The 268,335-nt window shown below is 38.3% G+C and overlaps 2 protein-coding genes, 1 long non-coding RNA gene and 1 pseudogene across 5 annotated transcripts in view; 2 read left to right on the top strand and 2 right to left on the bottom strand.

The window, feature by feature from the left end:
- Positions 1-6,061: 6,061 nt before the first annotated feature.
- Positions 6,062-7,094, top strand: LOC118522947 (calmodulin pseudogene; annotated as a pseudogene).
- Positions 7,095-9,292: 2,198 nt separating this feature from the next.
- SLC12A2 (solute carrier family 12 member 2) lies at positions 9,293-113,919 on the bottom strand. Of its 3 annotated transcripts, XM_036072324.2 has the most exons (27): positions 112,658-113,917; positions 85,971-86,090; positions 84,404-84,479; positions 84,010-84,105; positions 65,808-65,947; positions 63,884-63,994; positions 61,740-61,848; positions 58,976-59,103; positions 58,794-58,878; positions 56,170-56,321; positions 49,618-49,725; positions 48,443-48,566; positions 47,231-47,332; positions 45,712-45,867; positions 44,326-44,425; positions 39,825-39,936; positions 37,911-38,051; positions 30,277-30,383; positions 26,808-26,887; positions 23,754-23,879; positions 20,902-20,949; positions 19,341-19,463; positions 17,750-17,861; positions 15,453-15,539; positions 14,035-14,170; positions 13,661-13,728; positions 9,293-12,222 (listed from the first exon to the last, which is right to left on the bottom strand). In XM_036072324.2, exons 1-27 carry the CDS (start codon positions 113,390-113,392, stop codon positions 12,087-12,089), a joined length of 3,618 nt encoding a protein of 1,205 aa, XP_035928217.1. In that variant the 5' UTR covers positions 113,393-113,917; the 3' UTR covers positions 9,293-12,086. The 3 variants fall into 3 exon arrangements, with proteins under 3 accessions (XP_035928217.1, XP_035928218.1, XP_077923681.1); XM_036072325.2 differs by lacking the exon at positions 20,902-20,949; XM_078067555.1 differs by lacking the exons at positions 9,293-12,222; positions 13,661-13,728; positions 14,035-14,170; positions 15,453-15,539; positions 17,750-17,861 and adding an exon at positions 20,402-20,467 and having other exon boundaries at positions 19,340-19,463; positions 112,658-113,919.
- Positions 113,920-114,303: 384 nt separating this feature from the next.
- Positions 114,304-184,011, top strand: LOC118546518 (uncharacterized). The gene is made up of 3 exons (XR_013445850.1): positions 114,304-114,663; positions 138,201-138,289; positions 183,871-184,011. It is a non-coding gene; the product is annotated as an uncharacterized LOC118546518 (long non-coding RNA).
- A 70,154-nt stretch (positions 184,012-254,165) lies between these two features.
- The window catches only part of CCDC192 (coiled-coil domain containing 192), a 198,379-nt gene continuing 184,209 nt past the window's right edge, over positions 254,166-268,335 (bottom strand). Inside the window, exon 6 of the mRNA XM_078067558.1 lies at positions 254,166-255,035. Coding sequence (XP_077923684.1) covers positions 254,749-255,035 — 287 coding nt within the window. The 3' untranslated portion in view covers positions 254,166-254,748. The remainder of the gene's footprint in view (positions 255,036-268,335) is intronic.

A 268,335-nucleotide genomic window follows, 5' to 3' on the forward strand; every position in this document is an offset into this window, starting at 1 on the left:
TGGACTTCCGGGCGCAAAGTTTTCTCAAAAGAGCAGACAACCTGTGAGACCGCAATGGGACTGTGCAATCATCCTCAAATAACAAAAACCACCGAGGAGGAGCGTTTAAAGGGCATTTACGGTAACAGCCGGGCCCGGACTTGGCCGAGCAGGTGACTAATCCCTTAAGCAAACACCTAGACACTTAGCTAAACGCGGGCTCGCTCTCCTCCCGGACTTGGCCGCCGCACACCAGCGCCCCCCCTTCTTCTTCGCGCCGGCTTCCTGGCTCACGTGGGAAGGGCCTTTGAAAGATGACGTCAGGGAGGGCGCCCCCTGCCCAGCTCCCGAGCCCCAGCTCCCCTCCCCAGTTCTCCCCCAGGGATTCTTCCTCTGCCCACCAGCCGCCCCCCCCCCCCCCCGCTGATCCCTCCCCCAGTTCTTCTCCCCAGTGCTCCGGTTGATCCCGCCCCCTCCTCCTCCCCATCCCTTACCCCCCAACCCCACTGCTCTCTCCTCAGATCCTCTTCTCCACCCCACTCCTCCTCCGGGTCCCCTCCCCCACTTTCCACCTCCTTGCTGCCTTCCCCTCAGCACCCTTGCCGGTTCTCCTTCTCTTTCCCCCTACTGCCTCCTTCACCTGCTCTAGACCAACTCTCCCCCAAGGCTGCTCAGCAAGGGTCTCAAGGTTATGCTCCCCTCCCCGAGGCTCAGCCTCTCGGAACTACTTGACCTGGCCCATTTGGGCTTCAGTGTTGTGAACGTGAAGGCCCCTCTTGAAGGCTGGGTTCTTGGGCTTGGGCGTGTGCCTTCTTCAGGTGATGTCTTCCGGCTTCCTCGTCTTATGTCACCTGCAGCACACCGCACCTGATTTTTCTCTAAGGTCGAAATAAGGGTCCTTAGCAAGGACATGGCCTAAGTTCTGGAAGCCTGTTTGTCTTATGTCAAACGGGGATAATAATAGAAACTAGCTTATTGGAGATTTAGGGATTAAGTGAGATGACACATGGAAAAGCTGTTACTGTGAAGTCCTTCATGAGAGGGATCCATACCCCTGTGTTTCTTTGCAGTCAGCTAGATGGAAAAGGTATCGATGTGTAACTTTTAAGTCCCATAATAGCCAATAGTTGTGGCCTTTTTCTCCAGCAAGTGTCTTTCTAGAGCATTTTTAGAAAAATGTGCTTCGCTCTTCTTGGATTTTGGCATTTTTTGCAATGACTTATTTACAACAGGCATCTGAATTCCTCTAAGACAGGGACAGGGTCCTATTCCCTTTTATGTCCCTGGAACGTTACTTGGGATGGAGTAATTCAATAAATATTTGTATAATTAATTATTTGTCTTTAGAGGTCACTTATAATTGGAAATGACCCAATAGTTTAGGAGCAGAATGGGGAGATGCAAAGGGAGTAGGAGAGGACCCCATTATACCGCCGTGACCAGGCATTGCTCCAACAGTCTGTGTGCATCTTACCCCGTCCAGTGAGGGGGCTGATCCATTATTACATTTTATACAAGTGATTGGCATAGCTGGTGAAAATCAGGCCCTATTTTTAAACAAGTTGATTCCATTCGTTTGCTCCATAAATATTTACTGACAACCTACTACGTGCCAGGCACTTGCTAAGTATTAGGGAGAAAACCACCAATAAGTATTCACTGAGTCAATAACCACTTATTAAATGATGCTTTCTTCAAATAATGATATCCTAATGATTAGCATGAAGGAAACTAAATTAACAAACGGAAATAGTTATTTTAAGTTGGGCCTCAAGAATTCAAGCACACATGGAACATTTTCCAGCAGGCAAATCATATTAGTGTGTGGTTGTTAGGACTGCAGAGCCCTGATCCAAGTCACCAATTCAGAAAGCTCCATTCCTAATAAGGCTCCATGCCTTAATTCCATATACCCACTTCCCTGTCATCATCAGCCTTCTCCTTCAAATAATTGATTTTTTCATTTCTTCATTCATTTAAAAATCCTGTATTGAAACCTACTGCCCCCAACTAAGATAAGCCACTGGAGATGCCAAAGTATTAAGGAAGTTACTCAATCTAATTGGGAAATCAAATAACAATGGGATAGCCTCAGAGAACAAGTAGGAGGGCTGCAGAAGGAATTTGGCAATGAATAAAGCAGGAAGCCAAGCAGGTTTGAGAAAAGGTGTGCATGTAGGATGAGGTGTTTAAATATGAATTAAACGTAAGATACTGGGGTCTGGAAGTTGTGACAATTAGCTGTTGAACCAATAAAATAATTTACCAGTAAAATCATTGGGACCAGAACCTTCTGTGGAGACAGTACTTAAATTATGTTCAGTTCATTCCATGGTTACTGTTTACTTAAGTTTTCTACTTCTTGCTGTGTCGATTTTAATAATCCTTCATTAAATGTCAATCCCTATGCATTGAAATTTTTTTTAGCAAATAAGTAGAGCATGCTTGTATAATTTCAAAATTTATATACTTCATATATTTTCCTTTTTACATGTTTTCTCATTTCTTGATGGATTTGTTTCTGTTTCCTAGAAGAGACACATTTTTTGAATGTATTTATCACTTCCATTAACTTCCTCAGGTGTCATGGCTGAAGAAACAAATCCAGAGAAGCAATGCTCTTTGTTTTAATTCTCCCCCTCATTAGAAATGACCTAAATCACATGGAATTTTTTTCTCATAATCCTATAACAGTACACTATAAGGTATCGACCTCTAGAGATATTCATTAATATCTGAAAGATACCACTATCTTGCAAATAGCAGTCTATAAAGGGAAAGTCATGTTCATACCTCTAACAGACTTAAGTAATTCAAAATGTCAAAGTAACTCTTCTATTTGTAAAACCATGGCACAAAATTAGCTTCTTGGCAGAAATGCACATCGAGCTCAGGTTGCACAGAGAGCTGACATGTTCTGTTGGATGAACTTGTACTAGAATAACTGATAAACAAGAGCAATCTCTTGAACTTTGAGGCTCAAACTCAATGACCCCAAGATCAAGAGTTGCATGCTCTACCAACTGAGCCAGCCAGGTGCCCCAATCTCTTAAACTTTTAAAAAAGTGACCTGGAAGAAAGTCATCAGTATAGTTCAGTGAAAGGAATATGATTTTCTGTTTACTACAGGAGACCATGTTTTTTCAGAGAAGTTAAGGATGATAAAAGTACTGGAAGGCCCCTCTGTGAGAGGAAATGGAAGGGTGGAGGAGACTTTCTAGAAGCTGACCCAGGTTCCTGCCCTGATGCAGCTGCTGACTGTGATCACAGTTCCTCTAAGCCTTGCTCCTCAACTCTACCATGAGAAGAATACTCCCCACTCCAGAGGGGTCTGGTGAGAGTTAAATAAGTTAAAATAAGTAAACAGGTAGCATATGGGGAGTGTTCAGATGATGGGAATCCTCTTTTCTCTCCCATCTTTCCTGAATTAGAAGGAAGAAGACAATACTCAACCCATCAAGGCACTGTGACTCCATCTTCGTGCTCAACACAGGACAACCCATCACTCAATCCTATTGATTCTTTTCTCCGAAGCATCTCAGATTTCTGCCTCTCTCCCACCTCGGTCTGGGGACTAATGAGTATCTTCTCACAAAGAAGTTAATCCTGCACCATGCTTCTTAGATTTGTTGGACTCGGTATTCAAGGGTAATAAGGTGAGCTGTTGAGATTTAATGCAACATAATAGAGAAAATTAACCAGATTGTTCTCAGTTGTTTTAGAAAAAGTATGCTCTGTTTTAGTGAGGGAAGACTCTGCTATTACATTTCTGAATGGTGACTGCATTTCTAGATGCTGTGGGAAAAGCAAACATTTCTGTGATCGAGAGCCTACTAGCTGAGCTTTTCTGCATTTTCCTGTCCATGAAGACTCATCAAGGAAGAGCTGGTTCTTATTCTAGGGCTGGGGAGATCCTGCCCCGTGGTGTGGCTGGGAGTTCCACAGAGATACCACCCTAAGGAGAAAAGACGAAACAGGTGCCACAGATGGAGTTGCCACGGATGAGGGGGCCAGGAATGCTCTGCCGAGTGCCCTCTGAGCGCACACTTTGAGCTGGGCACGGCTGTGCGGCTGCTGGCCTGGGCTGGAGAGTGGGGAAGGAACAGATATTAAGTGTTGAGCTGCAGAGCTTTGGGAACCTAGTAAAGGTGGTGGCAGCCTAGGTTTGGCCTGTAGAGCTGTCCCCCTCGGAATCAACTGCTGGAGCCTGGGCAGCCAAGGCCCTGGAGCATCAGCCAGCGGGGCAGAGCGAACGTCCGAGGCCCTTCCCTCAGGTCCCGGGCCACGTAAACCCCAGGCTCTAAGGGCAAACCCAAGGCAGAGGGGATGGCCCCTGACGTACACGGGCTTACTCCTGCTGCCAACATACCATCTTTCACTACAGTTGCGGCCGAACTACTTGAGTGGTTCACCACTGAGCACTCTCCGTGGTGGCAGTCCACCTGAAGAGTCAAGTCAAGCCTAGAGGGGCAAACCGCAGAGAAGGAAAGGTTGAGGGACGGAGCCCTGAGGACGCTGCCCTGAGTCTCTGCTTTCAGAGTCCCTGCCCTCAGCTGTCTCCCTGGCCTTCCATTTTCTGTTGGCCGGCTCTGGGTTCTGTTCCTGCCACTGACAACCATCTGATTAATGTACAAGGAAAAGCATGAGGAATTTGGAGGGGAGCTCATTATTTGAGCTCACAGCCGGCCTGAGGGGAGATGGGTTTACGTGTGGCTGTGGAAGAAAGGCGGTGGGGCGTGCGCGAAGGATCCAGGCAGCCGTAGAGAAGGGAGGGTTATCCTGAGAAGCAGCGGATGTGAAGGGGACGAATTTCACTCAGAACAGAGATTCGGCAGGAGGACGGTAGGGTTTAACAAGCTCTCCAGGCGATTCTGAAGCACACCACTGTTCTAGTTAGTGTTTCAGTTCATAATACACCCGTGCTTCGTTACTATCAACTTTCTGAAAAAAGCCTGTGTGTGAAATTTATGTCAATAACACTGAACTCACAGGTGCACAGGCAGTAAACAAAGGATTATCTTTACTGATGGGAAAGTCACAAAAGTCTGCCTCAAGAATGTAGGGTATACCTTTGAGATTGGTACCATGTAGCTCATAGATGCGGATTATGATCAAAGGATTTTAAAATTTGGAGAAAAAAATTAATTCCATTCTTCACCATCCACTGGTTCCCAGAAGGAAGTATGAGTGCAAGACTTTTAGCCATGAAGAGGCCAATCTTTCACAATCCTTGAGTCTTTCTTGGAGCCTAACTTTCCACCCATCCCCCCCCTTTCCCAATTATCCCTGTCATCTTTTAAATTTAGTGAAGTTTCGGGGCACCTGGGTGGCTCAGTTAGTTAAGTGACTGCCTTCGGCTCAGGTCATGATCCTGGAGTCCCGGGATCGAGTCCCGCATCGGGCTCCCTGCTCAGCGGGGAGTCTGCTTCTCCCTCTGACCCTCCTCCCTCTCATGCTCTCTGTCTCTCATTCTCTCTCAAATAAATAAATAAAATCTTAAAAAAAAAAAAAAAATTTAGTGAAGTTTCTTAGGAACCCGAAGGAGAGCTGTCTAGACTTAAGCAAAAATGCTGAGGGCTTAAAATAAAAATAACCTGTGGCTTATTGGTCATTCAGATAAACTCCTATAGCTTCTTTTTCAAACTCGGACTACCTCCTTCAAAAATGGCTTAATTGGGGGCTAAATGTATGTATAAAAGAGCAAGTAAAATCGTCTTTCACGGAAGTAGTTAATATGCCTTGATGTGTAACTGTACGTAAATCAAAAACACTGTCGGCTTAATTTTAAAACTTTTCTGGTTTATCTGTTATTAGAGATATAAGACATAAAATGGGGCAGTGGTGCTGGGAGCCCCGCGGGCGCGGCGCCCTTACTCGCGGGCACGCGGGGGCAGAGGAGGCGCCCCGCCCGCACAGCCCCCGCACTGGTGCAGCCGCCCTCGCTCCCTCTGCTCCTCTTCCCTTCGCTCGCACCAGGGCTGATCAGCTGACCAAAGAACAGATTGCAGAGTTCAAGGAGGCTTACTCCCCATTTGACAAAGATGGCGATGGCACCATCACAACAAAGGAACTTGGAACAGTCATGAGGTCACTGAGTCAGAACCCAACAGAACCTGAATGGCAGGATCTGATCGAGGTGGATGCCCACGGTAATGGCACCATTGACTTCCCAGAATTTTTGACTATGATGGCTAGAAAAATGAAAGACAGAGACAGTGAAGAAGAAATTCGCAAGGCATTCCAAGTCTTCGACAAGGATGGCAATGGTCACATCAGCGCGGCGGAGCTACGTCGTGTCATGACCAACTCAGGAGAAAAACTAACAGATGAAGAAGTAGATGAAATGATCAGAGAAGCAGATATTGATGGAGATGGGCAAGTCAACTATGAAGAATTTGTACAGATGATGACTGCCAAATGAAGGCCTACTTTCAACTCCTTTCCCCCCTCCTAGAAGAATCAGATTGAATCTTTTACTTAGCCTCTTGCAAAAAAAAAAAAAAACGTTCATTTACTCATTCTGTTTCTATATAGCAAAACTGAATGTCAAAAGTACCTTCTGTCCACACAAAATCTGCATGTATTGGTTGGTGGTGCTGTCCCCTAAAGATCAAGCCACACATCAGTTCTACGATATAAATACTTGTACTACCTTAATGATAAGGAAGAACCTAGTGGACTCCTTGCAGTTCCATTTGCTCATGATTAATACACTGTTTGGGCTGGCCAGTTTTTCATGCAAGCAGCTTGATAATCGAGCACAGTCAGACATTTGTATTAAAAGCGAAAAATGTAAAAAACAAATTTAAAACTTCTTCAAATGTGTTCTAATTCAACTTGTTAGTATGAATTGTCATAGCTGGTTTACTGAAAACAAAACATTTAAAATTGGCTTACCTCAGGATGCTGTGCAGAAAAATGGGTGAAGGATAAACTGTCTAGACGTAGTCCCACTTAGCAGGACGGCCCTCTCGTATTTCCGGGCGCCCCCACCCATGGTGACCATGACACTCATCCCGGTGGCATGCCGTGTGTGTTGGTTTAGCGTTGTCCACGTTGTCCTAGAGCGAAATGGGTGTCAGGCTGTCACCATTCACACAATTTTTTTTTTTTTTTTAAGATTTTATTTATTTATTTGAGAGAGAGAATGAGAGAGAGAGAGAGAGCACATGAGAGGGGGGAGGGTCAGAGGGAGAAGCAGACTCCCTGCTGAGCAGGGAGCCCGATGTGGGACTCGATCCCGGGACTCCAGGATCATGACCTGAGCTGAAGGCAGTCGCTCAACCAACTGAGCCACCCAGGCGCCCTTTTTTTTTTTTTTAAAAGAAACCTTTACCAAGGGAGCATCTTGGGACTCTCGTTTTTAAAACCTCCTGAACCATGACTTGGAGCCAGCAGAGTAGGCTGTGGATGTGGACTTCAGCACACCCATCAACACTGCTGATCAAGAAATTACAATTTACGTCCATTCCAAGTTGTAAATGCTAGTCTTTTTTTTTATTCCAATAAAAAAAGACCATTAACTTAAAAAAAAAAAAAAAGACATAAAATGGCCCTGTAAACTGCTTCCCATCAGATTGGCTAAGCGAACGCTTCCAGGACAGAATCTCCATGTTTCTCCCCCCAGCCCCAAAGCTTCAGCAGTCATCTAGTGAGATTCTGACCAGTACTGAGTCACGGGCCTCTATGTTTGCGTTCAGTGTCCACGGATCACTGATCCTATGCTGTGGATAAAAAAAGTACAGTTTATTTTCCTTTGTAGCTATGGTCGGAACATCTTGGTAATTTGCATTCGTATCTGAGAAGAGTGGAACAAAGGATATGTGTGGACACGACGCTAGTTTTGGGGGATGAGTTCCTGATCTAGGCTTAGAGCCTGCCTGAGTAAGGCTGCACAGCAGGGCGGGACCGATTCAGAGGCCTTCACATTTTCCCTAAAACAGTACTTGCTCACTCTTGTCTAACACAAAATTCAAGGCTAGAGTCAAGAGGAGAAAATGGGCTTAAATTCTTAATGCTCCCATTCAATAGCCTACCTGAAATGCCTATCACGTGTGAAAGAGGTCTCTGAGCACTGCCTCCAGATTCCATAAAGAGCAACAGGACTTAGATCTTTAGGTGTTTTAGTCGTCTACAAAAACAAGTATGTCAAGTTGGTTAACACTGGATAACAGCTGGATAACATTCTGTGTATCTACTACCTAAATTAGCTAAACTAAACAGTACTTTCTGATGAGTGTTTCCCAGGATTTGTGCCATCTTTACTCAAACAGTCAAGCATTAAATTACCACCTATTTGCTCTGAACCTACAAACATCCTGTTGATACGTAAAGACAGAATTGTATCAGAGGCATTTATCTGTTCTTCCTGGTGAAGGAACCAAAAATACCTGCTGGCTGGAAGGTGAACTCCATCCCTGTTTTGAAAACCACTGGATGCTCTGATATTAGGAAATGCCACATTCATAGCTGCCTTTGAATTCTCTTTTAACTCCCCAAAGAAGTCACTAGCCTGAAGAGTAGGATTATTGGAAAAGAAGCAAGAAGCAAAAAGCATGCAATGGACACTTACATTTCGTTTCAGATCTATTAAGCCAGCCTGTAGCCAATCTATTTCTAATTGGAATTCGCATTACCTGAGCACACACTCACTAGCAATACTGGATGACTAGTTTGGAAATGGCCAGTCTATCCCAGCCCTCTCAGTTATGGATCAGGCAGCAGTGAGTGCGTAATAGAGATATCCCTGGAGATGAAAGATCTGGGCTCTGGGCCAACATTCTTCACTGATTTACCACATGACCTCAGAAAATTCCCTACATTGCTCCAAGTTGCTTTCCCAAGAGTAAGAGAGAGAAAAGTAACTGTCCTGGATATATAACTGTCCTCACTTACTATAATGTTCAAATGAGAAAGTGAAAATGTTTTATAAAACTGTAAATCAGCTTAGCCAAAAATCTTCTGAAGAAAAGACAGGGACTATGGATCCATTTTAGTCTAGTATCCTCATTCCTAAATGCATGATTTGGCCCAAAAATAATTTAAAAAGAATTAGAAAAGTAAAATCACTTTAAAAAAAAAAAAAATCAAACGAGCTGCATCTTCTATGGTTCAATCCACTGTCAAATATCAATAGTGACTATTTCAAAGGTTTAGGGATAGTGCACAATTTCAAACAACTTTCTAAGGTAGGAATATTAGAGGTAAAAGCCACTAAAAAACTCCCGACATCGTGAAATAACAGTTATATAACCGAGGGTACATCACAGAGTTGCCACAGATTTATAAAACAGATAAAATAGTAGACATTAAATAGTTTTAATGAATCCACTTCCTTTATTGCAGTAACCTCTGTACAAAGCAGCAACTGCAATACTCAACGTTAAAACATTAGAAAAGCATTTGTGTGACAGTTACAGTACAGTATTATCAAAATATTACATTTTCAAACTTAGTAGATAAACATCCACCAGAGCTCAAATCTTTAAATTATTTCCATAGTCTTTAAAAATATGTAATGTCAGAAAGCATATAAAAAGAATGTAAAAGGAAACCTAAAATACAAACGAAATAATGTAACAAATAAATATCTGATTTAATTAACCAATAATCATCAGCTTAACACCACCATTCTCTCTAAACCCAATGAGTATTTACCTATAGGAATAATGAACTGTCAAATGCCATTACATATTATCACCAATGATTAGAACTCAAAAAAAAAAAAAAAATTTGGCATTAAAATAATCAAATTCAGCATAAACAAAATAAACTAGAATAGCTTCAACACTAGCTAGCATCTCTAAGAATTGTTGAAATTTATTAGAGTACTACAACAACCTTGAAAATTTTGACCGTGTCTAGTGTTAAGTGAAAGTAATGCATTTTTTTTAAGTGAAAAGCTTCTTACATTATTTCACAGACAATATTACCCTCCCCCCATTATGCATATTTAGATATATTTTATGTACTTTATACACATATGTATGATGCATGACATTTGGTTCCTGCAGTACAGATCACAATGATGGTTTCCTGAATGGGAAAAATTAAAAAAAATAATAATAAGTGTACCTGTGCACATTTCAAGATAGCAGCACTCAGTTCATGCCCTATTATCCATTTAAAAAGTTCAAACACGGTATTGTTTACTGAATAATATGACATTTCTACTGTCTTTCCCCCAAAACACTACAAAACCTGCAATAAATGGAACAATGCTGTGAGTTACACTGTAGGAAAAAAAAAAAAAACCTGGAAAAACAATTACTTCATTTTAACGTTCTGAATTCAAAATTATCATCAGATCTCCACTTTTCTATTCATTTTGTTTATGCTCACGCAGCAAAAATACTGCACTATTGGCAACAGTAGTGATGTTAATGATATCTATCAAGATTCATGAAATCTGCATATATTCTTCACCACCAAAATGTATACCAATGAACTCACTGAACAGTACTGTAGAGGATGCGTTCTCCATTTCTCAGAACAGTAACTGTGTGAAGTTACATGCCCTTCAAATGATCACCTTTGTTCTCCGTGAAACCTGTATCTCTCAATCTAATTTTGAACTTAGGTTTACTGAAATCAAAAAATGTTAATCGAATGAATCTTGATCACTTTAAAATGCAAAAAACCAGCAACATAAATGTCATTATATATACACATATGCATCTGTGTATGCATACACACATACATACACACATACAGATATGTAGACATATATCCCTTGAAATGTTTTTAGGAAATCCTTCCTTGAATAAAAAATGAAAAACTTCACATTAATAATTGTATATAAAGCTTTTAGTAACAGTACGTACGCACTGTCAAAATTTTACTAGTAGACTATGATGTCAAAACAGACATTCCAAAAGCACAAACTGGCAGTTTTTCTTAACACAAAAGTTTTAGAGTATTAAGAATGGATTAAATTTAAATGTTCAGAATAATCTGTTCAAACCTGAGTATATTAATTAAGACTAAGTGTACTTGACAATTGAATGAATTAAGCCTAAAAACATTTCACTAAGAAACCAGTGGTCCATTTAACCATTTGATGAAACGCTAAATATTTTAATGATTTATAAAGGACGTGTACAGTGGAATTCCACATATTGTTTATTGAAATATTCCACTTAATGACATTGCTTTGTCTAATTTTCCTTGAGAAAAATCTTTTAGCATTTCTTAAAAGTCCCTCAAGATTTGAGGAAAACTATAAATTAGGACAGATCGCTCTTCTAATAGATACAAATGATTTTGAGGACTTAGGTCTAAAGAATGACAACAGGGGATTTTTCAGCCTGGTATACAGAAGTACTGAATAAATCTTCAACCTTCCCTAAGATTTCAAATAAAAGTACGAATAACAGCCAATTAGAGATTTTAAAAAAAGAAAGGTTTATTGGGTCTTTTGTCCCTACATCTACATTTTATATGTATCCATACAAACCTAACCTTGGGGTCACTTTTTGGCTACCATTTTTTGTTTGTTTGTTTTGTTGGCTTTTTTTTTTTTTTTTTTTTTGCATTTTTCATTAACTTGCCCTAATTCTCACCTTTAGTATCTAACAGATACCTTTATAAAAGTAATAGAAAACATACAGTACTCAACACTAACTGGTCAATGGAAGAAGAAAAGCAGTGTCCATTTCATTTTAAGGTGGGAGAGACCAGAAACGAAAATGACAGCTGAAGGCAAAATTTGACATTCTATAAATTTATAAAAGAGGATATATGGATGAAATTTGGTTAATTTCAGAAGGCACCTCAAGGCTAAAGGCTTTTTGTACTCCTTTCATCAATCACAAAATAACACACTTTTATTGCTATTCAAGTAGCAAAGGAAAACTTTACTCTCGTGAGCTTCAGTCCAACAACAAGGAATCATCATCATTCATTAAGATTGAAATACAGAACTGACTAAAACTGAAGTCTCCATACACATATCAGTGGAGCAACTTCCCTGTGTGCTTTCAAATTAATGAAAAGGTGAAAGAAAAGTCACAGTTCGCCATTGTGATGTTAATGTGTCTTTGAAGATTTCAGTGACTTCACTAGGCACTCAAGTACCACCTGGAGGGCTGTCCACTGTACTGAGGCATTTAGGAATAGAAGGTAAGGACACTCTGATGATTTCCACGGACTAGGAGAATTGGTGGTAGGTCCTTCGAGAGAGCTTCTAACCAGGCCATATAGAGAGCACTAGACACAGCACCTTTCCGGGCAACTGGAAGGCTCCTGGTATCAAAAAGAGAAAGGAAATTAGGCAATGCATTTAGGTTGAGAAAAATAAAACACAATAAAAATTATATATTGAGTCACTAATAATAGTAACTAAAAAGTACCGTGGTTATACATTATTTTGGAGTGCAGGCAAACTGGGAACATGGTGTAGCAATGACTATACTCATATCACTATTCCCCCTTTTCCATGTTTGAACAAAAGATTTTTAAAAGTTCATCTAATAAGAACAGAAATGAATATTTCTATTATCTGCAACACATTTGGTCTCTAACATTAAACCTCCCATCCCCCCTTCTTCAATAAGGACAGACTTCTTCTAGGAGAAAGGGATGTTTCTACCTAAATTAAGAAAGCAGAAGCCACACATGGATAAATGAGATTCAAACATAATTAATTCTATGTATTAATTTTAAACTTCCATCTCCTATCTTCTCCTTTCATTTTTATCTGTACGTAGTGGTAGTATAACCAGCTGCTCTACAGAGTGTTTCTCTCTAGATTTCTATGTTTTAACGTCTTCCATTACAGATATCTGACCATCAGCAGCAAAACTTGAAATTTCCTGCTGTATTGTTTTTTGTTAATCAAAATAACAATCCTTTGGTATTGCTTTATTTCATCATTTTTCATATTTTTGGAGGCCTGAGCTTTTTTTTTTTTTTTTTTTTAACCTATTTAAGGACTGCGGCTCCATGACGGAGAAAATTTGGGTTCAAGTAATATGTAGCTAATCTGACTTCAGTGAAAGAAAAGCCAGATAGCGTCTATATCCAGTGGAGGACAGAATGTCTGTCTGTCAAGTTTGTGTGCGGAAACACGGGGGTGCAGATTCTGACGGGAACCTTTTTTTAAATTTAATCCCCAAGATAACTTGATGGTATTATTTCTATGAGGATGTTGCCCAGGGTCCAAATTTTCTTTTTTTAAGGTTTTATTTTTTATTATTTGAAGTACAATCTACCCCCCAATGTGGAGTTCGAACTCATGACCCCAACATCAAGAGTCAAACGCTTTGACTGACTGAGCCAGCCAGGTGTCCCACACCTCACACCCCAGAGTCCAAATTTTAACTTGAGGCCCTCATACCCCACATAGGCTTAAGAGCTATGCTGTAGTGTCCTTTAAGCCAAGGAATTTTTTAAAAGGTGGGAAAAAAGATAAAGGAAAAATTCCAAAATAAACTATTATGATAAAGAATTACTTAGATTCATATAAGCTTAAGATTTTTGTTTTTCTCTCCTCCTACCTTAAATGATTTCTCCACATGCTTAAAGCAAAGTGTATTAGCAGAAGTTTGTTTTTTCTTCCTTATAACTAACTGTTAAGTCATTACTGGGGTTTATATAGGTTTGTACTTGATATAGAAATCGATCCTAATTGCATCATCATAAAATGAATGCTCAAGAAAATCTTAGTATAGACAGTACTTACATGACAATGATATTAGCTGTACTTGAATGTTCCTTTAATAATTCATTTAACCTGATCTGCCGGTAAGTCTGAAATAAAACAGGACAAAGTCATTCCTGGACCATTTGAAAAGCAGAATTTAGTGTAGTTCATAGAACTATAAGTAAACAAGAAGAAACCAGAAGAATTTTGCTGTAATAAAAATATCTGTCCCTTAATTTAGAAAAGAATTAATGATTTATACACACTGTTCACATACAGACCCAACTTAGAGGAGACTGAATTTACACAACTGGTTCCTCCCGTAACAAATGACAGTTCTTGATACTTATGTCTTCCTTATTTTTTTAAAAAAATCAATGGAATATTAAGGAAAAGCAGAAGAGACAGAATACCTTGGTCTTATAGAGTTCAAGCTCATTGTCTGTTATTCGCCATGGTTCGTCTTCTTTCATTTTATCTGCAATATCTTGCTCTTTGTCATCTTCATGAAGTCTGTATGGCTCAATCATTTCATCAAAAGCTACAATACTTTAAAAAAACAAAAACAAAAACCCAGAAAGAATACTGACAGTTAACCTCAATTTCAATTCCTTAACATTAAGATCTCAAATGCTAAATTAGAACTTGAGAAGTTAGTGTTTTCCATCTATTATGCTCATCTCCATACCCTAATTTATAACCATCACTTCGGCAACTTATCCAGAAAACAGCAATCGCTAGTTTCTCAAACTGATAAGAAATTTAGAACTGTATTCACAATAATAAAATTGCAATTTCAAGTGCTCACACTCACCTCTCTGCATTTACCCCCTGCTCCTATGCCCACCCCCCTCAACCTACATAAATTTTCATCACAGTAGCTAACATGATCCTTCTGAGCAATATGTCAAATTGTATTGCTCCTTTACTCAAAATACTCAAGAGTGTTCCTAGTTCAAGTACCCATGAAGAAAAAGAGGAGTAGTAGTAGAAAAGGTACTAGAATATTCTGAAGAGAGGAGTGGGCAGATATTGAACATTTAAGAAGATGCAGAATTAATCTCTAGATCCAAAGATACTTAATAAGATATAAGACAGTAAAAGAACATCAAAAACATTCTAATCCTCTATGAACGTGAAAAACATTTTTCAGTATCAAGTCTCATACAAAGTTCCTGGTATATATTATTTTATAAAAGGAAACAAATCCTTCCCTGGCCATAACCTTACAAAGCATACATTATTATTTTCTATTTAAATCCTTATACCAGCTTCATTATTTATTCACCATTTATTTGAGAATAATTAAAATTATGCCTGGTAGTATAAATATGCACATAATTATAATATCCTCTATATACCATTTTCAGGGGGACTATTCCATGAGTATACTTTTCTTTGACTCTTGAGAATTCTGAATGCAACTATTATAGGCAAATTCTTAGATTCTCCTATTTTAGTAATAAAGCAAAATAGTAAGAAGTAATACATAACATGGGGTAGGGATTGAGTAGTGGTAATGAAGACAGGCATGAAAAATCGAAATTTAAAGAACCATGTGGAATTTCTGTGTCATTAGGATTTTCAGAAATTACTTATACAACAGTAGTTGAATTCTCTGAAAACTTGAAAGCCCTTTAGACTTACTTTGGTATCTGCTATAAGCATGCCAACCGTCAGTGCCAGATTAAAAAGAGTTGACTTCACATACAACTAATAGCAGGCAAAACCCCAGGTAATTAGTTTAGAATGATCTGTTACTAGAATATCTGAGTAGGTCACCCATAAAAAGATCAGAAAACTGTGAAGAGTAATTTATCCAACAACTTACTTTTCTTTCTTTGGTTTAGTATTAATATCTCCTAAGACCATGATATCGGAGAAGTCTATCCGGAACTTGCTAAGCAAAGTAGCCATCCTAAAACAAAAGGAATAGCACTGAGATACATGAAAGCTGTATGTAAGTATTTTTATTCTGTTTCGGGCTGAATCAGTATATCTGAAAAAGCATGATTTATAGGAAAACTGTCTCAGGTGCTAAACGAAGTCCATCTGAATTAATTCACATTGTATGTTCAACTAAGTAGACATCTAAATTCCCTGAGTAGAGACTACTGTTACATTCTTTTACTTTCTCTGAATCTCATCTTAGTATCCAATAATGAACGGGTAGAGCAAGACATTAATAATGAAATCTGAATGGCAACTAGTTTTTAAATTTAATTTTTGTCACGGGGAGTGAGAGAAACAGACCTCCAGTTCCAGAACGAACAAGCCGCGAGGCTGGAAGGTACAGCACGGGGCAGAGAGTCAATGGTATTTACTCGTGCTGCATGGTGACAGATGGCAGCTCCATGTGCAGCGAGCAGCATGACACACGGAGATACCGAATCTCCATGCTGTACGTCCGCAACTAACAGAACTGTGTGTCAGCTCTACTTCAGTAAAGACTATTTTAGACAAATTATATTGGTAAGTATATGGATTTCAGCAAAAACTAGTAAACACTTGGAAGTTTAATTATTTTTGGATTATTCTTCCACCCATGAAGAATGCGTATCTCAAGGTCTAAATAGGACTTTTTGGGGCCAAACTAAAGCTATAACTGATGGCAAATGAAGTTCACAGAATTTTTGAGGTTGGGGGGGCTGAGCTCCAGTAAGCCTCTGAGTTTTCAGGAAAGAAACACCTTTTTGGAGGCAGAGCTGGCTGTGAAGCCTTGGTGGCAACAACAGAAAAGTGGAAACATACATACAGGAAAAGCAGCAAAATAGGATTCTATCTTTAATAAAAAGAGTTTTCTAAATTAAGAAATTAGAAAACACACCGGCTACGGGTTTAACTTTTAAATTATTTCTAGTATTTCTTGCATACTTCTTGTTTGAGATGAATGGACACTCCGCTGAATTCCACTATAGATCTACTACGTGTCTGTGTGTCAGGGCCCACAAAACTCAAATCTAAGAGATGAAAATAAATATAAAATGAGCTCCAGGATGCAATGAGTGGACCAAGTACCCTGTTATTCAGGAAGGACGGATAACAACTATGGGGAGACAAGGGTAAAAAAAAAAAAATGAGGGCGCCTGGGTGGCTCAGTTGGTTAAGCGACTGCCTTCGGCTCAGGTCATGATCCTGGAGTCCCAGGATCGAGTCCCACATCAGGCTCCCTGCTCAGCGAGGAGTCTGCTTCTCCCTCTGACTCTCCTCCCTCTCATGCTGTCTCTCATTCTCTCTCTCTCAAATAAATAAATAAAATCTTTAAAAAAAATAAAAAAAAATAAAAAAAAATGAGGGAAGGTGTTATGAAGAAAGTGATAGCAATGCTGGATGTGAAAGGATGCGGTATTGCCACAGAGAAGGGAGGCAAGTGAAGAGCTATTTCTAGTAGAGAAATGTATCAAATATACACTGTACTATACTGTAAGTAGGAAGGAGTATGAGTCTGAAATCACATGCTTATTTGGGGCAGGTGCAGAATTGTAAAATGAAGTATAAGGCAGAGTTGGGGGAACACGACAGAGTTTCTATGGTATGTAACAGAGAGGAAATTAAAAGTATTTTGGGCAGAGGAATCATATGATCAGAGCTTTGGTTTCCAAATGCGAACTCAGGAGCAGTGTGTACAATATATGCTGAAAAGGTCAGAGACAAGATACAGGGTACTTAGCAAAGTGCTGGAACCAGAACTAGAATGGTGACAGCACAGCGGAAATAAGACAGTGGGTGACAAATGGCATCCTGTGTTTCTGTTGTCTTCAAGCCTACAAAATGTATCTCACATATGAATGTGTAATTTGGGGGCACATCCCCTGATTTTGTTTTAAAAAGGTGCTTAACATTCCAATGCTCCAAGTTTTTAATACTTTCTAAAATGTCAACATAGGAAAAAATAGGTATCAGTAACACTAAGTACCCACAACTTAAACATGAAGACTAAATTAAAGAGAATGCGGTTTTATCCGTTTAACTAGAATTTTTAGCTTCAGTATAGAACAGGGCAACATGACTGACATTTTCTGGATTGTCTGTTTTATCCTATCAAATATATACTGTACTATACTGTAATAATGAAATAGAAATAGATACCGTAATAAGATAAATGCTCTTCAATTTAAATAGACTTACGCTCTCCGGTCATGGTCTATTCGATTTATTTTCCCACCAATGAATACTCTGATCTTACAGTCTTTCCACTTTTTCTTGGTAGTCAGAAGATAAGGTATCAATAAAGTCAAACCTAAATCATAAAAATATAAAAAATCATTTACTAGATGCTAATTTCTCAAGTAAGAACTTTTCATTCAATTTAATCTCTAAAAACATGTTTACTACAACTCAGTATCCAACACAATTTTTCTTTCCGTCCTTCCTTAATAATTCAGTCAAAAAGCCATGAGGTAGGCCTGAACAAAGAGGACAGCCCAACGGAGTCGGGCTATGTGAGGAAGGCGGTGAGGTGGGGAGAGTGGCCCGGCAGAGTTAGGAAAGCAGTCACATACAGGAGCAATGAGGAAATGAGAGAATTCATTGAACCTAACGGGAGCCAGGTTTCTCACTGAAATGAGAAATACAAGAAGGGAGAAGCTGGACTGAAGCCTGCAGTGTTGAACTGGAACTGGTTTTCAATTTATACCTACACGTACAAACTTATACATGTATGTTTCTGAGACCCGTCCACTGAGAGGACCTGGGGGCGCAGGGACACCCTAGCAGCAACAAGCCTATTTAATGCCATGATCATTGTTCCTAAATACTCTTCTCCACTAAAAGCAATCCGGGCTCCTTGGGTAGCCGGTGATTCAATGGCTGGTGCAGGCAAAGCGCAAAAGTGAGCCTAGAACATCTCATTATATCAGAAAATAAAAAACGACTGGGAAATGACAAATGACATACAAGTTAGCCTCCACAGGATCTCACTGGGCAAATATGGGAACAATGTGAACATCAAAACAAATCATGAGAATGACAAATCATCTCCTACTGAATATAATGGGAATCGATGAATCAGCAAGGATAAAAATAAGGAGAAGGCTCTTCCTTACAATAAAATGCCAACTAATAAATGAGGAAGAATTAACAGGATTGGAAAATCATCGTTTGAAAACCACAAACATACCACACCAACAGTAACAAGAGGCATAACTATCAATGGATGCTAAAGATGGTGGGTGCTAAAGGTTGCAGTAACAATGGTCTATTTAACATAACCCCAAAGTACCTCCCCATCCCCTAATATGTGTAACTACACAAGGGGAAACGGTCACTTTTCATTCTCAAGATCTAGTGAAAACCACCTTACTGAGTGGACAGTTAACTTCACCAGTGATGAGGCAAATCAACATCACGTGCCCCCTGATGAGATATAGACAGAAGAGCAAGGCATCACTTCTGTGAGATTTCTACCAAAATGACATAACTTGAACCAGTTATAATGAAAGATCAAATGGTACTTCAAATCTAGTGACATTCTAAAAATGGTCAGTCATATTAAAAAAAAAAAGTTAACGTCATGAGCACAAGGAATAACCAGTCAACCTCCAAAGTGAAGGACACTGAAGAGATAACAATTAAGCCTGACCTGACACCTGATTCTGAAATCAATCCTGTTGCTTTGGGGAATGTTGTCCAGGAGTAAAGCATACCTGCCATTTCTCAATACTATTCCCACAACTTCAGTATTATGTAAAATTGCTCAAAAGCGTATTAACAACCTTACCTCCATCATCAAAAAGCCACCAGACATCAATAGTATTCTTTCCTTGTTTTTTCTGAAACTGTGTACTAGCTTCAAGAAGCTTTTGGTCAGCTACATTTAAGGGCACAGCAGGGCCTTTGGATTCTAAAGGATTAAGCAGAAAAATAAGATGTAAGGGAGATAAATATTCAAGTCCCTTTTGCTGAATTCCTATAGTTTCCTAACTTTTGTGTACTTAAATGTTTATAATGCAGGTAGTTGTATATGGAGTCCATCATAAGCTTTCAGTTGTTTAAAATTTAAATGTACTTTAAAAAAATGGTTACAGATAAATATATCTTTACAAGAGCTACACTCATCCAAATTATCTTGCATAATTTCTAATACTTTGAAGCATTGTGAATGAAAGAGAATCATAAATACCAATCAAGAAAATTGTAACTGACTGCTAGATTTTAATTATTGAGAAGCCATTTTAGGCTAACTGGACAAATTAAGTTTATGCCTATTCCATGAACATATTTCTTTTGTAATGTGGTTCCTCAATAATATAAAGATCAAAGAAATTTCTTACACATAATGTTGTTATTAATAATATAAAAGACAGAAGGAAGTGGAAGACAAATGAATACAATCTAATGATTATCACAGTGAAACCTCCCAGGCTGAAGAAGGACACCCTCATCTTGACCTAACTTGTCCCCTCAGTATGCGATGCCCAAAGAAAAAGCCATATAATGACACATCTTTCTTTGAAGCACAGAAAGATGGTAGGAACTCCTTGGAAGGCCACCATCTGCTGCAGGTCTCAAGAACAAAATACCAAGGGAGTTCCCGTTTATGTTCCCAGGAATTAAAAAATTAAAAAAAAAAATCAGCACTGACTCTATGAGCAAGCAAATGACTATTATGAGACTCCTACACTAAATTTTTAAAAGCAGGAATCCACAGGAGGAAACCTGATCACTTCTGCAGGATGTGTCATTCACTTCTCATGCTGCCATGATGCACGCAAACATAATGAATGATTTTGCATGATGACATAATATGGCTGCCAAACCACACTGCTCCGTAACTCTCACCTCTATCTCCTTCTCATAAAAGTCATGCACGGGGACATGACTGTGTATCTCCCAAACGCAGCAGGGCTGTGAGAAATATTGTAATTTTTGAAATGAAAAATATATTAGTATCAAAATTAAGGGCTTGGCTGGGAACAACTGATGGTAAAGAATGCGAGTGACACTGGCAAAGACCCATTTCAGTGTCTCTGCTTATCATCTGAACCATGCAGTTTAAATTAAAAAAAAGTAATATTGACATTCAGGGTTGGAGTATTTCAGAAATGCTATAATGATTTAAAATAATTTGTCTTTGATATAATACCTTTCCCTGGGATGATTTAATTTTTTTAGGTAAACTAAAGATGATTTTTTTTCTAATCTGCATTCAATAAATAACTGTAACATCACCTCGCCATGGAAATAAAAACTCAGGTAAAAAAAATAAAATAGCAGAGTTGGAGTTAAAGAGTTAACAGTATGAAAAAGGGGATTAAAATAAAATGATGAAAAATGCCTGCCTTTTTTCAACAGTGGTTGAGTTGGAGTCTTGCCATCCTCTTCCTCATCTAGATTATGTTTAAAAAACACAAAATATAAGTTAATTGCTTTTATATTAATTAAATAATGAAAATGTAAATAGAGCACATTTATAAACAAAACACAGTATGAAGAGACAGTCTGTGAAAAATAATCAAGACTGGAGATAGATATTTTCTACACTGAGTGTTGAGGATTTTTAAAAGCAAACGTATTTTTAGACCCTCTCCAAGAGGGCCACTGATTAACACTCACCCCTAAATTTTATTCCTATAAAACTGATAAAAACTGCAGCAGGATTTTTAAACTTTTAAACTTTCATACTTGAAATCAGTTGAAGAGATTCTGACCTATGGCTTATAGAATAGAAATAGGACATTAAAAACTGACATTGCAGATAATACATAAATTTTAATCAGTGCCACTGCATCGCGGTGCAAATGACTGAAAAGTAATTTTAGAAACATATAATGGATATCTGGTATTTTTAAAAATTATTCACTTGAAATAATAAGGAATTTGATCAGAGACAGTCTTTTGGTTCATATAAAATACCAGGTTATATAGGCCTAAATAGATTTATATATATATGTGTGTGTGTGTGTGTGTGTATAAAATACAAGCATATATGTGTTTATGCATGTACATATATGTGTATGCATGTACATATATGTGTATGCATGTACTGGACCATCTGTATTTCAGTATCTGCAAGTATTTTCTTGGAGTTAACAGTCTTCCTAATCTCCGTTTTTTTCTTCATATAAGTTTCTTCTAGTTGTGTGAGGCATATAGAACTCCCGACCTGGACAGGAAAGAGTTCACTGCTCTTGAGTCAGTGGCTCTCAGGATTCCAGTATTATTGCCTTTAACTCTTTTTCTGACTGTGTGAGCTTGAGCTAGTTAACTCCTCACCTTCCTTGTTAGGAAGAAGGATGAAGGATACCTACCTCTTCAGATCATTATGCTGCAAGCATGAAAGCACCCATCTCGGTGCCCAGCACAAAGTAAGCATTCTGTGTGCCCCAATAACCGAGACAGACATACCGAACAGCTAGGCTTATATAATAATTACACAGGAATGTTTATAATATTCTGAAGACTTTTCAAATTATATAAACTTTTCTATGGTTTCTATGCTAATTTTGAAAGTAACTGGCTAGAGAGAAAATAAACACAAAATAAAATGAATGCTATTTTTGAACACTAATTTCTTATGCCTGTGATGGAACAAGAAACATTTCAATGATCACATTTGATTTTTATAGGATTAAATATTATTGTTCTTATAAAGTAGGTATTTGATACTATCTGTCTTTGATGATAATAAAAACATATGGGCACACTGTGTATTCATTTCAAAGAGCTCAAAAAATGTCAAGGAAATCCTGACACTTAAAAATGACTTACACCAAGGTATTTAAAAGTATTAAAGGTATTTACATTTTTATAATAAAAAGGCAAGTAGTTTCCCACTCTGTAAAAACAACGACTCCACAAGACTGTGACATGCAGTCATGGGCTAACGTATGGATAATGCCCACTGCAATGTGGGAGGCACAGAGTAGATGCCTGATGATTACTAACTACTTCTTCCTTTCCCATCCTACTTTTACCTATCAATTCCTAACAGATTCTGTAAAGAAAGGATCTGTTTTAGGAAAAAGAAAATGGCAGTGAAAATAAAAAGTAGGAGGAAATGAAAGCATGTATACCATAAACTAAAAATAAATGCAGGAATGTAAGAACAGTTATCAAATCTTTTATAGAGTTTTGAGATGAAACAGGAAAAAAAAATGATAATCGATACAGCAAAGAACTTAAAGGGGAAATGGGTATCAACTAAAGCCTCAACTACCACTACTCTAAGCATACAAGGTAAGAAAGGAAAGCAATAAAAAGCAACAGCAACGCTTCTGCATAATCTGGAAAAGATCAATTTCAAAGAGACAGGATTTGTCCAAGGTAATCAATTTCAGAAAAAGGATGGTAATTCTTTGACAGGAATCAAACAAGTATGATACGGTTTGATGATTTACAGTGCAGATTTTTCCTGTTGCGTGCCGGCTGGGGCTAGGACAGATGGAGATACTGGGCTGATCAGAGGTAGGAGAGTGAGGGTGGGAGAGTAAGATTTGGAAGTCATCCCTCTTTCCGTCTCATAAACATGACATAGGTAGATGGATGAAATTATCTGAAAACCTCATGAAATTTAGAAACCCGTGTGTGGCTTAAAACCAGGGGCAATATGTCTGCAATTACAGCCTAACAGTTCAGTAACCAAATGCCAATAGCTCATTCCTTCAAGAGACTAGAATGTGGAATAAAATTGCATTTGATTTTTTATTACATGGTTTTACCTCAACAACTCCAGGTGCAGTAGATGTAAAAAATATTCTGAATTTCTTAGCACATAAATAAAATCCCCGGTATTTAAATATCTTGATTTATAGAAAAATTAGGTAGATTATTTTTATCAATTTAATTCCTTTCAGGGTTATCTTATGCTCTACTACATTACTCTCAAATTACCACATTTCCTTCCAAGTTCAGATTTAACCTATGCTTCAAGCAAAATTGTTCAAAGAATAAATAAAACATACAAGAACATATGAGAGTGTAATTAATTGGCATGTTTTCTGTTCTACAATCTACTTTAATACCTGAAAAATAGCTAGTCATTTTACAGCCATCCATTTTACCTTATCAACTAGAAATGAGCAGTACTAATTAGAGAAGGGGCTACTTACTAAGACATGTTATATAATAAAACTCATTTCTCCCAAAATTAAACATTACCATGAATAACATCTCTTGTCTGAATAAAAATTACCTTTGTGTGTAACAGCTTTCTCATCAGATGGTTTTGAAGTATCTAAATCCGATTTTTTACTATACTCCATACTTAGTACCACATCCTTGACACCAGGAGATTTCTCTTGTGATGACAATAATTCTTCTATGGACATGAAAAGTAATCAAGATGTTATCTAAATCTTGTTTTAACCATTAATGAAAACAACATGGTATAATATTAATTAAATGACAATTCACAACAAAGTTTATTATGAAATAGTAAGTTTACAAAAAATGATTTCTTATGTGAATATATGTGATCATCTGTTTTGAAAGGACTATTCACTCAAATATCTTGAGGCATAGCTAAGCATCAGACATTTGAATCAGGTGCTGGGGAATTTGTAATGAGTGAGATTCAAGGAACTTATGAAGGTGGTAGACAAAAGAATGATGTATGAAATGTGAATGAACTCTACTCTCAAAGTCATTTACACATGTAAGAGCTGTAAAATGTGAGAAATGTTCACATACATGTAAGGTGACAAACAACACTGAAAAATTACACTCCAGACTAGAGAGCTGAAGCCAGAGGATTAAGCTCATGGTAAAAGCACCATTTCTTCATTTTTATTTTATTTTTATTTTTTTAAAATATTTTATTTATTTTTCTGACTGAGAGAGAGAGAGCACACAAGTAGGGGGAGTTGCAGAGGGAGTGGGAGAAGCAGGCTCCCTGCTGAGCGGGGAGCCCGATGCGGGGCTCAATCCCAGAACCCTGTGATCACAACCCGAGCCAAAGGCAGATACTTAACCGACTGAGCCACCCAGGCGCCCCCATTTCTTCATTTTTAAAGTACTTTTCCCATTTTCTATCTTTTGGGAAGGAGTTAGTAAACAGTTAACTGCCACCATGAAAACATGCATCGCAAAGACAAACACATATGAAAACGGACCATCCACACATAATCCTCATTGCTGATTTGTGTGTATCATGAGAAAGATCAAAAGAAACAACATTACAAGAAGTACCAACACTATGCTAAGAACTTCACAAGCTGTGTCTTTACAACAACCCTTATGAAGTCAGTATAATTTGTTTGTTTTTTTTTTAAGTTTTATTTAAGTAATCTCTACACCCAATGTAGGGCTCGAACTCATGACCACAAGATCAAGAGTTGCACGCTCTTCTGAGTGAGCCAGCCAGGTGACCATGATCATGTCTGAAGAGATGAGGAAACAGAGGCTTGGAAGTCGACAGATACGCCCAGGCTGAACGACTACTGTACTAAGAGAAAAAGGTGGGATTTTCAAAGGAGATCTTATACTCCAAAGCCTCTGCTCTTAATCCTGTGCTGAACCAAATTCCTGTCTCCAAATCCTGATGATGAATAATAAGACCTCCAAAACAACTGTCATAATGATTTTAAACACATGAAAATACTTTCTTAAAGTTCCGGTCACATTCAAATCTCAGTAAATTACAGAACTATATATATAATTTATTAGTCAAACTGTGATACTTTTGAGAGTGAAAGGGAACACTACTAATTATGCAGTCTTAAGAGGTACCCTAAACCTCAGTCACTGGTAGTGCAAGAGAGAACTGAAACAGTGTTTTGCAAGGCCTACTCCAGAGGAAGAAAATGCATTTTCAGCAAGCCATACTTTTGTGTTACATGGATAAAGACTTCAAAGCGTTCCTTTCAAAACTGCACAATACCCTTAAAATGGTGGGAGGAGGGGGAGGATTACAACTGTTTAAATACATAAACAGATGACAAAAGTTCATGATGTGCCTCTCAGCTATTTAGGCTTAGCTATTTTTGATGATTTAGTTAATTAATTGATAAGGGTAAAATATTAGGTATGCAATTTTCTTCAGCTTATAATATTTGTTAAACTACTAGAAAATCATTAGAGGGTATGGAATTTTCCACAGTTTTTATTAAGGTGGGCAAAAGTAAACAGTACACCTTAATTAGATTTTAAGCTTCATCTAAAAACATTTTTTTTAAAATGCTTTAAAAATTACATAGTGGGAGAAGAGATTAGTGTCAGGGATTAATGATGGGGGAAAGACAAAGCCTCTGGGGGCTTAAAGGGGTAGCACAAGGGCGATCTTTGTGGTGATCGAACAGTTCTGTATCTTAAATGTGGTGGTTACATGAATCAACCACATGTGTTACATGGCAGAGAACTATACACATGTTCATGCACACATGCACACACAAGTGTAAGTAAAACTACTGAAATCTGAATAAGGTAGGTAAATTGTCCCAATGTCAATTTCCTGACATATAACGATAGATATGCAAGATGCTACCATTGGGAGAAATGGATGAAGGGTACATAGGACCTGTCTACTATTTCTAACATCTTATGAATCTATAATTATTTCAAAATGAAAAAGTAAAAAAAATGATTCATAATTCATAAGGTCTTCTCTCTAGACAGAGTAAATGCTATCACCTAGTTTTTGGTTTTTTTTTTTAAAGATTTATTTATTTATTTGAGAGAGCGAGAATGAGAGAGAGAGAGTACATGAGGGGGGAGGGTCAGAGGGAGAAGCAGGCTCCCCGCCGAGCAGGGAGCCCAATGCGGGACTCGATCCCGGGACTTGACCCCGGGACTCCGGGATCATGACTTGAGCCGAAGGCAGTCGCTTAACCAACTGAGCCACCCAGGTGCCCCAAGTTTAGTTTTTCATTATTAGTACAACTCTGTGTAAAAAAGCATGACCTTCGTGAACATGAAAATGTCTGATGATTTAGCAGTCATTAACATTTTATTTATCATGTGTTTTTACAAATTTGGCCAATCTAAAACCAAAACTAATGCTTGTTTCTCTTAAGCTTTAGATGACTTAGACTGAATTTTATTCTCTCCATTAGTAATCACCAGCCATCATCCAGGTTGGTACAAACTGGTGGAGCCAAATAGATCTGATCTTCATGTGCCACACAGTAAGGACATGACTGAACTGACGGTGAATGTTAAAGTTACTGAAGAATATGTGAGAATGACATATAATTTTCTAATAAAGTCACTTCTATTTTTAAAGTAAAAAACTTATGCAAGCAAGATTTACCTTGTCCTTGAAGATGAGATATATCCAGACCCTCTTTTAGGCGGATAACCACTACTCCATATTGTATGTCAAAGGCGTCACTATAAGAGGGGGAAAAAAGTAAAAAAAAAAAAAAAAAAAAAAAAAAAATCACAAAAATTTTTGTGTCTTCCTCTATAAAATGAAGGCATAAGAGATGATTTCTCTTTCAGCTTTACATGTCTGATTCTTAAAATATGCTTTTAAAAATACAGTGAGGCCTATATGATGTCAGTTTCAAATCCTGTATCATTCCCTTACCTTTTTTCTGTAATACTCTTAAAAACCTCCTAAATGTAGATCTTTATAGTATTGATACTCTACCTACACCAGCCATTTAAAAACAGTGCCTGTACTAATATCACATCCTATCAGAAACAAACTAAAATTATAGAAAAATAATGTCAGTTTCCCACCATACTTAGTTAGGCTTGTACCCTTAAAGTCAAGATAAATACATGAAGACAAAGAAAAGACATTCTACTGAGAATGCGAACAGGTTGAACAGTATAAAGGGATCACTTCTGAAAGGAGTCAGTGTATTTTTTTTTTATTCTTGAGCCAGTGTATTTTAAAGCAATTCTTACATTTTTACAGAAACGGTTTAATAAGTAGTCCAAAGATTTTATACGCATTTGCAGGCATTATTCATATATCCTTTCAAGTTTTTTAAACATACATGGGACATCCTATAACACACACAAAATACATTAAAACCTCAAAGACAACTCTAAAACCACACTTCAATGCTGGAAACTTTGTTGAGACCATGAATCATGTAGATCCAAGATCTTCTCAAATCTACTGCAAGAATTACAAATTCCTAAACTTCAGGTTGTTCCCCAGAGTGTAACAGGCTTAACTTTTATCTTTCATTATTATTTTTACTTGTTCTAGCCACGAATATTCATTATATACAAAAAAGTGATACATAATCTATAGTTATATATAACAAAAAGAAAAGGCTAAAAGCTGAAAAAAAATCAAATTTTGGTTCCTATTGACACACAGAAAAACGTATCATTGTAACAGGTCTTTTATTGGTGTTTTGTCTTTTTTAAATCATGGGGAGACAATTTTGGCCTCATTCCTATAATGGATTAACTAAGGTCTAAAGAGGTTCATTGGAAAAAGAAATTAATGGACATATTAACCTACCTCAGCTGTATATTGAAAGACCTAACACTAGTGAGGAATAACTACAAGTATTTAAAAAACAGTTAATAAATCACAAGTGAATTAAAATCGATTTGATTCAAGAAAAGCCAGGGAATATAGACTCCTGAGTTTACTTTGGATTAAAATTGGTAAATGTTTTTGCTATCAACTATAGGGATTTCTATAAGCTATTTAATTTCTCTAAGCTATAAAAACTGATTTGGAGTTTCAGACCTTCCATGCTATCAGTAGGCACAGTAAATAAAGTAAACCTCAATTGTTCAAAATATTTATAATCACAACCAAAACTAAAGTGTTACAAGATAAAAGAAAAAGCAGTATCATTGTTTTAAAACTGCCATCAATCTCCACGGCCCTGGAAACCCGAGAGCATTATTTTACCTATCGTTTAATTGCTGCCTGCTGTGTAATACTGAGAGTAACGCTTGACTCTCAAACATGCACCTCAGTTCCTACAAGGTCAGAGTCAGAAAGACTTCCAGTGTTTCCCTATGAGCAACTACAACTAATAGTGTAAAAATTATTTGCAAAAATGTCACTTTTTCTATTTTCTATGGTAATTATTCCATCTCACTGGTCTTTCATCTTGAGAAAGAAAAAGCACAGCCCATGGAGGATGGCCCACATGATTTAATCTTTTTTACACTGTCCTTCCTTTCCAAATCCCCATATATACAAAGTACACAGGTCAGATTAGAAAAGCAGGATGAAATCATGCTTACAAAAAAGTAATAACCCCAAAGCCAAAGAGCAGTTGCGGCACCTGAAGAACCAGCAGAGCCTTAATTTTACTAAAAGCATTTAAGAATTACTTGGGAAAACTTATTCATTGTATACTTCACTAATCAATATAAAGAGATGTTTTAAAAAGGAAAGTATGACATCTGGTTACTCCTTCAAAGTTATGTCAAGGTAGCTATGAAAACAAAACTATCCTATGTGATACAGGTAAGTAATTATGGTTCCAACAAGAGTTCCAGTAAGGGAAATAACTCTTGTGAGTTAAGGGTAATCAGGTCAAACTTCAGAGAAATAAGATTTGAATCTGGTCATAAGAGCTACTTTGCCAAACACAAATTTTTTTTTTTTTTTTTTAAAGGACAACTGTTTGTACATAAAGGAATACTTTGTAAGAACGAATGAACAGTTCTGTTTTACCAGCAGTTGTAATAAGAAAAAACTATTCTTCAATCAAGAATGGTGATGTGGGGCACCTGGCTAGCTCAGTGGGTACAGCATGTGACTCTTGATCTCCGGGCTGTAGGTTCGAGCCCCACGTTGGGTGGAGAGAGAACTTAAAAAAAGAATGGTGGTATGATGGACTCTTAGCTATTGAGAATAGAGGGTTACCAGAGGGGAGTCACGAGGGGGATGGGAGAAAGAGGTGATGGGGATGAAGGAGTACCTTATCACGATGAGCATGAGTGATGTAGAGAATTGTTGAATTACTATATGGTACACCTGAAACTAATATAACACTGTATGTTAACTATATTGGAATTAAAATAAAAAACTTAAGCATTTGTGGATTAAACAGATACATTCATAAAAAATCAACTGTAACATAAACAGACTAAAATCAGAAAGAGAAATAAAAAGACAAAGTAACAAAAAAATAAAAAGAATGCATTAGACAATCCATACAAAGGCAGCTGAAGTCATGTAAAACAAAACTATGCTCTCTGATAAATAGCATTCATTTGAAATACCGCTAAGAAGTGAATAGCAGACTCAGAACTTACACTCAAGAGGGTAGAAAAGCAAAGCATGTAAGCACACTAAAAAAAAGAAATGCAGATGAGCTAATGCATACATCAAACAATTAACTGCAAAATCAGTTTCCAAGTTTCCAAACCGAAACTTCTGAGGGTAGTATCAGTGATGATATGCTTTTCTCAGCTCCAGATATTATAATGATGTAACAGAAGGCAACAGGTCTGACAACACTGGGGAAATCCACTCAGCAATAGCTATAAGGATACGAGAAAGCTTCCTAACTTAAATGGGACCAGAGTATGTACGTGTGTGTTCATTTGTATATGTGTGTGGAATGTTTGAATGTATGAAGAGACACAGAAAGATCAATCAAAAATTTTTGTTAATAGCTCATCAATTGAAAACCAGATAACCCCATCTGATTCTTTTTCATTCTTATGCTTCTACTAGAAGAGACTAATATGAGAAACAGCCTTTACAAACAAGTGAAGGCTTCAAAAAACCAGTTCAAGTTTTTATTTTCTGAGCCAAGTTACTGTGTTAAAAGGATACTTACTGAAATATGTTTATGTACATATCCACATCCCTCATATCTGCTTGCAACCAATCTTTCTTAAATCCGAGGACGAGTGTGTTTGGCTTCATACGCCCAAGACCAGCAGCCTAAAATACAGGAAAAACACAACTTTAAAGATATATTATCCAGCAAAATATTTTTTAAAGGATCAAATCCTCCAAATGGACAGGCTATAAACATTTTTAAACTGTACACCCTTAATAAACTATATAGATTACATTGATCACATATTACTTATGATTAACCATATACAAAAACTAAAGATAAATGCTTTAAAAATTCTAAATGGACATTTTCATACTCGTATGATTTGCCAAAATTTCTATATTTTTAGTAAGAAAAAGATAATAGAATATATCTAATCTTTCATAAAAATCATAATGATACAGTGGTATTCTTAGGTAGCTATTTCGATAGCCATTAACACCCAGAAGCAAAAGTCCCAATAGAAGACAAGCATTACTGGCTGCAGTTCTGAATCACATCAACACTAAATTTTGACTTCTACCAATCATGCCCAACTTTCTCCTGAGAAGTAGCTAATTTTCTTCCTCAACTCTTCCATCAAAATATTTTTTGTGCAACTTCATCAAGAGTTGCAATTCAATATGCTTAACATATCCCCTAACCCCATGAATCTCTTCTTTTGTAAGATGGTAAAACACACTGATTTTTGAACTCCAGTATCTATTTGCAAAGCCCTCTCAGAGCCCCAAACAAAAATTCTCTAACCATAAAAGAAGTAATTACCTATTTCTTGCCTCCCTCCAGGTCCTGGTAACATCTTATATACTTCTGTCACTTGAATTTGCTTATCCTCAATGTTTCATGTAAGTGCAATCATACAGTGTTTGTCCCTTGTGACTGGTTTATTTAGCACCATGTCTTCCAGGTTCATCCACGTTACAGTATCTATCAGAACTACATTCTTTTCTGTGGCTGAATGATATGCCACTGTTTGTGAGTAGCACATTTTGTTTATCCATTCATCTGTTGATGGACGCTCACATTGTTTCCACCTTTTGGCTACTGTGAGAAATGCCATCAACACTGGCATACAAAAATAACAATCTCTTTGGTACCCTGCTCCAATTTCTTTGAGTGTATGTCAAGGAGTAGAATTGCTGGTCATATGCAGATTCCACACGGTGCTGAGGAACCACTGAACTGTTTCCCGCAGCAGCTACAGCATGCTATGAGCCCACCAGCAAGGCACACATTTCAATTTCTCCACATCCTTGGCAACACCTGTGATTTCTTGTTGGGGGAGGGGGGGGCAAGGAGGGGTGTTTTAAATTATAGATATCCTGGGAGTGTAATGTTATCTCATTATGATTTTGATATGCATTTCCCTAATGACTAAGGATACTGAGCATCTCTTCATGAGCTTATTAGCTATCTTTAGATCTTCCTTGGAGAAACGTTTATTCAAATCCTTAGCGGATTTTTAACTGGGTTGTCGGTCTTTTTCTTCCTGTTTTAGGAGTTCACATATTCTGGATATTAAACTTCATCAGATGTATGATTTACAAGTATTTTCTTCCATTCTGTGTCTTTCACTTTCTTGATAATGTCCTTTGATGCATGAAAATTTTTAATTTTGATGATGTCCAATTTATCTACTTTTTTCTTTTGTTGCTCATGCTTCTGGTGTCATATCTAAAAATACACTGCCAAATCCAAGGTCATGAAAAATTACCTCTACATTTTCTTCTAAGAGTTTTATGGTTTTAGCTCCTATATCGCTGATCTATTTTGAGTCAATTTTTGTGCATGAGGTGAGGTCACATTTACTTTTTTTTTAAGGAAACTCTACTTCCAATGTGGGGCTCAAACTCATGAACCAGAGATCAAAAGCCACATGTTCTACCAGCTGACTCAGCCAGGCACCCCACACTCAAGTTTTTAAACATGACATACTTAAATCATGTTTTGCAAAGATTAAATTAATTCCAGTATATATTAAGTGCTGACCATGGGTCAGACACTGTCCTAAGGACCTGGGATAATTAGAAATATTCTTAACCACATAAAACTTAAATTCATTCTCAAAACATTCGCTCCCTGCACAAGTTTCTTCCAAAAAATAAGACTCTTTTCCCACTCAATATTAAAAACCACCCACAGAGGGCGCCTGGGTGGCTCAGTCGTTAAGCGTCTGCCTTCGGCTCAGGTCATGATCCCAGGGTCCTGGGATCGAGTCCCACATCGGGCTCCCTGCTTGGCGGGAAGCCTGCTTCTCCCTCTCCCACTCCCCCTGCTTGTGTTCCTGCTCTCGCTATCTCTCTCTCTGTCAAATAAATAAATAAAATCTTTAAAAAAAATAAAAAAATAAAAATAAAAATAAAAAAAATAAAAACCACCCACAGATAAAAAAAAATAATCATGACTGTTTTTTACAACTATCTGTTAGGTACCAAGATAGCAACTAACCACACAGTTTTGTTTTTGTTTGTTTGTCTGGTAAAAGAAAAGCAAGAAACATCTTTAAGTTTTAGAGCTTTTTTTTTAAAGAACTAAGCCACAAGATAACCAGTAACTTTTTGATGGCACAAAATAATGTCATTACTATTCTTTTTATTTTCTTTTTCATCACAAACTTTTGTCACAATCTTATTATAATTAAAATGTTTTATTTTTATAAAATTAACAATAACATCCTGCGGCACTCTGTGCTTGTTTCAACTTCATTATTTCAATCACTTTCCCTTGAATGACTGAGCAAAAAATTTCAAATGTATCACTCATCCCTAAATCCTTTGTAAATTCTAATCAAAGTAGCTATTCAGTCAGAAGTAATGTTTTCAGTTTCCATAAAACATCATGTGTTTTAAAGAATAATTTATTCCTGAAAATATGTCTTCTCTGGAACAGATTTCTTTATTGGTTCATAAAAAATCAGTTTTTCATGGAATTCCATAAATGAAACCAATTAGGCAGAATGCAGTCCTTTGAAGCTCATCTCTAGTTTCAAACATTACTGTGTTATTTGTTTCTTTGACTCTTCGGCAATGTTTTCTGTGTACCTTCCACCAGAACTTGCTGAGGAGAAATGTCTTTAGTTTGTTATCATACTTTTCTGGACATTATCATAACCATTTTTTTTTTTTTTGAGGGAGGGATAGAGCACAGAGGGAGAAGCTGACTCCCAGCTGAGTAAGGAGCCCGATATAGGGCTCGATCCCAGGACCCTGAGATCATGACCTGAGCCGAAGGCAGACGCTTAACCGACTGAGCCACCCAGGCGCCCCTATTATTAACCATTCTTACTGCAGCAGAAAGAACCACTTACGTCCACAATGGTACATGGCTTTTATTTTTACATTTCACTATTAAGTAACAACATTTCCAAACATTATGGTTATCTATTTAAATGTAGTTAAGTACTGCTGTGAGATTTGTATTACTTTAAAAATCAGTGAAAAAGAAAACTTGTAAAGTTTGGCTCCATGTCCTGGATGGTTAAAATGTTCAGCTAAGGGGTGCCTGGGTGGCTCAGTCGTTAAGCGTCTGCCTTCGGCTCAGGTCATGATCCCAGGGTCCTGGGATCGAGCCCCACATCGGGCTCTCTGCTCAGCGGGGAGCCTGCTTCTCCCTCTCCTGCTCTGCCTGCTTGTGTTCCCTCTCTCACTGTCTCTCTCTGTCAAATAAATAAATAAAATCTTTAAAAAAAAAAAAAAAAAATGTTCAGCTAATAGTGATGGCTTTAAATTATCATTAGTAATTATTTCGTGGCTCAATACAGATTTAGGATGTGGCTGTAGAATCTGGACATAATTTATATTTCAAATATTCTTTTTTTTTTTTTTAAAGACTTATTTATTTGACACAGAGAGACTGTGAGAGAGGGAACACAAGCAGGGGGAGTGGGAGAGGGAGAAGCAGGCTCCCCACTGAGCAGGGAGCCCGATGCGGGGCTCGATCCCAGGACCCTGGGATCATGACCTGAGCCGAAGGCAGACGCTTAACGACTGAGCCACCCAGGCGCCCCTATTTCAAATATTCTTATTGGCAATGTGAAATTATTTTGGTCTACTTATTTTAGAATAATTTAAAAGAAATTACTGTTTACCTCAAAATGTGGCTGATGAAGGGGAAGGTGCCAGAAACACTCAGCATATATTACAGGGTACACCTCTAGGCTATTTTTGTCCCAGAAAAAGGTAGAGTTATGTCTTTAATAAGACTCTGAATGAGATCCACTTGATTCAAAGGGCATTCATGTTCTGTAATCTGATTTTTAAGTAAGAACAATAGGTTTTTGCTCTTTGAAATGAAGGTTTAAAATTGGATTGACAGTTTAGTGGCTCCTGCCATTAAAAACAGAAAAAAAAAAAAGAAAGAAAAAGAAAAAGAAATGAAAAATCCAAGTACATAACAGAGTCAGCAGCAGTGCTAATGTGTCACTGCCGAAGGGCTCCTTAATACGCAAGCTACTGGTAAGACTGCCTCTTGTTAAAAAAGTGAATCTCAAGTTTTAATGTGGAAGTTGGATACTTAAATGCTAATTTAAAGATAAATAAATGCTTATCATTAGTAACTAGATAAATGAGGGACACAGAAATGAAAAGTTAGAGAGGAAGGTATAGTAAAGCCTATGAAAACCATCTAAAAACAGCATCTCCAGGATTATAACATAAGTCACTGAAGAAACAAATCAACGTACAAAAAACTATTTTGACAAAGATTATAAACCTCTAACAAACATAGAGGCATTCGCCGTTTTATGTAACAGATTTCCAGAAGATACGAAGGAAAGAGAAATACTGCCAGTGACAATTTGCACCAAGATGTCAGTGATTAATTCTATTTGTAAGTTTATTTTACACAGATAGCTCTGCCACTAGAGTAAAGTCGACCTCTTGGGCATCTCTGTCAAGTGCTTGTACATGCCAGGCTTATAGGACAGTCTCAGAATACCACTGTTCGATGCATCCCACCTTTGCCCCCTACTGCTGAAAGACCCACTGGGTTGAGCATGTTAGCTGGAGGAGAGTGATGGGGATAAAGGACCCTAGCTCTCATCAGCAGTGTCATTTTAACTACAGAAACCCTTAAAGACAGAGGTCCTCGAAATGTAGGACCTGGACTGTATGAGGAGCACCTGTCAAGTTACAGAACGGCAAACTCTCAGGACTCATTGCAGACCTACTAAATCATTCCAAAGGTGGGGCCCAGCGGTCTGTTCTAACAAGTCCATCAGGTGCTTCTGATGCACGCTCAAGTTTAGGAATCACTGCTCTAAGGAAGTAATTTCCTTCATTTCCAACATAACATTTATTAAATACATAGTAAAGAAATGCTAATAGAAATGTTCCTATAAATTGTACAAAAGCAAGTAAGATTTACCCACTAGAAACAACCTTATGACCAGAGGTAGGATTTTACTTGAAAAAATAAAAATTTTGCATAGAAAAGTGAATAATCAATCACATACCCACTACCTAAAGAAAATAAACATGACAAACACACTTCAAACACCCTATGTTTCCTTCTCATGCCCCCTTTGTATTTTTACTATGTATTCCATTATTTAGGCATACATACGTATACATTTTTAATTTATATAGATTTAAATTTTACAGCATCTCCATATCGTTCCTATCTTTTAGCTTGCTATTCTCCTTAAGGCTTTTTGTTTTTGAGGTTTATCCCTGTTGCTATGTGGAATTCCACTGCATGATTATACCATGATCTTTAAAACTGTGACTGATGGTTGTTGAAGTTCCTTCCAGTTCTTTGTCACTACTACAAACAGTGCCGCTCCGCAGTTTCAGACAACCTTCTTTACGCGTGTAAAACTTTCTCTAAGGTACACATGTTAAGAACGGCATATCCTAGGATGCCCACAGTTTCAAATTTGCAGCACACTGCCAGGCTGCTGACCAAAATGGTTGATCCATCTATGTTATTACAGCAGTGCAGAGATTTCCCAGTGCTCTCACTGCTCCCAGCACTTGGAAGTGGCAGACCAAACTCTGGTCAGTCTAGTGAGCATGGAGTACACGTGTATTGTGGTTTTGATTTTTACTTCTGCCATTTATGTCTCCTCTTCTTTTCCTCTATTTTTGCTCCTTTTTTTACCCCTCTTACTGATTGACACTATTTCTTTACATATTCTGGGCCATATTCATTTGCTAGTAACATGTTGTCTCTCTGGCCCTGGCTTCCTTTTGGGTTTTCATGGTTTTTTGTTTTGTTTTGTTTTGTTTTAAGAAGCACAAAGTTCTAAATTTTAACTAAAGAATAACTTATCTCTTCTTCATAGTTCAACTTTCTCTGTCTCATTTTAAAATATCCTTCCCTAGTCCAAGTCATAAAAGTATTCTGTATCTTCTTCTAGTAGCTTAAAAATTTGCCTTTCATATTCCTTAATCCATCTGGAAATAGTTTTTGTGTAGTCTTTGTAAGGATCTGTTACATTATTTTTTTACACAGATAATTGTCCCAGACCATCCTGGATTTAATGCTACCTCAGTCATGTATTAAATTTCCTATATGAGTGGCTCTTTTTCTCCTGTTTTGTTTCATTAATCTAATTATCACTACTTCAATACCACTATGTCTTAATTATGGTAACTTATGATAAGGCTTTATATCTGCCAAAGAAAGCCCACTTCCAGCCCTTATTATTCTTGAGGATCACCTAAGATATTCTTACCCTTGTGCTTGTCAAGTGTGAGAAACATGAAACATTCAAACGGAAGGGGCACAGATGACAGCACCCTGAGCCTCCCACCTCTGCTTTAACAAAGCAACTCCACAATTAGCACAGTGAATGGCCTTCTAGTGAAGCTTTCCTTTGAAGAAAGGGGTTCCTACAAAAATAGGATGGCAAGGGGCACCCGGGTGGCTCAGTCATTAAGTGTCTGTCTTCGGCTCAGGTCATGATCTCAGGGTCCTGGGATCGAACCCCACATCGGGCTCCCTGCTCGGCAGGAAGCCTGCTTCTCCTTCTCCCACTCCCCCTGCTTTGTTCCCTCTCTCGCTGTCTCTCTCTGTCAAATAAATAAATAAAATCTTAAAAAAAAAAAAATAGGATGGCAAATACTGTCTCAGTCCATTTATTTCTTCCCACAACCTTTAGGGCTGATTGAGGAAATTAAGTTTCAGAGAAGTTGAGTAACTTGCTCAGCAAAAATTCATAATAAGGAAGTGGCAGGGCTAGCATTTAAATCCAGGACTAATTCCAAATCCCATGTAACTACTGTGTCATACACAAAACCGAAAGTGAAGTCTATGTTTAGTAAATAAATAGTGAAAAATACAGTAAGGAACTAGAAGTTTAAAAAAATTACATAAGGACTGCCATTACTTAACACTTAAAAAACAAGAAACAAAAAAAACCCAGTGAGGTATAGCAGCAGAAAATGAGGGGGAAATACCTTAGGGAAACAGGCTGAGGTAATTTCCAGACAGGTTTTCCCGTCAGCCAACAGCACATTACCTCTATAGTTCCTTAACGCTCAGATTACACAAATCTTAGTAGTAATAAAGATATTTGAAAAGATATATCATTTTTATTAATATGAAGAATGACACCTAGAAGGCGAAAGGTTTTAAAGCTTACACAAAACTCAAATGTTGTTATTTGAAAGGCGTAACGTATTTACCTGCATCAAATACTGTGCACCTTCCCTCAAATCATCTGCATGTACTGGAGCATAAAAAGCCTTCATCTTGTTTTTGATAAGCCACCGCTGATATCTGGCTTGATCAATGGAGATCTCTTTCATGGCTTGTCTTCGAGGCCCCTTTGGAGAAGAATATTAATAATGCCTTTAACTGAAAGATCATGCAGTCCACGCTTAAGAAAATCACCATTACACTAGCTTAAACAAGGTGCCTACACCTTGGGGATGGGAAAGAAGTAGGACAACAACACTTCATTTTCATGTCAACGAATTCTTTATGTAGATTATGACAAGATAGGGCTGATGGAACAGTTAAGGCACAGGAGGCAGCACAGAAAGGGAGAAAAGAAGATGAAGAAATACATACTGAAATATAAATAGGAAGTTTTCAATACACTAAGTAAATGAGCGAAATTAGAATTTATTGAAAATGGAGAAGAGATCACATGGAGAAAAATAAGAGCCTTCTGTTTTTCTACAAAAAGTTTCCCAGCTTATTTTTCATTTGTCCCCAATGTCTGAGTTATTAATTCTCAGGAACCTGAAAATATCACTGAAAATGCAAGTTTGCTGTAAAATATAAATGCATTTTTTTTCTTCATACTTCTGTTAAATGATGAAGAACAGAATTAAGGAAATGAGATTTTCAACTTGCAATTCTATTTTGATCCTTGCAAGCAACACATAAAATGTGTTATATGCAAATGTATATAAAGCAAAAATCTAAAAGTAGGTTTAAAAGTACGCCTTAATTGTTTGTGAAAAAGTAAAGGACAAATACAGTTTGTTTTTCCTGGTAGGAAAATTGCCCCATTTGTAATTTCCTGTGGTCAAAACCCCAACCTGAACTGATCAACTTGCAAACAAACTGAAAAACTCTACCAGTCCTATGGGGGACCCAGGGCCAGTCTGTCCATGTTCTTGGCCAGATGCAACTTTGACTTTGTGACTATACAAGCGGAAGATCAACTCTAGCAGGAGCTGAGACATGGAGCATCCAACACACATTTCTAATGAGATGAACAAAACAGTTTGGGACAAAAGCTAATCTGACAAATACTCCAATTTCTCATGCAGACCAGGTGACCCATCATCTAGCAATTCTTTTCAATAGCCAAGATGCCAAAAATAGAAAACTACTTTTGGGTGAAATGTTTACCACTACTTTTCTTTAAAGATTTTATTTATTTATTTGACAGAGAGAGACACAGCGAGAGAGGGAACACAAGCAGGGGGAGTGGGAGAGGGAGAAGCAGGCTTCCTAAGGAGCAGGGAGCCTGATGCGGGGCTCGATCCCAGGACCCCGAGATCATGACCTGAGCCGAAGGCAGACGCTTACCACTATTTTTAGTAATGTTAGTACTCATGGTTAAAACACAAATGAACAGGCAATTAACAGTGTTCAAACTTGGAAATTCAGCATTTACTCTGCTCTTCTTATGTACTAGGTGCTAGATATTTATCACCATTCATCTACCTCCTCGAACCTCTTTTTTCTTTGGGTAGTAAATGTTCCCAGTGTTCTCAGAACAGTATGAGAAATATTAGTAAGAAAATACACACACTGTATATCATCTAGATTCCTTAGTTATCAAGAAGCTACTTTTCTTAGCCAAACCATTCTATAAGAGGAATATAGTTTGGTAAAATCTCATAATAAATAAGAAAAAGAACGAAGATTTAAAATTCTAAAATCTTTTCTAAAATGAAGTTTTGAGACAGTATAGAGGCGATAATATTTTGAAGAAAATAACTAACTTAAAAAAAACCCCGAACAAACTCAACAGATAGATCTTGTCAAATCGTTTCATACCTAGAAAGCCCCACAAATTACAAATTATACACACAGAGCAAAAAATGTTTTAATATAAAAAAAACAATACAAACACTTACCATATGTACATGACTACAGATCATCAAACCAACATTTTTTGTGAAATCATGAACAAGATGAAGTAAAGCTGGGCGTGAGTTTGGAGCACCTGTCATAACAAGACACTGTGGCCTAATTTAAGATTAAAAAATAAAACAAAGAGAAGTTTAGATTTTTGGTAACATGGACGTTTTTAAGTTGCTTCTCTTAAGAATGTATTATTACACTAGAATCTCCTTTATGCAACTGTCCTCAGGACGTAGGCCACAGGATTCTCAAAAGAAGAGGACTTTTAACCAGGGTTTCTTAGTATATGAGAAACGCAGAAACAAAAACTTCTTGGACCTAACATCATGCAAAATGTCCTTCTAAAATAATACGTAATATTATACATCAAGATTCTGGTAGGTATTACAGGAAGACACATAATAGTTAAAATATATTAAATATATGTAAACATCTTTTCATCTTCTAAAGGTAATAAATATTCCAGTTCTTTCACAGAGTTCACAAAACTTCCTAAGAGCATGGCCTTCTCTTCATGTACACACAGGTCACCTTCCTTCTTGGCTTGATCACATCATAGTGATTTCTACTTCATAATATCAGCTCTCTCTAATCTAGCTTAATTTTAATGGCAACTGTCATATCAGTAAAATCATTACAGTTGATGTGAAGGTTTCTATTTGAAGTAAAAGTTTTAATTCTAATTAATTATGGTGAAAATCAAAACTAAATTCAATTGCCTTTATAGACACAAGATAGTGGCATGACTTTCACATATTCTTAACTCTTGATTTAGCTGACTAGAAATGGAGATCAATGTTATTTTCTGAAAAAATATTTGAGTATCCACTTTATAAGTTCAAACATTACCAAAAATTCTTTAAAACAAGACTTTATATAATTAAAATAAACTTTAACAAAAAGTAAACTAAAATTTGACTTAACCACTAAATTGTTAGGGTAGTTCCTAACATCATAAAATAAGCATGAAAACTTGAATAAAGACCATAAAAAACAGAACAAAACAAAAACTAACCTATTCAGAATTTTAGCAAGCTACCTGAAAAACCAGTCCTGTCTGGGAGAATGGCTTTGGGGGAATCCAACATGACATCATCCTCTATGGCCCAGACTGCTTAGCCTCCCCATGTACGCTTTAGCAGGTTAAACAGCTCCCCACGTAGAAATTACATAATTCCTAGCCTGCCTGGTAGCTTACAACTGACCCTCTGAGCGACTTACAGCCCATTTCCTCTAAAAAGGAAGCTGGCTACCCTCCACACTTTGTTTCCCTTTCCTGTAAGCTATGCCATGGATGTGGGGATGACTTTGACCACATGGACAAAAACACCTGCTAGGAAATGGCAGACTGACAAGATACAGGGAATGTGAGCAAATGCAGCAAATCCGCCCGCCATAAACCATCCACACGTAACGGTGATGTCCATCTCGTAGAACCAGTGCATAATTCAGCTTTTGTTTTAACGGTAGTTTAACGTACACTTTAACATAACCTATACTACAGTTAAATAACTTGTAGTCCCTATCTTTACTAAATGGTAAATATACCACAAAGGCTTAATTTGGTATAGTTGTATCATGCCAAAAAAGTATGGTATGAAATATATTAGAGATGACAATGAGTAACGATGACAGAGTGTAAACATCTGTTTCATTTTAACTCCTTCCTCAAAAAATGCCATCATATGATGGGATTTTTAAGGCATAAAACCCACAAAAATATGAACAGGAGAAAACACAGTAGTATGGAAATACTGAAAGCCAGAAAGCAGATGGAAGAACAAGAAAGGATATGACAAATCAGGAAGAGGCTAAATCATAAAGCCAATGAGAAAGCTGTGAAGCTACCTGATTTCATGCCTAAAAAAAAAAATCACCAAAATGCCTGTAAGTTAGATGTAATAGGTGCTTCTGGAAGAGGAAAGGGCCATGTATTAAAGAGACCAAAGTAAGAAACAGTGGTTTAAACTCTGCACAAGAAAACACTAGATAGAACCAAATCATTTCCATCACTATGATGAACAAGTATCTCTGTCCTTCCCCAATTCTGTTAGGCTAGGGCTTATTTGCCAGAAAGGGCCTCAAAACCACAATAAGGTATCACCTCGTAATACTCAGAATGGCTAGTACCAAAAAGACAAAAAGTAAGTGAGGATGTGGAGCAAAGGGAGCCCTCATGCACTGGTGTTTGGGGAATGTAAACTGATGCAGCCACTATGGAAAACAGTATGGAGGTTCCTCAAAACATTCTTAAAGAGAGAAGTACCATAGGATCCAGTAATTTCACTATTGGGTATTTACATGAGGAAAATGAAAACACTGATTGAGAAAGATAAATGCACCCTTATGTTTATTGCAATGTGGTTTACAATAGTCAAGATATGGAAGAAACCTAAGTATTCAGTGATAGACAAATGAATGAAAAATATGTGGTGTGTATATATATATATATACACACACACACACACACAACAGAATATTACTTGTTCATAAAAAATAATGAAATCTTGCCATTTGCGACAACATGAATGAACCTAGAGGGTATTATACTAAGGAAGATAAGCCAGACAAAGACAAATACCATATGATTTCACTTACATGTGGAGTCTAAAAAATAAAACAAACAGCAACAAAGGGAGAAACAGACTCAGAGAACAAACTAGTACAACAACAACAAAAAGAGAAACAGATGCATAAATATAAACAAACTGATGGTCACCAAAGGGAAGGGGATTGGGGAGATGAGCAAAATGCGTGAAAGGGACTAAGAGGTACAAACTTCCAGTTATAATGTTAAGTCCTGGGGATGAAAGTATAGCACCGGGAATAGTTGATAATACTATAATACACTTCTCATGGTGAGCATTTCATCATGTATATAATGGTTAAATCACTATGTAGTATACCTTAAGCTAATTTAGATTTTTAAAATTTTTAAAAAAATTTTTTATTATTTTTTTTAAGTAAACTCTATGCCCAACATGGGGCTTGAACTCATGATCCTGAGATCATGCTCTACCCACTGAGCCAGCCCGGTGACTCTAAAACTAATTCAGTATTATATGTCAACTATACTTCAATTAAAAGCATTTTTTTTAATTAAAAAAAAAAAAAAAGAAGGCGGCTTCTGGTCTGTGAGACACCAGCAACACCTAAGGGCAAAAACAGCTACTTTCATCAGGGGAGAGTGAGAAAACATTTACACACTGAATCCAGAGATTCCCGACCTCCTTTCCCACCTAAGAACTCTGGTAGCCAGGACTTTTATCAACAAGCAGAATATTAAAATACTCCTTTCTGGGCAATCTAATCATATCAAAAAAAGAAAGTCTTCAAGATGACTTAAATTTCTCAAAAATTTCTCAAAGAACCAGTCAAGCCATATTAATCTACATGAAGGGCTTCACTGACAAGCCCCACCTACCAGTGCAGAGTCTCCCGGGCCAAGGACCACAATTACTTCAGACAAGGCTAAATCTAAGAACCCAAGTTAAAGAAACAGGAAAGAGTGAGAAAGACACTTCAAAGAAACAGAAACTACGAAGCTCAGAAAACAACATCTTTTGCTAAGTTTGGTGAAGGATGAGATGGTGATACATATTAAGTTAAGAAAGAAAGAAAGAAAGAAAGAAAAAATGGCTCCAGAGGAAACAAGAAGGCTGTACAGGAAAGAAAAAGCAATCGTAATTTACTACATGGCTCAGCTGGGAATCATTTTAAAACGTTATAAAAACATAAATATGAAGTACGGCCTAATCAAAATAATGACATAAAAGATACTGTGAGGATGGGATAAAGGGAAGAGTGCATGCGTGAGCCACCATATGTGGATGAAGGAAGGACATTAAGAGATAAGGCCTAAAACATCCAAAGTAGAGCAAAACCACCATGATGTCTGGGAATATCAAGTAATTACTAAATGAATCAGCGAAGAGTTCGAAGCGGCGGCCTGTGGTATGTCACAAAGAGGGACACAAGAAGTTGGGCAACTGTGGATTTTCATGACGAACCCAAGTTTTTCCTCTCTCAACTATGTTTGTGTGTAATTCTGATAAAGATTTAAAAAGCTAAAATATATCTTTTCAATGTTCCCATTCCTATGACAAAGCAAAGCAAAAGGTTTTTACTGATGGCAAATTAACTTTGCCTCTACTTAGTAGGTATACAATACTTACAGAACTTCAATGGCCACAGGGGGAAGAAACTGTTCACTTCATGAGGGCTGACACTTAAAAGCCTTCAAATGGGAGACTTTGAACACTTTCACTCTCATAACATTTTGGTAAGTTAGATAATTCACCTCTTTGTCAACTTTTGATAAGAAATCTCATCCTTGTTTTTGAATAAACTGTCCAACCAAAGTCCAACCAAAACAAAAAACAATAATCTATGCTTTCAGGAAACTTCTCATGAAATAGCAGCATACTACTGAATGGTAAGTAAAGACCTGACTGCCACCTACGACCAACGATTCTATGTTACCTTCCTGCTCACCTAAAGTTTTTCACATGGTCTTCCACTCCTGAAAGACGAATCGAATGCTGTAGTGCGCTCAGGTAAGTCAAAGCTTGTGTAGAGGATCCCCAGTTCACATCTGTGGGAAGACAGTGTTCATGCAGCAACACACCAATATTAACCAACAATCAATAACCAATTTGAGACACAGAGAAGTAAACAGTGCTTTCATATTTAAAAAATCAATTGCTAAAATAAACCAATGTACTCAGAACTTTCAATAGTTCCAAGTCCATAGCATGACACTATGAAAATGCTAATCTGAACTGTAATTGCTCTTAAAGCAAAATGTACAAAAAACGAAGGTGACAGGGCTGCAGACATGCTGTGCATGCAACTCACAAAGTTCCACAAATAATTTTAAAATTATTGTTTATATAGGCAGAGGTCTAACGGGAAAGAGGCAGCTCTCTGACTGAAAGATTTCAAAACTCTGAAAGTACCATTTATAGTGCTTAACAGTTAAGTTATTTGAACAGGCAAATTTCACTCTGTATTGAATAAACAGCCTGGGCACCAAATATTATTTTAGACATTTGTTATTTTAGAGAAATAATTGTTTCTAAGATGGTTAAAACATTACCTTCTTTGTCCATTTTATTTCTAAGGCCCGCACTCTTATCCAAAACCTCAGTGTGTCATATCTGGATTACAAAATGTTTCCTCACAGTTTCACATGACTACACTGCAACCACTCTTGTAATTTCTTCCTAAACTATTCCTTCTGGGGCCCAAACTTGTTAAACCTTTTTCACTGGTTCTTCCCTCAGAGTTAGAGGTCACCATACTATACTGGATCAATCCCAACATACCCGAGTATCATTGTCTTCTGTGGAGATACACCCAATAGTTACCAGTGTGACACCTTCTGGGTAATCTTTAACTGTTTTCCAGCTAAAAATACCTTTGTCAAATTAGGGAAGATACTACGTCCTTCTAGTATACCGTAAGTTCTGTGGTACTTACTACACAGTGGGTGCTAAGACGGCAGCAGTAATACACATGTTCCTCAGGCTAACAGCTACTACAACAGCTATTTCACTAAGTCTAACCCTTTCAAAGAAAATTTTAAAGTATATTGAGGCCAGTGACATGTGAATAATACAAATTTGTCATTTTTCTGCAAGTAGGATTAGTTAAATCTAATTTATGGGTAAGTAGGAATTCCAGAGAATAAAGCCCTGTGGTAATTATTTTCACTAAAACTACATGTATTTGGAAATGAGGTATTTTAGGTTTTACAAAGCACCTTTCAAGCACACAAAAGATGATGTTTAGATATGAAAAGCCACAAAGAACTTCTAGATATTTTCTAGCTTGAATATACATAAAAAATCTACATAATAAATGTAAAAAACTACTGACCTGGTTTTTTGTAGGTAACATAAATATACAGCCCAAGGACTATTACATATGTTAGCAACGCAGCCCACCAGTTAATAACGAACATCACTATGCAACAAAGAATCGCTCCAAGAAGTGATATCCACATGTTGTAGTATTTGAATGCAGGACGCCACCCTAACAGTCACAAATAAAATAGAGACATCAAAGTCACTCAAAGACCTTATCTGCTTTAGGCAATGATACATATGTATGCACAAAATGACTTTCTCTGTGGTTGCTTTAAACAAGAAGTATAAGGCTAATGTACGACAGTAAAGTCATAGAGCATTACTGAGCACAATTTCTGAAGGCCATGAAGAGAGCCCATCTATTTACTTCTGTTTTATTCTATGTTACTAGTTTCTGTATTCAATAAACTCTTCATAAAAAAAAAAAAAAGTTTAAATCAGCGTATCTTAATGAATGGTTAAAAACTACAGAAGATTGAAAGAAGTTTTCAAATACAGCCCTTAGTAGTGTGGTTTTATGTTCTGGATTTTTAGTGTAAGACATACCCATATTCTAATGAATATACAGAAGAGTTCAAACAGAGTGTTCTTGAAAATTGTTAGAAGTTGATCAACCTGCTAGAAAAATTAACAGTTGAGTATAGAAACTTACCTTCAGTGAAGTATTTAAGAATTAAGCTCACTCTAAAAAAATGCTGAAGACCATGTTTTAAAGTTTTCATTCCATAGCCAAAAAATATTTTTAAATCATAATTTAATATATTTTATATTCTTTTTTTAAATTAAATTTCACACAAAGTTATGAGAAAGAATTCAGAGAAATTCTGGGGAACCTTTTACCTAATTTCCCTCAATGATAACATCTTGCAAAATGATACTATAATATCACAACCAGGATATTGTTATTAATACAGCCAAGATAAGAGGCCAGTACAAGCATCCCTTGTGCTGCCCTTCATAGCCACAAAGACACCTCTGAAATTTATATTCTTAAAGTTCTGAGACGCTTTGGGTCCTTAGAAGGAAAAGTGCTTTTTGCTCCTTCAATTCTTTCCCTGATGTCCAACTGTTATGATTAATAACAAAAACCCCTCAATAAAAGTATATGAGGCACTTCTCCAGTTGCAGGAGACCCTTTATAATAGAAGTCTGCAAACTTATTGTGTTGAAAATATTCATCTGGGCAGGTTAGCTATACCAAAATAATGTTCTCAGAACTTGAAACAGAAAGCAGCTAAATAAATAAAAACAGGGAAAGAAAAGCACAATAATTCTTTCAAAGTGTTAGTCAAAATTTGAGATTAACACTCTTACACGCTTCTAAGACAAGAAACAGTACATTACGGGGAAACATCATGATAAAGAGATCTTTGAAAACTCAGTTAATTTGACTCAACTGTAAGAGCTGACTGAGCATTAATGGGCTAAACACTCACAATACCCATCTTTTAAAACATGTTAAAGTCTTGTTTTCCCTAAAATCAAAGACATTAGTGCATTTACAAAATTTTTTAAAAATGGAAAATCACCTGGAGATTTTGCAAGTGATGCATGGAACACCGAAAAATTGATCAATGCATACGATGCAAGGAAGAAGTTAGAGATAATTGGAGCAATAACATTCAGCTCAGCTGCAAAAGAAACATGAGGTATATTTACTGACACATTACTTTTTGACTTTTTAAAAAATGAAATTATTTTAAACCTTTAGATGACAGCCTTAGGAATACCCCCTTTTCCACCATTCAGACTTAATGAATACTTATACTTTGTCAGATAGTTTGTATACTTTACTTTTCAGGAATCAAACCTTAGGTCCATAGTTGAAACCCTTTATACCTCATTCTTCCAAAGTTGGTGTACTTTTTCCAATGATATTATATGGTTTTACTAAAAACATATATAGTCCACAAACATAATTATTAGGTAGTCCCGTTTTGGGTATTTTAAAAGTTAGACAAATAATATCACACTATATTTATATTTATTATTCTGCAATTTGATCTGATACATTTATTATATTGGAGATTCATTCATATTGATATATGAAAATCAATTTTAATAATTTTTTTTACTCCTGAGTATTATTCTGCAGTTTCATTCTTCTGTTAGTAGGTATTCAGGTTGCTTCCATTTTTCACTATTGTAATTAATGACACTAAAAACATGCTTGCATATGGCTCTTTGGTTATATATTCAAGTTTCTTTAGGGTAAATACTCCTAAAGAGAATTGCTGGATTGTGAGAAACCTTATTCAACATTGCTAATTTGTTCTCCCAAGGTAGCCTTACCAAATAGATACCTAGCAGCATTACATGAGAGTTTCCACACATGTGGTATCATCAGACATTTAATAAAAGCCCACTGTCATCTTTAGCAGTGGAAGACTCATTAGCTCACTTGCGATCAGAGGCTAAAGTGCCAAAAAGAGGCTCAGTGAAGGCCGTACCTTCAGGAGGGGGCACTGAAATCCTTTGCCTTATGCTATTATCTCATTTGCTTCAGGGACAAGAACCTAGGAGTTCCCTCTCATGAGGATTTAATGACGATAGTAATTTCAGCAAATATGTACTGAGCACTTTTATTTGCAGTACTTTCTATATATTCTTTAAATTGACCACAAAGAAACTAACTTTGTTTACTAGGCAAAGTAAGGTTTTGTTTATAATTAATTCAATGTTTAGAGCTAATACTGTAAATACTCCAAAATCTGTATTAGCACATCATTTATATGACTAACCAATTAAGATGAATCCAAGGGCAATTAAGAATGTTAAGACGTAGCCACGAAGAGGTTCATTATTTTTCCCATAACCTTTAGCAAACATTTGGAAAGCTGGGTAGATGTTGTCCTTACAAAGAGCCTAGGGAAGAAACGTAAATATTAGAAGGAAATGTAACACAGTTAGACATACAGATTTCCTTACAGTTTTAATAGGTTACTCAGGAATAGAACACAAGTTTCTAACTCTTGTTCCTCTTTCTTCCCCCATATCATACTGCTTTACCTACAATCTATAAAGGAGACCAAATATTTCAAGCATCAAAAGGTAGTTGGTTCAGAATACCACTGAAGTTTTTATCTGCTTAACCCCACTTCATATTGAAATTCTTTCGGGAAAATAAAAAAATCAGAGAAGCATGTACATGAATAAAAGAAATGTGAACACTTGGTAAGTATGACATAAGTATGACCTACATTAAGAAAAAAGTCTGAATCCTAGATTTAAAGCAGATAAAAATCCTAATTATAAACTTAACCACTTTTGTTAAAACTTTACTAAAAATTGTTTTAAGAAATATATTCTACATTTACTGTACTCACTGCCTACAACTATAATATTAAGAACAAGGCTGCAGAATCAACATTTCATTTTTGGACTCAGTAATAAAAAGTACTTCCTATTCAGTATCAGCTGTTTATCTAATGCTCATTAAAGGGAGATAATGTCTACCTTATTCATCTTTCTACCCTGAGTAGTTAACACAACGTGTGGCATATGGTAGGCATTGAAATATTTGTAAAGTAAAACATAAAGACTGACATCATGCTAAGAGGGACAAGATCCTTTAATTTTTCTGATTTATGCTTGGAATGCATTCCTTATTCTTGGTAAGACATTAGAAAACTTTGAGCAACGAGAATGTGTCGAAAAAAGCAAAAATCCATCACCACTTCCAGAAAGACAACTCAAGGACTACACCCTGACAGTAGGTAAATGCACTAGAGTTTATATAAACAGAAACATTCACATTCAAACACACAAAGTTAAACATATCTGGCTTGAGATACATGTGTATAAATCATAAACACCTATGAGGTAAACAAATAATCTGAAAAAATTAACAATCCCAAAATGAAATGTATTACCATAAATTCCCCTTCAGGAAAGCCTGTAATGTGAAAATACCTACCTGAAATATTTTGGGAGCACTCACAAGGGATGCTAATGCAGAAGAAAGAGTGGCTGAAAAGATACCAGCAGAAATTAATGGTGCAAATCCTGACACCATGCTCATTACCTTAAAAAGGGACAAAAATGGAAAATTAAGTCTTACAAACCACTCAAAAAACTCACAATACATCTTTTATTATGCTAATGAAGGAGACCAATATCAGGGAAATATGATAATAATGAACAGGAATAATAGCTCTATGCATTACAAATTTCTGCAACAGATTTACCACGAACCCTCACCTTCAATCTTTTTATTTGGTAAAATTTCAAAGACATACAATGGCAGAGAGAATAGCATAATGAACCAATCCCCACGTCATTGTGAGTCAAACCCCAGATATCACTTAATGCATAAAAGTTTCAGTATGTACCTCTAAAGCGTAAGCACTTTAAAAAATCCTAACTGCAAAGCCACTATTAACAGTTTGAAAAGTAATTCCTTAACATCACCAAATATCCTATCAGCATTCAAATTCCCCCAAGCTGTCCATCTTTTCTTACCTTTTTAAATAGTTTGTTTAAATCAGGATCCACAAAGGGACTCCACATTAAATTTGGTTGATATGTCTCTTAAGTCTTTTTCAATCCACAGGTTCACTGTTTCCTTTACATTTTATTACTTTTAGGTCATTGTCCTATAGAAGCCTCACGCTCTGGATTTTGCTGACTGCACCTCCAACTTCTGTTATTTAACCCGCTGCTCTCACTTCCGTATTTCTAGTCAACTGATAGTCCGAGACAGGTCATCAGACTGAAATACAAGTTTTCTGGCAGGAATATTTCAAGATGGTACAATACACTTCTGTCAGGTAGGTTCTTTCTTCCTGTTTTTTTGTTTTTGTTTTTTGACATTAAGGTAGTAGATTTGTACTGTGGTTATGTTTTTTCTTTTTAAAAAGAGACCTTAAATATTAGAGCCAAATGTGGAAATATTTCTACCTGAAATGATCTATGATTGGTCTTTAAATAATCTGGGAAGTAGGAAGTTATAAATAAAATAAAGTCAGCCAAGCATTGGTGATTGTGCTTGATATGCTAGGTACATTACACTGCTTTTCGATCTTTGCACATGTTCAAATATTTCCCTAATGAAGTTTTAAAAAAATGAATTGATCACTTAGATCATGAGACGACAACCAGCTAACCAGCTCCAAACTGAGGAGCAAAATGCAAAGTAACTTGCCTGGACTCTTTAAAATATCAATGTCCTAGAAGATTAAAACAGGCAGGCTAGAAAGTCCTAGATTAAAGGATTTTAAAATAATAACTAAATGCCATGCATGACCTAGATTGTATCTTGGATCTAAGAAAAATAGCTGAAAGGGACATTACTGAAACAACTGGGGAAAGATGAAGATGGAATATACATTTTGATAACAGTATTCTGTCAACATTAAATTGCTTAAGTGAGATAAAAGAATATATATATATACAAAGATAAAGCAAAGGGGTAAAATATAAACAAATAGTAAATTTAAGTGAAGGGGTAGGTATACAGGTATTCACTGCACTGTCCCTTCACATTTTTGAAAACTGTGAAAAAATAAAATTGAGGTGGAAAATATGTCTGGTGGATTCAGGTACTGTCAACTTGACCCACCCATTATAAATTTCACCAGTAGTGAACAGTGACCATCACCTAAATTCCTTCCTTCCTCAGGAGATTTACTTCCTATATACGTATATATATAAAATTCCTAAATATATATGTATAGTATTCATAAATATATATTATACATATATTTTAAGATTACTTATTTGAGAGAGAGAGAGAGCACGTGCGTGCCCAAGTGGGGAGAGTGGGAGAGGGAGAAAGAGAATCTTAAGCAGCCTCCATCTTAAGCCGGCTCCATCTCACGACTCTGAGATCATGACCTGAGCCAAAATCAAGAGTTGGAAACTTAACCGACCAAGCTACCCAGGCATCCCTACTTTTCATTTATATGGACCAAGACAATGTGCCAACTGACACCAAGGAGATAAAGGAAATATGGTTTTAAGGTGTTAGTGACTATTATACACTTGACTGTAACTTTATACTTTAAACCAGATGTAAAGTTAACTATAAGCATAATCCCTGGCCATAGTGCATCAATCTGGCTACAAGTGTACATAATTCCACCTTGTTTCATTTAAGTATCTCCCCCTGTATCTTTCAAAAGATCCAGTGTTAAAAATGAAGACTACACTAAAGTGTTTTAATGAACCTTAGTATTATCCTCTCTGAGCATTTCAAGGAGAAAAAAAATCTTGAAAAGATCATTTTCTATTCAGCCCTTTAGTAACAATTTGGTTTGGTATATGCCATGTGTTTTTCACAATCACTGTATTACAGAGCTATTAATACTAGATCAGAATTGCCAATCCTGTCTTAGGGAAGGAGATTATAAAAGACATATAAGATGGACCAAGATAAAAAATGAGCAGACTTCGGCATCAGGGAAATCCAAATCAAAACCTCAATGAGATACCACCTCACACCAGTCAGAATGGCTAAAATTAACAAGTCAGGAAATGACAGATGTTGGCGGGGATGCAGAGAAAGGGGAACCCTCCTACACTGCTGGTGGGAATGCAAGCTGGTGCAGCCACTCTGGAAAACAGTGTGGAGGTTCCTCAAAAAGTTGAAAATACAGCTACCATATGATCCAGCAATTGCACTACTGGGTACCCCAAAGATACAAAAGTAGGGATCCGAAAGGGTACGTGCACCCCGATGTTTATAGCAGCAATGTCCACAATAGCCAAACTGTGGAAAGAGCCAAGATGTCCATCAACAGATGAACGGATAAAGAAGATGTGGTATATATATACAATGGAATATTATGCAGCCATCAAAAGGAATGAGATCTTGCCATTTGCAACGACGTGGATGGAACTGGAGGGTATTATGCTGAGCGAAATAAGTCAAACAGAGAAAGACATGTATCATATGACCTCATTGATATGAGGAATTCTTAATCTCAGGAAACAAACTGAGGGTTGCTGGAGTGGGGGGTGGGGTGGGAGGGATGGGGTGACTGGGTGATGGACACTGGGGAGGGTATGTGCTCTGGTAAGCGCTGTGAATTGTGCAAGACTGTTGAATCTCAGATCTGTCCCTCTGAAACAAATAATGCAATATATGTTAAGAAAGAAAAAAAAAAGAAGAAGAAGAATGTAGCAGGAGGGGAAGAATGAAGGGGGGGAAATCGGAGGGGGAGAAGAACCATGAGAGACGATGGACTCTGAAAAACAAACTGAGGGTTTTAGAGGGGAGGGGGGTGGGAGGATGGGTTAGCCTGGTGATGGGTATTGAGGAGGGCACGTTCTGCATGGAGCACTGGGTGTTATGCACAAACAATGAATCATGGAACACTATATCGAAAACTAATGATGTAATGTATGGGGATTAACATAATAATAAAAAAATTAAAAAAAATGAGCAGACTTGATTTCTGCTATATATACTTATCAAACACAAAATTCTGTGCCTGTCTATAATGACTTCAAAGATAAGTGCAAAGACAGGAGATAAATGAAGAGAGAAAGCAAGGAACAGAAAATATGATACACTGCTGGATTAAGGCAAAACACACACCACAAGCATTATACATAACTGTGACTTTTCATCTGTCATGTTTTGGGGAAAAATTCCATTTTCTCTTCTTCCATTACATCATCTCTTCTTCCACGAATTGAGGTAAATAATGTTCCATGCTTAGCATCTCGAAATACTATGCTTCTAGAAATTGCCAAGTTTCCTGTTTTCTAGTTATATATTTACCCTACTTGGTAACCTCTGCATTTTCCACCATTTAATGATAAAATATGAGTAGTAAGGACAATGATAATGAATGTAAATAATGGTAACACCAGTGTTGTCCAGAATACAAAGTGGAAACAAAGATAACAAAAACACAGGTCTTCTCTCTAGTAAAGGGGAGAAAAGACAAAAGTCCGATAAAAGGTAGAAAAGTGGCAAGTAAAATGAATGGTAAGATTCCGTACGGAAGGGGTGTGTGTGTGTGTGTGTGTGTGTGTTGACCTGTCAAAAGTCCGATAAAAGGTAGAAAAGTGGCAAGTAAAATGAATGGTAAGATTCCGTACGGAAGGGGTGGGTGGGTGGGTGGGTGGGTGGGTGTGTGTGTGTGTGTGTGTGTGTGTGTGTGTGTGTGTGTGTGTGTGTGTGTGTGTTGATGACCTGTAGTTTAGAAAATCTTCATGGAACTGGTCTCCTTGAAAGCAGGCAGATTCGGACAAATGTAAAGAAAAAAGCAGGTGCATTCCCAGAAGAGTGAAGCAACAAAACAAAACAAAACAACCCCAAGAAAGTAGGGTAAGCATGTATGCATGTGTATGTATACAAACATCCAACCACTGGAGTTCAGTATGGATAGAAGGCTGTGGGATATAAGTCTGGGTATGAAGGGTTTTGACTGGTAGAGCAAAGAAGCTCACACTTTGCTTATTAAGCAATGGTGAGTCAAAGGTTTCAGGGGACATTAAAATATAGAACTTGAAACATTAAGACTATATATGTAAAATTAAAAATTTAAGACAAGTAAGGCAACCCAAATCACTTTTCCTCCTGAAGTATGAAAAGTCAATTACATGCAAAACAGTGTGATCAAGTGTGGCTTTGTATAGACTTCATGATCATATTCCAACTTACAGTCCCCTCAGATACATTCTACGCACCATTCTTCATTCTCCAAATGACAAGCAATTTGCATTTTTCAGGATTTTTTTTCTATTTAATTTCACTTTACAAAGCATTTAAAAATTGTTTTAAAAATTTTCTTAGTTATATTAGAAAAGCAGCTTTACGTAAACCAAACTCCTCTTTGCTTTAATGAGTCCATACTAGACTTGATAAAGACAACACACTTTTGTATTTTAAGGTAACAACACAGAAATCTGATTGGCATTTTTAGTCACTGGGAAGAGATCAACATTTGTGCTTTTCATACACAATATCAATGTCAGAACTGGCCTGAATCATTAGCTGGATATGAATACTTTCTTTCATTCCTACGACTATGCCTAGGTCTTGTGACTAGAACAAACAAACTTCTATTACATAATTGGGTTCAATATTTATAACCAATGAAAATGCAGTCAATTGCTTAAAACACAAAATGAAAAAAAAACCATTAAAAATTAAGTCACAAATTTATTACAAAATTTAAGTATTCTACATAAAATGTATATTGGTCTAAAATACAGTGAACTCTCAATTATTCTGTTTATGTTTACACTAAACTGTAAAAACACTAGCATCAAAATCTTTAATTTTCACTTTGAGTTACTATAATCTTCTCTGTAAAAGCCCATAAATGTTACAAAAATTTCATTTCGCTTTCGGAACCTTATAGAGGTAATAGTAAAAAGGAGAAGGAATGATATTCTCTAAATTCTAGACAAGTAGTATCATCATAGTTCCTACGTTCCGAAAGGTCACAAACCTTCAAGCATCCATTAAGAATTTAATTCTATTATTCAACGGGAGTGTAGCACAGCATGACTATGTGGGCCTTATCTAAATAATAACACTACTGATACCAACACTTTTTTAAAAGGGAAGTTACAATATAAAGCAATTATGAAGACACCTCAAATTAGAAAACTGAACTCATTTCACTGAGTAAAGAACTCATTTAAAATACTTAAGGGGTGGCCTGGCTGGCTCAGTCGGTGAAACATGCAACTCTTGATCTCAGGGTTTTGAGTTCAAGCCCCACACTGGGTGTGGAGATTACTTAAAAGAAAATCTTTAAAAAAAATAATAAAATACTCAAAATAAGAATGAAATACTTAGGTATAACAAAACACGTCGAGTACTTGTATTCTGAAAACTACACAATGCTGATGAAAGAAACCAAAGAAGATCTAAATAAATGGAGAGACATACTGTGTTCATGGACTGGAACACTCAATATAGTGAACATGCCAATCCTCCCCAAATTGATACACAAGTTCAATACGTTCCTATCAAAATCCTAGCAAGACTTTTTGTAGATAAACATTCTTCTAAAATTTATATGAAAAAGCAAAAGGAACTAAGCTGAAACAATTCTGAAAAACAATAAAGTGGGAGGAATCAATCTCCTTGACTTTAAGACTTACCACGTAACTACTCTAAACAAGAATGTATGGTACTGGTGGATTGATAGATGGAAACACCAAAGAACAGATCAGAGAATCCAGAAATAGACCCAACAAAAATGAGCATGTGTGAGATGCTTCCCTGCTTTCTGAAGCCATACACTACTATATACTATATATTATACATGATCATAAAAGCGTTACCCTCAGGAGCCCTTTTGCTCTTGAACAGCTTCAGATTTTACCCTTTCAATATTTATCTGTTTGCCCAGTTATTTATCTACAGACTTTTCAAACAGCTATCTGGGTAAAAAGTAACAATGGTCCTACAATGGTCCCCCCTTCTGAGTGAGTGCTCAGGTTTGATAGCAGTCTGACCTCTATATATACAATGTCAGCATAACATAAATATGAGGCTCACCTGGAAATTGTTCATTAGGCCATAGTAACAAGGATTGCTTTCACAAGATGAAAAGTCAAAGTTTAATTTGCAGGCCGCAGAAGTACAGTTTGTTAGCTCTGTTACAATAGTGTCATTAACATTCCCAGTGGCATCTCGAACAACACAAGAACCTGAAGGGCAAGGGACAATAAGAACAAGTAATATAACTGAAATTTATATTCATTTCAAAATTACATATATCCATAAAGGAATTTATGGTACTGACTGAATATATACTAGTTAACAGTACTTACATTTTCAGCATTTACATATAGCATTTATAGTTTAAACAGATTTACCTCAAACAGAATTGGAAAAGCATCGTGGTCCCCAATATTTAAATAGTGAAACAAAATCTTACAAAGACGAATATGTCACACATGCACACTTAAAAACCCCATACATATAGTTGTGGAAAATGGTAATGAGCAAAACTATTTGGTTAAGCAATTATGAAAACACCCTGTTGGAAGAGTTCCAAATGGTAGAAATGTTTTCCTGTACTCCCAAGTGTTTTATATGTGAAACATGCTAAAGATCAGACTTCAGGTAATATCAATCTTCTGTGAAGGGAAACAATTTGAACATTAATGAATTATAATTCTATTTAAACCTTTGGCTCAAGTAAGTCTATCCAGATAATAAGACAGTGTGTGATACCTGAGATTTGCTTAAAAATAACCCCTGGGGCAGAAGGAATGGGCACAGGTGAAACAAGATTAACCATATACTGTTACTTCTTGGTAACTTTGTTGAAAGTAGGTGATGGTTCATTAGAAAACGCATTCTACTTTTGTGCAAAACCGAAAACTTCCATACTATGACATTTAAAAACCTCTCTTGGAAAAAAGCACTTCATTATTTGGAACAACATATGATGTGTAACTATTAGTAATTACCATTCCTTAGACTTTTGAAGCACTTTAACACTCCTGTCTCATCATACAGGAGGTAAAAATTATAAACACTGCAGCCAAAAGTGAACAACACACAGAAAATTAAGTTTGAAAGGGAGAATATTTTAATCAAGTTCTTCCTAAATTTCTTCATCTAACTCTCGGAGCAGTGTTTGCAAAACCATGTTTCCTTAAAGGTACTTGTGAAACCATGTGGGGTGAGGAGAGAAAAGAGCCCTGTCTACCTTACAGCAGCTATGCTTTTATGTTTCATACTCTGATGTTCTACATCGCAGGTGACTGGGGGGAAAAAGGTTCCCTTACTCTGAACCAGTTACACATCCACTCTTGTAGACACTGGCCCCACTCCTGAGTGTCAGGGAGGAAGGGCTACTCCTACTGCTCCAAGGGCTAGTATGGACAGAATGAAATAAGTATGACGGCTCGCATCAGAGGCAGATACAAACAGAAAACATTTATTTGGTGTAACTAATTATTTTCCAATTCGAAACATAATCAGTTATATCATTCTTTAAATTAAAACTAAATTTTCTTGAGCCAGGAACTTTTAGGGGATCACAAAAATATTTTTGCTAAGCTTTTATTTATATATATACATATATATATATATAAAATTGTTGTTTCTAAATGAATTTCAGAAATCTACATATGGACTGTAAGAATAAACAGGGGCGCCTGGGTGGCTCAGTCAGCTAGGTGTCTGCCTTCGGCTCCAGTCGTGATCTCAGGGTCCTGGGATCCAGTCCTGCGTTGGGCTCCCTGCTCAGTGGGGAGTCAGCTTCTCCCTCTGCCTGCCCCTCCCCCCGCTTGTGCTCTCTCACCTTCTCTAAAATAAATGTTTTAAAAAAATTTTAACTATCGTCAGTGCAGTCAATTATATATAAATCAATACTTACTTTTTTCTTGGGAACATTTCAGCTAAAGAAACTAACTAAGAGTCTTTAAAGAATTCACTAAAAAACAAAATAAAATCTCTCTTTGCCAGGAAACAATTCTTTAAATCAAGTGTCATTTATCTTTGGTAGGAAATCTCTAAGCTTTCATTCCTTCATGTGTACAACAGTGACTTACAGACTGGTTGACCACTTAAGTCCTTTCCAGTTCATTTAAAATGCTATGATTTCATGAATGTAATAAAAGGTTGAAAACCAGGTTCATTCAATTTAATAAGACTTCAGTAACACTTTTCATTCAATAAAGAATGTCCTATCTACCAAAATCAGTTTTGGTAAAAAATGCCAAGCATTGCTTAAATGTCTTCAAACAATCTTCATATGTAGTAAGATTAACATGCAAATATAAAATAACCACCATAAAAAAATATTAAAAATTTTATAACGATCACAGAGTAAAATGCATTTACTTCTACTATGTGAATTATATTTTCTATAAAATATAGCTAAGTCAAATTTAAGAGTTTGCAAAGAAGACTTTACACAATTTTTAATTTACTTTAATTCATAAATATCCTAGAGAAAAAAACAATAGGGCATCTGGGCATTTAGGTAGTATCTGTAAAATCACTACTAGTTTACCTAAAACTCTTTCTGAATTAAAATACGCAACTCTTAATCTTTTTATTGAAGTATTTCTGAAATTAAAAGTTAGAAATATAATACCATGGAAATAAATATTTAAAGTATGTACATCATGAAATTTCTGAAAGAGAAATATAAGGCTATTTACCTACAGATACTGCAATTCCTATGTAAACCACCGTAGTAATTAAAATGGCTAAGAGTGTTCCTTTGGGTATGGCTGACTGAGGATCCTAGAAGACAAGAAAAAAATTTTAAGTCTACCTTTAAAAATAAATATATGTATACCATTTTTTACACAAAATCAATACAGTACTTTGTAATACTTACTGCAAGATCACCTGAGATATTTGCTCCAGCAAGAATACCAGTTGCAGCAGGAAAAAAGATGGCAAATACAGAAAAGAAAGTCTCTTCCTCTCGAAAATCCGGTCCAAAGTTCTCATTAAATATTTCAGCTGTGGAGAACAAAATATCTTTGGCAATTAATGGACAGCAGATTAGACCATTATAATTTAGGTCAAGTGTAAGTGTTATGTATGTATGTATGTAGCTTTTCTTCGGTTCAATTAACTGGTAAATTCTTGACTATTTCCTAGTAGAAGCATGGCATTGCCTGTTTTCTTGTATGAGGAAACAGTTTATATCATAATGATGATTTGACCTGGGTCATGCCTACTATTTTGTATACCTTACTAATTATGTTTCAAGCACCTCTAACTTGATTGTTATCACTAGTACAAATGTCAATCAAAGCGTGGATAAACTTCTCAATGTCTGGGGTCAGTCAAGGAAATAAGAAAGGAGGTAGGAAAATAAAAGAACATCATACTAATCTGGACCCATTTTTTTTCTTACATCCAACTTAAATACTATCTGTACAGTTCTCTATTTCCTTGTGGTGACCTGTGTAATTTTTGATGCTGAATTATTCATCAGGCTTCCATATAATTTTAGCTAAGGCAAACTAGGTAAAGTCCCTTTCCATTTTAACAATAATGAAAGCTTCAACTAGTCCTACTGTTTCCATCTATTCTGATGGGCCCTGACACTGAAACAACTAGTTAACTATCATCCATCCATCCATCCATCCATCATCTGAATAACTACCATGCACCAGGTTTTCCTACTGGAGCCATTAAGTATCTCACTACCTTAGTAAAATGAATGAGAAGGCAGCAAAGCAATATCAACCACCAAAAAAGAAAAGTCACATTCTGAAGTATATTTAGATTTATTTACTTCAGACTGAGATAAACCCAGATACATTACTTATACAATATTTATTACTATACTAGATAACAATGCAATACTTTTATAAGGTGCCAAAGATCTTGGGAAAAAAAAAAAATGGAAATGAAAAATGTGGTTTAGCAGATATTTGTAGCTATTTTTAAATCAACTAAAGTCACAAACAGAAAATATATAATAACTAGGTAAATTTTTAGAAATAATCATCTCCTATAATTTTTAACACTTCTTTTAGAAATAAGGTTGCAAAAAGAAATGTTCAGAAAAATTTATAACATAAAAAAAATTTAAGTAAAAACTCACTCCTAAGGACAAGAAATGTCACAAATATCATTTATGAAAGCTTAAAATGTAAAAAAATATCTACCTAAGTGATGCTTTTAATTTTCACTTCTGGCATGCCTAGTAAACACCTTTTCCTCCAATCTAGAAAATCAGGAATTTAAAGCCCAGTTTATTTATTTATTTTTTTTTTTTATTTTTTTTTTAAAGATTTTATTTATTTATTTGACAGAGAGAGAGATAGCTAGAGCAGGAACACAAGCAGGGGGAGTGGGAGAGGGAGAGGCAGGCTTCCCGCGGAGCAGGGAGCCCGATGTGGGACTCGATCCCAGGACCCCGGGATCATGACCTGAGCCGAAGGCAGACGCTTAACGACTGAGCCACCCAGGCGCCCTAAAGCCCAGTTTAGACGTAGGCACAAGCACTAGTAATAAGAACAGATATCACACTATCAACCCAGGACTAGCAGGCACAAATAATGGGTGAGTGTCACTGGTTAAGGTATAAACCTTGAAACAATTCCTATCAGAAAACTACCCAGGCAACTAAGTCAGTGTCTAAGAGAAGCCAAACCAGTGCTACTCACAAATGATCAAGGACTGTATGTTGTTACTGTGATCAAAAAGATCAGTAAGCTTACACCGGAATGTAAACCAACTAGGTGTCTAGGATCCACAGTTTGGGTCAGCTCATTTTTTTTTTTCCCAGTAAGACTCTGTGAAGGAAGAAGGGCACTGATGTACATTCTATATCTTTTCACAGATCTGTATGAATAGCTCTGGGCTGAACGACTGGGGAGGACTGCAGCTAGGCCTCTCCTTCTAGGGTTTCAAAACAGGGAGTTTCTTGAGGAGTTTTTATCAACTGAAGACACATCTATTACCCTAAGTGGTAAGCCTCTCTGACGCTAATCCAAGTGTTCTTTCCTGCTCCATTTCACCCTGTGCAGATGCAGGTGCAGAGTGGCTTCATTTGATGGGGAGCGGGGGATGGTGATGGGGTGGGAAATACAGAGAGACTTAAGGAAATAACAAATGGTAAGTAAATTTCACCAGCAGGGACAATTAGAAGCAGAATGAAAAGGGTCACAGAGATGAAAACTGTGGAAAATCCTCACAAGGTATAATGTAAAAGGGTAGAAAAACTGAAGCTGCCATTATACAACGAGTATTTTCTTCATAGGTGTAGGTATGTTTCGACTGTTGTGTTGAAGTACAACTTAAAGAATGAAAAAGCCATGTGAGCATAAAAGTCACCATTTCAGTTACAAATTCCCAAAATGACAGAGAACAAAGGCAACTTTCCTCAGGAGCACTGATTTTTCTACATTCTATCATCTTTTGATGCTAAGAATGAAAAACAGAAGATGTAAATAAAAGTGGTATTTTACTCTGATCGTAACATACATAATGGAGACAACACTAAATTGGATTGTCAATTAGTGTGAGTCACTCCACCAAAATCAATTATATTACAAATTATCTACAGTGTACTAACTTTGTTTACTAATAGAATGCTGTAACATGCACCTTTAAAAAGAGAGTCTATCTTTTTTACTTACACTTATAACCAAAGAAACCTTTGGGCTTCTTGCTGTCCAATGGGATAAATGTTCCTATGACGAAATCAGCAATAGCAAGTAGTAGAATCACCAAAAGAACAATCTGAGCCTGGAATTTTAAACATGAAAAATCAAAATCAAATCTCTCATGTCTCTACACTGATTTAGTTTCACAATCGTATAACTTCTGTGACTGAAGAGATTTGTCTTGTTTTCCCAGTGCCTCAAAAAGCTTTTTGAGGTGCTCAATAAACTTATACTACATAAGCAATCTTTAAAGAACTATCCTAAAATGTTCAATATACTAGGGAAAAAATGGATCGCATAAGTAGGATCATGCTAAATATTTCTGAAATGAATTAAAGATGTGCATGTCATCCCACAAATCCTAAAGCCCTATACATTCCACAACACTGCAGGCTTTTCATCCTTTATCATTATTTACTGCCCCCTCCAATGGAAGTACAATCTTGACACAGGGAACGTATTTGCTACAAACACAAGTTTTACACCAAGTCCAAACACAATGTTGAATGTCTGACAACCACAGGAAAAGAAGAAGAAGAAGTGTACTAGTACAGAAAGAAGAAGACAATATGCAGGAGGAGGACTGAATTAGTAATGGGACTGGAAGGAACAATCTATGAGAATTGCCATTTCTCCTCCTGCACGCTTGTTTTGTTTTAGTGAGATATAATGGACATGTAACGATCTATCAGTTTCTGGTGTACCACATAACAATTCAATATTCATACACATGTAATTGTAAAGTGATCACCACAGTAAGTCTAGTTAATATCCGTGACCATACATAGTTTAAAATTTTTTTCTTGTGATGAGAACTTTTAAGATCTACTCTTTTAAAAAAGCAACTTTCAAATATGCAATACAGTATTAACTATAGTCACCATGCTGTGCATTACATCCCTGTGACATTTATTTGATGACTACAATTTTATACATTTGACTCCCTTCACTATTTTGCCCCCTTCCCCCGCCTCTCCTTCTCCACTCTTCACCTCCCAGTAAAGTTAGGCAGATATTCATGAAAACCTGTGTCCTCCCTGGGAATAAAAACTGCTTAAATGCTAATCCGGTCCCAGGTAGGATGAAATTCTATTCTTTTCAGTTAAGTCAAATGGTTAAAAGTATAAGTAAATGATTTAATTATATACTAATGACTTAAAAAACAACTTTGGGAAAATTCTTCTTTCCAACCTGCCTAATTTTTGATCTGATAAATATTATCATGGCTCACATACAGCAGAAATATAGGATTTTACACGATTTATAAAAGGAAACATGACGACACCTAGAGGGGACTTGGAGATACTCAGCAGGATCTTTGTGGATATGATTTAGTCAGGAAAGCAGAGCTGTCCTGAGGAATATTCTCTCAAAGGTGGAGAAATAATGCCAGGTGCTCTGCCTGCAAGTTAACATGTGATTTCAGCAACCTTTCCCAGAAACAGTGGTCCTGGCTTTGGTAGCCATGGTTTCTGAGACTTCAACAGCAAGGAGCAAGATGAGCTTCTCTAATCTCTTATGGGCACTAACTTGAAGTTTATTGCCCCTGTATTTATTTTTGAAATTGAACTGTTAAATAAATTACAAAGCCAGAAGTTTAATCTGGGCTACCTACCATACTGACCTGAGTGATTCTAAATAACTTGAATCAAGATTAAGGGACGGGAGGGGAAAGGAAGGGGGAGGAGGGGGCAGGAATCCAAAGTTAAAAAGTACTTTGTTTTTTTTACAGAGAGAGAGAGAGAGAGCACAAGCAGGGGGAGCAGCAGGGGGAGCAGCAGAGGGAGAGAGAGAAGCAGGCTCTCCTCTGAGCAGGGAGCCCGATGTGGGGCTCTGGGATCATGACCTGAGCTGAAGGCAGATGCTTAACTGACTGAGCCACCCAGGAGCCCCGAAAGTACTGTGTTTAAGTGGATGCTAGACTGACTGCTATTTATCAACATTCCTTGCCTTGTCAGATAGAAAATAACCTGATACACAAACTTCTCTGAAAATGGCCACTGAAGGAATCTTCGAAATCTAAAAATATTACCACACTTTAGAGTGGTCCCTAAACACACACTCTAGAAGTTCGTATGTTAAATATGTACAAATACTCCAGTGAGTCCATTACTTACTTTTGCTTCCCACTCCATTCCAGCCACTGAGATACCTAAAAGGATCACCACGGTAATGGCTCCAATAATTCGAATATCATTGATTTCATCGATCATAAGTATGGAATGTTCCTAGAAAAAGAGAATTATAAACGTAATGAGCAATTTCAGTTATTCAGATAAGCTCTTTAATTCTTTTGGAAACATTTCAGAGACATCAGAATCTCTTACATGAAGAAGTGGAATAAATGCCTATGTAAGGAATGAAGAGGGAGGTCTAAGGAAAAGGAATAAATAACTATGTACTATTGAGGCATCATTCAAAAAACTCAAGACATCAAAAATAGGATCAAATTAATGAGGTTATATTTAATACAGACTCAATAAATCAAAAATGAAATTGCTAACAAGCAAATAAATCATAATATGCCTAAGCAGGACTCACAGTTAGTATTTTTTAAAGAAATATATTTTGTATTACTGTGATTAGCAAACTCATGCTTTTAGTGGACTTTTATGTTCTGTAAGAAAAAGAGACGAATACACATTCATGCAGTTGTCCAAAAACACACACTGTTCCCACGCTAACAAGCAAAACTATTTGTGGTTTAATATCAAGGACATTAAAAACATGCTAAATTAATTAACAAAAGAATAGTAACCATTAAGAGTTACACTGCTTGCTTTCTTACAGCCCTTGCTTTTCCCCATCCCTTAGTCCTATACAGCTAAGGGCAAGACCAACATAAGTGCCAGTCCCCCTCAGATCTCACACTTCCTAATGAATGGCATCTGAACACAGAAGAACAGAGTTACAACCAACCTAACATGAACCACTATAGGTGTCTCTCAAGGTTGCTCTCAGTTAATAATGCTGAATCCTATTTCCCTTCTACTGCTTTAACTACACACATCCCAATGACTCTTTTCAAACAAATCCTCTCCTGAACTCCAGAGCAGTATTATCAACTACTTCCTGGCCAGCTCTACTTGGATATACCTCTGGTTCTTCCAATCAGACATCCCAAACTACACTGTCCTGTGCGGCCATTACCCTCCATTTAAACCTCCAACTCAGAAATCTATTTATCATATATATATATGATAAATATACATTTATATACATATATTTATGTATATTTTTATTTAAGTGTGTGTGTGTATATATCTATATATATATACACCTGAAATCCTCCTTTCTCTTTCTCTAATTTCCCACATCCCAATAATCATCAAGTCCACTCATTTAACATTTTAAAAATATCTCCAGTTCACCCATACCTCTCCAGCTACATTGGTCATTGTTTGAATGTACACCACCATCCCTTCCCCAGGATAGCTACAACTTTCTAAATGATCTCCCTCCCCACCTGTGTTCCCACAGATCCATGCTCTATATACTTCTTCAAGCCCCAATCTGATCATGTCCCAGCCCCTAACTCCAACTGAGATTAAGACCCCAATTTAACAGCAAACAATACCTTTCCTGATTTGACCCTTTTTTCCCTCTCTAGTCTTAAATCTCTATTTTGTGCTATAATCATATAGAAATATTTGCAGAATTTTTTTTAAAAAACACACCGAACTCTACCCCTTCCAGGCCTTTGTTTCCTTTTCTCCCATATTCCCTTCACGGCACACCCCACCTCTCCTACCTGCCTGCTAACACCTAGACTCCCTTCCCTGGAAAACCCTTACTCACATTCCTTTGTGACCCCCTTTCCTGGGTGGTAGTAAGTTAAGTGATTACCCTTTGTGTTGCCAAGGTCTTCTATAACTACCCACTTCTGACAATGTATCACCATTACTTTGTCTATCTCTTACACTAAACTTCTTGAAGGACACGTTTTGTGTCCATCACTGCTTTCCTAGGATCCAATACAGGGAGTAGCACATAAGCCCTTAATAAAGATTTGGGAAACCAATGTCCAGAAGACGAAATTACCTTAAGCAACTCCACCACAGTTTCTGCAAATCCAACCACGTACATAGCAACTGCAACAGCATTGGCAAAAGCGAAGATCAGTCCAATTGCACCACCAAATTCTGGTCCTAGACTTCTGGATATTAAATAATATGCTCCTCCTAAAGGAAAGGAAAAAAAAACAAACCCAAAATACTCAAGTTAGGAATTTAATGTCAATCCTTCTAATTACACAAAAGAATTCAGAAAGCACATGCTTCCAGTAAGCACAACTGTTATATTAATAAACAAGTGGGTGAGCATATTTTCAGGAAGAAACATCCCAAAAGAATTCTTTACAATCCACTTCATTCTTAGCAGTTCTCAACACCCAGAGAATTCTGCCCGTATCAAATATAAAATCATCCGGCTTTTTAAATCCCTATTCTCTCTTCTAAAGCTTAGACTAGAATAGACAAAAGCCTCCTGCTCATATTCATAGACACCAATATCATCTCTTAATGATTTTCTAAGTAGTGTTTTAATCTTAATGTAACTTTTAAAATCACAGTTGAGATGATTTCAATAACCTATATTGGTACGGTAATGTGTTGGTAACGTGACTAAGACTCAAAAAAATTTCCCAAGAAATTGCAAAGAACAGTAAGCATAAGGTGGTATCCTAAATAGATACAATTTATATTTTAATAAATCCTACCTAAATGCAATAGTCAACAAGGACATTAAATGAACTATCATGAAACAAGTATTTTTCTAACTTAAATATTAATCAGTATTATGATTTTGAGTCAATTCTAATGCTTAGTTGAAATCTCTAAGAATTCTTCTAAAATTCTATTTTATTTCTGGCCTCTAGGTCATAATCAAACTTAGTTTTAGTAATAGTGAAGTTACATGAAGTTATATACATTTTTTTAGATACTGATGAACTGTTCAATTTTTTTTTTTTTTTTTAAAGATTTTATTTGTTTATTTGACAGAGAGAGAGACAGTAAGAGGGGGAACACAAGCAGGGGGAGTGGGAGAAGGAGAAGCAGGCTCCCCGCTGAGCAGGGAGCCCGATGTGGGGCTCCATCCCAGGACCCTGGGATCATGACCTGAGCCAAAGGCAGAGGCTTAACGACTGAGCCACCCAGGCGCCCTGAATTGTTTAATTCTTAAGACCATAAGATGAGGGACGCCTGAGTGTCTCAGTCAGTTAAGCGTCTGCCTTCGGCTCAGGTCATGATCCCAGGGTCCTGCAATGGAGCCCCATATTGGGCTCCCTGCTCAGCGGGGAGCCTGCTTCTCCTTCTGCCTGCCACTCCCCCTGCTTGTGTTTCTTCTGTCTCTGACAAACAAATAAAATCATAAAAAAAAGACCATATAATGAAATGCCATTTAACAGCTGAGTATTTCTCCTGTTCTCCCAGTATAATAAAGACAAACACAACAAAAAATTCTATAGTTCAATAAAGTACTAAGTATGCAAACTTTATTTTGGAAATACCTGTAACATGTTTTATAGTTAATTCTATCAATTCTCTCAAAATAGTCTACACTTTAAATCCATCCACCCAAAACTTCCTTAGTTACTTATTTTACCAATTAATAATTTCCACCACCTTGGAAATCCTCAAGAAAAAAATGCAACCTGATCATTTGTAATGATTGGTCTTATGGTTTTGTTTTGTTTTTTGTTTTTTTTTTTTTAAAGATTTTATTTATTTATTTGACAGAGAGAGACACAGCGAGAGAGGGAACACAAGCCAGGGAAGTGGGAGAGGGAGAAGCAGGCTTCCCGCGGAGCAGGGAGCCCGACGAGGGGCGCGATCCCAGGACCCTGGGATCATGACCTGAGCCGAAGGCAGACGCTTAAGGACTGAGCCACCCAGGCGCCCCTGGTCTTATGGTTTTTAATCAGATAAAATTACTTAGGAATTTCCCAGAAATATTTCTGAACACTAAAAAATTCTAATGGACTTATATAAGGACAAATTTTTTTATATCAAATAAAGATCTTAGCCTAAGACATTAACTCCATTATAACTAATCACAAGGAAAATCCCTGGAATACTCTAATTATCAAGACTATATTTAATGTATATGTTCACAAAATTGATTTAAACTATTTTATTTAATTCCAATACCAACAATGAATTATTTATCCTGACTTCACAGATGAGAAATTTAGGTCACCATGAAAGGTTAAGTGAAATCTGGGATCTAGCCTGGCATCTGGCTCTCCGTCAGTGGGGAGTCTGCTTCTCTGCTTCTCCCTCTGCCCCTCCCCCTCTGCCCCTGCACTCTCCTGCTCTTTCTCTCTCTCTCTCAAATAAATAAATAAATAAAATCTTAAAAAAAAAATAAAGAAATCTTTCAATGACTCATGTGTTTCAACAACGGACAATATAAACTTGAGAATGAGGGGAGCCTGTGTGGCTCAGTGGATTAAGCGTCTGACTTTGGCTCAGGTCATGATCTCAGGGTCCTGGGATCCAGCCCAAGTTAGGCTCCCTGCTCAGCAGGGAGTCTGCTTCACCCTCTCCCCTGCTCCTCTCCCCCACTTGTGCTTGCTTGTTTGCTCTCTCAAATAAATAAAATCTTAAAAAAAAAAACAAAAAAACAAAAAACTTGAGAATGAGAAACATCACCAATAGAACCTATAAAAACAAAGAATTCATTCATGATATACTTTATAGTTTTGATTTCAAGTCTTTTTATTACTAAGAAGAAAAAATATATATCTTAAGGTACATTTAATATGGCAAAACATAATGGGAAGGGGAAATTCACCTTGGGAATGATGAATACATGTAGGCAAATTCTGACATTTCAGAACTATTTTTAAATCTTCTACAATTTAAAATATCTAAACCTTAAAGCCTCACACCTAGTTTTGTTAATTTTTAAAAGATTTGTATTTTTTCCCAAGAAAATAAAGAGGGCATGGATAATAAAGAATAAGAGTATCTGCTAATCTCGCTACATTTTTACTTCTGATGAAAAGCATTCTCTGCCCTGTTTCTTTCACTTCTATTTCTGCTTCCTAGAGACAAGCAGTTTTAAAAGCAGTTTTCCTTTTTTTTTTTTTGGTTTTCATCAAAATCAAAAGATAGTATTAAAGACCTACCACGTGGAGAGACTGGTCTGGTACTTTTACTAATAAGCATAAAGTAGGTATTTATCTTGAATAGAAAGTTTCTATTTTGTTAAAAATTACATTTTACTTAATTCTAGCTAAATACTATTATCATTCCCATCTTACATATGAGAAAATGAAGGCTTAGAGAGGTTAAGGAAGTTGACCAAGGTCATACAAGCAGCCAGGGAAGAACTGGGCTTAAACTCAGGTCTGGCTCGAGTCCTTATCATACAATATGCATGACAAAAATCAGTCTTTTTGTTATTATTGAAAATGGCAACCAGGAGGATGAAGAATTATGAGTGATTAAAAGGCATCAATAGACAACAGTAACTACTTTCTTTCAAAAAAATCTATTTGTCAAACAAACACAGATGTTAATGTTGAAAAAAAATTCTTCATGGGGTTTCGTAATATGGCCATAAACTACCCCAACTTCTGAGTGTAGAGGACATAAATGAGTCAGATACCAAAGTACTGAGTAATGATACTACATACACTGGGTTCCATTTTTATTACATATTGATTTGGGGATATATGTCCCTATAGCTCTTGCTAAATTTCACATCAATAACCAAAACCCTGACTGGGTTAATCAAGAGCCTAAGATTAAAAATGGATTATTGGCCATAAAATAAGTGTCAGTAACTTTCAGAGATCTGAAATGATACAGTGAATATTACTGACCATGAAATAATTAAATTAAATGTATGGAAGATCCCTAATATCTGTAAATTACGCAACATACTTTAAAGTAACCCACTGGTTAAAGAATAAACCACAGGGAAGTTAAAAAGTATTTTTAATGAATGATAATGAAAATACAACATATCAAAGTTAGTGGGATATACCTAAAGCAGAAATTCTAGAGGAACTCATTCAAATGTTTGTGTTAAAAGGACATAAAATCAATGACCTAATAAGAAGCTAGAAAAAAAGAGTAAATAAAACCTAAAAGAGAAACAAAGTAATAAAGAACAGAAACCACTGATACAGAAAACAATAAAGGAAAATCAACAAAGCCAAAAGTTGTTTTCAAAAACATTAATAGAACTGGTAGACAATGAACAAGATAAGAATAAAAAAGAAAACAAATAAACCAATTCACTAATGAAAAAAGGGGGATATATAATGATAAATCCCACAGTCATTAAGAAGTTAAAAGGTAATATAATAAATTTATTGCAATGAATATGCAACTCAGATGAAATGGATGCCCAAACTGTGGTAAGAAGAGGAAACTGATATAATCCTATAGCTAACTAAGAAATTAAACTTGTAATAAAAACTTCCACAAACACACAAACACACATTCAAGCCTAGATACCTTCACTGAAGAAGAGGAGAAAAGATCAATTTTACACAAATTCTTTCAGAAAACAAAGGAAGAGGAAATGCTGGCCAACATCCCTTTTAAGATGAGCATAATCCTGATACCAAAATCTGACAAAGGTTATTAGAGAGAAAGAAAGATTTCAGATGAATATTCCTCATGATCATAGACTCAAAAGTTCTTAACAAAATGTTAGCAAATAAAATGTTGCAGAAAGCATAATATCTCTGAGCAAGCGGGGTTTATCCCACAAATGCTAGATTAAGATTCAAAAAAACATATAATTTGTGAAAGTAACAGAATAAGGGAGGAAAACCATATAACCATTTCAGAAGATGTGGGAAAAGCATGGCAAAATTGAATATCCATTCATGATAAATATTCTCCGCAATTTAGAATGATAACTTCCTCAACCTGACAAACGACATCTTCAAAAACCGCACAGATAACATCTTCTTAGTTGTGATATATTGAACTTATTCTACCTAAGAATGAGAACAAGGCAAGGATATCTATTCTCATCACTTCTATTCACCACTGTACTGGAAATCCTAACTAATTCAACAAATGAAAAAGAAAGAAAAAAATCCTAAAAATGGGCAAGAAAAAGTATAAGCCACGTCTATTCACAGATGACATGTCTGTTTATGTTTATCAAGATCACAGAGTAATGGTGTCAAAATACAAAAGTCTATTTTACTTCTCTATGTAAGAAACAAAAACATGGAAAATAAAATTTACAAATACCATTTATAACCAAAGAACATGAAAAACTTAAGGGTAAATTTAATAAAATATAGGCAAAACATCTATACTGAAAAATGTAAAACACTACTGTAAGAAACAAAAGATCTAAATAAATGGTAACCATTCTTCCCAAAAAGATTTTTAAGACTGAAATACCAAACCCCATTAAGATTTTATGGGTCTTTTTTGTTTGTTTTTAAGCAGAAATTGGTACACCTAATTCAAAAATTTAGGTAGAAATGCAAAGGACCTAGAAGAGCCAAAACAATCTTGAAAAAGAACACAGTTAGAAGACTTAGAAATTACAAAGGTAAGCAATCAATAGTAATTGGCATAATTACTCCCATAATTCTCCCTTAAGTGGGAGAAACAAACTTATCAATGGAACAGCATACAGTCCAGACAATACACAGACAATTGATTTTTCAACAATGGCACCAAAGTTAATTCAAAAGAGAAACGATAGCCGTTTTAAAAAATGGTGCTAGACCAAGTGGATACCTGTGCAGGGAGGTAGGGAGGGGAGAGAACCACAATCTCTGTCTCACTAATACGCAAAAATTAATTTGAAACTATTGACAGTCAAAAACCTACGCTAAAACTATAAAGATTCTAGACAAAACAAAAAAGAATATCTTCATAACCCTTGAGATAAGCAAGAGATTTCAGGTTAGTACAAGAAAAGCCCTAGCCAAAAAGAATACCCAAGAATCTGGATGTCATCAAAATGGTAAACTTCTGCACTCTGAAAGATAAGATTAAGAAAATTATAAAAATGATGAGGCAAGTCAAAAACTGGGGAAAAAATACATACGTTAGACAAATCAATTGTATTCAGAATATACTAAAAAAAAAACCCTCCTACAAATAAATAAAAGATAATACAATTTAAAAATCGGCAAAAGATTTGAATACATTACAAAAGAAGATATACAAGTGGTCATAAGCACATGTAAAGATGCTTACCATAATTAATCATCCACAAGAATAGCTATAATTAAAAATACATAACAAGTGTTGGTAACAATGTAGAAAAACTGGAAGTCTCATATATTGCTGATGGTAGTATAAAATGGAACAACCACTATGGAAAACCATTTGGCAATTTCTTATAAATGAGACATACAAGTACCTCACAAATCAACAAATCCACTCATAGGTTATCTCCCAACATGAGTAAAAACATATAACCACAAAGACTTGTACAAGAATGTTCCTGTCAGCTTATTCCTAATAGCCTCACACTAAAAATAATCCCAATGTCCTGCAATAGGTACTAAATAATTTATTGTTACTACAAGAATACAGTCATAAAATAGAGTAATATATAGTAATGCTAATCTACAACAAACTACTAACATATAGAAAAACATGGATGAATCCCCAAAACACTATATTGTGGTGAGACACAAAAAGAGTACCTTCTATAAAACATAATTCCATCCTGGGCTAGAGGTGAGGGAATGATTATAAAGGAACTTTCCAGTATGATGAAAATAGTATGTATTTTGTTTGAGCTAGGTTTATATACTTATCAAAACTCATAGAACTGTAAACTTAAAATATGTGCATTTCACTACATGTGAATTTTACTTTAATAATATTGATCTAATGAACTATAAATCTATTGTCAACTAGCATTTTAAAACTTAAAAACTGTACAAAATGATATAGCAAAAAAATTCATGTGCTAGACTTCAAGAGAAGATTAAATAGGTCTCAAGCAAGTTCATCAACTCACCGCTTATAACGAAAGGAGACAAAAGTTATTTCTAAGCTAGACCATGTGTTAAATCAAAGTTTTTCTTTTTCTTTTTTTTTGAAGCTTTTCTTAAAAGGCAATTAAATCAGGGCACCTAGATGGCTCAGTAGATTAAGCATCCGACTTTTGATTTTGGCTGAGGTCATGAGCTCAGGGTCATGAGATGGAGGCCTGTGGTGGCTCCATGCTCAGCCGAGTGTCTGCTCAAGATTCTCTCTCCTTCAGCCCCTACCCTCTGCACGCATACTCTCTCCCTCTCTCTCAAATAAATAAATCTTAAAAAAAAAAAAAAAAAAGGCAATTAAATCCATAAACCCATCTACATGGTTTTTTTGTAAAAACAAAGAACCCAACCCAAGTTCAGGATTAGTATCAAACATCTGCAAAATGAAGAGAGTTGTCACCTAGATTCTTCATCGCCACCTAGCACCCTCCCTCTCTCCATTCACTTCTGTGGTTCTTAGATGTAACCTCACAGAATCCTAGTACTATAAGGCTATTCACTGGTCATCAGGCCAAACTCCTCATTTTACATGAGACTCAGAGATTCAGATATGTAGTGACTTTAAGCAACAGGTGATGAATAAAGCCATGAAAAGACTAAAGTGATGTGTTGATTAGTCCTCAAGTAAAATCAACACTAAAATGACTGCTTCCTCTATCTCTTACTGTTCTAAGAATTAATTTAAAACTCCTTGGGAAAAAAAAATTAAAAAATAAAACTCCTTGGAAAAAATAAGGCCCTATTACAATTCTATTTTAAATTCGGGCAAAATACTAAAAATCTTTTTCCTTGGCTGTTACCTAAAACACAGAATTTCATGAATGGTGTATAAAGGTAACAAAGGTTTCTACAAAGTAGACAACATTTTATATATAAAAAAAAAAAATCGACTTTATCCTGTTTCTTTTTTTAAACAGGAGTCAGTGGATTTGAAACCTCTTTCCAGTGAGCTCTGTCTTGCCAATTTTTGTTATAAAGCATTAATCAATGATTACCTTAGTTTTTTCTGATAAGAACCATAAAAATGAAAAACCCATAGTTAACCATTGTGAATGTGCATGGTCAGGAGCAATTTTTGATTAGGAGTACATTTACTAATCAATCTTTGTAGAAAACGGGATTATCAGATACAGCTATTATGAACATTCAGAACAAATGAACTGAACTCAAATGGCACCTTCAAAATAAAATACACAAAGACAAAAACCCCCACGCAACTAGGCAGGAAGGAAGGAGGAGTACTTACTATCTTTTGAACACGCACTCTGGATGTCTGACTACCAATTATGCCACAAAAGAGACATTTCTTAAACCACACAGGGCTCTTAAAGGTTCTCATCACAAGGGAAATAACATGTTTTTCTTCTTTTTTCCTTATATCTATATGAGATGATGTATGTTAACTAAACTTATTGTGGCAACTTATTCACAGTATATGTAAGTCCAGTCATTATGCTGTAATACATTAAACTTATTCAGTGCCATATTTTTATTACCTCTCAATAAAACTCTAAGGAAAAAAAAACTACACGTGGTTCTATTTAGACTTGTTCTTTTTATCTGCTAACATGGACTAAATGCTGCACATTAATGTGAAAAATTTTTTAATCTTTAGAAACACTTCAACAAACGTGTCCAAGTCAAAGTTAATTTCTTTTTTTTTTTTTTTTTTTTTTAAGATTTTATTTATTTATTTGACAGAGAGAGAGACAGCGAGAGAGGGAACACAAGCAGGGGGAGTGGGAAAGGGAGAAGCAGGCTTCCTGCCGAGCTGGGAGCCCGATGCGGGGCTCGATCCCGGGACTCCAGGATCATGACCTGAGCCGAAGGCAGTCGCTTAACCAACTGAGCCACCCAGGCGCCCCCAAAGTTAATTTCTTTTTAACTATGTCACCTTCTTTTATTGTAACTCTTGCTCATCCTTGATAAAAACTGCACAAGAAATCTTACTGTCCAATATGATGTTGAAAAATCAGTCAACATGTGATCCAGTGCATCCTCAGTACCTCAGGTATGGGTAAAAAAAGTCTGAACAAAATCAAATTTTGACACGTTTTCTACCAAAATGAACTTCCTCCAAAGAGTAGTTTGAAAGTAATTCAATTTAAAATACAAACAAATACAACTATGAGGTAGAAAAACACATGTAAAATAAGATAAAATTTGAAGGGTAATAGACTCCAGTTAAAATAAAAGTTAATTTGGGGCACCTGTGTGGCTCAGTCGGTTAAGCGTCAGCCTTCAGCTCAGGTCTTGATCCTGGGGTGCTGAGCTGGAGCCCCACGTCAGGCTCCCTGCTCAGCGGGGAGCCTGCTTCTCCCTCTGCCTCTCCCCTCTGCTCATTCTCTCTTTCTCTCAAATAAATAAATAAAATCTTTAAAAACAAATAAAATAAAAAATAAAAGTTAGGTTAGCAAGGTGACACAGTGAGGGGATAATTTTACGTGTCCACTTGCTTGGACCTGGTGCTCAGATACGTGGTTTCCGTGAGGGTGTTTTCAGATGAGATTTACATTGAACTGATGGACTAAGAGTAAAGCAGATTGCCCACTGTAATGTGGGTGGGCCTCATCCAATCAGCTCAAGTCCTGAACAGAAAAAAAAACAAACCTCTCCCTAGCAAGAGGTAAGAGGTAGATAGTTCTGCAGCAGACGGCCTTTAGATTTGAACTGCAGCATCACCTGTCCTCTGGGTCTCCAGACTGCTGACCTGCCCTGCAGATTTTGGACTTCCCAGCCTCCATTCCATTATCATGTAAATAAACTCCTTCAAATAAATCTTTCCTTATATATACATACACATCCTATTGATTCTGTTTCTCTGGACATCCCTAATATGAAAATGTTATAAGGTAAATATCCAGAAATCCATCATATTTCCACTTAACAGCAACAAACAGTAAGAAACTAGAATTTTAAATAGTAACCTTACAATAGCACCAAAAACCAGTTAATACTTAAAGTATAAATCTAAAAAATATCTGCAAGATCTGTGTACTGACAACTAAAGAACTAAAGAGAGAGAACGATATTTATGAAATGGATGCCCTAATAGTTAAGATGTTAATTCTCCCCAAGCTGATCTCTATATTCAACACAGTTCAATCTAAATTCCAGCAAGACAGTTTGCAGAAATTGACAAGGTCATTCTAAAATTTATATGGAAAGCCAAGAGACCTAGAATAGCCGAGACAATTTTGAAAAAGAACAAAGTTAAAGGACCCATACTACCCAACTTCAAGAATTCCTATAAAGCCACAGTAACAAGATAGTATGGTATTAGATTAAGGACAGATCTTCAGATAATGTACCACTAGGGAGTCCAGAAATAGACCTATACATGCAGAGTCAATTCATTTTTTTCCAGCTTTACTGAGATATAACTGACATATGATATTGTATAAGATACTGTGAGGTTTTGACACACGTACATGTTGTAAAATGTTTACCAAAATAAGGTTAAGATATCCTTCACCACAGAGAATTTCCATTTTTGTTGTTGTTTTATGGTAAGAACATTTAAGATCTACTACCAGGAAGTTTCAAGTATGTAATACTAATTACAGTCTGCATGCTGTATGTTAGATCCCCACAATTTCTTCTTATAACTGGAAGTCTGACCAATATCTCATCATTTCCCTTACCCATCAACCCCTCATAACCACTTTTCTGCACTCTGTTTCTAGGAGTTTGGCTTTTTGAGATGCCACATACAAGTGAGACTATATAGTATCTGCCTTTCTCTAACTTATTTCACTTAGCATAATGCCCTCAAGGTTCATCTATGTTGTTGCAAATGGCAACATCTCCTTTTATATGGCTAGATAATATTCCATTGTGTGTGTGTGTGTGTGTGTGTGTGTGTGTGTGTGTGTATGTCATTTTATTTATTCACCTATCAATAAACACTTAGGTTGTTTCCATGTCTTAGCCACTCTGAGTAATGCTGCAATGAACACGGGGGTGCAAACATCTATAACAAATAGTAATTTCATTTCCTCTAAATAAATACCAAGGAAGTGGGACTGTACGATCATATGGTAGTTCTATTTTTTGAGGAACCTCCATACTGTTTTCCACAGTGGCTTAACCAATTTTCATTCCGAAAAGTGCACAAGGGTTCTCTTTTCTCCACATCCTCACCACCATTTATCATCTCTTACATTTTTGATAATAACCATTCTAACAGGTACGAGGTGATAACTCATTGTGATTTTGATTTGCATTTCCATGATGATTAGTGATGTTGAGCACCTTTTCATGAACTTGTCTTCTCTGGAAAATGTCCATCCAGGTCCTCTGTCTTTAAAATCAGATTATTTGGTTTGTTGCTGTCAAGTTATAGAAGTTCCTTCTCTATTTTGGATATGAACCCCTTATCAGATATGTGATTTGCAAATATTTTCTCTCATTCTGTAGGTTGTCTTTTCATTCTGTTGTTTCTTGTACAGTGCAGAAGACTATAGTTTGATACAGTCCCATTTGTTGATTTTTGCTTTTGTTCTCGTGCTTTTGGTGTCATATCCAAAAAATTCACTAGCAAGACCAGTGTCAAAGGGCTTTTTCCCTATGCTTTGTTCTAGGAATTTCATGATTCTAGGTCTTAGATTTAAGCACTTACTCTATTTTGAATTAATTTTTATGAGTGGTATAAGATAGAGGTCCAATTTCTTTTGCATGTGAATATCCAGTTTTCCCAACACCATTTAAGAGACTATCCCTTTCACATTGAGTATTCTTAGCTCCCTTGTCAAATATTAGATGAGTGTACATGTGTAAGTTTATTTCTGGGCTCTCAATTCTATTCCACATGTCTATGCATCTTTTTATGCCATTACCATACCATTTTGATTACTACAGCTTTCAAATAGTTTAAAATCAGGAAGTATGATGCCTCCAGCTTTGTTCCTTCTCAAGACTGTTTGATAATTTGGGGTCTTTTATGGTTCCATGATTATTTTTCCTATTTCTGTGAAAAATGCCCTTGGAATTTTGGTAGGTATTACATTGAATTGATATGGAAGGAACTTAAGTGTCCATCAGTAGACAAATGGATAAGGAAGGGGTGTGAGTGAGTGAGTGAGTGAGTGAGTGAGTGAGTGTGTGTGTGTGTGTGTGTGTGTGATAGAATATTACACAGCCATAAAAAAGAATGAGATTGTGTCATTTGAGACAACGTGGATGGACCTAGGCAGCATTATGCTAAGTGAAATAAGTCAAAATGAGAAAGACAAAAAAACTCATAAGTGGAATCTGAAAAAAACAAAACAAAACAAAACACAAAAAACCTCTAAACCCCCAGATGAATAAACAAACAAAAAGCAGAATCAGACCTATAAATACAGAGAACAAGCTGATGGTTGCCAAAACGGAGGAGAGTAGGAAGGTGGGCAAAGTGGGTGAAGGGGAGAAGGAGATACAGGCTTCCAGTTATGGAAAGAATAAATCACAGGAATAAAAGGCCCAGCATAAGGAATACAGTCAATGATATTGTAATAGGGATGTAACGGGACAGATGGTAGCTACACTTGTGAACATAGCATAATGTATCAACTTGGCAAATCACTAAGTTGTAGATCTGAAACTAATGGTAACATTGTGCGTCAACTACACTAAAAAAAAAAAAAATTCAAAATTTCTAACTAATAAAAAGCTTTAAAAAGTTGTTACCCACGAAACAGGGGAAAATGAAAAGTTTGCGACAGACATCCTTTATCTCCCGTGGAGAAATGATCAATATACATGAATCATCTATGTATTTTACAGTATCTGTGGAAATTGTGTAAAATAAAGGTTTTGTTGGTGTATTGAGGAAAAAACAAATCCAAAGGTGAAAATAACAAAAACGTAAAATTATTAATGATAAAGTAAACTATTTAACAATTGTTGCTCAGAGCTCGTCTATTATGATTAGAAAATACACCAGAATTCTCACAGCACTAAACCACCTACTTCTGTACACTCACTAAACAGTTTATCCAAAGCCATCTTTTGTAAAATTCCAAGGAACCATTTTGAGAATACAACAGAGTTCTAAGGGATCCAAATGGATCCAATATCCATTTTGGTTATCGTTCTAGGAAATACATTCTAATACCCTGGTCTACCAATATACAATAGTCCGTTTGCATCTTAACACTGCACAAATTTCCTCTGCTCTGTTGCCATTATTAAGTAGAGAAAAATGTGCTAACCAACATGAAATCTTCAGACTAGGACTGGGGGCTATATTATCATTGCGACTGATCACTTGAATAAGTTATACTTGAAGAGTCAGGACATACTGCCCTAATTATGCAGCAGACAATTTCAGAACCAAGTTGAAGTATTTTTAATCATTAAAGACTGGCAAAATTGAAATGCTACCAAATGAGTTAAAGAGAAAACCCAAGTCAAAAATTATTTACAACTATTTGCCAGATTCACATTCATACTATTTGTGGTTTATAAATAGTGTTTTACTAAACTGAAAACACAATGTTAAGCTTAAGTCTAATAAAATCTCAAAATACAACTGTTAGAGAACTGCTCGTTATAGCTTCCTCAAACATTTCACTGATCTGGAAAGCTGTAATTTGAAAGAAATTACCAATAAAAGGAAAGAACTATGGAGCTTAATTCTAAGTTACAACTCCTTGCTTGGTGATGACAGGAATGAATAGTTATATAATGGACTAAACAAAAAATTTGACAATCGATGTTAATCTGATTTTACCAATATAGAAAGCACTTTCTGTCACTTACAATCCATGCAAAAAATGTTACTATTACTTCCAATGTTTAATTTTACCTATATAGAGAATGAAGAGGTCTTCAATTATTTCAGAGAAATGAAAAAGATAGCGGAGTATAAAAAGACAATTCTGACATAATGCAGACACTTAAAAAAGATTTGCCAGTAAAATCTGGATGAAATTTAAATTTGTTGAAAAAATGAGTATAATTGTTTCATTTCTACTCTCTTCATCCATACAAATTATACATGTGACTAACAACAATGTTGCATTAAATCCGATGGATAATGTACGTCAAGACTACATTATCATGCCTAGCAGTTACGTTTCATGTATCATGCCTAGCCTAAGTTAGGTTTCAAAAAATAATTGCCACTATTATCTGATTACAGCTCCAAGAAAATAGGATATTCTCTGACTTTCATTGTTACAAACCCAGTGCCTGTCACAAAGAGCTCAACAATTATCTGTTGAATGACTGATGTACAAGTAATATAAAATTTCATCTTAGTCATGAAATAGACAGGTTTATATTAATTTTACGTTTTCAGAACTACCTGTCTGAATTTGATGTAACCTGGCCTTTTATTTGAAAGTATCCTGAACTCTGCTTTCAACTTAAGGCTCAGCACATATAATACAACACGATTTAAAAACTAGTATTTACTATTTCACAAATGAGACCATATTCACAGATTAATTATTTGAGGATGGAAGAACTCCGGTCTGAGACACCTAGAAAATGCAGATCTAAATGAAAGTGACTGCTGGCCAGCACCCTCTTGGAGAACTTGCTGCATGTAGCCCAAGTAAATTCAGTAAAACCCAGCTTTCAGAAACACCGATAAGGATTTGCACAATGGTAAAGAGCTCTGGGCTCCCAGCAGGCCACAATCATCTGTAGACTGTATTTGTCTGTTAGGCCAGGCACTATGGCAGAGATGAAGGTGAGGAGTACCTGCCAAACTTACTTGGCACTGCTATCTTATTCTGTGCAGGCAGAGAACTGAGGACATGATTCTGTAACCTCCTAGTAGTTTCAGTACCCAAAAATCCTAACTAAAAACTAATGAAGCCTGAAACTATGCTTTTATTTTCTAAGTTTTGACTAGTTTTTTTTTTTTTTTTAAGAAACCTTGAATGTTGTCATATTATTTTTATCCTGGACTTCATAATTGAACATTATTATATTTGTTTACAAATTGGCAGTTACTTAATATTAAAAAAAACAACTACACTTTTCTAGATTGCTGTTTAATCTCTAAAATGTACTGTTAAAGCCAATGTTAAGGTAACTTGGTAAAATTAAATTTCTCTAATGGCAAAAAGCACATAGCGCTAGGAAAAGTATGTATCTCACATACTGCCAAAGAGATAGAAACATACCTTATAAACTGAGAATATTATTCAATATTAATAAAATATAAATAAATGTTATGATTGAGTTAAGAATCAACATAAACTGTTGGACTCTACCTCAAAATAATTCTTTATATTAACAAGATAACTAGGCAAGTTCAAAAGGAGCTCTCCAAATTGAAATTACTATACAGAGCAACCACACCTTTAGGTAAAATATTTCCTTATTAATTCCGTTAATAATCAACCTCCAGTCACAGAAAATTGAGATGGATCCCCAGACATCACTATTTCCATGGTATCCCTCTATTTCTCCAATCTAAGCCTTTGGCACCCTGACTTGTGGATATTTATAGCTCTATTCCTCTCTTCCCTGTGTAGCCATTTTAAGAGAAGTAAAAATCAAGTCCTCAGTGATTGGGCTAGAGGAGATCCAAACCTGGCACTCTTGGCCCCACCCCACTTAAAGACAAAGCAGTTTACTGTTAGAAATGGCAAACAAACTCACACCTATAAAGTGAGTCTCTTACAGTTTGCTTTAAACCGTAACTCCCACACTTTCTTTCTCCTTGGAAAATTATGTCAAACAAGGAAGATTCCTGGGGTGCCTGGCTAGCTTGGTCAGTGAAGCATGCAACTCTGGATGTCACGGTTGTGGGTTTAAGCCTCATGTTGGGTGTAGAGACAACTTAAAGATTCCTTGTTCCAGAGAGATTCCTACTCTGGAATCTGCTATCATGCGATAGTGTCATTTAATAAGTTCCTCTCTCCTCTGTATATTCTATAAAATGCTTTCTGGATCTGCAGGCATGGTATAATTCAGATTCAATTTCTCAGGAAACAATACTTCACAGATACTTTTACTGAGTAAAGAGCTTACAAAGTTGGAATATTTTAATTCTCTTTCCTTCTCTTGCTACGTAGAACAATTATCAAAGAACAAATCTCATCAATTTCTTGATTACACTGACTTTAGGTAAGGAAACTTTCATTCAGGAAAACTTGATCAATCTCATGTTGATGAGATTCTTCACATTTATCAATTTTCATAGTAAGTTAGTTCCCTAGCATTCTTCAAAGGTAAAAAATAAGATCTTTTTGTGGTGTCTATGAACTTAGGGATTTAATCATACATTATGTCTTCATTTAAATTAGTTATTATTAGTAGTAGTACTGCTGTTCAAACTAAGCAAACTCAAGTCAGCATTAGCCTCTTCAAATTGGCTCCTGGGTCCTTTTGACCTGAAACTAGTAGCCTCTGTTACACCTTCTTTACTTTCCAATGTGAAAAAATGTCCAGGCTCTTATACTACGTTTCCTGCCCAGATCTGGAACCAATCATTTCTCCAAGGTCCTCTGGTTCCTCTGACTGAAAATATACCACGTGGGCACTAAGAGGTGGTTCACTGCTACTGGGTTGGTCATTTGTTATACGTAATTTTTGCATACAGTACTAAGCAACATGCACTTTTGGGATAAAATGTGTAAGTCACACTAATACTTTCATTTTAGAATCCTGACTACAGGGTGCGATATATTCTTGCCAGATTTAGACCTGTATCTACTTTCTCATATGGGGAAAATCCTGTTTTTTCATGAAACCAAAATAAATCCCATTAGGGCTGTCCAAGTCCATGAAGCAGATAAAGCGGTGACAGAAGGGGCTTACAGTCATTGAAAAAAATCTCCAAAAAACTTTCACTGATGATGATACAACTTGCTTGTATTCTGTAAAGGATCAGCCAGGTTTCCAAAGTCACCAACTGACAAGTGAAAACTGAACGCCTTCTAGCAAAGTTTCAAAGTGTGTGGTCAGAGTCTGAGGTAGATGTATTTATGAATACATACGAAAACTACTGATAGTATTGAAAGATGAAATGGCTTTTTAGTCCCAATGCAGGAAAATCTATGCTTCCCCTAAGCTTGAGTTCACATGGAGAATAATCTCTGGGGTTCATGCTGCCAGTGCCTTCATGCCCCACTGAGGCTTACAACCTTGACTGGAAAGCCTGAAGAGAAGGAGAAATACTCTGATAATTTGCTGGTCCACCACATCCACTTCTTCTTTCACTACCATTCCCCAACAGTAGCAGAAATAAATGAAGCATGGGGCACAGTACATAAGAAGTCAAAAAGAATCTCTCAGTGTTGCCTGATTAACTCTTTTGGACATATCCACATATTACACCCCAATATAGCTCAATCTAGACTCATGTAAACGTACAACTTCAGCCAACAGTCACGCATGCTCAGCATGGACATATGGCTACCAGCTTCCCGCAGGCCATAGTGATCTTGATCTTCTGGTATGTAATATGAAGACAATGAAGAAAAATGAAAGGCTCAATCTAGTTCTCTCTCTAAATACCTGGTGCAGACAAGGCAGAAATTGTCTATGTATAATGTCAAATACGGGTCTGTAGAACAGGTGAGGCAGATGTTACAAGTAGATTCTCTTCTCAGTTGATTGCTATGACCACTGTATAGAAGCTGGTAAAGTCCATTTTCTTTCCTTTCTCTAGGGATGTCCTCACTTCAGCTAAATGATGAGTTTTGATTTGGAAAATGCAATTCTTTTCTTCTTGTTCACAGGGGTCCCCAGGCGATTCTCCTGGTCTCCTGGGTGCTCTCCCTGGGAAGGTAAAATCTCACAAGGCAGATCTTGTGCATTCCAATGAAAGAGGCCTCAGGGCACCCAAAGAAGAGAGCTAGAGTTGACAGTATGGATTCAGAGTCCCAGGTGTAACTCACACAAGCTGTCAGATCATGGGAAAAGAACTCTCCCTAAGTTTCCCTAAAGGGGGAGGAATGAGGTTACACCTATATAATACTGACCAAATACAGGATGCATGCTATTGATCCAAGGGCTAAAACCAGGAAGTAAGTAAGGGACAACCCAATGGAGAAGAAACCAGGTCAGAAGCTCCATTCTTGCTGCCAAATACAATGAACGTCCTAAGTAATTTCAAGCATACATATTTATGTATGGGCCAAAATTAAATTTTATATTCGAATATGCTAGTTTGAAAGTACTTAGTAGCAAGTTTCTCACCTATACAGACCTATGTTGTTTTTAACATAAAAATAATTTAAAAATTTAGACCTCAGTTTACTTAGTAACAGTAATCTGGTGACAATGATGTGAAAAGACTGAATTTACCTCCACGTACAAATCCATTAGTAGCTATTGCTGAAGTAGACAATCCTGTGATAGTTGTCACAACAGTGGCCATCATAATTACAACAACCGACAGACCTTTAGGGAAAAAGAAAAGAGACATATTTATTTCAATCTGCCTTATCTAGAACTGGTTAGTCTACAAAATATACATTATATTTAACAATTACCTTATTTTTATCCCATTTTAGAAAAATCTAACCAAAATTTTGAAAAAAATTTTTAAGACATTAAGACAATAATCTGATACAAACGAGAAAATAGCTTAGAATAATTCCAATTGTTTGAATGCTATGAGGTTCACAGCCTAGACAAGCACAAGGCTACTTCACTTTTTCATTCTCAAATGAATCAAGCAGTATATAACTTTGCTTACCTATTCCAGCTTGACCCACAATCCATGACAATCTAATGAAGAGCATAACACCCCAGATGTTTAACATACAACGTACCTAGGAAAGAAAAGAGGACAAGTTCCAGATGAAGGCAAGTGATCAAACTTAATACATTAGTAAACACAAAACTAGCCAAAAGGAGGACAATATCCATTTAAAACTAAAGAAAGACATTTAAAATCTCTTATCCTTCTCTTTGTAGTACTTTTTTAAAAGAACTTAATGAGAGCTAAAATGTGAGCTAATTTAAGTGTAATATAACACCACAATGATCTAAAACAAAACAGCAAAAGGTACTAAACAAGGTAAAAGAAATCTTTTACCACTTCAACCCTAAAAAATAGTTCCTATTCCTATTTATCAATGCAACTAAGTTTAATTTTTGCTTATTCTTTAATAACATCCTTATTTCATGATTTCTTCAGAAGATTTAAGTATTACAAAGTATGTCAAAACAAAATGCTAATCGTTCACACATCTTTTTTTTTTTTTAAAAGTTCATTTATTTATTTAAGTAATCCCTATACCCAATGTGAGGCTCAGACTCACAACCCCGAGATCAAGAGTTGCATATTCCTTTGACTGAGCCAGCCAGGCACTCTAGGATTACAACCCGAGCCGAAGGCAGACGCCCAACCTACTGAGCCACCCAGGTGCCTTTCACACATCCTTTAAAACTGTGAACAAATGATACACTGTATGGTGGCTAACATAACATAAAAAAAAACAAAATAAAACAAAAACAACAAAAAACCTCTGAACTATGAGTTTCCCCAATTGATTTCTTCTATTGCATTTTATGCTTATACATAGAACACAGTCGTCTAAAATACTAAAATCTAAGAATAGGCAAACAATACTATCTGGAGCTTCACATTTACCCTATTGATTAAGCAATGAAATTACTACTGGAACTGCGATTTTCCCTCTACTTCTCCCCTAAATGTCAACATGACTCTAATTAAGTGCTCCCAAAGTCCCAATGGAAGTCATTTAGTCTCCCAGTCTCCTCCAGTCAGTTAGTTAGTGCCTATTCCAACACAGAAAAACAGAAGTACATCTGAAACTTAATCACCTGAACCTATCTGGTGAAGTGACCTCAACACTTAAGAAAATAATTTCTCCTTCATTCTGTTCCATGTTAACTTTCATACATTTCTCTTCAAAAAATAATGGGGTAGCAGGAAAGGAGGCAGAAATAGATCAGCCTTACTGCCTGCTCAGCTTTCTTGATTCTGATGCTCCCATCAATTTAATAGTTTCATATTTAATTTCTGAAAAATGACAATATGTGAGATTTACAAGAGGTAATAAAATATAATTTAGAGGAAATCAAGTATAATATGATTCTGTTAATACATATATCCTGTTTCCTTTACTAAATTTAATATCCACAAGAAAAGGAGGTACAAGTTATTAATTTGGTCTTCCATAACACTCACATAAAAAGAGAAAGAAGAGCTCTCTTAAGAAATGATGAGAACATTAGGAAGATTTTATAATAAACATAAATGCTGTAAGTCTAAAATTCAATCTATAGGTACATACTAATACACCCTTGATCCAGCCAAACTTCACAACTCCTTTACTTTCCGCAGCGTATGTGACCACAGCATCTCTGGTTGGAGTACTTTCTTCCCCGTTGGCAAATCCATCCTCAAAAGGTTCCTGGTTAGAAAAGGAAATGTGAATTATGCTTAATTATTTAAAGTTTAAAATCACCTGATAAAGACAAATATCTCTAAATACATTTAATCATGTTTAGGAGGATACAGATTTCCAAGAACCAAGGATGTCTGTATACTTTACCTTAAAAAAAAAAAAAAAAAAGTGAAGTAATAAAGTGGAAGAAAACCTTAATTATGAGGTGTTGAAAAAATTTAAATCTTATCAGGACAGCAAACCCATTTTAATAATTTCAAATTTTAACTACACTTTGGTGGCATATGGAGAACAAATAAATACATATAGGCTTAGCTAAAAGTCAGTTCAGACCTGTCTCTTCAGCCACAACTTTATAATATCTGGTTGGCATCCTTCCCACAAATGAAATTTCAACATTAACAATTTAAAACTCCATCACCAATTAACACAGCTTTCCCTCTGTAGTCCACTACAGCAGGATTCCCATGGATCCCAAGATTCATTCCTAACTCTTGCCTTTACTCACTTTATATCTGCATGTGCTCTTCATTTTTCTCTTCATAATTTTTCTTAGATTCAGACATGAACTGGTTTTAACGCTCCATGTCTCACTGTATTTTTAGTTTTTTGTTCTCTACATTCTCCCTTTCTCTCTGTCCCCCTGGTTCTCTTGTTCAGTCCCAATACACTCAAGATATATGACAAATTTCCAAACCAGTAACAGTGTGTTAAACAGGTCATGAGGGGTGAAGGGAGGTGCTGGGGCAGAGAAAATGTTTTAGATCTAGAATCATGTCCCTGACACTATCCCCATAGTTCTTCCTTATCCATATGTCAAGAGCAGGGAACAAAATACAGCTGTGTTTCCAAAATCATTCTTTAAATGGAGAAAAGCCAACTAAATCAGTTATTTTTTAATCCTGAAAACTACCATCAAGATTTCATACCATACTTTTTAAAGACCATTTCCAGTAGTTCATACCCTCCAGTGAATTCCTAATGTAAATTTTTTTTTATTAGAAATGAGCTATATCAAATTCTCTGTTACTGGAGAAAAAAATCTGTATCATAATCCAAACTTCCCTTTTTCCCTTGACCAGTATCTGTTAGCCAAGTAAATGTATTTAATTCTATTTATGTATTAATGCTATATGTATCAACCTGTTATCAGCTCTTAGATTTCACATTTATACTAAATATACTAAACGACTGCTAAATCTTAGATTTTTAAGCCATAGAAGAAACGCTGTAAGTTAGATGCAATAATTTCTTTTAGCATATCTTTTGAAAATTATTTTACCTAGGCTTTTTAATGGCAAGAAAACAACAATCAAATTTTCAACTAATCCTCATGTTTGCATCGAAAGACATGGCAACAACTTCAACTATATGAAACACTTGGAAAACAAGTCATTCTAAAATCACCAAGAGCTTAAAGATGAATGTTAATGCTAACCACTCCTGATAGTTGGATTTTTAAAAACAGATCGTAAGGGACACAAATTATTATAATTTCCTTTATAACACATATTTCCCAATTACTGGGGCACCTGGGTGGCCCAGTTTGTTAAGTGACTGCCTTCGGCTCAGGTCATGATCCCAGGGTCCTGGCATCGAGCCCCGCATCAGGCTCCCTGCTTGGTGGGAAGCCTGCTTCTCCCTCTCCCACTCCCCCTGCTTGTGTTCTCTCTCTGTCTCTCTCTCTCTCCGTCAATTAAATAAATAAATAAATAAAATCTTTAAAAAAAAAAAAAGTGTCCCAATTACTTTCTACTCTATCAATGATTTCTGTACTATAAGAGGAATACCCAAGCTTATAGTATAGAGAACTAACCACTCCCATTCACAAAAATTATCTGCTATACTTTATCCCAATGATCCCAACCTGCTATACTTTAACAGATTTATTGAGATATAATTCATATAATCACACAACTCACCCAATTAAGGTACACAAGTCAATGATTTTTAGTATATTCATCAAGCTGTACAATTATCACCACAACCAATTTTAGAACATTTTCATCATCTCACAAAGAAACTCCAAGTCCATCAGGAGTCACTCCCATTTCCCCAGCTCCTGGCAATCACTTATCAACTTTCTGTCTCCATGGATTTGCTATTCTGACATGTCATATACATGGAATGGACTCATATAATATGTGGACTTTGTACGTGGCCTCTTTCACCTAGCCTAACATTTTCAAGATTCATCCATGTTACAATGTGTTTCAGTACTTCACTCCTTTTTATTGCCAAATAACAACACATTGTATGGATACACCACATTTGTTTATGCATCAACTGATAAACATGTGAACCTATTCCACATTCTGGCTACAATGAAATATGCTCCTATGAACATTGGTGCACAAGTTTTTGTGTGGACCTAAGTTTTCATTTATCATAGAAATAGCCCTAGGAGTGGAACTGCTGGGTCTCATTTTTGAAATGACTACTTCTGGTGATTTTTTTCTTCTTCTTTTGTATAAGACTGCTGAGTGTGACTCCTCATTTCAGTCAATTTATCTGCCTATTGTTATCCCTCTTCCTCACTTAGCACCTGGTATAAACACGGAAATCAGTAACCGTATTGCTAGAAATATGTATATGTAGGGGAAAATAATGTGACCAAGGGCCTGTGTGGTTCAAGCACAGAGCATCCCACTTTGGCTTTCCTTCCACTGTTGGAGGTGCTCTAAATGGTAGAACATCAATGATGATCCCAAGTGGAAAAAAAAGACTCTTTATAGGCATGATGACTCTAGTTCAATTATTAAAATAAAGCCAGAATAAAAATTTTTGTCTGTTAATTCAATTAACTTTAAGGTAGAGAGAAGTTCCTTGATTTTCACTCTAGGATATGTAGTGTTCTGCATTTAATTTTTAAGTGGAGACTTTAAAATATTATATAATCTTGGGGTGCCTGGGTGGCTCAGTCGATTAAGTGTCTGCCTTGGGCTCAGGTCATGATTCCAGGGTACTGGGATGGAGCCCTGCATTGGGCTCCCTGCTCAGTGGGGAGTTTGCTTCTCTCTCTCCTTCTGCCCCTCTCCTGCTCATGCTTGCTCTCTTCTCAAATAAATCTTAAAAAAAAAAAAGCTTAAAATATAATCTTCTAAATATTATAAGAAAACATAATGTCTATAATATGCACAAAAAGACCTCTTCCTTCCCATTTCTATTAAAGATGCGTATACGTCATAGGCTATCTTTTCTAAGGTTAAGTATCAATGTGGGTGCCTTTTTTAACACTGCAAAAGCATGCAGGCATCTTAAAATTTTTACTGTGGGTGCTTATCAGAATTCCACCACAAAGCTGAAGATCTAGAGATAATTATGTAAGTTTCCACTATACTACAAACAACTGTATTCAAAAAATGCAGATGAAGATTTTCCAGCATGTATGAAAGCAGTATTTCAAAACAGACATGAGTCCACATAAAATGAAAGTTTATCTTCCTCTCCATGTTTCAACAGCTCTATTTAAAAAACTATGTTATTAACCTCTAAAGTACAATTCAAAAATTATAATCAAGTATTTCTAACTTACAGTTCAACCAATAGATTTAAATATAACAAAATTGGGTTAAATTGTATTAATTTCCTGCAGGAACAGGAAAACAAAGTAGAATACATATACTGTGTTCCTTTAAATATATTAATTCAGGATAAATAAGGAAACTGTGGTATTCTGTTTACATACAAAAAACTGTTTAAAAACCCTATAATCAGAAAATTGCACATTTACAATTATGAACTAAAATTATGCTGATACAAAGCTGCATAAATAATATCTTCAACCTACCTAACAGTTTCAAAGAAATGATCGGTTTGTGTTTTCTCCTGTTTTTCACATAATGGATAAAAGGTGAAAAATGACAACATGAACGAATTTTATGGACAATACCATATTAAATGAGGTAGACCAAATGAGCCAAATTAATTCGGACTTATTTGGGGGGAAAATCGTTCCAAAAGCAGCACAGTGATCTGAGTCTACCAAGCAGGTACTGAGGATGGGGGTAGGATCAGAATGGGGAAGTGAGGAAGAGACGGAGGAAACAATGGGAGATCCAGAGTTAGGCCCTCAGTAACTGGGGGCATTTCTAAGTGAAAGAAAGGGAGATACTAGTAAATTATGGCAGCCTGAAAAGGAAAGGATTAATTCAGTCAGACATGCTGAATTTGAGGAGTCATGAGACAATTAAAGAGTTCTATCAGGCTGTTAAAAAATTCATGACTGGAACTTAGGAGAGGGGCCAGGGATAAAGAGCAAGTGGGTGAAGCTATGGAAACAGAATGAAAAGAGAAACTTACAGAGAGAAAGCGTGAGGAGTTGAACATTTTTCTGAGGATATACAAAATACAAGAATGAGGAGGCACCTGGGTGGCTCAGTCGGTCTGCCTTCGGCTCAGGTCATGATTCCAGGGTCCTGGGATGGAGCCCTGCATCTGGCTCCCTGCTCAGTGGGGAGCCCTGAATCTGCCCCTCCCCGCCCCCCCATGCTCTCTCCCGCGCTCACTCTCTCTCTCCGTGTGTCTTGATAAAAAGAAAAAAAAACTAAAAAAAAAAAGAAAGAAAGAAAGAAAATACAAGAATGAAAAGGAACTCTGGTCTCCACAGCCATTATTTCTTTGCAGAGAGTAGAGAAAAAAAGAGTTTTTGAAGTATGGGTAATCTCTTCTCTCCCCTGTGTATTCAAATTTCCACCTCAACTCCATCATTCTTTCTCCTTTAACCACGGTTAACTTTTTACTGCAACATATAATGTATTATCTTCCAGAAAGTGATCGCTTTTCTGTTCATAGAATTGCTGCTATTCTCTTCTTCGATCTCCTGTTGAGATTGTAGGTGTTCAGAATGGTTTGATAACGATCTAGCTGAATTTCTGGAACCAGACGAAACTTAGGTCTCCTACTCCTCTGCCATCTTGCTCTTCTAACCAAGGTTAGCTTTTTACTGCACAATGACTCCCCCACACACAACCACCACTACCATCAAAAAATGCCCAGCCAAATTTGCTGAACTATAGCACATTCCTCAATGACTACCAACCTGGCTTCACCCCACAACACCAAAATAGTTTTAAGACATCCCAAGACTTCTCTGCTGCCAAATCTAATGTATATCTTTCAGTCTCTGTCCCACTGGACTTAGGAAATGGCATATGACACTGTTGACTACTCCGTCTTTCTTGAAACATTTCTTCAAATGCCACTTTCTCTGAGCCTCTTCTACCCAGCAATTAAACAGGAACCCTTGGTCCTAGAGCCATCTCCTTTTCTCATTCTGTATTTTCTTTCTCCAGTCATCTCACCATCTCAAGTAACCCATTGCTTTAAATACTATCTAAATGTTAAGTAATAAGCAATGGCTCCTGTTCATTCGCAGATTAGATCTACCCTGCGAGTGTGAGTCCTGAGTGTGAATACTGATGTTGCCACTTGGATATTTTTTTTTTCTATTCTAATTCTTACCAAATAAGAAATTGTCAATGTGCTATAAACAGCAACTTTCCTCTAAATGAAAAGAAGGAAATGATTTCTCTTTTTTGGATCAGTTTTGGTGAACACTTAACTATCAAAAAAAGAATTTGACAAGAAAAACAGTAAGGTCTTAATAATTAAAATCCTTTATAATGTAAATGTATGTTAGATTCCTCAATGGACATCTTAAAAATTGCTGTGAAGTTTGTTCAGCTTCCATATCCAACAATTAAAACTTGTCTTTTAATTCACCCATTTAAATATCAAATGTCATATTTCAATTCTGACCAAAGAGAAAACACTACCTGTAATATACTGAGTTTCATCATTTTTCAGTTAAAAAAAAAAAAAAAATCTCATGAAATCAAGCTGTTTCTTCCCCAACAGAAAAATTTTCTTCAGATTTTTAGAGACAACGTATGATGAAACCAGATTTGTTTTCATAACATTGGACAAAAATCAAGCTTTGGAAAAAAAATACTTGACCAGGTTTTTTAAAAACTGCCATTAAAAACTTTAATACTGCTTTAAACTAGCTCTGTCACCTGGAGCACAAGGTTGTCATCTGCGTACATCCTTCTCAGCTCCCAAATATGCACATCAATGTGCTTCTCATTGTTAAATGCTTTAGTTCACATTACATTAAATGTCAGTGATTTTCTTTGGACATCCCAGTCACTAAATCCACAGAATTTTCATTTCCCGAACAAAATGTAGCATAGGTGGTCTTCACAACTATACAGACAAGGATGTTAATACAGAAGAGGACTGTGCAGTGATACGAGTTGAGTTCTGATCACGTTTTTTGCACGGTAAGTTGATAAAGGTGTCTATCGTTGGGCAGAGAAACATCGAGACTGTTTAAATAGTGCAACCTCTGAATACAGTTAAAATACTAATAAAACACATTTCTAGCAATGTTTATTACCAATCTATTCATTTTAATACAAATTCAATTTTTATAGTTAAACTGGTAAAAACCTGGTAAAAGTGTCTTTGCTCAGCAATTTCAAGTCACAATAGGCAAAAGATAATGTTTGAGGTTTTATTTTGTTTTATTCATTCGTATTTTAAAGAACTGAGCAAAGCTGTACCTAGGTGTCTCTTTAGGCCTAAGGCTGCCACAGTACTGTGTCCAGGGAGACTTAAGAATGCTCAAATATGGACACTCTACAAAAGAGGAATGTTCCAATCCCTTAACTGTATTTAATATATTAAAAAGTCCAAAGTAACCCTGAACATTCTTCTGTTATTTGAAGATTCTACATTTATAAAAAGCCGCTTCTGGGCATAAATCACAATCACATCCTTCTACTAATTCATTTAACAAATATTCATTTATCAATTTTATCAATCACCCTAATAGGTACTTTCCAGCCCTCTTAGACTTGTTATTTTTATAGTAGAGGCTAGAGATGAATGGCAGGTCCTCCACCTTAAATGTGGGACATTTTCCACTATACCAAAGTAGCTGGTATTAAATTAAATGCTTAACTCAGTCAAAAAAAAGGTTAGGGTCCTTTTCAATAACACCCTCTATTTCAAGTCACTGCCTTTCCTTAAAGAGTAACTTTCCCAATCTATAAAATGGAGATAATAGTCCCTGCCCACCAGTACCATCCCCTTGGAGTCTTGAGGCTCTCTAAGTAATGATCACTTTTTAGTAACACAGCCCCAGAAAGCAGTTGACATTTCTAGCTTGATGCTATAAAGCCAGCTGATAAAACTTGATTATAATCTAGCAATTTAAATTTAAATGCGAGTGCCACGTTAGAAAGGTGAGATTATGACTCACCTATGGCTATGTATTTCAAAAGAATTAGAAAACTTATTCTTAGGTGTCCTGGTTTTTCAATGCCTGACCACTGTTCAACAAGAACAAGATTACACACTCAGCTGACCCTATCAGAGCAAGGGCAGCAGTTTCCCTAAGACTCCACAAGCTCTCAGTGCCCAGGCAATGATGCTCCCGTGGCACCTGCTGGGAAGCTCTGACCTCTCCCAGCACCGGAAGACTAAAGCCCGTGCCAGTGAGCATCACTTAACTGCTCTCGCAACTAGAGATCCTCTTCCTTTTGTCTGCCTACTGCCTCCCTGAAATATATACTGCATTAAATCTTGATCATGTTTTATGGACCCACTGTGAGTCTATGTTTCTGTGTAAAGGTCCATTTATTTACAGGAACAAAATTTGCTTTTGGCATCACCTCTGCAACTAGAAAGTGGTTCTTACACTAATACACTAATTTACATAGTTAATGTGAGGATCACATAAGGTATTCTTTTACAAAAAACAAACAAACCAAAAACCCAAGGCTGATTATTCACTGAAGATAAAGCTGCAAATAAAAAACCAGATTATGACATAGTTTTAGTTTTTCAGTAAGACAAGGCTATATGTACTAACTAATCATTTTCTTGCTGCCATAAAATAGGACTAAAAAATTCATTTACCCTGCCAAGTGTTACTCTGCTGTCTAGCATTTTAACCTATGAAATAAAATTTAGATCTCATTCACAACTGACCTCCTTATGCAGTACATCAACCTTACCAAATAATCCAAAGTGACAGGAAAAAACCAACATGAACAGGAAAAGAATGTGGAGGTGGGTGTGTCAATACACAGCTATAAAGTTTTAATGCATTTAACAATTACTTATTCAGAAGAAGGTGCTAGGTACAGTATAGTAGCTATGGTAAAGAATACAGAAATTTAAAAATATGCTAAAATGTTTACCCTTAAGTTGTCCAATTCCAAATTATTCTGGCAGATGACACCATCTAAATGCTAAAAAATTCTGCTAATTACAACCATCAAAAATGTCACAAGTCCAACATTAAGGGAGATCTCACATAAATAAAACTAAAACAATAATTTCTTCCAAAAGTTAAGTTTTAAATTCCATCCCATATTAATGCTTGCACTAAAAGAAAAACAAGATGGAAAAGCTTATTTAGCAGTGTCCCAAGGTGCCTTAGTACACTTAGTTCCCTTTATTTCCCTATGTTTCTGAGCAATCCCCTATTTCCTCTAAGCACATGAACATTTGGAAAATATAACAGAGATAATGGCTTTTTCCCAATTACTTTCTAAGAGTTCAATTCTGGATGAGAACTGGTTTGTGGGTTAAGAAATAGTTTGATTTTGTATATTGGGAGGTAAGGTGAACCCTGCACTGAATCTGACCCAATCAATTCAAGTCTACAGTCATATACAACAGAATTTTTCTACTAACTGTGCCAGATACAATGAAACAGTTTTTCCTGCTTTCAATAAACAAAAGTTTCTTATAAAATATAAATTGTACATAATCTAGGTCTGTTTACTCATTACCTTTGGGATAAACTAAGAATTCTGAGTATATGAGACCATCATAATCTATCTGGCTTCCTTACTTTATTATTTATTTATTAGATTTTTATTTTTTTAAAGATTTTATTTATTTATTTGAGAGAGAGAGAGAGAGAGAGAGCATGGGTAGGGAAGAGGTCAGAGGGCAAGGGAGAAGCAGACTCCCCGCTGAGCAGGGAGCCCGATGCGGGGCTCAATCCCAGGACTCTGGGATCCTGACCTGAGCTGAAGGCAGATGCTTAACAGACTGAGCCACAGAGTTGCCCCCTGTGTGGCTTACTTTAATATAAACAGCCACATTTACCAAAAACCTACTGTGTGGCAGATAGTTCCCTAAATGCTTATATGTCCTATTTTCCTAAATTGGCACATCTTTTAGAGGAAGGTATTATCTTCACTTAAAAAACGAGGAAACAGTCTTTTGAGAGGTTGACACATCCCAAATCATGCAGCCATTAATGTGGCAGTGCAAAGAATCTTCTAAATGGTAGAAGTCCACATATTACAGTGAGCCAGTTAAAGTATTTTGGGCTAAGGGACAAAGAGACAAATCACCCAACTCAGGAAACTGGTCTGCTCAAACTTCACAATTCCCCCGCCGTTTTCACTCTTCAGCATTGTTTCATCTTTCCCTCCTTCCTCTGCTTCCAAATCTAAAGAAGCTTTTGACAGGAAAAAAAAAAAAAAAAAAAAAAGACAGAAACTCTGCACTGGATGGCACCACAGGGGATTATTTCTAAATCTGTTTGTGCTTTGTAGAAAATCCCCCAGGGTCTACAATATCTACAAAACTTTTTGCCCTACAAGATTCTTACAGACAGCTGCACTGGACCACCTATGGAGGAGAAAGAAGGGCCAGCATCCAGACACAATCCATCTGGAAAGGCATGTCAAATGTTTAAATATGAAATTATGTACTAGATAGAGCTGTGTGTGTTACTTAACTTCAGAAGTGTATTTGGAGGCTATTGTGGTATGGAAGGTAGGTAACATTCAGTTTCTACATTATCTAGGTCTTCCTTTTTCCACTTAAAAACCACATTGCCTGCTCCAGCTAGCGAGTCCTTTCAATCAAATGTTCCAGGTCATACAAGTTTCTTTCATCCTTTATATGCTTTACCATTGTAACCTCTTGACCCCTGGACCCACCTACACATCCATGTTTTGTTATCACACAAAGATTTGACACAATTGAAGAAAAGGTAAATATTAGTTGGTTTTAGAAGCTACCGTGTTTTTCCAGTCACAGATCACTTTCCTATTTCTATTAATTTTGCTTGAAAATTTTTGTACATGCCTTATATACCCTCAAACTTCTGCCCTTTAAGTGAGAAAAATGACAGGGTTCTAACTAAAATATTTAATGTGATACAATACTGCTTCATTACTGAAATACTCGTTTAATAGTACTTTCTCCTGGGAGACATTTTGCTTGCTGCTCCCCGTGCCTGGAACACCCTTTGAAGATGAATGTGTCCCTCACATCCTCGAGGTCTTAGATTAAATGTAGCCTCCTCCTTTCTAGGCTGCCCAACACACAGTTTCTTCTCATCAGTGCCCCTTGTACTGTCTCCGTACACATATTGTACTCTGTGATTGTCCTTTTTATTTACTCAGTTTTGTAATCTAGGCATCTACCCCCACTCCTTCAGTATATATTAAAATGGAGCATCCACAAGGGCACAGACCCTTCCTGTGATTTTATCCAAAGACAAAGCAAATGAATATTGAGTCTTTACGTGCCATCTCTGTGTTCCAAATAATGTCCTGAAATGGTACAAATGAAATTTAAACTGTCTCTGAGTCAGATCCAGGTTATAATTCCAGCTCTGCTACTCAGTAGCTATGCAAACTCTGGCGAGTTATTTAGCCCCTCTGCTGTCAGTGTCCACATCTGTAAAATGGAGATAAAAATGCCTATTCCATACTGTTTGAGAAGATTAAGTGAAAAAACATGACGATTGAAAGAACACAAAAACTCCCAATACACTGCTGGTGGTACCCTAAATTGGTAAACAACTTTGGAAAAGAAAATTGGGCATTATCTTTTCAAATTCAAAACATGCATGCTGTTCAACCCAGCAATTCTACTGTAAGATATAGCCCTATAGATATAAAATACTTATATGAAGCAGGACACCTGTATAAAAATGCTCATATCAGCACTGTTTAACTGCCAAATTTGTGTTTGGCAAATTATGTAATAATTGATAAAAACAAGTAATAATCCAAACATCTGTAACTGCAGAATAAATAAATCATAGCATTTCATACAGTGGAAGATGGTAGCAATAAATATGAATGAATTATAAATACAACCATAACAGTGAGCAAAAGATAACAGATAAAAATATACCATATGATTCTATTTATATGAAGTTTTAAAGCAGGCAAAACTAGACTAAGAGTCTTCAGGAATACATAAAGATGATAAAAGGCATTAAAAAAAAAATCAAAACCAAGTCTCAAGGAAATAATCACCATTAAGTCAGGATAGCAGCTACTTTCCATGGGGGAAGGAGGACTTAGAAGGGGTGCATGGAGGGTATCTGGGGTACCAGTGATGTTCTATCTTTTTATCTGGGTGATGACTGTGTAGGTGTTCACTTAATTAAGTTATACACTTATGCTTTGTGTTCTTCTCTGGTATAGTACCCAATTAAAAAAAAAAGACTTTATGATTGAACAAGAACATGTTTTAAATGCTTGGTGCATTGCCTGACATTAACAAGTAATTACTCAATACATTTTGGCTATTATTATAAACAACTAATAAGCAATCTATTACTGCAACTGTCCATGTTGTGCACTTAAATAACCAGATGTTGAACAAATATGTGAAAATAAATACCACAAAACAGCATTAATCTAGACTCTACTACAGAGCTTCTTATAAATTGATATTAGCAGGGCTTAAAATTACCCATGAAAGAAAAAAAATAAAAAACAATGACTGTTACATACATATAGGATCACCATTCTGCATGGTGGTAAAAGATATTATCACCTACACCATCAGCAACTTAGTAAGACACCGTGCAAATAACATGGCTTTGACTGTTAAGGATCAAACTGCTAAAAAGTTCTGCAACTTACCTGGTACTGAAAAATGTGCTTACTAAGATAACTTCCTCTCTTCACTATTTCCTTTAGTGACAAATGATAAGCACTTTACATCAACTAGGGTTAATGCTAGATAGCATGGTCTGAGAAGAGAAGCAAACTTCTGGGCCCAGCTTTATTTAAGCCAATCAAATCATTGTTAATGACAGGCAGAGGAGTGAAAATCTTTATTTCAGGACACTATTACTAAATAAGAATTATTCTTTGTTTACAAGCAGTTTATTATTGATTTAAACAAAACCCAAATTGGGGCACCTGGGTGGCTCAGTCGTTAAGCGTCTGCCTTCGGCTCAGGTCATGATCCTGGGGTCCTGGGATCGAGCGCAACATCGGGCTCCCTGCTTGGCGGGAGGCCTGCTTCTCTCTCTCCCACTCCCCCTGCTTGTGTTCCTGCTCTCGCTCTCTCTCTCGGTCAAATAAATAAAATCTTAAAATAAATAAATAAACCCAAAATTACATCTAAAAAACGTTAAAGTTCACACAAAAAAATGCAATTTAAATCCTAAAAACAAATTTCTGAATAATAAAGACACTTTAAAGACAAAAATCTCTCATATAATTTAAAAGCAACTGTTTACTACTAAGATAAGCTAAAGTATTAAATTAATATCCTGAACAGCCATATCAGTAACTAAAAATGTATGTTTACATATATGTACATTTAGATGCCAAAGTGGCTGGGTTTATTCTAACAATTTTTTCATCAAGTACTAGCCAATTATATCATCCCAAAGCTACAAACATTTCCTATCCGTGCTGTCGGTGATTGGTGTATTCAGTGTAATGCTCCCCATACAGACTACTCTCTCAAAACAAAGTATTGTTTTACAGGAATCCAATCTGCTCTGGTTAACAATGGCCTATTAATATCCAGTGGCATTAATGCAAAGCTCAAAACTCAAGTGCCACAGATAAAAGTGGATGGTGTGATCATGTGACTTTACAATGAACCAAGTCAGAACTGCTGATTACAGTCAAAGAATTCAGTACTCTACCTAGCCCATCATGTTCTTTACTAGCCATTCAAGACTGAGTTACAACACTGTGCATTAAAAACAGCATAATGTATGCATTATTTCAAATCCCACACAACTTGCTAACTTCAACAAATAGATTGAATCTAACTCACCAGAAAACTTATGCCTCCCACTATCAATTAATAACATGACTCTGTGATGTACATTTCAAATTATTTTATTTTTAAAATAAGAAGGACCCAAAGTTTGTCAAGGATAAAAATACATGACCAGTGGCACCATAAGTGGGTAAAATATTGGAAAAGCAATATAGAGAACCATGTGATAGAAAAAACTATAGTTAGGGCATGGCGTGCACTTGGTATTTCATGTACTTCTCACTATGAATTATCATCTTTCTCATTTTCTATAGCAGGAAACCAAGGATCAAAGGTGGCAAGTCCTTTTTCTGAGGGTCACACAAGTATTAAGTGGAAAGGCCAAGATTTAAATCCCGAATGACAGCTCAACTACACATGCATGGTAAAGAACCTAGGGCAGATGGAAAAAAAACACCACTTGATAAATACAGCTGCACTGGGTGAGATCCTTTTTTAATGGAGACCATTCCCCAACTGTGTGTAACTCAAATGGATGGAAGCCTTAGTAACTAGAAATATCAAAGAAGACAATCCAAAGCCAAGAGAGGAATTGGAAGATTAGCACAAAAATTGTCAGGAAAAGAGGATTAGGGGATCACAAAACAAATGAGGAAACAGTGAACAAGTATCAAAAATACCAAGCCTATTACAACCAAACTGCAATAGATGTAAATGGACTAAATAAGTCTACAAGAGAAAATGCAAGTTATGGTATAAATATCATATGGGTACATGTATGAGAGTATTACCCACTCAAACAGAAGATTATTGTGGGTGACAGAAAACTTATATTACTTATTTACTAATGATTAGTTATTTAATGCTAGGTGGGAAGAGTCAAACAAAAAAACTGTGGTTTTAAAATGCACATAAAGGGATGCCTGGGTGGCTCAGTCATTAAGCATCTGCCTTGGGCTCAGGTCATGATCTCAGGGTCCTGCGATGGAGCCCCGCATCGGACTCCCTGCTCAGCGGGAAGCCTGCTTCTCCCTCTCCCACTCCCTCTGCTTGTGTTCTGTCTCTCACTATATCTGTCAAATAAATAAAATCTTTATAAAAAAATAAAAAATGCACATAAAAACACAAAAATTTTGTAAACTTTCCCTATCTTCCAAAGCTTCTATATTTTCTTTTCATAATGAAATAATAACAAACATTTTAAATAAAGTACAAAATGAAACCCCTGGAGTACATTCTTAAAGTGTTAGTTTTAAAAAGGATTAATCCTCAGCTTCTTAAAATTTGATACTCTAAGATGACTTGAGATTGAAATTTCCCAAAATTGTGTAGTTCGTTGACTCTCTTTTGTATTAAGATTTAAAACACTGTTTTAAAAAAATTTTTTAAATAAAACAAAACACTGTTGTAAATTTGTGCCAGCACTACACTGGATGGAGATGCTACAAAAACCAAAACTCGGGGCGCCTGGGTGGCTCAGTCGTTAAGCGTCTGCCTTCGGCTCAGGTCATGATCCCGGCATCCTGGGATCGAGCCCTGCATCGGGCTCCCTGCTCCGTGGGAAGGCTGCTTCTCCCTCTCCCACTCCCCCTGCTTGTGTTCCCTTTCTCACTGTGTCTCTCTGTCAAATAAATAAAATCTTAAAAAAAAAACAAAAAAACTCAGGAGCTGTTCTTTAGATCCATTCTAAAGGGCTACTCTAGACTGCTATTTACTGAGAACTTTGTTTCTGCTTTTCATGATTTTCTTACCTTCTGTCTCTGATATGCTGGCTATCTGGGGATCCACCTCGGCCATGTTCATTTTCCCTTCTAATTTACTTTGCGCCGTATTTGTTATAACTGTGCGTAAAGTATAACTACACAATCCACAAGTATAGGTGTAGTGAATCCCTCTTAAGTGAAAGCCTTTATGTTACTGTTGTTGCTTTAATTAAGAGATCAGCTTTTTTTCAGGTCAGCAAATCTTCCAAATAATTGGGATTGAAACAGGTGAGGCTATTTAGCAATTTCTCTAAGCCTACAAATTTATAAATTTGCCTAATATTATTTCTAGAAATTTACAGAGTAAATTTATCAAGTAATTTATCATAAAGCTTCATTTCTAAAATAATAGAGCCTGCGTGTTTATGTCTGAAACCATTAGGTTCTATAAAAGAGAGGTACGAGGCACCTGGGTAGCTCAGTCACTTAAGCATCTGACTCTTGATTTCGGCTCAGGTCATGATCTCAGGGTCATGGGATCCAGCTCCACGTTGGGCTCCCTGCTCAGTGCAGAGTCTGCTAGTCCCTCTCCCTCTGCTCCTCCTCCCACTCACGCACGCTCTTTCCCTGTCTCAAATATATAAGGTCTTTCAAAAAAAAAAAAGCCAGTGCCCCTAGACAAAATTATTTTTTAAGTGTTCTACTTTTAAAAAGTTTTACTTTTGGTGAATGCAAAAAAATATAGGAAAACGCACAATTTATCTATAGGTCCTTAGGCATATGGATTGAACATTTGTAAATAATTTATTGTAAATTGTAAAAAAATTTTTTTAAAGATTTTATTTATTTATTTGACAGAGAGAGAGAGACAACGTGAGAGGGAACACAAGCAGGGGGAGTGAGAGAGGGAGAAGCAGGCTTCCCGCGGAGCAGGGAGCTCGATGAAGGGCTCGATCCCAGGACCCCGGGATCATGACCTGAGCCGAAGGCAGACGCTTAACGACTGAGCCACCCAGGCGCCCCATAAAGTCAGATCTTTGATAGTTACCACTTATCTATATAAGGGTATTCCAAAGTTGAGTATCACCACATCAAAAAAATAACAGATGTACTACTGTTATAGACATAAGCAAAGTGTAAGACTCTCAACATGCTCTGGGACACTGGTTCTCAAACCCGGCTCTCTGGAAATCACCAGAAAAGCTTTTTAAAAACTACAGAAGAGTCTGTAATCTTTGTCCAGGTGATTCTTTTAGAAATTTGGAAATCCCTGGTCCATAAGAAAAGGATAAGGAGAGAGAGACCTAGTTTCAAAAAGATTCAGCCTCACCAAGTACTAGTTGTGTGGCTTTAGGCAAACCACAACCTTGTAAAATCAGACTGCTACTCCAAGACCTTCTTAAAACCTACTTCCTCCAAAGATAGATTTGAAGACCAAATATAGATATATAAGTTAAATTGCTCTGGAAACTTCAACACTGTATACAATATTAAGAAATTCTTCATAGCCTTTCCAATTAAAGACCCAGATTTCCATTCTCAGATGGAAATAGATACATTCCACTGATTTGGCAAACACTTCATGGATGGACTAATATGTCTAAACGTCTTTATGTAAGAAGGATTCCATGCAAAATTACAAGAAAATTTGACTCTAATAATTTTAAACTAGTGGTGACTATTTAATATGGAGGAAAAGAAAGGAAGAATGAAGGAAGGAAAAAAGACCCTTTAAATATCACTTCCCTTGACAACGCTAATTGATCTTTCTGTAATGAGAGAAATGTTCCAGCTCTCCAATGGTCCAATATGGTAGCCATTAGCCCCATGTGGGTATTTGAGCACTTAAAATGTGGCTCTAGTAATTGAAAACTTGAATTTTTAATTTAAATTAAACTTAGTTTCACAGCCACATATGACTACTGGTTACAGTATCATAAAGTACAGCCCTAGAACATTTAAAAATGTAGGTCTTCTGGGAGATGCATATGGATAGGGAAAGGCAGAGGAAACAAAAACTTAGTAAGATTCCTTTCATAACAAACTTTCTTAGGGGCACCTGGCTAGCTCAATGGGTAGAACACGATGAGACTCCTGATCCAGGGGTTGTAAGTTCAAGCCCCAAGCTGGGTGCAGAGATTACTTGAAAATAAAATATTAAAAAAAAGAAATTTCCTTATGTAATTTTTTTTTGAAGATTTTCTGACTAGAAAAAGATACATTCATACAATAAAACTGACGAGTCCAAATCTTTTCTACATTATCTTCTATGAGCTAAAAAACAACTGTCTGGGTATTTTAAAAAGCAAGCAATGGATCATGGAACACTACATCAAAAACTAATGATGTATGGTGATTAACATAACATAATAAAAATAAAAGAAAAAAGAAAACAATAAAAAAATAACAAGAATTTATATAGTATTAAACTATAGGATACTGGAATTAGCACCAACTGAGAGTCAGAATATTTGTTCCAAGTTCCAACCTTGACTCAGGCAGTTACAAGTCCTGTGATTTTGGACAGTTACTGAGCTCTTCTGGTTCTTTTTTTTTTTTTAAGATTTTATTTATTTGAGAGAGAGAGAGGAAGAGAGAGCACAAGCAGGGGGAGAGGCAGAGAGAGAGGGAGAAGCAGACCCCCCCACTGAGCAGGGAGCCCAACATGGGGCTGGATCCCAGGACCCTGGGATCATGACCTGAGCCGAAGGCAAACGCTTAACCATCTGAGCCACCCAGGCGCCCCTGAGCTCTTCTGCTTCTCAAACTCCAGATGTGAGTTTTCAGGGTAATCTGACTGTCAAATGTCCTTTAGAGACATTTAGATAGAGACATCTATCTAAATAACAAATATAAGGTATGTCAAAGAGTTTTTCTTTTGTAGTCCATTAATTTACAAAGAATGAGTTCTATTATTAAAAATATATTGATTGAGGGGTGCCTGGTTGGCTCAGTCGTTAAGCGTCTGCCTTCAGCTCAGGTCATGATCCTGGGGGCCTGGGATGGAGTCCCACATCGGGCTCCCTGCTCGGCGGGGAGACTGCTTCTCCCTCTCCCACTCCTCCTGCTTGTGCTCCTGCTCTCGCTATCTCTCTGTCAAATAAATAAATAAAATCTTTTAAAAAAAAAATGTATTGATTGAGGATCTGCTACCTCAAGGCTATATACAAGGTACTAGGGACACATAATGATAAGTAGCCTCATAGTCTGCTTCTCACGGAGCTTGAAGTCAACTCAAGCCAACTCAAATAACCACATTAATAAATATACTATTATTAACTGAAATAAAGGCTCTCAGGGAAAAAGTGGTTTGTCCTAGCTAGAGGATAAAAGCTTCCTCTCTGAGGATAATAGGATTGAAGCAAAATCTTAAAACTGAAAAGTTAACAGTGTGTGTATGGGGGAGAAGGGAGGAAGAGTTCATGGACAGTATCATGTACAAAGGCCCTATGGCAAAGGAAGTACTGTGACACTGAGTAACACTAAGGAAGAGGTAGGCCAGACCAGGACAATGCAGGGGTCGTTTTAAGCCAAGGGATAACATATCAATTCTGTTTTAAAAATATTCTGGGCATTATAGTGATGCGAGAGCACAGTGAATATGGAGAAATCAGTTAGAAGGCTATAGAGGGACATGCTACAGTCTGGGTTAGGATGGAGGCAGCGAAGATGAAAAAAATACTTAGGAAATAAAGGTGATAGAAAGAACTCGGTGATAAACTGGATGTGGAAGGATGAGAGAAAGCGTCAAGGATGACTCATATACTTCTCACCTGTGTACCACAATGAATAGTGGTACCATCCATGCAGACATAGGGAACACTGGAAGAGGCCTGGGCCGTTTTGCTTTTGGAAGGGGAGGGAGAAAATCCTAAGTTTGTGAGTACAGGCTGTCGTTGAGATAAGAAATAAAAAAATCCAGCAGTCATTAGATGGCCTGAACTTAGCAAAGGGACGTGGGAAGGACACAAAATTTTGGAATTCATTAGCCTACAGATCATACAGCACAGGGAGAGAAAAAGAAAGACAAGGGAAGGAGAAAAGGCAGAATCAAGCCTTGAGGATGGCCAATTTGGAGATAAAGGAGACTGCGTAAGACACTGGGCTGAAAGAGCCTCAAAATTAAAAGACAAAATGGTGCTATAGAAGCCAAAGAAAAGAAAAGAAGGCCTCAACAGAAAATCAAATACTGCTGGAAGGTTGAATGCTGATGGGAGATGGGGCAGGGGAGGGAGGGGGTAGTTTTCTGGACTTGATAATAGGGCGGAGGTCACTGGTAACTTCAACAAGAATTATTTACGTAAAATGTATTAAGTAGAAGGTCAGGGTCCACATGGGTCCTTTAAATCTCTACTGGAAAAATCAAAAATACCCTAAAGAGCCAACTACCCCGCAAAAGCTCCAAAATGACTCACATACTGAACTCTGTTAGAAGCCACATTGTTGAAGGAACTAATTCACACCAGCCTAACAAAGAACCATCCCAGATGTTTCTATGATTCTTAACCTAGGTGAATATCTAATTAGTGAATGTTCAGGAACAGTATAGTGAAAATTTAAAGCAAGGAAATTTCAGAGCCCAAGGGCTTACAAATCACCTGCCATAATTGCTTCTGCAGAGAGACAACATTCCACTAAGCTATTTTTTGCTTTTCAGATTTTCCCCATCTTCTAAATAGACATCCTCGAGTTCTCTATCAGTACTAAGTTTTTCATAATAGCTTTTAAAAAGCAGTAGTATCAAAGGATAAAGTAGCCAGTGGCAGATGACAGCGTTTGTATTTTATTTTTTTAATATTTTATTTATTTATTTGAGAGAGAGTGTGCGCGCGAGAGACAGTATGAAGAGAAGCAGGCTCTTGGCTGAGCAGGGAGCCTGACACGGGGCTCGATCCCAGGACTCCAGGATCATGACCTGAGCCAAAGGCAGCCGCTTAACCAGCTGAGCCTTCCAGGTGCCCCAGCTTTCACATTTTATATGAGACACTACGGATACTTTTTTTTTAAGATTTGAGAGAGAGCACGCATGCGCACGCACACACTCAAGTGGAGGGAGGAGCAGAGGGAGAGGACCTCAAACGGACTCCTTACTGACCAAGAGCCCACTGCTGGGCTCCATCTCACAATGCTAAGACAATGACCTGCACCAAAATCAAGAAATGAATGCTTAACCCATTAAGCCATCCAGAAGCCCCACCACTGATACGTTTTTAACTTGAACATTTTAAGTTGTTTTCCTTGTTGTCCATCCCTCACTCACCTTCTGGAATCGACTCACTAGTTGCCCACCCTTTTGTACCCTTTTTGAAAAACTACTGGTTTTCATGACTTTCCCTAATATTTGAAGTATAAAAGCACATTTTTATGCTACAAATTAAAACCATTTTCTTAAATACTATTATTTCACAAACCAGTGGCTGCCATTTTATTAGTGTTTGCCCCATGGTAGAACTAATTTGCAGAATGAAACCCAACTCCAGTCCATCTCCCAAACCTGCTCTTCCCACAGTCCTCCCCATGTCCATAAATATCAACTCCATTCTAAAGAGGGGAGAAACCCTGGCATTAATCCTTCCACACACCCCTCATCCAAAACATCAACAAATTCCAACAATTTGACCTTTTAAACACACCCAGCATCTCAGCACCCCTTATCACATCAAACACTGTTACCTCAGATTTGTTCCTCACTATTGTTCTGACCTCCTCTCCTATCATTCTCCCTCTTGCTGGCCTCCTTGTTTCTCAGTCATGCTCAGCACACTTCCACCTCAGGGTCTTGATGCTCGTCATTCACCTGCCTGGACTGCTCTTCTCCCCCAAGTATTTGCAAGGGGTGATCCCTCACTCCCTTCTTGTGTCTGCTCAGCATCACAGAGGCCTTCTCTGACTACCCTTATATAGCACAACATTGGCCATCACCATCTATCCACCTTTAAGTTTCTTCACAGTACTTACATCTGACCTATTTGCTTACTGACTCCTACCCCTAGAATGAAAGCTCCATGACTTGGCTGTGTTCGTAGCTGGATCTCCAGCATTTAAAACAGTGCTGTTGTTGGTGCTCAGTGAGGCTTTGTTGAGTAAATTCATTTCGCTTCAGCATGGAACCAAAAGGATTACTACTTTGGACTTTCCAAACATTTTATTCCAGTCTCATGGGATTGGGAACCTGAGTATGGCAACACAAATACACATAGAGAAGACATCAATTATGACAGCAGTGTACAGTCCTGCCACATTTTAAATCCCAAAGTTTATCTTTCCTTCTACCCAAGCAGTCAGCTGGTGTATACCTGGGCGACTACATACAGTATTACAGATAAACCACGCTTCACCTCAAGTGCCATGGGTTTAGCAAGGTGAAGCCCCTGCCAAAAGTGCGGTATCTTTCAAGTTTGACCTTGCCATGTGCAAATATTTCTTATCAAGGTCCTACCTTTATTCAGTCCTGGAACTCTCTACTCCTCCCCTCTTCACGGGATGTGACCCATTCTTTCCTTCAGGAAACTTGAAGGACCCAAGTTATGTAATAAAGTCATTAGTCGTGTGTGAAATTTCTTGTCCCAGAATCAACACAGCCCACTCAAAGAAGCAGCTACACAAGTTAGTGGAGATAACATGCTGTTTAATGCTTTATTTAAAGTCCTTAAGAAGGAAGAACTGCCTACCCTGATACATTCAGTGAACAAATGTTTATTAAGTACCTGTTCTATGTACGGAGATACATGAGACACAAGCTCAGATCCTATGAAAGCGACAGTCATATTCATCACTGATTACATTATCACAAGTGTTCCTCCTCATTTCTCTCAGTTATACCATCATTCCCCCTTCTCGAAGTCAGGGCAGAGGGATGATGTTGGTAATCCCCAGTGTGTCTTCCTCAACATCCCTGCCATCTCAGAGCAGGTCCGGGGACAGGGAGGAAGAAGAAGAGATAACAACAAAGAGAAGCTACTAGGTCCTGGCATTAGAGTCAGAAAACCCTGGGTCTGACTTCCAGTTGTTCCACTTTCTATGAGTGACATTAAGCAATTTCTTCAGCTTCTATGAACCCATTTTATCACGAGTAAAATATGTGAAAGACCTGTTTCTTGGGAATTGTATGAAAAACCAACAAGCTCAGTGAGACATAAAAGACATTAGATGTAGTTCCTCTCTCTTTTTATTAATGAGAAAGGTTGTAACAGAGAGGCCATATGCAAAAATGACATACCTCCAGCAAAAGGTGCCCAAGCCTTGACTAAGGACAACTGGGCAAAGGTAATTCTACCTTTAAAACTGTTTTAATAATGCTTTAATCCTGTAGAAGCTATTATGGATTGTCCATCACTCAATTCTTCCATATTTGATCATCATGCTTTCCATTATACATGTTGAAGTTGCCCATCAAATATTAATCTGTTTGACCTCCACTTTTAAATTTCTCCTTGTAGGGGCAAGAATCAGTACGTTGGACTTACTTTTTGAAAAAGATTAAAAAAAAAAAAAATCAATTCCTGGTAAGAGCCCTGAAGAGTTTCTGCCTTCTTTAAACTCCTCTCTCAGCTTCCCTGACACTGCTACCCTGGTTATTTCTCACCAGCGTAGAGGCTCCTTCTCACCCTTTGTTAGTGTCTCCTCAACCTCTAACAAACCTTTATATATTCTCTACGCCTAATCCCAGACCCCATTTCTTTTCTGTTATCTACCCACTCTCCCGAAGTCATTTCAAGTCCATGACTTTAGACCCTCTCTCTCTATACACACACACATACACTTCTTTGTATTAGATATACACATGTATATACACACGTACATATATACACATGCATGTGTACATACCATATACACACAAACACATACACACATTTCTATAGATATATATTCTGCCCTCCTCCCTCAAAATGACTCTTGGACTAAGATGTCTTATAAACTACTACTCAAACACAATTCCTTCTTTCCCCTCTCAAATCTAGTCCTCCTCCTGTATTCACCATCTCAATAGTAGCACCGTCTATTCAGTTGCTCATCCAAAACCTGGGAATCAGCTCCTCTTTCACTCCCACATCCAATCCACCTGCATGCGATTCATTCTGCCACCAACTCTTATTATCTGTAACTCAGTAATAGCTTGGGTCTCCCTGCTTCCATTGTTGCTCCTGCCAATCCATTCTTTATCCAGCAGCCAGAGATGATATAACAAAACAGATCATGTTGCTACCTCATGAAAAATCCTTCAATAACTTGCCACTACATTTATAATAATATCTTCTCCTGGCCTCCTATAGTTCTTACAGTTCTTTGGACATACCACTCTCTCCTCTCACTATACCTACATACACTGTTTCTTTGGCCTGGAATGCTGTTCTGCCCTATTATTAACTTATCCTTCAGGTTTTAGCTTCAGTGTCACATTTCTTGAAAAAGACCTCCCCAATCCGAATTAAAATTAGGTCTCTTTATATCCTTACTAGTATCCTACACTTTCCTCACATACGCCTGAAAATAAAGCTTGTAACTATCTTACTTGTGCAACCATTTGGTTAAGGTATATCTAAACAAAGTATATGTTTTGCTAACCACTCCATTATCCCACAGTACCAAGAGCCATGTGGCCAACACTTAAGAAACTCCTCTCTCCAGTAAAAATTTGACAAATGGAAAACTCACAAGTCCTGGCTCTACAATGGCTGCATAAGACACCATGGGAGTGCACTATTCCACTTCATCTGGATTTTCAGGGAAAAAACTTTAAAGTCACAGTGGTGGGTAAAGAAAGGAATTCAAGTAGAAAAAAGACTATATAGTCCTTTCCCCTAACAGGTTTCTAGAGTGCTTGTCTTTTACTTTGTTCTTTTATAAAACCTAGCACAGAGTTAGATCCAGTTAAGGTGGAAACTGAAGCACTTAGTGATCAATGTAGACTGTGTGACATCAATCAAGTGCTAGAATTAAATGCTACAAAATTCTAAACACTATGATTCACTGAGGGCTAGAAGCATTAGAATAGGTTTTATGGAGGTAAAAGTAAATACAGACAGGGTGAGGAACAACTTTTGGGGATCTAGTCAAACTACGCTAGAATCTCTCCTGCCCTCCTTCAACAGCATTTAGTCTCTATAGTCAGATCTGTACTCCTTAACATGACGTGTTTCTTCAGTCCATTTGCGAAATTCTAAACAAAATTATTTTCCATATGAGGTTCTATGCTTAATCTAATAAACCTTTTTAACTGACCATAAAGGACCCAAGTGGCAGAAGGTAAAAAAAAAAAAAAAAAACCTACAAAGAATTCATTACACTACCTGTTGCATAAATGGAGCTATGAACATAACATTTATACACTACATTCATCATGTAGGAATTAAGAGAATCTAAACTGAAACCCTAGAGTTTCTGTACTTTCTGAAAGGCCAACATAGATCAAAATAATGTGGATGGAACTAGGGGATATTATGCTAAGTGAAATAAGTCAATCAGAGAAAGACAAGTATCATATGATCTCACTGATATGAGGAATTTGAGAAACAAGACAGAGGATCATAGGGGAAGGGAGGGAAAAAAGGAACAAGATGAAACCAGAGAGGGAGACAAACCATAAGACACTCTTAATCTCAGGAAACAAACTGAGGGTTGCTGGAGTGGTGGGGGGTGGGAGGGATGGGGTGGCTGGGTGATAGACACTGGGGAGGGTATGTGCTATGGTGAGCACTGTGAATTGTGTAAGACTGATGAATCACAGACCTGTACCCCTGAAACAAATATTACATTATATGTTAATTAAAAAAATAGAAAAAAATAAATGCAGAAAAAAATAATAATAACTACATAAGCCATTATTTTCTAGGCACTGAACATGGGCCTTGATGTTCTTTTCTTTTCTAATCTTCAAAATAACCCCAAAGCTGAGGAAGATGAGGCTCACAGGTTGGGTAGTTGTTTCAACTCTACAGCTAACAATACAAGTTTTCTTTTTAAGACACTATAAACTGATCATGGGGCGCCTGGGTGGCTCAGTCGGTTGGGCGACTGCCTTCGGCTCAGGTCAGGATCCCGGGGTCCTGGGATCGAGTCCCGCATCGGGCTCCCTGCTCTGCGGGGAGCCTGCTTCTCCCTCTCCCACTCCCCCGCTTGTGTTCCCTCTCTCGCTGTGTCTCTCTCTCTGTCAAATAAATAAATAAAATCTTTAAAAAAAAAAAAAAAAAAAAAGACACTATAAACTGATCAAAAACACCCAAACAAAAAACCCTCAAGTTTTGGAGAACTTGAAGTGCTTTGTTGTTCATAGAATTTAGAATAACAAAAACTTTCCTAGGATGTTTACAAGTTCAAGGTATATAATATCCTTCAATTCAAAAACCCTTTTAAAAACTTATGGGTAAATATAGACTGCCTTACTACTTAACTATTCAGCTTTGGTGCAATCAATCTGAAATATAGCATATGATATTTTTAATAATAAAAATGCCATAATAAAAGGGAAATTACCAGCTATACATCTACTTTACAGAGATTTGGAGTTTGGTTAGGATAAAAATAAATTTGAAAGAAACTACAAGAGTATAAATGTTTTAAAAATTGTTTGTCTTCTGATATGACAAACTACCATAATGGAGTAACAGAAGTAGTATTATCCAAAGCTAAATGATGTCAGGCTTTTAAAGAATCAGTAAGCTGTAAGGATTGGGACCTCTGTAATTATTTCAAACTGTATGAATGTTACATTATCAAACACTAGGACAAGTACAGTCTTGTATAAAATGAGTGTATGAGATCAAACAATCACATCTGAAGAAATTACATACTTTCTGTATTTAAACTTTTCCACACTATCACATCTCAGCCCAGGTGGTACCAACTCTTTGCATTCACAAAATTTCATCAACGTAATCATTTTACATTTGTTAAAGCAGGCGTCAAGTAATCCCAACTCATAAAAGTTAAATATTAATCAAATTTCAAAAGCACTGAAATTATCTCAAAATAATAATTTTACACCCTGAAGAAATATAAATTGGATGTGGCCATAAAAAATAGAATTATGGAAACCAGTAGACTTTTAGGGATGGTTTTCTGTTCACAAAAGTATAACTACTTACGCAAGACCCCAGAATGTCTTTCAATCTAGACCTCCTCCACAGGGGGAAAAAAAAAATTCTCTTGTTTCTCTTTCTTTCCCCTCCCCCTATTTTACACTTTGCCCCCCAACTTTTTATATAGTCCTTGCCCAAAAAGTTTATAATAATAAAAAATAGATTTATGCCATTATCAGCAACAGGGTATCCTAAGATTTGTATAATCCTTTGCATATTCAAGACAGCAGTAATTGAGCTTTAATAATTCATAGACCACAAACACACCCTGTTAAGATTTTCTTTTCAAACACTACTGTTCCCACTCTCGGGACCCCTATTAGGTATACATAAACCATACAACACAACCTTTAAAAAGGACATCTAAAAAGATGGTAGGTGCTCTCCACTCTCTCCCCAGAGCCATCCTCACCTAAACCTCCCGCACACTCCCTTCTCGGGGCCCACAAGCACAACTGTCATTCAGAGGGATGGTGACTGTTAAGCGTGGGTGAGAAAGAAAACATACACCAGATACACAAGTGGATGGTGAAGATTGTTAAATGCAGTCTCTCTTCTGTTACCTAACTAGCTTAACCCGCTGCAAACTTTTAAGAGATTAAGTTACATTCCTCCGCAATCCCACCCTTGACAGCTGACTGCAGAATGCCACGGGTCGCGCACGTCCATTCCCGCCACCTCACCCGTGGCGAGCCGGCGGCCACATCCCGCGGTCAGCGAGGACCGGAGGACCAGCGCTTGGGAATGAGGGAGTGCTGGGAGAGCTCACCTTTTCCAGCTCATCGTGGAGCTCAGCCAGGCTGGGCCGGAGTAGCTTCTCGCCCAGCTGCGCTGCGGTGTGCCGGTAGTGATCGATCCTGGGCACGGCGTCCATGGTGTTGTGGCCAAAGGTGCGCAGGTAGTAAGTGTTGGTGTGGGTATCATAGTAGTAGTGCTGGTGGTGCCCACTGCCGCCGCCACCTCCCGAGTGCAAGCTGCTGCCCTCGCTCAGCACTGTGTCCCCGCCGTTCTGGAAGCTCACGTTGGGCCCGTCGCCTCCGACCCCCGCCGCTTCCGACAGGCTCTCGTCAGCAGATGAAGAGGCAGCCGGGTCCACGAAGTTCACGCGGAAGCGGCCCTTGGCTTCCTCGCTGCCCTTGCCTGGCCCGCTTTCGCCGCTAGCTTTCCCGTCCGCTGGGGTCTCCTTACCCCCAGCCCCGGCCCCAGCCCCGGCCCCAGCCGCCGCAGTCCGTCCCGCGTTCTCGGAAACGAGGTCCACCTGGAAGCGGCTCTGGCTCGGGGTGGGCCCCAAGGGTCTGCCCAGTCCGTCCCCGGCCGCCGCGGCGCCCTCACCGCGGACCCCGCCACCGCCCCGGCTCGCGGCCGCAGCATCCTCTGACACTGAGGACACGGCCGTGCCGGGCAGGTCCACCCCGGCGGCGGCCAGCGCGGCAGCTGGCGGCGTCTCCCCGACCCCGGCCAGCCTCGGGGCGCCTGAGGAGGGCGCCGTGGGCCCCGGTTCCATCGCCGCCCGACCCCCGGCAGACTCCGAGAGCCTGGCGGACGTCGCGGGCTGCACGCCCTCCGCCGGCGGTGCCCGCGGCCGCAACGCCAGGTGACGGAATCGCTCGCCCCTCCGCCCGCCCGCCGCCGCTAGCCCGGACCGGCACAAACACAGCCGGCAGCCGAGTCGGCGCGCGAGTGCAGTGGGCGCGGGGCGGGCCCCGCTGTTTAAAGCCTCCGCGGGGCCGCAGCGGTGGCGGCTCCGGCAGCAGCACGCGGGAGGCGGGGTCGGCGGCTCCTCCGCCCCTCAGCCCGCCCACCCGCGGTCCCGCAGTGTCGCGCGGCAGGCGCTCCCTCGGCGGGCCGGCCCTCCCGGGCTTCTGCCAGACCCCACGCTAGAGCTGCCTGCGCGAGGATCGCGTCCGTCCAGTCCGCGCCGGGCCTCCGGCAGCGCGAGCAGCACAAGCAGCGCGATCAGGGAGCAGGCGCGGCGCCGTGCCGCCTCACCGCCGTCGCCGGGATCTCCGCGCCGCTACCTCCTCTTCCGTCGCCCTCCTCCCACCCCTCCACCTCCTTCCCCCGCCCCCTTTGCGGCGAAGAGGAGAGGGCCCCCCGGCCGCCTCCCTCTCTCCCCGCCCCTGGGGCTGCACGTCAGTGGGCCGGCGGCCCAGGCCTCGGCAGAGCCCGCTGCGGACGGCGCCCAGCCCGGCGGGCGAACGGGCGCAGGAGTCCTGCCTCGGCGCACGCCGACTGCTGATGCGCCCGCGGCAGTTGCCACCACCGCGGAGGCTTCAGGAGCTCTCTCTCTCTCTCTCTCCAATCTCTCTCCTCTTTTTCTTTTTTTTTTTTTTAATTTTTTTTTTTTTTTTTTAAGTTCTGAGCTCGCAGTACTTGGGCTGAGCCGGCGAGATCTCGCGAGATGCTGCAGGGCTACAGGGCCGCTTCACCTCAGGCGTGTGGTAGCCGAGGCGGTGCTAGAGCTGCCGGTCGCCCCCCGCTCCGGTGGGTGATGCCGGGGATTTTCCCGTCGGGCCCGCAGGTGCTTCCGGAGTTGCCGGCGAGGTGCGCCCCCAGGCGAGGTCGGCTCGCGGCTCCGGCCGGCCGCGACTGCCCGCGCTTACTCCAGGCCTGAGCCTAGGGGGAGGCAGGATTTCCTCTGAGCCGCCTTTGAGGCGGTCGACTCCCCGCCTGGCCGCGTTAGATTTGCATAACCAGAAACACTCCCGTGGAGATGCAGTGGGTGTGTCCACACTTCGATGACACCTTTATTTTAAAAAGCTGTGATGTTTGAAGGTGAGGAGGGAGCTAAGTTGTGATACCGTATCGTTTCAAGACGATTCTTAACTTGAGGCATTTCCAGAAATGCTGGGAAGCTCAGCTCAGAAGCGAATACACAGCAGTAACTAACCGTAGAGCCGTGACTAACCGTGGAGCACTAACCGGGAACTTTCGGCGTGGTTTAGGTTGTGAAGAATTCCTGTTTTCCTCCTCTCCTCTGCAGACCTGTTTTCTCTTCTGTGAAATGTAGGGGAATATAGTGATTTTGCAACTTTCTTAGCAGCAGAATCTATTTTTAAACTAAATTCTATCAGCTCCACGTAAAAGCAGATGACAACGAACTGTTTCTTCCATCACTCACTCGTCTTTTATTCATTTGTATTTATGTATTTTAAAATTTTTATTTCTGGGGATAAGCACCCTCCTTTGTTGAACCCTGGAAGTATGACCCAAGAGCCCTAGAGTTCGCAGAATTATTTGGAAATGCTGTGAAGAAAGTTGCAACCAGACAGTTTTCAAGAAATTGTGATACCCGTGATCTTAGTCGACCTTGGCAACTTTTCGTCTAAATTTATTATTTCTGTTGTAAAAATGGAGAGAGGAAGGAATCACGCTCCGATCATGTAGCCACGGTTTTTAAAGTCCCTCTTCAGCTTTAGTGATAGGAGAAAACCAGGAGAGGCCAGAAAAATCAGGTGGCCCTTTAGGCAGTACAGTTGCTACTGGGGCATTGCTGCCTCAGTAGCTGATCTGTGTGGTACGGTAGCTAATTTGGTAGCTGTTGAAATTCAACATTCATTGAGCTGAACAAACGGTAAGCACTTACCATGAGGTGCTCTGTGTTTGGGGATATGGCAATGAGCAAAGCAGACAGTCGTTTCCCTCATGGAAATCATAGTCTAGCTGGGGAGAGAGAGGCAATAAAGTTAAATGGATACAATAGATAGCGTTGCTAGTAGTGCGCTCAAAGGGAGGAGAATGGGATATGTGTGTGAGATGGAGGTGGAAAATTTGTCATGGAAACTGAGAAGGTGACATTTGAGTGAGGTAGTGAGAGATATGTATATCTGGGAAAATAGTGTTCCAAGCAGAAGAAAAACAAAAACTGCAAGGTGAGAGAGCACGCCTGACTTGTTCTTGGAATTGCATATAGGCCAGTGGGGCCTATAGGCCTGCTTAAGGGATGCGGAGAATCAAGGGAAATTATGTCAGAGTTTAGGGATCGGGGGCATAAGAGACCAGAATGGACCCCTTTGGCTTTTGAAAGGACTTTGGTTTTTAATTTGAGTGAGATGGTATATTAGTTTGGACTGTCCTAACACAATACCATAGACTGAGTTGTTTAAATAATAGAAATGTATTTCCTTACAGTTCTGGAAGCTGAAAAGTCTCAAGCAGGGTGCGAGCATGGTCAGCTTCTGGTAAGGGCTTTCTTCCTGGCAGGCAGGCCGCTGTCTTATCACTGTGTCCTCACATGGTGGAGAGAGAAATCTGGTGTCTCTTCTTATAAGGGAACCAGTTGTGTCGGGTCAGTGCTCCACCTTTATGACCTCATTTAATCTTATTCTCCAAAAGGCACTATCTCCAATGTAGTCACATGGGTTAGGGCTTCCACATATGGATTTGGGTGGCAAGATCACTTAACTCCTTAGCAGATGGCAAGTTATTAAGAGTGAGTAGAGGAAAGACATGATTTGACATATATTTAAAGCATCAATCTAACTGCCTTGTAAATACACAAGAATCTAAATGGTGGGGCTAAAGAAAGAAACAAGGAAATGTGTCAAGAGGCAACTCAGCAATCCAGGAAGCGATGATATGGCTTTGACCAGGATGGGTAGCAGTGAAAAGGGGCCAGGGGGCGAGGGGAGAAATGGTTGAATTCTAGGGAGGCAATAGAATTTTCTGATAGTTGTGGAGTGTAAAAGAGAATCCAAGGGTTTTGGCTTGAGTAACTGAAAATAGTGTTGCTATTTTCTGAGGTGGAGGAGATGCTGAATGGAGCAGGCTTAGGTAGGAGGCATATCAGGAACTCAGTCTGAGATGTCTGTTGGAGGAAACAAATACATGTGTAGTAATAAATAGTCACTCATATAAATGGGTAGTTAAAAACTGAGAAGTTCTAGGACAGACTGGAACATGGTACAGTGAGAATGCAAAATAGAGGGACCAGACTTAGTGAGGGAGGAAGTGACTTTTCAGCTGAGGTCTGAAGGATGATAACTTCCGGGGGGGGGGGGGGCAGTTCAAAAAAGGGTAATATTGTGAACAAAAGCCCTCATGGACTGAACATGGCCTGGCTAAGGAACATGCAGCCAGTTTGGTTAAAGCATAGAGCTCAAGGGACCAGAGAGATAGGAGATGAATCTATTCTAAAAGCATCTTATACAACCATTAATGGGTTTTCAGGGAGATAGAGGGGCACATGATCAAATTTAACTTCACTAAAAGTCTCTCTAGTTATATTGTGGGCAGAAGATTGGAGAGGAGCAAGAATTAGAAAGACAGGATACAATTTCAGTAATCTAGGCTTGGGATACTAGCTAGTAGCTAACATTTATATGGAATTTATGTCCTGGATTCGGTGCTAAACTCTGCATTCATAATCTTATTTAAGTCTTACAACAACACCATGAAGAAAATCATAGCATTACCCCCGTTTTACGGATGAAAAACTTGGTCAAGGAAAAAAGATTAAGTAACTTCTCCAAGGTCACTCAGCCCAAATCAGGATTTGAATTCAGGGAGATTGCTCCACTAATCAAACTCTGCATTGTGGGGGATACACGGGAGATGAGGAAAGGGAAAAATTTGAGAGATACTTCAGAGGTAACTCAAAGGACTTAGAAATGGATTGAAGGAATGAAGGAGAATAAAGGATGAATTTTCTAACTTGTTTACCTGGGGTTAGATGATGGTAACATTGGTGAGAAAAAGAACATTCCAAAACCAGGTTTGGAGATGAATATGAGAAATTTGGTCTAGAGCATATTGGGCTTGAGGTACTTTTGAGACATCCAAATGGAAAAGTTAAGAAACTGGCTACATGGGTCTTGGGCTCGAAGGAGAAGTTTGTATGACAGAGTACAAATGTGTGAGTCTTCTGCAAACAGATAACTGACACCATGGACATGAGTAAGATCACTCAGGGGGATGGTATAGAGCAGCACTGTACAAAAGAACTTTCTGCAGTGGTGGGAATATTCTATATTAATGCTGTCCTGTATAATAACCATGAGCCACTTGTGGCTATTGAGCACTTGAAATGCCTAGTGCAACTGAGGAACTGAATATATAATTTTATTTTCTTGAGTTTATTAAATAGTGAGTTTATTAAATAGTCCCATGAGCTAGTGGCTGCCATATTGAACAGCATAGGTATAGAGTTCAAAGAAGGTCTAGAGTCCAGCTTTGTGTAATTCCAACATGTAAAAACTAGGTAAAAGAAGGAGTGGCCTGAGAGATGAAAGGGGAACCAGATGAAGTCATTTTTGAAGTAAGATCAGCTGAGTTAAATTGGGCCAAGAGATGGAAAAAGATGAAAAGTGATAATATATTGAATGTAGTAACCTATATTAGCCAACACAATGGGAGGATAATGGGGAGGAGCAAGGGTTCCAGGAGATAGAATCAAAATGTGCATGTGAAACTTTTAGGGACACTGTCAGGAGAGGTCTCTGTTATTTCACTGTCAGCAAACAGTTGGTGATCACATTTACCATGTGTCAATTTAGAGACTAACCTTGAGGAAAACAGACTAGTTGTCCGTGCCAGGATGGAGTACCCCCATCATTTTGCCTACTTTCCCCTTTTGCCAAAAAGTCAGCCTGTGGCATTGTAAGTGTCGATGCATTTACTAGTATGTATTGAATGTACTTAGAATTTTAGGACTAGAAGGGACTTAGGTTGTTATTCCAAGCCTCTCAGTTAACAAATACTAAAAATCCTAAAAGGAGACATAGATTATGTTTAGATCTACAACTCTTCATATCTGCAGATTTAGAACAAGTGAGGTACAAAACCACGTGGAGACTTTAAAATCAGCATTTGGGGTTTTGTTGTTGTTGTTGTTGTTTTACAGTGAGTTGTACTTGGATGTGCTGTGTGTGCTCATATTCCACCTGGTTATGGTTTTCCTTTTTTACTAGCTGGCATTCTGCATACAGATTAGATCAATGGTATTTTTTCTTGACAAAGTTATTATCCTATCATGGAAAAAAAGTTACCCTAGAGAAGCTTGTTTATGCTGTAAATGTCATAATTTTGTTTTCTTACTCAAGTCTCAATCACATTCTTCTTTAAAAATTTATATTTGTAAGTTACAGCTTTCAAAAAAGACAGCTCAGTGTTTTATCGAATTTAAATCTTACCCAAGCAGTACATTCATAGCAAACACATTTAAAATAAACGTAGTCTCAATCTCTTTTCATTCCCCACTTCCACTTATGCATGTATTTGTAATAAAGCTAGTCAAGGAAATCTTTTTCACTCAAATTTTGTACTAGAAAATTATTTTCTGTCTGCACAGATTTAATACTTATAACTCTGTAGGCTGTGAACATTTGTGAACTTTGAAGTTCAAAATTGTTGTCAAATATTAATATATGAAGCAAATACTTTTACAAAATAGCTTAGTGGTTATAGTCATGGTCTCCTTGGCCAGACTACTTGGATTTGAATCTTAGCTTCCCTGGCTCCTAGTCATGTGACTTGGGCTAGTGTGACCTCTGTGCCTCAGTTTGCTCCTGTGTAAATTAGGGATAATAATGGTAGCTACCTCATAGACTTATGAGGATTATATCACTTACTACCTGTAATGTGCTTAGAACAGTATCAGACACATGTTAAGTCCTCATATATACAAACATTAAATATTTTATTAAAAAAAGAAACAATACTCAGTCAAGACTTTTAAGTTGTATCTTTTTTGTGGGTGTGTCCTATTTAGTTTTTAAATTTTGCTTTCTGTTTTGTTTTTGAGAGGGATTTAAGTGATTTTTTTGATTAGTATGTAAGCTCCTTTTTTCTATTACAGAGTTTGTAATTTTTTTTTTTTTTTTAAAGATTTTATTTATTTGAGAGAGAAAGAATGAGACAGAGAGAGAGCATGAGAGGGGGGAGGGTCAGAGGGAGAAGCAGACTCCCTGCTGAGCAGGGAGCCTGATGCGGGACTCGATCCCGGGACTCCAGGATCATGACCTGAGCTGAAGGCAGTCGCTTAACCAACTGAGCCACCCAGGCACCCGAGTTTGTAATTTTTTTTAAAGCAGTTGTTAGCATCATTTTCCTGCCACTTATTTGGAAGATGAAACAATACCCTAGATTGAGGATTTGTTCCATGTTCACCTTAAAGCCACTTACTCTTTTTACTGGGCCCTTTTAAAATTAGTGGTTTGTTACTAAAACCATTATATACTAAATGTATGTTACATGCTAAAGTATGGTATAGTAATGTTTTGTCTGTATTCACTGTATTTACTATACTTTACAAAAAAATAGAGGTTAACAACATAACATGCCAACACTTAAAAAATACACATCCTAATAGTTTAATTGCCCCACCCCTTTATGGAGTCAAATATTGCAATGTATCCCATAACTAAATTCACTATTCATGAAAAATCTCTAATTTTCTATTCTGTATTATATTCATTAATGATTAATCCGTTTTTCACTTTCAAAAAACTGTAAGTACAGTTGAGATGTGTTTTTATAATTGTTTAAGATGCCTGAAATACAAAAAAACCATAAACATGGAAGAGATCTTAAGGATTATGAAGTAAGCCACTACTTTGAAAAATAGAATAATTATTCTACCATTGACACTTTAAAAAAAAACATTGCTTTTTACATCCAGCACAGGGCTCGACCTCACAACCCTTGAGATCAAGGGTCGCATGGTCCATCCACTGAGCCAGCCAGGCGCCCCCGCAAAAAACATTTTTTTCTTTAGTAACACATTATAACAATTACAAGCTCTTATAGCCATAGTATTAGACATGTAATAAACACTCAAATGCTTATTTAAGAATAGGACATTCTTCCTAATGACTAAATTATTCTTCTAATAATTCAAATTTGTGCTTCTTGTCCTAATCTAGGTTATGGTAACCCATAAGATATAAGGTTACTTTTTGTTTTAGTTTCTAAATGATTTCCTCTTACATGTCATTATAGAGCCCAATTTCTAAATACATAATTATTTTTATTACTTTCCTCTGGGCCCTTTCCAGGCAATTTAATCTGCCTTTAAACGTGGGCCAAAACTATTAGGTACAATATTCCAATTAAAAAAAACAACAACTGATGATTGTAAAGGTAAAGACAGATTTTTACAGTACAAGTAATTGTTTTTACTTAAAACTGGGCTTATCACATCAGACTTCAGATCTGGCCCCAAAAGTCAACTCTTGGATTAGTTAAAAACTGTTTTTAAATTTTTAAGAAATTTTCACTAAAAGTCTAATTCTTTTTCTACCAATTTCCAAAGACCTGAAATTCTAGAATATAAATTAAAAAGTTCGTATTTATGAGGTCCATTAATTAGATATTTTTCTAATTATAAAAGTAATCTATATTTAATACAGAAGTCCTAGGAAAAATAAAAGGGAAATATAATGCTATCATCCTAAAATAACATTTACCTTTTGGTTTTAAACAATTTTTTTTATCTTTTGTAATTGTTAAAACTTACCACTAACATGAACATCTTTCTGTATATATAAATATCTTGCAACTGCATGATTCCTAATGTCTTCATAATATTGCATCATTTGGGTTTATCATAAGTTACTGAATCTATCCTATTTTTTGAATGTTTAGTTTATTTCCTTCCTTTACAAATATAACAAGCAATGCTGAATTGCTTTGTGCATATGTCTTCATAATTGATTATTTCCTTAGGATAAATTCCTAGAAGTGAAATTGCAAGGTATGTGTATTTTTAAAACTTCTGGCATACATTGCAAAATTGATTTTCTAAAGCTTATATCAATGTATTCTTCTATCAGCATTGTACTTGAGTGCTTGCCTTCCACCACCCTTACAAATTCTGAGAAGGATCTTCTTATCTTTGTCAATCTGATTAGTAAAAAAATGGTTTAATTTTCAATCCTTGATTGCTGGTGGGGGTGAACTTTTTAAAATTTATTAATAATATAAATCATTTATATATATATACACATACACATATATATACTACATATGTATATGTATGTGTGTGTATATATATATATATATATATCAATTGCCTATTGATGTCTATAGTAGACTGTTGCTGTATCCTGGAAGTCTGGCTTCCATTCTGCCTTGTTCTGGTAATAGCATACATATGTTTTTTGGTGGGGTATGGGAATGACCTCTATGTGCAGTTTTGAAGGATATAATATTCAAGGACCTTGCCTACCCCAGCCAAATTGAGAGCACATTAACAAATGTGCCATCTGGCTCTCCCAAGAGTTTTGAATTTTGAATGGTGTGATGGAAAGTCAGAAAATAAGTCCAGTTGCTGGGGCTGTTAGCTGCTCATTCCTCACTGCTTCCCTCACTAGAGAACTGCCTTGCCTGGGGACTGGCAGAGGCTTCATCTGCATCCTCCCTGTGAGTCTGCTTCTCCCTCTGCCCAGTCCTGCCTTCCCCATTTCCTTATGGGTGTATCTCCTGAGAGCACTTCCCAGCCAACCTTCTGTATGCCATCTTCCACCCCTGTCTGCTTCCAGGAACCTGCCCATTTATTCCGGTGACAGCACTCATAGAAAACTGTATAGTAATTCATGCTACCAAAACCCTCTGGAACTACTTCTCTTGTCCTTTCTGCATCCGGTTCTTCCTTTTAACTTTCTCATATTTCCCAGTAATTCACTTTAAGTTGACCATAGTTGGTTCCTATGGCTTGCAACAAGAATCAGTATTTATACAACGTTCTTTGCCATTTTTCTATCTTTTGTTTATCAATTTTAAGAGCTTTTTATGTACCACATGTGTAAACCTTAAACTGAATTGGTTCTCTTCCATTTGTCAGTTGCATTGTAGTTTTGTTCATGTAGTGTCAGCATTCAATTATTTAAAAAATGTATTGCTGTCAAGTATTTCAGTATTTTTCTTTGTTATTTTTACCTTTGATGTAATGTTTAGACAGATCTTTGCCATTACAAGCTCATGTACAAAAAATTAATATGTATATGTTTCGATTTATGGTTTTATTTTTAATCCCCTAACTCTTGTAACATTTATTTTTGCTTTTGTATGAGACAATGATTTTGTATGAGACAATTTTCTACAAATAATTTAACTGAGTATTTAGGTTCTAAAGTTAGAATATACTTCAACAGTATCCTCAACTTTCAATGTTTAAATAAGATCGACATATATCTTTTACTCAGACAGCAGTCAGGAAATGTTATGTCTCAAGCTTGCCAGGCAGCTCTGCCTTCTCATCAGGAAGGAGACTCTCATTCTCTGGGTCAGAGGTACTTGCTTCACTTCTTGCTAGTTTTCAGTCAATGGGAAGGGGGAACTAGAGATTAGAAAACAAGCAACTTCCTTAGCATCACACCACACATACACACACGCACACACGCATGCGCATGCACACTTGCATCCTGTTGACCAAGATTTAGGCACTTCGCTATGCATAGCAGGTTGGGAAATATCTTTTACTGGGCATTCATGTGGACAGCCAAAACCTATGGAGTTCTGGTATTTTCTATGATGAGGAGTCCTGCCAGTGGGTAGAAACATGCATTTTAAAGGGTTATAAAACATCCTAATACTAGCATTAAAATGGTAGTTATGTTGAACATGGAAACTGAAAATGTACCTAGAAACATCAAGATTAATACATAGCTAACATTTTAAAAGGGTTTTCCCCTTATAAAAAGGTGTGTGTGTGTGTGTGTGTGTGCGCGTGTGTGCGCACGCGCGTGCACGCAGGCTCTGCACGCATGCCATAGCAATTCAAATCTTTTCTTCTTCCTCCTTCACCATCTCTACCACATATTTGAATATTGTGCATGAGTTCAGAAGAGTTTTTTTTCTTAACTAGATGATTTTAAGTCTCTGGACATGCTGCATGGTACTCTTGTTCAGCTCTCAGATTCTGTGCAGGCTAGGTGAATATGAGCAGTGATGATAAAAAGGATACGTTAGTATGATTGTTTAAGAGGATTTGCAATTTATGAAATAAATTCATCAAGAAATATAATATTCTTGAAAAGGAATGACCTATATCTGACTTAGGAATGAATATTAAAGATGTAATAATGAAGAAAGAATCAAATTCTATCTTCTCATCTAAATACAGAATCTATTCTTAGTACTGGTACTGATTTTTATTGTGATGGTTTAGACACAGTTTCACATTCAGTCTCTCTGTGCTTTATTTTTGGATTATAAATGCCCAAACTTTAGAATTCATTCTACAATCCTTTGACTCCTTGCCGACTAGAATAAGATATCCTTTGGAATCAGTGTTGGTTTATGTGAAACATGGTTTTGATGCAGAATAGTTTTGACTGCTTTGTTTTATTTTATTATGATATGTAACATATATATAGGGAAGTGTTTAAGATATATATGTACCTCTTGATAAAAATTACAAAGCAAATATCTGTATAAGCCACCATTGAAGTCACGAAACATAACATTGCCCAGCCCCCAGAAGCCCCCAAGTATGCCCCTTCCATCTCACAACCCTTTTATCCTACTCCCAGATAGACTGAGGTCATTTCCTTGGTTTTTTATATGCATATATATCCCTAAACAGAATATAAATAGATTCATACTGCAGGGTTTTTTTGTGCCTTGCTTCATTTTGGCTTATGTTTGAAGAGTTGATCTATGTTGTATGTGTGGTAGTACATTTATTTTCACAACACTATAGTATTACCTTGTATTGATATACCCCAATTGATGTAGCCATTCTGCTGTTAATGAATATTTTGGTGGTTTCCAGGTAGTTTTTGTTTTTGCTATTGTGACCATTGCTGCCATGAACAATTTAGTATACATGTCATGGTGAGTATTAGGTTCTGTATTTAGGAGGGTATTGCTGGTTCACGGGGTATGTTCTTTACGTTTGGTAGATCATCATCTATCTATAGAAGGTGACAAACCATGGAGGACAAACTGTTGTCCAATAAAGTGTTTGTACCAAGAATGGTATTATTTTTAAGGTTCTTTAGCATCTCTTCAGATATTTGCTAAGTTTCTTGAGTGAGGAAAACAAATGTTACGGTATTGTATTTCATTTTAAAATTAAAATACCATGTAGAAAGGATGGAAACCAATTCTTTTCCAGTCATTAGTTTTAAAAGGTATCTCAATGTGGATGACATATATCAATATACACTATAAAAATACATAATGTGTCATATATAATATGTTATATTAATATATTATTATTATTAATGTAATAATATTGCATTGGTTGGGTATATGATAATTTATTTAACCAGGCAGACTAATTAATGGATATTTAGGTCATGTCCAAGTTTTTATTATTAGCAGTGATGGATCCGTAAATACATTGGAATGTATATACCTTGTAATATTTGAGAGCTTATTCATTGGGTACATTTGTAATTACAGAATTGTGGTTCATAGTGTATAAGCATTTTAAATTTTGATATATACTGCAAAATTGCCCTCCAAAAAGCTGTATTAATTTACCTTTTAATCAATGACTATTTGTCAGCACTGTATATTGTCAGAATACTTTGCTGTTCAGATAGTTGAAAATATAATTCGGTTTGCATTTATTTAATTATGAGTGAAGTTGAGCATGATTCCATTTGTTTTCCTTTTTCTGTCAACTGCCTCTTAGTATCCTTTTCCTGTTTTTCTGTTGGATAGTTGCATTTTTTCCCTGTAAAACTTATTACAAATTAAAGAAATTAACATTTTTGTCTATTATGTGTTGCAGATACTTTTCCTATTTTGGTTAGTTTTTACACTTTATAACTTTTTTGTACGTAGGCTTTAATCTTACAATTTTCATGTTGTACATAACTTGCAAATTGCTTAGAAGCCTATTTCATGTGTTGTCATTTGCTTTGTCAATTTATAAAGACAGCTAAATTTAGCTCACAAATAGCTCAGCCTTTTTTTTCTTTTTTGCAAAGATGTATGTGTGAACATCCTTCTAGGAACCGCTATAGATCATGAATATGATGAAGCTAATCAGTTTTGGTCGTCAAACAAAAATGTGGTTAACATTTAAATGACTACTCTTTCCTTCTCCCTTCAGTGGCCCTAAAAATCAATGGGTAGGAAAGTATTATTAGTAAGGGACAGCATCTTATCAGACATAAAGTATATACCCTAAAAAGTTAGAGAATACAACCTTCTCTCTCCAACCTTCCTTCATTTTCATGTGCTCACTTCATCTGAAACACTGTATCAAATACTGTCAGAAGTTCCAGCATCTCTTACAACAATTTATTCATGGATAAACTTTGGCTTGTAATAAATGAAATTGATTTATATGGACTTTATATTTGCTTTAGAAACCTATAATAGATAATAGAATATTTAAAAGATAACAGATACATGAAGATCCTCAAAACACTTAAGGACATCCAAATGAGTTATTATTTGCATATATAGAAATAATCTATGTGAACCTAGCTTAGACTCAGTTCTAAGCCAAAATGACTTCTAGTTTAATCCAAATTAAACTAAGAGACTGAACAAGTTCAAATAAATAGTAACAGTTATAAGTAGTGGGGAGGAACCAGCCATGCAAGACATTTTTAGCTTATGTTCTTGTTTCATATATATTTTAAAGCTTTTTATAAATTACTTTGTAAAATTAGTTAGTATGACATCAAATCTTATCTTTGGCTTTTGTTCAGTAAATAGGCTAGAAACTCAAAGCCACCAGAGTTCTAGTTGGAAACATGAGATTCCATATTGCCTCAAACTATTCTTGCTCTCTCCAGAGTTCTTCAGCTCAGGCCTACTAGAAGCTAATAGAAGCATCAGGCCAGTTTAGACTGGACCTCATACTTTGGGTTTTAGAAGTTAAGAAAGTTTCATATTGGACTGAGGGAATTGTAACTATCTCAGGTCTGTCATTTAAAGATTTTCTAAAAGATTCTGAATATCAAAAGCTTATTGTTTTCAATAAATGCATCTTGTTAAATATTTAAATGCTATTTAGTTTATAGCCTTGTTAAACTTTAAGAGTTTTTTTTTAAACTGCATCTTAATTTTTACTTAAACACTGTTGCATTTCTAGTGCTGTGAGAAAGCTACTTTATTTGGCTTCAATTCTAGAAATTAAACAAAACTACAATACCGGTCAGATCATACATTAAAAATGTTCCTAACATGTTTAAGTATCTTTGTTTAAAATGTGTATTTCTCGTTAAATTCTAGGATAGCTTTAAAGAAACATTTTGGACTGTAGTATTCAAAGTTGAACTGAACACTAAATTGTGCCTCCACTAAAGAAAATGTAAGATTCAGTTAAGAAGTTAGTTAGAAGGTAAATATAATTTATCAGTTACTGGACCCTATCAGAAATAAATCTAGTATCGGTGAGATCACATGATACATGTCTTTCTCTGATTGACTTATTTCGCTCAGCATAATACCCTCCAGTTCAATCCACGTCATTGCAAATGGCAAGAATTCATTCCTTTTGATGGCTGCATAATATTCCAGTGTGTGCCTGTCTGTGTGTGTGTGTGTGTGTGTGTGTGTGTGTGTGTGTGTATCACATCTTCTTTATCCATTCATCTGTCAATGGACATCTTGGCTCTTTCCACAGTTTGTCTATTGTGGACATTGCTGCTATAAACATCGGGGTGCATATACCCCTTCGGATCACTACATTTGTATCTTTGGAGTAAATACCCAGTAGTGCAATTGCTGGGTCATAGGGTAGCTCTATTTTCAACTTTTTGAGGAACCTCCATACTGTTTTCCAGAGTGGCTGCACCAGCTTGCATTCCCACCAACAGTGTAGGAGGGTTCCCCCTTTCTCCGCGTCCCCGCCAACATCTGTTGTTTCCTGACTTGTTAATTTTAGCCATTCTGACTGGCGTGAGGTGGTATCGCATTGAGGTTTTGATTTGGATTTCCCTGATGCCGAGCGATGTTGAGCACTTTTTCATGTGTCGGCCATTTGTGAATCACAGACCTGTACCTCTGAAACAAATAATACATTATATGTTAAAAAAAAAAAAAAGATAGTAGGAAGGGAAAAATGAAGGGGGGGGAAATCGGAGCGGGAGACGAACAATGAGAGACTATGGACACTGAGAAACAAACTGAGGTTCCTAGAGGGGAGGGGGGTGGGGGGATGGGTTTGCCTGGTGATGGGTATTAAAGAGGGCACTTACTGAATGGAGCACTAGGTGTTATATGCACACAATGAATCATGGGACACTACATCAAAAACTAATGATGTATGTGGTGATTAATATAACATAATAAAATTAAAAAAATTAAGGTGATATGAAGCAATTAATGAGGGAGATAGAAGAACACTCGAGGATTTGAAAATTCTTCTGTAACGGATCAGTTTTAAATGAGACCATTGTTTAATTCAGAGAATATTTTGATGTCCTGTTTCAGCACATTTTAAAAAATGATCTTGGCTCTAATTTGAGCCAATAAAATTGATAAATTTGTTAAACTTTAAACTATATAGAGTATGTTTTTTAAAAAATGTGTATATTTGTGTACAAACATCCATGTGCCAGAAAAATACAATAAAGCATTATGTCAAAAAAATAAATAAATAAACCTTTCTCAATATCAGAAATTTCAAGGTAGCTGAAAATAGTTTTTAAATGTTAAGATTTTAAACTGCCTTTAGAAATATCTCTCTATATATTATTTCCTCTGCTTTTTAAAGAGAATACTGAAAATAATACTTTTCTGGCTCAGGTCAACTTTTGGAATGATAAAGCTAAAGGTGGTAGCTGTAGATAACAAGTTTAGATTTATTGAGAGACAATTCTCCATGGATCTTTTGGACATTGCCTTGTTGCAGACTTTTTTTTTTTTTTTAATGTTTGTATAGCAACCAGCCTTTGAAGATTGAGATAATGTCTCCCTGGGAGCAGAGAGCAGGTATGCTCACTGCCCATTATAGAAGGTTCAGGTTCCCTAGGCTCAGGTTCCCTAAATTCCTCTCTTGTAACATAGACACTGTATGTGTAGGTTTTACCTGGTTCTCTTCATGTTGCCTTGTGGGAATTGGGGCTTAGGGAACTGATGCAAATGCTGATTATCTCTGACTGCTATTACTGTGAAAAATAAAGTCTTTTGTTTCTGACCGTAGGGTCTCATGTCTTCTGCCACCATCCAAGAAACTATAGCAGGCTAAACTGTTAGCTTGCAAATAGGGTAAAATTCTCAGAATCTTCATAAGTCTTGACAAGATGATATAGAATAGGGATCAGTAAACTTTTTCTGTAAAGAGTTAGATAATATATGATATCTATTACATATGCTTCTTTGATTTCTTTGTGTGTGTGTGTGTGTGTGCGCGTGGTCCTTTAAAAATATAAAAGCCATTCATAGTTTGTAGGCCATACCAAAACAGTCTTTGGGCTCGATCTCACCAAGGGGCCATATGTTGCTGTTGTAGAGCCCTGATGGGCCTCCGATGTTGAACATGGGATTAAATGACTCTTCTGCTTTCCCAGCAAGTTCCTCAGAACCTAATTATTACGGGTTGCTTTTCACCCATGCTTTTAAATGACTGATGATAAAATGAAGCTTGTGCTGCTGCATATCTGCTGGGAAATAAAATATGCAAAATTAATTAGATAATAAAAAGAAAAAGCAGTGTTTTCCTAAGTGGCTTTTCTGGAACATTTTCATCCTCACCCTCACTCTTGGCAATCAGTTGATTTGTGAGCCAAATAGCTCTGATTTTTTTGATACTAACGGTAGTTGACACGCAACTTGTCCCTTCTATGACACAGTGCTCACAGTAAAAATTTACATTGTGTTTTTGGGAGGGTTTATTCTAAAAATGTAGAATTTATTCCTCTGAAAGCAGAGGTTGACCCAAGAGGTTCTTGTTTTGTGTGAAAAGAATTTCTCTAAGCATATGAAACATTGGGTCTAAATTGGTCATCTAGTATTGATATGTTAGACAATTTTAGTCAACCTTCTAGGACAACTTAAAAAGCTATTTAAGAATTTAAAAAAAGCATGTGGGCATCTCACAGTTAACAATAATGAATTACCAGGCTGGGATTTGGGGGAGGGATGAGAACTAGGGAAATGGCTAGGTAATGGGGCTGCTTTTCCCCTAGGGAAAGAAATGAAGTGGCTGGAGCGCCTGGGTGGCTCAGCTGTTAAGCGTCTGCCTTCGGCTCAGGTCATGATCTCAGGGTCCTGGGATCGAGCCCCACATCGGGCTCCCTGCTCGGTGGGAAGCCTGCTTCTCCCTCTCCCACTCCCCCTGCTTGTGTTCCCTCTCTCGCTGTGTCTCTCTCTCTGTCAAATAAATAAATAAAAATCTTTAAAAAAAAAAAAAGAAATGAAGTGGCTGGCCCATGGTTTTGCAGCCTAGAATAAGCCCTTAAAGGCGTAGAGCTGAGAATCCAGGGCCCACCAAGCAGGGACAGTGGTGAACTACTTGTTCATCATCAGGCTGGGAACCAAGCATTACAGCTTAGAAGAAAATGAGAACCATAAAGAAGATAAGCATTTCCAAGGACAACCACCAGCTTTAAATCATGTCTGTGATCCTGGAGGTGATCCTGGATTGCCAGTATTCCCAGAAACTTGGAGTAATGCATTGTAAATCTCTTGAGAAAGATAACAGCATCCTAGGCCTCAAGTTATTTTTACCAACAATTTTGTGGGATGGAGCAAGACAACAGGGATAAAAATAAATAAATAAATGTGTTACAAAACAATAGAAACAGTAGAAGAGTTACATAGGGACTTTTACATATTGGAGTTAACAGGCACATGCTCTATTTATCCAATTACACTTTTTGTGAGGATAAAAGATTTAAAATTTATAGGAGTGCCTGGGTGGCTCAGTCAGTTGGTTAAGCGTCCACTCTTGGTTTTGGCTCAGGTCATGATCTCAGGGACAAGGGATCAAGCCCTGCATCCACTCTTGGTTTTGGCTCAGGGACCAAGGATCAAGCCCTGTGTCCGGCTCTGTGCTGGGCATGGAGTCTGCCTGAGATTCTTTTCCTCTCCCTCTGCCCCTCCTCCCCACTCTCACTCTCTCTCTAAAATAAATAAATAAATCTTTAAAAAATATTGAAATTTTATAAATTAAAAAGCAAGTTGATATTCTAGAATTGAAAATATAATTGAAATTAGAACTGAATGATCAGATTCATCATGTTGAGAATTTGTGAAGTGGAATATATGTCACAAGAAAATATGCAGAATGAAGCATGGAAAACTTGGAGACGGTTGAAATGAAAATTAGTAAAATTAAAGAAAATATCCAAAATAAAGTTTAGAGAGAGAAAAGGATGGGAAATAGGTAAAGTGTGAGGGACTTAGAAAATCTAGGGAGGTCTCAGATTCTTGGAGATTCCCAGAAAGCAAGGGAAGGAAGAGAGGAAAAAAACCATGTTTGAAGAGATAATAACCAAGAACTTTTCAAAGCTAATAAATACATGACGCTCCAGTTTCAGGGTGGCTAGGAACTATAGGCAAGAAGAGCAAAAATAAGACTTTACATCAAAGAAAAAAAAAAAAAAAAAAAAGCTGAAAACTAAAAACAAGGGGAACATTTTAGAGCAGCCAGGGGAAAAAAACAAGGATTGCACAAAAGTGCAACAACTGGTCTGAGAGCTGACATTTTTTTTCATTGTTGTAAAATATATATAACATACAATTTACCGTTTTAACTATTTTTAAATCTAGAATTCAGGGACATTAATGACATTCATAATACTGTGCCACCATTACTGCTTTTCATTTGTAGAACTTTTCATTATCTCGAACCAAAACTCTGTACCCATTAAAAAATAACTCTCCATTTCTCGTCTTCCCCCAACCCTGGTAATGTCTGTTGTACTTTCTGTCTTTATAAAATTGCTCATTACAAATATTCCATATAAATGGAATCATACCATGTTTGTCCTTTTGTGACTGGCTTATTTTACTTAGCATACTTTCAGGGCTTATCGAGTCTGTAGCATACATCAGAACTTCATTAATTTTCATGAGTGAAAATATTTCATTGTAAGTGTACCACATTTTGTTTATTCATCTATTTTTTGATACACACATAGGTTGTCTGCACCTTTTGGCGTTACAAATGATGCTACTCTGAACAGTGGTGTGCAAGTGTCTGTTTGAATACCTGTTTTCAGTTACGTTGGGTATATACCTAGGAGTGGAATTGCTGGGTTATATGGTAATTCTATGTCTATGTTTTTGAACAACTACTCAACTGCTTTCCAAGAGGTGACATCTTAATAAAAATAAATAAGCCAGAAAACAATTGAATGCCATTTTCAAAATGCTGATGGTAAATAACTACCAGAATTATATATCCAATGAAAATATCCTTTCAAAATTATGTTTTCATACAAACAAAAATTAAGAGAATTCGCTATCAGACCTGACTTAAAGGAAATACTGAAAAGAGTTCTCTAGGTAGATGTAAAATAATTTCAGAAGGTTGAAGATGCAGGAAGGAAAGAAAGACAGTGAAAGTGGCAAATATGGGGGAAGAGGATATAAAAGAATACTGATGGTATAAGGCAATAATAATAATAATAATGAAAAAAAGAAGAAGATAGCAGGAAGGGAAGAATGAAGGGGGGGAAATCGGAGGGGGAGACGAACCATGAGAGACTATGGACTCTGAGAAACAAACTGAGGGTTCTAGAGGGGATGGGGGTGGGAGGATGGGTTAGCCTGGTGATGGGTATTAAAGAGGGCACGTGCTGCATGGAGCACTGGGTGTTATGCACAAACAATGAATCATGGAACACTACATCAAAAACTAATGATGTATGGGGATTAACATAACATAATAAAATAAAAAAAATAATAATGTCTTGGGGTGAAATATAGAGACAATTAAAATACCTGACAAGAATGGCATATAAGTCAGGAAGGTGTTGAGTTTTCTAAGGACTTTCCCTTGTCTCAGAAGAGGGTGAATCTATTAAATAATGGTAGACTTTGCTAAGTCAATCATATGAGTTCTAATCATTAGGAAAATTGTTAAAAAGAAATAGTAAAAGAGTATATAACCTTCAAGTTAATATAAGGGCAAAATAAAATTAAAAATCCAAATGAAGGCTGAAAGGAGATACAAGATAAACAGAAAGCACTACATAAAGTGGTGGTTTTTAAGCACAAGTATATCATTAATTGCATTACATGTAGAAGAGCTAAATACTTCATTAAAAGACAAAAGGTTGTGCTGTTTACAAACATGATATTTAAAATGTGAGATGCTGGGCGCCTGGGTGGCTCAGTCATCTGCCTTCAGCTCAGGTCATGATCCCAGGGTCCTAGGATGGAGCCCAGCATTGGGCTCCCTGCTCCGTGGAAGCCTGCTTCTCCCTCTGCTTGTGTTCCTGCTACTTCCCCTGCTTGTGTTCCTGCTCTCGCTGTCTCTCTCTGTCAAATAAATAAATAAAATCTTAAAAAAAATAAAATAAAATGTGAGATGCAAAAAGAATAAAAGGATGAAAAAAATGCAAACACTTACCAAAGGGATGCTAAGATAGTGGTATAAACATTAGAGAAAACACACTTTAAGGTAAAAGGCATTATTAGAGATAAAATGTATGCTTCATAATAATAAGCATTTTAACTTACCATGAAGATATAAAATATTTATGTATAATTATACAGCATCAAAATATATGAAGCATAAATTGATGTAACTAAAGAACTAAAATTCAAAATCAGAAAATTTTAACACACCTCTCTCAGTAACAGAACAAACAGATTTAAAAATTGTGTGTGTATATGTGATCGGCAAGAGTGTAGAAGATGTGAACAAGATTAGCCAACTTGACAATAGATCACTACACTGGCAAGAAAATTCTAGAGCCAGGCTTCTACCAAACATGCAGTATGCCAATCTTACACAAGATCTTTCAGAGAAGACAAAAAGAGGAAACATCAACTTGTTTTCTGAAGCCAGAGTAATCTTGATACTCAGACCTTATAAGCAGATAATGAGAAAGGAAATTAAAAACCTACCTCACACATAGATAATATATCAATATTAATGCAAAAGATTATGCATGATGACCAAACTGGGTTTATTTCATGAATTAAACATTGAGTTAATATTAGAAATGCAATCAGTATAAATAACCAAATTAATTGAATAAAGGAGAATAATTAATTGTATCATAAGCTTAATAGATGCAGAAAAGGTGTTTGATAAAATTCAACATCTATTTGTGAATAAAACACTTTGTAAACTAGAAGTAGAAGGAACATCTTTCATACGATAAAACATTAGTAAAAAGCCTACGTTAAACATTATACTTAAAATATTGAAAGCCCCCCTTTAAGATAGGAAACAAAATAAGAATATCATATTTTTATTACATTGCATTGATGTTATTATGTTGAATACTTTTATTCAACATTGTATTGGAATTCTAGCCAGTAAAACAAATAAATAAAATGAATGAATGAATGAATAAATAAGTACTTGAAGAACTGAAACCGTTATTGTTCATAGTCAATATGCATGTGATTGTAGAAAATCTAAGAGGATTTACAGATACAGTATAAGAAATATAAGGTGAGTTTAGCAAGTTTGCTAGATTTACACTCAATATACAAAAATCAACTGCATTTCTATGTACTGGCAAAAAATCAGAAAAAATAAGTTTTTTAAATGTTATTATTTAAGGGGTGCCTCGGTGGTTCAGTCGTTTAAGCATCAGACTCTTGATTTCAGCTCAGGTCATGATCTTGGGGTCAGGAGATTGAGCCCGGCATTGGGTTGTAAGCTCAACAAGGAGTCTGCTTGAGGTTCTCTATCCTCTCTATCTTTTATCCTCCCCATTTGCCCTTCCACCCTCCTCCCCACCACTCTCACACTCGCTCACTCACTCTCTCTCTCTCTCTCAAATAAATAAATAAATAAAATCAAAATAAAATAAAATGTTACTATTTAAAACAGCATTAAAAAGAACCATGGATTAGATCTAACTAAAGATGTGCAAGCCCACCACACAGAAAACTATCACATTTTATTGGAGCCATTAAAGAAATCCTGCAGAAGGGTATATTATGCCCATAGACTGCAAGACTATAATGTTATAAACAAGTTATTTCTTCCTGAGTTCATCTATTGGATCAGTATAATTCCAATAAGAATCCTAACCAGCTTTGTTTTAGGGGAGACTTAAGTGGGGAGCAGCACAAGTGATAGGCTGACTCTACAATACTTACGGAAATACAGAAAGTTAAGAATAGCCAAAATACACATGAAGAACAGGTGGAAGGACTTGAGTCGATATTTTGACTTATGAGAAAGTTATTGTAATTAAGGCTACGAAGTATTGGTACAAAATAGACCTATGAAATAGAATAGAGATCCCAGACACCCACACACACACATGCACTTCGTTTACAAAAAAACATGCCACTGCAATATAGTGGAGGAAGAAGGGTCTTCTCGTTATATGGTACTGCACAAGGGAATTTCCACATAGAAAAGAAAATAAGTGATCCTTTCCTTACATTTTACACAAAAATCAACTCAGTGGGATATTACATCTAAATGTAAGAGCCATAATAATTCTTCCAGAAAATAATAAAGGAGAGTACTTTTATGAACTCATGGTAGGGACTGATTTCTTAAACATCACACACACACACACACACACACACAACCCTTATTGTAAAGGCAAAGGTTGGTAAGACTACATTAAAATTAAGAGCTTCTGTTCATTGAAATATACCATTAAGAGAGTGAAAAGTCAAGACAAACTGGGAAAATGTATTTGCAACACATATGATAAAAAACAGGTTTTATTTAGATACACAGAGAATCTCCCTACAAATCAATATGAAAATGCTATAACAACACAGTAGAAAAGTGGGCAAAAGACCTGAACAAAGAGGTATCCAAATGGCCAGTAAACTATCAGTACTTAATTTCATTAGTAATCATGTTAATTTTGATTAAAACCAAAATGAAATTTCTGCACACCTAACTGGATAGGGACACTTAAAAAGGCAGCTAATGTCAAGTCTTGGTGAGGATGTAGAGCAAAAGAAATTCTTTTCCATTGCTGGAGGGAATATAGACAGTTAAACCCACTTTGGAAACCAGGTTGACAGTATTTCCTAAAGTTGACTATAATTATATTCAATAATCTGTGATTCTCCTGATAGATACATACCCAACAGAAATGCTTGCCCATGTGTATGAAGAGATACGCACAAGTATGTCCACAGCAGCATTATTCACAGTAGCCAAAAAGTGGAAATAATTCACATGTCTATCAACAGTAGAATGAATAAGTAACCTGTCACATAGTCATACAATAAGATATTATACAGCAATAAAAATGAATGAGTTACAGCTACATGCAAGAACATTGATGGATCTCACAAATGTAGAGAGAAGCCAAATACAACACATGCATACTATGTGATTCCCATCATGTAAAATTCAAAAACAGGCAAAATTTTATATTTTAGGCATCCACACTTAAGTTGTAAGCCTGTAAGAAAATGTAAGGAACCTGATTACCACTAGTCAGAACACTGGTTACCTTCAATGGGTGCATAGGAATTAATGATTGGAAAACAGTACAAGCGAGCATCTGGGTTGCTAATAAAATTCTATATCTTGAGTTGGGTGGTGGTTACACATAGTGTTTTGTGTACTTTTCTGTATACATTATATTTCACAAAAAAGAAAAAGATTTTGAAGCTGTGGTTGGAAGAATAGGAGTTGGGAAGCGGTGAGCTATTCTATGACTTCAAAAATTGGTTCTGATGTTACAAAAATGTTTTTTCAGGACACTTTTGGTTGCAAGCAATAGAAACCAGACTCAAAATGGAATGAAATACTTAAGCTAGTACTACAGAACTTCTAGTAGAAACTCTAGTGATTGATCCAGGGACTCAATATCAGTCATCTGTCACCAGCCAAGACACATAATAAATAAATATTTATTGAATGAAAACCAGGGCTCTTTCTCCAACTCTAGATTCTGTTTCTCCTTGCATATTAACATGGTTTTTCTTCTATTGGCGAAAAATTCCTTCATGTGGTAATAAAATGCCATAAGCCATTCCTGACATTGTCCTTACAGTTTACAGTCACAAAGGAGGACTTCCTTCGGAAAGAATTCAGAATATGCCACCATAAAATATGCCAATCTGGCATATGGATGATTTTGAGAAGGGGGTTAGTTGAGAAAAAGGAAACACAGAAAAACTCTCTGCCCAGCCCCCCACCCCACCTCAACTAGGAAGGGCAGAACAATTCTTAATCACCGGAGATAATTCTAGACTATTACCTGCCCCGAGATAACACCAGAAGAATCTATATAACAAGCCCTACTAGCTAGCCTTTACCTTCTTAGTTTCCCCCATGTATTTACCTTCCCACAGTTTGCTACCCTTGGAGCCTAAAACCCTTTTCCTTCGTCTTGTCACTTCTCTATCACATATTTATTTTTCTTTCGTTAAGATGCAGTATAAGCCCAGTTTTTTTGCTTTTGCTTTTTAAAATATTTTATTTATTTATTTGACAGAGAGAGAGAAAGCACAAGCAGGGGGAGCAGCAGAGGAAGAGGGAGAAGCAGGCTCCCCGCTGAGCAGGGAGCCCCACTCGGGGCTCGATCCCAGGACCCTGGAACCAGGACCTGAGCCGAAGGCAGACGCTTAACCGACTGAGCCACCCAGGTGCCCCCATAAGCCTGGTTTCTAACCACTCCTTTGAGTTAGTCATCACTGAGTTCTCCCATGTGTATGTGCAATGCACACATTAATAAACTTCTGGGGTGTTTTTTCCTTATTAATCTGTCTCTTGTCAGTCTACTTTATAGGACCCCAGCTATTGAACCTAAGACGGTACACTTCCTATTGACTGACAGAAACTTCTCAGGGATGTTTCCACTCGGCTCTGGATTACTCTGAACTGGGTCATGTGCACACCATTAGGACTGACTCTGGGTGATGGGGTAGATTCAGCCTTCCAGGACCCAGAGGGATGGATGTTGGCAAGCTAACTCAATGACTGCATCATGAAATCCTTTTCGTATTAACCATTTTGGTCTATAGTGGTGCTTTTCAACTCGGGCTGCCTGCTAGCATCACCTGGTGAGCTTTTAAAAAAAATATTGATGCAGATACTCTAGACCAATTAAATCAGAATTTTTCGGATGTGTATGTGGTGGAGGGGAAGGCATTGATATACTTTTCTAAGCTCTCCAGATGATTTTAAGGTATTTCATGTTGTGAACCCTGGGATTATTGTGTAAATCATTGAGGTAAAATTCAAGACAAAATTAGAGAAAATATTTATAGATATTAATCTGTTGTCTCAGGTGAGTGCTACAGTTACTTAATATAAAAATTACTTTTATTTTTTTAATTCATAGGTCATGATAACCTGTGATTCCAATTAAAGATTTTTAAAAAGAGAAGAGTTCAGCCCTTCAAGTATTGGTTTGCACTCCTTAAGCCAGAGGTAAATATAACGCCTTTATAAGCTCTTGATCAACAAGATAATCAAAGTTAGGATAACTCTATTTGCACATGAAAAAGTAAAGTGGTTCACATCCTGCTTTAAACCAACAGAAATGAATTCATTAGCATCAACTAGAAAAGCTCTTGGTATATACTATTTCATCAGCAATATAGGTGATAGATTGTTCTCTGAAAGGAATTATTTGAAAAATACATAAAGTTTTCATACTATCCTGTTTTCTCATGGGTTATAATTGCATTTGAAATGCTATTTTTTTCCAAACGCCAAAGCTACTCTTCTGGAAATACAAAGGATCGGACTGTAATAATTCATCCAAGACTATTATATGATAATCTTGTAAACTCAATTCGAAAAAGGGCAGCAACCATTTCTGAGTTCTAATAGCATATTGATAGATAGGTTCTAATATTGTACTAACAGATACTACTATTGTGCTAATCCAACATGTCTATGCTTACCCTTTGTGAGTGGTAGTGACTGTTCTCTTTTTTTTTTTTTTTAAAGATTTTATTCATTTGAGACACAGACACAGAAAGAGAAAGCATGAGCAGGGGGAGAGGCAGAGGGAGAGGGAGAGGGAGAGGGAGAGGGAGAGGGAGAGGGAGAAGCAGGCTTCCTGCCAAGCAGGGAGCCCGATGCGGGGCTCGATCCCAGGACCATGGGATCATGACCTGAGCCGAAGGCAGACGCCCAATGACTGAGCCACCCAGGCGCCCCAACTGTTCTCTCTTTTAATGTTAGAATCACTATGCTTTTGTAAGCAGCATCATGGCTCAGTGAAAAGTAACTTTTAGGATCTGATATACCTGGAATTAAATTCTGTCCAGTTTTTATCAACAGTGCAGCCTTGGGCAGATTAACTTCTTAGCGTCTCATTTCCCTCTACTATAAAATAAGGATAGGACCCATCATAAGCATTAGGAATGACAATTACCATCCTTCTACCATTTTGCCTCAGAATTTTTAAAAACTTATACAAGTAAAAAATGAGTAAATGTATTCTTCTTATACAAAAAAATGAAACATTACAGATAGAGAATTTAGACTTTAAAGACCACTAATGTCAGTCTGGCGCATATTGAGAGACTGAATAAACAAACAGTCAAGGGCCAGACTATATATGTCAATAGAACTCTGATACACAACGTCTGCAACAAGCAGGCGCATAAGCCAAACCACAAGCTCTGCAGCAGCTGGTCCAGAAATCTCAGAGCTTGATCGATGACTGTCAGTTTCTACCACAGGAGCAACAGAGAAAGCCAAATATGCTCTCCAGACCAATCACATATGACCCCCGACCTGTAGTTAGCCTGTCTGTAGCTTCCCATGCCAACAATTTCCAATCACAGCATATCTGAAGCTTGCTTTTTTTTTTTCACTGTAACACATCTTTCCACCACTTTTCACAGACACCAGCCTGTCTTTGAGTCTCTGCCAAACACCAGTGATGGTGGCTCACTCCCTTGCTGCAACAAGCTGTCACTAGATAGCCTCTGATTGTTCTCCTTTGGTGGTCTTTCTTTACTTCCACAATATCCTTCCAGTCCTTTTACTATGTATTTACAGATGGACATTTCTATTTATCCTTAGGAAATATATTCCACTTTATGGATTTTTAAAAACAAAAATATTATCATTTGGTTCTGTAACTGGACTTAAAAAAAATCCTGGAAATCTATCCCTATTAGTTCATCCTTATTGTTTTCAGTGGAGGGTGGTAGTAATATTTATCCTGCCTTCTTGTAACACAGTTAGGTCTCTGGTGCTTAACAACTCTAGTGTTTTGTTGGTGGTTTGCTTTCCTGTGCCAGTCACAGGGGACTTTCTTTTACATCTTTGCACTGCCATCCCACTTCCCTTCCTCCTCCCCAGGCCATTCCTCCTTTAACCCTCATCTCGGAGCTGCAGTTGATTCTCCATGACCCTGGCTGGTTTCCTTCCCTCATGGCTGCTAGTAACAGCCATTCTGGGGCCATTTCTTCAGCATTGCAAGGTTAGGGCATGCCTAGGGGTTAAGAGACATTGGATTCTGGTGGGTCTAGGTCCTGTGTATTGTCTGCTCAACTTCCTCATTACCCATGTGTGACAAATGCAAATCTTAGTCATGATAGATTCTTTTACCTTGAGTCAATTTTCCAGTTGTATGTAAGGAATTTCTTCCAATGGTTAAACATAGGCAACCTTAGAAACCTTTGTGAAGGAAGTAAAATTAAATGCTTCATTTATCCTTGCTTTCACCAAATAATTTGGATAAGCCTTGTAGTGACCCAAATAATATCCTTCCCAGTGAATACCAAAACATTCAGAATTAAGACACAGATGGTAGGGTCTTGGAAGAATTGCTTTTAAGATTTGACAGTTCACATGGACTAGTAGAGCCTTTAGATCCAATATAAACAACTTCATGTATTTTACTAGTGTATATACCATGGGACAATATAGCTTTGTATTTGAATCTTGACTCCTTGGGTTCAATGAACTTGGGCAAGTTTCCTAATTGCTCTGAGTCTGTTTTCACATGTCTATGATGAAGATGAGATTTACTTGCATCTTATGGTTCCTTGGAGGAAAGACTTTTCCTCCACCCTCTTGTGTTCATTAACTGGGGACTTGTGAATTAAGCTGAAAAAAGACAGATTAGGAAGAGAAAAGTCAACTTTTATTCATCTATGTAGTGGGATCACAGAGAAAATGTGACTTTCCAAACAGCTGAAGGCAGGGGTTTAAATACCTAACTTATTAAGGGGAAAGGAGGAGGAGGAAGAGGCTCTTATGGAAAGAACAGATGGGTTTCTAGAGGAGCAAATGGGAGATAACAAAGTCTGTGCTAATATTTGTTTATGCAGGTGCAAGTGGTCTTTTCAGTCCTCTTTCCAGCCAGTAAAACTCCCCTGAGAGGGGACTTATGGCAGCCTCACTCCCAGAAGTTTCTGCCTTAAGCTAGATAAGAGTAGCTCCAAAAAGCCTCCTTCCTGTATCTGTGAAATCTCAAAAGTCTTTGGTGTAAAATAATCTTCATACCAGCTCTGTGGGTCTGAGTTGATCCCCACAGTGGGTGTGAGAATAATCAAGGTAAATTCAGTGCAGCTCTCAGCACAGCATTGCAAATAAAATTTGCAACTTATTATTGATATTTGAAAGTTAGACTTTATGACTTGCTGCTAGCAGCGCATGGGAAATTATGGTGATTTTTAGTACAAATGTTGACCCTGGGCATGGATCTCAGCTGGCTTGCTTAATTCCTGGATCAGCATTTCTTGCATTCAGTTGCTGATTCATCACTTTTTGCTCATATTCAATCTAACTTTTCCAAATCAATTTCGTACTGATAAACTTGCCTTAGAATTCATTGCAATTGTCCTAAATAATTTGGGTGGCTCAAGAAAACAAATATCTTTCATGATTCTGTTTTTCCTAACTTCTTCCTGGCTTCCCATGGATGTTCAGGGATGTCTCACTCAAGGTGTTTTTGTTTTGTTTTGTTTTTGTTTGTCTGTAGGGTTTTTTGTTTATTTGTTTCTTTTTGTTTTGTTTTGATACCCTCTTCATCTCATTTGGCTTCTTGTTCCTCAGAGGAGAAAAAGAAAAGTGATATCTTTGTTTTTATAATCCTCTCATCTCATCAGTTGTTTCTAAATGCTAAGCATTTATAGGTCACTATGGGTTAGTGGAAAAAGTGCATTTTACCAATAGATATCTTTTTGCCATTTGATAATGTCATGGACTTTTACACAAGTTCCGTGAAGCTGGAGTGAACAAATTCCTCATATATTTAAGATAGGTCAGAAGATATGCATATGAGGGTATATTGCTTGCAGGAGATAAGTAACTTCTCTTCAAATTGGCTTAAGCCATATAATTTGCCAGTGTTGCCTTCTGCTGCCTAAATTCCCCAGGTAAATACCAGGTTTACTTTGCTTGGGAAAGCATTACTCATAATAAAAATATCTTAGCTGTTCTGTATGCAAATGCAGTGGAGTATAAGCATGCATATTAACTCATTATGTTACATCGGTAATGGCTATTTTATTGGTCAATAACTGTTTTATTTATTATGATATTAAACAATTGGTATAAATACGTTAATAGACTTATTCACTAATTTCTAAAAATATAGGCTGTATCTTGCTTAGGAGAATGCTTTTATAAAACACTTGAGTTGGTCATTGATATGGAACATTATTCCTTTTCGTATTCAGCATTTCCAAGAGAAAATATTTAATGCCATCCCTGAAAGCTAGTAAGTTTACATTTGTTGGGCCACCAGGAGAACTCCTCACTGATTCTGCAGTCAACTAGAGTAAAATAAGGTCGATATCCATTTAGTTGAGCACATAGCCTGGCAAAATGCATAAGAAAGAACTAGTTTGGCAGCTATAGGAAATATGTTTATTAACAAATAATTTCAATATATTCAATTAAACAAACCACTACACTGTTTTAAAACCAGTTATTTTCATTCAATTAAGTCTCTTCATACTTGAGAATTAGAATGGGAACTATGAAATGTCAGAATGGACATCAGCTTTCAACTTGGGCTTTGTGGATGTGGAATGTGTGCCTGGCATCTGTTATAATATATGGGGTTCTAAAGACCTCTTTCTTGGGTTTTTCTCTATCCCCCAAGAAAGAAGTTGAACCCTAAAATGTCACTTAAAATATTGCCAACCCAAATCAGAACATCATTTACAATAAAAAGACAATACCTCAGGTCTACAACCATAGTTTCTTGGGCAATTCAGGATAGGAACCACTCATTTTTCCAAATTGTCAAGATAATGGAGGGGTTATGGAGTCAATTAGCCTGAATTATTCCAATGGTTAACTGTGCAATTCAAATAACTCGATAACTCTAACTCCATACTTCATCATTTTGAGGCTTATTTTAAAAAGTGGCATTTGTTCAGTTTTCAGATCTGTTATTTAAAACAGAGGTGCCTCTTATTGAAAACTACCACTAATTAGTGATTGAGGCAAAATACCATATATTTTCTTCTGCCTGATGGGATCTTAAAGATCTTGATGATTATTTTTAATTATACTATTGTCTATGTATCCCATAGCATCTTATTTTCTTCAGCTAACAGAAGAAAAGTCTGAAAATTAGTCCTCTTACCTAAACAACTGGCCCTCTCAGGATTCACGGGGACAAAGCTGAATGTTTACAAGATAGACAAATCAGGAAGGAGCCTGACTTCTATTTTATTTTATTTTATTTATTTGAGAGAGAGAGAGTGAGAGAGAGAGAGAGAGCACAAGTGCACTAGCAGGGGAGAGGGGCAGTGGGAGAGGGAGAAGCAGGCTCCCCGCTGAGCAGGGAGCCCGATGTGGGACTTGATCCCAGGACCCTGCGATCATGACCTGAGCCGAAGGCAGACACAGCCAATTGAGCCACCCAGGCGCCCCAGACTTCTAAAAGACTGATGATCCATCATTTTAGTATAGAGGGTTCCATATAAAAGCTGCTCAACATGGATTCTAGAAAAAGGAGCTACTTGTCTTTGAAGGACAGACCAGAAGTAGCACCTGGATGGCCTGTCTCTATATGATGGCCATCCCAACTGACCTGTCATTCTAGGGTAGAGGTGATGCCAAGCCCCAGTAAGGGAGCTGGGCACTACTAAGCAGGATTTTTACTTATTATGGGGTACTAGAGCAGAATGAGAACCAAGACTAAGGCAGAAGTTCAGCTAAACAAATTAGTGCCAGGGACACAGGACCAGGGTTGAATTGTCATCAGAGACACCAAGTAACCACACAGAATTCCTGATTCTCCTGCTCCCCCAAATCTGCTTCTCTGCCTCCCCCATTTCAATAACTGGTACCAACCCATTGCCCCTTAGACCTCCATGTCAGATTTATTACTTCTTTATTTCTCAACTCAAAAGTTCTGTTCCTTTCTTTCATGATAAAGCTTGATTACATATTAAAACTATATCCAAAATCAACATAAAATGTAGTTTCATTTCCTTAAGGGCAAAAAGACCTTAGTTATACAAATATGGGACCCACTTCCACACTTTTCAGGAGATTGGAAATATTTGTTTTATGTCCTGAAGGTGCAAAGATGGGGAAGTGGAAAGGTACTCTTCCCCATGAATTGACTAGCAAGTCTTTTTTTTTTTTTAAGATATTATTTTTAAGTTATCTCTATCCCAATGTGGGGCTTAAACTTACAAGCCCTAGATCAAGAGTCACCTGCACTACTAACTGAGCTAGTCAGGCAATGCTAGCATGTCCCTTTTAATACTAAGTTTTAAAGGGAAAATAATCTATATTAAAACAGCCCAATTGTTCACATCCAGCACACAGATAACTGCTAGGAATCATTTTTCTGAAGGAAAGTACCATGTAATTCCCAAACAAAGGAAAAATAATGGACTTTGTTCTCACTTCTTTTCCCCCCTTGTTTGTTTTTCAATTACTTGAGCCTTTAGGTAGAAATATTAAAATTATAATTTTACAGTTTAGTCACTTTTTATCATTTGTGAAAAATGAGTCATTGATATGATAAATAAATCTTCACCTTACTCTGGTTGAGTTGAGATGACAGAGTGTTAAGAATCGACACCCCAAAAAAAAAAAAAAATAGAATTTGACACCATCACCATATGTGCTCCAAATGATACCACGATCATCTTGTGGTGAACATAGAGAAACTTTATTTAAGGTTGGTGAATATCACTTTATGATCAGAAAGAGTTAATGTGACTGAACATTCTAGGTGTCTCTTTAACAGCAGGCCTTGCGAGGAATAGAGCTTATTAATATATTTTGTTTTGGTATGGATTCTGATGAGACTCAGGAACTGTCCCCCTGAACATTTTTATTAGTACATAGTATGTGTCAGTTCTTGGGGTAGGTACCATGAAGAATAAGACATAATCCCAGTACCTGGAAAATGTGGACTCTACGTGAGTAGAGACTCTTGAATTTTTTTAACCTTCGATTTGTTTCTGTGAAAGTGTTTTTGAGAGGACACCACCAAAAAAGCAATAGAGACATCCATCAGAGGTTAAGAATGTTTATCTTTGAATGATTGAGTGATTGCAGGTGCTTTTATGTTTCTGAATTTTTGTTTATTTGTTTTGCAAGAGTATATTTAGTATTTTATAAGCAGAAAAATAAACACCAGTTTTTAAAGTGATGACAAGATCTTTTAGTGCTTTTTCACAATAGTGTGCTCAAAGAATATTTGTTAAGTGAATGAGTACATTTTTCAAATTCTCAAACTTTTCTCATTTAAAAACATTAAGGATATTTATTTTGGGTCAAAAGAATCCCCCAAATTTCTGCTAGAGGAGGTATTCTGCTAACTTTATCTTCAACTTTTGAAAATCACTGACCAGAAAATAAAGAGCTTAAAAAATTCTTTGGATGTTATATCGTACCCAAAAGATAAAGAAGGTGAATTTGTTTTATCTCCTCTCATTTTTAGAACATTCTATAAACAAACACCATTGGTGTGTTGGACATAGACATAGTTTGAGTGTCATGATAACTTGAACTGAATACACAACTGGCCAACTTCTTCCAACCCATCTTGATGGAATAGAGGAGGGAATGTAAAAAATGTCTAAGTTGTAGGACATAAAGATAAATAAATGTGATGAAAACCAACTTTAAGTTACTTGAATGATTTGACCTTGATCCACGGTAAAAGATTTCAAAACATAGTCTGAAAGTTTAGGTTAGTTGGCTGGACTGTGAGGGCTAATGAGTCCAGTGTTCCAACTTTAGACAGTTCACTCGCTTTCTTTATTTCTTTAGCAAGGGACTGTGTAGCAAACTGGTCAAACTTCCTACATAGATGTGCTGCGGTCTTAAGGAAGCCAGATAATAGGAATACAGCAGCATCATCAGAAAACAATCCAAAATACAAGCTTTAAAAATAGTGGGTGGGGAGTGTTTTCACATCCTTATCGGGGGCGGAGACAGGGAGGGGTGATAGTAGCTGTGGGTAATATTCTCTACTGAATAGATTTATGCCACTGAGACACTTAGATTCCCATTGAAGAGGTAAGAGACATACATAGCAAATTAAGTAATACCATATATCATATTCCTTTTGTAAGTTACCCAGTTCTCTTTGTGCCATGTCTTATAGGTACAACTGGACAAAACTCATATAAGCTTGAAACAGTTACCTACCACTTCTTTCCCAGAGCTTCTCTAATGCTTTAGTGAAGTCCAACAGAACTGGACATGTGCAGTCAGAAAGTGAAGGGGAGTTTTTGCCAGTTGAGCCGTTTTTAATCAGTGAGGGACAAGAGCTTATAAGTAAATATTCCCTCCTTTCATCTCCCACGTGGATTTTCAGAGATGCATTTCACAAGGTCATTAGAATATCCTGGTAAAAACTGTTATCAGTAACCCATAATGGTGGCCAGTTCAATAAGTTATCTTTGAACTGACTGACCTTCCTTCTCTGTCCCACTCTCCCAGGCTCTCAATCATGATTCTTGCGATCACTGTCCACCATATGCAAGCCTATGTCTTAGCTCTTCTTTTGAGACACCCAGTGTCAGACATGAGACAGGGAGACGTCAATGTGGTAATAAGACCATAGCCCAAGAAAGATAATTGCAAAGAGAAATCAAGAGTTGGATATCAGAAACTCTATGAAAGAATTGACAGAACTTAGTAATAAAGCAATGAAGAATGAGAATAGTCAGCTTGGTGGGCAAGATGAAGGGTTCTATTCTAGATAAGGCCATAACTTAATGGCACTGACCAGCAGGCAATGGGAACTAAGTTTTAGGAATCAAGTGAGAGTTAAAATCTTGTGAGTGAATGAGTTCTCTCAAAGAAGACTTTATGAAGAGGTGACCAATGGGTGATAGATTGAATTTCTGATAATTACCAGATTTCAGGAGTCAACAAGAAAAGGAATTGGCAGCTACTTGGCACTTAGGAAATAGAAGACTTTAGTGTTATGCGTAATGGTGGGTGAGTGGAGAGAACGTACAGTTCAATTCCACCGTCAGGTTAGAGACCAGACTGAAGAGGCTTAAGATGGAAATAGATAAATACAGTAATATATAGTAAAAAGATGAGGACAGTCATATAGATGGATTAATGTACAGATAATGTAGGTGGAGATAGTTTACTCCTTAATGGTATTGACCAGCAGGCAGTGGGCACTAAATTTCCAGGACTTAAAGGATGGAAAAAAGGTAGTTGGACTACCTTTATATATTTATATATATATAAAATCCTGAGCTTATTTTATTTCTAAATAAGCACTGTTGAAATCATTTATTAATCACAGAAATTCTGAGATTTATCTTACTCTCACACTTTGATGCCTTTTTATTCTCAAGAGCACTCATTTAAAAAAAAAAGATGAATACTCGTGAGCACTTTCTCTATGATGTTGGTCTACAGAATGGCATTATTGAAAAGTACTTCTCTTCCAGAAAATATTGGAAGAATTCCACTTGAATAAATATGGCATAACTCAGTGCCTACTGTTACATACCCATATTTGTGTTAAGCTAATCCTAGTTTCCAAAAAAAGGTTTTTGTGCTGTTGAAAAGCATTTCTGAAATACTGCCAAGCCCATCTTGTGATTAAAGTTCTCTGGTAGAACACAGGTTAGAAGGGGTGAGATGCCAAGCAGGTATTTAGAGAGAGAGTTTTATTTTAATGCTTTATATTTGAATGAGTCATGGTTAAGATAATCTGTTTCTGCAAAAATGTTTTCAATATGCAATCTGATCATTTTCTACTTTTTCATTGAATATTTTCTTTTTGATCCTTCCCAACCATCTGCTTTAAATATAAATAACAGTTAATCATAGTGTGCTTAGTTTAGCATACATCATCCCTCCAGGATATGTTTGTTATCTGTTGAATTTACACTTTGGATCAAACATTTACTGAATGAGTGAGATTTGAGACAGTGGCTAATTGCCCACAGAGCATAACTGAGCCTTACAAACTGCATATTGTTTATCCAATTAGTCGCTATAAGCCTGTTATTTATCTATAGAGTTTAACTGCAACAGTCAAACTATAATTCATTTGCTGGAGGATTTGTTTTGTTGTTTCTTATTTTCATGATCCTTGTATTATCTGGTTTTAATTGATATAAAGCCACTGCTGACTTTTCATGGACTAAAGCTGTTCTCTCTCTTTTAATTTTGACAACTTTTATTTTCTTTCAAAGATTTTATTTATTTAATTAAGAGAGAGTGAGAGAGAACAGAAGCAGGGGGAGGGAGAGAAGGAGAGGGAGAAGCAGACTCCCTGCTGAACAGGGAGCCCCATGTGGAACTCGATCCCAGGACCCCGGGGTCCCAACCTAAGCCAAAGGCAGATTCTTAACCGACTGAGCCACCCAGGTGTCCACTTTTACAGCATTTACTTTTACTTACTCAATTTGTAGACTGACAAACATTATACTTATTATTTTAATTTTATTCTTGGCATGAAACTTTATTTGTTCCTAAGGTACAACAAGTACAAATTCCTTACTGATAATGAGATTTTTTTTTAAAAGGAGGATAATAAAAATTTTTTACAATCCCACAATTTAGAGAGAACCACTACTGACATCATTGTTTATATGAAGCCATAATTTTTGTATGCCTATATATGAATAATTTTTAAAAATGTGATCATATAGAACATAACCTTCCCAAATTTGCTTTTTTCATTAACATGTATCATAAACATGTAGTCCTACCCTAATACTACCATACAACATAATTTATATTGGGTATATTATAGATGTACTAATCCCTTTCTGTTAAATGTTTAGTGTTTTCAATGCTGTGATCAATAGCTGCTCAGTTAAATCTTTTCTGATTTCCTAAATTAATCCTCAGAATATATCACTAAATCATTTCTGTGTTAGAACTCTTATTTTCAAGAAACCCATTTGAGTTTAACAAAAAAGAGGAATATATTAGAAGTACATGGGGGTATCTTGAGGATCTCAAGGACAAGAAACTTGTTGGAAACATTCTTTGGACTCCTGTGTATACTAGTCTCTAAAATATGTGATTCATTACCTCCTTTGCACCCAAAAGTCTCCCTCTGCTTCATACTACATGCATAAAAGCATGGCCACCGAAAGCAACCAAGTTTGTACATCACAGGTCCAGCCATCCTGAGAAAAATGAAATCATTCCCAATCCTTTCTTGTGGCCCCACCCCATTCTCCATTCCAGCTTTCCAGGTTTAGCAGATGTTCACCTTGGCCCCTTCAGCTGAGGCCAAGGGATGGTGTTTGATGAACATGATTGCCAGGAGTCACTGCATAGCCATAGCTGTGTGAAGGATGGGGAGATCAAGAGGGTCTGGGAAAGCAGTCCATGAATACCCTCATATTCTTACCACTCAGGACACTTATTTTTATTGAGAGATACTTACTTCAATAAATTGGCACTGTTAAACCAATAAAAGAAAGGAAATTTTTTTTCTTTCTTTAATAAGAATAGATTTTTCCAAAACTGACTTCATTTCATCTGACAGTGGGCAACAACACCTTCACGTGTTTTTGAGCTATGCATCTACAAAGGAGATACCATCCTCTGTGAGCACTGACTCTCTAATTCAACTGGAATGCCATCCATTGTCGATTCATCACAAGAATAAGAAAATTCTATCATGGAGAAGAGTTTTAAGATGTGTTAACTGTTCTTTTCTAGAATTAACATATGTAAAATCACACTTCTCACGTAATGCATTTTATGGTTATTCTAAGAAAGGTACATCTAGTATTTAAGAATAGAACATTAATATTTATAGAGAAAAATCACGACCAACTTAAAATAAATCTAAATTTTCTCTGGACTTTCATTATGCAACTAGAAATATACTTCCACAGAAGAGTGAAATCTTCCAGTCAAATGTGTTGAAAACTTTGAGAGAGGGAGGAATTAATGGGATGAAAGGCTGAAGGCAAACTAGGTATTATAGAATCGCATCAGTTCTGTTTTCTAGAAAAGTCTATAGTGTTACATAAGTCTGGGCTCTCTACATTTTCTTCAGTTGTCTTAGTCTCTACTGTATTAGTTATCTACTGCTGCATAACAAATTACCCCAAACTTTAGTAGCTTAAAGCAACAAATGTTTATTATTGTGCACAGTTTCTGAGAGTCAGGAGCCCAGAAGGAGCTTAGGTGGCTGGCTCAGGGTCTCTTACGGAGTTACAGTTAAGCTGTTAGCTGGGGCTGTAGTCCTCTGAAAGCTTGACCTAACTGGGGGATCTTCTTCCAAACTCACTTGTGTGGCTCTTAGCAGGAGGCCTCACTACATGGGCCTCTGCACAGGGCTGCTCATGACAAGGCAGCTCATTTACCCTGGAGCAAATTATCTGAGAGACAGAGTTGGTGGGCAGGGGGACATAGAAGCAACATTGTCTTGTATGACTTAGCCTCAGAACTGGCAATCCATCACTTCTGCCATCTGCTGTGGCACACAGAACCTTATATCATGAGGGCACGGCAGGTTGGGGGGCGTATGTAAGGCATGGATACAAAGAGGTAGGAATCACTGGGTGTCATCTTGGAGGCTGGCTACCACATATACCATTCTCAGATCATAAAAATTGACTTTCTAATTTGATTTATATTTACATTTCTAGAACTCTGATTCCCTTGTGTATTTTTTCTTTGCACTCGAAATAATGTCACAAATCAATTGTAATTATATAGTTTGCATGTAGACTTCCTTAAAATGTTCCTAAAGTTTAGGGCTTGGGGTTTAGCAATTTCTGGCATTTTTACCAATGCTCTATATCCTAAATTATACATATTATGCTTATTTTAAAAACAGATTGATTAAATGCATCTCTTTATTTAGGCTATCATTCATTCATTCATTCATTTAACAAATACTTATTGAGTTCAGGGAATTGTGTTTTCTTTATTGTTCCAATATGTCACCTCTGTGTTGTAGTCTCCTTTATTTTAATTTTTCTATTTTTTTGTGAGAGAGAGAGAGTGCACATGTGTGAACTGGGGCAGGGGTGGGGTGGGGAGGGGAGTAGAGGCAGAGGGAGAGGGAGAGAGAATCTTAAGCAGGCCCCATGCTCAGGGCTCAGCATGGAGCCCGATGTGGGGCTCAATCCCACGACCTGGAGATCATGACCTGAGCGAAAATCAAGAGTCAAACACTTCACTGACTGAGGCACCCAGGTGCCCCTAGCCTCCTCTTTTTAAAAACAGCTTTATTGAGATATATTTCATATATCATATAATTCACTCATTTCACTCATGTAAAGTGTAAAGTTCCCTATTTCTAAACTACATTTTTAGAGACAAAAAAGCCTGACAATATCTAAAATTGGTCACCCTACATGTATTTAAATAAGAAGGTCCATCTTTAAGATTCCATGGATACATGTTCTTCTGCCAGAGCAAACAGGAAGACACAGATATCTTGTTTATTCTTTCTCTAAGTACTCTGTGGAACTCTGGAAACCTTGGAGGTGTGTTGACTGTGTAGTAAACAGGACCAAACAAGTAACTTCAGCGGCCTGAAGACCTATTTGCCAGGATAAGTTCTCCAATCAGAATCCTATCATTTTCCCCTAGCAACAGATAAACAGCCAAACCCCAAGCGACTATATGAAAGGCTATGTTTACCAAATTATCAGGACACACCCAAATGCTGCTGGTCCAAATAATCCAGTCACTAATGAATGGAAATTATATTTTATTTAATGATATTTCAGAAAGTAAAAGATGTTTTCATGTGCTTTTCAATAACTAACACATAAAGATCAAAGCAGGTGTTCATCTTAACTGAAATGTAGTATATATTCTTTTGTTTTCCTCCTTTGGTATAATTTTTAAGTATTAAAAAAATTATACAGCTAGTATACATATATTGCTGAAAAAAATAGAAAATATACAAAAGCAAAAGTACAAAAAAGAATTTGTAAGCAGTTTAATCCTGTTATCCAAAGATAGCCTGTGTTAAGTTTCGGTGTATATCCTTTCAAAAAACAAAATTTTGGAGGGTATTATATTTACATAAACTGTAACTGGTATATTGCAAGCTTTAATAACCTGTGATTAAAAACTTGGGCTTGTGGGGCGCCTGGGTGGCTCAGTCATTAAGCGTCTGCCTTCGGCTCAGGTCATGATCCCAGGGTCCTGGGATCGAGTCCCACATCGGGCTCCCTGTTCGGCGGGAAGCCTGCTTCTCCCTCTCCCACTCCCCCTGCTTGTGTTCCTGCTCTCGCTATCTCTCTCTCTGTCAAATGAATGAATAAAATCTTTAAAAAAAAAAAAAAACTTGGGCTTGTGTTAATATTGAATAATCTGATTATTTCTCATTGTTGCATGTTCGGCTTGCTTTGATCTCTAGGAGGTGTCCACCACCTCTTTTCTCCCCGGGTCCTTGTTCACTGACATAACAGCCTCTAAAGGAGCCTTACCCTCACCAGGGCTAATGGTGCCACTTGCCTTTGTAAAGGGATCTTCCATCTCACAGTGCTTAGAAGCCTGCCAACTATCTTGTGAGTCTCAAAGCAGCACTGAAAGGTGCCATGACTCTAAAGAAAATTGCTTCTTCAGCTTCTCAGAGCACGGCAATTTCTTGTCACCAAGCCTGCAAACAAATGTACACACTTATATATAAGAACAAGTGGTATTTTTAGGACAGCGAGATCTCAAGCCAAATGTATAAAACAAATCATTTCTCTCAAACGGAATAATACCTGTGACACGCAAAGCACTATATTAGCAGCCTCCTGTGTGAATCTTTTTGTACTAAAACATTCAAGTTTTGGGGGCTCAACATCTCAAACATCTTTTATTCAGATGAGGGATCAGCTGAATTCTCACATAATTAAATGGTCTATTCAGGATTTTCAGATCAAAGAAACAATCTGCCCTAAAAGTTGATTCAATACTGCAAAATAAACAGTAAAAACCAGTTCACTCCTTTGACAGTTTTATAGCCTTTTATCTTTTCCATCCAGGTTTCAGTTGGCCAACTTTCTTTTTTTTTTTTAAGAACTTAGTTGTTCTTTTTTTTTTTTTTTTAATTTTATTTATTTGACAGAGAGAGAGGCAGGGAGAGAGGGAACACAAGCAAGGGGAGCAGGTAGAGGGACAAAGAATCTCAAGCCGACTTCCCTCTGAGCTCGGAGTCCAGGCAGAACTCCATCTCACAACCCTGCAATCATGACCTGAGCCAAAGTCAAGTCAGCTGCTTACCCGACTGAGCCACCCAGGCGCCCCTCTCTTGCTAATGTCCTGTTAGCTTGTGGTGGCTGCATGGTCCAGCGGGAAGTTCAGAAGTCAGCACACCTGGCTCTGTAAGAAATGTGCAGTCCTTGGGCATGTCATCACACCCCTCGTTTCCTTATCCATCCCGTGCTGTATTGAGTGCTGAGGCTTCTTGCAATTCCACCACTCTGTAGTTCGTAGGAGTCTCACTTGAACGCTCTGGTTGTAAGAAATGTCACTTTTATTTCTCCAAATAAAATTTAATCCTCTTGATTTCTTTTTTATTGGGTGGTGGGAAAATTCAATGTCATTCTTTTTTCAGATTTCTCTTCCCCTGCTGTAGGGTTCTGTCCAAGTCCCAGGGACATTGTGCAGGGCACATGTAGGAGTAGACTCACTGGTCTTCAACACTAAGCACAAATTCTTGAATGGAGGTAGCTCAGCTTCTTTTTACCTTATTTTTGACTGTGAGGATTCTTTAATAACCCTCCAAGATATTTCTCTTACAGTTTATTGCTACCTCCCTTGTGCTGGTCATTTGTCTGTTTGCTTTCAGCTCAGCTGCGGCTGCTCTTCTTTGCTCTTTGAATATTCTGGAGAGCTGGAAGTCTGCAGTTTATGTTTCCTGGTGCCCCTTGCCAGTGGGGTCCTGGTTAGGGCTGCTAATGGGAGGCATTGGCAGGATACTGAAAGGCAGGAAATGAGGGAAAGGGATTTATCTATGGTTTCCCATTTCTGACACCATCTCAGGCAGCAATGATGGTATTTACTACCGTAATGGTGTTGCCAAAGTTCCATCCCTGGTGGGGGTGACACCTCATCAGCTGATCAAGAGCTGACTACAGTCCTGTCTCCATCAGCACAGTGTAAAGGGTAAGATGTTGTATCTGCTGTTCTCAAAACCCTACTTAGTAAAGATTCTTTTGGTTGCAAATAACAGAAACTCAACTGGGGAAACTTAAGATAAATTGGAAAATTTACTGTAAGACTTCAAGTGCAAGCCCTGGAACCTTAGGGCTGGGGTATCCAGGCCACCAGAACTGTGGATAGAAGTGCTGCAGGTAATTGTATCAGTTAGCTAATGCTGCATAACAAACCAAGACTTAGTGGTATATAATAACAACCCAAGACTTTGTGGCTTGTAATAATAACCATTTATTGGGGCACCTGAGTGGCTCAGTCGTTAAGCATCTGCCTTCGGCTCAGGTCATGATCCCAGGGTCCTGGGATCGAGCCCCGCATCGGGCTCCCTGCTCGGCGGGAGGCCTGCTTCTCTCTCTCCCGCTCCCCCTGCTTGTGTTCCCTCACTCACTGTGTCTCTCTGTGTCAAATAAATAAATAAAATCTTAAAAAAAAAAAAAAATAAATAATAATAACCATTTATTATTTTTTATAAGTCTCTGGGTTGGTCGGGTAGTTCTTTTCATCTGGGTGGGGCCTGGATGATCTCAGCTAGGCTGCTTCATATCTCATTGGTCAGCTGGTATGTCATTTGGGAGTTGGCTTGTTAGGGTGGGCTTGGATGGGGCACCATAGCTATGGTCCTTATCCTTTCACCAGCCAAGCATGGGTGGGTCAAAGGGAAAAAGTGTAAACACATAAGGCTTCTTGTGATCTAAGCTTCACACTGGGAATCTGTCACTTCCACCAAGTACAAGTTCAGCCCAGATTCAAAAGGTGAGATACTAGGCTCCAGCTCTTGATGGGAAGAGCTGCAAAGTCATATTATGAAGAGAGTGGAGTACAGGAAGGGGAGTGAAGAACTGAGGCCTGTTTTGCAATTTGCCCACCAGACTAAACCCAGGAAGTCACCTTTGCTTTTCTGTAAACTTTGCTTTATTTTTTTTTTCACCACACACCAGTTTCCTTCCTTCCTTCCTTCCTTCCTTCCTTCCTTCCTTCCTTCCTTCCTTCCTCCCTTCCTCCCTCCCTTCCTTCCTCCCTCCCTTCCTTCCTCCCTCCCTCCCTTCAATGTGGTAGAAAATGGCCACTGCTATTAGCTTCTAAGTTTATATGTCCACTACTGAAGAAGATAACCAAGCTAAAATGGGAACCTCAATCAACTCTATATATTCTGGAAGAGGTCTCAGTGGGGTCTCATTGAGTCATCTTGAGTCAGGTGTGCACTCATGGATCAATAAATTGTGGTCTGGAAGACAGGGTCAAATTAGTGCTTTGACTGTAGACTTATGGATGGAAGCAGAGTAAAGAGTAGTCATCTGAGAAGGAAGCAGCAACCCAAGTGTTATGCAAATAGAGCCACAAAACTTATAAATGCTTCCAAGATGTCTTTCATTTTGTTTTTAAGAGGAATATCTCTTACAGCTATGACTAGGTTGTGAACAAAAGAGGAAAATGAATTAGTGTGGGGAGCAAGAGCATGGACTCTGGAGTAAGACAGCCTGTGTGAATATTTCCCGTCAGCCACGTCTTAGCTGTGTGACTTTGGGCAAATTCTGCAGTCTCATTACCTTAATAGTAAAACTGGAAAGAAAATGATTCCTATCTTATAGATCGTTGTGAGGATTTAATTCAAGCATGCATACTGCACATACAACAGTGTCTATGCATAGTAAATGCTCAATAAATGTTAGCTATTGATACAGTTCTTATGACTAAAGAAAAAGCACTGAGCACTGGGTATAAGAATTCAGCAGGACAGTACTTGTGATTTCTATTAACCTTCACTGTCAGAATTATTTGCTAGAGATCCCTAGTTTGAAATCAAAATAAACTCGTCATAGGATATCCTCGCTGGAAATCCCAGATTTGTGTTTACTGTTCTATTAGTCATCTTTTCAAGGCGTTCCTTCAGGTTTTTGTGTATGCTTACCAAAGACACAGAGTTAAGTCAAAAGTGTACAAAGGCCAGGAAAGCCAAGACATCAGTGATGAAGCTGTGAGCCCATCGGAGAGATGGGGATCACAGAGTAGCTCTCTGTTTGAGGCTACAGTAAGTCAGAAAAGCATATAATTTAGAAGAAAAAAGAATATCTTTATCTAATTGTCCACCAACTCTTACACAAAGCCCAGAAACCTGGAAGTGTTAGTATTGTATACCCAGTAATACTGGCCAAAAAGGAAAGAAAAAACATTTAAATATTGAAAATTTCAATATAGATCATTTAAATCATACTATGTAGAATGCAAGTACCTAGGAATTTAGAAGACCCCAAATCAGGAGCTTATTTTAGCAAAAATAGGAAGATCTGGGTGCCTGGGTGGCTCAGTTGGTTAAGCGACTGCCTTCGGCTCAGGTCATGATCCTGGAGTCCCAGAATCGAGTCCCGCATCGGGCTCCCTGCTCAGCGGGGAGTCTGCTTCTCCCTCTCACCCTCCCCCCTTCTTGTGCTCTCTCTCTCAAATAAATAAAATTAAAAAAAAAAAAATAGGAAGATCTGTCTTCTGTTTTTCTTTTAGTTCTTAACGTAGTATAATTTTTTGATGATCAGATTGCATCCAGTGAACTCAGTTTAAAAGTATGTGCAAGATGTTATGAAAATGTATTAAAATAGCTTCTTCTGTTTTATTTACCACACCTACATTCTTCGTGCATATTCACATAGGAAGCTGCTAAGACTGAGGGCAGGCAATTCCTTTATAATCTTATCAAAAATAGAAGCCAATAGTTGTAATGACTCATTTGTTTCCTTCTGCTTTCAATCTTATCTTGGGACCACAGATTGCATTACAATTGGTAAGTAATTGTGCATCTTTTGTGAAGCACCTTGAAATGTTCTGGCATGGTAATAAATTGGCCACGCTTTAGAATTCCCAAACAAAGCTAAGTTTTTTAACTGAGTCCTGTCCCTTTAATGTAGCACTTCATATTATTTTGAGAACCTACAGCGAGTCACTAGAAAAAAAAAGATCAGAGCCAAGTACTTAATAAATAAATAACTTAGGTTTAAAAAGAGATTTCCCTATAGTGAAATCTATTTATGTAATAACTTTCTTCACTTCTAAAATACACCATGAGCATGTCTTATTGTAAACTCTAGGTAACCTGATGCTTAGAGATATTATTTTTTTCCTCTGTACCGTCCTTGAGTCCAGTTTATTTTTTTCTCTGCATGAAGTACAGAAATACTTGAATTGAAAACTGTGAATGATGTTAGTTTGGGTGAGGGTCCAACTAGGATTAAATAAATTCCTATGACAGATCCTAAGCACAACAGATTTGATGGTTAATTCATTGTTAAAATATGTGGTGTGGAGTGCGAAAGAGACTGCTGGTCCTTCCCCCAGATCCACTTTTCACTTACTGCCTATTAATAAAATCCTGGTATTCAACTGGACACATGGCTGTCCCAAATCAAGGGTGCATCTCCTTTCCTCCCTTCCAGCTAGGAATGGCTGAATCATTTCATTCTGGACAATGGGATGTAAGTGGCAGTTATCTATGACCACCTCTGGACTTTGATGTGAAAGAGAAATAAACCACTATTACCCCCCACCTCACCACCCACCTGCCTCTCATTGGGTAAAGTGATAGTGGGAATTGACAATAAGGTGAGTTCTTTGCCATGAGGTACAATCGAAATAAAGGACCCTAAGAGAGAACTACACCTCAGTCTGTAATCAGAGTGATGAGTGCTGAGCCTTCACCAACAAACCCAATTTCAATAGAAACAATCTATTTATAAGCCATCCTTAACAGTGCAAAACATTTTTTTTGTGTGAATGGGCATAAACTCTTCTACTTGAAGTTACCATGTGTAGGCCCCACCTATCACTGTTGAAGGTGGAAATGGGAATTGGACTTGAATTGTGGGAAGAGAGATTTGTGCTATAAGGAAAAATTTAAAGAATTTAAAGATAGTAAAGGTGATAAAGAGTGAACAAATCTAAGTAAAAGACTTTAATTCTACTTGTATTTGATATAGGATAAATAGCTCCATTTTGTAGTCTGGTTTCTCCAAGTGTCTTTCTGATATAGACTTCTATAAGTCCCCTAAATGTTGCCTTTATTTAAAATTATAGAAGACCTTTTTTGAGAACAAAAGTACAATATTTTTTATTCTTGTCTCTAATAGGCATTACTTGAAAAAAATTGCATTTGACTTCAGACGTAAGTAATTCTTGGGGAACCAAAACAAACAAACACACAAACAAAAAAATAGCCCAAGCCCCACTGCCTTGCAATTTTATTTTTGTCATGTAAATCTTAGGTAGCCAGCTAAATATATATTTAATTATATCAAAGGATCCAGGTAAACTATAATTTCGAAGCCATGTTACAGGTCATAAATAGGACAAAGATGTCCTCATTGTAAATTGTAAATATTTGTTTAGAGCATCACATAAGATTGGCTGTAATTACACCGTTCTTCATTAAATTTAGAAGTCTATCAACCACAACACACATTTATTCCACCAGTCACTTTAATCAAGTCTGAAAACCGTAGGGCAAACATTACGGCATTTAGTAGTCATCTATGCCCTTGGGACAAATAAGCCTAAGCAATTCTTAATTCTCTTGGACATGAGAAAAGAAACAAATCTAAGAAAATCTGTACTTCCTTATAGTGGTCTATGCAAATTCTTGAATGTTGGCCATCTTTCACTTTAAAAAAAATGAAGTAGGGGCGCCTGGGTGGCTCAGTAGGTTAAGCGTCTGCCTTTGGCTCAGGTCATGATCTCAGGGTCCTGGAATCGAGTCCCATGTGGGGCTGCCTGCTCAAAAGGGAGTCTGCTTCTCCCTCTCTTTGCCCCTCCCCCTGCTTGTGCTCTCTCTCTCTCAAATAAATTTCTAAATCTTTTAAAAAAAATTTAAAAATGAAGTAATTGTCCCTTAAAAATGAAGCTATTGACAAATTTCTGCAATTCCTACAGTAACAGCAACACTGATCCCAAGTTTTGTTGCTTGAAAAAGTCCCAGAATAGTCATACTTCTTTAAGTGTAGTTTATATCTGGGCAGCTAAAATCTCAGAGTTTTTTTTCCTTAAATTTTACACTTTATCAAAGTACGGTAATTGTACCAGCAAACATCTCCTCTTTTCCATCTTCTGATTTTGATTGTACTTCACTTATACCAAACACTGACCAGGATAAAACATAGCATTATCAGTGGACCATTTTTGCCAGTATCTTAGCATTATACCTTGAAGGGAATTAGATTAATTCCCTTAGATTAATTGGATTAACTAATTGTCAATTACAATGGGCTAGCTTCCCCTTATAGAATGAATAAGTCACAGGGATGAAAGGTACAGCCTAGGGACTATAGTTAATGGCATTGGAATATCATTGCCTGGTGACAGATGGCCCCTACATTTGTGGGGCGCATAGCATAGCATACAGAAAAGTTGAATCACTGTGCGTGCACCTAAAACCAACCTAACGTCGTGTGTTGACTGTACTTCAATTAAAAAATTAAATAAATTACAATATGCTGTATTTATATTTTAAACAAACATTTAAAATATCTACTTACTTAATATATTCAATAAATTTCCCTGGTTTTTGCTTTAAAACACTATAAAACCTAGCAATAGTAGCACGTGTGGGACAATTATCGTGGGAATCTGAAGTAGATCTTTATCAATATTTAAAGAAATGCTAACTATCCATTTCATCTTTCTAAAATGAGTGGATGGTGTACGATTATTTTATACTTGAGAATTTAAATACAGAACCACCAATTACTTGGAGTAAACTGAATAATGAACAAGTCTGCAAATTCATTACTATAAGTATATATAGATATATATATTGCTATATATATATATTTGCAAACTCTACTACTATATCATCTGAATTTATTGCTACTTTAAACTTTTGGAGAAGAAATTTGGAATCATAGGGGCCTTTAATTTATTCAGATTATCAGAAATTATAGAAATAAAACCATTCCAAGGGTGAGCCAGATTTCGTCGTAACTCAAAGTTTAGACATTAGCCATCCCCGTAGTCCCCAGTGTTGTTTTTCTCATTCAGAATCCATTAATTTATCTTCTCAGAATCCACGGCTCTTCTTATTCCCACTATTAAGTCTCTCCCCCTCCCCAACGCGCCAGCCCCCTATCATGCCTCTATACTACTGATTAATGGCGCAGCCCATTCTGGCCTTTCCTCACCAGCTGCCCACCAGGCACTGAGACATCTCGAGGGAATGCAGAATCCTGGGGGCCCATGGAATCAGAGCGGTCTGTCCATCCTCCACAAAATTTCTCTCTTGGTTTGTTTTAGCTGCAGAGCACTCATCCTTTGTCTCTGGAAGGTGCTGATGTTTATGTTGTACAGTAAATGTAGTTCACATCTGCAGTTTCAGATTACTACACCCAAACGGAAGTATCAGTTCCAATGGATGCCTCTTTGACCTTCAAATAAGAGCAATTACCTAAAAGCTAAACTGAATCAGAATCATGCATCAGAAGCCTTTAATTCATTGAATTTGCCTCAGGACTTTTATTGCCACTTTTAAAAATTCTCGGCTGATTTATATTGACTCTACAATTCTGCAGACAAAATAAAATGCCAAATAATTTGGAAGATGGAATACAGTTTCATCAGCTGTTGAATGAATACAGATAAGGAAAGAAAGAACTGAAATTTTAGAACCACTTCATTTATATTCAAAAGCCAAGTGCTTCAGCCTGACTAGCCAACAGCTGTCTTCACTTTTCTGAGGAAAATCATCAGAATAGAAGATCCCAGTTTCCTGACTTCAGCTGACTGCTATAGGATGTCAGAAATAGGTAAACTTTAGGCAACCAAAGGCTGCAGGGCAAAAAACTGAGGGCATTCTGAGTCATGCTTAGTTTGAAATGTTAAGTTCAGCAACTATGAATACTCTGCAATAAACTAAAAATCTTTGTGATGTTCAGAAATGAAGACAAGAAAGGAAAGTTATGTAGGCAGAAAACGCAAATGTGCAGACAAAACACTGTTAAAAGCATGCCATTCTGAACTGACTCAGTCTAGTGTTGTTTGTTTCTGTAATTCCCAGATGTACTTGAAAATTACATGCTTTCAGTTGGTAAATATCATATCTTATATGTGACCTCCATTCACAGTTAGAAACATTGTCATGATTTAATCACCTGCTCTTAGAAAAACAGCTGTAGAGAAGTCACGTTTTGGGGTCTTTCCTTAAAAACTATGCTGCATTCATCAAAATGCTGAAAAAGGCACAGTGCTAAACTGCTAATTTCTAGACTCGCTTTTAAATTACACGATCGCTCTTTGTTAGCAAATGCATCACATTTAAGTCAGATGGATTTTTGCCACTGTACTGCTGTATTCTGCTGGTGAATGCAAATTATTTAATAACCTGTCACCAAATTCTTTAACCAGTTCATTATCTGAGATGAAAGTGCTAAATGTTCATTCTATTGCTAAGTGGGTTTTCTCCAATTTAACCTGAGAAATGTAACAGACAACAGACAAGGTTTTGCTAGCTTTATAAATGCGTCAATGCATTGGTACTAAAATTCCTTGCTTCTTTTGAATTATTCATACTACTGTCATTCAATTAAGAATTCCGTCTTGATTTTGTTAGAGCATTCATTTTTATGTCACATGAAGAATGAGTAAAAAGGCATTTATGTATTGAATGAATGATGTTGGCTTATTTTATCTTTAAGGTCCTTTGTAACGCAGAAGTTCTACAATTAATATTTTCCAAAGAATCAGAAAGTAAGACTTTTGCTTGATTACTCTCATAGTAAATGATATTAACTATTCACACCCACATGCAAATCTTTTCTTTAAAATGCACTTTAAAGCTGTGGATTCCTAGTGTATGCTTACCAGAGCACAAGGCTTCCTCGGGAATGACAACATTTTGAACTATTTTCTGCTTCAGAGCTTAAATATTTGTTGGAATCCGCCTCTTTTTTTTTTTTCATTTTATTTTGTGCTTAAAAATCATGTACGTGTCACCATAGGTGCATGAGTAGATTCTAATGCAAGATGGTGGGGTAGTCAGCATTTGGACAGTCCCTATGAACTCCCTGTAAACTGGGGGAGGAGATGCGGCCATCAGTGGCAGAGGGCGTGCAAATTCACATCCAGATATCAAGAGAAAATCCTTTTATTTTCTAATAAAGATCCCTGGCCTGAGACCTTCCCTGTGAGACTGCCACTCCAATTCTTTAAGCGTTTTAATTGGAATGAGCCAAGCCTTGTGTATCAGTTTTCTATTGCTGCCGTAAATTACCACAAATACAGATGTTGAGATCCACACACACTTACTGTCTTACAGTTCTGCAGGTCAGAAGCCAGACACGGGTCTACCTGCATTAAAATAAAGGTGTTGGCAGTCCTGAGTTTCTCTCTGGAAGCTCTCAGGGTGATGCCATTTCCTTGTTTTTTGTTTTTTGTTGTTTTTTGGTTTTTTTGGTTTTTTTTCCCTAGCTTCTAGACACCATCTGCATTCCTTGGCTCACGTTCCTTCCACCATCTTCAAAGCCAGCAATGGTGGGTCGTGTCCTCATGCCATCTGTCTGGTTCTCTGCAGCAAGGAAAGACTCTACTTTTAAAGGCTCAGGTGATTAGTTGGGGTCCACTTGGATAATCCAGGATACCCTCCCCATTCCGAGATCCTTAAATGTAATCACATCTGCAATGTCCCTTTTGCCAAGGAAGATAACATATTCACAGGTTCTAGGGATTAGGGCGTGAACACCTTTGTGTGGGAGGGTTATTATTCTGCCTATGGTACCTTAATAGCCATTTCTTTGCTAACCCTTTTTCTTCCTCTCCTCTCTGTACTGATATCATGGACATTCTGTCTTCTCTTCACTCCCTCCTCCAGGAATTTCATTTACTCTCATGCATTTGACACCCATTCAATGGGGATGACTTTTTATTACTGACACACAACGGATTGAGCATTTGGGTTTTAATTTTAATTAAAAATGTGAAGTCAATAATCTACCGTTGCTTATTTCCATTTGTATGACGTGTCAATCAGTTATTAAACAAGTTTTAGCCGATTTAGTTGGTTTTAACAACTGTGTACAAACTGTGCTTACTTTCTTATCAGCTTACCATCTCTAAAGTGACTGTTCTTGTACAAGAACTTCTCAGTTCTTGTTACTAGTTGGAATTTTTTATGTTTCCGATGTTGCTTGAAATGAAGGGGCAGCTGGCTTGTTGCATAGACATCCTTGGATTGTCCAGAGTGTTGTTGAATATGGATATTTTTGCCACGGGGTCCTCTCTAGTAAGTGACCGGAGCTCTGAGATCAAATTTCTTTCTTAAACTTTGCCATTAAACCTAATGCTTTTCTTATTAGCTCTCTCGGCTGTATAAGAATATGGACTAAAATTTAAAATAGATTACAGGGATAGTAGTGAAGGATAGGGAGTAGAAGGACCTTAGTGGCTTAGATTAGATTATTACCCTTACTAGTGCTTTTGTCAGGTACTCCTGTTCCACGACCCTTTAATTTCAAGTCACTAAACTCTACTCGCTTCGGAACTAGTGCTGACAGATAAAATTCAGCACACCCAGTTAAATTTGCATTTCAAATAAATAATGAATTTTTTTAGTATAAGTATATTCCATGCAGTATTTGTGACATACTTATACCAAAAAATTTTGGTATAATTAGCTCGTTATCTGTAATTCAAATTTAACTGAGTATTCTGTAGTGTTATTTGATAAATCTGGCAACTCTATTTGGAACTAAAATTTTTACCAAAAATGTAGTTGGTATCTCTGATGAAGAACAGGTTAAATTTGCCTTCACTTGTTTCCACTAAGTTTCTAACAAGTACACTTAAATTAAGGATGGGGTGATAAAGCCATATACGGGTTTAAGGAAACCACTTGAGCCTCCAAAGTTTCTCCTCTTCTTTCCTTCTAGGAATTCGATGGGAAATGAGAAGTTTCCTAGCTTCTTGCATTTTAGTTTTTCTGTTTGAAACACAGGTCACCTAATTCAGAGACATTTTCAAGTATGCTATAGAAGACAATGCAGACCAACCTTGGAATATAATTCCAAATATGGATGATATTAGTAGATGTGGTAAAAGAACATGGATGCCATTTTTATCATTTTTCCACAACTTCATTTTCAATAAAACTATTTGCAAAGTTGCCACAGATCAAATTCCATTATTACTTCCAGCTCTAAAGTGACTATTTTTCTCAGTTCTTGTTATCAGTTGGAATTTTTGATGTTTAAGATGTTTCTTGAAATGAAGGGGCAGCTGGCTCATTGCTTAGACATTCTTGGATTATCCAGAATGTTAGCTGAATAGGGAATTTTTTTTTTTTTCCCATGCTGTCCTCTCTAGTAGATGGTTGGAGCTCTGGGATCAAATTTCTTTCTTTATCTTTGTCATCAACCCTAAGGCTTTTTACATCTTCATTAGTACAATTTAGTCTCCTTCTAAATCCTTCAGTCTCTGTAATGTTGCACATCTTTACCTTCACCACATTGTTTGCACATGTGGGCATAGCATTATCTTGGATTTTACCATCATAAATTTCCCAGAGACTTTGAACAGAGCCATTTCCCTGTCAGGACCACATTCTCATAGCTGCTGTCTATTCTACTTCTCCTCTCTCGGGCAACTGTGATACCTTCCCCCAGTGAAGACTTTTTTGACACCCTCGAACTCATTCTCTGCCTGACTTCCATTCTGACCATTCCAACCCCCTCTGTTACCTTCCCCCTTGAATTTTCCATGACCTGAGCATCCGTTTCATGGCCTTAAAGGCCTTCTTCTTTGGCACCTGTTCCTTGGCAAGAGATTTCTGTTAAAGAACATAAGACACTGTCAGCCAGATCCTCTGCAAAGCCAATTGTGTCATTAAAAAGATTATGGGTTATGTCTAGAGCTAGACCAAAGTATGAGAAGCATGCAAAATCCAATCAGGACTACAAAAAATAGGAACGTTTGCAGGATCCCAGGAGGCAGTAAATAGCTTAATAGAATCCAATCAAAGAATGAAGGAAGTTATTTGCAACAAGGGTGAGGGTGCAGAATTCTAGCTACACCAGTTAGTTGATTAAAATTGATTTGATGAGTGGCATGGGTTTGTTGGCACAGTTTATATAAAAAAGACACTGTCCATTTGTGACTCCAGTGAAATCATGGAGATGTAGAGCTCATGTCTTACTTCCTGGTCTTAAATTTCTAAACAATAAGTAACTGTATGAAGGTCCTAGAACTTTGATTTAATAACTTCACTACACTTGAGATGATAAATCTCCATTAATTAAGCCTTCATATTCAGGCAGGTTTAGAATTAAATATGAATACAATGAAGTAAACCAAGCCCATGGTACTTAGGCTTTCATATAAGCATTTTACACAATCATTAGGAAAAGGTATATATTTGTTTATCTAAGAGATTTGCACTTGGGACTCCCATTTGAAATATGTATTTGGTTTAGATATGTGATAAATGGAAACGTGTAATAGAATTTGAATACTTTTAAAAACCAGTTTGGTACTACTTATGAACAATTGTGATTCACATTCATATAATTTATTTGATCTGTAAGAGTTATGTAGGAGCTGAGGAAGATCTTATTTGCTAGGGTTTAAGTATGTCTGCTCAAACATCTGAAATGCTCACCAAAAATTAAATCTATTAAATATGTAACTTAAAGTTGGGATGTATTTAAGGGTTTAAACAGAACTACTTAAGTGATTTTAATCCTCAGTTTCCTGCTCTGTAAAACAAGGGAGTTAGTGTTCAACATGAGTTAATTGAACATTAACAAAAATATATGATAGTGATTTTTCTTGTTTTATGTAACAAGTATTAGATTTTTTAAAAATATTTTTTATTTATTTATTTACGATCGAGAGCGAGAGAGTGAGAGAGAGCATGAGCAGGGAAGCAGAAGGAGAGGGAGGAGCAGAGGGAGAGGGAGAGGGAGAAGCAGAGGGAGAGGGAGAGGGAGAAGCAGGCTCCCGGCTGAGCAGGGAGCCTGGCTTGGGGCTTGATCCTAGGACCCTGAGATCATGACCTGAGCCAAAGGTAGACGCTAAACCGACTGAGCCACCCAGGTGCCCCAACAAGTATTAGATTTTTAAGTGAAAAATGTGGCTGTTGATCTCAAAGGCTTAAGAAAACATTAAATCAAAAATTTTTTGAGCATTAATTTAAAACCTAAATAGCTGTAAATTACCCTTTCTGAACACAAATGGAACAGCCAGCATAACACTTTATACTGTTGATTTTCCCTTCCCTAATTTGTTTTTCCACTGCCGCCGAACAGTTTTTTGTTCTGCCCCAATACTTCTTTTTCTTCCAAGCCCATGTGAAGTTCTGCCTCTTCAGAATATCTTCCTTAAAATCCAGCTTTCAATGATTGCTTCTTGCTTTGAGCTTTCAGTACTCTTTTACTGTTTCATTCACTTTGGACTGACCTGTTACAATTTTTCAGCCAAAACAGTGTCTCTTAACCACCTGGAAGGCAACATCTTTGCATTTTTATGCCTCTGGTGCAATATTAGAGAGTTGCTTGCATCAGATCCTTGACTGGGTGATTTTATGTAAGATGTAGTCTTCCTCACTGTTTCTCTTCTTATCAGGGATTAAAATCTCTTCCAGAAACCATCCCCACGTGCTTACTCATAACCCAGTGTCGTAACCCAGTCTCTACCCAGTGAGGATGGGTTACCATGTTCACTTAGAGCAATTAGGCTTTATACCCTAAGGCTGGGTGAGAAATACAAGTCATTTTATGTGGAATCCCACTATTACCATGATTCATTGGACAATCTTTAGAATCCATGTTGGGAATGTCACTTTCACTGTCTGAGCCTCAGTAAAACAAGGGAATTAGTGTTAGACTGGATCAGGGAAATCCAGCTCAGAAGACACCTTGGCATATGAGAGATGTTCAGAATTTCCCTTCATTCTAGTGGGGATTTTGTGGGGCTCACGTCCATTCTTACTTGATTCCAGCAACTGCAATCAAGGTACAGAGGTGGAAAAGGCGGGAAGAAATTTTTCTTTTCTTTTGTCTTCAGGTAAATCCACTTTTTCTTTCTTTTCTTTTTTATTTTTTAAAGATTTTATTTTTAAGTAATCTCCGCACCCAATGTGGGGCTCAAATTCACAAGAGTCACATGCTCCAGGGACCTAGCCAGCCAGGCGCCCCAACCCACTTTTTCTTCATCTAACTTTACTTGTTGTCACAGCCTTGTATTATCTCGAATCTTAACATACTTCTATTATGATAGCTTTGAAGGAATTCAAATCATGATCTTCAGTACTAAAACCCTTTTGTTTAAAAGATGTCTTTGTGGCTGGCTTGTCTGCTATTTTAAAAGCACTAGGGTACTTAACTATTCCAGCTGCTAAATAGGACAGGTGTCTGATGATCCTCAGAGCAGTTGTCTAAAAATAGAACTCGAAGCTGGAATACATTCTCTGGCATTAGCCATAGGCAATCACCACTATAATTAATGTAAATGAACGCCGGATAGCTTTTTTTGTGAATTTTAATGCAGCACTAGATTTTCATTGTTTACGAAAAAAAATTGAGTTAAATCTTAGAGATTCGAAACTAGGGTTTATGAGTTAGGGGAAATTTTTTCGGCTTATTGCAAAAAGGGTAAGGCAAAACCTTACCCTTTTTGCGTGTCAGAGGATGTCCATTTGATCTTTTTCCTGCAAACTTCTTTGTGTGTGTCAGAGGATGTCCATTTGATCTTTTTCCTGCAAACTTCTTAATGTAAATGGCATGATGAGATGTTTTTCTTGGACTCCATGAAGATGATGGGCATAGAGGCTGAAAGGTGGGTGGAAATGGGGGTTGGGGAAGAGAAGGATGTATTTTGCAAGGTTATGGAAAGCTGGTGGAGATATGAGAACAAAAGGAGGGGCATTTATTTCGCATTTACGTTGAACCCACGAATATCTCAAGCACTTGATTTGCATGATCTCACATAATCACCGTAGAAACCCTATAAAGAAGGTACTGTTGTCCTCATTTTACAAAAGGATAAATTGATATGATTAAGAAAATTTCTCAAGCTCACACAGTTTTTAACTGACAGAAGTAGGATTCAAACCCAGATTTAACTAATTTCAAAGCCATGCTTCTAACCACTGGGCTATACTGCCACCCACGGGGTTATAGTTGTATTTTTTAAGAAGTGTTTTTGACATATGTTATCTCTCATTTTAATGTCAGAGAGGTTCAGTTTGGGTACTATTAAAGACTGTGGTAATATCGTAAAATAGTGTACAAAAACACCCAGGTATGTGGATTGGCATAAAAAGTATCAAAATAGCCAAGCTCAGTGGAGGATGAGGAACTCTTACCAGACATCGATTATTTTGGGGATTTGGGAGTGGGTTGGAGAATGGGAAGTTGTATAATATAACGGGGAGATAATGTAGTACTTAGGACAAAAGAAATGGAAATCGGTAGAAGTTAGAGTTCAGCGAAAAAAGAGGGAAAGAAAGATACTGGAGAGGAGTGATGAATGTAGCATGAGAGAACCAAGATGGCAGATCAGGCATTCAGGGGCTCCTGACAGCAGGGGGAACAGAAGTCACGTATAAGCCGGAAACCAGAGTTGGTGCAAAGATACAATCCCTATTGTTAAAGCCAGAGATAAGAGCCAGGTAAATGAAGAATTTGGGTCCCATAAAAAGGAATTGTAAGGGCTAGAAGGAGGAGGAGGTTTATGGAAAATATTATGTGGTACTTTAAAGCTTGACTGGCCATCTGGAGCAAAAGCAACAAGCCTGAGCACGTAATTAAACTGACTGAACAATGTTAACCATAGTACTATGGTTTTATAGTCATATGCACTTGGTCTATAGGAGTTGTGAAAAAAGCATCAGTGGATGTGGAGCCCAAGGATTTGGGTCAAATACTGGATAGGCTGTTTACTGTCAAGCTATGTGACATAGTACTAGTCACTTATGGTCTCTGAGCCCTTTTCTTCAGCTATAGGATGGGTGGTTGATTGCATTAAATACGATTAGGTATGGAAAACAGCTAAATACATGGTGGTACTGCATTGTTTTCTATGGTACTATTTTTAAGAGATTTTAAATGAAAAATAATGAAATTATACATTAAAAGATCCCCAAAGTATAAAAAGGTATACAGTGAAGAGCAATTCTCTATCCACCTATAATAGTCAGTGGATATTCTATACAGGTGCTTTTTCCACTTAATAATATATTCTGGAGATCATTTTATAATAGCACATGGAATCATGCTTGATTATTACAGTGGTTTGAAAGTATTGATTTATTTAACCACTTCTCTTTTGATGGACACTTAGGTTATATCCAGTCTATTACCAACTGCTGTACAATGTAAAATCACATTGCAATTTCACAAACATTAAATACTTAGTGTATATAAAGCCCTATTTTTAGCATTAAAGATTTATTTGTTTATTTGAGAGAGAGAGAGAGAGAGCCTGAATGGGGGGAGCGGCAGGGGGAGAGTGGAAGCAGATTCCCCACTGAGTGGGGAGGCTCCATCTCAGGACCCTGAGATCATGACCTGAGCCCGAACCAAGAGTTGAATGTTTAACTGATTGAGCCACCCAGGCACCCCTATCTTTAGCATTCTTTTTTTTTTTTTTTAAAGATTTTGTTTATTTATTTGAGAGAGAGAGAATGAGAGAGAGAGCACATGAGAGGGGGGAGGGTCAGAGGGAGAAGCAGACTCCCTGCCGAGCAGGGAGCCCGATGCGGGACTCGATCCAGGGACTCCAGGATCATGACCTGAGCCGAAGGCAGTCGCTTAACCAACTGAGCCACCCAGGCGCCCCTATTTTTAGCATTCTTAAATTAGACGTGTTTCTTGCCATCAAACAGCTCTTAACCTAGCGTATATGGTTGGCTGACTATGCATGGCCTGTGCAGAAGAATACAATCCTTAAACTAATTAACATTGCTTTACCCAGAAATGCCTTTCCCTGTCTCCATATTGCCACTTTACTTAGAAAAACCCCAGTCTGTCTTTCTCTTTACATAAGATATACAGAATCCCACCCCCAACTCAGCTGTTTTTTGGTCCCTTTATATTTCTCGACTCTCTTTTATCTTTGGTAGGAGAAGCAAAACTTTACCTCCACCCATCTTAGGTGTTCAGCTGGGACTCTTTAGCAAAAAACAAACAAACAAATAAACAAAAACAAAAACAGATTAACAGGAGAAAAACAAAGAACTCCTTAAAGTGGGCAATGCACACCATGGGGGAGAAACGTAAACCAAAACTAACTGAAAATGGCAGCTAAGAATTCTAGGTAATAGCTTAAAAGGGCGGCTTATACAGCATATTTAACAAAGAACAAGAAATGTGTAAAGTAATGATAGGAGAAAGGAAACTAGTTTTAGGCTTCCAAGCATGAGGAACCATGGGAAGGTGAATATATAGGGGGGAATGATGGAATAAGTTTTGTTTGCAGTTTCCTTTGGTGCCATCTCTGGGCTGATAAGAATGTCTTCTTCCCTACTGGTACAGGCAAGGTATCTTTCACATGGGATTTTTATATTCTCTTCCAGGAAGAAAAAGGAGGATCAGTGTCTTTCTTGCACATGCAATTTTTTTTTAAGTATCTTTAATACAAAATAATCAATACGCAAAAGTGGATCACGTATTCTGGTTTTCTTTAGTACCAAAGGTTTGCACACCAGTGAAAAGTGTTGTAGAGGATCTGTGAGCTCTCTCACCCTTGGAACTATGGATCATCAACATGAGAAAAAAAAATGGAGGTACAAATGCCACTGCAATATGCAATTGGCATGTAGATTACAGATGCAGCTATGATTGAAAACCCTGTGGATATACCTGCAGCAGTTAAGAGCTTGGACTTTGTTGTTGGACAGGACTTCCAGCTCTGGGTCCTATTGTGTCTCAGCTTGCCTATTTCTAATGGTAGAGAAAAATGCACATCTCACAGATCTGTGGTGAGGAAGAAGTGGGACAGTAAATGGAAAACATAATCTATATCCCTGCATACAGTAATCACTTGATAAATTGAGCTATTACTGAATTTTTGCTAGGAATAAAAACTGACTGTGAGTTAGTGAGAAAAGAGAAAGTACAGGTCTAATCAGCTTCACTGGGTAAGCATGATTATAAATATGCTGTTTTCCTTGGGTCTAAAGAATAAATCTTTCCAAAATTTATTGCATAGATCAGGAAAAAAAAAAAAAAAACCCTGTGGATATAAACCAAATGCAGGTAAATATAATAAAATATATAAAAATAAAACATAATAAAAAAATGATAACATTATTGATAATACCTAAAATCCTCAAAATAATTTCCTTTTAAAAGCGTTTTAATACATACAGTCCAATCCACCAGATAATTGGATAAATAAAGGGACTCTTGTAAATGCTTGGGAGGCAGAACTTTATCGTTATAATTCTGAGGAAATAAAGTTAAAATAAACTTCAGGGTTTTAGAATCATAGAATTTTAGTGCTTGACAGAATTTGACAGTGTGATCAGGTGGTTCTAAAAGTTCTATGAGTCTTAGATACCTTGAGAATCTGATAGAAGCTCTATTTCCTCTCCTTAGAAAAAGAAAATTTACTATATAATTTTGGAGGGTCCACAGATGTGCTGAAGCAAATCCATGGCCTTCTAGAGCAGTGTCTTATTTTATTTTTAAATAGCTTTATTAATAGAGATGTAACTTAAATCCCATAAAATTCACCCATTTTCAGTGTACAATTTAATGAACTTTAGTATATGTGCAGAGTTATACAATCACCAACATGATCTAATTTTAGAATCTTTCCATCACACTGAAAAGAAATCTTAAGTCCATTTACAGTCACACCCCATTTCTACCCCAGTCCCAGGCAACCACTAATGTACTTTCTGTCACTGCTGTATTTTTAGGGCTGAATTTTAATTTTTTTTCTTCTATCCATAATAAAAATACGTTTAACATCCAACTCATAGAAGCACATGCAGACACAACAAAAGTTTCATAGAACAATGCTCTTATTCTGTGTAATATACTCTGATATATGCCATTCCATTACAAAAATCGATTTTATGATCCACTGAGTTACAACCTCCGGTTTGAAAAACTCTGTCCTAGAGGGTCCACCCTAGGTAAAAATAAAACCAAACTGAATCCTGAAGCAGATGGCATCCTTATTTAACAGCTGAAGAAACAGTTCCAGAAATGTGACTTGCCCAAGACGAAGTCAGGATTAGAAATCAGTTCTCTTTTGTCCTTCATTACTTGTTCTACCTCTGATTTCCATGAGATAAAAACACAAAAGAGGTTTGTAAAAAGTCATAAAAGATTGCTAAGTGTTCAGAAGAAAAAAGTGTTCGTGTGCTATAGTTTGGGGCAGGAAAAAGAAACTCGGTTCTTCCTAGGGGATCGGGGGAGTCCGAATGGCACAGCGGTGAGCGGTTGCTGTGGACCACGCAAGAAAGGCACACCTATTGCAAGGTGACCAAAAGCATACCCTGGAGGCCAATTGCTTAATTGCCCAGTGTAGTGTTCAGGTAATTACAGCTGAAGCCAAGCAGCCTTTTCCACTGAGATGGCTCCTGTGGCTCTCTTGCCCAGGAGGTTCTGGCAGGAGCAAGGATGCTTATAATCTTCTTCAGTGGCTGCAGCCTGCTTTCTGCAGTGCCTGTGGACTGGCACCCCATCTACATTCAGAGCACATGCCTACAAGGGCATCGTCATCCTTATTTGCTTTTGCTGCAAGTTGAAATGTTAGCTCTCCATCAACTGAATATTCAATGTGATGATTATGAAACTTATTGCCTGTGACCCATATTTTGCATAACAAGTAGCAAATTGGCGGGTGATGGTAGGTTCCAATGTTAAGAATTCAGATGTTGAGCAGATAATCACTCCAGTAATTGATAATAACTGTGAAGAGGGTTATGAAGGAAAGGTACAGAGCCCCCTGAGATCACATAACAGGGGGTTACCTGGCTAGACCTGATGGATGATGAAATCCAAGCTTCTAGTCATTCTAGTTTACAAGATGGGCTCCTTGGCAGGAACATGTATGATTAAACACTCTGTCAACCGAAGCAGTTATGGACAAGTGTCACAAAGAATGAGAATTCCATTTGAGATTCCAATCCTAGAACATCTTAGAATCCCTTGCTCCTAGGAATAGAGCTAAGGGTAAATTAGAGAATGTGTTCTGTTGCTCTTCTTGTCCAAAGGAAGAACCAGATATGCAGGAATTAAATGCAGTCTGGCTTGAATGGAGTGTGAAGGGACTTAGGGAATAATAATTTTTAAAAAAAGGATGAAAAGTTCTTGTAGAGAATTAGGAAATAAGAAAACCAGGAAACACAGGATTCCAATAAGATGGCAGAGAACTGATACTGGAATGAGGAGACTAAAAAGTAGAAGAACGTGACAAGAGGAAGGGGAGATAAAAATCTATCCCAAGGAGGAGTATGAGCCTCTTCATACTGAGAAGTGTGTGATAATCTGGACTATCTGCAGAAGAAATAACATGCACACTTCCAACAATAAGGATGAATTAATAGTTGGCTCTTGAGAAAGGAGGGCAGGAGAATGTGAGTTGGAGGAGAGGGAAAAGGAAAAGAATGTGAAACTGAGAGTAGACTGCTGACCTGGGAAGAATCGTGATTCATCAAAGAGGGCCTTAAGCATTGGGGGCCTTAAAATTAACCTTTTGAGTGAAAAATGAAAGATATGATTCTCTCTTTGTGGCTATATGCAGATTTGATGTGGCCCATCGCTTGTCTTGCCCCAGGGCCACAATTGGGGTGGCAAGTTTAAAAAGACTTGTTGAGCCCATTTTTGGAAAAGAAATCAGTTTGGAAACATATTTGGGCAATAGTTTCCAGAAAAAAAAATTGATGTACTTTAGGTGTAGGAAAATTGTCATTCATTTTTTTCCAGTTAAGTTCTGTGACTTTACTTGAGTGATAAGGATTTAAAAGATAAGGATTCGAAAATGGGATCTGGGATCTGAAAATGGGGATTTAGGTCTTTAAATCATGGTTGCAAATATATAGGAGGATAGACATTTGGCTGGGGGCAGGCACATCTTCGTAGAATGGAGAAGAATGCATTTGCTTGGTCTAAAGTTTTTCGAACTGAATATGGAGGAGATGAAGAGAAGATGAACAGAAACGCCCAGCCCTCTGGGGAAGTGCTGTTGACATGGAAAGAATATTGTGGGAGCTTGTCAGGTTTTGATAGTTGGCAAGGGTCCAAAAATAACACTTGAAGCCTTAGACATCCATCCCTTGTGTGATATGACTATAGATAGCAAGCAAGGTGAACAAAATGAGCCTGAGATTATAATCAGCAGGTGTGAATTCAGATGCATCACTCAGTCTGTCATGTCAGAGCCCTCATTGGACAAGCACGATTGGCAGGGCAGGGCGAGAGGAAAGGTGATGTGCGTTAAGAAGCTACCTACCTGGGAGGGAATCTTTGTACCTGCTGGTGCAAGCACCTTTGAGAACAGGAGAGAGGATGAAGCAAAAGAAAAATGTCTCATTGTTCTACAAGTAGTGTCAAGGCCATCTGGTGAGTTAGATAAAATGAATAATGCATTTCTGATCCTGATCCTAAAATATTCACAGAGAAAATATATGGTAGTGGTGGAGGGTTTCAGATAGCTAGTCATCTGCCTAGGTGTCTCACATGGTTAAAGTTAATCAAGTTCTGGTCTGTCAATAAGGACAAGCACATTGACCAGAAAAGTCATTTCTGTAAGTCAGTGGTACTCTTTCTTATGCAATGTGGGTCATTTGATGGCTTCAACTCATGTGCACAGTTTTTTATACCTGGAGAACCACCAAGACTAACACCAGGTTGCAGCTCTCACAGAATGTAAATGAAACTTGGGCTCAAGAGTCAACTGACTAAAACAATCAAAATAATCTAAAATTTTATCTTCCCAATTAAAAGAAGAAAGTCTCTTCTATTTATCATTCAGATAGTATGTGGCGTCTGCCCCCTTCCTTTTCCATTCTAATGGAGGACAGGTTTTGATTTTCCATTCAACATTACATGACATGCAGAGAAGGGTGTAAGAGCACTGCAAGAAGGGAAAATGGTGTACTGGACATCGGTCTTCAAAATAGTGTGCTAATTAGATGAAGTAAAAAGACCAGTGTGACTATAGTTGGCTGTAGTGTTGATTCGAGGAGGGAAGTGGCGGGAATTGACCTTGGATAGATAGTTGGCAGTCAGTTTGTGAAAGTCATGAGTGCCAAACCAAGTTGTTGGAGTTTTATGTTCAAAGTATTGGAACTCCGGAAATGTATGAGTGGGAAATGTCAAGTTGAGAATGATCTTTAGGAATATTAATTGGGTTGCCATTGCTAGGGTAAATTTGAGGACTAAGGGCTTTGGAAAGATACTGAACATAGGGAAACCAGATAGGAGAAGAGTATAACAGTGCAAGCCTGAGCTGGAAGAGGCTGGCAAGATAGGGGCAATGGAAAAGAGATGGAACAAAGATGATGTAAAAGAAGAATTGTCAGGGTTTGGTACGTGAGAAAGAGGGAGGCCAGACTATGCTGAAATTTTGAGTTCAGGTGACCAGGGTAATGAAAGAGAAGATGAAGAATGAAATTATAGATATATGACTTCTTGGTGATAGCAGGAAATCCAAGGGTAGGAGTCCAGGAAACAGTGTGAGATGAGAGAAAGCAGAAAGCGTCCAAAGTTGAAGGTAGAAATACAGATTTTGAATTCATTTTCACAGAGCGAATAGCTGAAGCTACAAGTATGTAAGTTTTTTTTTTTTTTTTTAAGATTTTATTGATTTATTTGAGAGATAGAGCACACAAGTTTGGGAGGGGGAGCAGAGGGAGAGGGAGAAGCAGACTCCCTGCTGAGCAGGGAGCCAGATATGGGGCTTGATGGGGGGGCTCGACCCCAGGATCATGACCTGAGCTGAAGGCAGGCATTTAACTGACTGAGCCACCCAGGCACCCTAAGAATGTAAATTTTAACAAAAACATTCATACTGTTAGAACTGTTTTTTTGCCAAATACTTTTCCTCCAGCAAATATGGTCTAAGGTAGGTTTTCATGCCTTTATCAGTCAAGGTTTAGTTGTAGACAACAGAGTCTAAGCAGAAAGTCGTTGGCTGTTAAGAGGTTTGTGAAATCATTGTGGAGGAGGGAGATGAAGAAACAGACTGTAGGCTGAGCTTCTAGGAACGACTCTCCAAACCTCATTACAGAACTGGGCATCCAGATGAGCTGCTGCAGCCTCCCTCCACTGGGGCCAGGAAGACCCTGGATCAGGGGGCCCCTGTCACTGCTGCTGACCACATGACAATGTTGGGTCTGCCACAGACCTTGAGAGGAAAATGCTCATGGAACCCTGCCTCTCTCTCTGAAGGTCTTTCTGAACCATAATCCCAAACCAGAAATTTAAAAGGACCAGGGCATTTTGTTTCTAAGTTTTCCAGCTTTTACATACTAGAAGGGATTTGGCATAAATGTTGAGTAAGCCAATCCACAAAATTTAACATAGTGTTTCAGCCTTGTTTTATAGTGAATACCTGTTGTCAAGTTGGACCTTTGGTTTGTACAACTCTCTTAATCAGACCAATGGGACTGCAGCCCTGATCTTTCTGTAGGCACAACATCGATGTTTCTTTGTTATTAGCATATTCTCCACAGAACTACTAGTTCAGACATGACAGCAAAGGCCAAGATTCTGAGGTTGTGTCCAGGATCAATGGAAAAGCAGGTCAACATTGATTAATAATGTCTACCCAGGGATGGGGAGAGGGCAACAGTACCTTTTATTTGCCATCTCCATACTTCATTGCTTCATTAGTGATAAACTTATTGCTTTGTGACTATAGACCACTATTCTTACATGTTAGAAGAAACAGCTTCTCCAACATTTTAGTGGCTGAAAACGTTTTCTACTAGTAGGATGCACACTAAGTCCTAAGTACCCCGAGCATACTATGTTGTTATTTTAACTATTTTTTTTAAACTCTAGCTTATCCAGTAGTACCCACCCTGCTTCCTTACGACTCGTCTGCTGATTTTGCCCTATCTTTTTCTGGAATTGCTGCCTCAGAAGGGTCAGGTTCCTCTGTGGGAGGAGGAAGAAATGGCATCAGGTGGTGTGGGTAAGGCTAGGAATGGCCTACAGTGAGCAACTTCCAATTCTGAAGAAGGGAAGTAATGCTAGCCTGAGGGGATGAACTCTTCTGCTTCTGCTGGGAGGGATTTCCTCACTTACAGGGACCTGGTGGAGTCAATCTTAGGTCTTCCGAATGTCTCTTTCTGCCCCTTGGTACTCATACTTGAAGGTCCCCTGCTCTCTGATGCTTCACTGATGACCTCTTCCCATCCCCATTCCAGACAGAATTCGCCACTCCTTTTCTCTGTTTTTTCATATTACTTGGTACACACACCCTCTGTTGTAGCAAATAGCGGATGACGATTTTTTTTTTTTTTTAAGTAGCCTCCACGCCAATGCGGGGCTTGAACTCATGACCCTGAGGTCAAGACCTGAGCTGAGATCAAGAGTTGGGTGCTTAACCGACTGAGCCACTCAGGCGCCCCTCAAATTACATTTTTAATTGTTTATGTACATGTCATGTTTTCAAGTTGAGCTGCTCAAAGGTAGAGGCTGCTTTTGTAAAACTACTACTGATTGAGCATTTTATATATGTTATCTCTTTTGGTTCCTAAAATAAACCTAAGCGGAAATAGGCAAAGAGCAGCTAAATATCATGCTGCATTGTAAGGTAAATGCTTGGCAGAAACAGGGATGAAAGTAGGTCATGTTTTATGTGTATACGTAGCCCAGTGCTTGGCATTGGGCATGGGGGGGGGTGCCAATAAGTGGTCATCAAATGAGTAAGTAATTAAGTGAATAAACTATATCCTACAAACTACAAGGAAGGCTTTTGATTTCTAGCTGTAAACATGTCCTTTCAGTTACTCTCAGAGCTCTGAGTGTGCTGCAGACTTTAATTCAAACCAGACCTCAATACCTAGGAAGAGGAGACTATAGCACAAAACAAAATTATCAGAAACAGTACAGCTAACCACCTCACTTAAGGTCATCTAGTGAGCCTGGCATTCCCAATAATGTGCTTCTCATCATATTGATTATTTGAAGATTCAATTTAAAATGTTAATACTGCAGTGTCAGAAACGTACAAACGTGAAGAGAAGATGGAATAAAAGAAGGCTTCGTTTCATCATATCAATTAAGCTTTGTCACGCACTGTGTTCAGACGAGAGCTTTTCTTTTGCTAAATAAGACCCACCTAAGGAACTTTGATGGGAAACTTACTTCCCCATGTTTGTACAGTCTTCCTTGATGACTAATTTTTGGTACCATTATCTTCCAGTGCCCCAAAAGAGTAGGTTGCTCTGATTTTAATGAACAAAGGTATTTTACAACTAGGTTGGTTTTCGATCTAATGATCTATTGTCCGCTGGTGTAATTAATAAATGGCAGTCAGGTGTCTGAGTTGGTTTTTGGCTTGGCTTTTCTGCTGTGATGTGGGTTTTTCCATCACTAGGTCTTCTTTCACAATTACCATTCAGAGGGGGGGAGGTTGGGAGTGGCCGTGTGCTTCCAGGGTGCTGCACCAGGAATGCTGAACTCTATTCCCCAGGGTTCATGAGCTCACCCTGTTTCCATGTGTCACCGCACATGTGTTGGATCCTGGTGGAAAAATAGTTGGGTTTGAGTGGAAATAGCAGGGAGTGGGACAGCTGCATTTCAAAGCTTTTCATTTCCTTTTCCTCTGCATCTAGCATATGGCTCAAATAGCATTGCTGACTGTATAGTTCTGTGTAACTTCCCCCGTCATTTAGTTTTCTCTTTCACCCCTGTGCTGACACCGTCCCTAATCCTAAAAGCCAAATCCCATTCCCATTGTCTGTCTCTTAGGAATATGAGTTTTATTTTGATTCACACAATTTAAGATATTCAGGCTCTAAGGAATTCTGATGTAACCTAGGAGTATTTTTCAAATGATCATCCACTGTAAAATTTTTTTTCTTTACCTTTTTTTGGAGGGAGAGTGGGTAGAGGTTTGGGAAGAGGCAGTAAGACATGATGAACCTGTGGTAGTAGAAGTGGAGATTTGTTTTCTGGTCCTAACTCTGCCTCTGATGAAATGACTATTAAACTTTTGTGTCTGTAGAACAAGAAAGTTGAAGCCTAACTGGATAACTTCTAAAATCCTTTACAGATTAAAAAAAAAAAAAAAAAAGATTCTGGGATTTTATTTATTTAGTTTTAGATTTTTGTTTGTTTCCTAGAATTTGAGTAAAATAGAATTTGGAGGAGATACAAAGTATGAATAGGACTGTTTTTATACAATATGGATTTTCTATCATAAACACATTCTCTATCGATTTGTTGTTCTGTACATTTTCTGTGAATCAAATTCTTTAAAATTATCTGTAGTTCACAATGTGTTTAGATCTGTTGGAATATAATTAGATCCACTTGAATGACTTTCAGATTGACCATTAAACAGTCTCTGGAACTATATTGGTTTATTAAAACAGGACCTTAGTGTCTTCTTAAGAAGACATGGAATCCTTTATGTTAGGAAGAAACTTACTAGAATAGATTAGTCCGGGAATTTGTGCTCAGGATTCTAGCTTCTATTACCCCTTCCCCTCCTTAATTTTGTACTTGATTTACTACTTTAGCCTTCAACAATCACTTTGTTTCTCTCGGCCACAGATGCCCAGCTAATAAATAGTGGCATTAATTCAGAATTACGTAGAACTTAAGGGTTACTAAATAAATTTCGGTAACATGTTTTGAGATATTCCAATAAAAAGTGATAAGGACAACGTCTTATTTTAGTTTCACTTTCCTCTTCATGCTATTAAAAACATTCAACATGGGAAATACTGTTTCTACCTTCCAAGCAGAACTTTTGAGGATGTTGATGATATTAGCAACACTTTTTAAAAGAAAAATCCATCAGATATTTATTAAGTATAAGCACTCACATTATTTATTAAGCTGCAAATCATTAGTATTAAGTTCCCCCCCTGTTTTTCCTGGGAACTCTCCAATTTCTTTGCATATCTTGGTGATTAAAGGTATCCTATATCCACTAACAAGAGAGTGACTTCACTTTGTGCCAGATAGAAACTCTAATTCTCCTTCGAGAGTATAAATTATTTTATTTTGTGTAGAATGGATCAGAAGCACATCTTTCTTAGTTCTATGAAGGCCGCTTTTATCCAAGGACCTTTATTCCCTGGCCTAATTTAGCCATAAGCATCCTTTAAAGATGAATAGTACTGATGATTGATAAATAAAATCTGCATAGAGATATAGCTAGTCACAATCCAGAGACTCTGTTCTTTATCTTTGCCAGGGGATTTTCAAATCCACATGTCTTTGCAGATTAAATACTTATCTCCTGGGATGAATAATTTAAAACATCAAAAACTTACTTTGCTTTGAAGTGGCTCGTATGTGACCTAACTACATTATTGTCATCCAGATCCCTTTATTATTTCATTTTTTCACGGTTTTCAAATGGTACAACAAATTGAAGTTCTGCTGGGTCAGGAAGATGGACATTTTCTCTGCTGATGTGGTGGTGGTGTTAACTTGCCTGTAGGCATGTTTAACCTCCAATTAAGGAGAAATTGAATAGAGTATAAATACATCTACTTTCAATGAGATATATTGATGAGATATATTTCTCTGCTGAGGTTTGAGTGGGGACTGTCTCAGTCTGTTGAGACTGCTATAACAGAATACCATTGACCAAGTGGCTTATAAGCAACAGAAGTTTATTTCTCACAGTTCTGGAGGCTGGGAAGTTCAAGACTGAGGCACTTGCAGTAGGCCTTCTTTCTGGTTCCTAGATGGGTGTGTTGTTGCTATGTCCTCACATGATGGACAGGGCAGGGGAGCTCTCTGGGGTTCTTTTAGAAGGACACTAATCCCATTCCTACTCACCTTCCAAAGGCCCTTTCTCCTAATTGGGAATTAGGATTTCAACATACAAATTTGGTGGGAGACATACTCAGTCTATAGCAGGGACATAATTGGAGGACTCTTTAAGAAAAAACAGGAAAAAAAAATTTTTTTTTTTAATTAAAAAAAAATTTTTTTTTTTAATTAAAAAAAATTTTTTTAAAACAACAAAAAAAGAAAGAACAGGAAGTACATATGAAAGTGAATATATATTTAGAAAAAGAAACCATAAACATGTAAAATTTAAGAGCTGACAAATGCCACGAATTAAATTAAATTAAATTAAGTACCTGAAATTAAATTTCCCTTTCCCCAGTATTTTTGGGTGTATGCTCTTTGATTACCTCTTCACATGGGGTGCCTGGGTGGCTCAGTCGTTAAGCGTCTGCCTTCGGCTCAGGTCATGATCCCAGGGTCCTGGGATGGAGCCCCGCATCGGGCTCCCTGCTCTGCGGGAAGCCTGCTTCTCCCTCTCCCACTCCCCCTGCTTGTGTTCCTGCTCTCGCTATCTCTCTCTGTCAAATAAATAAATAAAATCTTAAAAAAAAAAAAAAAGAAATGATTACCTCTTCACATATCAACAAATTTAAAATTTTTATATCACTTTTTTGTAGAGAAAATAGAATGATCTTTTCACTCGAATGGTTGATTGAAATTTGTTTTTTATCATTGTTAGTTTACAGAAGTTTCTTTATTTCCACAACCCAGTTTTAGTCACGAAAAGTATAGGTTGTTGTCAAATTTAGGAAACCTCTAAAAGTTTCATGCACAAATGTACTCTCTGCAGCATTCCTCCAAACACAGAAATTGCAATAAACTTTATTTCATGCAACCGCCATCGAAAGGAACAAAAATATGGTGTGTTTATAATTGTATATGCTGCCTTATTAAGTATATGCCTGACAGAAAGAAAACTACTTTCACTAGTCATTTACGTAAGGAACTGCAACTTCCACTCACAATTTTACAAGTCTGATGACTGGGAGAGTTTTCTAAAGACCAGCTCTGACTCCCTGTTTCCTTCTTCAGCCACATCCTTCTGTTGCCGGGTACCGAGGACACGTTATGTCACAATATAACCTCTAGCTCTGTATATTTGCGTTGTGATGCCAGTGAGCACGGGAAGCATCAGAAATATTCCTGAAAGCCATTTCTTACACGAGGATGGCTTGCAATAATATTTATACATGGAAGTGATTGTGAATCCATGAATGTATCTCATTGATTGTAGATGTATTTATACATCTACATATACATACATCAATATATCTCATTGAAAGTAGATGTATTTATACTCTATTCAATTTCTCCTTAATTGGAGGTTAAACATGCCTACAGGCAAGTTACCACCACCAAAATGACAAGTTAAGTGACCGCTGGGACACAGGAGTGGGAAAAGACAGTGGTCTTAACTAATTGCTGTTAGAAGATGTCACGTTTTTATATTTTACAGAAATACAAAATCCTCTGAGCACATTGCTGGCATCTCTCCCAGAGCTTGGAAGGTACCTATGAAAGTGAGGATTCTGAACTGTGTATGCTATTAACGTCAAAGAAAACCTGAGTCTAGCCAAGTGCCTGGGCTTTTTGCTTTTGGAAATACTGTTCTTTATATCTCTGGTCCAGGTATAAATACCCCTTAGAGGCACCAGAGCGCAGTGTGGATAACAGTATCTGCAATCATCCTGGGAGGAGTAGACATCTCTCTTTCCCCGTCCTTTTGTTTCTCGTATTCCCAGAGCCTAGCATTATACTTCGTACACATCGTGTGGAGAAGCAGGGAGATGGGCCCGTTTTCAGGGTTCAAACCCCCTTTCACAATCTGGGTTTTGGAAAATTCGTTTATGTTTATGAGTCTCACTTGTAAATTGGAGTTAATAACCCATACCTTTAAAGGTTTCTGTGAGGGACACCTGGGGGGCTCAGTTGATTAAGCATCTACCTTCGGCTCAGGTCATGATCCCAGGGTCCTGGGAGTCCCGCGTGGGGCTCCTTGCTCAGCGGGAAGCCTGCTTCTCCTTCTGCCTGCTCTGTCTGCCGCTCTCCCTGCTCGTGCTCTCTCTCATTCTCTCTCTGAAAAATAAATAAATAAAATCTTTAAAAAAAAAGTTTCTGTGAGAATCCGTGGTAATGCAAGTAATTAGTTAATTTTTGTGAGCCTTGGTATACTCGTTTACAAAATGAAATTAGTAACACCGATCTTGAAAGGTTGTTTTGAGGATCTGACATAATACATATAAATTAACCTGCACAGTGCTTGGACTATAGATAGCATTGGCCAATAAATCATCACTGCTTGTGGGAAAGGCTCACCAAATATTCTTGAGTTCTTCTACGCTTCTCAGCCTACCTTGCTGGGAGGGTTGGCATCACGTGACTACGTCTGACGAATGAAATGTGAAGGGAGAAGTGGCATTTTTGGGCCAAGACAGTTCAAAGCCAGTAATATATTTTCTGCAACTCCTTCTACCTCCATAGCAGCACCCTTGATGATGGTGTAGCTAGAATATACAAGGAGCCTGGATCCCGGAGTCACTATCAAAGGACAACTTCAACGGGAGGACTTCTGGACTGTATTGGACTTTGTGAGAACATGAAATAAAAGTTGATTGTGTTAAGGCATTACGGTTTGGGTTTTTGTTTTTTTTTATTACTGTAGCTTAGCCTAGCATTATATGTGATTATTACTGTTGTTCTTGTTTTTATTGGTATTACTTTTGAACTGAACAATTCACGAACATTGGTGCTTTTAGTGATACATGGAGCTGGAGTACTGGCTCCTGTACTCGGTAATGGGGACATAAAAATGTTCCTGTTGCACATAAAACCCCTGGTTCTTCCACAAACATAGATTCCAAGGAGGTCAAACTAAAATAAAATAGGAAGGAGAAAAAAGTGCATTAAATTTTCCACTGGGCTCACCAGCTAATCCTCTTTATTCAGGTTATTTCCTTGAAACCCTGACTCTAAGAGTCAATGCATATTTTCATGACTTATTAAAAAATGACGTCCTTTTCTACTAAAGTTTTAGAAATGATGTTTCCTCCCTTCTAAATTTCATTGGCTCAGCAGTGCTCCGTGCCTTAATAAGAGGTCTAATTAAAGTGTTGTGCAACACTACCTTTGCCATTAAGAATAAATTCCATAATCAGAAATTCTCAGATGGGCAGCTGGGCACTCAGAGTTTAGCCAGCAGCAGGGACTAGCATGGAGTCAATATCCGTGTTTTTATTTTTGGAGGGGCCATCGCTTAAACTACATTGAAAACCGCCATTTAACCACTTTTTTTGATGGTGTGACTCAAAAAATGATTCCAGATGCCAGTTCTCTTTGGGAAGACTGGTAGAAATGCTAGCTTGATGGGCTGTTCCTTTGATCCTTTGCAGTTGTTACCAAGAGCTTCCAGAAATAGACATAATGCAAGGGACCAGTGGAAACTGTGGCAAGGCGTCATTACCTGCAAGAGTTAGGACATGCTACCCCCAAATATGCCATTTTGGAATCTTGATTATTTTGAGCTGAGGGCACCTGTAAACAGCAGATGCAGGAAGAGCTCTCTGACTTAGCCTTTTCTTTCTTTCGTTCTTTCTTTCTTTCTTTTTAAGATTTTTAAAAATCTATTTGAGACGGAGGGAGAGAGCCCATGAGCAAGGGGGAGAGGCAGGGGAGGAGGAGAAGCAGGCTTCCCGCTGAGCAGGGAGCCAGATGCGGGGCTCGATCCCAGGACCCTGGGATCACGACCTGAGCTGAAAGCAGACGCCCAACTGACTGAGCCACCCCAGGGCCCCTGACTTAGCCTTTTCTACCTAAAAACAGGCCATGAACAAGATAACCTCCCTGTACCAGGAAGAGAAGAACTTATTCTTATGGACAGAGAGTGGGAACTGAGGCTGAAATGGAGCTGTGCAAACAAATGTACTCAGATAACCTCATCTTCTACTAGTTCTGCCTCTCCCTGCATCTCCTTGTACTTCCCACAATTTACTGCCTCCAGCTCAGACCTCTTCGTCTTATTATTTTTCACAATTTATCATTTCTTTGTCCAAAAGGTATAAATGCTTTCTGCTCCAGTCACTTCTTCAGGTTTTCATTCTCTTGTGGAGTCCATTGCACCCCCTGCCCCTGCATGCACATAGGGGAAGGGAGGGAAAACTGAATGGGAAGAAATCAGAGAGGGAGACAAACCATGAGAGACTCTGGATTCCGGGAAGCAAACTAAGGGTTACAGAAGGGAGGGGGAGGGGGTGGGGTAGCCGGGGGATGGGTATTAAGGAGGGCACATGATGTGATGAGCACTGCGTGTTATATGCAATTAATGAATCACGGAACACTACACCAAAAAGTAATGATGTAGTGTATGCTGGCTAAATAAACATAAAAGGAAACAAAAACAAAAAACTTGCATGCTTTTCTCCTATTAATCTGCCTAATATCCATTTAATTCTTAAGCCCAGCCAGAGACCCTAAGGGGGTAGAGGAGCATTTTTCCTCCCCTATATAACCAAAGTAATGTCAATTTGGAAATTCATGTCAGGCTCCAGAAGAGAGGCAATTCCACAGGTCAGGAGATTAGGAAGTGAGGCGGGACGTAAATGCTTTGGGATATAGGCCCTGAACCAACGAAGAGAGCTGGATCTCGTTCTTTCTGAATGCTGCCAGCACACCTGGGAAGGTGGCAGACAGGCAGCAGGGGTGAGGGGCAGGCTGCAGGCTTAAGGATATGGAATTAAGTTAGACTCTCAGCCCAGTTTGAGAAAAGAGAGAATTCTTTTGACACGTAGGAAAAGTGCTAATGTTCATTAAAGATGTTATAAAAGAAATATATGTGCATGAACTTAAAAAGTAGTATCACTTGACTGCATTTGAGGTTCAGGGGGGTTTCATAACTTTAGGCTAAATATAGACAGAGGGCTTTATTATATTAAGTATATATTATATAATATATATATTAAGTATATATTATATACCTAACCATGTTAATATGGTCTTTGGTGCCAGACATTCCATGACAGAAAAAAGAGCAAAGACAGAAACAGACAAACAAACACACAAACCAAGCAAAAAAATTCCCACACATCTACTGAGACTCCTTAAATCTCCAAATGAGCCATTCTGATGTAGAAATTCTTGGATAGTTGTAACAAGTGGGTCTAACTTAAAAACTCTTCTGGACAATCATGAGCTATGAATATACATTCAGAAGGATTTGAAGAAATCTACATAATAAATTGCAGATACATTTCTAATAGGGAGAAATGCAGAGGAAAAGAAGAGGCAGGTATTCTGAAATTACGAAGTCTTTGTGATGTCTTATCAGCAGAATCACCGTCCAGAATGACGCTAGCTTTGCTTTACTCACAGTGGACACCTAGTTCCCCTGAAGCAAATAAGAACACCTCCAGGAAAAGGAGAAGAAAATACCCCCCCCCCCTTACAGGCTGTAGTGCTTCTCCCACTTTCCAGAGTAGCTGCCTCCTGCCAGAGACCTGCCCGTGGTCCTCCCTCAGGTCAGCTCAGTCTGGTTGACCACCAGGCTTGCTAACTACCTCGGCTCCAATTCTTTCCTAAAGCGGTGGTTTGCAAGATCTAGCATCGGAATCACCTGTCCAGTTTATTATAGCACAGCTATAATGTGCTAGCCCCACTCCCAGAGTTTCTGGTGTAGTCGTTCTGGGGTGGAGGTCCGGAACTGTCCTCTCCAACAGGTCCCCTGGAGATGTCGTTGCTGCCGGTCGGGCAGTCACCCTTGAAGAAATGCTGTATTGATATATACAGTAGAAGTACTTTTATAGCAAATTATATTTATTACCAAAGTGAATCCTTTTCTGTGATCCTGGAGCATGCCTACCAATGACTTTTTCTTGCTTGATGCTGAGTGCTTAAAATGTGTCTAAAATGTGTGCATTATCAAATGACTGAATCTCTCAAGTGTTGGACAAAACTTACAGGGCCAGATTTTCTAATTTTGTCCTTTATCGCCTTTCTTTTTTGGACTTTAAATACAATTTCACCATTTGTGCTCCAACCCTGTATCCCCGGACTTTGGGGAAAAGACTCTCTTCCTCTCCAGCCATCTGTTTATCAGGGACGGGCTCTTTCTTCCTTGTTTTTCCTCTTCACAAGTAAGGATGATAGTCTAAGAATACATTAACTTCAGTAAAATCATCGTAAATAGACAAGATACTATAATCTGTTCTGCTTATCTCACCTCCATCTCAGAAATAGCACTACTCCGTCCTAGCTGTTTTTCTATTATTTGATCTTCTATTGTTTTTTCCTCTATGGAAAATATGATATCATCCTTACAGATGAGAATCTAGTTTAATTCCTTTTATTAGTTCTGAAAATTCTTTTTTCTTTTCTCCAGGTTCATGACATGTTAGCATCAGTCATTTTTGTGTCACACGGTGTCCCAGCTTGCGTTTTGCATTTGCTTATTTTCATTATATATATATTTTTTTACTGTGGTAAAATGTACATAGCAAAGTTTACCCTTGTAACCAATTTCAAATGTATAATTAGGTGGCGTTAAGTACATTTACAATGTTGTGCTACTATCTATCACCAATATCTTTTTCCCAAACCTTTTCGTCATTCCAAAGAAACCCTGTGCCCATTAAACACTAACTTTTCATTCTCCTCTCCCACCAGTCCCCAGTAACACCTATTCTACCTTCCGTCTCTGTGAATCTGCCAATTCTAGGTACCTCCAGATAGTCAGTGGAATCCTACAATATTTCCTCTGTTGTGTCTGGCTCATTTCACTTACCATGATGTTTTCAAGGTTCGTCTCTGCTTTTATAATCTGTATTTCTTCTTAGATCTCTCCAATAGAGTTTGCATTTTCTGTCGTGTTCTTTCTCACAAGAAAGCTTTTGTTATTTCATGATCCACCTTGCTTCTTCCCCTCCTCGCCCCACTCCCCACTTTTTTTTTTTTTTTTTTGGAGAAAATTGAGTCTACCTATACCGAAGGTAAGGATTCTGGAATCATTAATTTTGTTCAGCTTTTACTAGCAGGTGAATAGAGTTTTGTGTGCTGATTATTCATTTTGCAACTCAGGAGCTGGGTTTCTCTGAAATCTCTGCTCTCATCTTGATGCCTAGCCAGCCACAGCAAGTAGAGTCATCCCAGAACATTTTAGGTGTCTCTGAGAATTTTTCCAAGAGCTCTTTCTAGACCCTTTTAGAATAATCTCTAAAGCTGAGGACCTCAGAAATAGGGAAAAAAAGGAAATGTAGGGGTACCTGGGTGGCTCAGTTGATTGAGTGTCCAAATCTCGGTTTCAGCTGAGGTCCTGATCCCATGGGTCATGGGATGGAGGCTCACGTATGGGCTCCGTACTCATCGGGGAGTCGGCTTGAAGATTCTCTCCCTCTCTCCCTCCCCCCACTCGTACTCGCAGTCTGTTTCTGTAAAATAAATAAATAACTGTAAAAAAAAAAAGAAAGAAAGAAAAGTACCTGTTAAAAGTCATATTGCGTAGGCCTTATCTGCAACTCAACCACCTCTTTAGCCTTTAAAGTGGCTACTGTTTTTTTCTCAAATAATGAGTGAAGATCCCTGCTCGGCAGGGAGTCTGCTTCTCCCTCTGACCCTCCTCCCTCTCATGCTCTCTGTCTCTCATTCTCTCTCTCGCAAATAAGTAAAACCTTAAAAAAAAAAAAAAAAAAAAAAAAGTCAAATAATGAGTGAAGAAAGTTAGGTGCTAAGTGCTAAGGTGGTGGAGAAGTTTAAAAGATGGGAGAGACCTGCATTTCGTCTCAGATGGGCTGTGCCTCCCGTGTGACAGGGCAGCTCCCCACGAATCTCTGTCAAAGGGGAGAGAACCTACAATCTCCTAGATCCAGTTAGAACTGGAGATTACCGCTGCTTTTGATTACATATGAGTTCAGGCTGTGTATCAATTTGTTCAAGTTGTGGAGAATTTAAGGCTGCCTCCAAGGAAAGTAACTAGTACAGCTAAAAGCACTAGATCAAAAGAAATCAAGTTTTCACCAATAGCACTGGGTTCCTTTACAGTCTTTAAAAGTCACACTAACTTATAAACTGCTTGAAAATTAGGCTGTGCTCAATGACTGCCCAACTATCAGTTAGAGGATATCTAGTATCCAATCAAAGAGTGTTTTTGTTCATAATTATCTCATATATATATAGATAGATAGATACACACAACTCTGTACACATAATTTGAAAAAGTCTAGGTAGCTACTAGTTTCTTCTTCTTTTTAAAAATTGCTTATTGGGGCGCCTGGATGGCTCAGTCGTTAAGCGTCTGCCTTCGGCTCAGGTCATGATCCCAGGGTTCTGGGATCGAGCCCCACATCAGGCTCCCTGCTCTGCGGGAAGCCTGCTTCTCCCTCTCCCATTCCCCCTGCTTGTGTTCCCTCTCTCGCTGTGTCTCTCTCTGTCAAATAAATAAATAAAATCTTTAAAAAAAAAAATAAAAAAAATATAAATAAATAAATAAATAAATAAAAAATAAAAATTGCTTATTGGTACCAATGAGTGAGTGATGTTATAACAAACAGGACTCTTTCCTTCCTTTTGTATATGACAAACTCCATGCACTCAGAAAGTATAGAGACTATACGTTGTTTTAACTGGATTTGTAATTCAGTAGGCCAAGCTTGGCTTCATTCCCAAGTTCAAAGTTACTTAAGCAAAATGGGAAACACCAATAATACTATACATGCCTTTTATAAGCAGATAAAATAGAAAGCACTTGCCTAGAAACATCAGTCTTGTGCATTCATTTTGCCTCAACCCTTGATATTACATTCGCTCACTCATCATCATGCGTCTAGAAAATTCTGTTTAAAAAATGGCTCACACTACAGAAGCAAGGAATAAGGAGGTGATTGCAAGGTTAGAAGTTTTACTCCTCTGCCTATCTTGAAACTCTGCTTCCAGTAAGAACTTGAAGCATTTAATCCGTGTTGCTGCTCTATTTTCCAGCAGGGACCTTCTTAATAGTTATTAAAAAGAAAGTTTTCTTTCTATTTCCAGTTCTTCATTCAGTCTCTAATACCTTGAGCCCTAAGATAATTTGATTCAATTCAGCCAAACAAATATTTGAAAGAAACTTTGTTAAGCCCTGCTTCCTATTTGGAGATTAGGGAGCAAAATTCCTCCTGGTAAAAAGTTCACAACTTGGCAAGGTTAAGGGGGAAAATAAGGTGAACATACACATTTAGTTAATACAATGCAAAGAAAGTAAATGCTAAGAGAGAGTACAAAGTTTTCTCAGGGTTTGAATGGCAGAAGAGGTCAGGCTCCCTGGGAGGGTTAAGGAAAAACTTAGGTGGTAGCATTTGATATAGATCTGGATTCTCAAAGTTTACTGTGCATCAAGATTATCTGAAGGATGTGTTAAAATCCAGATTGCTAGGCACCACACTCAACATTTTCCATTCAGTAGGTCTGAGGTGGGGCCTGAAAATTTGTATTTCTAACAAGTTTCTAGGTGATTCTCATAGTGCTTTTTCAGAGACAGTGCTTGAAGAACCATTGTCCTACAAAGTTTGAAGAATAGAGAACCTTTCCCCCAGAGAAAGAGATGAGCATATTGGAGAGGCAAGAACTGAAGGGCACTTTAAATAATAATAAAGATTCCTAATGTTTTGAGCTTTCTTAATTTTGCCAATGAGGTTCAGAGAGGTTAAAGAACTTGCTTATCATCATAGCCAATAAACAGCAGAGTCAGGATTTGAACCCATGGAGTTGTCAACCCAGAAGATGACGCCTGACCTCTATGATTAATAATAGGAAGCAGTACATCTTCACTGACACATTTTGTTAGACAGTAATGGGAGTTAAAGCTCAGCATGCAGGTTGCAGTTAGAGGGCTTAAATGCCAGGGCAAGGAATTTTATACTTAGGATGTTTAACAGAGATGTGTTGAAAATTTTTGATCCAGATTGAGAAGTGTATAGAACCAAGAAGGGCAAAAGGATGGAAGCCTAGTTAGAAGTCTTCCATAACAGCCAAGTAAAAGGAAAGGAAGTCAACAAGGGCAATGGTAGTTGGACTTGTGATGGACACAAGAGCTATTTTGTAGGTCAGCAATACTGGTGATTCCCAGTCTTTCTACCAACTATGATTCCCTAATTCCAAAGATTTCGTTAATGAAGCAAACTGGATTTAACTAAACAAAGAAAAAAATGTTCCATCTGAGGTTATTATTTTTCCCACTATAACGCATTCAGATTGTAACGAACAGTTGATAATCATCTAGGGCTCAAAGTTACATTATTGTCGTGGTTGTGATAAGCACTAAATGAGCAAATGAGCAGATCTATAAAATTTTACTGCTTTCGGTTGCAGGTCTTTGTCACTGTACCCATATCCAAGGTCAGTTATGTGATGGACATTTTAAATTTAAGTCTGATCTACAATGCATGTTTCAGGAATTCTTCTGATGCCATCAAAAGCCAGTGGAATGTTTTAATAATCCTGAGATAGTAAGTTACTTTGCTGATATAAAATAATTCCAGCAAAAACAAAGAAATCCCTGTGGTTTTGTGGGTAAATATATAATTTACACTAGGTATTAAAAAAACTGAATATATCTTTTCCTGTCTTATGGTTTGAAAAATACAGCATTTTGCTACCTGATAAGGAGGGGTGGGGGTTGACTGTGTATAAGAGTCAAGGAAGACTTTCTAAGTTCAGGCCAGGGGAGTATTAAAACAATACAGGAAGTTGGGAGAAGGGCCCCATTGGGAAGAATTTGGTGCTGAGGATAGAGTAGATTAGTTCATGTGTGTTGGGATGTCTCTTTAACTCAGGAATCCAAGGCAGGATATTGTTACCTATCAGCCTTTATGAAAACGAGAAATATTGAGACTTTTTAGAGTCAAGAAAACCACGTTGTTATTTCTCTGCCACGTGACATATTTTAACTTTTCGAATGCAGTTTTTAGATAAAATAAAACTTTACTAATGTGGATCAAAACGTTCCACTTATACCTCTCTGTCACTGCCCATACCCCTAAGCCCCATGGGGGGGGGGGGAAAGATGAAGGTTTCTTTTCCTCATAACCGCGGTGGCCTACATGTGTATGGTCATGAAATAGTTAAGCAACAGGCCTCTGATAGTTGTAGCTACAGAAAGCTCTCAATGAGGTGATCCATTTCTGCACAATAGGATCTAGTTTCTCCCCCATAGTACAGTCCAGCCCCAAAGGCGGTCATTCTCACACAGTCAAAAGCCAGAGTGCCTGAGGGCAGTCATTCACAGAGGCAGATATTTTACAGAGGCCCTGGAGGGTATCTCTCTTTAAGTCTCAGTATGTGTTCCCTAGCAAATTAGAAAGAGCAATAGCAAGAGCTATAATTACAATTCATTATGTGTGTTTGGAAATTGAATTTTGAGTAGTTACCATCAAAGATACTGAATATGCACTGCGAATGAGCATTTCAACCTTGCTGAAGGAAAAAGCAGCCCTGACACATATTAAGGTAGGAAATGGGGCGCCTGGGTGGCTCAGTTGGTTAAGCGACTGCCTTCGGCTCAGGTCACGATCCTGGAGTCCCGGGATCGAGTCCTGGGATCGAGTCCCGCATCGGGCTCCCTGCTCAGCGGGGAGTCTGTTTCTCCCTCTGACCCTCCCCCCTCTCATGCTCTCTCTCTCTCTCAAATAAATAAATAAAATCTTTAAAAAAAAAAAAAAGGTAGGAAATGGAACAGACCCAAAAGAGAGGACTCTCAGCAGATAACATGTAACTAAGATGATGAGAAAAGAAGAGGGCACAAGTAAGACTGTAGAGGTGTACGATTCTCAGTAGCTAAATGCAGCAGATGCTTTATTCTTAGCCACACATGGCTAAATGAGTCACCATTCTCTAATGAGGAAGAATCCGAAAGAATGCCAGAGGGAAGTAACCCCAAACTCGATTATTACTGACAATGAGTATATGTAGGTATGCATGTATTTGCTTAAATTAGCTGTTAGGGAAGCTCTGTTTAGTTTATTCCTCAGTGGGGGCTGAGTCATCAACAATTAAATTTTTGCTTGCTTCATGGAGTCCACGAGTGGCAGAATTTGTCGAGTGTTGATCAGCGGGCCCGGGTGGATCGAAGCAGCATTTGCAGCCAAGCCTGTGGTACCCAGCACAGAGAGATGAGGGAGCATCCCCCCGTGTCTGAAGCTCCAGGAGCCTACAAAGTCCTTGCAGCCCTGGCAGCTCGGCAGAGCACACCTGGGGACAAATGAAAACTTTAAGAATGAACCTTTAGTTCAAGGTTAACTAGAGAGCCTGAAGCGGGTAATGAAAGCTGTTACATCTTGTAATTAAAAGGATTTGCTGTGTGGTTACCTGACATAGTTACTAAACGGCCTGCATGAAATGACATGCAGCATTCTGCAGTTACTGTGAATTACCTTATATCATCACCATGCCTTGGAAAAGACAAAGAAAATGTAGGGAGAAGCTTTTAACAGCAATTTGTAGCAAAGATGTTTGGAATAAGAACACATTGCTTGTTACCACTGGCTCTTATGTTAATCACCTAATTGCAAATTGGCTTTCATTAATGTCTGGATACCACTGAAATAATCTTATACCTTCTCTAGTCTGATATCCTGCTTTTTATATTTATATTGAACATGCCTGTACATACAGAGTTTTGTTTTGTTTTTTTTCCGTAGGCATTTAATGGCTCCATTTTTTCCTTTCTACTTGGAGGCAGGGAAATAAGACTCGTGAGCCATGAGGCTGTATTCTGAACTCATAGCTCATAGGTAGAATATAATATAAAAATAGAAGTGTTCTAAAGGGCAATACATAGATCTTTATGCATAGAAAAGCCTACCACAAAGTCCAAAATTATAGAAAAGATATTTGATGCCTTTGAATATTGCTCTCCTCTTACCATGGTCCATCCTGGCATTGTGACCTTCTCTCCTTAAAGGTAGTCAGGCTTGAAGCCACACTTTGCTTGCTACATTCTAAAGGTGACTGTCATCCTCTGTTAATGAAAAAGGACAATAATCAGCTGCTGTTTGTCAGTATACAAAAACAAGAGAACAGTCTGCCTGGTTAGCCTGGCTCCTAGGTGTGTACCATTCTACCTACTCCCATGGAGCATGCAGGATCAACACCTGAATACGTAGAGCTTAAGTGGACCAGTTTCCAGTTGGCTAGTTAGTGCAGTGTTCTACCAAAGGAAAGGCACAAATGTACACGTGGGGTTGGGCAGGTATTTTCCTACTCCTTCTCCTCCTTCTCTTTAAGCTTTTCTCTAATGTAAAATTTGTTTTTTATAGAAAATCATGGAGTAAGGAAAGAAGTATAAAGAAGAAAACAATTACCCTTTCCCTAGTCTGAAATAATCAATATAAATGTTTTGCAACCTTTTCAAGATTTATTATTTTTACTTTGATACTTCCAGATATATTTATTAATTCATTATCTAAAATGAACATGTATGTTCACCAGTTGGGAAATGTTCTGAGCCTATAAGGACTAATTTCAGAAAAAACATCTTTTAGGTCAATATAGCATGCAAATTACAAATGGTTCTTTTACAAATTCACATACTTGGCAAAGTGAGTGGGCAAAGTGGGCAAAGAAAATGCAAAATTGTCAATCTATTATTCCATTTGTTGCTTAATACAATGCCAATATATATCTCTGGTTTTTATGGGTTTTGTTTTTGTGCTTTTTTTTTTCTTGGCTAATTAAAATACCACAGTCACTTTGATTTTCAGTCTACCTACTCCCATAATTTTCTTTTTCATAGATTGCTGTTATATCTTTTTACTGTCTTAATGAATTTATCTTATCTTGAAGTATATTTAATTCAACATTTATCTTTTATGAAAAACAAATATTTCTTATAAAATGTAACCTTAGGGAAATAAATAGAACACACTCAAGTAGTGAGAAGCAGGGTAAAAGAAAAAGCTATGAATGTAACTTGAATTTGCAGTCTTACCTGTTTCATTAAAACCCTCTTTAATCTCAGCGGCGCCTGGGTGGCTCAGTCGGTTAAGCATCTGCCTTCAGCTCAGGTCATGGTCCCAGGGTCCTGGAATAGAGCCCCATGTTGGGCTCTCTGCTCAGTGGGGAGTCTTCTTCTCTCTCTCAAATAAATAAATAAAATCTTTTTAAAAATCCTCTTTAATCTCTGAATCACAAAAAAAGAAACTATATATTGTTGTTTTAAATCATAGCTAAACATCAACTTAATAGTTTCATACCTGGCAACTAAAAAATCCAGTTTCTCTAAAACAAAGGTTCTCCTCTTTATAATGGGCCGAACTTGTCATATTTTTCAGAGGCTTTCTAAAAATTAGTCTACTGAATAAGGTGATAAAACCCTTTATCTTTGATTCAAAAACTTAATGACAGAAATGATAATATTGAAGGCAGGAAAATAGGTTTTTGTCAATAAGTTTAAGTGGGATTAATGAATGAATCCGGTTTTTGGTCTGTAAACTTCTGCCAGTTGAGGTTTTCCAGGCTTTCTGGTGTCTTCCACAAATAACTGTTATCCTGGAAGCACACAGGTAAATCTGGGCCGCAAACTAGTTTTCCTAGGATACCCTTAAATCAGGGGTCTTAGCTTAAGACTAAAACTAAGCTCACCCATCATTCAGGCCCACGTGAAAAAGTCTGAAAAATCTTCAAAAGGGAGGTAGGGAATATGCTGTGTTTATGAGTATCCTGAGCAAAATTTCATTTATAGAAAGAAAAGGTAACCAGTACTAGAGAAGAGGGGTGACCCTGTGGCCGCTGCCTCAAATTAATCCCTAACACTCAGACTAATCCCTGGTTCCTATGTAATAGTTTCTGCAGCTTTGCCAGACAGGGGCCTACCAGCTTCAGAAGATAGCGGCCTTGGCTCAGGGTTTTGCAGCCTCAGGACGGGGCCTTGGACCTTTAGTGGGCATCCGTTGTGGCCACCAACTTTCGTGTCCACAACGGGAGTGAATCTTGAACAAGGGAAGAGAAGTACCAGGAGAAGAGAGGTTTCTTCTGGAACACAGAAAAAGCAGTTTTCGAGAATTTTTGTACTCCTTGGGAGGAACTGATGCTGATTGGGGCAGAGTCAGGAAATACTGTTTTGCGATCATTTTTTTTTATAACATATTTATTTTTCTGGCTGCAGTGGCCTAGGAAACATGAGTTTTCCTCTCACTTAGACTTTGTGCGAGAATAAAGATGAGCCAAGGAGGGTAGACAAATCACCTCAGGTATGTAATGCATTTGAGACACTATTATCCAATTTTTATGTAAGTGAATTGCTTGTATCTTACCGATCTTCATGGTCCAAGTCCAGTTGGATATCGGGCAGGATATGTCACATCAGAATGCCTATCAACTAATAAAATATGATTTATTAAGACTTTATGTGAAGTGTGAGCAGGGAAGCCAGGCATGTGTGTCAAATGCCTACCTCCGATGAATGTGCGCATAACTGTGTGTTGGGCACTTGTCGATTATGGGCTAAATGGCCACCAGTAACTGTTAAGAGTTGTTACAAATGCTACCTCTTATAGAAGAAATGGGTCTTTCAGGCTCCCATTGAAAGGCTGTCAAGTCCTGGGTCCCCATAAGCAAGAGCTTAGATGGGGATTCAGGGCCCAGGTAGCTGGTAGAAAAGGTCAGAAAGACAGTTCTGTCGTCAGGGAGATAGAGCTTATCAGGAGAGTATGCTAGGTGTAAGCTCCTGAGGCTAGGGGGCATATTAGTTTTATTCACTGCTAGAGCCCCAGCACCTAGAGTAGTGGCACTCATTAAATTGTTGTCGAATGAACGAATAAATGGACATGGAATGGAAACATTTCAGGCAGCAGAGGGACCGGCTTGAAGCAACCTAGATGAGCACAGCTCAGTTTCAACTAAAATTAGAAGTAGTCAAACTAGGAAAGGACTGTGCAGTCTTCCCCAGGAGGCAAGGAAGAGAGCTTTGGTTCTGGGATAGCTGGACAGAAATATTTAAATCAAGGGCCACTGAAAATCCAACTGGTCTCTTCATTAGCTATCTATGTCCCTAGTTGTCTCTTTCATGCCTATCATCAAGAGAGTTTCGTAGAATATATACTATGAGAAGGAGTATAGGCTCTGTAGTTATATTAGTTATCTGTTGCCAAGTAACAAAGTTACCCTGGAATGTGGCAACTTATTTTGGAATCCAGGTGTAGCTCAACTGGGTGGTTTTGGCTCACAGTCCTTCATGATAATGCTGCCAAGCAGTTGGCTGGGGCTGCCATCATGTCATGGCTCGACTGGGGTTAGTGAGTCTGCTTCCAAGCTCAGGCACCTGGTGGTTGGTGGATCTCAGTTCCTCACTGGCTGTTGGTAGGCCAACAAGTTCTGGTCATGTGAACCTCTTCATAAGGCTCACTGCTTTCCCTAAGGGATAAGGCAGGGGTTGGCAGGTGGGGAAAACCCCAAGGGAAGCTACAGTCTCTTAAAACCTAATCTCAGGAATGACATCCCATTACTTGTGCCATATCCTGTTGTTGCAGCTTTGGAACAAAGTGTGAGAGCACTATTCTAGTGTGTGAATACCAGGAGGCAGAGATGGTCAGGGGCCATCTTTGAGCCTGGCTACAGTATTAGCTATGAACAGTGTTTCAAGAGAGCGTGTGGCCCCACAGGGGCCCCCCACTCATCTCACCCCTCAAAATAAAATCCAAAGATCCCTTCCACACATGTTTCTGCTACAGTATTTGAAATGGAATGCTCTGAAACCATCTAATTTGGGGGCCCAAGGTCAGAAATTTATTCCCAGTCTAGCATCTCTGGCTCCCTCTTATCTGTTCAAACTGTCAGAACGGGCAGAAGGGAGTCACCTTTTCAATTCCGTTTTTATTAGTTCATTTTCTGGGCAGGAGAGTAAGGGTAAATAATTTTGATCCTGCCAAACTCTCATTTTCTGGCTCGCACCACCTCTTTTTGACGTTGGGATTGTCGTCACTGTAGGGGCTCCCTCGAACCTCTAGCCCAGCCTTCAAGAAAAGCTGTTTCTACACCCAGAGAGCAGTACGGCTACAACAGTCGCACAGCTTCTGCAAAGAATTCAGCAGTCATCTGACAAGCAAAGACTTGCACCTGTATCCTGGTGCGGCTGGAGCGACTTCTGAGCTCCAATAGGCAGGGCTTTTTCCATGGGCTGAACTCGGTAGGCTGTCCCCTGTCTGGAGTGTTTGTGTCTTCTCAGGGCTTGGCGAGGTGTTACTCCTGCGGTTGTGTTTCCACGTGTGGGAAAGCTCTGCAAAGTAAGTCCCGGCGTACCCTGTTTAAAGATTCACGTTTGAGCACAGATGTAGACTGAGTCCAGGACTCGGCTTCGGTCGTGTTTCCTCCCTCCCGACGTGCGCCCCACCCCCACCCCCGAGTCCCCGCTGTCTGGATGGGCAGCGCCCTAACACTCCCCACCCCAGACCTGGCTACACCACAAGGAGTTAAAGCTGTCCCTCTGCGCTCTGTGAAGCCACACCAGAGCAAGGGAGGCTCTAATTGCTTCTCTAGAACTGGCAGGGGGATCAGTAGATGGAGTGATCTAATAGTTTTTTTCCACAGCTATTGTTCTGATCACATGAGAGCTATTGGTTGTCCTGATAATCCAAATTTTCCAAACCCTGGTGATTGTCATGGTTGGAGTTTGAATTAACCTTTAAGCCATTTTGTTCCTTAGATCCTTGAGGCTGTTGTACAACAGAAGTACAAATTGCTAAACTTCAGCTGTTTCGTAAAACCACATCGTAGATAATAATTACAACGGTCTTTTCCATTGCTTAGATAAGCTCTGCTGGTATGGACTAATAAACTTTATCTCAGCATTCCGATGAGGAAGTGGTTTTACTAAACCACTGAGTGTGAGTCTAGCAATAGAATTCTTTACAGTTAAGTTAATGTAGGAAAACCTGATTCTAGTTTAAAGGGATAGTCAGGCCACTTACCAAAGTTTACTTTGATCTAAATTCCAATTTACCTAATACTTTTTCTTCAGTATATCTTATTGTAAGGACATTGTCCAAATTGTAGACTAGTTATAGAAGTCGTTTCTGCCAACTGGGAGCTAAGAAAGTCATAATTTAAAGGATTTTTTTTTCATGTAGATCTCCGACGAGAGAAAATAGTGCCTTTATTTAACAAATGGGAAAGAAAATGAATGAGTATTTCTGATGACCGTATTCTTTTTCTCTTCTCTTCTTTGTCTCTAAGAGCTTATTTCCTGATTTTACCCATTGACATGAGGTAGGACTGCTTGTCACGAGCCAGTGTGTTTAGTATAATCCAGTTTCCAAGGAAATACACACAGAGATTGTCCTACCTTTAACAAAAATTAATTAGCCTTTGCACATAATGCTCTAAGAACTCTGGTGGGAACATGACAAGAAGGAGGGTTCACTTGGGACTATGGCTGCAAAATATGTCCAAGGCTATCCTATCTCATGGACAGCTACCTCCATTACAGCCACAATGACTTTGAAAAAATGACCTTTATAAAGGTCACTTGATTCACCTGCTAAGAGTTAATGAGCACTTGTTGAATTTTACTTTGTGTCAGGCAGGGAAGTGGGTGCACTGAACAATAGATGCATAGCATAGTTATTAAGAGCTTGAATTTTGGATGCTAATTGCATGAGTTAGGTTTTTATTTCTGACATGCTAATTGTGTAGCCTTGGGCAAGTTATTCAACTTCTCTGTGCCTTGGTTGCTTCAGCTATAAATTGGGGATAATAATAGTGTCTATTTCATAGAGCTGACAGAATTAAATGAGTTAACATTTAGAACAGTGCCTGTCGTCTCCTAATGCTGTAGGTTTTAGTTATTATTGATATTATAAGTATTACTCAAAAGAAACATAATCCTATTTTCATCTAAATCTCTCCCCATCCACACTTCTCACAGCATTTCTTATAGTCAATTTTTTTTTTTTTTTGGTATGTTTAAAACAGATTTTCATGAGAGCTTCAAGAATTACAGCACTTTGCAATGTGAGACCCTTATTTTGCTGATGCAAACCAGCCCTGGAGAGGCTATATGAATGGCTCCAAGTCAAAAACTTACCTGGTTGCACTGCCAGGATTAATATCCTGTTTATGCCTCTAATACCTTAATTGTGGCTTAAAGTCAGGATGGCATAGCTCAGGGGGCCTGAGCTCAGACCTAAGCCAGAGAACTTCAGGCCCACTGCCCTGTGCACGAATCAACATGCATCCCTTCTCCACCAAAGCCAAATACCGTGGCTTTGAATATCCCTTAGAAAAGAGTTCTGACCACTTTTCACAGCCCCATGCCTTCTTTTTTTTTTTTTTTTTTTTTTAAAGATTTTGTTTATTTGACAGAGAGAGAGACACAGCGAGAGAGGAAACGTAAGCAGGGGGAGCGGGAGAGGGAGAAGCAGACTCCCCGCTGAGCAAGGAGCCTGATGCGGGGCTCGATCCCAGGACCCTGAGATCATGACCTGAGCTGAAGGCAGACGCCCAACGACTGAGCCACCCAGGCGCCCCCCATGCCTTCTTATAGCTAGCATTTAATCCAAGCAAAAAGAAATGTGAGTTTCTCTGCCTTTTTTCTATGGGTCAGCCCATTGCATTGGTGACAGAAACCAATGCAAAATAGCTTACACACAAAAGATGTATTAGAACTGAAAATGTGCCTTTAGAGGTTTCCAGAAGACTAAAAGTCATTCCCATTCTGTAGAATCCTCCTTGTCTCTCATCTCTGCTAGACAAGCAGAGTATTGGCTTAATTCTGTAACCCACCATTCTCTGCATGGTAGGGACACGGCTAGCACAGCTCTGGACTGAGGTTCTTAGAGCTTTCTGATTATGTGACCTAACAGGGCTGGCTTCCACTGCATGCCCATCACTGTCAAGGGGAGGGAGGGCGTATTACAGGTGCCCATTGTGGGAGAGTAGAGCAAAGGGGAGGATGGAATTACCAACCATCCTTTTCTATAACAAAACTTTCTCTGACACTTAAAAGCCCAACACACCCTTCTGGATGAAAAACATAGCAACTTGCCTACTGTTTATCATCGCTTAAAATTTTATAAGAGCTTATACTTGGCAGTACATGGAGGCAGTTGTTTACAAGCTGATTTTATAAATGAGAAAAACCAAGGAGTTTGCTGGTGGTCACATATTTAACAACTAATCAAACGTGAGCTAGAACTGGGTCATTTCTTCACATCAAAGATTATTTCGACCTATTTTACTAACAAGCAAGGGTATTTATTGTTCTTCGGTTTATAGGAAAAGAAAGAAAGCATTAAATACAGTGTGCTAGGAGCCTGGTTCAGTGTACAAATCAACACATATTTGTTGAATGAATGAATGTCTTGCCCATGTGAGAGAGCAAAGCCTTAACAAGATGAGAAATACAAATGAGGATCTATGCAACAATGAAGCCCACCAACTTCTCTTGCCACGCACCCACCAGCACTGGCCCTCTTGTTGAACGAGTACTGGCTGAAGGAAGTTTTTCCTTGTTTTCTTTCCTGATTCAGATCGACAGATCCTTGTGTTTGACTTTAAATTAATTGTGACAGCACATCCTGAATTAGTTCACAATTATTCTTTTTGTCTTCTATTCTGTAACACAGGGTTACTTTTTCGTACCTGCCGGATGCTTAACATGTCCTTTCTGTGTTTGACTTTGTTTAGTTCTCGCAAATATGTTTCGTAACTGTGTTTAATAGCCCAATCAGTTCATAGGATTGGGGGAGGGGGTGGTGGTAAGGAGAGTGAAATGCTACAAGCTCTTCTCCTTGGCTATTAATGAAATGATTCATTTCATATTAAGTGTTACTCAAAACAATTCTTAAAGGGATCCAATTTACTAATTAGATCAATCATGATGTCCTCACGGAGAGTTTTGATTTCCAAAATCAGAACTCGATGCAGTGAATAGGGACTGGAGAATATAGTTTTGCAAAGAACCTACTTCTGTTTCAAACCTGGGAAACCGCTGACCAAATCTCAGAGAAGTTAGAACATAAACCTTATGCTGCTTAATTATCAGTGAGATCAGTTTTTTTAAAATGATACCTCACCACCAAATAGCCAACAATGGAAGTATTTCATAGCTGGCAGCCACTAACGCTTTCCAACTTTCATTGAGATGAGAGCTGAGATTCGATCTGTAGTTTTCCCTTTGAAGCCCCAAGCTCTTTGTAAAGAAATTAATTTACCATTCATGGAAGTAAGGGCCTGGCCCAGACTATACGCTGTGGAAAATTTCCAGGTGCCATCTTGTGGAGCTGTTCAGTTAGTGATCAGAGAATTCAATATACGTTCTGACCAGGTCCATGACTGCTTACTGGGGTGACTCACTGTGCCACATCCCATTTTACCTAATTATGAATGCAAACACTGGGCTATATAAAGATGGGCTTTGGGGGCACCTGGGTGGCTTAGTCGGTTGAGCATCTGACTCTTGATTTCCACTCGGGTCATGATCCCAGGGTCATGGGATAGAGCCCCACATCGGGCTGCGCACTCAGCATGGAGTCTGCCTGAGATTCTCTCTCTCCCTCTCCCTCTGCCCCTCCCCCCACTCTCTCTCTAAAATAAATAATTTTTTTTTTTTAAATAAATACTGGCCTTGTACCTAAAAGGAAAACAATTAACTCTACATTTAGGATCTTATTTCTAGATTCTCACTCCTTACTTTTTTCCAGACTAAATACATTCACATCTCTTGACTATCTTTTTGTATTGAGGAGTTCCCCCCTAAAATAGTATAATATCAGTAGTTTTCTCAAAGCATGTACCATGTTTGGGGTACCTTGTAGGTTTCATCTTCCTTATTCTCCTATATAATTTTACCTTGCATTTCTTTCTTCATTCATTTTTTCCCTTTCTTTGTTCTTAGCAATCCTTTTTACAGGTATTTTTCTCTCTTTTTTTAAGATTTTATTTTTATGTAATCTCTACACCCAACACGAGGCTCGAACTCACAGCCCTGAGGTCAAGCGTAGCATGGTGTACAGACTGGGCCAGCCAGGCACCCCACATGTGTCTTTTCTATGAATTTTCTAGTGCTCTTGGTTTCTATCCATTCTTTATACTCTTTTTCATTGAGTTTCCTGGTGTTTCTAAAGTGATCTCCTTGGAATGATAAGTATTTCAAAAGAGAAGCACTTAGGTCCAGTAGCACTGTTAGGTTTGGCTTTTGGTATTCAGAGTCTTAATTTTTCTGCTAGTTATTCTAATAACACTTCTGAATGTAGAGAAAACTCCTCAGTTTCAGATGGTCCTACCAATAATTATAAGTTCTATAAACCATGTCACTGTCCTCGTACTTCTAAGAATTAATATTTTTCCATCATCCTAGATTTCTTTCTGGACAAAGACAAGACTGCCCTCTGGTCTTTGTTATCAAGCCTAGAGCTAACTTAACAGTGAATTATTTAGAAGTGGAAGATCCTAGTCATGCCTTACTTTGGGACCCTAATAGATCATGTGTCCATTTGACTGCAAGCCGCTATGGGACTTTAACAACTCAAGGTATAGACATTCTGTCTGTGTTCAAGACCTCTTCTCAAAATACTACTTAAAATTATTGGTTATCGGGCACCTGGGTGGCTCAGATGGTTAAGCGTCTGTCTTCGGCTCAGGTCATGATCCCAGCGTCCTGGGATCGAGTCTCGCATCGGGCTCCCTGCTCCTTGGGAGCCTGCTTCTCCCTCTGCCTCTCTCTCTCTCTCTCTCTGTCTCTCATGAATAAATAAATAAAATCTTTAAAAAAAAAATTACTGGTTATCATTTAGGCCCCATTCTTTTTGTCCATCTTGGGTGAATTCCTCTGCACACTGGGTATTAAATGAAAGCTACCTTTCTTTTATTCTTTTCAAGCAATCTCTTGAACCCTTTCTGCTTTGTTTGCCTCTTCTGTGTCTCCAAGAACACTAGGGAGCCCGGAAGAGGCAAGAACCTGGCTCTCCTATCCCAGCAAGGAAAGAAAATGAGTCTGATCAGCTCCTATTGCCTCTGACCTTCACGTGATTTCGTTGTTGAATACTGTTCTCAGGAGAGGTGGCGTTTGTTGTACCTGGGTTGATCATATGGTTCTAGACTGATCTAGACTGATCTAGACCTTGCCTAGGACTCTGAGTCCTTCGAGGGAGTCCAACACCTCTCTGAACACTAAGTTTAGCTCCCACACAGGTACCTCTCAGGGTATTAGCAGGCATCAGGTGTGCTGGGTTGATGTCTTGCCACTTATAGGTCCACAACTACAGCTCTCCACTCTCCTTTGGAATCATTGAAAGAGTTGATTTCCTCATACTAAGAACAATTGTCCAACCTCTCTTCTGAGGATACCTTGGTAACTCAAAGGTATTTTATCCTCTAAGAAGTTTTCAGAGCGATTCCAAGGTATTCACAACTAGCCTTTTTTTTTATTATGTTATGTTAATCACCATACATTACATCATTAGTTTTTGATGTAGTGTTCCATGATTCATCGCCTGCGTATAACACCCAGTGCTCCATTCAGTATGTGCCCTCCTTAATACCCATCACCAGGCCAACCCATTCCCCCACACCCCTCCCCTCCAGAACCCTCAGTCTGTTTCTCAGAGTCCATAGTCTCTCATGGTTCATCTCCCCCTCCGATTCCCCCCTTCATTTTTCCCTTCCTGCTATCTTCTTCTTTTTTTTTTTAACATATAATGTATTATTTGTTTCAGAGGTACAGATCTGTGATTCAACAGTCTTACACAATTCACAGTGCTCACTATAGCACATACCCTCCCCAATGTCTATCATCCAGCCACCCCATCCCTCCCACCCCCCACCACTCTAGCAACCCTCAGTTTGTTTCCTGAGATTAAGAATTCTTCCTATCAGTGAGATCATATGATACATGTCTTTCTCTGATTGACTTATTTCGCTCAGCATAATACCCTCCAGTTCCATCCACGTCGTTGCAAATGGCAAGATCTCATTCCTTTTGATGGCTGCATAATATTTCATTATATATATATACCACATCTTCTTTATCCATTCATCTGTTGATGGACATCTTGGCTCCGTTTGTCTATTGTGGACATTGCTGCTATAAACATCGGGGTGCATGTACCCCTTCAGATCCCTACATTTGTATCTTTGGGGTAAATACCCAGTAGTGCAATTGCTGGGTCGTATGGTAGCTCTATTTTCAACTTTTTGAGGAACCTCCATACTGTTTTCCAGAGCGGCTGCACCAGCTTGCATTCCCACCAACAGTGTAGGAGGGTTCCCCTTTCTCCGCATCCCCGCCAACATCTGTTGTTTCCTGACTTGTTAATTTTAGCCATTCTGACTGGTGTGAGGTGGTATCTCATTGAGGTTTTGATTTGGATTTCCCTGATGCCGAGCGATGTTGAGCACTTTTTCATGTGTCTGTTGGCCATTTGGATGTCTTTGGAAAAATGTCTGTTCATGTCTTCTGCCCATTTCTTGATTGGATCATTTGTTCTTTGGGTGTTGAGTTTGATAAGTTCTTTATAGGTTTTGGATACTAGCCCTTTATCTGTTATGTCATTTGCAAATATCTTCTCCCATTCTGTCGGGTGTCTTTTGGTTTTGTTGACTGTTTCTTTTGCTGTGCAAAAGCTTTTTATCTTGATGAAGTCCCAATAGTTCATTTTTGCCCTTGCTTCCCTTGCCTTTGGTGATGGTTCTAGGAAGAAGTTGCTGCGGCTGAGGTCGAAGAGATTGCTGCCTGTGTTCTCCTTTAGGATTTTGATGGACTCTTGTCTCACATTGAGGTCTTTCAACCATTTTGAGTCTATTTTTGTGTGTGGTGTAAGGAAATGGTCCAGTTTTATTCTTCTGCATGTGGCTGTCCAATTTTCCCAATACCATTTGTTGAAGAGACTGTCTTTTTTCCATCGGACATTCTTTCCTGCTTTGTCAAAGATGAGTTGACCATAGAGTTGAGGGTCCAATTCTGGGCTCTCTATTCTGTTCCATTGATCTATGTGTCTGTTTTTGTGCCAGTACCATGCTGTCTTGATGACAGCTTTGTAATAGAGCTTGAAGTCCACAACTAGCCTTTTAGTTGGGGGAGGATCACTGTCCCCAGAGCACAATCTCCAGTGATATAAAGTTGATTTTATGGCACTTTTCTAGATGACTATATAGTTTGTTCAATTTGTTTCCCAAACTGTGACATTTCTGAAAGGGTACTATTAATCATTAGATCAGGGCTCTAGTCCTAGACAAAGCAAACCGGGATGTTTGGTCACTATAAACTTCTTTTACTAGAGAGGCAAAGGAAAGAAAATTAATCTATGGTGGGCATTCTACTGCAATGGACAAGAGTGTACTAACTTTTAAACCTCGACAGAAAAATGAAAGTTTGTCTTCAAACAGAAGTGGATATTATATTACCCAAACAAAATCCCATAACTAAGTCTTCTTTATATACGTAATCAACTCTTATTGAGCAACAACTGCATGCCAGGTCATACTAGCCACGGGGGATACATGTATGAATAGATACAGTTCCTGTCTGCTTTTTTGAATAAAAACTCATGTCAGCTTCCACATCAAATGTTTGCTGGTGTTCCTTAAGTTATATGAAAATTAAAATTATGTTTGATGCCTTAGTAAATTCTTTTTTTCTTGCTATTTATTTTTTAAAAAGATTTTATTTATTTATTTGAGAGAGAGAGCAAGCACGCACGAGTGGGGGAGGGGCAGAGGGAGAGGGAGAAGCAGGCTTCCTGCTGAGGAGAGAGCCCAAAGACATAGAACTTGATCCCAGGACCCTGAGATCATGACCTGAGCCAAAGGCAGATGCCTAACCGAGTGAGCCACCCAGGCACCCCTTTTCTTACTATTTTGAATTTCCTTTCATGTAAATAGCATTGAAGGAATGGTTTGAATTGGGGATATGCCAATATTTTATTCACCTTCAAATTGAAGAATGTGATGACTCAGAAAAACATACATCCTAGCTAGCCTCATCATTGGTTGTTGTGGATGCATTCAGTATAAATGTTGCATAACCTTCCAGCTTAGAAGACAAAAGGATCCCAGTTTTATGTGACAGGACCTGGAGTCTTCAGTTGTACCTCAGGCTGCTTCTGAGTAACTTGTGAGCAGATGCCCTGTTTACATGGCATAATTAGATTCAACTGAGTATGAAAATGTTGGGATTTATAATAACTCTTGTGAACATTGATCAACAGTGGAGGCCATTTTGTTTGCATTCCACACAGAATGATCTTTTGTAAAGCTTGCTGTGCAGGCAAGATTTGGGGCTGTCTTCCAAGATGACTCAGCTCTTGTCTGAGTAGTTTTGTGAATCAGTTACCTGGAAAATAACGTAAATTACATTTACAATGGTAAGTTACAAGTAGGGACAACTAGCAAACAAGTCATTAGCATGCAGGAATAAGCCCTACTTATTAGGGTAGGCATTTAGGTCAGTTGGTCCTGCTGTAGAGGCAGGTTTATGGAATTAGGTTAGCATGCATGTGTGTGAGCATGTCATGCTAGATACACATCGTGATGCTTTGACCATAGGCAGTGACCACAACCCTTGCTCTGCTAGCTCTGGAGAGGGTGGAACAGAGCAGTATAAATTTATCATCACTCCTAAAAAATAACTCAAAGCTCTCCAAATTCTTGAATATACCATGTGGTTGAAGAGCTAAATTACATGCTGCCTCCTATGTTTTCCTTAACATTGTTTCACATGTGACAATCTTAGGTTTCTAGATAGACAGTTAGACGATACCATCTCAGGCAAAACTTGGAAGTGTAGGGAGCTGATGTTGCAATCCTTCCACCTCCTCTCTCCTGGAATCTTCTGCCACCTCCTGAAGCCCCCAGACTTGCTATTATTGGTTGTGTCCCCTTTCCTCTAGTAGGACACGATGCTCCAGGCCCAGCCAGTGTGACCTTTACAATTAGGCAAATCTGGGTAAAATGTTAGATCAGTACCTACTACATGACCTGTGGCAAGTTCCTTATCTCCTGGTTTCCTCATCTATATAAAGCTAAAATTAAAGGGTGCTTGTGAGAATTAAACCAAGTGAAGTATTAAATGCCTTACGCAATGCCTAGCATGAGTTAACAGCTAACAGATGCTACCCTTTCTTGCCTCTCCTTCCTCATGTCCCTCAGTCCTGTTCTACCAACACAACACACTATCCTCACTGGCGTTTTCATTTGGCTGACTCTCATAAATGACATCTAGTAAATGAAAATGATGTCTTCCTGGGGGTGAAAAGGCTTTAGACTACAGGTTTTCAAGGAGTGTTCTTCAGGGCCTCAGGTACGCTGGGAGCAGCCCACAGGGGTGCCCAGGAAGTAGAGGGGATGGGGCTCTGGTCTTTGACTTCCTTTGACCAGAGAAATACTGTGTTTATCAGTTTCAAATAGTGAGGTTTTCATAAGATTGCATTTTGAAGATTTACAAGTGTTCAAGAGAAAGGAGTTTGCAAAGCTGCTTTGGCCAGTACTTGATTTTATAGGTAAAGAAAAGGAGACCCAGAGAGGCTAGAGCTCACTGCCATGCTCCATCCACTTTGCCAAGTCACTGGACTCTTCCCCTGGAGCTCTTCCTTTGGGCTTCTTTCATGCCACCTGACCAGACTGTATGTGGAACTGTATTCATGTGATCCTTGTTCCTTCAAGATTTATTAAATTTAAATTCCCTCAAAAGTTTCACAACTGTCTAGCATTAAAGCCCCTAGAAAAATATTGACATAATTCTTTCAAAGGCACTGATGATTACCAAGACTCTAGGTTTCATTCAGAAACTGAACAAATCTTTAAAAATATTTTTTTATCTCTATGTCCTGTTTTTATTTTTTAATATGTTCAATTAGCCAACATATAGTACATCATTTGTTTTTGATGTAGTGTTTAACGATTCATTATTTGCATATAACACCCAGTGCTCATCACAACACGTGCCCTCCTTAATAAAAAATATTTTAAGGGAATTACTCAAGTAATACATAGGTATATGCTATGAAACATTCAAACAATGTATGGAGTTAGTGAAAGTGTTTCTGCACCCATCATCTTTCCCATGACCAAGACCAACAAATTCCCTACCTCACTGTTGATCCATTGTTACATGTTTAACATGGAGCTTACCAGATAGCATTCTAGTATCTATATATGTTCATATACAGTTTTAGTCTACTCCCTATAAATAAAACCAGCTTCCTCAAATTATTTTGTGACTTGATTTCCCCCATCCAAACAATGTCATAGAGATATGTCCAAGTAAGTACATATTTTTCAATGTCACTATTTATATGCTCCCAGTATTTCCATTATATTGTATGATGTGTCACTAAAAATGGGCAAGTAGATGGTTTCCTTCTTTTCCCCATTACAAATATTCTTGCAATGAATATTCTTTATATACTTCCATGTATCCATTTGAAGGAGTATCTTCAGGAATTTTCCAGATACTTATTCAATTTTGTTAGTTAAAAATTTTATAGATGTGGATATGTTGCCCTCAAAATTTCCCTATTTGTTTTTATTCCCGCTAGTAGAGTACGAGAGCATGTATTTCCTCATAACCTCAATTATTACAGAATATTTAAACTTGTATATTTTTTATTTTCAATTTCACAACTTTCAATTTTTTCTAATCAGAAAAACTGAAGTGATATTTTAAGTCTTTATTTATTGGGGGAGGGGGTTGAACATTTTTGCATATGTTATTTCCCTTTGTAATTTTTCTATAAATTAACTGTTTATAATGTAGCACACTTTTCTATTGAGTAGTTTGTCTTTTATTGATTTGTACCTTTTTTATATATTTTGGATATTAATCTTTTTTATGCACACCAAATATATTTTATCTTAGTCCTTTGTTATATATGTTACACATATTTTCTCTTGTCATTTAACTTTTGACTTTGTTGATGGCCCTTTTGATATACAAGATTTACATTCCCATACAGTCACATTCATTGACCTTCTCCAGGTCCTGTTGACTCTTCCTCTCAAATCCAAACCTTTTCTTCATCGTTCTTTCTCCTGTTCTTGTGTAAGACACTATTGCCTCTTGCCGAGACCAGTGCAATAGTCCTGAGTAGCCAGCTTCCACTCCTGCCTCTTGGCAGCTCACTCTCCACACCCATTCCATTTAAAAATGGGATGCCTGGGTGACTCAGTCGATTAAGCGTCTGCCTTCAGCTCAGGTCATGATCTTAGGGTCCTGGGATCGAGCCCCAGATGGGGTTCCCTGCTCACAGGGAGCCTGCTTCTCCCTCTCCTCCCCATTGTGCTTTCTCTCGCTCTCTCTCTCTTAAATAAATAAATAAAATCTTTAAAAAAAAAATAAACAAAAATGTGTATTAGATATTACTCCTCTTCTTAAAATTCTTTAATTGCTTCACATCACATTTAGAATGAAATTCATACTTCTTAATCTTGCTTCAAAGCCGTAAGTGGTCTGGCATACCTCTCAGACTTCATTTTTTATGGGTATAGCCCTTCATCTACATAGGCATTAAGTTACTCAAACAAGCTAAGTTTAGTCTTAGCTTATGGCCTTTGCGCTAATTATTGTCCCTGAACTGAAAGCATCCCTTCCAACTCTATGAATGATTTGCTTCTTCCCATTCAAATCGCAGCTTAAATTTAATCTCTTCCAAAGAGATTTTTCTCCTCAAAGAGCCAAGGTAACTTGAGCCTCACACCCAGCTTTAATTCTCACCACAACCTACACATCACTGTTTGATCTCTTGTTACTGGTTGGTTGTTGATTGAATGATCAATTTACTTACAATCTATATATCTACTCAACTACCTGTCCATCCATCCATTTACCTATCTGTCCACCTACCTGTGTACTTATCCATTGATCCATCCTTCCATCTATCCATTCACTCATTTATCCATCCTTCTCTTCTCTTGGACCATGTGACTACTATTTAAAAAATGTATTTACTGCCATTTAAGTGGGGTTTGGGGAGGGAGGAAAGCTAAGTATTAATTGTAGGATGGCCATATCGTTCATCATTCAAACCAGGACACTTTGAGAATAAAAGAAATTATAATTATACTGGGACAAGAGATGTAACCTGGAGCTATCTTGGTCATATGCTTATCCAATTAACTATCAGAAGTTATTTTATTGAAATTGTTGAGACTTCATAACATTTTTATATCTAGTATGCTTTTATTTCCTTTATTCTTTATTTAATAAGGCTATTGTCTATTCTAATACTTTCATTCTTCCTTATGAACTTCACATTAATATTATTAAATTCACATAACTCTATGTTGAGCTTTTTCTTGGAATTAAATTACATTTATAGCAGAAAAAATATTGTTGAGGAACATTAGATAAATTGAGTTTGGTCAGAAATGACACTATGAAGAAACATAATGTATCTCTCTTCATTTATTTTAGTTTTTAAGTATATTTCAGAATATTTAACATTTTCTTCATATGACTACCATATAATTTTTTGTTAACTTTTTTCTAAATTCTTTTATATTTTGTTGTGCTGATATAAATTCAACATTTTTTCCCACTTTATTTCCTTATCTATTATTGTTGATATGTAGGAAAGCTTTTGTATTTGCTTATTTATTTTGTAATCATTTAGAACCTTATTTCAGATACATTTCTTTTTTTTTTTTTAAAGATTTTATTTATTTATTTGACAGAGAGAGACTTAGCGAGAGCAGAAACAAGCAGGGGGAGTGGGAAAGGGAGAAGCAGGCTTCCCGCTGAGCAGAGAGCCCGATGTGGGGCTCAATCCCAGGACCCTGGGATCATGATCTGAGCCAAAGGCAGACGCTTAACCGACTGAGCCACCCAGGCGCCCCTCAGATACATTTCTCTCTCACCCCATGTCATATGTGTAGGAAATATATTTGTGCTTATTGTGGAAGATGGTATTTTTCAAAGATGGCTACAATAACATCTCCCATCCCAAGTGCTCTTCTGATTGTGACCTTGCCACTCCACTGAGAGTCCCGTTCTACTGAATCTGGGCTTGGTGACTCATTTGTCACTAAAGAAAACGCTGTATAGGATCTGAACCATTCAGTTTTTACTTAACTCTCTTGCCATACTCTTCCTCTGGATGTTCCTTGTTGGGATGCTCCTCAATACACAGATGCCATACTGTGAGGAATCTAAGCCACACGGCGAGGCCATGGTGTGTAGGTATTCTGGTTTACAGTCCCAGATGAGTGTTGTTATGCTCGCCCAGGCACCAGCCATGTGAGTAAAGAAGCTTCCAGATGATTCCAACCCCAGTGATTTTATTCACTCCCAGCCATTCTGCCTAGTTGGGGCCCCAGACACTGAGGAACAGAGACAGGTCATCCCCCCTGTACCGTATCCAAATTCCTGATCCTCTGAATCTGTGAGCATTAAGTTTGGGGTTGTTTGTTTTGTAGCAATAGGTGAATAAAACACTCCTGAATCAGTGCATAGAATAAGAAGTCATAATACCTCTACCATTTGTTAGCATTAAGACCTTCATCATGTCAGTTAAGCTTTCTTGGACTCAAGTGTCCTTATCTGTAAAGTGGGGACAGTGTTACCTGCCTTTCCAAAACCACAGAGAACTGGTGAGAATCAAGTGAGAAAATGACGTAAAACCACTTTGTAAAAACGGATGTGAAAATGTAAAGCACTCTTCATAAATATGAAGACATGCATAAATATAAACGAAAAACTAACTTGCGTCAATTATATCTATCTTTTCTCTAAGATCAAATAGGCTTAATGATTGCCCTGGCCTAACAATATGGGATAGGAGATCTTGGACCGATGCAACTGCATGCTCTATCTCCAAAACATGAAAAGGGCTCTGTAGTTGATCGATAAATGACTGAAATTTCTTCCAAGAAAGTCAAGATGTTGTGGGTCCATTCAGGATTTAAGAAAGCCAGACATCTCAGACATGACCTAAGCTAAAGTTAAAACTGCTAGAGAGAATCACACCTTTGTTGAGGTTTTTCTTTACACCTAAGGTCAGCACATTAAAAGCAGTGAACACTGCTTGTTGGGAGAGCTGCTTACCATTGCTCCCCCCAAGACCGGCCACAATGGCTCATATCTCCAGCAACAAAGTGCCAGAGCCAGAGTGACTGAGCCATGGTCCCAAGGAAACCAGAGTTAGATAAAGAAGGTGTTTGACTTTTGGAAGAGCAGTGAGAGAGGGATCTCACTCTAAGTGTCCACCCTGTTTTCTTGTGAACCTAAGAAAGGAAAGTGTTTATACAAAGTATGAAGACTTGAGCTTCCTGATTTTTATGCCTGGGTAGTTTTCAGGCCCAAATGCTACTAATCCTCTTTTGGATGCTATTAATTGTGCTGTCTCTAAAACCAGTGGAGCATCCTTGCTGGTTGCTGGTTTGTTTTAGGAATTTTACAGCCATGAATAGGAAAATGAAAAGGATTTGAGGCTTAAAGATGATGTGATATACTGGAAAGGACATTCGCTTTTGAGCAAGACCTTAGTTCAAATCATATTACAAACATAATAGCGTTAACTTCAGCTATCTACCTAAACTCTTTGAAGCTCAGAAATGGGGTAAACAGAGATAACATTTACCTCCTTGTCCGACTGTGAGGATTAAATGACCTCTTATGTTTGGGGAAGCAAAGTCATGTTAACATTTTTACCCCAACTTCCCTGGATCAGATCCTCTACAAACATCAGTGTTCAGTATCCCAGTCATCTTCCTTTTTCTCACTTTGCTCCAGGTATTTCTTGAACTTCCCAGGTATTTCTACAAATGTTCATGAGTAGGTCTCAGACCCCATGAAGTCGAAAATAAAACAGTCCCTCGGCTTCAGCCTCTCCCCCAGTAGGCTTCAGGCTGGAGATGAGACATACTATCCTCTCCATAATCCAATTTCCTTCTCCTTCCCCATCTACCTTCTTGTTCAAGTTCATAATTACCTTTTACTTGTAGGTAAGTCAATTCATGAAATAGACTTGGGAATCACCAGACTTCCCAGTTCCTAAGCACAACCAGACTCTGAATCCTGATTTGGGCTTCCTGGGAAACCTGGCACACAGATTCTGCCACAAACCTTATCTGATTTCAGCCCAAGAAAGGCTAAGGGACCCATCTAAGATCACAGTAAGAACTCAGTCTTGGGTCTTACGCCACCACAGAGCCTCTTCTATATGCAAGGCTGGATTAGGCTCTGGAGCTAGATTGCCCGCCTCAAAGCTGTTATCAGCCCATTTGTCATCTGTGACTTTGGAAGAGTTTACTCTAGGACAGTAGACTCAAAATCTATTTTGAGGCTGAGCCTGGTAGCTGCCCTCCATGATATTGACCTCCAAAGGTCACCCTGAAAAACCTGTGACGCCTTTCTTACTCAGTAGGAAAAAAAAATCACATCTTTATTTTTCTCCCTCGGCAAATATGTGAGTGTACTTTTCCTGGGTAAATAATCATTCTTTGTGTTTAATTTCTATTGTGTATTCACAGTTTCCGTTTATGGGCAGAGTCGTGGCTTCAATTAAGCCAACCTCCTAGGATTTCATGTTCAATACTTTCCCTTTCCTGTTACATGTTGTTAAAGTGCTGGGATATTTGGGGGGGTGGGGGGCGACGACTGGCAGAGAAGCTAGGGAGGCTGTCATACACATCCATACAGAATAATCCAGTGATTTTTGTTCCCCCCTCAAAGGAGCAGACCAGCTGGCTTCCAGATTCAGGTGCATAGGACATGCAGTTAGCGCTCCCGGGAGTTAGCTAAGAAGCTAGCTGACTCCCATGAACATCCACCCTGTAACTCAGAAAACCGATAGGTAGAAAATCAATACAGGATTGATTTCCAGTCAAGAAACTAATAACTGTCAAATTGTCAAAAGAGATGCATAGTCAGCTAAAATAATCCTTCCAAGTCCCTTTTATGAGGGAGGTCTGCAGGCTTCCCCAAGTCTGAGCCAAATATTTTCTACCTCTGGAGGGTCTGGACTACAGACATCAGAAAAGTACATGAGGCCCTTGGCTCTATCCTGGGGACTCCTGAGGAGGTAGGAAAAGCATAGTTGCATTACTTTGTGTAAGAAGAGAGAGGATTCTTGTGAATGGAAATACCATATCACTATTAAGTTATAACCAGGATGTTTATTTATTTATTATGAATATTTGGTAGGAAATGTCTTCTGAAGAATTTATTTATGTCTTTCCCTCACTGTTTGTATTTAGATTTCACTTCATCTCTGAGTCTTTTCAGAACTTTTGGGCAGGCATTTGAACCAAACTGCAACTTGTATCAAAAACCGTAACCACCAACAAACTTGCTAACCCTGAACCAAAGATAGACCAGTCAATCAATATTGATTTAAGATATAGGTCAAATGAAAGGGTTTATTTTAATTTTTTCTTTTTTCTTTTTTTAAATTCCAATGAATAGGTTTCAAATGAAACAAATACATTTTTTTTAATCAAGAACATTAAAATATTCTCAGAAATAAACTGAACAAAAGGTAGGGATTTTTAATTCCAAGGTCAGCAATCAAAGGAAGAGATTGGGATCACTGCTTCGGCTGTCAGAAAGATACATCATATTACTTGAGATGTGGGGAAGATTAATACGTTTTTTGTTGCCATGGCTCATTTCTTGCCAGTGCTCCTACCTGACTCTAGGAAGCTGATTATCTGAAACTTGGATTGTCTCCTACACTCTCCTGGTACTGTCTTGACTAGAGAGTCCTCGGAATGGCTAGGAAACTGTTAACCAATGAAATCATTGTTCCGTGCACTCCTTTTAGCTCCTGAAGCTTATAAAGCAGATTAGGTACAGCTCCAGCTTTCTGAAAAATAGAGGGAAAAAAATGTCTAAGTTTCAAAAGGTATTATAGAAAAGCTCTCCCTCTTATGCTTGCATTATTTAAAATAATTACTGTAACACCTGCACTTAGCTTTCCCTAAGGAGACCTCAATTTTTTGTACTAGGCAAAAATAAACCCCAGGTCCACTTTGTATGCTGAAATTTGCAGGGAAACGAGACTCTCAATTCAGCCTGACATTTCCATTAGTGTTCAACTGAGTGATAGTCAAGCAGCACACATTAGAGCCCTCCAGTCTCAACTAAACGTGACAGGAAATTATTCTTGGGACTTCTGGGGACCGTTATTCTCTACCCCCTACCCCATCTCTATATACTGAAAGTCCCACTGTTGTTACCTATGTTGATTTTGGTTCAGTTTGTGCCAGAGATAAGAATTTCCACTTTATTTTTATTTGTAAAGCTTTTATTTATTTATTTGACAGAGAGAGACACAGCGAGAGAGGGAACACAAGCAGGGGGAGTGGGAGAGGGAGAAGCAGGCCTCCCGCAGAGCAGGGAGCCCGATGTGGGGCTCGATCCCAGGACCCTGGGATCATGACCTGAGCTGAAGGCAGACGCTTAACGATTGAGCCACCCAGGCACCTCAGAATTTCCACTTTAAAATGACAAGAAAGACTGATACCAATTGAGTGCTTTCTGGATTCCTGTTACTATGGCAAGCACTGTATGTATTAACTTAATCTTTGACAGAAACTTATGAGGGAGATGAAGTTATTCCCATTTCACACAGGGAGAAAGTAGAGGCATGTTTTACATTTCTTGAGTGTGTAGGCTCTGTGAGAGGCTGACTTGTGTTGTTCCCTGCTGTTTTGTTTTTTTTTTAACATCTAGAACAATGCCTGGCTCATAGCAGATGTTCAGTAAATATTGTAGAATAAGTAGATGAACAAATGAATACAAAAACAACCCCAAGGTCACGTGGCCAACAGGGTCCCACACTTACCCCAAGGTCACGCGGCTAACTAGGACCCAGATGCAGCTGTCTGACCCCACACCTGTGTCCCTTGCAGCCTCAGCACACGGTTTCGGACAGTGTGGCTGTCTTGTGACCTTGCTCAGCTCAGGAGAAGAGAATGTGGCTACCTTCTCATTGACATAGGAGTTCTGAAGTCACCAGCCAAAGCCGGACCAGACTTAGGTCCTTAGGGCTGTCATGGCTACTTCCTTGAGTTTAATATAAATAGTCTGGCGACCTGAAGAGGTAACACAACACGATGTGGCAGAATGAGTTAGAACTCAACATCTCAGTGTCGCGGTTCCATTGTCTGTAAAATAGAAATGAGTATATTTTCCTCATATAAGTATTGCAAGGATTAAATGGACAAAATGTAGACCAAATATCCAGCACCGATGTCCTGCACATAGCAGGCCTTCAGGACTATCGAATGTGAGACTGTGTCATCCATTTTTTTGAGTGGGGAACCACATTCTCTGTTCTTTTTTTTTTTTTTTTTTCCCAAGGAAAATGTGGAAGGGAAAGCCCAAACAATTGCCTGAGTGTATGGAGGAGCAAATGTACTCAATTTGTACTGTTCTCCTGCAGGTATGAATGTTCCCTTCCAGATATTTCAGCACATGTATAAAATACTCTGAGATAATTCTGGCATTTGTCTGTGTGGAAAAAAAGGCCAAGCCGACTGAGGGGTTGTGGAGGCTGGATTAGGGCCTAATTAAATAGGTTATGAAACTCTACGGGTTATGTGCTAAGGCCCTCACTGTTTTTGAGGTTAAGGAAGGCAGCCTTTTCAGAATTTTTATTAAGAAAAGGAGGGGGTTCTAATTAAATATCACAAATTTTAAGAACCTGGATTTTAAAAAAATGTATTGATGGAGCTAAAACTACTTATCTGAAAATATACCTTACCAAAAAAAAAAAAAAAAAAAAGGCACCAACAACAAACCAAGCAACCAAAGGAGCGGCTTCCTAAATTTAATGGCAATGCCTTTGAACTTTTTTCCTCGAATACAACATGGGATCCTGTGTGGAAAAGAGCTAAGTGGGGAGTTCTTTGAAGAGTGGGGTCACCTGTGTCGCCTCACCCTGGGCCTGTCGCCTGAGCTGAGCCCTGCTGCAGGAGCTAGTTTGGGAAGTGATTTTGAAGACATCAGTTGGGAAGAAGAGAAGAAAAAGGATGCCTGTTGAATTGCACAGGGCTGAGCATCGTTGCTGGATCTCAGTAAGTTGGCTTGGAGATTCCAACAGCTGAAAGAAGGCCTGTAGTGCAATATTCTCCCCTTGAGATGAGGGGTAATAAAGCCAGATTTAGGAATGGGACTTAGGAATGAGAAAGATAAAGTAAACATGAAGTCCCATTTGTCTCCTGTCTCCTGCGGGGCTACGTCACATAGCCGTGTTTGTATCTCATTGCCATGGCTACTTCACGTGTCTTCCTTTGGCCTGCCATCTTCTTTTATTCTTGTCTTTATTTATTTCCACCCCTCCCCCGCTTCCCAGCTGTTTAAATTTCCAGTCTTCTGTTTTCTTTCTAATACATTCATGCAAGCCTTTCCAAGCTTGATAGCGTTCGTGATCTAGATCCCCTTTTCACTTCTCCCAAAGCGTTAAATGCAAGGGATTTTCTAGAGCTAATTTAAAAGAATACTTCTCTAAAAACTTTTTTTTTAAAGAATTGGAATCTCTTTTGACATTATTTGATAAAGATTGGAGTGTAGCAAAAGGAGGGCCTCTGCATCCCAACACTGGAGATCTTGGTAGATCCCGAGCAAGGTAAAGTAAGTTTGTCTTCAGTTAGCACCCTGAGAGCCCTAGAGAATATTGAAGTATAATTTAGATGTGTCTGAACATGTTTTCTGTGAGGATGATAGTTGAGTAAATTATCAACCCTGTACCTTCATAATATGATTATCAAGTTTATTTTTTTTATTATCAAGTTTAATAAGAACTTGAAAGATCTTCTTATTCATGTCTCAGCCCTGAGTGCCTAAATCAAACTTTAAATTATTCATGCATAGTTAAACCAAAGCATTTGGCATTCTCCTGTTATGGAGCTCTCTTCTTCTATAACATATTTAGGCAAGTGGCGATGTTGCAAAATCCTTAATATGGTTGACATAATACAACTACATGTCTAATATTAATTATTTTATTGGCTGAGTATCTGCCTTTGGGGATTATACCTTTTTCTCTTTCCCAGTAATCCCATTCACTTCTTTTTTCTACCCATCCTGGCTTGTTCATTTATTGCACAGATGCTGAATGCTTGCAAGCGCATAGTGCTTTGGGCTGAGAATTAGTAATGCGGTGCGGAGCAGGCAGACATGGCTATAACACTGGTGTGTGCCTTACGTGCTTTGTTGCTTACGAGCCTCTCTCTGACTTCAAAGAAGAAAAGCTCATTCTTTAAGGTGAATATCAAAACTAAAGAAGATGTGGTATATATGCACACAATGGAATACCACTCAGCCATCAGAAAAATGAAATCTTGTCATTTGCAATGATGTGGATGGAACTAGAGGGTATGATGCTAAGCGAAACAAGTCCGAGAAAGACAATTATCCTATGATCTCACTGATATGTGGAATTTTTTTTTTTTTTAAAGATTTTATTTATTTATTTGACAGAGAGAGAGACACAGCGAGAGAGGGAACACAAGCAGGGGAGTGGGAGAGGGAGAAGCAGGCTTCCCGCGGAGCAGGGAGCCCGATGCGGGGCTCGATCCCAGGACCTGGAATCATGACCTGAGCCGAAGGCAGACGCTTAACGACTGAGCCACCCAGGCGCCCCTGATATGTGGAATTTAAGAAACAAAACAGAGGATCATAGGGGAAGAGAGGGAAAAATAAAACAAGACGAAGTCAGAGAGACAAACCATAAGAGACAAACCATAGGAAACAAACTGAGGGTTGCTGGAGGAGAGAGGGGTGGGGGTTAAGGTAACTGGTTGATGGACATTAAGGAGGGTACATGATGTGATGAGCACTAGGTGTTATATAAGACTGATGAATCACTGAACTCTCTCCGAAACTAATAATATACTATATGTTAATTAATTGAATTTAAATTAATAAAGTATTTTTAAAAAAATACTTTCAAACAAGCAATGCTAGCCTTCCAAATTTGATGACTCTTATTTGGAGAAAGAAACTGTTTGGCTTATAAGAATGTACTTTGGAGGGGTGCCTGGGTGGCTCAGTCATTAAGCATCTGCCTTCAGCTCAGGTCATGGTCCCAGGGTCCTGGGATCGAGCCCCACATCGGGCTCCCTGCTCCGCGGGAAGCCTGCTTCTCCCTCTCCCACTCCCCCTGCTTGTGCTCCTGCTCTCGCTCTCTCTCTCTCTGTCAAATAAATAAATAAAATCTTAAAAAAAAAAAAAAGAATGTACTTTGGAATCAATAATTTGTCAAGCTTTGTAAAGTACCTACAAAAAGGGTGTGAATCACTGATTATGATAAGATATATCACAAGTAAAATCCAGAGGCAATCTTTGGGGAATGTATGTCATATACATGTATATATTTTCACTTTTTTCTACTTTTGAGTTAGTTTTATTTTTAAAGTTTTTTTTTAAATAGAGATGATTTACATACAATAAAATGGACAGATTTTGAGTTTTCAGTGGGATGAATTTTGATAAATGCATATGGTTATACAGTACCTACCTCTACTAAGATACGTAACATTTCCATCATTCCAGAAAGTTACTTTCCCCCGTCGAGTCAATCCCATGCCTTTCTCCAATCCCAGAAACCACCTCTGTTCCAAATTCTCTCACCATAGATCAGATTTGTCTGTTCTTCAACTCGATATAAATAGAATCAGATAGTATGTTTTTGGTTTCTGAGTTTTTTTCTCTTACATGCTAAGTTTTTGAGATTCAACCATATTATTGAGTATATCAATACTTGGTTCCTTTTTTAATTCTGAGTAGTATTCCATTGTTTGGATATACCACAATTTATTTCCCCACTCAGTTATTGATGGCCAGTTGTATTGTTTTTACTTATTATAGTAATGCTTCTTATTACACAAGTCTCTTTGTGGACTTTTTTTTAATTTCTCTTGGGTAAAGATGTAGAATGGGACATCTGGGTAATAGAATAGGTTTATGTTTAACTTTATAAGAAACTGCCAAACAGTTTTTCAAAATACTTAGATTATTTCATATTATCATTAACAATGTATGAGAATTCTCATTGCTCCACATCATCACCAATAATTTGTATGTCACTCTTTTTGTGGTTGATTTATGAACACTTACATATTATGACATAAGTCCTAAGTTAGAAATATTTATGTGAATATCTTGTCCCAGTCTGTGGCTTTTTCTCATCAGTGTTCTCCGATTTCTCTTGCTATGTGCTATTTATTTCAATTAGTTTAGACTTTTGAAATAGAAAAGTTAAGAATTGGGGTGTCTGGGTGGCTCAGTTGGTTAAGCATCTGCCTTCAGCTCAGGTCATGATCCCAGAGTCCTGGGATTGAGCCCCACATTGGGCTCCAGGCTCAGTGGGAGGCCTGCTTTTCCCTCTCCCTCTGCCTGCCATTACCTCTGCTTGTGCTTTCTCTCTCGCGCGCTATCTCTCTCTCTCTGTGTCAAATAAATAAATCTTAAAAAAAGAAAATTCAAATTTTCGGGGCACCTGGGTGGCTCAGTTGTTAAGCATCTGCCTTCAGCTCAGGTCATGATCCCAGGGTTCTGGGATCCAGCCCCGCATCGGGTTCCCTGCTCCCCGGGAAGCCTGCTTCTCCCTCTCCCACTCCCCCTGCTTCTCCCTCTCCCACTCCCCCTGCTTGTGTTCCCTCTCTTGCTGTGTCTCTCTCTGTCAAATAAATAAATAAAATATTTAGAAAAAAAGAATTCAAATTTTCTTTTTAAAAGATTTTTATAGCATGTCTCCTCTGAAGAAATAAACATAAGATGCCTTTGCTAATTAAATGGAGGATAGGCCAGTGAGTATAAAGCAATTAGGAGTTAAAATTTCAAATGTTTTCTTATCACACAGGATTAGAAAACATTTTTATATAAAAGAATGGAAAGACCTATACTGAGTTGTAGGCAGAGAACAAGAAAGAGTGATGAGAAAGACTTGAGTGAGCTGCAAGAGAGGGGAATGACTGATGGAGCCAGATGGATGAAGAAGTGGGAAGAGACAATCTAGGAGGCAGAGATGGGGTTCACTTAGGAAAGATACCTGGCACTTCACAGAGAGAGAGGTAGGGAATGGAAAGGTGAAAATATGGACATATGTTGAGAGAAAAAAGAGAATTTGTAGGATATCCTGTCAAACGGCTTTGATCTACGTTAAGTACAGGATAAGTCTTTCTAGAGACTGAGAAAAGCATAATTGGCCTAGGAGCTTGAAGATGAGGTATTGTTGTGGGAAGTCTGAAAGAGGTGAGGGAGAGGACTGTCAGTCAGAAATTAAGGGCAGTGATTTAAAAGGTGACCCCTTGGTTCACTGGCCAGAATATCTGCAATAGCTCTTTTCAGATAAGGAAGGGAAAAAGGGTTAGTGTAGACATGAGCATTTAAAAAGGTAGACAAATTAGTAGGACAAGATGGTGAGGAATATCAGCTGTTGAAAAAACTGTCACTGAAATGGCAGACAGAAAGTCTTTCTCTATCCTGAGGAAGGAGGAGTTTAAGATCAGAGGAAGACACCAAAGAATACAGAGCTCCTGAGAACAAATCTTTTAAATGATGTCAGACTTAGTTTAATTGTGGGTAGCCATATGTCTTAAAGCCCTATTTCTTTTTTTATGGGAATTTTCATTTAGGTATGGCTGACTCAGCCTTTATTATGGCATTGTGGACATTCTATTTTTCATGAGAGTTATTGAAAATCGATCTAGAAAAGGATAAAAAGAGTTGTATACCATGACCAAATGGTATTTATCTCAGGTATGCAAGTCTGGTTCAACATTCAAAAATCAATTAATGTAATCTATCACATCAGCAGACTAAAAAAGAAAAATCACATAATCATATTAATAGATGCAGAAAAAACATTCAATAAATCCAACACCTATCATGATAAAAAGTTCTTAGTAAACTAGGAATAGAGGGCGATTTTCTCAACCTGATAGACTATCTACAAAAAGCCTATTGCTAACATCACACTTAGTGGTGAGAAACTCAAAGTTTTGCCACTGAGATCAGGTACAAGGCAAGTATGTCTCCTATCATCACTCCTTTTCAACTTGTGCTGGAAGTTATAGCTAATGCAATAAGACAAGAAAAAGAAATGAAAGGTATACAGATTGGGAAGGAAGACATAAAACTCTTTGTAGATGACATGATTGTCTATGTAGGAAATCTAAAAGAAATGACCCCCAAAAAATTCATAGAATTTATAAGTGGTTATAGTAAGGTTGCAGGATATAAGTTTAATATAAAAAGTCAATTGCAAATCCTATATACCAGCAAAAAAAATTGGAATTTGAAAAATTAAAAACAATACCATTTATATTAGCACCCCAAAATATGAAATACTTGGGTATAAATCTAACGAAACATGTACAAGATCTATATTAGGAAAACTATAAAACTCTGGTGTATGAAATCAAAGAGGAACTAAATAAATGGAGAGATATTCCACGTTTATGGATAGGAAGATTTAATACTGTCAAGATATCAATTCTTTTCAACTTGATCTACAGATTCAATGCAATCTTAATCAAAATTCTAACAAGTTTTTTTTTTTAACAGATATTGGCAAACTGAGTCTAAATTTTAGGCAGAGCGGCAAAAGACCCAGAACAGCCAACACAATTTTGAAGCTAGAGGACTGATACTCCCTGACTTTAAGACTTAGTATAGGGGCACCTGGGTGGCTCAGTTGGTTGAGCATCTGACTCTTGATTTCAGCTCAGGTCATGATCTTGGAGTCATAGGATCGAGCCCACACTTGGCTCTGCGCTCAGTGTGGAGTCTGCTTATCCCTCTCCCTTTGCTTCTCCCCTCATTCTCTCTCTTTCTCCTCTCTCTGTCTCTCTCTAAAATAAATAAATGAGCAAAATCTTTAAAAAAACAAAACAGACTTAGTATAAAGCTACAGTAATCAAGCCAGTGTGGTATTGGTGAAAGAATAGACAAATAGATCAGTAGAATAGAATGGAGAGGTCAGAAATAGACTCCTATAATATAATCAACTGATCTTTGACAATAGAGCAAAGGCAATATAATGGAGCAAAGATAATCTCTTCAAATGGTGCTGGAACAGCTGGACATCCACATGCAAAGAAATGAATCTAGACACAGACTTTACACATTTCAAAAAAATTAACTCAAAATGGATCATAGACCTAAATGTAAGACATAAAACTATAAAACTCCTGTAAGATAATACAGGTAAAAAAAATCTAGATGATCTGGGGTATGGTAATGCCTTTTTAGATGCAATGCCAAAGACACTATCCATGAAAGAAATAATTTATAATCTAGACTTCATTTAATTTAAAATGTTTTGCTCTGCAAAAGACAATATTGAGGGAACTAGAAGACAAGCCATACACTGGGAGAACATATTTGTAAAAGATACATCTGATAAGTGACTGTTATCCAGAATATACAAAGAACTCTTAAAACACAACAATCAGGGCGCCTGGGTGGCTCAGTTGGTTAAGCGACTGCCTTCGGCTCAGGTCATGATCCTGGAGTCCCGGGATCGAGTCCCACATCGGGCTCCCTGCTCAGCAGGGAGTCTGCTTCTCCCTCTGACCCTCCTCCCTCTCATGTTCTCTGTCTCTCATTCTCTCTCTCGCAAAAAAAAAAAAAAAAAAAACACAACAATCAGAAAACAAACAACCTGATTAAATGATGGGCCAAAGACCTTGATAGACACCTCACCTAAAAAGATTTACAGATGGCAAATAAACATGAAAAAATGCTCCATATGATATATCATCAGGGAAATACAAATCAAAACAACAATGAGATACAACTACACGCCTACTAAATAGCCAAAATCCAGAATACTGACAAAACCAAATGCTGGTGAATATGTGGGGCACAGGAACTCTTACACATTGCTGGTGGAAAGGCAAAATGGTACAACCACTTTGAAAAACAGTCTAATGGTTTCTTAGAAAACTAAACATACTCTTACCATACAACCCAGCAATCATGTTCTTTGGAATTTACTCAAAGAAGTTGAAAACATATGGTCACATATAACCTGCACATATATAAAGCTGTTTATAGCAGCTTTATTTATAATTGCCAAAACTTGGAAGCAACCAAGATGTCATTCAGTTGGCAAATATATAAATAAACGGCGGTATATCCAGAGAACAGCGTATTTTTGGCTTTACAAGGAAATGATCTATCAAGCCATGAAAAGACATGGAGGAAAATTAAATGTATATTACTAAGTGAAAGATGCTAATCTGAAGAAGCTACATACTATGATTCCAACTATATGATATGCTGGTAAAGAGGAAACTACCCAGACAGTAAAAGGTCAATGACTGCTGGTGGGGAGAGGGGGCAGGGAGAGATGACTAGGTAGAACACACGATTTTTAGGACAGCAAGAATGGTAGATACATGTCATTATACATATGCCCAAGCCCATAGAATGTACAACACCAAGAGTGGACCCTAAAGTAAACTATGGACCTCCGGTGATTGTGAAGTGTCAGTGTAGGTTCATCCTTGGTTAAAAAATAAGTATCATTCGGGGCGCCTGGGTGGCTCAGTCAGTTAAGCGGCTGCCTTCGGCTCGGGTCCTGATCCCAGGGTCCTGGGATCGAGCCCCGCATCGGGCTCCCTGCTCGGCGGACAGCCTGCTTCTCCCTTTCCCTCTGCTTGCCACTCTGCCTACTTGTGCTCTGTCAAATAAATAAATTAAAAAAAAAAAAAAAAAAGTATCATTCCAGTGAATGATAATGTTGATAATGGGAAAGGCTATGCATGTGCGGGGGCAGGAGGTATAGGAAATCTCTGTACCTTTTATCAATTTTGTTGTGAACCTATAACTGCTATAGAAAATCAAGTCTTTAAAAAAGTTCTGTCATGTGTGCCTTTGTGAAAGTGATTCTTTCTTGCTGGTCATTTTGTTCCTTTCCTTTTGAACAATTCTTTCTCACTGGTAATTCTGTTTTACATTTGGTGCTACTGAGCTTGCATATTAAGTTTATTTTTGCTTTGCAGCACAGCTCCATATGTCTTATAGAAAATGAGATACTAAAAATAAAGGGAAAACAAGAGAAAAAGAAAGGAAGACATATGGGATCTTTATGGGGCTCTAGGTGAAACAACATACCTCATAATGAGCCCCTCTCAGAAGGTTGAGAATGTTCATTTATAAAGTTTCTATCTCTTTAATGTTCTTCATGTCTCAAGTAAAAATTTCTAACAGTCATTGAACAAATTTCATCATCTGCTTGCAGCTTCTAATTTTCTCTCCATCTTGCAATAAATACACTCAATGATTCTGCCAAAACACAGTCTCTTGTGAAGATAAATTTAAGAATAAAAGTGAAGGCAGGAAATTGAACTTACTTTAGCTCTGGCTTGGTTTGCAATAAAGCCCTCAATCTGATTTTCCTATAACACTAGTTGACTATGCTTATTCACTACAAAAAATTAATAATACCTCTGAATCAGTGTTTGACATAATAACAACCCAATAGATTCCTTGACTAAATATTTCCATTTCTCAGTCAATGATTATTGTCATATAAACCCAGATTTTCCATCCTATTTTTTGTTTGGCCTAGGAGAAGTGGCTTGTATCTAATTTTAGAATTTTAGAATCTTTCTGGAGTCTGGTATTATTATCTATCTGTTATCTATTATTACCCTTCTGGAGTCTATTATTATCCCTCCAGCTTTAATTATTCTTCCTTTAAATTGTTTCAGACCAGTGGGCAAGTGTCCTCATCTCAAGGGAAGGACATGGTCTTGGTACTTAATCCAGGAGCTCAGTAAATTGCACTGTCCCCATTTAATAGTAGTGAGGGGAAATGCAAGGTATAAAAGTCCCAGTCCTCAAAGATACAAGCATCTAGTTGGGAGGCAAGACACATGTGTGTGAAAAAACAGCTAACACATGAGTTTATTAAGTACCTAATGTTGGCTTTTAAGTATGTGCTGTAGAAATTTAGAAGCAAGAGAAATCACGGAGGGCTGGAGAACTCAGGAAAGATTTTGTGAAAACTCGGGCACTGGAGGATAAATGGGATTCTGAGAGGAAGATGGAGGTGGGGAGGCAGTCCAGGTGGAAGGCATCGTACAAGTGAAGAACAGAGAAGGAAAGGCATAAGAGTACTTGGGAAATGATGATTACAACAGAATAGCTAGAGGGGACGCCTGGGTGGCTCAGTTGGTTTAGTGTCTGCCTTCGGCTCAGGTCATGATCTCAGGGTCCTGGGATCGAGCCCCTTGTCGGGCTCCCTGCTCGGCGGGGAGTCAGCTTCTCCCTCTGCCCCTGCTTGTGCTCACTCTCTCTCTCTCTCTCAAATAAATAAATACAATCTTAAAAAAAAAAAAAAATAGAGCAGAATATCTAGAGAGCAAGATTTGAGCTCAGAAATGGGAGATGAGATGAGAAATCTGAAGTGGAATGAGCAGTGGTGAACCTTGAATACTACCAGTCCAGGGACTTTGGAGTTTGTTGTGTGGGATGTAGGAGGCTATTTTTATAAGCAGGAGAGAAAATGATAAACTTAAACCCACTTTCTGTATCATTCTCAGTGGACAAAAAATTACTGTTAGCTTTTGTCTTCTGTGTACTAAAATTTTAATTTCCTGCCACCTAATTATTAAATTACGTTTATCTCTTCCTGGAATTAGATGCATCTCTGAATCCAACCCCCATTCTTTGAAGGGTACATTTCACCACCATTGAGAGCCTTAACGAGACCTTATAGTTTTTGTTTTGCTGCTGGAGATGTTCACATAAGAACATCTGACTCAATGTCCGTTATTAGGCTGACTCAACAAGTCAGTGGCTGTGCGGCAGGACCCGTAGGGTCCTAATGCCTGATATTTAGTTTTATTTTATTATTATTTTTTTCTATAGAAAGCTTTTTTAGGATTTGGTGAGCTCTTTATCAGAAAGGAAGAGGTCAGTTTTCTTTTGGTGTTGTGAAATCCTCCCAGATTGATGATGCTAGTGAAATTCAGATGGCCCAACTGAGAACGGCTTGTGTCTCAGAACAGAATTGTCTGAAAGTGGTTGTTCATGGGAGGGGGTCGGGGAAACAACCGCATACACTCTTCTGGACCTGCTATCTTTCTGAGTGACTCAGTACTGGCAGTTGTAGAGATAAGCAACCTCTTGGTCTTAGCTAGAGAAAACTTCCTTTTTATTTGACCAGCCCTGTCCTAACCAGTTCACTGCATCCTGTGCTCATGGCTTCACAAAGCCCTGCTTTCATTTATTGGAGGCTGATCTCTATTCAGGACCTTTGCTGTTGATGGCCACGGAATGAAGGAAAGAAACCTGACGTTGGCTGGGCCAGGACTGAGAAGTGAAAGCCTGTTCTTCTCAAAATGTGCACTTTCCCGGCCCAAGCATTGCCCCTTGCTTCTGCATCTCCTAGTTTCTCCTAAGCATTAGATTCTGGAAAAATGTTAATCCTGCTCTGTTAGATGGTGAAGTTGTAACTCATCTGCATAACTTCGTTGAATTGAATCTTAGTGATCTAAAATGTGTTTTATAGCAAAGGCAGTATATTTGAATAGATTGTCCTTCTGGTTCAGGGAAGACTATTATTATGCAAGCAGCCACCTTTTTTGTATATATAATATACCTGTCTTTAGAATTTTAGACCTAACAGATTTTATAGATCATTCATTCTAGCCATCACATTTTTATAAATGAAGAAATTAAGGTTCAGAGATAGCAACTAATATGGTGACCAACCAACCATCATGATTTGCCCTGAGCTGCAATGCTTTCAGTGCTGAGGCACAAGAGGATGAGTTGGTTATCCCAACAACCAGTTAACTAACTCAAAGTCTCATAGAAGTTATTGACATACTACAGAGTCGAATCCATGCTTTCTGACCTCTGGTATAGGGTTTCCTCCATGACAGCATAATGCAATAAAAATATTTCCCCATTCATGAGAAACATATTAAGATTCTGGAATACTGTAATGATCAGTTTGACTTTGTGTTCTAGGATATGTACGAAAGTTTTCTCCCACTTTTGATTTGGGCCATCTCATCCCTAAGAACTCAACATTAGCACACCAATTTTTAGCCTAATTTAAATTTCATAAGGATAGTAGGCTATTTCTGACTTGAGTGGATGGCGAAAAAAATCAATGAAGTATTTTGAGGATAGCCAAAGAAAGCATTTGTTCTGGAAATTCATTTAGAGCTATAGTTACGGGATCTAAAATATTCAAGGCTTGGATAAAAGGCAAAAGGCAGTGGATAGGAGTTCTTTATTAATAAAAATGAGGACAGTTAACCCCAGCATGGTTACTAACAACTCTTCCAGCTGAAATTCTTGTGGATGGAGCTATAAAGCAGTGAAGTCAATTGATACATGCAGCCACCACACCTTTCTCCTGTGCCCATGGCACACACGGATGACTTCTCCCGGTGCTCGTTCCTGCTTAACCCTGACTTGGCCTCATAGTCCTTTCAAGCACATGTCTTCAGTCCACCACTACAGACAAACTGCTCAGAATTGGCACCAAATCTATTCTTGGACCTACAATTAGTTAACCTTGGACCCAGTTTAAACCAAACTTGTTTATCTAATTGAGACCTCCTCCGAGCTGTGTACCTGAATGTTTGACAGCCCATCTCTGCCTGGATGACCTCAATTTCAACATGTCCAAACATGAAATCCTCATTTTTGCCTGCAAACCGGTTTCTCCTCTGTCTCCCTTTTACTTACCATCTAGTTAGTCATCAAAACCTATATTTTATTCATTCTTGAATCTTTTTTGACTCCTTCTGCTACTTTCTATCCCCACTGGCACTGTTTTATTCAGGTTCCTGCAAAACCCACTTGCTGGAATCTCTGACTTCATTTTCTGGTCTTCTTTCCACATTGCTTAAGAGGGATTTCTTTCAAAACTGCAAATCTGACCATGTCATTCCTCTCTTTAGGAATCCCTATAATGACTCTCCCATGGCTTTCAAAATACATTTCAAGCCTCTTAGCTCAGTTTATAAGATCCTTGTCATTCATCTGTGCCTATCTTTCCAGAGGTGTTGACATCTTACCCATTTTTATATTTGCTGAAGGTTTCACTAATTTGCCTTTCAAAAAGACAACACTGGTTTGTGTCACTAATCAAGTCTTTATTTCCTAATTGTTGGTATTCTGTTTTATACTATCTTCTTGTATTCCTAATTTATTTGTATTTTTCCTCTAATAAGTTTCTTAATGTGATACTTAGATTATTTTCAATTTTAATGTTGTCATAAATCTTTTTAAGGCTCTGAATTTCTCATGCATATTGCTTCGGCCACATCCTATAGGTCACGTTCTCCTTGTCATTCAACTCTGACTTGTTTATACTTTTGATTTTTACTTGGGATTTACTCAGGATTTATTATAGAAAGATACTTAATCTTTTTCTCTTGTTATTCATTTACTAGGCATGAGGGTTAGAAAAATGTAGCTGAAATAAATTCTCCATTTTGAAATGTATAGAGTGTTTGTATATATGCGTGTATGTCAACTTAATACATGACCAATTTTTGAAAATATTCATGGAACTTGAATGTATATTCTCTTACTGTTAATAATACTGTTATCTCTACATGTATGAAATGAAACTTATTCATTGTGATATTCATATATTCTTTTAGAATGGGTTTTTTCAATGGTACCTTTTCTGAGTAAGGATACAAGTACGTGCTTCCCAAATATTTACCTCGTTCTTTTTTTTAATGTTAACTTTAATTCCAGTATAGTTAACACATAGTGTTATATTAGTTTCAGATGTACAATATAGTGAGTCAACAATTCTATACATTATCAGTGCTCGTCATGATAAGTGTACTCTTTAATCCCCAGGCCCCCCCCCCAACCACCTCCCCTCTGGTAACCATCAGTTTGGTCTCTATAGTTAAGAATCTGTTTCTTGGTTTGTCTCTTTCTTCCCCTCCCCCCATGTTCATTTGTTTTGTTTCTTAAATTCCACATACGAGTGAAATCATACGGTATTTGTCTTTCTCTGGCTGACTTATTTCGCTTAGTATTATACTCTGTAGCTTCATCCATATTGTTGCAAACGGCAAGATTTCATTCTTTTTTATGGTTGAATAATATTCCATTGTGTATATATACTATATCTTCTTTTCTTTTTAAATTATGTTCAGTTAGCCACTGTATAATACATCATTACTTTTTGATGTAGTGTTCAATGATTCATTAGTTATGTGTAACACCCAGTGCTCATCACAGCACGTGCCCTCCTCAATACCCATCACCCTGTTACCCCCTCCCCCCAACCTTCTCCCCTTTGAGACCCCCAGATTGTTTCTCAGGGTCCATAGTCTCTCATGGTTCATCTCCTTCTCTGATTTCTCCCCCTTTGGATTTCCCTCCCTTCCGCTATGATCCTCCGTGCTATTGCTTATGTTCCACATATGAATGAAACCATATGATAATTGTCTTTCTCTGCTTGACTTATTTCACTTAACATAATCCCCTCCGGTTCCATCCATGTCAATGTAAATGGTGGGTATTCATCGTTTCTGATGGCTGAATAACATTCCATTGTGTATATGTACCACATCTTCTTTATCCATTCCTCTGTTGAGGGCATCTCAGCTCCTTCCACAGTTTGGCTATTGTGGACACTGCTGCTATGAACATTGGGGTGCACATGCCCCTTCTTTTCACTGCATCTGTATCTTTGGGGTAAATACCTAGTAGTGCAATTGCTGGGTCATAGGGTATCTCTATTCTTAACATCTTGAGGAACCATTATTTTTATCTTTCCATGAGAGCTGGGCTAGATATGGAATTCTAGGTTCAGTTGGCTTTCAGAATTGTGAGGATATGGTTCCTTTGTTTTCTAGCAACCCTATTTTCAGATAAGTTCAGTGTTAATCTGATTCTTTTTTCTTATTGGTATACTCTTTGTCTCTCTGAGGTGTTCATGGATAGTCTCTTTATTGTCTGGGATCTGAAAATTGACCAGGTTGAGCCTTGCATGTTTTGTTGTTGTTGTTTTAATTTGGGGCTTTTCACCTAAAGATCTGATAAGTGTGTTTCTTCCCCTCCATTGTCACGCTTCTGGGTTGGTTGGTTTTTAGGATTGCTACTAACTGGATGATTCTTCTTCCAGATCTCTTCTTCCTCATGTTCCTTAAGTTTCCCTCCACATTGTCCACCTCTATATCTTTCCAAACTACATGGCAGGGGAATTACTTGTCTCTATCTTCTGATGATTTGTGACTCCCAGCTATGTACATTTTGCTATTTGGGCCATCATATTTTGATCATATTTTCAGTGATATCCCTTGTTTTTTCATTGGAATCTATTCTTTCCTTTTGAACACAATATCCCTTCCAACCAACTTGAAGAAATTAATTATGTTTATTTGGCAGTTTAATTTCCTATGTTTATCTAATTTGATAGTTGAATTTGCTGTGATTCCATCATTTCCCCAGGGCCTCTTTCCTCCTACTTGTTGAGTTTAGAACTTTGTGATTATTATTATTTTACAAAATTATATTTGATGTCTTTTCTGTTGGTCTTTCTCAAATATGTAGACATTCAGTTTGTCTGTTCCCAGCTGCAGATGTGAGTCCTTGCCAGAATTAAAATCACTGCTCATGTAACATTGAAACAGGGTTTGGTTACAGGAGCCTGGCTCCAGCAGTTTACATGGGGAGATGGGGAGCGTGTGTGGGACCATAGTGCCAGGAGTCCAGGTCCCTCCGGTAACCACAGGCTGCCTGTAGTATTGCTCTGCTACTCCAGCCTCCGCTACTCCGGAATTTCCTATGCCTCAACTTGAATCTGCAGACCAATCAAGAGTCTGTAGCTCTAAGAAGTAACCACTCCCTTCATGACGACAGGGACGTGGGTGGATACTGATGTAAATGTTTATCATTCTTAATTAGTCACCTCACCAACGGCCTTCATCCTGCTCTTTCCCCTAGTTCCCACTGTTGCTGCTCTTTGGAGTATTCTGGGGCACAGTTGGGAAAACACACTGTGTTTGACCTTCTCTTGCTTCTATATGAGATTGTGACTTCCTTAGTTTTTAGGTTTTACTTTCAGTCTGGTCTGAATTGCTGAGTATCTTCCAGAGCTACAGTTGATGGTGTCTCTTTCAAATTTGCCACTCTAAGATTTACTCTTATATATATTTTATATATCAACTCCCATCTTTTATATGTATATATAAAATTCTGTCATTTTAATGGTTTTTTTTTTTTTAAATGGGAGTAAATCTAGTATTTAGTTAGCCAACTGGAACTGGGAAGCCAACTCTTTTGTTTAGGCCTTCAATATGTAACCAGGATTTTCCATTTTATTGTTCTGTCTGTTGAAGAATTTAGAACAAATATTTCAAGGTCAGGTCAGAATTATTTTGGGCTTCACCTATTGGGCTATTGCCTGCTCATGATCAATCAGAGTCCCTTGCTGAGGCACATCTTAGATGTCCTCCTTCTCAGAGTGAGAATTTGGAGACCCACCATACATCACTGTGTAGGGAATATAATGACAAAGGCTCAAATTTAGAAAATGTCTTTCAAAATTGACTTCACATGTATCTCAGGAAGTTTCAAGACCTTTCCACCACAAGGACTCCTAGTTGTTTATCCTTTCATTCCAGAGTTTCTGGGGAGGTTATACAGATTAGGTCCCCTTGAATTCACTTCTGTTTGTGGAACACTTGGCACTCTGTCTAGACTTTCACACTGATACTTCATTTGAGCGTCTTGACACATTGTCTCCATAGATATGGAATATTATCCTCATTTAGCACATAGGAAAATGGATTCAGACAGGTTATTTGCTGAATTAGGCAAATAAAAAATGGGGGAGCCAGTCCTCCAATGCTGAAATTCTTTATCTGAGTACACCTCATGTGGACTTCTTTAATGACCAAGATGAAACCCGTGTCCTTAGACAAAAGCTGATTTCAAATCTAGATAAGTATCCTTCAGGCTAGACAGGAATTAAACAAGACTGTAGGGTTGAATTCGATGTTTTGTTTTGTTTTGTTTTGTTTTTAAAGATTTTATTTATTTATCTGAGAGAAAGAATGGGAGACAGAGAGCATGAGAGGGGAAGGGTCAGAGGGAGAAGCAGACCCCCTGCCGAGCAGGGAGCCCGATGCGGGACTCCATCCCGGGACTCCATCCCGGGACTCCAGAATCATGACCTGAGCCGAAGGCAGCTGCTTAACCAACTGAGCCACCCAGGTGCCCTTGAATTCAATGTTTATTGAGAAGAATGTGCCTGATTATGACAGATTAGGTTTTTATATTATTCTAAAAAGTCACAGAATCAATGATTTCTTTAAAGAGCTCCCCTGAGGGGCGCCTGGGTGGCTCAGGCAGTTAAGCATCCAACTCTTGATTTCGGCTCAGGTCATGATCTCGGGGTTGTGAGATTGAGCCCCATGTCCAGCTCCACACTCAGTGGGGTGTCTGCTTGAGATTCTCCCTCCCCCCACCTCTCTCTTTAAAAATAAATCTCTAAAAAAAAAAAGCTCCCCTGAGAAGAACAGTTCCGAGCATGATTATAGGAATTATTGCTTTAGAATGCTCGATCACCTACATTAAGTCCGTATTTCTGTTCAGGTTTCCTCTGTTGAGTGTATCAGTTATTTATTGTTGTTTTAAAAACTCCCTGCCCTGGGGCGCCTGGGTGGCTCAGTTGTTAAGCGTCTGCCTTCAGCTCAGGTCATGGTCCCAGGGTCCTGGAATCGAGCCCCACATCGGGCTCCCTGCTCGGCGGGAAGCCTGCTTCTCCCTCTTCCACTCCCCCTGCTTGTGTTCCTTCTCTCGCTGTATCTCTCTCTGTCAAATAAATAAATAAAATCTTAAAAAAAAACCAAAAAACTCCCTGCCCTGAAGCTTGGCTTAACCATTGTTTAAATGGTATTTAAACAATCACCATTTACTCTTGCTCCAAAGCCTTCCAGTCAGCTGGGAAATTCTGCTGATCTGTCCAAGCTTGGCTGATTTCAGCTGGGCTCACTCATGTGTCTGTTTTCAGCTTGAATGTTGACGGTGAGCTGGCTGCTCCACCCACATGTCTCGTGATTGGCTGGCAGGCTGTTGGCTGGAGCAGTTGTCTTTTATCATTTAGCAGACCATCACAGGCTCGTTCATGGGGTAGCATCAGAGTTCCAAGAGAGCATGTGGAGGCTTACCAGGCTTTTTCTTCTTACTAGGATTAGAACCAGCACAGCGTCACTTCCACTATATATTGTTGGTCAAAATAAATCATAAAGCCAGTCCAGATAAAAAGGGCAGGGAGCTGCAAAGTCATATTGAAAGGAGCATGGACATAGAGGAAAATAATTTTTTGCAAACGAAAAGCCAATTTTTGCAAACAATCCACCATACCTGGTCATTATACTTATGCCTCAGCTGCTAAAGGCTCACAGATGCCTCCCCTTTCCTGGAGAATTGCCCTCAGCTGAAAGGGGCTGCCTTGTTCTACAGATTATGCCCTATTTTTCCTGTGAGGGAAGGAGATGTGGTCCTCAGCAAATGACTGATGGATATTGGAACACAAAAGGCCAGCCCCTTTGCCCCAGGGGGCAACCGCTCTGTGGTGTGATTTAAGCTTCCAGACTAGACTGGACCTGAGACCATATCCGTGCTCTGCTTTTACCCCTTCCCTATCTTACTTTCCTCATCCCTTTACATGTTCCTCCTGAAGAGTACTCCCCTGGTCATTCACAGACTCCCAATTCCCTGACTCAGGCCTTACATCTAGGGATCCCTTCGATGACAGATGTTTTATGATGATATGATGATAAAAGACAGCAGACCCTTATCATCAATACATATTTATAAGCAATGTTGCATATTTTAGTTTAGTGGCAGTCTCTATGAGATTTCAAAGTGCCCTTTTGCACTTTGGTAAAATGACAGTGGCTAATATTTGCTGAGTACTTAGCATGTACTAGGCTTTGTGCTCAGTATGTAATATATATGATGTCATTTAAAACCCACTATGACCATATGAAAGAGCTACTGTTATCAGTTTTTATACTTTGAATGTTTTCTAAGTCATTTTGTATCCGGATTTTGTTGTACTATTCTTTAGGAACAAAAGACTTCTGAGTCTGCATAAAAATAGCCTTTGACACATGACATAAGGAAACATCTGATAAGTGTCACAAACCAGAAAGACAACTTGACCTTCCTTCAACTTGGAGTATCAGGCCTCTCTGGGTTCATCATTGAACAGTATTGATAGAGAAATGTAATGGGCAAGGGAACATCCCAGTTCAAACCGTGAAATCTTTCCATTAAAGTCATTTGGTCATTTTGGTGTGCAATTTCGGCATTGCAAACTATTTTGCTAAGTCATACATTTGTGGGCCCAGGTATGTCCATCTTCATTTTAAAAATCGTGTATGCTGTCTGGTTTCCATTAAGTAAGTGTCATTTATTCATAGAGCAAGCATTCAGTTTTCATCATGACATATTAACTATTTTCTCTCTATATCCACCTATGGACATCTATATAGGTAAATATAGATAAAAATAGACACACATATGTATATATAAATATATGTAACAAATAAAAATGTAAAAATGTATAAATATATAAAATAAGTGTTGTGGACATCACAGGAAGATGAAAAATGAGTCAATAATAACTGTTCATGTCAGTGGACCCCTAATTTCAGCAGCTGCAGCAGGAAATAGGAAATCTTATAAAGGGAGGGTCAAGGAACAGGCATTAATTCTTTGTGAGTTGCGTGGCAATGCTTTGTCTTTCTCAGTTTAGCTGGAAATGGCCTCTGACTCCAAAGGAAAACCCAGAAAGGAAGACCAGATAAGACTGTTTGGCATGGCACTAAGCCAGAAACCAAGGCTAGGGGAGGTAAAAGGAACCATCCCCAAAGTAACACAGGTCGCAAGTGGTGCAATCGAAATTTGAACCTGGGGGCCCCGCCATCTGCTGAACAGCAGGTGATGGATGAGTGGGCAATGTGCTGACGTGTGGAGGGTGCGTTCTGGAGAGCAGCTCACACAGTGCCGTGTCTTTTGTAGTAACAGCGAGGAAGACTGCGACAGGTGACTTTCCACTTAACAGCCGTGATCCCACCTACCTGAGCTAAACCCCTGCGAGTTTTATTTTGGGGAGATTTTAACTGGATTTAAAAATGAACTCGGTTAGTTACTCAGAAGCCGAACAGGTATTCCAAGAGAGAGAGAGCTTGAGAGACAGAACTGAATAATGAATGTGTTTCTGAGTCTGGCTTATGTGAAACCTCTGTTAAAACTGACAAGAAACCGCCAAGAGGCTTAAACTTCAGAGCTTTTGTAAAGAAAATTTCTCTGGAAAGTGATGAAGACAATACTCTTTCAGTGAAAAAACACCAGAGCCTAATTTAGCAGGATCTTGAGTACCTTGTTATGTAAGGGACCAGAGCTTATAAACCGCCACTGGGGACTCTGTGGCATTGGGCCTGTGAGAGACCCACCTATTTGCTCACCACACAGGAAGGATCCACAGGAAGAACTCAAGCTCCCAAAGACCAGTTGTTTCATCTAAGAGAAACACAGTCAGCCCAGAGCCCCATGAATTCCCAATCCACTCTTGCCTTGTAGTGGATTTTTATGTGTTCCTCTACCTTGAGGACAAAGCCAACAACTTATTTTTTTTAAATCTGCCCAAGTGGTATCTTTCCCTCCTCTGAGCAGGCAGCCAAGGCACACAGGTCACTTCTATTACCTAACATGCAGGAGGAACCTTAAAGAGAAAAGTGAGAAAAGAAGTGAGAAGCATAAGGCAAAAGGATTGGAGAAGATCAAAAAAGAACAATAGGGCCCTGGTGAGCAATCCTTGGCAGAGTGCCCAGAGCAGCTTCGGGAGAGGGACAGAGCTCAGAAAGAGCATTTCCTGCTCTGGGTTAAAAAAATAAACGCAGCCAATCTCTAAGAGGTGGTCTATTCGTCCTGCACAGCATTAGGTCATTAGTTCGAAAACTGCAGATCGTAACAAAAACAGCACTTTCTTCACACCTAGGTGAATGGGTCTCTCCCTGCATCACCCACTGCACACCTGGGTTATGTTAATGTTATCTTGCGTGTGGGTGGTTTCTCAGAAAGTTTCAGTCATGGTGACAGCTTGGACCGCCTCTCGTGCCTCTAAAACCTCTCCTATGTCTCCTATCTTCTATTTTTCTCAGCCTACACTCATCTTTGATAGAAAAGAAGGGTAATCACCACATAGGTGAGGAAGCAGCAACCGTTCCTGACCACAATTATTGCTGGAATTAGCAAAATCCTAAGTTGGCTTCTGACACGGAATGCAAAAATGACTTCATGTTTTCCCTACTCTTTCAAGTTCATCAGCTCCTCTCATTACCAGTATTTTGGAAGTTTCCAAAATGCTTCACACTATCTGTCTAGATGGCTTTCCTTCAGGAAGCTGCTAAGACTGGCTTCTCTTTTCTGTTTGCCAGACCAGGAAACCTTGGACTTGGGGGAGGATTTGCCTTGGACCTCCAGGTTTGTTACTATGAACCATTTTCCATGTAAAATTTTCCTGATGCTTATACAACCTGTAATAAGATCACAGTCCTTTGAACTCTGAGCAGGTGTAGGGTTTTACAGCGCAATATTTTAAGATAGAATTTGTTTTAATCTTCCAGTTAAGCCTCTTTATACAAACAGAGCAGCCAAGAGAACAAATACAGTTCCCTTACAAGTTGTTTGTCTAGTTAACAGTAAGTACGCAAATCAGTTTCCTGTTCACACAAAGGATTTTCTTGTGTTTGAAATCTTTGACCAAGGGGACACCGGCTTGGATTTTCATAGGGAATTCGCAACGTTAACGATCTACAGTGCTCTGTGCACCAGGATGTGAGGTGACTTAGCAAGCAGCGGGTTAGCACCAAACAAGTATGTTGCCGGAGCTTCTGAAAAGGACCTTTGTGTGCGCAGTGCAAAAGCATCACGAAGCGTCTACATGGAAACAGAGGTTCACTGCGCAGTGAAAAATATCAGGAAGTTGGAGGACAGCACAGAGGAAAGGAAAAGGAAAGCCTTATTGTCAAGATAAAATTAAGACAAGGGCTTGCAAATGGCCCATTTCCCTCAGGTTTTGTGTTCAAGGTCCCCCCCCCCTTTTTTTTTCCTTACGTATTTCTTCCTTTCTCTTTAAGAAACATGAAAACATTCACATTAGTATGTATTCCCAAAGAGCCTCTTCAGTCTTGAGGTCCCTGGCAGGGTTTATTTTTGAAAGGCAAGTCGTAGGCAGCACTCCTAGCTGAAGCCCTGCATGCTCTCTGAGGGACGGTGAGGCGGGAGCGTTGCTGATTTGTACCCTTGATCCGATACCGGGTACTTTACTGGTGTAATCCCCACCCACCAATGAATTAATTGGTGTACTTTGTCCTTTTTGCTAGGTTCTTTCAATCTCCGCTTGTTTACCCAAACGTATTTCCCCTCAGCCTGGATAAGTTGGATAGAAGTTGCCGATTGCCCTGGGGAAACGAAGATGTTACAGAAGCTGAATAACAAGTAGCATATTCTTATTTCTTACGTTTGAAAACTGCTGATTTTGATGGCAAATGGAAAAATTCACAATCACTCATGTAGAACCAACCCGTTTCTCTTGAGACCGGGTCCGGGTGAATGCAGACATGAAGGAACCCCTTTTAAGTGCGCAGTTTGGAAAATAGACACCGAGAACCAGGATTTGGACCAGGAAACAGCAATCTCAGGGCAATGTCCCCTCCCCCCGCCCCCAACCATGCCATTTTGATGTGAGAACTGGCAGGTATCCATGAGGACTGGTGGCACAGTGGCTCTAGGCAGGAGTGGGGGTGGAGAGAGTTAACTCTACGTGCGGTTGAAGTTGTGGGCCAGGGCACTCAAATTCTCCCAAGTCTCTAGAGCAGGTCACTGATGTAAGTGGAGGGGAGCCTCTGGCCTCTGTAGGTACTGTGGCCGGAATGAGGGGTTCTATCACTACCACATGTTAGCAGATAGATACCAGGATGCTACGTGAAAGCCAGGTCAACATCTGCAGCCCCTCCAAGCACCATTGAAATAAGATAGGATGAGCCACCCGTGGAGTGGGCAGCCAGCCTGGATGGGGCCTGACACCGAAGCAGAAGCCTATTGCCCGCTGCCGCAGCGGGGGGTGCCCTCTGCTCCCGTCCTCTCAGAACTTACTAGCATCTATGCCAGGAGGAGGATAAAGAGGAAACCATCCAGAACAGACTGAGGTTGTTTCCTATTAGATTTTTTATTTGAGATAATTGGAGATTCACATGCTGTTGGAAGAAATAATATAGAGAGATCTTGAATATCCTATACGCAACCTCTCCAATGGTAACAGCTTGCAAAATCAGTATAATGTCACAAGCAGGACATTGACCTTGTTACCGCCAAGGTGCAGAACATTTCCATCACCATAAGGATCTTCATGTTGCCCTTTTATAACCGTACCTACTTTCCTCCCCAGTCCTTAACATCTGGCCACCACTGATCTGTTCTTTACTTCTATAATTTTGCTACTTTGAGGAAGTCTGTATTTCTCTGTCACCTTTGAAGAATAATGTTGCTGATATAAAATGCTAGGTTGGTGACTTTTTTCTTTCAATAGTTTAAATATTTCACTCCACTCTCACCTTGCTTGTGTGGTTTCTGACGAGGAGCCCAGTGTAATTCTTATTCTTGTTCCTCTCTCGGTAAGGTGGTTTTTTTTCCATCTAGGTTCATTCAAGATTTTCTTTGTCTGCTTTTTGCTGTTCGAATATGATATGCATATGCATGGGTGTGTGTGTGTGTGTGTGTGTGTGTTATATTTATCTTGCTTGGCATACTCTGACCTTTCCGGATTTGTGATACAGTGTCTTTCATTAATTTTGGAAAGTTCTTGGCCATTGTTACCTCAAGTATTTACAAGTTATTGAGCTATTCTAGTTCCTTTCCATTTACATATTTTAGAACAATCTTCTCTATGTATCCAAAAAGTCCTCTTGAGATTTGATCAAAATTGCAGTAAACCTATATATCATTTTGGGGAGATTTGATGTCTTTACTATGTTGAGTCTTCCAATCCATAAACACAATGTGTCTCTCCGTTTATTTAAGTCTTCTTTAATTCCTTTAACTAGTATTTAGTTTTCAGTACACAAGTCCTATACATGTTTTCTTAGATTTACATGTAGAAATTTTAAAAAATTTTAAGTGATTTTTTGTATTTTTATCTTGTATCCTGATACCTCGCTGAACTCACGTATTAGTCCTAGGACTTCTCCATACATCTGCACTAGTGACAGTTTTCTTTCTTTCTTTCCAGTCTACATGCCTTCTGTTTCCCTTCCTTGCCTTATTGAACCGGCTATAACTTCCAGCACTATGGTGAATAATAGTGGTGAGACCAGACATCCTTGCCTTGTTCCCATTCTTAGGGGAAAAATGCTTAATCTCTCATCATTAAGTATAATATTATACTTACGTTTTTTTGTAGATGCTCTTAATCAAGAGAATAAGTTCTTCATAAGAGCACAAGTTGAAAAATTTTCCCCTCTATCACTATATCTCTGAGAGTCTTTAATCATAAATGCATATTAAATGTTGCCAAATGTTTTTTTCTACATCAATTAATATGGTCATGTGGTTTTTCTTCTTTAGCTTTTTAATGTGGTAGATTATACTGATTGAGTTTTGATTATTGTACCAGTCTTGAATCCATGGAATAAATCTCACTAGGTCATGACATGTCATTATTCTTCACTATTGCCAAATGCTCTATTGCTAATATTTTGTAAGAATTTTTGAGTCATTATTTATGAAGGATATTGATCATAGCTTTCTTTGTCTGGTTTTGACATTGGGGGAAATACTAACTTTATAAAATGAATTGGAAAGTGTTCCTTCCTTGTGATGGTTAATTTCCTGTGTCAACTTGGCTAGTCCACAGCACCCAGATATTTGGTCAAATATTATTCTAGATGTTTCAGTGGAAGTATTTTAAAAATGAGATTAACATTTAAATCACCGGACTTTGAGTAAAGAGATTACCCTCCATAATATGGGTGGCCCTCATTGAAGCAGTTAAAGGCCTTAATAGAAGAATGTTAACCTTCCTTAAAGGTTGGGGAATTTTATCCGTAGACTGCCTTTGGACTTAAACTGCAGCATTAACTATTCCTGGGTCTTCTGCATAGCACACCCTGTAGATTTTGGACTTGACAGCCTCCGCAATCCCAGGATCCACTTTCTTAGAATAAATCCCTCCCCATCTCCACACACACACACACACACACACACACACACACACACACCCTGTCGGTTCTATTTCTCTGGAGAATTCTAATGCACTCCAATATATTCTGGAAGAGATTGCATAGAACTGGTGTTAATACTTCTTTAAATATTTGATAGAATTTGCTGGTGAACCCATTGGGCCTGAAGATTTCTTTTTTTGAATTTAAAAATTATTAATACAGTTTCCTTACTGTTTATAGAGCTATTCTTATTACCTATTTCAATCTGGCTGAGTTGTAGTGGTTTGTATTTTTCAAGAAATTGATCCATTTCATCTACATTGTCAAATTTAGGTGTGCCGAGTTGTCAGCAACATTCTTACATTACCCTTCGATGTCCATATGGATATCCTCAGTTTTGTTCCTGAAATACCACGCTGTGTCTTCTTTATTTTTTTGTCAGTCTTGTACAGGTTGTCAATTATATTGTTCTGTTAAAAAAAATAGAAACAAAAAACCAGCTCCTTATTTCATTGATCATCTCTATTCTTTTTCTGTTTTTAATTTCATTGATTTTTGCTCTTATGGTATGATTTTATTTTTTTCCACTTGCTTTGGTTTATTTATTTCTAGGCTCTTCCTATGAGAACTTAATTTTTGATTTGGGACTTTTCCTTTTTTATAATAGATGCACTTGATGTTACAGATTTCTATCTTAGCACTGCTTCAGCAATGTCCCACAAATTTTGATGTGTTATATTTTCATTTTCATTCAGTTCAGGGTATTTTTCAATTTCTTTTGGAACTTCTTTACCTCATGGATTGTTTATTGAGTTTTCAAGTTGGAGATTTTCCTATTGTAATTTTGTTATTGATTTCTAGTTTGATATCAGAGCGGTCAGAGAATACTCTTCATGTGATGTCATTTCTTTTAGATGTGTTGAGATTTGTTTTATGGTCCAGGATATGGTCTGTCTTGGTATATGTTCCACGGGCACTTGAGAATAATGTTTGTTCTCTTGTTTGATGGAGTGTTCTATGAAGTGTTGATTAGATCCTGATGGTTATTGGTGTTGTTGAGTTCTTCTGTATCTTTGCTGTTTTTTTGCCTAGTTGCTCTACCAGTTGTTGAAAAAGCAGTATTGAAATCTTCAACTAAAATCATGATTTTATTCTCTTTTTAGTTCTATCATGTTTTGTTCTCATATTTTGCAGCTCTTTTGTTTGGCATATATACATTTAGTATTGCTATATTTTCTTGGTGGATCAACTCTTATCACAATACACTGCCCCTCTCCAGCTCTGGTAATTTTCCCTGCTCTGAAGTCTACTTTATCTGATATTAATATAGCAACCACTGCTATTGTTTGATCAGTGTTTATATATCTTTTTACATTTTTAAGTTTCCATTTGTCTATACCATTACATTTAAATGAGTCTCTTAGAGGCAGCAGATAGTTCAGACATGGTTTTAAATCCATATTGCCTTTCTCTGTTTTAATTGGTATATTTAGACCACTTGCATTTATATTTAACTGCTGCTATGTTAGGTTTCATCCTGCTGTTTTATTTTTTAATTTTCTGTTTGTTCTCCTTGGTTTTTTGTTTGTTTGCTTACCTGTTTCTCTGGGTTTTTTTTAGGTTTATTTATTTAAATAATCTCTACACTGAACGTGGGGCTTAAACTCATGACCCCGCGATCAAGAGTTGTGTGCTCTTCCAAATGAGCCAGCCAGGTGCCCTTCTGTTTTCTTTTTCTTGCTTTCCTTTGGGTTATTTGAGCATTTTTTAGAATTCCATTTTGATTCATCTATGCCAGTTTTGAGTATATCTTTTTGTACAGCTTTTTTCATGGTTACTCTAAATATTACCTTATATATACATAACTTACCAAATTCTGTTGTTGGAGACGAGAAAATATTGCACATTATCGAATGCATTTTAAATGATAGTTCTCTTAATCATGTGTGGATAATTTTCAAGGTGAGCAGTACGATAGTGCCATTTCATTACCCAGCACCCTGTGATTCTTTAAAATTCTTTCAAAGAAATTTTATCCACTGTGATTCTATAAGATTCTTTCAAAGAATTGTAACACAATGAAGACTCTCATAAGGTATTCTCCAACTGGAAGGAAAGGTAAGTTGCTAATTTTATAAGGCTTCCATGATACTCCGTTTAGTTCAGTACAGCTTAGGTCACCAGGAAGAATGAAAAAGCATTTAGGAATATCTAATATATATAAGCCATGTGCTTTCTCAAGTTGTCTCACTTTATGGCAAATTCTAATTAACTTTACTCTGGGGGAAAATTACACCAAATTCATCTTAGAACAAACCTCACTGGGGCACCTGGGTGGCTCAGATGGTTAAGCGTCTGCCTTCGGCTCAGGTCATGATTCCAGGGTCCTGGGATCCAGCCCCACATAGGGCTCCTGGCTCAGCGGGGAGCCTGCTTCTCCCTCTCCCTCTGCCTCTCTCCCTGCTCATGCTTTCTCTCTCTGGGTTTCAAATGAATAAATAAAATCTTTAAAAAAAAACAAAAAACCTCACTGTTACTAATGCTGGCTGGAAATGACACAAAACATTAAACTCTCTCTTTCCCTTTACCTGGAGAAGTGCTAAGAAGTTCAGATTGACAGTTCCCTGTCCAGGCTTTAGCTATCATAGTTAATTATGCCTACTCAAGACACATCTGAAAGAACCGTAATTTAATCATACATATCGAAGGCTAATTATGATAGTGCCAAGGGCAGGAGTGAGGGGAAACTATTTGCCCTTTAGTAACATAGAATTTGTCATTTCATCTAAGGACTTATTACTCCTATAAAACGTTCATTAAAACAATAGAACGTTTGTATGTTGGGACTTAAAACTCTTACAGATTTACCACACATTTTCCTGGGGGGAAAATACCATAAATATTGCAACCCGTCAAAGGTTAACAATAGTACTAGAGAGAACAGATGTTTTTTGAGGGGTTCATCCTCCAAAAGGGTTTTCCATCTTTGGTTTGTAATTTAAGTATTTTATTTTCTGATTTTAATTACTAAAGAAAAAAAAAATTTCAGTATAGACAACAGGCTCACTTTTTAAATCTAATTCTGTTTTCTTAGTATGCACTGAGTTCTCCAGGTCTTACTGAAAAAGTAACAGATGGGAATTAGTTCCCTGAAATTATACATCACTCTAGAGGCCTATTCAGTTTCAATATTTGATGAGGTCTCAGGGATCTGTCAGTATGGTCTGAGGCTCGAAATAACCCCCACTGTTATGGATACCCCCTTCCACAACCTGAGCTCCTGATTCTAACGTTTTAGGAGATAAGTACCATGTTTCAAAATTGGGGAGGGAATAACAAGATGGAAAAAAAATTTTTTTTTTCTCCGACTTAGGATGTCCATTTGTTCAAGTTCTTAGGAAAAAGCAATCTAGAAAAACAACTGCATGGAATGGGTCAAAGTTTCTATGGTAAAATAGTAGGATTGAATAACTCCCAGAGGATAATCAGATTAATTTAAATTCTTGGCATCTTTGTGAGGCTGGAGGTAAAGTGAACAAAGGGAACCACAGCCCTTCTCCATCTGAGACGTTCCTGCAGGCTTCTGAGTCTGTAATCTGCTGCAGATTGCACATGGCCTGCCTCTCGGAAGGTCGTTCACCCCTGCAAAGTAGCGTTCATCCACTCAAGAAAGTCCATGGAGGCTTTCAAAAAAAATCCCTTTCACCAATTTCAAATGTATTTATAAGAGGAACTGTGGCATAGAAAAACTGCCCCCTCCTGATTTCTTTTTTACCAGGCATTTCTTGAACTCATTATTTAATAAACTTAAAAGGAAAAGTAAATACCTCTGAGGTGGTAGTGAACTCTCTTTGATTCTTTATATGAATTTGGGATAAATCTACACATCTGACATGATTGATAGAGCATACAGTAAGTACAAGCTCATAATAAGTACTCAGTATTTGTTGAGTAAGGGGAAAATAAGCTCTGGGTATTAATCTATCAAAAAATGGGAAATTTGACCAAAAGTGACAGTGTGATGAGGAGATTCTGACTTCAATTTATAGTGCTCCGTATAGTCTTTGAAATAGGAGAGGATGATATGACAGAGAAAGAGACTTTGTTTTACCACAAAAACTGCCATATAAGTTATCAGCAGCTCTATTTCTGGAGTTATAGTTTTAATTCACCTTCAGAGAAGCCTTCCTTTGTATTAGAAGGGTCACAAAAATGGTCATTTAATTGCTGGGATGTAAAGTAAATACCCACCTCTCTTTTTTGGCGGTAAAGTCACTTTATATATGAATATAGATGTGCAGGCTAAGAAACTTAGTATTCTGTAAAGTAGTATATATTGAGAATATTTCCTCCTAAGTATAGATATCTATAAGATTGTCAGTATCCCACAGAGAGTGTTATTTAAGCTTGAATAACTCAGGTTCTAGGACATATGCTTAGAGTCCATGAAGTCAGACTACAACTTGTGGGTGGGATGGAGTTATCTCCAGAAGAATATTGTTACCATTAATCATTCTGGGATTCAAAGTGAACAGCTTTGGGTTGGGTGAACTGTTGACCTGCTCCTCTCTCTGAGAAAGGAGCAGAACGTCTGTAGTGAAATGTCAACAGTGGTAGGTAACCTGATGTCTACCACATGGAAAGAACAAAGCAAGAACTTGAGATCTTAAAGTTCAGGCCTATGAGTCACTTGAACTAACTGTGTGGTATTTTACACCATATTTTGGGTGTTCCCAAACATTTAATAAAGTTTTGTTAAATACCACAGTCTGGTTTGTCTATGTTTTAGGGGGATGAGGGAGATGCTTCTGCTTGTGGCCTGAGCCCATCCCGGTACTAGAGTAGAGGCATGGGGAGGGGGGAAGGCAGTCATAATGTGGCAAGAGGTGACAGCCATTCTCTGAAGCTGCAGAGGTTCAGAGTGAGGATGGTGGCCTGAGGTGTCGAGTCACCAACAACAGTGGGATCTTCATAAATTTTTAGGGGAGCAGAACTTAATGAAATGTTGGACCCAATAAGAATTTCTGGATAGAGGTATGGAGGCTTTGTGATTTGCATTTTTAATGAGGACTTTGAATAGTATGGCCCATGTGAATCTCAATCTGCAAACTCACGTCCACACTAATTCCTTTTCTTTATTTTCTATAAATTAACTGAATGTTAACTCTAAGCCCTTATCCTGTGAGGGAGGCAGGAAGTTCACCCTCAGTCATTTTGAGTCTTCCATTTCCCTGGCTTTATGCCAGGAGTCTTGGTTCTGAGATCCTTCTCTGTCACCTGATGATGCTGAGTTCCGTATCTTCCCGGTCAGCTTGGTCTCCTCAGGTCTGCTGTTTGGTCACATCCAAGGCGCATACATGTATGGGGCTCTGAGGAGGGCCTAACGTCCTGGGCCTCCAGAATCCAACCTTCCTGGTGTTCCCTGTAGCCAGTCCTTTTGAGATTGTGTTACATCCCTAAAACAGTGTCGGAGAGCAGGGACAGGCTTCTGCTACAGCTGAGACACTCATGCCTCTCTTGTTCTCCTTTCAGTGGGGGTGGGAATCTTTCCATGTTTCCCATGCTCCTGGCAGAGGCACTTGTTCATCCCTTCTTTCTTCAGTGGGCTTAGGCTTTGGAAAGAACAATCTAGAAAGGAAATATCTTGTGGTCAGCTTCTCCTTATACTCTGCTCCTTTTACACAGAACTTCTGGGTCTTAGGCAAAAATCACACAGAGCAAGCTACCTTTCTATTGTGGGAATAAAATAGATCAATACATGGAGAGAAATGTATTAATAATCTGAAAAAGCATTCTGCTACAGGATGATAAAAGATATATGAGCCTATTTTTTCAGCCATAGTCTAGTGGGATTTGAGGAGCCCTGGATAACATACATTGTTTAGGATGCCAAGTTGAGAAAGGATCTGTGTAAAAGTGTTAGTTCCCTGAGCCCAAGGAGTACTCCAATTGGAGTAAGAACATCAGACGCAAGCCTAGCTCTGAAACCTACTAGCTCTATGACTTTGAGTAGTTCACTTAACTTTACTTCCCTTTTGTTGTAAAGGCTCAGCTGTTTAGGCTGGCTGGCCATAGATCTCTGTCACAACTACTCAATTCTGCCATTGTAGCAAGAACAGAGCCGAGACAACACCTAAATGAATGAACATGATTGCTTTCCAGTAAAACTTAATTTAGGGACAGCAAAATTTGAATATCATATAATTTTTGTTTCATAAATGTTATTCTTTGATTGTTGTTGTTGTTGTTGTTGTTCAATCACTGAAAAATACAAAAACTATTCTGGGCTCACTGGCCACGCTAAAACAGGTGGCAAACTGGATTTGGCCTGTGGCTCTAGTTTGTTGACTCCTGTCGGGGACTCTAAGATTGTCGCTCTAACATCTAGAGCTCTGTTTCCCCACGTGTAAATGAGAACCCCGTGACTCACAGGGTCATCAGGATAAATAGAGGCATAATTTTTTACTTTGCTTGATAAATTTAAGGCATTATTGCTAACTATGCTCTGTGTGCTGAGGAGACCCAATTCCTGCATTTTCATGTAAGCAGAAGACAAAAGCAGATAGAGCTACAACTGATAATCTTTGCAGATGTCACTTAACTGATTGTCTTTGTTTCTCCACCTGTGTAGCATAGAATCCATGCCACTGACTCGAAAGGAGAGTTTTGTGATCTTAAAAAGTAGACTATGTGTGGGATTCTTTCTTTTAGAAAATGCCAGTTCTGGTAGTCATCATTTACTTGCTTACTTGTGTTGGTGATGTGGACATGATGACTTTTTACTATCAGAATTCCCGTTTTCTACACAGCACATCAAAACAGAAAGATTCAGAAATTGTTTTGACCTGTTGAGGATTCTTGCTTAGTTACTTTCTTTAGGTCATTGTTGTGTTGTCTCTGTTATGCATATGAGAATATGCATGAACATTGAATGTAGGCTGTAATATACTAATTTTGAGTGTATATATTAGATTCTAAATCAAAAGATCAAGGTGTTGGCATTTTTTGGTGATAACCACAACATACCAAATTCATCTGGTGTACACACTGTGAATATTTCCAGCAGGATTTCCAAACCCATTTATTTACAGGGCCAGCCAGGTAAATATCTTAAGGAGCCTTAAGGAATAAGACAACTGGAAATGGTAAGGTCTAGTGAGAACTGTACAGTGCTGCCCCAGCCTCTTAAAAGCATTTACTTAAAAATCAATTTAAAAAGCAAAAAACATGGGGCGCCTGGGTGGCTCAGTCGGTTAAGTGTCTGCCTTTGGCTGAGGTCCTGATCCCAGGGTCCTGGGATCAAGTCCCGCATCGGGCTCCTTGCTCAGTGGGGAGTCTGCTTCTCCCTCTCCCCCTGCCGCTCCCCCTGCTTGTGTTCTCACTCTCTCTCTCTCTCTGACAAATAAATAAATAAAATCTTTAAAAAAATAAATAAAAATAAAAAGCAAAAAACATAATGAGGAAACAAAACCCAAAACACTATCCTGGCTAAACCCAATAAATTGGTCAGTTGAAGGTCTTTGTTTCTGTAACTACACAGAGATGGCGAGTGTTGCAAAAGTTATGCAGTCCTGGGGGCACAGGTCTTGGTTCTGACATTTCCTAGTTGTAAACTTGGGATTAGATATTTGGTTAAAACCTACCTTATGAGGATTAAATAAAATCATTGATTTGAAAATACTTTACAAATTGCAATGTAAATGTTAGCTATATTCCTATATACATAACTGATGGCTAGTAAGTATGGGTCCCTGACAAGGGCTTCCACTATTTGTGGTTTCTTTCATACCAATTTGATTTAATTAGCAGCTAGGCAAGAAGGCACACCTTTTTATTACAAGACCAGTGATTATATTACCAGCCTTTTTTCTTTTAACTAGAACTCACTGTTACTGTTGTTTAGACCCCATGTGACAAAGAGCTGGTGCTGGGATAATTCTTTCTCTTCCATTCTTCTATCATCCTTTGCCTGTGCTATCATCACTCTGTGAAAAAGGTGATATCAGATAATAAACTCTTGGCGAGACGTATTTGTGACACTTGGGAAAATGGATTCAGGAGTTATTAGATATTATGTCATGGGATTTTCCCACCCAGGAACAAAGAATTGGGCATTTTTCGATTTGAGTACTAAGGGTCCTTCTTCGTTAAACAAAAAGCAAATAAATATATGTATATCTTATAGATGGAAATGGTCAGTTAAATGGCATCTTGCCACAGGTTCGTGTTAATGGGAATGTATTGAGTATCTGACTCCAGATGTTCAATTTCTTTGGGAAGCTGGGAATAAGAACTGGTTTTGGTTTTGTTTTGTTTTACCATAAAAGTTCTCATTTCATTAGGTATGGGAAATCTCATGGCTAGCCCTGTCTTTTGCTGTGAACTTTGTCCTAGTGTACTAGTACTTTTATTTTAAAAAGGTTATTTCCTACTTGAACTTGATTCTCCTCTGTTGAGCAAAAAAGCTCTCTTGTGTCTGGGAAATCTTAATAAAAGATGTTGTAATAGCACGGGAAAATCATCATACTGATTTACTCTTTACAATTTCCTTTTTCCTTTTTTTTCTCTATTTTTTTTTTCAAATTATAAGAGTTAGATTTTTTGAACCTCAGGCATTTGATTTACCAAGTCCTTTAAAAATGTTTTCTTACATCTTTTGGAATAACGTTGTCTCTGCAGTCCCTGTACTTGATAATTGCCAAATAAATATTATTTTGACTTAGGCCTGTAACATTCATCAACACTTCTCCATTTGTTGCATTAAACCCAAAATTCTTTATTTCAGTGTAATGTGGAAGGGAATGGTTGGATTTGGGGATAAGCAGGGAGGAGTGTAGGAGATAATTAAAACTTGATTCAATTCATTCTTTCCCTGAAATGCATTTAGGCAGAAAATATCATAGTTTCTTTGCTTTTGCTGAACTTCAAGGAACCCTAGGGCACCCCCTTCACATTTCTGAGCTGATTTCTCCAATGACATGGGTTCCTCATAGTCTTTAACAAGTCCTTTGCTGTGATTTCAGCTTGCCATGAAAGTATTCGGAAGAACACTGACATAATAATAACATTTATTTAAATTAGACACATTACACATTCAATTAAACTTTCTTGCTGAGAAAATTTAATGACTGGTGACAAAAGAGAATTAAAACTATGCATATATTTCTGTAAATGTTTAGAGTGTTAGAGAATGGGTTGACTTACTTGTTAAGTGTTTTAATTTTCTGAATTTCTCGTTATCAACCAGATATGTTACCTGAAGATTTGCTAAATTTTCACTAAGAAGTAGGGTCCTCAGCATGCTAATTGTCTTGTGATATTTACACCAGATATTTGAAAGATTATTAGGCTGCTTCAGCAACCTAACTGGCTTGTAAGAAAATAGACTTTGCTACAGTGCGGGGCATAATCTGATTTTTAGTTCATCTGAACCGGATGTTGAACACAATCGAAGATTACTATTTACTTCTTTGGAGGAATGGCGGAAAATGGAAATGAACTTGGGGGACATGCAGTGATGTAACTATCCAGCTGGGAATGTGAATCTTCCACTTAGAAAAGCCTCAGAGGCCAGCAATACCTCTTCCCACTACCCTTCTTCCACCCCCCCCAACTATCCCCACACCACCCCATAAAACCTGGATATTTAAAGAATGCTTGTTACTAAGATTCACCAGCAGAGATTAGTCTTTTCACCTTTGCGTGGAATCTTTTCCCCTTTCTGATCTGGAGATCACCTGGACCTGAGTCTAGTAACCCAGATGAGCTTCTTGTAAGGATGGTTTTGCCAGGTAATGGGAGCCCTGATGCTTGCTTCTTCACTGGCTTGTCCTGAATATTTTGAGGTAACAGTCTCCATTAATTATTACCTGCAGTTCCAGCTCCGCCTCTCATTTTATCTTCACTGTCAGTCTGCTTTCCTTCTGAGGGCTAGCCAGGGCATTAGCCAGGGAAAACTGACCTAGAAGTTAACATCCCCCTCTCTGGGATATGATGGGATTTTCTTTTCTCTCCTTTCCTACTTTCCGTCTTTCTCACTCCCCCTGCCCCCCACCATATCCCTTGGGATTAAGACAATCTCTGGTAAAATAAAGAGCTGGAAACTTGATGATCATAATAACAGCTCAAAATTGTGGAGATGGTAGTTTGTCTTGGAGATAATCCACTCTTCAGAAACAAAAAGATTTAAAGCTTTCTCGCAGAAATACACAGTGAGGACATGCCAACCTTCAGCCATGTTCTCCAAAACAATGGGCAAAACTTCAAGGTTGGAACAGAGAGACCTGGGGCCAGAGAAATAGAAAGACCGAGGACATCATGGGGCTTGAGGAGGTAAGAAGGAGAAGGGACCAGAAAGGGGATTTCTGAATTGGATTCTGTAAGGGCTGAAGCACACTCCATGGAAAAAGTTCTTTTTGGAACCATGGAAAAGTACCTTGAGTCATCTTCTGGGGTAGGTGTGTATTCATGATCAGGGAGTTGTAAATTGGTTTCATTTCAGATCATTGACTGTACCTGTACATACTTGCTGGCATTACATGTGAAACTTTGAGATTATATACAAATATAGGAAGATTCTAGCTTTGTATGAAGCAGTACTTACTGGTAGAACCTGTGTGTTTTGTTTTGTTTTGGAATGAACATCTAGAGTCCGTGTTGTAAAGCTATTATGAGCCTGAAATTCAATAACTTCCTTTTTTTTTTTTTTAAAGTCAGATTTGGAATCTTTGTTTTGTAGATAGTCAGGATCCATAATCAGATTATGCACTAGTTGCATTGTGTAAAAACCATCTCCCACTGGTTTGCAAGGAGCAATTCTCCTTTTGGGAATAGTCTTTAGTAGGGGAATAAAAGTGTAACAGCTCTGCTCGAATCCAGCCCTAAACCAATGTGTCTTAAATTGTAGGTCCTGAAATAACTTTCATCAGGAATACCACCTGTGTTTGTTAAAATGCATGTTCCTGGGGCCTAAACCAAAGACCAGGAATATGAATTCTTACTGATTACTCATGCTCAGTAAATTTGAGAACCTTTATTAAGCGGCGTTAATTAGGTTTACTCTGTGTTACATTCCCTCTTCCATTTCTTATCTCCCTTCCATTTGAGGAGACTCATGTGTGTCTATGAACTCTTGCATGATACAAGTGGTGATTCTCATGTTTGCTATGATATTTCTGACATCTGTTGTTGTCTCTGGTAGATAGAAGAGTTTCAGTGAGTATTTGTTGAAGTGGTCTAATTAAATCAAGAAGTAGTGATTAGTCAGATTCACGGGAGAGTAGAGCTGTTTGCCTGAGTCATTCTGTACTAAGACAGTAAGAATTAAGTACCAAAGTCTTCCGCAAAGTTAGTGCCTAGCTGCTCCCTTTGTGTGGGGAATAGTTTACTTGAAGGGGATGCGTGAGAGAGGAACATAATATGATTCCTTCTAGCCCATTAATTGTAGGGTAGCTTTCCTTTGCCCATCCTCTTATTTTTCCCGACATGATTTTGTGCTGTCCACACCTCCTTGATACAATAATAACAGAAGAGTATATTTTGTTTTGGTCTGAGTTTTGATCCAACAGGAAAGATCAGTGTTGTCTGTTTTCCCAAGGAGATGTTGTCCCAGGACACTTTTCCCAAAGGACCACAGTGCTGATTCATCCATTCTTTATTTATTTTTATTGCTTTAATTTTATTTCATTTCTAGCCTCGTTAAATGCTAATAAGATACATGCCATAAAGAAATATATTCCAGAGGACATGAAAAAGCAGACCTCGTGTCTGTTTACCCTGCTGGCAATGATTCTCCTCTTCAGGACCCTAGCATTCCCCAGTTTAAAGCTTGCCTTCCACGACAGTTTTCTGTGCACAGATGAGCTGCTATGGATACAGGTGTGGTGCCACCTTGAAGAGTGACAAACCTCTGATAAGAAGAAGATACTACGTTCTTTGACCATCGGTCTAGTTGGGTGTTTTTCTCTGTCCCATGGTTATCTGGGATGTCTAAAAACATGGTATTCCTCAAGTGTGTGGGTTACCTGACTGCTGATGTCTGAAGGGGAAATATTCAGGAATTGCTTCTAAAGACTCCCCTTGGTTTTGTTTCCTTCCAATACGAACGTTATAGGATATATTCAAACCCATCATCCTGAACTTGAGTTTGCTAATGGGGAGGCTAGCTGGGTTCTGGACTTTACACTGGTGACACTTAATAAACATTTATTATTTTCTTACTGAGAATCCTTACATATCTTCATCAGAGACCACAGGGGTGACAATATTATTAAAGGAAATCGGGGCTTCTTGTAAACATTCTGGAGAGGCCTCAGCCTCTTGGAAGGGCTGGGATCCCCGCTCAGCTTCCAGCTGCTGAATTTTCCTTTCCTTTTCCTCTAAAACATCTTCCAGCTGGGTGATCTTCTCAGTCTGAAGGGAAACCTGCGTCGACAACTCCATAATCACGTTAATTTTTCGATCACCTTCTTCGACAGGCGGGAGACCCCCACAGGACTCTTCCCAAGAGTTGTCTTCTAGAGCAAAGAAGAAAAAGAAAGTCTGAGCAGTTTTAATTGGATTTCCCAGGACTCAAAGAGAGGGAAGATGAAAAAGCTTTATTTCTCACGTTCTTAAAAGGGAACACAGATGTTGCGTCATCTGGTCAGATATACTGAGAATGGAATCTGGATCCGGTGAGGGGAAAGTTTCTGGGTGTTCATGAAAAAAGAACTTGGAAGCCTCCAGAGAGGGAGGAGAATCAGTCTTTGCCAACTCTTTTTTGTACACATTTAGCTTTTAATTAACCATGGGAATGAGCCCTCCTTGAAAATCCAATCTATGAACAAGAGCCATCCCAAGTTTCACGGTATCTTTTGGCCCGAGAATCTTTCACAAGAGCGACAATCGAGTAGAGATATACTTTGAATTGAATTTTAACTCAACTAGGAAAAACAAAAAGTTGTTATGGCCCTTTCTGGAAGATGTGATGAGAAAAGACTAGTTTTTTAACCCAAGTCAGCTTTACAGTTGGCAGGGGTATAATTTGAGGTGATCCAGGAAAGCTATTAGCATAGTATCTGCCATAGAGATTCTTTTTTAAAGGTCTGAAGCTTTTTCAGCATTTCTTAATAAAAATCACTAGTACCTCCTGGATAGAAAAGCTTATCCTTTATAATTTGTGACCACTCAGATAAGGATAAAAGCCTGAGTAAAGAGGGAGAGGGAGGCTCCAATAAAGAGATAAAATATTGGTGGCTGGCATCAGGGAAACCTTGAAAAAAAAAAAAATCCCAGTAGACCATCAAAAAATGTAGCTGCTGAAAGCAAACCTCATCCTACTAGACTTTAGCAGGATCACCCTCCTTTACTGCTCTCATCCTGAAATTTCCACCGTTAAAATCATGTCTCTGAGTTATATAAAGGGCAGACATCAGCCGTAAGTGATGTCAATTGGCTTGGGTGTCATTGTAGGATTACTCGAGCTAATAGCATAGGAATGAAAGGTATTGACAGCCGATTACTATAATTAAAGGTCCGGCATTTACTCGGTCCTCAGTGAACACAAACCCCACAGCTGCACCTGAGGGAAACCTAACTGCCAGTCCAGGAGACGGATGCCTGCTACTATTGTGTGAAGACGGGGCAGTTTTGCTGGGATGGTCCATGCAGGCAGGGACTCTCCCACTTCTCAGTAAATAAAACTCATTTGCCATCTTTTTTTTTTTCCTAATTTTCCCCCAGGGATCATGGGATGAAAGCTTGAACACTGACTTGCATGGGGGGGCAGGATGCTTTGGGCCTCCGAAAAGTGATGAGAGGAAAGATCAGGATGTCCTCTGCTCTTAGCAATTGTGCTTAGCGATGTCCTACATTTCAAGAATCTGTGGAGAAGTTTTTGTTCTGAATATGTGAAATTTTAGCACTAATATTGAAGGAGATGGTAGTTTGTCTACCTTTCTTTGCAAGCAACGAAACATCTCCACATCTCAAAGGAACATGTAGTTTGTTGCCTCTGCAATAGGCCGGTGCTTTTAGGCCCAGGCGAGTCAGTCCATTCGGCAGGAGGCTTTCATCATCTCTGATACGCCAGGGCCTTCTCACCTTTTATCTGGCCAGAGCGGTGCTGTCCAATACGGAAGCCACTAGCCACGTGTGACATTAAGCAATTAAGTGTGGCTAGTCTGAAATGAGATGTACTGTTAAGTATAAAATACACATTTGATTTGAAGACTTAGTGTGAAAGAAACGTGAACTATCTCATTAAATTTTAAAAATTTGGTTATGTATGAAAACAGTAAAATTTTGGATCTATTGTATAAAATAAAATACATTTTAGGACAATATTCACTCATTCATTTTTTCCTGTATTCAAAACATGGCTCCTAGAAAATTTAAAATATCATAGGTGGCCTGCCTTGGTGGCTCTTACTTTTCTGTTGGCTGGTGCTGGGCTCGAGTTTCTGTTTGGATGAGCATTCTCTGACACCCAGGTGGATGGGTTCCTCGTGGGTGGCTCTAGTCAACATGTATGGTTGTTACTTGGGAGGGAGAATTGTTGACCCTCAACTGTTAGCACACAGATCATTTTTCTGTTACTCCCGATGGTGGAAGCATGGAAATCTGGGCTTGGGAGAGTGGGTTCTTGTGGGTTGAAGTAAGTTTCCACAGGAGAGGAAAGAAAAGACAGAAAGTGTCAACGAGAGGCAGCGAGAAGATAGGAAGGAAAGGAATGGTGGGCAGGATAGGGAAGGCTGGGCCTCCGTGAGGCTCAGGGCTGGAGAAGGGCATCAGGAGCCTCCCTCTTTGTTGTGCTGGCTTGTCCTCTTTCTCTTTGACCTCTTCTTCCAACTTTTCTTTCTCCAGTTTTTCCTCTTTTTTCAGGAGGACTTATTTCCTACCAATTTACACAACTAAAAAAAGGCGTTTAGTGCCATTACAGAAGGCAAACTGGTCAAAAAAGTGTTTTTTTAATAAGGCAATATAGGTGGAATACGTTGTTCATCTAATTCTAGTGATAAAGGGGTAAAAATGCAGCAGGATGGCATTACCTAGGCAATTGCTGTTACTAGGTCTACATTTTCTGTCTCTGCCCTCCCAGAAGAGAGTAGTCAAGAGAGAGAAGGTAGAAAGAGAACGAGGGAAAGAGAGGCAGGGAGTCTTGGTTAGCGCAGGCTGCCATAACACAATACCAAATATTGACTCGGGGGCTTAAACAGCAGAGATTTATTTTCTCACAGTTCTGGAGGCTGATAGTTTGAGATCTGGGTGGCAGCCTAGTTGGGTTCTGGTGAGAACTCTGCCTGGTTTGCAGAGGACCACCTTCCCACTGTGTCCTTACAGGGCGCAGCAGAGACCACAAGCTCTCTGATGTTTTCTTCTACGGGGCACTCGTCTCAGGACCCGACCCTTATGACCTCATTGAAACTTAATCACTCCCAAAGGCACCATCTCCAAATGCTATCACACTGGGGTTAGGGCTTAAACACATGAATTACACTGAGGACGCAATTCAGACAATAGCACAGGGAAAAGACAATTGGAAAAGGAGAGAGAGTACAAGGACCTTGATTCTCACTGTATTGTTTTCATGTATTAAGTGAAAATGCTGATAAGGAGATAAGCTAAAGTGCATCTATATACCAGCTTTTTTAGATTCCACATATAAGTGATATCATATAGTATTTGTCTTTCTCTGTCTGATGCATTTTACCAAGCAGAATGTACTTAAAAGCTGAATTGATCGAGAAAGAGTGGAGTGGTGTTTACTAAGAGGATGCGGGATGGGGAAGGAGGAATTGGAGAGGTATTGGTCAAAGTGTACAAATTTCTAGTTATAAACTTAAATTCTGAGTAATGTGTAGCGTAATGATTATAATTAATAATACTGTATTGCATACTTGAAAGTTGCTGGGAGAGTAGATCTTAAATGTTCGCTCCACAAAATAGACATGGTAATTCTGTGATGGGATGGTATTCTCAGCTAACGTTGTGGTGGCAATCATTTTGCAAAATACACATGTATCCAGTGAACACATGGTGCACTTTAAAGTTACACCATCTTATAGGTCAATTATATCTCAGTAAAACTGGGGGGGGGGGGGCAGAAAAAAAGAAGTATATACACCAAGAAGGAAATTTCTCATACAGCTATATTTTACTATTTAATGACCTCTTCACACATACAATAAAAATATTTTTGTTCCATTTCTAAACACATTACAAATCACAGAAATGTTTTAAACTCTTCAACAAAGTGGGGGCTCCAGGAGTCTCATATCCTAGTTGTAGTGGAATTAGCCCAAGGCCACCCTAGTGATTTGTCCAGACTCTACCACTAATCTCTGCATGATCTGATGTGCACCATTCTCCTTGAATCCAGGCTCCCTTATCTGGAAGCTCCTGACAGCTCTACCCATCCCCACATCTCAAACACTGGTGGTCCTTCCTAGATTTTCATTAGCAGCTCATATAGTCTTGCCAAGGTCACATCTGCCTGAAGCATGGAGGGTTCTGTCATCTGATTGCATAATCTTAGGTTTAGCCCCATTCCCAGGGACCTCCAGGAGGCACAGAGACAAGAGAAATTCTTCTGTCACAGGGAGGGAGCCAACCTGATTAGCCATAGTCAGGGTATGAAATCACAATTGCTACCGTAGCAGAGGTTTTTACAAGTACGTGCCGTTTTTCATGATTTCCCCTCCTTCTGCTTCAACTTAAAATAGGTGTGAAGCACAAATGAGAATGATGGCTTAGGGTCACGGCAAAGAGGAGATGAGAGAAGGTGGCAGTTGTGCATGCTTAAAAAGGTTTAGAAAGAAGACAGACAACAGGAGCATTCTTTTGCGTGCAGCTGGGGCCGGCTAGGCTCACTTTTCTATGTAGCCTTGAAAAGACAAAGGGCCCAGAAGAAATTGTGACATTTGCTTTTGACCATTTCCAGCTTCTCATTCTTAATAGCCTTAAACCCTTCGTGCTCTTAGCAAAGTGCCATATGTGAGTTATATTAAAAACACTAGTAACTAAAGAGATAACAGCAGAGGTTATTACAGTTTGAGTAGCTTAGAGACTTAGACTTAACTTAGAATGTGTATTTTGGCACCATCTGATCTCACCTGCACAGGATTTACATCTGCAACATCCCTAACTGATGCTTTTCTAAGTAAGTGGCTCCCGGACATGAGTGTCCCTCCAGCTCTTAATAGGTCAGCTGCCAGTTGTAATCAATGAATAAAATTTGCTTTTTACCATCAGTACAGCTGCACATTGTTGGATACCTGGTGGGTGGAGAGGTGTGATGGACAGACTGGAGGAGAGCAGGATACAGCTTGTTGCTAATCAGAGAAAGGACGTGTGGCGCAATACTAGGTTCAAAGACCTACATCACCTGAAAACATTGCTTCGCGCATCTGCTAAGTTAATAGTTCTGCCTCCGAAGTGATACATTGCTGAAGGGTGACCCAGTGAGTGTCCGGGAGGCTTTTTTTAGATTTTCTAAACATTTGTTTCTAAAAATGGGCATTTCCCCTTTTGATCGCTTCACTGATGCCACCACCGGAAAGTGTTCACTGAACACAGGAATGCTAAGAACCACTGATCTAGTTTCTGCTTCACATGCCTCTCATGATGGGAAGCACACTTCTCCCCAGGCAGGTCTCCATGGTCATTTTAAAAATTAATTCATTAGTAATTAGTCACTGGGACCCTGCACGTGGAGAACGAGTCAGATGCGCTGTTGGCTTCCACATTGACAGTTCCACGTTTGGGGAGGGGAGAGGAAGCATTGAGTTAGGCCCCAAAGAACATTCAGGATTTAGCCTAAACAAACACCTCAGCTGCGTACTACCTCATGAACGTTTACTTTTCTCTCTGCTTTTCAAGCTAATGACCGAGGCTGCCAAGTGTTTACTCAATAAGAAAGACTCTTCCCAGTGAGGTGATTAAATGCTTTATTTCATCAGAGCTACCCAGGATTACTGTTTGGCCTAAAAGACTATGTCAGCTTCCTTCTCTGTGCAAATGCCCATCACTCTGACTCACCTTCATGTGGTTTTGGAAGCTGTGTATATTTCTCAGTAACCACAAGGGAGTCCAGTTTCATCTATTGCCATACTTGGACTTGAAAATTGGCTCATCCTTGTAAATCTCTCTCTCTCACTATTTGAATAATAAACAAAACTTCAATAATAACCTTCCTAGTTTTAGACTTTCACAATTACCATCCGAGAATAGTACTTCTCTGAAATAAATGATTTGCTTATTTGGGGGGTTCTTATAGTGCAAGTATTTTACATCTTAAAAGTCAGATTATTCTTACTACTTGAAGTTTTCTCTGTTTTCTCCCTTCGGTGTTTTTATTCATACGGAGACCAGTGTCTCTAGTGACAAATGGCCAACTTCAAAGAGGTTTCAACTACTTTCCATTAATGCCGTGAATGCTTAGAGTACTTTTGAAGTTGGCATGTGTTTGTTGATTTGGAAATAAGAGCGGCATTAAAAGAAGAGAGTTGATTGGGGTACCTGGGTGGCTTAGTTGATTTGGCGTCTGGCTCTTGGTTTCAGCTCAGGTCATGATCTTGGGGTCCTGGGATCGAGTGCCCTGTTGGGCTCCAAGCTCAGTGGGGAATCTGCTTGGCGATTCTCTCTCTCCCTATCCATCTACCCCCCACTCCCCGCCGTGCTCTCTCTCCCTCTCAAATGAAGAAATACATATTTTTTTTAAAAAAGAATAGATTTAATTGGCAAATAAGTTTGGTCAGTTAAAAGAACTGAAATGTAGTTTGATATATGCTTAGAAATTTTCAGTGTATATCAGAAAACTTCCCACATCTTAGTGATGACCACTGTTACAATAGGATTTTATATTAGCAGAAAAATCTAAGGTGCAATGGCAGACTGGAGCAACTCTATATTTTCACCTAGCTACAGTCCAATAGCCCCACACGTTAGATCCTGAACACATGTGTTTTAGTAAATGCTTTGGAAGGAACAAAATACTTGGTTTAAAACAACGATGGCAGGGATGCAATGCTGATGACATGGGGAAGTGCTCTGGAGAGCGATCAAAGAGCTTATAGAGCACTTGATGAAGAAAACACTCAGGAAAAACAAGGACTGAGAGACAGTCTGTAGGAAGCACTTGTTGCTTCAAGTTTTGGGGGCCTCCCGCAGATGCTGGGCCCATGCCAGTCTCCAGAACCAGCATGAAGGGTCTGGCTGATGTGGATGCTTTGAGGACTTGTATAGTGTTTGAGGACCAGGTAGGATGAAAAACATGCACCTCCCACTGTTAGCATTGCTCTTGTGGCGGTAGGATGCTCTCACCGGGAGACACGTCTAGGATGTAGAGGGATTGAGGGAACTGCAGATCGCTACCCTCCTTCCTTTGTTGACTCGGAGGCATAAATGCACCGTGATGCCCATGGTTAGTGTTTATTGAAATGGCTAATTCTCTCTTGCCCAGCACAAATACCGTAGTTGAAGTATTGCAATAGCTTCACGTCTGGTCCTACTGCTTCTGCGACCTGCCCTTTCAGTCTGGTTTCAACTCTGCACAGAGAGGTCTCATTGAACTTTAAGTTGGGTCTTGACAGTCTTTTGTCTGAAATCTTCCAATGATTTTTCATCTCATGTAGACTAAAAACCCACCTGCTAACATACTCTGTGATTTGGCCCCCCTTTACTTCACGGGCACTTCTATTCTTCCTTTCCTTGTTCCTAACAGACTAGGCATGTTTCCACCTCAGGGCCTTTATATCTGCTACTCCTCTGCCTGGATCACTGTAGCTTCGATGCATACATGGCTAGCTCCCTCAGTTCCTTCAGGTCTCTCCTCTCCAAAGTCACCTTCATCCAGTGAAGCATCTCCCAGTCGTCTTGCCTACAATTTCAACGCAGCCCCCACTGCTGGACAAGTCAGATCCTTGTTCCCTGCTTTGCTTTTTTTCTGAAATTCTTTGTCTGACTATTTTATGTTTATCTTCTTGGTAGTCTCTTCCTACCCTGCTAGAATGAAAGCTCCATGAGGGCAGAAATCTTTGACTATTTTGTTCACTACTGTGTCTTCTCTACCTAAAGCAGTGCCTGGCACATGTCTTAAGTCATTTGTTAAGTGAATAAATGGATGAACATCAAGTGCATATGTGATACAAAACCACGGTAGCAATGGCCAGTCCAAAGGTTTTCATTGGCGCATCGTTAGGATGGTTCCCAGATTTCCTCCCCAGGCACATATTTTCTTTTTTCTTTTTTTTAAAGATTTTATTTATTTGACAGAGAGAGACACAGCGAGAGAGGGAACACAAGTAGGGGGAGTGGGAGAGGGAGAAGCAGGCTTCCTACAGAGCAGGGAGCCCGATGTGGGGCTCGACCCCAGGACCCTGGGATCATGACCTGAGCTGAAGGCAGACGCTTAATGACTGAGCCACCCAGGCGCCCCCAGGCACATATTTTCTTCACACAAAACTTATCACTACTGCAGTCCCCGCCTACCCTCCCCCACCCCAGGTAATAAACTATTGTGATTGTACAACGTTGCACTTCACATCTGTGAATTTAAGTTTTTGTTAAATGGAAAAATGGAAAAGTTAGGGTAGCTCTCTTCCAGATCCGTGACTCAGATTCTATGAGCTATAAAAATGGTTCTTCACACTGGCACCTGGGGAGTTTTATCAGTACAGAGAATCCAAGGTCTCACTGCTGAAATTCTGCTTGAGTGAATCTAGGAGGGTGTCTGGGAATCTATAGTTTTACAGAGTGCCCTAGGTGGTTCTGATGATTGGCCAGGTTTTGGCAGTTGAATTTCTGACCTGTAATAGGCACGGGGAACTAAATTTCTGGCTAAATCCTAAAAGGTAGGTCAGAAATCTTCCAGGCATGCCTCTTCTTGACAAGGCTGCAGTACACATAGCAGAAGACAGATCACATCTATTCTATTCTCAGTGCCTCTCCCTTGTTACCGGACATGGCTCTGCCTGTGAATGTTACCACTGACTGAATGTATCCATGGTCTTCCCCTCCCTCCCTCCACAATTAGCTTAAATCTCTGCGACATCTTGCCAGGTCTAGCTTGGCTGAATCATCTCTAGAATCCAGAGAAAATGATGAGTTTGGAGGTTTGTTTTGTTTTTGCTTTTGTTTCTGTTTCTCAGTGAATGGATAGATCCATTTCCTCACAAGCTAGTCTGGAAAGGAAAGGAGGTCTCTCTTTTGAGAGATCTCATTTCCTGAGAGATGATGCCTTGAGGGCAAGCACAATGACTCCTCAGCTTCCATAAGGGTTTAACAGCTACCACAACCACATAAGGAGCAAGTGAATCCCCTTCAGCAGATCTGAATCCAGGATTTTCTTTCTGGAGCTTCCTGAAGTCAACTGATCTGCCTCCCAAAGACTAAGAACATTATAATAATAGAAAGGTGTGTGAATACCTTGGTACTAGGTTGGGAGGTGGGAGAGATTTGTTTGTGTGGAAAAGCAAGTGGGGACATCTCAAAGATGGTGCCACAAAATGAATATAGGCTGGTCCATGATGGGAGATGGGGGAAGCAACCAGTGGCCAGACACTAGGTGGGGACCTAGTGCAGTGCTGTGTCCCACCTTCTATCTACACCAGTAGGGTAAATTGTTTTACCAGGGTGAGGGTAGGACACCGTAGGTTAACTTAGTCTGTTGCTCCCTTTCAGGGCAGGGTGCCTTCCCACCCTCTTCAGGGTCTCAGATCTTATCAGATTGTTCTACAGAAGGAGTTCTTCAACCAGATTAGGAAAACAACACAAACACTGTTAGCATCACAATGCTCATGAGTTATGCCTAGAGGAAATCAATCTAAGCAGAAGAAAGGTTTTTTTTTGGAATGTCTTTTACCTTTTCCAGTGAGAAGGACCTGAAGTCCCCTCCTGTAAATCTGGCTCCATAGAAGAGTGGTTCAAGCACAATGACTGATGCCTGGCCAGAGGCCTAAAGGTGAAAATGGACTCTGGTAGGGGAAAAAGAAAATCACACTGGGGTGGGGGTGGGGGGGGGAGATACGTAGGAGACTGTGAGAAAAGAAGAAAAAGAAGAGATAGTAGATGAAGGACCATTTTTATGCTTATCTTCAGTAGAATCAGTATGGACTCAAAGTCAATTGGAGGAATATGAGTAAAGATAAGGTTTTATATCATTTAGACTGCATGTTGCATTAGAGTGTAACAGTGAGACTCCTGCTTTTCTTCTTCATGCACAGGGGTTATATGAGGCTAAGTCTATAGAATGATGAACACCAATTTAGTTGTTTGCATTAATTTTCAAGCAGTTATTTGTTATAATTTCTAGCGTTGCATGGCTTTGAGAAATTATATGATGCTGTAGTAAGAATAGTATTGGCAGTGTTATTCTTTGACAGGGCAATGAAAATCAATGTTTTTTTATGGAGAAAGATAGGATAAATAATTCTTCATTTTTGTGGATTAGGGATTTGCTTGTATAAACTCTGCAGAAGAATGGGTTTTGTGGAGAGCGTGTGGAAGTCATTTTGATTTAGTTGACTTGACAGTGCTATTTAATGTCCCTGACAACAGGACACTTGGCTGCAGTCATTTGAGTGACATGACAGCTATACCTCACCACATACGGCTTCTTCTCTTCCTTAAGTCTTATCCCGTCCCTAAATTTCTTCCTTTTGCATAGCCCTGGGATGACAATGATGGCATCACTGAATTTTACCAGCCTCCTAGATTCAGTGCTAGGTCTAGACTCAGTACTTCTTGGATGAAGATAAGAAATCTATGCATAAGATGTAACAAATTGCAAAAAAAAAATACTATAGTGACAAAGACTCTTTTCCTAACCAAACTTTAGTTAGGCTCCTCTGAAACTCATCCTTAAACCCTGTCTTCAAGCGCCCAGTTGCAGAGAGAAGTCTGCTAAATCACTTTTCGAGAATCCCCACCCTTGGTATCTGATCATCCTCCATATCTGAAGAAATTCCTTATCCTCCACCACACCCCAGGTGACATCTGGTCACCCTGGCCTGCCTCCCCCCTTACTCATCTCCCACCAACAAACCCCACCCACACCCCTTACTATAAATTCCCACTTTTCCTTGTTATATGTAGAGTGGAGCCACCCTCTCTTTCCTACTGTGGACACTAATTGCAATCAGTAGCCCTCAATAGAGTCTTCCTCACTGTTTTCCCAAGTGTCACAATGGTTGGGGTTTTTTTTTTTTCTTCCCTTAAAAATAGCAGCTGAAGGATCACACAGAATTTATTCGGATTGTTGATGTATTTTACCCTGGAATCCTAAAAATGATAATATCAACTGCTGCTAGTACTGTCAATTTTCACATCATGCAGAACAGTTCTCCAAGTGTGAACGCTCCTTCTTTTGAGAATGACATTGCTGAGATTAATTACTGAGATTTTTAATTATGTAAAACATTAAGCAGAGGCTGCTCTTCTGGTCCATCCATAATTTTCTCAACAAGCTTCTCAGAGCACTTTAGAAATAGGGAGGTATGGTAGGCAAAATAATGCCCCTCCCCAAAGATGTCCACAAAGTTATCCAGAATAATGGGCCCCCAAAGATGTCCCCAGACCTGTGAATATGTTTCTGAAGATGCTATACTGCTGGCTTTGAAGATGGAGAAAGGAACCACAAGCCAAGGAATACACATGGCCTATAGAAGCTGGAAAAGGCAAAGAAACAGATTCTACTCTAGAGCTGCCACAAGGAACACAGTCTGTTGATGCCTTGATTTTAACCCAGTGACACCTGTTTTAGACTTCTGGCCTCCAGAACTTTAAGATAATAAATCTGCGCTGTTTTCATCCACTAAATTTGTGGTAATGTGTTACAGCACTAATGGGAAGCAAATAAAGAGGGGAAAACTAAGGAACATCTGAGTAATGAGGAAAATCTATCCATGATAGGATTCCCAGAAAGCTCATTTAGGTGCAAAGTCACCAATGGCCTTGGATTTCAGCTAAGGGCAACTAAAGGTTTCCAAACATCCAGAGAGGTCTGGATTCCAGACCCTCCTGCATCCTCTGGAATCTCATGCCTTTGTTATTCTCTGTTCCTTATAAATGTTAACCTTTCCACTGACTCCAAGCCATTAGCATTTAAATGTACTTATTTGGTACCATCTTAAAAAGGAAATAAAACCCTTTCACTACCTAATGCCCCTTCAGCTATTGCTCTATAACTGTTCTCCCCTTTACTATCAGATCTCTTGAAAGGGTTATCTATACTCTGACTCCCTTTCTCCTTGTCAACCCAGTGCTCTCTAGCTTTTGTTTTCCATTACACTTTTCAACTTCGCCTTGCTGACCTTACTGATGTCACTAAATCCACTGGACTTAATGTTGATCTTCTAGGGCCTCTGAACATTTGTGGTTGTTGACAGCCTCCCACAAGACACTCTTTCCTTGACTTCTGTAATATGACACTGTTTTCCCTCAAACTTTCTGACTACTCCTTTGGTCTCATTTTGTGGGCTCCTCCTCAGAGTAATTACTGCATGGAGATCCTTAAACTCCTGGTCTTAAGCTTTCTTCTTTCTCTCTATAGGTCTTTTCTGTGGCCTTGGTGGCAATCTATTTGTGTGAATGATGCCACAGTTTACAACTCTAGATGAGAGCTGAGCCCTGGACCTGGGACCCCCTCCTTTGAGATCTCTCACAAACATCTCAGATGCAGTACATCCTAAACTGAACTCATTATCTAATCTCCAAAATTGATTTCCTTTTTAGTATTCCCTAGCTGAGTAAAGTGGCATCACCATGCCCCTCCTTGCTAAAGTCAGAAAGCTGAGCATTGCTTTAGATTTCTCCTTTACTCTCATGCTCTTACATTTCTCTTATCCCTAAGTGCTGTTGATTCAAACATCTAAATAACTCTTAACTTTGTCTCACTGTCTCCATACCCATTAGATCAGGCTATGTATTCCTGTAACATCTTTCAGCTTGTAATTCTTATTCAAAAATTATGTTCTTAAAATCCATGGAGTACTATTTTATCAAGGACTTTCCCAAACTCCATTATTTCTTCCTCAGTTTTAGTCACCTGATGGAACTATAATAGATGGCCATAAGGAACTAACGGTTGGTGGGACCTATTTTTCAGATGACACAAATGGGCTTTATAATGACCCCCTGAGCATTTGGACATTTATTGTTGGAATCTCCAAGGTTCAGCTCAGAAGAGACCAAGAGAAATGTGGGTTTTAGAGAAGAAGCCCTGAAGTTCTTTTAAGTGCATGAGAGACAACAGCAGAGTTGAAGTGGGTAGGAAATATCAAAGTGCACCCTTGAGAGGAATAGCTCACAGAAACAAGCATTGCTTATCAGTGTCACCTCCTATACAAGTCTAACTTCGTTTTTATTAACTTTCTCCTACTTTTATGCAACTTGCTGTTAGTTTACGTTTCACGGTAAGAAGACAACAGTAAGAAATGGACTCAGGGAACGGTGAGTGCCAGGGATGTCTCCGCTAACTTAAATCGGCAGCTTAAAAATGCCCTGTTCTTGACAACAGCCTATGGAACACGGTTCTTTCAATTCCTCCTCCCATTGGAATGCCATTCCAATTTTATCAGCTTTATTTTGTTTTTTTGAAATTTCAAGAAATTACAAAGATAATTCAGAAGTGATGGAGAAATTCCCCATGAGGGAATTCAAACAAACTTTTCTTTATTTAGGAAATCTTCTGATATTTGGTTCGAATGTTAACTTTCATAGATGGTTTTCCCCATTAATTAACCTCCTTTATCATGTAATTTATATGCCTTCAGAACATTATCAAAGCTAATGGCAAAGGAGTTCTTTTCAGGGTGGGCTTAATTTGAAGGTACCATA

This window comes from Halichoerus grypus, chromosome 2 (genome assembly GCF_964656455.1).
Source record: "Halichoerus grypus chromosome 2, mHalGry1.hap1.1, whole genome shotgun sequence".
Lineage (NCBI taxonomy): Eukaryota > Metazoa > Chordata > Mammalia > Carnivora > Phocidae > Halichoerus > Halichoerus grypus.

Excerpts from the sequence above, each read along its gene's own strand:
- SLC12A2 (XM_036072324.2), bottom strand. The coding sequence starts at position 113,392 with ATGGAACCGGGGCCCACGGCGCCCTCCTCAGGCGCCCCGAGGCTGGCC. Across the intron at positions 65,948-84,009 it reads TAATGGATTTGTACGTGGAG|GAGGAGCATATTATTTAATA; the intron begins GTAAATTCAGTC and ends CCTTTCCTTTAG. Across the intron at positions 30,384-37,910 it reads GTGCACAGTATTTGATGCAG|GCTGCTGGTCTTGGGCGTAT; the intron begins GTAAATACGTTA and ends CCTGTATTTTAG.